The sequence below is a fragment of the Vicugna pacos genome, chromosome 29 (assembly GCF_048564905.1).
Source record: "Vicugna pacos chromosome 29, VicPac4, whole genome shotgun sequence".
Classification (NCBI taxonomy): domain Eukaryota; kingdom Metazoa; phylum Chordata; class Mammalia; order Artiodactyla; family Camelidae; genus Vicugna; species Vicugna pacos.
The window spans coordinates 17,915,495-18,203,852 of record NC_133015.1 but is presented as its reverse complement, the minus strand read 5'-3'; the positions used below and the strand labels follow the sequence as shown (position 1 = coordinate 18,203,852).

The 288,358-nt window shown below is 40.7% G+C and overlaps 1 protein-coding gene and 2 long non-coding RNA genes across 7 annotated transcripts; 2 read left to right on the top strand and 1 right to left on the bottom strand.

Moving 5' to 3' along the window:
* Positions 1-5,496: 5,496 nt before the first annotated feature.
* Positions 5,497-6,535, top strand: LOC140690200 (uncharacterized). Its single transcript, XR_012065380.1, has 3 exons — positions 5,497-5,634; positions 5,896-6,082; positions 6,401-6,535. It is a non-coding gene; the product is annotated as an uncharacterized lncRNA (long non-coding RNA).
* Positions 6,536-129,202: 122,667 nt separating this feature from the next.
* LOC140690258 (uncharacterized) lies at positions 129,203-276,644 on the bottom strand. 5 transcript variants are annotated; one of them, XR_012065469.1, is made up of 6 exons: positions 276,192-276,326; positions 275,059-275,272; positions 217,333-217,461; positions 210,581-210,801; positions 144,569-144,675; positions 129,203-129,614 (listed from the first exon to the last, which is right to left on the bottom strand). It is a non-coding gene; the product is annotated as an uncharacterized lncRNA (long non-coding RNA). The 5 variants fall into 5 exon arrangements; XR_012065466.1 differs by lacking the exons at positions 275,059-275,272; positions 276,192-276,326 and adding an exon at positions 276,333-276,644; XR_012065470.1 differs by lacking the exon at positions 275,059-275,272 and having other exon boundaries at positions 276,275-276,345.
* A 316-nt stretch (positions 276,645-276,960) lies between these two features.
* On the top strand, positions 276,961-287,694 carry LOC140690257 (uncharacterized). Its single transcript, XM_072951898.1, has 3 exons — positions 276,961-277,056; positions 278,179-278,307; positions 286,393-287,694. The coding sequence occupies exons 2-3, from the start codon at positions 278,226-278,228 to the stop codon at positions 286,944-286,946; spliced, it is 636 nt and encodes a 211-aa protein (XP_072807999.1). The 5' UTR covers positions 276,961-277,056; positions 278,179-278,225; the 3' UTR covers positions 286,947-287,694.
* Positions 287,695-288,358: the final 664 nt, after the last annotated feature.

Sequence of the window (288,358 nt, the reverse complement as noted above, 5' to 3'; positions counted from 1 at the left end):
TACAGTGAGAACTTCTACTCAAAACGAAATCCCTAAGTGCAGTCGGGATAATGGGGTCCCAGGACGCCTAGGGCCACACAGCTGCACTTAATCCCCAGACACAAGGTGGGCAAAATAGTCTGCCTCACAGAGACCTGTGGTGTTGACTAGTTGATCAGAGTGTCCCCGGAAAATATACAGTTGGCAGCCTGCTAAATTCTAAGTTGATCTGTATAAACAAAAGCCTTCTAGGCTGAGTGAACAGAAGTCTAATGTGAATCACCAAAGCAGAGAGTCATGGCCCCTCCATCAATTCCCAAACTGAAGCCGGCTTACAGACCCAGTTATGGTGCCATTGACATAGAAAAACCTTGCAGGGCTGGGGCAAGGTCCTCCAGGAGGCTACATGTGCTCTAAATCAGTGTCCAATGTCTGGTGCTGTTTCTCCCGCAGCCAGGATTCATGGGGACAGGAGTTGATGAGTGGAAATGGGAGTTGCTCCCCCTACTTGTGATCCGACAGCAGAATTTCTGCTTTCCGTCACAACTTTAACTCTAGGCTCGGGCTACTAGAGGTCTTGGCTCCCAAGGAAAGAACACTTCCACCAGGAGGTACAACAACAGTTCTATTGAACTGCAAACTGAGGCTGCCATTCGGCCATGTAGGGGCTAATCATGCCTTTGAATGAATAGGCAAAAAAAAAAAAAAAGGAGATGACTGCACTCCCTGGGATGACTAATCCTGATTACCAAAGGCCAACTGAGTTATTAGTACACACAGGAGATAAGGAGGAGTGCCTCTCAGACACAGGAGATTCCCTCACTCAGGGCCTCTCCCAGTACGACTGTGTCTGATCATTAAAGTCAGTAGAAAACTACAACCCCAATGCAGGCAGGGCTAGTGATGACCCACAGCCTTCAGGAATGAAGGTCTGGGTCTCCTCACCAGGCAGAGAACCATGGCCAATAGAGGTGTGTGGTAAAGGCAAGTGGAATATGCAACAGGTGATGGATAAAGGTAGTTAGACATACCAGCCTCAGTGTCTGCCCAGCTGCAGAAGAAGAGCTGCAATAGGTATGAATACTTCTTCCTTAACTTGTTGTAAATATATTTGTGAGTGAGTGTGTATATATCAAATATTTTTGTTTTCTTTCCTCTCTTACCCTTTTATCATCTGACATAAAGTATATTAATAACAATTAACTTTATGTCGCAGTGTTTAATTTGTGAGCTATTGAAGACAAGTGAATAGCACCCAAATGCTGTGCATTCTCTTCTGCGTAAAGGGTGATCACATTTTTGGTTGTGCTGAGGATAGCCGTATCATGTTAGACAGAAATATGACTTTGTTATTGCCTCTACTTGGAGATTAAGTATGACTTAAAGAGATGTGTATGAATGCCAAGTTGGCCAATGGTGAAATGTTTTAAATGTCCACTTGGCTAGGTTACAGTCCCCAGTTAATCAAACATCAGTCTGGGTGTCACTGTGAAGATGTTTGGTGCGTGATTAAAGTCCATAATCAGTTGAGTGTAGAAAGGATAGTCTGTGTGGGCCTCAGTCAGTTGAGAGTTCTTAAGAACATAGATGAAGTTTCCTTGAAGAAGAAGAAATTTTGCCTGTGACAGCAGCTATGGCCTATGTCCAAGAGTTCCAGGCTGCCTTCCTGACAGCCTGTCCTCTGGATTTTGAACTTGCTTAGCCAGACACCACATCATGTGAGCCAACTCGTCACAATACATCTTTTAATGTGTGTCTCTTACTGGTCTGTTTCTCTGGTTGAACTCTGATGGATACACCTATCTCATTCTCAGTACCAACAAGCCACTAAGCCTAAGGCCCAACATATACTACAGGAGCCTCAAAAACTACTTTATTTAACTAGATTTATTTCATACTTCGGTAAAATAGTTCAACAAAAGTCCCGTTAATTATGGTATCGTTGTAACCCACTAACTAGGTCAGCGCTTGGTGAATTAATGAGCATTTAATAAACGTTTAGTGAAAACAAATAGATGAGGGAATTAATTAATAAATTAAGATTACAGCTGCAGAGATTTATAAACAGTATACCATGGAAGAGAATTTTCACAAATCACCACATTTTGTAGATTTGAAACAATTAAACAGATGCTAGCAGTTAGTTAACTGCAGTTTCACTTTGTTTCTCCCCAAATGATGCTCTTAAGAACAATAAGGAAATGACTTAGGGTAATTCACTCCCTAATAAACGTCTCTGTGAAACGGTAGGCTGTTACTTTTTTGAGTGTTACACAACCTCCCTGTGGCTCTTGACTCAACAGGGCCGGGAAAGCTCCTGACTCCACTTACTTCCCAGATGCTTCCTGGTTTCCCTCTAACGCATGGGCGAAATCACAGAGGAGCTCACCGCCGAACACTGGCCCATGTGTGAGGTGGCACGTATGAGACATGGAGTCATATGTGATATGGATCATTGTTTTCTTTCTTTTTTTTTTTACAATAAGGGGAGCAAGACAAGAAAAGGGAAGATGCAAGGAGGACAGAAAGGAGCAAAAGCTGAGGGGTGCAGATGCCAACTGCTGTCGATGAACATGTAAATAGACTAAGGAAACAAGAGAATGTAAATGGATTAAGGAAACAAGACATCTTTCACTGTCCTTTGATGAGATGATCTCACCCTCTATACTCTTTCAACGTAGTTCTTACTTCCTCATCCCGTAATCATTTTTATTTTTCTGGAGTGAAAAACTTCTCCCAGTTCATCTTCAGTTGTAGGTCCCCAAACTGAACACTACTGAGCAACAAAGTTTTGAGCTTCCACATTAAAGTTAAATTAGAGGGGAGAAAAAAAAAAAAAGAAAAACTCCCTGATAGTAAACAAAGAAACAAAACACAGTGACACGCCCAAAATACATCGTTCTGAAATCAGAAAACAATCACAAAACCCACAAGTCAAGTAAGAGGGAAAAGTTAGAACCAGTCTAGAAATTTTAAAGTGATAGCAAAATTATAAACCCAATTTTAAGATATCATTTCTCTTTGTAGAGATAATGCATGCTAACTGATTTAAAAAAAGAAAAAGAAAAAAGAAACCAATACTGAAAAGTAAAATGGAGAAAAATGTCCCTAACCTCCCAGAGATGGACAGGTAATATTTAGTGACTCTACAAGTTATTAGACCCATACAAGTGACAGTGCTTTTCAAATCAGCTACCGGAACCCTGTGCTTCCTGCCTCCCCCAACACACAGCTAGAAAACAGTGAGATTAAGAAAAAACACATTTCTCTCAGTTTTATTTGGCCCGAGAAAACAGTTGCAATCCCTGCAAATCTATCTGCTAATTTATTCCCTCATGGAAAGAAGACATAGCAATCATATTCTTAAAGCATTTATATTGATGCTGGCAATACCCGGGTCCCCTCTATTGCTGGGCTGTAGGAAAGTTTCTCACCTTTTTCTCTGCAAAATTTTTTTCAGTGCAGCCAAATTAGCAGAATGCTTTAATCAAGTTGTTTGCGGGTGTGACGGGAGGTTCTTTCCAGGGAAATCTGTGACTGACATTAGATCAGATGTGGAAGTACGTTATTAGAATTTCAATGGGACCCCCCTCCCTCCCCCAAAAAGAGATGGTGTTCCCAGACTGTATCTTCTCCGCCAGGTTTTCTTCAGGTTGGGAACACCGTCAGGTCAGTGCGGGGCTGCCTGCCTCAGTCCTCCAGGTGAGACGAGACAGTGTGTCTTTCTCTCCCTCGGGGACCAAAATCTCTCTCTGTATTTCAAACCTAATTTTTGGAGGGCCAGGGTTGGACCCTCCTAATGGGAAAAGTCTATCACAAAATGTCCATGCTCTTCGCTGGAGTGACATAAAAATGGACAGGCCTTCCTGCTCCACAGAGTTCTAGGCAGTGTGTGATGTTGGTTTGTTGCACGTTACCTGAATCTTGCCTACATACACCAGTATCAGGTTAGGCTCCAGAGGGTGTGCTCTGGTAGTAACTTGCTGCAGAGATAAAGGTCTTTCCTCCTCCCTGTGGGAGGAAGTGCCACATCAAAGAGAAGAGAAAAGCTTTGATGTGTACTGCAGATTAACTTCTAGTATTTGGTTTTAATCTCACCGGCATTATATGAGTAAAGATGTTTTTCAGTACCCTTGCCTGCACTGTATATTGTCATCATTTTTGGTGTTGTCTATCAGCTAAGTAAAAACTATTAGTGTTTATATATATGTATGTATATATATATTTATATTTCTTTACCAGTATGATTGGACATTAGTTCAAGTGTTTATGCCATTTATATTCCTCTTTTGTTTTCCTAATGGCTTATTTAAAAATTCATTTATATGAACTCTTTGCATATTGAAAATTGATATTTACCTGTCAAAGTTTATGCAGGTCATTTTTTCCCAGTTTATCATTTGTCTTACAGTCTTATTCTTGGTATTTCGTACCAGTCAGAACTCAGGGTCTTGTTTTAGTAATAATTTAATCAAGTCCATCAACATTTCCTTTTAAGATTCCTTGATTTAAATAATTTTTTACAGTATAAAGTAGGGGGAAAATAAGGCAATCTCTAAATTTATGGTATCTGTTGCTCAAAAAAGTTTATTTCAGAGATGTTTGTAATAGTGAAAAATTGGAATCCGTCTAAAGAACTATTGATGGGGAATTATTAACTAAATTATTTTTCACCCAAGATACTGCCATTAAATAATTACTATGATACAACATGGGAAAAGATGAGTGGACGGAATAACACAATGGTTAAGAGTGATCCCTGGAGCCAGACTTGGGGCAACTTACTTAACTTCTCTGAACCTTCATTTCTTAATCTGTGAAATGGGATTATAAAGCAATCTCACAGGGCTGCTATGGTGATAAGCAAGACAATGCACAGAAAGCATTTAGCACAGTGCCTGATACTTAATTTCCACTGAATAAAGTGTTTATACTTAAAAAGATTAAAATGGGAAAAAGCAAAAGTAACTATAGCCATTGTGTTAGAAGAGCAGATTAATTTTTTCTTTGTTTTCTTTATTTTATTAAAAATTTAAAATAAATATGCTTATGTGTTTTACCTCCAAGGAAACATGCACCCGAAGACATAGAGGTTACTTTACTTTCAGAAGAGCAGATGGATTAAATCAGAGCAGAGAGCATAATGATTGTGGTGATGGAGGAATGAATTATGAGAAATGATTAAAGATAAAGATTATGTCTGGTGTTGCTAAGTAATGGCTGAGGGGGGACCAATAATTGACTACAGAAATCTGACAGGAGAAATACTGAACAGGCAGGAGGAATTATTTAATCAAATTTAGGACAGGATAGCTGGAAGAGAATTTACCCTGAATGGGAGAGAAAACTTTCTGACAGTCAAAAATTATTATTTAAGAAAAGTCTTCCAAGAAAAGTGATAAAAGCCCATCCCTAAGGATATTTAAAACAAGGTTGGAGAGAAACCAAGAGAGTGAATGTGACAGAGAACCACAGTGCTTTGATTCAGTGCTAGCTTCCATCTCTGATTTTACAGCAGCCTCGGAAAGAAGTAGGTCACTCAATCACGGTGGAGGATTGACGTGTGGCTCAAGCAACCAAATGTCTGAAGAGTTATGAGGTGTCCAGCTTCCACGCCAGGCGCAAAACTAACCACGCCAAGTTGGTACCTGTAAGGTGACCTGCTCTATGTGACCAGGGACGCCACAAGTGCATGCTCACCGCACATGTGATGGGGGTGGGGTAGCAGCAAATTACTTTTTGCTGATAGAAAACATAGAGGCCGGTCAACCCGCTGTGAATTATCAAACACTAAGCTCAGAGGGAGTGGATCTGACCACTTCCTTTGAAGATAATGAAAAGCTCTAATTGGACGTGTGCCATGTACCAAACACTGTGTTAGGTGTTTTACCAATACCCTCTCATTGCATCCTCCAGACGACCTTGGAGGGTGACTGTTGACGCTCACACTTTGAAAATGAGGGAACAGAGGCTCAAAGAGACTAAGTCCTGTCCCAAGGTCACATGGCCGGTAAGAGCTGACATGAAGACTCCAGTCAGGTCTCTGTCTTTCTCAAGCCTGTTCCGCTCCACCCTACACACCGCTGTTTCAGTAAACAAAAGGGTGAGTGACTCGCACAAGATCAGACAGCCCGATCTCTGAATTAGAAAAGTAGTTCAGCCCTTTTAGAATAAAGTAGGACTAATTTTATATGCAACTCAGGTGTATATTTCACAGCCTAATAATCTAAAATAAGTTGAATAATTAAAATGGCAACAATAATGTGTCTGTAAGACACCTCACTTCTGCAGTTCCTTACTTATATTTATAATATTGCTTCATTATTGTTTCCGGACAATCTATAAGAACTGAAATTTGTAACATACCATACAAGCCTTGACTGTATTAATGCCATTATCTACTTAATTTTTCTCTTAACAGGTTACGTTCTTTCTGATGCATATTCCTCACTCTAATGAAGTAGTTAATAAAGAAGTATTTTGAAATGAATACATGAGCTAAGTCTGAACAATCAGCAGCAAGCAAAATAGGAATAAGAATGAAGACTGCGATCACTTTGACACAACATTGTAAAATGATTATAAATCAATAAAAAATGTTAAAAAAAAAAAGACTGTGATCATATTTGGGCTCTGCTCACCCCACTAGAAATATCTCATCACATATTATTCAAACTTTTCTTTTTTGTACCATCCTCCAGTGTATGAAGTTCATGACCTTTGGAAGAGGAAATCTATAAGCCTTATGAGCTTCAGGCATCCACTCCTCCAAATCCTAAGAAATGTATTGAATAAATAAAAATCTTACAAAACAAGATAGTTTCTAGTTATATTTAATGTGTTTAAAGGAGAAATGGAGTAGGTTGGAGAGAATGGATGTTGGAGAAAATATTGTCTTCTTTATGCTGCTCTACTGCTTGTTCACCCCTGGAGACAAACAGAAATGGCCATCTGGATGGTGGACACACAAAAGGACTGTCTGTTAGAGGAAACACCTTTCATTGGACGAAAAGGTACTTCTCTGCCACACTGTGGCTGAGGTCCACATGACTCAGTGGTGCCCACCTGCACTGTCCACCGGGAGAAACTGTAGAAACAGTTGTACCCTATTCAGAGGAGCTGAATATGATACAGACCTAAGTATTTAAAGTAGGAGCACATCTTCGTTGTTGTTTTTCCAACAGACAGCCTTTTACAAATTTTAGATGTGCACCCAGAGGTGGCCACACCGACCGACAACCCATGCATGAAAAGTGCTTGGAGGCCAGGATTCCTGTAGTCCCTTCCCTAAGGCGCTGAGTCTGTTGAGCAGGGAGCACCTAACAGAGGAATTGAGCGTGAGTAGTTGAATTCTAGACCTGATGGCTTCCTTTCCCATGTCTGTGTATATTCTCTCTTTTCTCATTATTTGCAAAACAGACAAGAAAGCTACCTTTCCTTCGACGAGACAGAAATAAAAAGCAAATAATTTCCTTAAGTAATCCACAAATTTCACTATTCTGTTACTCTACAGTCCACCATAAAAGCCGGTAATCAACTAAAATATAAAACCAAAAATATTATGTTTATATTCTCAAGCCCAACATTAAGAGTTTTATTTTTATACAAAATAACTTGTTTATAATTGACTCTCTCTATCCAAGGTTTCTATAAACACCCTCCCAAATCTTCTGCCTACATTATTTTCTGATAATGAAGTCTCCTAAGAATTATGGAAATTATATCCTTTTGACAAAATGTTTATTGGCTATAGTTTTGTTTTGACATAGCAATCAAAAATAAAATTATGTTGTATCTTGAAACTCTTCGGTCATCTGCAAAATAGAATTGGGATTAGCGATTTTTTTTGCAATTATTGCCAAACTTGAGATACAAATACCAGCAGACAAGATGAAACACAGGTCTCGCTTTGTTCATCTAATTCAGCCCTTAACTATTCCTTCACTTTTTTGAAGAGTTTCAAATTCTTTGTGTGTTTGACAGTTTCTGACCAGTTATCAGTTGCTTAAAACTTGAACTGTCAGAAAAAGATGTAGCATAATATCGTGTCCCACCACCCACGTGCAAATCCACGCATCCAGTAGTCTGGTGGAATCGTAGTGCTTTAGGTTAAATAACTTTCCCATCCTTTCAGGGGAAAAATGATGGAGAAGTGGCTAAAGAACAACTTTCATTTTTGGGGTGTTTGTTTGATTCCTAATCAGCTTATAAGGTGATAAAAGTTACAGTATTGCTAACACTTCTTGTATTACAGAACTGGAGATACTACTATTAACTGGGAAAAAAACCAAGGCCCACAAAGAAAATAATGGGCCAGAGACTTGGCTAGAAGAGGATCTGGAGGTGCATTTCTTCATTTTTTTGTCTGATGATGTTTTAAAAAGACGTACAGCTGCTTCTAGGATTCAAACAGATCACAGGATTAATACTTCATCTTAGGCATATTTTCAACTTTTCCTCATAATCCTTTTGATTAATTCAACCAGCCTGAGTTTTTCTGTTGTCCCCTTGTCACTGGCCACCTCTAGGGGAATTGCCAAATACCAGGCAAAGGGAGAGAGCAGAGGAGCCCGGGGAGACTGAGAGCAAAGGTCTCCAGGTTCTTGGCGCGCAGGAGTGAGTGCATTGCGCATACGCTAGTAAACACAGTGGTTACCCTTTAAATGTGCCAAAGAGCTGCTTCTGAGTTTCTGTAACCAAAAAAAAAAAGCGAAGCTATAACATAACCACATTGTGTTGATTCCAATTTCCATCTCAGTAAAAACAAGAACTTTCGGTCACATTCCTCGGTAAGCCTGTCTGACCACTTCCACAGTGGCCCAGGTCAGGTGTCTCTGGTACCTGTTGGCATCAGGTGAGGGTGAAGGGAGGGTCACTGAGATGAACCAGATGCCAATGAACCCTCCCTTGTAAATAGCTCTTTGTGAACATAAGTTGCGTCTCCCTAATTTTGTGAAACAGTGGACTCTCTCAGTGTTGTTTGCTGGGAAGTGTTGAACTGTGAAGACATCCGATCCTTCTGATACGGCTCAGTTGTCCTCTGCTGATACTCGAGTGCTTTGCAAACTGCCTGAACAATGTCCCGTAACCAGATCAACAGATTATGACCACTGGGAATAAGCTCTTCTAGGGAGAGGTTTATTTTTATTCCTGTGTTTGTTTTAACGCAATTTTAGACCAAATTCTCCCAATTCCTGTGTCAGGATGTTGACACAGACCACTCGACAATGAACCCTGTTAAATACTTGTCCTGTCTTGACTCACACACCAGTCATTTGCCTGTTGGAGCTTTTATCCAGACCTTTTACAGAAATTAATGATACATGATGTGCTAAACATTTCATGTGAAAATAACTACGCACATAGCAACCACAAATTTCAATCTAGTCTTCGTTTAGACTCTCCTCTGTGCCAGGCACTGCGCTCATGCCCTGTCCACGCATTATTTCTTTGAACCCTTTGTAACCCATACAGTTGATAGATGCCAGATTTATCCCCAATTTATATATCAAAGACACCGAGGCAGAAGCAGGGGAAGTTACATAGCTTGTGAGTGGCCAAGGCAAGAACAGGCAGCCGGGGAAGTCGGCGCCAGGCCACAGGGAGACAGAAGTCATGGAAAGGGCGTTTGGATGCTGTTCCTAGTGTGATGGGAAGACAGTGGAGGTTTCTGAGCAAAGAATGACATGATCTGATCCTTTTTTGAGTGTGTCTGGTAAAATATACATAAAATACATTATTTTAATCATTTTTAAGAGTATAATTCAATGGCATTAAGAACGTTCTCATTGTTGTGCAACCATCACCAGAATTTTTTCACCTTCCCAACCTGAAACTCTGTACCCCTTAAACATTAGCTCCTCACTCCTCCCTCCCCCAGCCTCTGGTAACCCCCATTCTACTTCCTGCCCCTGTGAATTTGACAGCTCTCAGAACCTCGTATATGTGGAATCATACACTGTTTGTCCTTTAGCAACTGGCTCATTTCATTCTGCATATTGTGTTCAAGGTTCATCCGTGTTGTAACGTGTTAGACTTTCTTTCCTTGCATGGCTAAATAACAGTCCACCATATAAATATACTATATTTTGTTTATCCAGTGGGTTAAATGAAATCTATTAAGCAAAATTAACTTCATTTATTTCTTTTTTACTTTTTAAAAATAGAGCTCTTATAAAAGGAAAAATTACGTACATGGTTCGCATTTGTAGTTTGCAGTGTGTCCCTTGGACAATGCTGTTTGAGAGTCCTCAGTACACTTAGGGAGAAGTGGGGGACACACCATCTTAAGGACTTTGTAAGTGTCATGGGGGAGAAAGGAAGATAGGCTCTTGCTGATTATAAGAACTCCAAGCAAAGAATTATGCCCTACATCAGCTCAAAATACCCAAACAATAGCATTTTTGTATGGAGGATAGACTATTTGATGGCCAAAGAAAGCATTTGTTATAGTGGATGGTTCACCAAAAAGAATTCATTGAAATCAAATCAACAGCTCTTTCATTACGGAGGGTGGAGGAATCTAATGTGAAACGGGAACCATTTGCTCACAGCTAGCCTGATGAAGATTAAAATGAGTGTCAAGTAATCACTAGAATGAAACAGGAATCTGTTCTGTAAAATGTTTATTAACCTTTCTAAGCAAGACATCCTGCTATAACAAATACTTTGTTGGGAGGACTTTTTTTTAAGTCACAGATCTGGTAATGAAAAATCAGGAAAGCTGAACAGAAACACACAAGCAGCTTGGGAAGCATGGATGTACTGGGCTGCATCCTCATTCACCGCCATTCTTGTTCCGCTATGAAAGGACAGAAAAAAATGCAGGCACTGAGGGCTCGAGCTGGAATCTGACCCAAAAATGTGGTGGCCTCCAAATCCCCGATGCAGAGCTGGTGTGTGCTCGGATGGTGACATCCTACACAGCAAAACGCTATTCCATTTCTTTGTTCCAAAAGCGACAGAGCTATGTCGGAGCTGTTTTACCAGCAGTGACAGAAGTGTGTTGTGAGCCACTCTCTCTTTTGACATAAGACAGCAAGTCCTCTTGGAAAGAAGTCCAAACAGCCTGGTAGGTAGAGGGCCTGGGAGACAGAGTTCATTTATTATTGTTCATGGCAAGGTTATTTCAGGCCAGAGGCATGTTTCAGAGATCTGGCTTTTCACAAAGGTTTGCCTGTCTTCCTGGGTTCTTGTTTTAACATTTCTGTTTAACTTTTTCTTTCACCATTGTAGCCATCTTTCCAAAAATAAAAAGCATTCTTCACAATGAAAAATTCCTTAGTCCATCTTGGAGCTATGGTCCTTATTGTGAGCACAAGCCATTCTCCTGTGCCTGTATCTTCTGTGAATTCCAGGGGCTGGTGACCCTGCAGAGCGGCACGTGCTCTTAGCTGCCGCCCTCACAGGTAGAGGCAGCAAATGCCTACCTGCAGCATGATGGAGGAGGAGCTCTGCTGACAGACAGAACTTTCAGAATGACAGCCAGAGAATCTTCCTCTAAGCACTTGATTATTTAAGAGCGATGGCACATAGAGGAAAGTAACGCTGTGTGGTTACACAACTTGCGTACGATCAGGCAACACGTCATGGCAAAGACGGCCAGAACATGGTTGTCTGCATTCAGACCTACCTCTGATTTCCAAATTTCGTGCTAGATGTAGGTCTCAGAGCATTCACATTCCAGTGTGAGCTCCCTTAACATCTGGCCCCTGCTGAATTTCCCCAGGCAATCTTTACCCTTAAGGGAAGGGTTAGATTCATTTGCCTTTCTGAAGCATTACTTCTCGAAGCAAGTCGAGTCTGGGGCCAGAAACTGCTGCCGAAGGACAGAAATGACCTGCCCTGCCACCCCTCCTGGTGGCCACGTTGATGAACTTATCCATTATAGAGCCCGTCATTCCAGAGAGCTGCAGGCCAGGGCAGAGTGGACACACAGCATCTCCTGGCACAGGGCACATGCTCCCACCAGCCACACGTCCGGGCCCTGATGTCCCACAAGAGCTGTTACCCATAGTGCTGCCGAGCCTGCGCACCTAAGAGCCAGACCAGGGTAGAAGGGGCAGGCATAGGCAGTGTCCATAAATATGCCATTCAACTTAGTATGATAACCTACAAATTAACTTACTTATAAAACAGAAAGAGACTCACAGACATAGAAAACAAACTTATGGTTACTGGGGGGAAGGTGGAGGGGAAGGATAAATTGGGAGTTTGGGATTAGCAGATACAAACTACTACATACAGATTAGATAAACTACAAGATCCTACTGTCTAGCACAGGGAACTATGTTCAATGGTAATAACATATAATGAAAAAGAATATGAAAAGGAATATATATATAAATATGTACAATTGAACCACTATGCTCTACACCAGAAACTAATACAACATTATAAATCAAATATACTTCAATTTTTAAAATACCATTTAATGCCTACTATTCCTTCATCAAGATTTATTTCTCAGCTCTTGGTACAGCCTACACATAGTAGGTGTTTAGCACTCAGTGGGTATCTCCTCCTGAATAAATTTAGCCCTTTGTTCCTAGGAGACCACACTTCACTGTGATACATAACACGTCAGCTACGCTTACACACCCAGTGAAATGACAGTTCTTATACAAAGTTCTTGCTATTCCTGTCATTCAAAAAGTGAGCACACCTCCCCTATTTTTTTAATTGTTTCTCTTATTCGGTGTACACAGGTTAAGGCTGAAGCCCTTTAGTTATGTTTGTAAATCTCTACAGCAGGACTTGAGCATCCAGAAGCACCTATGAGAGGAATACACACTTTATGAGAATTCAGGACCCAATAATAAGATACTTCTCAGCTGTCAAACAAATCATTTACATTGTGCAGGATAGACACAGGGGCAGGAACAGGATCTGGATTTTTAAATAAAGCAAGGATGCAAAACCAGAAGATGGCCATTTCAAGCAGGAAAATCAATGGGAAGTTGAAATTTTGAGGTCTCCTTGCAGGCTTAGAATGTAAAACACCATATCCGATAAAAGATGTTGCATTCTTGGGGAACCACAAGGTTGGAAAAGTCGACTTCTGCTTGAAATCCGCATTTCCTGGAGCTTGGGAGGAAGAACAACAGTGGAATTCTGCCAAGGGGGGGGGGGAGAATCCTTTCATTAAGATCCATCATCTTTGACCCGAAATCAGTGCCCTTACCTCTCAAAAGACAGTAGTATATTCTTCTCCCACTGCAGGTAACTTTTATAAGCAGTTGGAGCTTTTGAACATTTTTCAATTGTGGAGGGGCAGGGAAGGAATGGAATTTTGTCTAAACTTGCTGACCCCTGAAAAGTCTTCTATGATTAGTTTAGGACAAAATATATGTCTGCATGTCATCGACCTTATGTCCAACGTTTCAAGTTTACAGAAACTCACGCACGATTAAGATGCATGGAAATGGAAACCGATAGCAGATCTGTCATCAAGGCTGCAGCCTGCTGTCGAAATACATAGTTCTAACAACCCCGAGACATCCTTTCTTTCCTTCCCTTCTTCCTTCCTCCCTCCTTCACTTTTCAACCATTTATTTATTCTGCACACATTTATTGGACACCTACCACCCTTCCTCTATCCACTGCCAGCTGAGCTTTGCGGGCCAGGCTCACATTTGCATTTTATTTCCGTGTCCAAAAATCTGCCTCAAGTTGAGCAAACTTGGGCTGAAGACACGGGGGTCCACTCCCTGCAAGCGCTTGGGTGTCCCAGCCCCTGCCAGCCGCACAGCCCCGCAATTGAGGACATCGTGTTTTCAATTTTCTTCAATAAAGCCATGAATCTGGCAATTTGCTGGCCTGCTTCAGCTAAACAGAAAGGACAATTTGAGAAAGATCATAGTTCAGGCCCAGTCAGACGGAAACGATTGAAAACAGAGCTGGCCGCTCTCTGTCCCCAACGCAGCTCGCTGTCGCAGTTTGACTGACAAACTGACTTTTTTGAGGTGCTCATGCCCATTTCAGTCAGAGTTTATTGAAGGTGATTTTGATCTTCTCCATGAGGCCACAGCAGTGGCCATGCCATCTGTCACCTTGATTGCATCGTGGATTCTCTGGAGAGAGCGCCATGGCTCCTGATCATTTACAGATTGCGCTGCTCGCCCCTCCATAAGGACCACATGCACAGAGCCAGATGGTGAACATGCACGCTTATTATAAGTCTTTATCTCCGCGCAGGAAGGAGAGGAACCATTAGGTCTCCCTCAGGAGCTCTGCTCCTCTCTCCCGTCATGCTGCTCCTCAGCAAATACAGTCTTCTTCAGCTGTCATCGGCCTACCTCGGAAAATTAAAAAAATAAACAATAATTCCATCAGCCGAGGCCGAGAAATCGAGACGGTACAATCAAGCAAGCCCCTTGTCCTGCCTTCCTTGCTTTTCTCAAATCCCTTCTCCCTGATTATGGGCACTGGGTGAAAACCAGCGTGTCTGTGGATGCATCATTCATGTGTTGATTTTTTAAAAGAGATCAGGAGGGGGAGGGGCCACTGCTTGGAAATAAAGTGACATGATCCTGTTTCCTGTGATTGGGATTATGGCTTCCATTGTACTGGGGTCATTCTTTTCCTTTTAAAGATTTTCTGTTCATTTTACACATTTTTAAATTCTACATTGTTTTCTCTGCAGTAATCCCAAGAGGGGGACCATTTGTGTCTCAGTAAGGGTCAAGGCACGAGGGTCCAGGGAGGGACTTGGGTGCTGTTGACTGTGAGCAAGATTGGAAGACCCCAAGGACGGTGGAACTCTAGAAAAATTCCTCTTAGTAAACTCTCCACTGGGGAAAAAACAATGGGAAGGGCTGGGGACAGGGCTGGAATTCTGAGCATCTGAGCAGATTGGGGGCTGGCTGGTAAAAATGTGTGTTTCTCCCAAACCACCATTATCACTTACTATTAGGAATTCTGAGAGGATCTAAAGGAATTCTGAGTGGAACCATAACACATGCAAAAATAAATACGATGAAGCAAATATACATTAGCTGTGAAGAAAGTGATTCTCAACTTTTTTTTACCTTATAGATATAACTTAGATATATATAAGGGTGTATATATCCTAAATGTACATTTTAAGTTTTGCATATAAATACTCCATCCAGGTCAAGATATAGGACATTTTCAAAACTCCAGCAGACTTGTGATACAGAAATAAGTAAATGCTCATAAACAGACTCACTAAGGAGCCTAAGGCTGCCCCCACTGCTTTTCCCATAAACAATACACCCTGATGGTTCTGGTTAAACTGGCATGGGATTTCTCTCCATATTGTTTTCCACCCTGGCTTCACCAATTTGCATTCCTACCCACAGTGTACAAGGGCTCCCCTTTCTCCACATCCTTGCCAGTATTTGTTATCTGTGTTCTTTTTGATGATGGCCATTCTGACAGGTGTGATATGGTGTCTCATTGTGATTTTGATTTGCATTTCCCTGATATTAGTGATGCTGAGCAATTTTTCATGTTCTTGTTGGCCATCTGCATTCCCTCTTTCGGAAAAATGTCTGTTCGGTTCTTCTGCCATATTTTAAATAGATTGGTTGGTTGTTTGTTTGCTTTTTAACTGAAGTGCAGTTGATTTAAAATGTTGTACCAGTTTCTAGTGTACAGCATGGATGGACTTGGAGGGCAACATGCTAAGTGAAATACGTCAGGCAGAGAAAGACAGATACCGTAAGATACCACTCACATGTGGAAGCTAAAAAAATACAACAAACTAGTGAATACAATAGGAAAAAAAAGACTCACAGATATAGAGAAGAAACTAGTGGTTACTGAGGGGAGAGGGAAGGGGAAGGGCAAGATGGCGGTGGAGGATTAAGAGGTATAAAATAAACTGTAAGGATGTATTGTACAACATGGGGAATAGAGGCAATACTTTATAAGCTATAAATGGAGCACAACCTTTAAAAATTTGTGAATCATTATGTTGTATACCTGTAACATATAATAGTGTACATCAACTATACTTCAATTTTAAAAATATGATATTGTAAAATAAATACATCAATTTAAAAAAAAATGGCATGGGATTTCTCTGTCCATGAGATGCTGGATTCACAGTCTCTTATGCATCATTTTTTAAGGGCCTGGCTCTTCCAGAAGTACCAGCTTTTGTTGGGAGTGTGGGGACTTTTTTTCTTCAAAAAGTGATAGAGTCCAAGTCTCTTCCTGAGCACAAGTCCAACAGTTATTTCACATGTTGTTTTACATGTGAGAGACCTTTCCAGGGAAGATGTGAATAGAAGACAGCAGTGTTTAAAAAGACCAGCTTCACTTTTTTGGTAAACTTCATTTAACCCATCATCTTCCATGATGGTGCTACTTTATTTACGTTTTCTATGATTAAGGAAACACCTGTTATAACAGAATATAGTCACTACCAAATATTTGTAAGAGGAAGAAATTTAACGCACAATCCAACACTAATGTGTTTTCCGAGGAGAGATTTATGGTAAACACTTACTTTAAACTTCTTTTATTCCTTTGGGGCATCAAGAAATGTGTCCATAATGCTTCCGAGGTTTGGGTGTGTGCAGGAAATGTAAGTATTTTGATAGGCTTGTGTGCTCACTGTACTGAGAAAATTTGCAGATGGTATTTAAAGACACAAAAAGGGAAAAAGCAGTCACGCCTATCAGAAATAATCCCCGGTCCCTGAACATGAGCCTCAGAGAGATTGTTTCCCAAGGCCATGGATTTTAAAAATATCAGCCTTCTCCCCAACGTATATCATTTCTCTACCCAGCACGAAGAAGAGTCAGTTTGGGATTAGCTCTGCAGAGGTAAACAGATGATCCTGACCTTTGTAACATCACGTCGTTCTGTGGCAAAAACCATGAACAAGGATGCACATTGAAAACCAAATCGCCAAATACAGCTCACGCTCTCCAACAAGGAGGGAGATAATCAGAAATAACAGTGCATTTGATGAAAAATAAAAAGGTGGTCTTATAAAGTGAAAAGATTGCGAAGGCCCAGGAAAAAGAGAGGGAAACTGAGTTTGATGACTTAGCGTTGATGACATGTGCTAAGATACAGGGCTTCCCGGCCCCTAGGTGGGGAGAAAGTAATGCTGCGAGTCTGAAACACTGAACGTTTTTATTTCCAGTTCTGATTATGGTGTGTCCAGTGAGGCTGGGGTCCAAAGCTCAGCACAGTGACCCCAGCCATGGCCTTGGGTTCAGGTGCAGGGAGAGGCCAGAGGGCTTGGAATCAGGTTGGGGTTGAATTGTAGCCTCTTTATTTGGCCTTGGACTTGGACAGGTTGCTTACTGTCTCTCAGCCTCAGATTCTCTATCTGCTAATGAGCAAGACAATTCCAGTCCCCCAGGTGGGGATTAACTGCCATGAAGGGAGAACCACAGGCGTCTCCGGCACGTGCAAAGCCCTTAAAGCACGCTACGACTGAAGTCCAGCCAGAACAAACGTCACCATCTCTGTTAAAAATTCGTGCTGCAAATGCATATACACTGCAATAATTAAGATTATTAGGTGGCAATGTAGAAATCATATTTTGTTGGCAATGTAGAAATCATATTTTGTAAGACAGCCAGAATCGTAAATGCACATTTGATGGAGGGAACAGGGCAGAGGGGTGAAGAAGAAAGCCCCTGCTTCACTCGCCATTGGGTGACTGGTGTGACCTTGTGCATGTTTGCTAAGTTCTCTGTGTTTCAGGCTCTCCACCTGAAAAGAGGGGTAACAATAAGAAACTTACCTCGGATTAGCTCAGATAATATAAGTAACATGCCTGGCAAATTATAAGCACCGTAAATTTAGCCAGCACTCCGACTGCTCTGATGGCTGTGAAACTGTGGCTCGTGATTTGATCCTTTACTCACTTTTGGCTGTGGTGTAGCAATAAAATCTAATTGCTGCTCCAAAGCCCAGGAAACTGACCAAAATTCATTGTTCACTTTTATTTGCTGTTTTTGGGTTTCAGTGTTTGCTAAGTTGGAACTATTGTTTATTTTCTTTCATTGCTGCAAACCATATCTATAAATTTGCTAAGCTGTGTCTCCCCTCTCTCACACGCACACACGCACACACATGTGGCGGGTGGGTGTAGCCAGAGCCACCCAGATCCACAGCACTTACTGGGAAAACACCTCAAAGTACAACAGGAGACGGAGGGGCATTATTTTGGACTCAAAATGAAAAGGCTTGGATATGGGTCCTAATTCTATCGCTTAACCTGGGCAAAACACTTGTTCTCTCTCTATTTGTAAAATAGATATTGGAATATGTTTTCATTTCATGGGGTTGCTGTAAGGATCAAATCTGTAAAAGGACTGTAAAAATATGAAACACTGTACAGGCTTTAAATATCAGGGGCTGGTATTACATACTAAAGACAGCTTCACCACCAAACATTGATGAGTGTTATAAACAGATTAATGAAGATTTTATAATAAATGTGAAACTATCAGAAATAACTTACAGTCTAGCTGGAAAGCAAGGGTATCAATTCACTGCGTTCTAAACCACCAGGCTGGTGTGAAGGCACATCTAAATTCTGCTCCCAGGGATCTCAGGCGTTCCTGGCTCATGTAATTCTGATTAATACAGTGGACGAGTAGGGCTCACATTTTAATTTTGCCTCTTTCTATCTTTGAGAATATTTCCAATATTACAATGTCTATCCCCCAAATAGCATAAGACCCAAATAAAAGTAAATCCAACAAAATCTGCTTAACTCAGGCTGCTTTAAAATAAGAGTTCATACAATGGGACAGTTGGTCCCAATCCTGGTTTAATATGTCTGTAGTACAAAGGGTCTTTGCTGCCTCCTGTTTCTGTAGAAAAAGGAGCTTATTAAAATAAATGTAGAATAAAATTTAAGCTCTTAATAGGAATGGAAAAGCAATAATTGATATAATAATAATGAAAAACAATAAATTCTATTTTTCAGGATCTTATTCTTGCACTGTAATTTAATTTAGTAATATTCCAATTTCAAGGGCTACTTCATATGAATGTAAAAAATAGAAATAACTTATTTCTCCTTAAAAAGTTCCAGAGATTCTTTTAAAGAGTGGTAGGACAATAAAAAAAAAAGCAGTTCTAAAAATAAATTCAAATTACCTATAATGAACAAAGTAATCCAAATCTAAATAACATTAGAAAATATACAGGCACCTAACCTTTCCATTATGTCACTGGATAAAGGAGGCATAAGAGGCTAATTGATCATGATTACAAAATAAGTACTTTTCAAAAATAAATCTTAACAAGTAAAATGAAAAATCAATGTGTATTTGTGTGCGTGTGTCCAAGCCAAATTCAACTAGCAGGCAGCGATCACACGTCTCATCTTGTGAATGGCATTAGATATCTTGTTCAAAATCTCTGATTAATCTGATTAAGCTAGTGAGTGAATAATCCTTTAATCCTCTCAAGAATACAGTTTATGTCTGCTGAGTGTCAAATTTAAGACTGGTAAGCTGTAAATACCGAAATTTAAGTGAAAGGCTGGAGAAAAAGGCAGCCACCCAAAGTCGAACTGTGTCTCCTCTCTCCCGGATTCTGTCTTTTGTGGGTGACCTTCTCGGCTGAAACAAGAATGAGAAACGTTAGAAAAATAATAAATCATCCTCCAGCGGTGGCTTTGCGGCAGGGAGCGGATCAGTCACCGAGGACAAATCTGCTAGCAGGCGCTTCCCTTCCCCAAACAGTTTAATTATAAGTTAATGGATATTGCCTTTTGCGTCTCATTTCATTCTGGAGCAGAAGTGTTTAAAACCAGATATTTACTTTATAGTTGGAGAAGTATCTCAGAAGCTAAAAATTGCTGAGTATTTTTGCAGAGTCACACAAACAGGAAGATGAACATCCTTCCATGAATATCTCAGTCAGAGGACTACACGCGAGCGACGGTTGCTGCATTTAGCCTTGGCCAGGTCAAATGAATGGAAGTAAGGTGAGGCTGCTTTATCATTAGGCACCAAATTCAAATAATAACAATGAGATAAGATGGTGTGGGCAGGCAGTCCAAGGAGGACAGTGGTGACTCGTTTGCTGCCCAAGAAAGTAAAAGTAAAAAACAAAGAACTTCTTTTAAACCGATTGGTTTGCTTGCTGCGAGTATTTGCTCCTCCGCCTTGAACTGAAGCGTGTATGTCATTGCCACATGCTGACATGTACTTGCCTGAAATATTTTTGGGGGTCAGTTGTTTATGCAAATTAGCCTCTGCCCCTAAAAACCTTGGCTAATACTTGCTGGAAGAGCCCAACTGCTGGACGAGATTAATTTGCCACTCAATTGCTTTTTCATTTACTAATTTAACATGAGTCAGGGGGTTCTGGTTGAATTAAAGTATTGGCCAACCCTTAAAAGCAGAAAGTCTCTATTATCCCTTAATTCCTCCTGATGTGAGGACCCCTCCCCGCCCTGAGTGCAGAATCTGAATCAGTCCGGGAAGGGAGGTAGAGACCATCAGCTCCCTCTGCTCTCTGCCGTTTGGGCTCTGGTACCTAGAAAAACTGGGCAACCGGACAATGGAGGAATCCTTTGGAGAACCGCTGTCCTGACATTTTCTATTTTTGTGTCAATGGAGGTGCTGTGCTTCTAGGTTTGCCCTGTGGACATTTAGACTCATTATCTTTAACCCCATCCCACCCCCTGGCCCCACATTCTCACCTGGGCATAAGCTGACTCCTGATTTTGAAGGGCAGGGCCACGGCTGGCTCCCTGAGGACCACAGACCCTCATTACAGCTTCTGGACCAAGAGGCACCTAAAGTCAGGAGGGACGGTTTAGGATTTTCTACAAACTTTCTTCTAAGGCTCCAAAGAACTGACTTGGACACAGAGAATTGTGTTCAGCCACCTCCGTGCATGAGCTGTGGGTCTAAGAAGTCAGTGCCTGGTGATAAATCCTGTCCTGGTAACAAACTGTGACATGACCTTATTGTGCTTTTGCTCACAGAGTGAGGGCTCTCTTAAAAGCCCATAGGGCAGCGTTTCCCAACTTGTGTAAGATCATTTCTGAAATTATTTTACAACGAACCTAATTATGAATAAACATGTAAGAGGATATGCATATAAATTGTGCCATTTGTAATGTGGTTTTTCTTTTTGTACATATCCTCCAATTCATTGTCTTCAGACTTTGTTCTCACCGTCTCATAATCCTGATTACTCACATTACAGAAAAACAGGCACACTCTTGTGCCTTTACATGGCATGTAAATTAATAACCCCGTCTTCCAACATTCATTTACTCATTCATTCATTCAACAAATGTTTACTGAGGGTTTGTTAAGTACATGGACATAAAAATGCTGTGATTTAAAATGATCCAGAGATCCCTGTGGAATGTTCCATGTACAGTCCATAAATGAGACCACAGAATCATGGATGCCATATATTCTGAGGCCTTGCCAAAAAGCAATGTGAAGTCACTCAGTCTCCATGCAGCTCATTCCTTGAGACTCAGAAGACAGTTATAGAAGCATACTTGGTGAGGATTATAAATAACAGCCACAGCACTCTCCTCTCACTATGCTGGTGCCCATTCAACTGGCTTCAGATTCACCTCTTCCTTTTGATTTTCTATTGACTCTTTAAAAATTCCATCGATGCTGATATAATCTAGAGAGAGCTTGGTGAGAGAAAAGGAGGTCTTAAAGTATTAGAAGGGGAAAAAGTACATGATTGCCTTTAGGGAATCTTAAGACCTTGAAATCTATTTCCAAAAAATTCCAGAGCCAAATTGGGGATCCAGACTATGTGGTGTTAGAACCCATTTTTACATTGTCTCCAAAACTTAGGGTCTCATTGGTCTGTGTCTCTAACCCTTCAACTCTAGGCAACAAGAGTTTAGACCAGTAGATTCAGCTTCATTCAGGCTCTGAGCTGCTCTGATCAAGAGAGAATCCAGGCTTGGCTCCACCAGCCAGTGGTGTCTAATTTGGTCAAACCTTTGTGTTCATAAATCTGGGCTCCAGGTTGGGCTCTGAATCCTCAAATGGCCATTGAGTCCTATGTCTTCTCTAAGACCATCTACATTTGCTCAGATTAAATAACCAGACCTTATCTCAATTCCAATGTCCAGGCCATCTGAGCCATAGTCCAACTGACTAAGCCCCTAGACCCCACCTCCCTCTTGCCAGTCTCTTCTGAGATGGCCCTGGACCCTATTTTTCATACCTATAGTTAATAATTATATCTTCCTTCAAAACAGAGATGTCCCAAGAGACTACCATCCACGTAACTTCTGGAATAATGCCATCATTGGGGAATTCCAACAGTGGCTCAACCATCAGAATGAACTATCTTGCCTGACTTAGAGCTTGATCCAGGACACTGTGATTCATTGCACAGCACTGCTTACATATCAGCCACTCTTCCAGGGCCCAGGAGATAGCTTAGTATTAGGTCAGTTCCCCTTGCCCATCTGGTTTCGGCACCCTGTTCTTTCTCTTTGATTCACACTAACAATATCCTCCATAGTCTTTCCTGAGTTATGCAATTAGAACCTATTGGAGCAAACTTCTAAGGAATGTGAGAAAGCATAAGTGGGTTATAGACATTTTACTGGTTTTGAGGTTCACTTAGAATTGACTGATTCTTGGAGAACCCCCAGTTCCCTAAGCCCAGCCCAGACCAAGAATAGGCTTCCCGTGACTATTAAACAAAGAAAGCATTCCTCCTCTTTCTAGGCTGCGGTGCACAAGTGGCTAATAGCCACAAAATATCTTCAGTGTATCTCCTTGTATCAGTATATTTTACTCTCTGACCTGTGGTTCTTCTAAAAATATGACACTAGTGAATTTATTGCCTCTAGTACTGTAAAAAACAACATGTGTCAAGTGTTTTAAGAAGGAATAGAAAACTAGACTTTATCACCTAGTTTTTCTTGCCAATTATATGTTTTTACTATTCACTTTGACACAACAGCATAAAAATGTTCAAGAAACTCCCTACACTGATTAAAATTGGAAAGCTGGATAAAGTCATTATTATTGGGCATATGGGTATATTGAAACCTTTATATGCTTGCTGATTTAAACATAGACTGATACAGATATTCTGGAAAGAACCTGGTAGTACTTAGCTAAATTAAACATTCCCTAAGACAAGCAGTACTGTTCCTGAATATAATTTTCAAAAATATTCTCACATACTTGGGGACATGCTACACGATGTTTATCACAATGTTGTTTGTGGTGGAGGGAGGAAACCATGGTGTCTATCATGAGAGGATAAGTAAAACATGGTGGATGCCAACTATAAAGTATTCAGTAGCAATCAGAAACAAAGAGCTAGAAGTGTACACAGCTACACGGATAGGTCTTAGAAACAATAGGCCATAATGATAAAAAGAAAATGGAATGAGCTATCTAACATGATGACATTTGTAAAATTAGAGTACATGAATAGATGATTTATAAGAACACATGAAAACAAAAGGACATCATCAAACACATTAACATGAAAGGGGGAGGGCACAGCTCAGTTGTAGCATGCTGTGCTTAGCATGCACAAGGTCCTGGGTTCAGTCCCCAGTACCTCCATTAAAAATAATATTTAAAATGTTAAATATTAAAAAATAATTAACATGACTGCTTGTGGCAGGAGAAAGAATGAGAACGGCAGTGAGAACTTGAGAAATGGAGGCCAAATGAGCTAGAGAGATAAGAAGGTGGATGGATGGATAGATAGATAGATGGATGGATGGAAAGGTAGACAGACAGATAACATATAAGTGAGTCAGCCAGTCAGTCAAGAGAGAAGGCTGAGCCTCTGCGGGCTGAGCAAACCCAAGGGTTTGCTTCACATACATCTGTGGAAAGTAGACTTCCTCACTCTCACTCCTTCTTCTAGTCATTGACCCACGTATATTTACAGCTTTGGGCACCAAAATCACAATAGAAATCACATTTTATTGCCTCGGAAATAATCCATTCTTCACAAGAGTCCCTCTTAGATAATTCCTATGTGGATGGAGGATTAACGGTCCAGGGCTAAGTTGCCCAGGATGGCAGCCACAAGCCACATGTGGTCCTTGAGCTTTTGAAATGTGGCTAATTCAAACAGAGATGTGAAGATCAAGTATGATGAAAATAATCCCAAAAGTCTCATTGATAATCTTTATATTCATTAAATGTTGAAATGGTATTTTAGAAATGAGTTAAATAAAATATATTGTCATCAAATTATTTTCAACTGTTCTCTCTACTTTTTTTTGAAGTAGCTAGTAGAAAATTTCAAGTCACATCTGTGGCCCATCTTCTGTCTCTCGTAGACAAAGTTGGTCTGGGAACGTGTATGTTGATTTACAGCTTCTCCTTCAGTTACTCACGTGAAACAAAGCATGACTGTTTTCCTGCAAAGGTAGAAGAGTCTTTCTTTTAGAGGCTACAGGTCAATAGAAGACTCAAACTCCTACTGGATTCCCTAACGTTTCTTATAGGTGGTGATTCCCACTAGAAGTTTCTGGCATTTCCTATGTGTTTAATTCCACCTTTTCACACTAAATAGAAGGTGACCAAATCACAATAGACCAAGAGTTTCATGCTGGCTGGGGACAGCCTGCAAACACCCCAGTAAGGATCTAGATTACATTCAAGTTGCTCCAGAGTTTTGTGCCAAGACATCTTGTGACATCCGGAAGGTCTCTTCGGGGCTTCTTCTTACCATCCTGATATAAAAACCCACTGACAATCTAGGATGGAAAAGAAATTAAAATAATTCGTGCCTAAATACATCACCTTCCACTGTAAAGGGAAGTCAGAGAATGGAACACTCATTCACCTCTTACTCCCAAGAGGCAATGTGATAGGAATTCAAGATTTTAAAAAACAATATGCACCTTTGAGGTTAGGAAAAAAAAAGGCTTTACTTAATAAAAATATAGCATGTATAATTTAAATACTGAAATGTCACAAAAGACCTTTATTAACATACGGATAGGACACATTTTCTAGTTTGATTATGATCACATAAATATATCCCCACTCTTCATTTATTTATTTATTTTTCCCCTTGATTTGAGCCTGATCCCTGGAGTCAGCCCCTCATTGTCAGGGGACTTGTTGTAAGTAATGGTCATCTGTGTTTCATAATTATCTTGAATCAACACAATTAGTTCCACATTCTGCTGTTTTCTTCCTAAGGCATCTGTAAACATTTTTTTTTCACAACTCCAGCAAGTAGCTTTTGTCAATGACTAAATTTTTTATGGAAAAAAAAAGGTAGAAAGATCCAGAATCGAAATTTTAGATGCGCTTTATATCCCCTTCCAAGAGTATGAAAAAATACTCTTCAAGAGACCAGCCAAGAGATTTTCTCTTTCAGTTCCACAATTTAGAATGTCTTTGGTCACAGTTTTAATGTGGTTAAATCAACATAAAGCCTGAAGGACATTTAATTTTAAAAAAAATGTACTATGTTTGATTGAATGATTTGGGGTTTTTTTCCCTTGAATTATTTTGAGTCACTCCACAAAAATGTATTGAACACTAGCTATGTACAGGGAAATAGATGTAATAATCTCAAATTTTTCATGTGTGTCAGAATCACTTAGATTCTCCCTTAGCAACCGATTCAGTGAGTTAAAAGTGGACTCCGGAAATGTGCACTTATAACGTCAACCCAAGGTGATGCTGATGGAAGAGGGACTCAGAACCCCCACTTTTGAGAAATGTTGAGGCAGAGCTTCAGATTCTGTCTCTAAATCTTCAAAGAAGTGTGGAATATGAACTTTTACCCCTGAAAATAAGAGGTGGTAATATATCTCTCCTAGTTCAAGTAAAACTAAAATGATCCAGATGCAGTGGTCCTCATCCTCCTGCATCTAGGAAAGCATGTTTAAGAAAAGGATAGAAAGTTGAATGTCATTTCTAAAAAATCCACTTGGAATTTCTAGGAAGGCTTGCTTCAAGAATTGCTCCTGAAATAGTATTTTTTAATAGATTCTTTGGAAATAGGCAGATCCTCTGCTGAGCGGTAAAATCTGCAGACAGGAACTAAGCATGGAAAATGCATTCTCTTCAGGACTCTTAGGCGAAAGCACTTAGAAGCACCTGGAGTGTGCGACCACCAGAAGGGTCGCTGAGCTCAGCGCTCCACCCTGGGGCCTGAGCCCTGCCCGGGGGCCGTATTCAGACATGTGCTTTGTTTGGTCTTCTTCTGTCATGCTGTTTCCCCCCAGGACGAGGTTTGGCAAATTTTAGACAGTTTGATTAGGAGCTAACAGGGGCAGTTTTTCTGATGCTTGGGCGCCTGGAGACATGGGTGGCGCTGCTGTGGACGTGGGGAGGGAGAGAAGCAGGCTTCCTCTCACAGGGAGAGAGCCAAGAGCTGTGGCGTGGAACGCTCATCCTCGTGACGTTAACCTTTGGACTGAGGGGTCTTCTGTACTTTCCCTGAGTTCTCACAGGATCCTAACCAGAGAGAGAGGAGAATCAGAGTGTATCAACCCAGCAATAAAATGCCGATGTATATCAGTATCAATAATGGGGTGCCATTAAGTACTGTAAGCCAATCAGGTAATCAATAACACTGGAAAGACTAAAAATGGTGAGCCCGACCCTTGCCCTAAGGAAAACCGGCTCCAGGCCTCCCTCAGAAGTAGCAGTCGGTGGCCTTGGCCGGTCAAGATGCATCTCCCACAGCGCCGCAGCATCCTGTTTTAAATTACGGTATTCTTTTCCTTACTGCTCCCCCCTCCGTTAATATCCAGTAATAAAAGGATATTTCCCTCTCCACATTTGGCAACTGTGAGACCATGTAGCCACTTTAAAATCAGGTGGTGGCACTCTAAGGGAAAGACACGAGGTAGTTAAAAATTTGAAGAAGAATATGTCAATTGGTAAAATTAGATAAAAAAAAAAAGTTACGCTGTGTTCTGCCCTACATTTGGACTATCGCAAGTGAGGCAAACTTTTCTAGGCAAACTGCTGAGGACTGCCAACTTCACAAGCTGTTCCACGCTGCCGGGGACATATTTATGGACATACTTTCAACAAGACGTACCTAGTGCTACCAAGCTGTGCTGAAGAGCAGAAAGAATCAGAACGATAGATTAAAAAAAAAAAAAGAAAGAAAGAAAGAAAAAAAAAAGGATTTCACACATGGGTCCTATTAAAATCAGATCGAGTATTCTGCAATTTACAGGCAAAAATATTTAAAATAATGACAGGGTTGTTGCATGATCTAAGAAGAAAACACCCGGGAAATGTAAAAGATAAGATTGACACAGCCTGTTTAGCTCAGGCTGTTACAAAACAAGGCTCTTGAAGGGAGAGAGGAAAAGCCAAACCGCATTGTGAATATTCTCGTTTTTAATCAGTTGGGTCAACATAACTCTGGTGCTATTTAAAACCTAGGCTTCTCTCATGAATGTTGTTCAGTATGAGGATTACTGTTCACAGAATCTCTCGAGAAAGATTGATTTCATGTCTCTCTGTCTTTCGATGGTCCGAAAGTCACCATTCTTACTAGTACTTGTCGATTTTATTCCATTTTTAGGAAGGTGTAGATTGACTTCTTTGAATTGTTTTCTTATTTATTTTTTTCAGGAGGGGGGCAGTGAGGTAGTTGGGTTTATTTGTTTTTCAGGGGAGGCGCTGGGGACTGAACCCAGGACCTCGTGCATGCTGAGCATGCGCTCCACCACTTGAGCTGTCCCCTCCCCTTAGTGATTATTGATTTTGAGTTGCCATTGGCTGTTTCCTACGAGAGCACTTCCTATCCTTGGGAGTGTGTTTGCGATACTGATGAGTCAGATTGTTCTCTATTTAAAACTTGCTACCTATTTCTATTTCTGGGAGCTGGAGATATCAAGCCAGCTTAGAGCTCGTCTTCTTTGTTCCGGGGGAAAAAAAAAATCATTGCTCTGGGTGACAAGTATAAAAGAATTGATGGTGGTGCTTGCTTGACGAGAACCTGGAGTGGCTGCTTTGATGATTGTAGTGGTCCCTCAGCCAGGATTAATTAACATGCATCCATTTATTTGACTACAGAGTCTTGTGGGAGGAAAAGAGACAGAATCATGATTATCTTACTTTGATAATCAACGTCACTATAACACTTTTTTGATGGTCACGGGTGTCTGTACGCATTTTTTTCTATAAAGGTTCAGGCAGTGAATATTTCAGGCTCTGTGGGCCACAGGGTCTCAGCACAGGTCCTCAACTCTGCTGCGGGGAAGCAGCCATAGCTCATACGGAAACAACGGCTGTGTTCCAGTAAAACTATTTATAAAACCAGGTGGCAGGCTGGACGTGGCCCTGGGCTGTAGTTGGATGACCCCTGGGCTAGGGTGACTCCAACAGAGGCTGCCTGCAGGAGAGACAAAAAAGATTTTATAGGAGGAAAGTGATTAAAAGGAAAGAAGGGTCCAAACCAGATAAGCAAACTCTAGGGCTGGGGTTGCTGGAGGGGAGGACTGGCCTGAGGCCCCGAGGTGGCCAAGGCTCGGTTCCCGCTGGAACCACTGTGTGCCCGGGGCAGGGCCGCAGTGTGAGGGGAGCTCCCGCATGCTGTCCTCCCTTCCCCAGACCACGTGCTGCGAAACCTCCCGTGACCCCGTGACCGTCCTGACGGAGCAGCGGTCCGTAGGCAAGGCGTCCGCTCTTAAATCTGGGGGGTTTGCTGTTGATGCAAGAAAGGGGCTCTTCTGCAGTCTGGCCAGATGTTCTAGTGTCTTCCTTTCTAAGGTGATGTATCTGCGCAAACTAAGCTCTGTGGACAGAGCAAATTCCTACAGGTCGTGGTCTTTTCATGAAACGCCATAAGGAAAGAGGACATTGGATGAAATGCAGTTATTATCATTTGCATAACAAAATGAATGTGACCTCAGCCTCCACCCTAATGGGGCGGTAGGACTGGGGGGGTGCACGCTGACTACAGTTATTAATTAATGTCACAAACAGGGAAATCGTCTCTTCTTTGTTCTTTGGACACAGGTGTTAAGCTGAAGGGAGCTGTGAGTTCAGAGCCTCTCCTCAGCCTAGGAGTGTGATGCAATCATCAAAGATGGACTTCGGTGGAAATGAGAATAACTTACTGGATGAGAAAGTCAAGATGGATTAAAAGAAGGTTGGTCTCCAGAGATCTAGTCTGAGATCAGTTATAGAAACAAATTATTGCCCCGGCCCTTCTAGCCAACGAGGCAAATCAGGATTTCATATGATACTAAAAATAAGTTTGTGCCCTTCAGTGATTCATATTTATATACCCTTTAGAGTCCTCACATTGCATACTCACTCACTACTTTATCTTATTATCAGAACAGTGTGTGAGGCAAGTGGGAGTAGTGTTCTTATGATCCCCAGTGTTTTCTCAGATGTGATAACCAAGACCCCCAGATTTTCAGTGATAAGCTTAAGGTTCCAGAAGAGCAAGTCCCCATTGCTACACTGGTCTCCATCCCAATCTGTAGTTCAAAATCCCATGATCCCCGCACCCCAGCTGCCCCAGCACCTTTACTTGTGCACCTCGGGGTCATACCACTCCTCATAAAAAGGAGCCCGGAAGAGGGCCCCAACAGAGCAGCTCACTCGCCGCCACCTTCTCCTTGCTGAGGTGAGCTGCCTGCTGCTGCCAGCGCCTGTTGACTGCCTAGTCACCCCACGCTGGTTCTTTAGTTTGGATCAAGGTAGAAGGAGTCATGGAAACGGAACTGAAGAATGCAGAGCACACAACCAGGGGATGCTCAGTTTCCTGGGCACAGTGCTACACAGAGGTCCAGCGCATGCTGGGAAGCTTCGGGCAAGTTACTTACCTTCTCTGTGCCTCAGTTCCCTCTAATGTAGGATAATGATGGGATGGACCTCAAGGAAACGCAGTAGGGATTAATGGACTTAACATGTAAAAGTGCTTGAAGCAATGCCTAGCATACTGTATGTACTAGGCAAATGTGAGACGGGATGCGCTCAAGGAAAGAAGTCTTGAACAGGAATCAGAAAAAGGAAGAATCTGCTCTGGCTACTGAAAGTGTGACCAAGAACAAGTTATGTCACCTCTCAGGCTCCTGTTTTCTCCTCTGTTAATAGCAGCAACAATATCTATCCACACATTTGTACAGAAGAGTGATAGAGCTTTGTCAAGTACTGGTCAAATTAACTACCGCGGTAATTACCTTCTTTGTGAGCGACTTGTATCACACAGTGCAATTTTGGGACTATGAAGCAGAAAATGTCAGAAAGTGATTTATATAAAATGTAAATGCGACCTGGTTACCCCTTCTTAAAATTCTATCACACTCGGACAAAAAAAAGAAAGAAATGCCATCAACCCTCCCATCTCTAGCTGTCAAAATCCTGTGCCTGCAGAGAATTCCAATAATTGCTACCATTTGTGGGGTCCTCACTCTGCACAAGACCCAGGGAGTTACATACATTAGCTCCTTTAATCCCATGGGAATGCCGTAAGTGTAACAAACCCAGTTTTACAGGTAAGACATCTAAAACTCTGGGCGGTTAAATAATTTGTCCCATGTCAGCAGCCTGCAAAGAGCGAGGCAGATTCAGCCCAGGCCCTTGGCCCCTAAAGACTACACCTTTAACCAACTCCACGTGCTCTCTCCACCAAAAGGAATCTCTCCTACTCTGAAACAATACAGTACTTGGTTCATATTCTTTTCATGGGAATACAATTCTACTTTGAATTACAATCTTTTTCTACACATTATTGGTTACCTGCTGGTTTATAGGCTTCGCAAAAGCAGAGGCCAAGCTGGTGCACCTGCATACCCCAGTGGTCCGTCGGGTGCCCGGAGCGGAGGAGAAACAGGAGCTCCAGGCGGGAAGGGCCCATTCACGACTTGCTTGAGCTTGAGCTGCCTTCCGCAACCCCCTACCTCACAGGACTGCTGTGAGGGTTGTCAAGTGACAAAACGAACACAATTTAGTAACAAGTTGGATATCCTTTATTCAAGGGAAACCAACCCATGGGGTGGGAGTACAGAGCCTCTTGGGGGTGGGGCACACACACGCCTCCCGTTGCCAGGCAACAGCGAGTTTGTAGCAGTGAGAAGCGGCTACGGGAATCAGGGCGTGTGGACCTGGAGGTGGGGGATGTCCTTAGGAGACCGGCAGGTCCTGGTTTCCAGGGCGAGGTGAACTTGCGAATGCTAAGTTAGAAGACTGTGACTGCTGTGCGGTGGCTTCCTTGATACCGAGGTCCGTTGGTTAGGTGAGGGCAGACGTGGGTGTAGATTTGTGACGTGGGCCAGGCCACTCGGGTGACCTCCCAGAAATGGATCCAAATATTCTAATTACCTTTATCGGGGTCGATTAAGAGGACACAGTTAAAATCACTCTGAAAACGACAGAGTACTGCCAACGTGGTCACAATTCAAGTTTATTAAATTGGATTCAAATCTGAGTGGTCTGTGGGGTAGATTGGCTCTGAACCTGGAAGGGACAGTCCATGGGGATTTGAGCGCAGCTAGGGGAAAGCCGGGAATTTGTCTGGGAAGTAGGACAGAGAAAGAAGGGGTTGGTTACATGCCACCAGCACTTGAAACCGCCCTGTGCCACTGTGTGCCGCCCACAGACCTGGGAGACCAGCGCCCCTGCAGGTCCCGGGGGAGCAGTGCTTTCGCACCAGAAGGTGCTGCGCTCTTTTTCCAGACGTGTACGATGCCATCCATTCACCGGAGCTGGGATCCACAGACCCAGCTCCTCCAAGCTCTCCCGCCGCACATAGTAGCTCTAGAAATACTTTCAGGTGAGCTCTGCAAGAGACTGACTGTCGTCGTCAGTTCTTCAGTTTTCACCAGGTTTACCAAGGGAGCCTTAAGTGGTGAGAACAGCTTGTTTCCTTGACAGCAGAAAATCGACAGCTTTTTTTTTTAATCCTTTGTTGTCTGTCAAGAATTCCATAGAAATAATTGATGCCTAAAAACACAAGGAAAAGTGCATTTTTTCCCAACTTTAGGGTTTGCTTCCAAGGAGATTGACAAGAGGGAGGAGGAGGGTTTCTGAAACGTGAGCGGGGAGCCACAAAGACCCTGGGAAGAATGGGGGACCAGCTACCGGCCCAGACATTGCCTTTCCCCAAGTCAGGGATGTCTTTGCAGCCTCGGGACCAGCAGGCTGCCTGGGAAGCAAGAAGGCAACATTTCAAAACAAAAACAAACCACAAGCAAACAAACACTGCGGAAAAGGGACAACTCGGTTTGCATAGCCGACTGGGGCCCAGGCAGAGCTGCGGCTCCAGGCCTGGCCTGGTTCTCACTGGTTTTCAGGTCTCAGCCTCCGGAGCAGCGCTGCGCACTGCCCGGGGGGCTCCCTCCACACCCGGGTTTCTAAAGTGGGGCGAGGGGTCGGCCGCTGCCGGAGCTGTGAACCCCTGCATTCCCAGGCCCATCGATTATTAAAGAGCCATCGTTTAAAAAAGACTTGCCGAGGGTGGCTGTGAGCGACTTGCCTACACTCTAGAGAAAACAAAGAGGGTGGAGGTGGGGACGGGGAGGGCAATGGGGAACCAGGCGCAAATGCAGCTTTCAAGTTCAAAAGGCCTATTTTGCATGAGAAAACACACGGGGACTGGAGGACCGGTGGTAGAAATCGCCCCTCCCCCGTCTGTAATATCGGCTCAGCAAAAAGTCGGGATTAAAATCATCGGCCTCTGGGACACCTTAAAAAATCCCTTTCTTCTATGTCCTTATGTACAAGGGTAAAGACCAGCTTTCCACGTCCAAGTTGCGAGTGCTGAAGGGAGGGCGAGCAGTGGGGCGCCCAGCCGGAGCCTCCGTCCTCTGCCCGTTCCGGATTCCATGGCCTGAGGCGATGGTTTGCATTTTTAGGACAACAGCCGGCTTTCCGCGAGCAGGAGACCTCTCGTCAGGCTTCATTACTGCACACAAAATGACACGAGCGAGCCGGTGGTCACACTGCGCCGATGGAGTGCTGCGAAGCCACTGCCTCTCCTCGCAGTCCCGACCCCTCTTCCCGCCCACTCACACCCCCCACCCCAGTGCCCCCACCTGAGCTCTGTTCCCAGCTGCAGCGCCTCACCTTGGGACACCTCGCCCCTGCTGGAAACCAGGCTCTACCTCCCTGCTTGCTGTTTGATGTATAAATTTCCAGGGACTCAGAGAAGAGCTTATTTGCCTACTGAACTTTGTTGTTCCAAACCACCCTTTCTCTTCCTTCCCCTCGGATACACACTTTCTGAGCCTCAGTCTCCATTGGACCATCTCCCGATCTGGACAGGATGATTTACCACTCAGATAGCCCGGAATACAAACCCCTCTCCTTACAAAGTCATTTTACCTTTTTAGATACCTCCCTCATTGCAATAATCTCATGTGTCTGGCCTAGTGCACAACTGCCCTCTTACAAAGAAATCCCCACAGCCCGCAGCTGCAGATTGCACCATCAAATCGTATCTCTTAAGAAGGGGTGCCCCTCTGTGTCCCTTTTCAAACAAGGCTGAATCTGTTTGCATCAGCCAGGAGACGGGTCAGGATGGTTTGTTCAATGCTGATACACCGAGCGTTCTAACTCAATAGATCAAAATCAGGCTATGGAATTACAAGATGACTGGTTTTAAGATTACTGATGATTTTGAAGGAATTCTTTCAGTGGGAAACATTTAAGCCAGGTTGAACTTGACCTTGAAGCTCCAGTAAACTTTTCTGAAGCCTCTGGGGCTCAAATTATGTGGAAGACTCCTGACAAGTCCATCTGAATCTTTGAAGAGAGCTCCCGGGAGAGAGGTGAAGTGGAAGTCTAGGAGCAAACCACAGACCACTGGCTAACGGGTGAGATGTGGAAAGGGATATACTGCATAGTAACTTCTTCTTACCCTTTCCAGGTATGGACTCACACATAATATGAGACCCACATAATAAGGCTCACATAGATAGAGGCTTCTTTTTCCTTTGCTTAGCAGTCTGGGGATGGGCAGACCAAACTGACAGAGCAGGTCTGCTTTGTAAAGTTATTCGGGGATCCAAGCTCCTTCTTTCCCATCATTTGATACTATTTTGGCAGCAGTTCTCAAACTTTAATGTAAACTGTTTCTGTAAAGGACAATATAGTAAATATTTTAGTCTTTGCATCTCACATTTAGTCTCAAGTATATATTCTTCTTTGGTTTTGCTTTTTTGTTGTTGTTGGTTGTTGGAACTCCTTAAGAATATGAAAACCATTCTTAGCTCCCTGCAGTACAAAAGCAGGCTGTCATAGTCCCTGCTTTCGGACCTCAGAATCACCTAAAGGGCTTTCTCAGCCCACCCCCAGAGTTTTTGATTCAGTAGGTCAGCGTGGGCCCCAAGGATCTGCATTTCTAACAAGAAGTCATGTGATGACGATGCTGATGGTTTGGAAACCCTGCATTGAGAACCACAACACTACAGCTTTGTCTTTGCCTTCATGGTCAAAGCTGAATCTCCTGCAAATGCACATTCCAGAGCAAAAGAAAAGAAAAAAAGCCTCTTTAAGCATATGATCAAGAAATTGTACCCTTCACTTTCACTCATTTCCCACTGGCCTGATCTTAGTTAAAGGGCCATGACTAGCTGCAGAAGAAGTTGAGAAATGTAGACGGTGGTCAGTCTGAGCCCTGCAGTCCTGAAATCCTTTCAGTAGCCCAGCCACAAGGTGGAAGAAAGAGCCCAGTGTCAGCAATAGAGACGTCGGTGCCAAGTCAGAGGCAAATTCCTGGGATAACACCCCACCTTGTGTGGCCCAGGCCCACGGCAGGCAGGACATGGCAGCAGTCTTCGCTACACCGGGGAGGAGGAGCCTGTTAGTTACAGGGAGCCTGATGTCAGAAGGGCTCCTTGCTTGCCAGGGTGGGTCCCTGCAGGACCGTGTACCCCACAGCTCCTTGGGTTAGCAACCTTGCGAGGGCCGATGTTTCCTGTTGATGACCGAAAAGACTGGAATCAAACAGTCATTAGCTGGGGGCCTGGCCCATCACGCAGGCAGTTACTGATTAAACTTTCAGCCTAGAGCGGGGAGGCGGTCATGCACATAAGGTCAGAATGAGGCAGGGTCAGGGCGGGCAGGGGATGTACAGAGACCAAGAGAGCAAACGTCTTCCGGGGCCTGACCCTACCACGTTCCTGAGCTTGCTCCAACTCAAGAGGTTTTATTATTAGGAAGGAGAAGAGACGAATTCGCTTTGTGGAACAGTTAGCTGATTCTGCCACTCTGGGGAAGAAGGGGACCAGAGGAAGGTCTTCCACACTTTGTCAGACTGCCCTGGGATGTACTGCACTACCTCCTCGCTACATTCACAGACAAAAAATAACTCATGACACACCAGAGGGACCTTAACAAGTAGGCATAATTAAGCTCCCACTTCCTGAATAAATATCTGTTCTATGTGCCCCTAATGATGCTACAAATTCTACTAATCTCAATTCATTGCTTCAGATCCTTCAGGCTTTCAGGTCTTAATGAGTTTCTAGAAATTTACCAACCACTTGTGGTTAAAATAAATGAGTAAATAATAATAAATCATTTCTATTTTATATTTATACCAAATCAGTATCAGATAGATTAAACGCAAATTTGCAAATAACCATAAAATTCTTTATAACTTCTTTAAATTGAAGTATAGTTGATTTACAATATTGCATTAGTTTCAGGTATACAGCAAAGTGATTCAGCTATGTATTTTTTTCAGATTATTTTCTATTTAGGTTATTATTATAAGATATTGAATATCGCTGTGTTACACAGTAGAGTCTTGTTGCTAATCTATTTTATGTATAGTAGCTTGTATCTGTTCATCACATACTTCTAACTTAACCTTCTCCCCGTTTCTTTTCCCTTTTGGTAACCATAAGTTTGTTTTCTATTGTCTGTGAGTCTATTTATCTTGTATATAGATTCATTTGTATTATTTTTTTAGATTTCACATTTTAAAATATTTATGTAATCCTGGGCCAGGAAAACCCTCTACAGGGTGGTAAAGAGAATATCAATAATGTAATGAATGTCCGATTTGACTACAATAAAATAAATAAGCCACATTCCTAAATATTCCCCTCAAAATACAAAGTCAACAGACACAGGGGAAAAACACTTGCAACAAGTGTAGCCATGAAAAATGTTAATACTCTACCCAAAGAACCTGGAAGGCAGTTCTCAAAAGAGATGTATGCAAAGGACCAAAGAACATAGGAAAACATATATTTATTTTCATTTATATATTTCATTTCAAATATATTCAAATTAAACGTATCTTTTTTTCTCCTATCAAACTGGTAATTTACTTCCTATAAATTGGTCAGTGTTATAGGGAAAAGGGTACATTACTTCTGTGATAACGGAGATGTGTCTGCAGTTTGGTTATATTCATCAAAAGTTTTGAACATGGACCATTGTGGACAGGCTCTTAGGATGGCCCTGATCGCCCGGCTTCCTGGTATTCATGCCCTAGTGTCATGCTGTTTCCTGGTGTCTCATGGACGCTGTAACCTACGTCTAGCCAACAGAATAAATACAGGAAAAGAAGCGGGGTATATGTGATCACATGGTTATGTTACATAAGATGAAACAGTTCTTGCTGGAGTAGGTTCTCTCTCCCTTGCCGCCATATTGTGGGCTGCCTGTGCTGGGAGGCCACAGAGTAGTGACTGTCGGGCCATCTCTAGGAGCCGAAGGCACCCTCTAGCCTATGGCAAACAAGAATATGAGGCTTTCAGTCCTACAACAGCAAGGACATGGATTCTTCCAACAATTTGAATGAGTTTGGAAGTGGAAGCTTCCCAGTCCAGCCTCAGGAAACCACAGCCCCCAGGGATGACTGCCACCTTGACAAGGGACTGGCTAAGTTGTGCCCAGACTCTTAACCCACAGCAACCGAGATCATAAAAGTGTGTTGTTTTAAGCTGTTGAGTTTCAGGTAATTTGTTAGGCAGCAGTAGGTACTAAGACATGTATATTAACCCCCAAATTCTACTTCTAAGAATTAATCTAAAAGAAACAGCCACAAGAATACTTAAAATAGTATTTTTTAATTATGAAAAATTAGAAGCAATCAATATATGCAAAAATAGAGAATGTGTTAAACTACGGAAAGTCTACAAAAGGAAATATTCAGTTAACAAAAATTATGATGGAAATAATATATATATTTAAAGAAGAGCATTTGCATATAATAAATGAAAATAAAATTTCCAAACCAGCCCACTTGCATCATCACTCCCATTTTAATTTTTTAAATGTTTATGCATGTATAGAGTATAACCCTTGAAGTTGCATACCAGAGTGTTAATAATAATTGTCCCTGAGAGGTAGGATTATAAATTTTTTTACTGAAAGACATGTATTTTTATAATTTTATATACTGAATATTTCTTATCTTAGTGAAACAACAACAAGAAGCTAAAAATTAAATTTAAATGCAAAATGGAGGGAAGAAAAGTCCTCAGCTTCACAAAAAAGACAAGACCGAAGACCAATGGTAATGTTAGTTTTTATGGTTAATAAATATAAGATGCAAACGTTTCCAGAGGTGAGTAAGCTGTTAGCAATAACGACTTCCATTTCTTGTGCATTTACAAGGGACCAGGCACGTGCTAAGAATTTGGAGGGCATGTGTTTGCTTAAACGCAAGTAAGGGTTCAGGTTTATTCCCTGTGTTCAGACAGAAGGGCAGCCTATCATCCTCGACTTTGATCCATTCGTACTCCGATTTTATTCCTTCCTGTACATCAGATAACAAGCAAGGCACATCACAAGCAAGGGGACCACACTGGTCCCCCGGGACCGGATCAGCTCCTTCCAGCGTGATCTGGGCACTGATCGCAAACCAGTCAACTAGTTTTCCCATCACACAGCAGTTCTCAAAACCCTGGAGCTTGGGTTCCAAGGAGCCAGAGAGACGTTCTTTATTTGTTGTGGCGTCTACCACAAAAATAGAAGAGGCCCTTACTGCACACTTTCCCCTTGAATGACTGCAAACAACAGTTGCTCTTACAGATGCATGGAAAGAGCAAAGATATTTCAGTAGGCTTGAGGACAAGCTAAAAATTACCAGCTCCTCATAGGAATTACTCATTCTGCTGGAGAAAAATGGAAGGTTAGCTCTTCCCCAAATCTACCTCATTTTGCAAATCAAGGTTAATCTTGTCTTAATGGCCTTGGGCAAGTTGTGAAATGTCTCAGACCTCAGTTGTCCCCTTGGTAGAATGAATTTTTGTTACCTTCCCTAGTTAGAAGCTGGTCAGAATAATTTCTGGGTTTCTGTCAAACTGAGGGTATAAGATTCTGAAACAGATTCTGAAACATCCAGGTGTTTTGTCAGTCAAAATTTTCTAAAGGGAAGTCTAGAGGACATATGTGTGACACCATTCAATGGAATGAGTTCAGCTTTCAGAGATTAATATATGGAAACTCTGGGCTTCATAGAAAATTCTTAATTAACTCTACATGCGTCTAGTATAATGCCCTCCAGTAGAGTTCCAGAGTCCTGTGAGGTAAAGACTGGTTCCCTGTTCCTTCAGAGGGCGAGAGAAGTCAAAACACCTGCCCTTGGTTAGACTGACCAGAGAGAATCACTCCTTGGAAGGTCACTTTTATTGCTTTAAGTCAGTCTAAAGATTTTCTGTCGAAGTATAGCAATGACATCTGTTCATTCTTCAACATAAACCAGCCCTTTACCCATGATTTTTCAATATTTAAACAAACAGCCACAACAAAGCTGTGCTGCAGTGTTAACCTTATGAACTTAAAAGCCTGCACCTGTACAATGACTAATTAACATGTTCAGTCACAAAGCTGGTAGGTAACAGGTGACAGTCACACCTCTTAATTGGCGTGATTAGCAGTCCTTTTGTTATTAACCATTCGCAGCTCCCCTCAAGTGCAAAATGCCACAGGTAAAGGGACCGTGTGGGCAGTGGGTGGAGTCAGCAGGAAGGCTAGACTGAACAAATGTATAGGACAGCTCAGGCTGCCCGAGAGGGAGGGAAGCATGGTCACTGCAGGAAACTGGCTAAAAGTACCAAATGTAGGCACGGCAGTGATCACATCTAAAGGAGGCACAATGCTCTTTACTGTTGATGCACATCGTGACGTTTTGAAAAAAACCTATGCTTCCAACCTTCATTTTGAATCTTTCAACTTGATCTCACCTCTTGCTTCAATCCACGTTTCCCTATTTTATAGCCTTTTTTAACCTACCTAACTTTTTTTTCCAGCTACCTATCTGTGCCAGCCCTTAAGGACTTAAGATGCTTATTCTACTTTGCTCACAGGTGTGTGGGTCAGAGATCTGAGACGGGCTTGTTTGGATGGTTCATCTTGATCCACGTGGCCCCACAGTGTGGGGGCGGCTCTGGAGGATCCACTTCTAAGATGGCCCCTCAGTCTCCACGGGGTCTCTTCCTCCAAGACCTCTGTGCACAGCATGGGCTTTCTATAGCAAGGTGGTTACAAAATAGTCACACTTCTTACAAAGCAGCTGGTTTCCTCCAAGCGAGCCTTCCAGGAGCAAACAAGGCCCAGGAGGAAGCTACAAGGCTGCTGCGGAGGGCAGTGGTGGGTGAGTGCGCATTGGCAAGGATGTGTGGGTGATGTAAAAACATAAAAAATGTATCCGTCTAAAGCCCAGAGACTATATGGTACCCATCATCTCTCTTCTCCCCAAAGAATACAAATAACTGAAGAGGTTTCCGTCTGTATGTACAGAGAGAGAAGGAATTGGGGGCAGCCCTCTTAGAGATAAGCTGCCATACCAACCTTTCTCATTGTCGTGTTCTTTTAATATTTGCCATAGATAGATTGGTAGATATTGACACTTGTGTATATTTATACAATGATTCCATAGTTTTCCATATATATATCTCGACAAGATAAGGAACTTGGAGCAGTTAAACCATTCAGTTCCCACTATTCCAGGTGATGTACCTCCTAGGCAGTCTGGATCCAAACGACTAAGACTTTTTTTTTTAACGATGGAACTGGTTGCTAAATGTCATTTAGACTACAATTGATTTTGGCCCTACATCATACTTTGTTATCATACTTTGTCCAGTGTCTCCTTCCAGCAGAGACTACTAGTTTAGTTACTTTCAAATACGTACTTTGTTATCATACTTTGTCCAGTGTCTCCTTCCAGCAGAGACTACTAGTTTAGTTACTTTCAAATACGTACTTTGTTATCACACTTTGTCCAGTGTCTCCTTCCAGCAGAGACTACTAGTTTAGTTACTTTCAAATACGTACTTTGTTATCACACTTTGTCCAGTGTCTCCTTCCAGCAGAGACTACTAGTTTAGTTACTTTCAAATACGTACTTTGTTATCACACTTTGTCCAGTGTCTCCTTCCAGCAGAGACTACTAGTTTAGTTACTTTCAAATACGTACTTTGTTATCACACTTTGTCCAGTGTCTCCTTCCAGCAGAGACTACTAGTTTAGTTACTTTCAAATACGTACTTTGTTATCACACTTTGTCCAGTGTCTCCTTCCAGCAGAGACTACTAGTTTAGTTACTTTCAAATACGTACTTTGTTATCACACTTTGTCCAGTGTCTCCTTCCAGCAGAGACTACTAGTTTAGTTACTTTCAAATACGTACTTTGTTATCACACTTTGTCCAGTGTCTCCTTCCAGCAGAGACTACTAGTTTAGTTACTTTCAAATACGTACTTTGTTATCACACTTTGTCCAGTGTCTCCTTCCAGCAGAGACTACTAGTTTAGTTACTCTCAAATACGTACTTTGTTATCACACTTTGTCCAGTGTCTCCTTCCAGCAGAGACTACTAGTTTAGTTACTCTCAAATACGTATTTGGCTTATTTTCCTTATAGACCGTCTTTAAATTATTAGTCAGAATAATGCCATCAGGGATAATGACTGTATTTTTCAGCTACCTAGCTGCCATGTAAAAATATTCTAATTGTATGTAAGCAGGCGTATTATGCATGAGCTCTGAGAAGTCCTTAGAGAAGTACAGCTGTCTCCATTCTTTCCTCTTTCCTATTTGCAAAAGAGGAAGTGATGTCTGGAGCTCTAGCAGCTGTTTTGGACCATGAAGAGGAAATCATGGGCTAAGGCTGGCAGCAAAAAGATGGAAGGTGCTTCAGTTCCTGATGAGTGCTCAACCTAATCCCAGTTCCGTACTGCATGTCGAATTTATGTATCCATGAGACAAGCTTCTATCTTTTTTAGACATTGCTATTTGGATATTCCATCACTTGTAGTGAAACCTGGTTCTGAGACATCTCTCTGCTGAAAGGCCGGCTGGAGATTTTAGTCAGGTTAAGACAATCAACTTAGTTTAAACCATCTTCCCAATACAAACGGTACATAAACTTGCAAATGCTGATGAAATTGCACTAGGACAGATCTTTATAAAAAGAGTAAGAAACATATGTAAATATCATATCTGAATTTAAATACAGTATCTAACTGCCCTAGATTTTGCAATGTATTCATAGCCTTGAGAGGAGATAAGAAACCACTTTATAATCCATTGAATCCTTGTAAATTCTGTTTACATGTGTTTTTAAAATGACATTTTTGTGCTACCAGTGGTGATGGTTAGGAGCTCTGTATTACGAAATATTCTTCATTGCTCTAGAGAATAAACCGAGACTCAGTCAGTGACCTGGCAGCCCTCCAGGGGAACAGGGCAGTGCTCTGGGAAAGAATACTTATTTGTAAAACCAATGCATTCTTTTTCTGAAATGGCTACCAGCTGCCACTGTCTTAGTTCGGTGTCTGTCTCTTGAGTGTCATCTCTCCCTCCTTCCACAAAGCCTCACCCATCAATCTGCACGGTCCCAGTATCTGCCGGAACTAACTCTAAAAGGAACCTCTGAGCACGTCATTCTACCACGTAACTTTGTTGATTCCTTGTCGCCTTTAGCTTAGCATTGAATGGCCTGCACATTTTCTGTCTTCTCTTCCATCTATTCCTAGTGCTTTATCTCACTTGCTCTCTATTTAAACATGAAATTTTCACCTTTCTGCAAATAAGCCACTCCTTTCACACCTCTGCACTTGGAACAAGTTATCTTCTCTGCCCAAAATGCTCCCCCAACCCCCAAACTTGCTTTTCAGAACCTTCTGGAAGCATATGAAGGAAGCAGTTGTCACTACTACAGAAGTTAATCACTCACTCCCTTGCCCGTTTTCTGCACTTGGTTCTGCCCTTGTCACAGCACTTCCAGGTGACACTATAATCCATCTGCCCTCAAGTCTGAGTCCCCCTCACGTGTGAGGTGCTGGAGCGCTCCCCTGTACTCGCCCCAGTCCTCAGTGTCCATAACAGACAGGAGCCTGCTCTGCCTTGCAGAATGGGCTGGATTCATACCGAGAGGGGGTCATCCCAACAAAAGGTAATTTGTATCTCAGTGTAGATTTTAGGGTAGTATGATTAGTGGGGAAATAAGGCAAATAATAGGACTTAAATGGAGATTTTCAATTCCTTAGAAGAGAAACAGGAATATAGATAGCTGATGAGCCATAATAGCTTTCTTCCCACCTTGAAGAGAAATTCAACATTCCTCAGAACTGAATTTTTCTGAAATTAAAATTATGGAATCATTGAACCGTCGAGCTAAAAAGGACCTTAGGATGTACTGACTCCAACATCATAATTGAGAAAGCTATGTCCCAGAGAGAAGAAATGATTTGTTAAAGGACGCCCAGCTAGTGAGTGCCAATCAGACCTAAAATCCTGGTCTCTCAACTCCAGTGTCCTTCAGATATTTCAGTCATAATTCCCTGGTTAGGGGCAGCCAGCAGCTGCGAAGCAAGTGGACTTTAATTTCAAGTTAAATCAGAGCCAAGTCACAGATAAACCCAAAGATTCCAGCTACAAATTAAACATGGGAGAGAAGATTATTTGATGAAAATTTTAAAATCATACCCTGTGAGAGAAGCCCCTAGTTTTCATAAATGAAAATAAGAAAGGATTGAAATGACTTCCTCCATCTGAGTCATAAAGCCAAAAACAGAGACAAAAGTACAACTTTGAATACAGTTGTGAAATGGACAGCACAAAACTCCAGTGGATGAAATGAGATACCACAGAAAGTAGGTGTCCTTTCATTTAAAGCAATTGGAGCCTGTAGTCGGCCAATTAATTAAAAAGTTAGGTAAATAAAAATTCATTAAAAATGATAACATACATACTCTCATCATTTTAATTTAATTTTAAACATGAATGTACACTTAGTCTTTATACGTGGAGAGACAAACTTTTCCTTTAGTTACGTGTATTAGTTTTAATTGCTGCTGTAACCAATTGCCACAGCATAGTGGCTTAAAATGATTCAGAATTATGATGCTATAGTTCTGGAGGTCAGAAGTTTACAATGCGTCTCACTGGGCTAAAATCAAGATGTCAGCAGGGCTGCAGGGGAGAATCTGTTTCCTTGCCCTTTCCAGCTTCTGGGCACCACCCGCATTCCTCGGCTCATGGCCGTCTCCCATCTACAAAGCCAGTAATCACCCCTCCAACCCTCCATCCCTCCTCGTATCTCCTTCTCCAACTGACTCTCCTCTTTTTTACTTAAAAGAACCCTTGGGACCACATTGAGACCCACTGAATAAACAGGATACTCTCTCTATCACAAAATCCTTAACTTAATCTCATCTGCAGACTCCCTTTGGCCACATCAGGTAACATATTTACAGCTTCTGATGATTAGGAAGTGGACATCTTTGGGGTTGGGGGTGGGGACATTATTCTGCCAACCACAGCATGGCTCTGCTGATTGGCGATGAGTTTTCTTTCCTTCATGAATCATACGTGAAGTGTATTGTCTATGGTTTCCGGTTTGTACCTTTAAAGTAAAATGATAATATAAAGGCATTTGGAAAGCAACTTGGGTTGAATTCTTCCAGGTTTGTTTCTTGATATTTTTTATGTTTGTCCCACAACCAATCTGAAATTAATTTTTGACTTAATTTGCCTCTTCTGTTCCCTCTGAAATACTGATTTGGGTTGTGTAAATACAGTTCTGTTGGCATGTGCACTCCTAGGTCACTGGTTTATATAATATTCATTTAAATGACACAATGACAATAACGAGTGTTCCTCACTTAAACCATTTTGAACATCAACAGAACTTGGTAGAAATTGCTCGACTGTGGGGCACAAGGGTGAGCAGATTGCTGGCCAGGGACCTATAGGCCCCTCATCCTCAGGGTGCCAAGAAATAAATGAAACGTTTTCTTCATCTGGTAGATTGTGTCTGTGTAGGTGGTTTAGGAAAGCCTCTGTCATATAAAGCGCCTTGTGTATTATAAGACATTCTACAGATACAAGGTATCACTGTTATTTCTGCTTTTAGTTCAAAATCTTATGCTAAGAATTACACAGATAGACACGTGACAGGTAGAAAAAAAGCAGCCAAGAAACCAGCCTGATGACTTGGGAAAGTCAGAAAAATCTGCAAAGACATTCTTCTCAAGCCAGGATAAAAGCTAGAATTAAATTAAGTTAATTAATAATGTAAGTAAAATTTCAATTAGTAAAGTCTTTAATTATAGTTAAAGGCTTGTTTCCTTTATTAATCTGCTTTTACTGTCTCTCTGAAAATTTAGGTTTAGCTGTCTAACTAAAGGAGCTATTTTTAAAAATATTTAATTGGCTGGAAAAAAGTGTATCGAACCCTTTTTTCAAATGACCTATCTTTAGGAAACTGAGCTATTTGGCTCATTAAACTATAACTGTGTCCGGGCCTTCTCATGAAAGCTTATTTTAACTCGAGCTGAGTAGTGTAGGGTAAAGAGCAGTCACTAATATCCTGAGATTGTAAACACAGACATGTAATCACGAAACGGAAAAACAGCGCTAAATCCAGTTGGAGGGTCATCCCCAGGCTGCGTTCTTTTGCCCTTGAACGATTTTTGTCTTTGAACCGACTTGGGAACTGTCTCCATCTGCTAAGTTTTGGAAAGAGGGCAAGAGAGATTCTAAATGTCCTGAAGAGGGTCAACTTACTTGCCAGCCAAAGGCATGGCTCTCTCGGTCCCCATCCTAAGTGTAAGCAAAGCACACCTTCTGTATTCGTTTGTTGAGGCTGCCCTGACAGAGGGCCACAAACAACAGAGATGTATTGCCTCACGGTTCTGGTGGCGAGAATTCTGTGATGAGGCTGTTGGCAGGGTGGTGCTCCCTCTGGAAATTCCAGGCAAAGCCTTTCTCCCAGCTTCTGGTAGTTCCCTGACTGTGCTACCACAACACAAGTCTTTTCATGATGTTCTCTGTGTGTCGATCTCTGTCCCTTTTATAAGGTCATCGGACACATTATTAGAAACCGACCCTACGCCAGCATGACCCCTTCTTAACTAATTACACCTGCAATGACCCTATTTCCAAATAAGGTCACATTCTGAGGTGTCAGGGCTTAGAACTGCAGCTTGTGAAATTTCGGCAGACACAGTTCAATCCACAACACTTTTTACAGGGGAAGATGCCATCATCCTATGCTTTGTACTAATTCTCCAAATGATTTTTTTTCCAAATGAATTTTAATTTTAATAACCAGTACATAGTCAAATTTAACCAGGTATGTTAATTATAATCATAACCATAAAAATTATAGTGAGTGCCAGAAGAAACAATAAGCCAAAAAATTAATGAGATAAAAATTGGTTAATAAAAATTGGTGAAGTTTATTACTAGCTTTGACTGGGGGCACCATCATCACTAAGAAAGAAGAAACTAACAATGAACACGAAGTATGAGAAGCAGAGAAAAGATAGAAAAAAAACCCAAAAAACAGAGGGAATAGATCACGTTTAAGGAGCACATGCAGCCCCTTCTGGGAAAGCATGTTTAGCCAGTGAGAAGAAATTGTCCTGAGATTAACAGGTGGCTCCCTAACATACCTCAAACATCTGAGCATCCTTTTTCTTATCTTTGGTGCTAGGGATGGAACTGACAATTTGTTTCCCTGGGATGGTCACGGTTTAGATGTGCAGTTGAGTATCGAAAACAAAGTCCATTTATCCAACAAGGTACAAGGTAGTAAGTATGTCTCTTTTATAGTAAGCATTTAAATAAAGTGCAAATACAAACTTTCATTCAAGGACACAGGTGTGAGGAAACACACACTGGACTAAAAATGTTAGATACATTTGCCCCACTTGTGCAATAAATACTGAACAAGAAGGAAGCACCAAGGATTCTACAATCCTTCTTGCATATCAAGTTGTATTTTGGTTGCTTAAGAACCATTAAAGTTCGCCATCTTTCTACAAGATCTCAGTTATGTGGGGTTAGTCAGTAATTCTGTGGATAGTTCAAGTTCTCAGAGTTTTAATTTCCTTTTTTTATGGCAACATTCCCCAGATTTGTAGTATACAGTTCCATGTGTTAGTAAACAAAACTTACTGAATTTCGGGTCACCTGTGTTATAGAGGCAGATGTTTTGAAACATGAAGTTGACTCTCTATTAAACACTGTAAACAACCATAACACACTGAGAGTGAATTCTGTTCATTTGTCTCTTTCTTATAAGAAGAGTTTGCAGATTGTGCTTGGCAGAACCTCCTATACCATGTAATTGCAAAAGTAATTATTAAATTTAAGACATAAAAACTTCATCTTGGTTTATTTTGCCTTCAATAAACTTTCATCACCTTTAACCCACTTTCTAACTCACTAGCTTTCTATTCATAAGGAAATAACATCTTGTCAAACTTTAGAATATTGCTGCTGAAGATCAGGAACGTAAAACGACGTTGTGCTGTATTTCCATTCTCTCGCACTAGTGGAGACTCAGTTGCACCACACACTAGGACAGGCTTTTGGATAAGTAGTTAACAATATCCCAGTGATGCTAGGTCTCTTAATCGTTCTTTTAGCATCCTGTACTTCTCCTTTGCAGTAAGTATCACAGTTATAACCATACATCTATGCATTTCTTGTTTATTAACTGCGTTTGTATAACATCGTAAATCTTATGAAAACACAGGCTATATCTGACTCTATATTTACTGCCTAGTATCATAGTGTCAGAATAAACATAAAATAAATATTTGTTGAACGAATGAATGAAGGAGGCAATTTCAAGTGGCACCCTCCCAGTCCTTCATAAATTCTCGTGACTTTTACAGTAGAAAAGTAGGCGGTGTAGAGTAAGTCAGTGTTTCCTCAGTTTGCCTGGTTTTGAAAATGCAGATTATCAGATCGTTCCCATGGAGATACTGATTCAGAAGGTTTGGGAACCTCAGCATCAGTGTTTTAAAGCAGCTCTCCTAGAGGATACCTATAATGGAGCAAATTTGGGAGATACCATATTAAAGGTTTATACCGACTTAGATGCATAATTCTAGAATGTTCCTCTCTGTTCAGTTATCAAAGGACTTCTGGAATCCTCACAATTCCCATGCTTTTTAAAAGAAATGTTGATATCATTATACTTCTTACCCACTTGGAATTTCCTGATTTAACATTTGTAATTTTGACTACTTATGAGTGACACTGAAGAGCACTTTGGCTCTTGAAATTTGAAACTGAATCTTATGGTGATGTGCCTGGTCTTTGAGAAAAAAAGACTTTCAGCTAGTGTGGGAGTCTAGCTGACCACTCAGCATCTTACAGATAACACAATTTGACTGTTTTCTCATTACATGATCTTTGATCTTAGGATAGTGTGTTTTAATGGTATACACAATCACAGTGCCTTGTAGTGGACATTTGTTCTTTCATTCTTCCCAACATCCTTCCCCTCTTCTGGTAACAGAACCCAAGTTTTGCTTTGGAGGAACCATTTTTAAATCACGTGACATGGCATAGATACCACTGACCTCACCCCCCAAATTTTAAAGTGGCGTCTGATTGGATTAAATCCACAGGCGACTCCCATCCCTCTAGCCAAGTAACTGGTTGAGTACAGGGCACAGAACCTAAGTGAAGCGAGTGAAGCAGAGGAAATGTTTGCAGGGGCTTCTGGGAATGAAAAGCACGTCTCTTCTATGGAGGCTACTGAAAGAAATCTTTCTTTTTCTCGCTGATAAAGTGTGAAAATGTAAGGTCTAGAACTGCTTGGATCATTTTGAGACCATGAGGCAACTGAGGGCTCTCAGAGGCCCTGGGTGGAGTCTGAGAATGAAGTCAACACTAAAAGACAGAGAAACTGAGATTAAATCAGAGCTAGAAGACATCACACAAGTTTCCAAATTGTCTCAATTACAGCCAGCCCTGACTTGCCTTTTCGAGTATGTGAGCTAATAAATCTCCTCTGTTGTTTATATCAGTTTGTGCCGGGGTCTCTATTCCTACTTGAAAAGTAAAGATTCCTGGAAGATATAAGATCCAAGACTGTATCAGGATGTAACCCTCAGTGGTCCCCGAGGGAAGAGATAGAGGAGCTGGGAAGTCATCAATGGTGCCAGAGATGTACGTAGAAATACCATGAAATACCATGGTTTTTGTGCAAGAAGTAAAAAATAAAATCCCTTTTTAAGGAACACCATGGCCTACCCAGTAACCACATTTGCCAAACTAGAAATCCATAATCATAATCTAGCAAAAATTTTTTTCTGATATGCCAATACATTATATGAAACCTCAGAATAATACAAAAAATTGAAATCGCATTTCATTCTGTATTTCACTAATTGCCTTTATTGGAACGAAAATAAAATTACATAAAGTCAGGATTATCTCAGAAAATTCAGGGCATATGGTGACCATATCTAGGGAACATCCACCTTGTTTTATTGGAATAAATTATTGTTAAAATGAACACACTGCTAGAAACGCTGTTACCAGTCTGCGGGTCATAAAGATAAAAAGAGATAAACCAACCTCTTAGTGCTGAACTGGCAAGTGACAAGATGCGTTCTGCACACAATAGGTATGCAGTGAATGTATCTGACTGACGAGAAGCCTGCTAGGACGAGCAGTGAGCTGTTTAAACCCTGCTGTTTCTTGTGGACCTTGCCAGCGCTGGCTGCAGAGTGAGGGTTCGGTAATGATTAACAAGAGCCCCAAGCTACGGCTCCTCTTCCTCCGCTTCAAACTTTCATAAACCCTACAGTCAGGTGCTGGGCTCTCATCAGTGACTGAGAGGTCCACAGGCTCTGAAGGAAACGTTTTTGTATGAGATTATTTGTTGAGGATAATAACTTCACTGAGCCTGTGTCAACAGGCTCGTTACTATGGAATTTGTAAATATATTCACTAAACTGTAAAATGATAGTCTCGTATTGAAATCTGACCTGCTTTTAACCTATGCGTTTTAGGCATCTGGCATCTAAAAATTCTGCTGTACAATGCAAATCAAAGTAGATAAAATCAGTTAGTTGAAAATAAAAATGAGGGTGAGCAAGTCTTTCCATTTCTGGAAGAGACTAAGAAACAAAATAGAGACCACTTTTGAAAATCCAGATCACAAAAGGTTTTAAAAAATATTAAGAAATACATGTACCTATGTATTCATACAGGTAATATGTATAGATACACACATACACATATATTTCAGCTGAGCTCAGCATTAATGAACAAAAGGTACCACAAAGCTTAAGATAAACCAATTCTGCTTGTTGGAGAAGCACGTAGCACGTGTGCTATGGTTTTACAGAGTATTTGCGGAGGAATCAGTGGCCTATGTAATTCTTAATTTAAGCATCACTGTCACACGATGACAAAAGACCACATTTTCTAGAATAACCAAAGTTAACATCTCAGGTTCCCATCTGCCCAAGACAGAACTCTGCCCCATTCACCACAAACTGTCCTGGTCATTTCTCAGCATTTCCCCTCCCACTCCGCATACAGCCTTTTTTTTCCCCCCCTTTCATTTGTTCCCTCCAGATTTTTTACAGTAATAGGAGTAACTGTCATTCATTGATCATTTACTATGTACTAGGTGCTAGGTGATTTACACATCTCACTTCCTAACAACATTAAGATAAGTGCTCTTTCTAGTCATTTTACAAATAGGGAAACTGAGGTTCAAGTTCATAAGCTAATAAATGACAGAGTCAGAACTCTAGCCGAATTTTAACCCAGTCTGATTCTAAAGCCCATGCTCCTAACCATCACATAATTGATCATTAACTATTACCTTTGGATTTCTTAAAAGGATTTCTAAAATTCTCTCAATAATTGTAAGGTGAGATATTCCCGCTATACCATCTGACCCTGATGTATTGATACTGAAATTCTTCTGATAAACCACCGAAGTTTAAAGGAAAAGATAAAATGCAACAGACAGTATTTGCATGACTTGTGGCTTTAAGTAAGACTTGATCAATTATAATTAGACAGAATCTGGTAGTTCAGACTCGACAAGAACACACTGAACTTGTATTTTGCGCTTTTTAGTAATGACTCACCAGGCTTTATATCGGATTCCATCTGAAATTCATCAGTGCTGTATCCAGGAAGTTTCTTTTTTCTTTATCCACCAATTTCATTTCATGGTCTCACTGTGCTTTTCCTGTAGAAATATTAATGATTTTGGATGACAGAGGCTAGGATGGTGGTCCTCTGAATATAACAGTCAGACTGCTGTTCTAGTCTTCTCTCCACATACCCAGTTTTTTCTTTCTTCCTTCCTCAACCTTCTCTTATTCCTTTTTTCCTTCCTCTTCTCCCATACGTTTCCCATACTATCCATCCTTCTTATGGTCCCAAGGTCATTTTTCCTTTTCTTTTTCTTTTTTTATAATTAGACATATGGTCAAGGTATGAAAAGTCTATATATCACACTTTGAGCCTTTGATCACCTTGGGGAGATACAGATATAGATTCAGATATAGATGGATAGATAGATGGATAGAAAGATGATAGATCACTCTGCCCTGACTTAAGACATAATTATTTCACATTTCGGCATTCACGAGATCAAATCTGATACAACTGATGGTGCCTTTGATTTGATGAAGTACAGTAAACACAACACTTCATGACAGTGGTATGTTTTCCGGTAAACTCAAGCACCCTTTTTAAAGAAAAATCTTTCTCTCAAACACAAATCCACAACTTTAATGTCTGTTTTTAAAATTCTCAGACACCTTTCCCTCTTTTCTCTCTTCATGCTCCATACAAAAATGAAATGAGATCGGGGCTCTGTAATTCCAGGGGCTCTTCCTCCTATGCTCTAAGTCAATAATTTTTAGGAAATATACACCAACCCTCCTTTTCAAATCAAACTCCAAAATATGTCATTGATTCTTCCAGGCATTTTCAAATCTGCTAGCCCATCTCTTCCTTCCTCGTCCTCCCCCCCATCGCCCTCTGTTAAGTGACAAGGTGCTACGTGCTGTAAGTCTAGGTGCTGGAGCAGCCCGAGTGGGCTCCAGCGCCGGCATGTGCACTAGATGTACATATTTTATTCTTACCTTTCCTCCACAGCCAAGACTGTCAGAGGAAACATGGCATCTTTTACAGCTTTCTGCTAAGTGTCAGGCTTTGCACTTCAAATATTTGATAAGTGGAGCATAAGTTGCAGGAGCACATCCATGCGAAAGGCAGACACACAGTATAAGTTTAACTCTCCTATTAACTTTTTCATTTCCCTGCAGAAGTTGTTTCTGTCCATATTTTTACTTCAGCTGGGCTGAGTGGGAGAAAGAACTCAAAGGGAGGTCGAAGCAGATGGTTGTCACAAACTGCATACGGCAATTGAGAATTAGTGTACAAGCATATGCAACCTGGTACAGTATGAAACATTCCAGCATATGAGTGCCGAAATAAATCAAGCCTGGAGAAGATCGGGATGATAAAAAGATGGGTTCTTCTCTCCCTGTTACATATATATATTTAGGCCTTCTGAATTCATTACGATATGTTCTCTGTTTTCAGTAGGCACGTTAACACCTAAATTGAGCAGATTCATGTAGATTCTGGTATCTCGCCTTTTTCTCTCATCTACAGTGTGCTTTCTGAAAAGACATATTTCTGAAGAGATCTGCATCTTTTTCGTATCAGGAGGAGTGGAAATGATGGCATCCACTGGCTGGCCTGGACAAATTTAATCACCATCACACAAACTAAGCAGATATAACATTACATTTTCTCCCGAATTTATTAACAACAAGTATGCACCAGGCACCAACCGTTTACATACATTTCCTGTGGACATTTTTTGACCACTCATGACCCTACTGGTGGCCAACCTGTTGAAAGCAGTTCATCCACAAATACATGCACTTTTAAGTGTTTTCCCAGTAAGAACGGTGATAAAGAGACACTTATCAATAGTCGTTAACAGCGAGTGGTGTCAACTTCACAGCCCAGAAGCCCTTACAGTGGTAGCAGTAGTCATAGCAGCAAGGAACGCAGCGCTGCCATGTTGGCTTTTATAATTACAAATCATTGACAATCCTTCTCATCAGTACACTCATGAATTCCAGTTAATGGGGTGAAATGTGTCTTCCCCCCATTTTACAAACGAAGAAACAGAGGAGGAGAGTTTAATTGTCAGCCCTCCCCCTTCTCAGAAGAGTAAAGACCAGTTCTACACTCAAGCTTCATGCTGGAGGGTGGAACCATCTGCTGCTCTGCCTCAGTGGGCATGGATTTTGTGGCTGCATGTAAGGCCGGGGCTGCCTCTGCTCCTGCCCTCAGCAGCAACTCCTCCCTTCCCTGCCCTTGCTCCCGATGACTTTTTTTTTTAATTGAAGTATAGTCAGTTTACAGTGTTTTGTCTATTTCTAGTGTTCAGCATAATGTTTCAAACATATATATATATTTCTTTTCATATTCTTTTTCATTTTAGGTTACTACAAGATATTGAATATAATTGCCTGTGCTGTACAGTATAAACTTCTTGTTTGTCTGGTTTTGTGAGGACTTCCTTGTGTTTCTGATGTAAGAGATATTCTGCCACAGTTCAGTAGGTACTCTGTGTGATTTGTTCCATATGAAGGTGTAGTTTTTGCCATATTCGCTGGAGAGGGTGAGCTATCCATCCTTCTGCTCCACCATCTTGGCCCAGCTCCTCTCCAATGACTTTTGAAGAAGCCACAGTTGTTTTCAGCAAGGCCTTTCCTGTCCTTTCCAGCCTTTTTTGCTTTGTTTACCTTCCCATCTGCCCTTCTTTGTGAGAAGTCAAAGAAATTCAAGACACAAAAGAAAGAGAAAAGGGAGGGAAGTGATAGATATTGGCTCAAGGATAAATATTGAATCACATATTGGTAGACCCAAACACAAATCAAGTCTGAACTACAGGAGTCCACCAACATGCACATAAATCATTTATAACGATAATTCAAGACTAGGTCCAAATCTCATTAAAGTATATGAATCCTTAATCTATTTTGGCAAAAAAGCACCAATACACATTTTTTCTTTTTATCATAAATTACAGTTCTGTGGCACTGTGCAAATATTACCAAGCTGTAAGACAGCTGTGCTCCATTAAAATGTGTAATGGTCGCTGATTTCTTACAGCACATGGTCATCAGGCTGAATCTACAGCCAGTAATTAGGAAGATGAAATGTTTAATTGTGCCTTAATTTTGATAAAATTTATCTGTCACACATCCCGCAGCCGAGCATTATGCTCACAAATCAATGTCATTGGGCCGAGCAGGAACTCAAGCACCAGATTCTTGTTCCTGACAGATTCATTTGAATATGTAACTGCTTGTGATGAGCTACCAGGCCAAAGAAGAAAGTGAAAACTTGCCCTGTGGCCTTGTTCCAGTGAGGTGTGTCCTGTTACTTCCTTTAAGGGAAAGCAAGGCTCAAAAACAATTCCACTCTTAGCTCTTCACGGCCATGTCTACCTTTAGCTTGGATAGTGTAAAGAAAGACCACCCTTCAAGGTCTACCTTTTTCATCTTAAAATCTTTTAGTGCAGGGAGAAGAGATAGATGGAAGGAGTTGTCGAGAGAAGAAGGAAGAGGAAGAGAGAAGAGAGAATTTAGTAACGTGCTCTGTAGCCCTAATTCCTCGTATCCTTTTCTAGGGGTAGATCGGTGAAATTGGCAAGAGTCATCGCATTTAACTGGGTCAGGCATTCAGTGACTCACAGATCATCAGAATGTTAGACATGAAGCTTGTTTTAGACACAGGGGAACGGAAGGCCAGAGAGAGTGCCCAAGGACCAGAGCACCATCAGGAAGAGTTCAGATTACAACGATGCAATCACAGTTGAGATAACCTACATTTTACAGAAAGTTTTATAATCCTTCTGAGCAGTATTTACAAATCATAATGTTGAATACATTTTTTAAATGGCAAGAGATAATATTTTAAGCACAGGGAAGTGTAAGTGCAAATACCTGCCAATGCTGAAAATTAATTTGTGTCATGTTTTCCCCACAGAATGAATCAGTGATCAACTTTCTCACCCACAATAACGATGGCTCATTATCCAAGAGAATTTAAAGAGCATATGTAGGAATGTACTTGACATTTTTATGTTACATAGCCCTGGAAGTGAAAACAATGGAGGGAGGTCATGGCAAAGACTGCGGGAAGGGGGTGTAAGGCAGATGTGAAGAAAGATCAGGAACTTAAGATCTCAATGGACTGTTACTGAGGGCACAAAACAGCCCAGACCACTGGAAAACCATGAGTGTCCAAATGGAGGGCCCATTTTCCCAGGCCAGCAAGTTAGATTCTCAGTGTGGCCTCAAAATGTTCCTAATAGGCCAAAATTTTGCCCAAGGACACCAGTTAAGTGTTCTAAGGTCATTCATTCCTCACCCGGCAATTAATGAACCAGCTGAAGACTCACAGAGTATGCCAGCTTACTTTAAAGTAAAATATGTCTCAAGATCAGGAATAATTTTAGAAGAGTCTTCAGGAAGAGCCAAATGGCATTAAGCTATAGCCTGCTAACAAGAAGACTCATTAAAACACTTTTCTAAACTTAGCCATGGAAATAAGTCCAAGCTAAAGATATCATAGTCCCCGTTCCCTTTGGTACTATTTTCATGGGCAGATATATTCAGGGACTGGATAAAAGGGTGGTATTCTAGTAAGATGGTTGTATTGCAGCCTACGAGAACACCACATAAGCTAAACAGAAGTAGGAATGGCTTGGGGGTAACAAATGGCAGGGAGAACAATACTAGATGACTGGCATTTTGCAACTTTACGACAAACTGCTTTCGCACCCATTGTCTCATTTGGGGCTCAGGTTAAATCTATCCCATGAATACCCAAGAAAAAACAAGTTTCCTCTGTATAGCACAGGGAACTATATTCAATATCTTGTAGTAACCTACAATGACAAAGAATGTGAAAAGGAATGTATGTATGTATGTGCATGACTGAAACACACTGTACACTAGAAATTGACACATTATAAACTGACTAGACTTCAATAAAAAAGAAAAAAGATTAAAACCAGTGTGTCAGGTACCAGTGATTGGCTCACTCACCATATATTCTAGTGGGTCTCTGATGCCAGAAACACTATTTCCCAGACTCCTTTGTTGAAGCGAGGGTTCCACGTATGCTTCAGGTACTGCCATCCAGGGGCACGTATGTGAGGGCTGAGCTGCATGCAGAGGGAGGAGGGGTGCAGGGCGTCCATTTGCAGGGCACCAGACTGGGACAGAAGCAGCAGGATTTTTGGAGCCAGCAGTCATGGCGGCGACTCCCTGATTTGTCCAGCACGTCTCTAATTCAGCAGCTTCCCATTCAGGGCAGAGGTGACTTCCCGGTTCGCCGCGTGGCAGGGGCAGCAGAGGTGCCTTTCTACGCGGTTTGGGGGACTTCCTTCCCTTCCATCTCAGTTAGCTGGAGTGAATTCCGTGGCTGACACAAAGAGCCGCCACCAATATGCCTGAGTTGTATCATCCCAACCCAGTGTTCTTTCACCACTTGTCACCACAAGGTGGAGAGTAATACAAATTATGTATCCGGTTTAGAACTCGGGAAGACATAATGGTTTTTGAAAACTCTGTTTAAATGGCTTTATTATGGTATAATAGAGACAGCAATAGACCAATTAAGCAGGAGAACTGGATTCTAGTTCCAGGTATGCTGTGAGTCCAATCAATATTCCACTGGCATAATGTCCTCATCTTAAAAACAGCACATATACAGTCAAATCAGTGATTTCTTTAGGCACTCCCCTCCCAATATTCTGAGACTCTACAAGGATTATTTTAAAGTACATTTATAGATTTAGCTACCTACCCAAGCAATAAACAATAAGTGCTTTCACTGGAAGTACAACGCCATTTAGCTATGGGCGGTTCCAGGTGTAGCTGCAGTGCCCTCATGTAAAAATAGTTTCTTTGTCAGAGTTTTTGGGACTGATTATGATGTGCAGTGTTTTCAGAGGGACAGTGACACGCATCTGTTCCATCTTGACCACCCCATCTGGACAGAACCACAACTTCATATGCCAGTGTATGATGGGATCCATATGATCCCACCCCCAAAATATATAAAGTCATGTACAGGTTTATGTTTTTAGAATATCAACATTGCTAAATGAGGAACTTTCCCCATTTTCTTACTATACCTCCCACTCCACGGAATGTGCATGTGTCAAAAGTTGCCATGTTAGAAAAGTTAGTGAAATTAGGAAACTTGTGGCTAGGTGAAACTTCATTCATTCCATCAGCACACAGTTATTGAACAAGCCTTTACTTACTTACTTCACCCACATTTAGTGAACTCCCACTCTGGGCCAGGTAGAACTCCAGGTGTCACCGTCTGAAGGACACGGTCCCTCCTCTTACGTGCACACAACCTAGAGGGAAAGATAGACCAGTTAATAAGTACATGCTTCTCAGGACGATGACTGATTGGATGGCAGCAGGGGCTGGTGAGTGGAGCTCATGCAGGAGGGGTTTATAGAGGCTTCCCCAGACAGGGATGCCCCAGCTGTGTTCTGAAGGCTAAGAAAGTGCCTTCAGTGAAGGAGAGAGTTGATAGAGCTTTTCAGAGACTCGGGGCCAGCCTCCAAAAGACAGAGAGAGACATTACAGAGGCTGTGGCATATTTGGAACACATGTCAGTCTAAGCGGGAATGTAAAATTGAGTAGATATATGTTTCCTGTGTTTAGCATTTTTATCTTCTACGAACAAAAAAGCTAACAGAAGGCAATATTCATTTCTTTTGCTGTTTTCTGAGGTGTGAAGGGTACACTGACCAAACTAACTCGCCAGTCTCCAACCCTTTGACCTTTCACAATCTTCCACAATCCCACTCCTAAGGATGTGTTGAAGATGACAACTTGAGAAAAATTTGCATTTCCTGTGAAAATATAAGTTAGCATGTTTTTATTAAAATTATTTAATTCTTTAAAACACAAAGAGGTGTCTCGTTCATTATTTATATTTACTTGATGGAAAACGTGAGTCCAACCATTCTAGAGAAATCATTTTAAAAATCTTGAGATTTATGACTATTACTTGAGACTACGGAAATCTGAGGTGTGCCTAACTAACCCTGAGCGCTAGCTGAAGTGAGTGACGGGACCGGCTGGCCTAGGGCTCAATGAATAGCGTCCCACTTCTCCCTTAAGAATAAATGCCAGTGATAGAATATGGTGGCAAACATTACATAAAATAATCTAAGTTCATAAATCAGTACTAAACACATTAATCAACAAATATTTTTGATCAGAGGACACATTATGGTCTTTTCACTTTCTTGGGACAGTCCTGATAATCTCCAGTCCTCATTTTCTCTACCCACTTCATTGATGAAGGGGAATAATGTCTTGGGAAAGAGATAGCCTCTAAATTGTCCTTATTACAAAGACAAAGAATTTACCAGTCTACCCTGGGTACTAAAACGACTGCTGCTCAGTGAAGATGGATACGTAATGACACCAGGTATTACGAACACTTGTGCACATATGTAGAAATAATGTATGATGTAATAAAGATGTGCTTTTTTAAGCATCCACAACTGATAATCTGGAATTAGAGGTGAAATAGACTTGACAAGCACATAAAGATGGAAAAGATGAGTAAAAGAATAAAATAAAATAAAAGTTTTAAAAAATCCATTTTTATTTCAGAACTCAATGATGTATCTTTGGACGTATCAACTAGAGATATATCTTGGGACCTATCAACCAGAGAGGAAAATACAAGTTAAGTCCCTCTTCCACAGGTCATCCTGACTGTTTCCTCTTAATAGTTCTGTTATTACAAAACATGCTGTCAGGATTTACACGCTCACTTAATGGGTTTTATTCATACAACAGAGCCTATTTCTTCTTGTGTGCACGGAAATGACTTAGCAAGTGGAAATGGTTCAAAATTAATAAGGGAAAGACAATATTAGAAACTCTCCAGCACTGCTCCTTCCTCCTCCTCATTCTTGCGTCTTACTATATAAGGCTATGTCAGTCGGAAGTCAAGAGTGTTCCAAGGGTGCCGATGCCATGGGTGGGATGTTTGTGGTGAGGAGGGATAAAGTGGTTGAAGAATGTTGGTTCCTTTGCCACAGAATGAACCTTTGAACTCAAGTCTCTTTCACTTAGAAAGCAAATAGCACTAAGACAAGTCGGTTAGCCAAAGTGACATTTAAGCAGTGCCTGAGGCCAGTTCTTGGGGCAGCGTGTTATTTGCTTCCAGAATTCATGTTTTCAACCCAGCAGTGGATGCAGGAGTCTGCTGAGACAGGTGGCTGAAACACTGGACTATGGACACCACCCATGGAAGGGTAGGACTGACCACAGCGATACATCCAGGTAAGTCTTCGCCTATGTCAAAGGTGGGACCAGGGGACCCCCTCCACCTCCTATACTTCTCTAGCTCAGTATTTAAGTTTATTCAAAGATGTGTGCAACCACAACCATGGTCAATTTTAGAGTTTTCATCACCTCAAAAAGAACTTGACTCTTCAGCTATCAGCCCACAGAACTCTGCAAATCTCAACCCCACCCCTAAGCAACCATTGATCTACTTTCTGTTTTTATAGATTTCCCTGTTTTGGACATTTACTATGAATGAAATCATATAACACATGGTGTTTTGTGACTGGCTTCTTTCTATTAGTATAACGTTACATATCGTAACGTGTATCAGCATCTCATTCCTTTTAAGGCAAATAATATTCCCTTTATGTATGTATCACATTTTGTTTATCCAGTTGATGGATATTTGGCTTCTTTCCACCGTTTGGCTGTTGTGAATAGTGCTGTTGTAAACATTCACGCACAGGAATTTGTGTAGATAAATGCCTTCATTTGTGTAGATATATTTTCATCTCTCTTGGTTATATACCTAGGAGTGAGATGGCTGGGTCATATGGCAATTCTATGCTTAATTGTTTGAGCAGCTGCCGGACTGTTTTCCAAAGTTGTTGCACCATTTCATATTCCTACCAGCAGCGTATGACAGTTCTGACACCCGACGTCCTTACCAATAACTGTTATCTGGCTTTTTGACTTTGTGATTCTAGTGCATATGAAATAATACCTTATTATGGTTTTGATTTGGCTTTTCCTGATGACTAATAATTTTGAGCATCTTTTCGTGTGCTTATTGGCCATTCGTATATCTTCCTGAGATACATTTACAGATGTAATTCAATTGATAAATTTTAACATGTAAATATTATTCTGTGCCCTCAAGGGAAACTAAGAATATAAAGATTGTAAACACAATATATTACAGGGCAAAATTACTATATAAATACCAAGTTTTGCAAGCTAGGGAGACATGACTTTCCTATGTTCAACTATACATAAAATATTTATAAATATTGATTTGTGTTTTAAATCCCCCCAAATTATAAAAGCAGAACTTTTATATTATACTTACTGAAATAATTCAACAAAATAAACACTACAAATTTTCAATATCCTTAAAAGTTTTAACTGTCTTTTAAATAAAATGTATCAAAAAAGAAGCAAAACACATTCTTAAACACAAAAAAGAAAATTCAAAGTTAAATTGTTGGAATGGGTCGAAGCTGCCCATAAAGGTACATTCATATCTTTAAATCCTTTCATTGGCCACAAATGAGAAGGTAAATTCAAATTTTACTGAACATTTAAGCTAAAAGCAATAACAAAGTCTCTAAGGAAAAAATGGCAAAAATAATTAGAAAACAAATTAAACAATGAAATTATTATTATTATCAAACTACTTGTTTAAAATTCAGAACTAATAAGTTACATAAATCTCTGTTAAATCTAAACAAGAAAAAAAAAACCTACACGTGAGAAATTGCACAGCATATCAAAAGTAAAACTTTTTATTACAGGGGAATACACCATTGCACGTTAGTAATGTCAAAAACTTCTAGAAAACACACAACTTTCCAAAACAAGTAACTTAAATGGAAACAAAACATACAAAACAAGTATATGAAGAATAAAGAAAGTCACCAATAAGTGACCTTCATAAAACGTCTCCTGCTTCTAGTGTATATACGTTTGAATTTTGTTACGATTTAAAGAGATCATTCTCATTTAACAAAAAGAAATGATCAACTCTATAACTTATATAAAGCAAAAAATTCTGACTCCAATGGATAAGTAATACATACTTTACTTTCTTTACCTGAGAAATTAAGTTTCATGAAAACAGCCATTTGCAGTTGAAAAATTCAACACCAAAAAAGAAAAAAAAATGAAATCAGAAGGAATAAGGTCTACACTGAGCAAACCTATGACTGTCCTTATAACTATTTCTGGATTTTTTAATACTTAAATAATAAAGATAGTGCAACAAAGATAGTAAATATACTTACAATTAAAAAGTGATAGAATTGGGATTTGAACCCAGGCAGTCTGGCTCTAGAATCTATGCTGCTAAGCAGAGCTCAAACAACTTTCTCTGTAAAGAATCAGAGAAATAAATATTTTAGGTTTTGTATACCATATGGTCTCTGCTGCAATTACTCGGCCGTGCAGCTGTAGGATAAAAACAGCCACAGACAAGACATAAACAAGTGGGCGTGGCTCTTTTCCAATAAAACTTTATTAAACAAAACCAGGCTGTGGGACCAATTTAGCCCACAGGCTACAGATTGCTAAAGGCTGCTTTTAATACCTACACCACGTTGTGCTGATCGAAGTAGCAGAAGAGAAGGAGCCACAGACATAACTCTATTCCAAGGAAGTTACAGAAGTGAGGATTGGAATATTCATTGAAATCCCAGAGAGAAATCTTAGTTCAGTCAATAGAGTAGGTCAGAAGGCAGAATTAAGAAGTGGAGTTTAAAAAATTGACTTGATAGAAGATATAGTGATGAATCATTATTTTAGTTGCCCTCCATTCCTTGACTTTCATACACAGAACATGGGAAACCAGAGTGGTAGACTCTTAAAAAATAGAACAAAGTATCTGGAGAAAGCAAGGGCTCTGAGTGTGGTGCCTCATTGTTCTGCCATTTGGGCGACCTTCAGCTTGACAAATGGCTTCCCATCCACTTGCCCTGTAATAAAGTCTAACAGGCAACATGCACAACAGCATTCCTTTTGGAGCTCCAAACCAGAATTCCCATTCAGGAATTTCTGAAGGAAAAACACTCTGGCGGGAAAACATACTGGAGGAAACAGTTTTACCTACACAAGAATCAAGGAAATACGTATCCGCATTATGCTTCTTACCATAAATATGAAAGATAGCTAAAGCAGGCAGAAACTAGCAGAATAAGAAAGACCAAAATTCAAACAAACACAAAAAAATTATACCATGGGGGAAATAGAAGTAAATCAAAGAAGGGAAGATATTTCATATGTAAAACAAAGCATTTAAAAAGGAATAGAGAACAAGAAAAATAATGTTCTTGAAATAAAAAATTTAATATATGGATCAGAAGAAAATATAAAAACAAAACAACAACAAAAAAACTTTTCTGTAATGTTGAGTATAAGGCAAGAAAATATGAGAAGAAAAATAATAACTCATAACTCATCAAAGCTCAATCCAGGAGTTCCAATATTGATAATCCAGTATCAGAAGATCCAGATACAAAGAAAAGAGCAAAGATAAAAGAGGACATTATTACTGAATATAAAAATATTGCCTAAAACTGAAAAGCATTATTCTTCAGAAAAAGGTGCTGCTAAGCTGAGTGCAAAATGTCCCATGCATCTTCATAAAATTTTTAAATGCCAAAGTTATAAAGGATAGCAGCAATGATTGCAGCTAACATTCATTGAGCATTAACCATACCAGCTACTTTTCTAAACACTTCACAAATATTAACTCGTTTAATGCTCCTAACAACCCTTTCAGGTAAATAGCATTATCTCATTATCTCTTATTTACAGATGAAGAAAGTGAAACACAAAGACCTTAAGTATCTTGCCCAAGATCATACTGGGGGTTAGTGATGGAGTTAGGATGCAAACCTAAAGCAGTTTGATTCTGGAGCCCAAACTCTTGGCCACTGAGTCCCGAAAAGAAACAACAGGTCCCTCTCAAAGCAATAAGAATCATAGTTGCATCAAATTCCTCATGGTCACTGGCTTTTTAAAGACAGTACTGATGGTAGTATAACTTCAATGTCCTAAGGGAAAATTATTATTTTATTAAAGTATAGTTGACTTACAGTGTTATATTAGTTTTCGGTGTACAACATAGTGACTCAACATTTTTATAGTTTATACTCCATTTAAATCTATTATAGAATATTGGCCTTATTACGTGTGCTGTACAATATATCCTTGTATCTTAGTTCTTTAATACATAGTAGTTTGTTCTTCTTAATTCAATATCCTTATCTAGCCCCTCCCTGATCCCTCACCCCACTGATAACCACTAGTTTCTTCTCTCTATCTGTCAGTCTATTTCTGTTTTGTTATCTTCATTAGTTTGTTTTATTTTCTGGATTTCACACAGAAGTAAAAACATACAGTATTTGTCTTTCTTTGTCTGACTTACTTCACTAAACATAATACTCTCCATACATGTTGCAAATGGCAAATTTTCATTCTTTTTTATGGATGACTACTATTCCACTGTGTGTGTGTGTTTTGTATCACACATCTTTATTCATTCATCTGTTGATGGACACTTAGGTTGCTTCCAAATCTTGGCTATTAAACATAATGCTGTTATGAACATTGGGGGTCTATGTTTCTTTTCAAATTTTTATTTTTAGTTTCTTTGAATAGATATACCCAGGAGTAGAATTACTGGATCTTATAGTATTTCTATTTTTAGTTTTTTGAGGAACCTCGATACTGTTCTTCATAGTGGCTGCATCAATTTACATTCCCACCAACAGTGTACTCCAGTTCCCTTTTCTCCACATCCTTGCCAACATTTGTTATTTGTTGTCTTTTTGATGATAGCCATTCTGACAGGTGTGAGGTGATATCTCGTTGAGGTTTTGATTTGCATTTCCCTGATGAACAGCAATGTTGAGCATCTTTTCATGTGCCTTTTGGCCATCTGTATGTCTTCTTTGCAAAAATGTTTATTCAGGTCTTCTGCCTGTGTTTTAATTGGGTTGTTTTTTGATATTGAGTTGTATGAGCTGTGTATCTATTTGGGATATTAACCCTTTATCAGATGTATCATTTGCAAATGTTTTTCCCATTTAGTAGATTTTCTTCTCAAAGAGAAAATTATTCTTTTCCTTTTGTAAAATTATTTTTTTATTGTAGAAATCTGTCTACTCAGCTAAACTATCACCATTTCTGATAAAAGAGTGTTATTTTAAAACATAAAAAAGACACAGAAATTTTCCTCTCATACATATCCTTTAAGGAAGTTATTTAAGGGTATTCTCCAGAAAAGCAAAAACAACAAAACAAAGAAACCATTTATGGAAAAGAGTGGATTCAACTCAGGAGATCCAGTCCAGGATTTAACACAACATCCCAATACTGTGCAGGTCAATAGAGCAACCAGGTCATTGCAGAGCAAGATGGTTTTGAGGAACAAATATCTAGGGAAAAAAAGTACATGATTCAGAGGCAGCATGACCGAGAGCATGGAAAAACTTGAGTATATTACAAAGATATTTTATTATAGAAAAAAGTTAGAAAGATTGAAGAACAAATAAACAAAAAATCTATACACAAAAGCTACGATTCAAATGTAAAGCAAATCAGAATGTGGCATAATTTAAAGCAGGTGATAAAATGTGAAAAAATTCTATCAATTTTACCAATGATAGGATCTGTCTCCTTACAATGGACACTGGCTCAGTTTACATGAGCAAGAATTGATATGCTGACCAAAGCTGATAAAAAATAAAATTAAGTGATATTATTTAAATTTGCAAAGGTAATCAACTGAAGAACTAAAAGTAATAATTTAATTGTCCGAAGTTGGAAGGATGAGGCAAAAGAGAAGATGAAAGAAGAGGAATTTATCATGATAAGAGGAAATAAATACTTTCTAAAAGCAAGTAATCAATGAAAAGAAAAATTTTTCAGAATTATGAAAATAATTTTTAAAGGCATGGGGAGTAAAACTGATGATTGGGATTGGGGAACAATTTATTTTCCCTCCTGATATTTCTTTAATTGAGAAGGACCAAATTAGTGGAACATTTCTCCTTCTCTCCACCCTGGACTGAAACAAATTTCATTTGTGCTATATTATAGAGACAAATGAAGAAATGTTTAAAGTTCCCAAATCCTGATCTTTATTCCTTCATTCCAATGAGACCGAAATTTCAAACCAGGTGTTTCCTGAGTGCACTGGATTATGATACCAAAGATCTAACAATTCTTGCTTAGAAAGTGGAGTGTGAACACCTCTCAGAATCTGAAAAACACAAAGAGGGTCTTGGACCTGGGGTCAATGAGGATATGGGACGATGAGAGATATACAGACTTGGGCAGAAAATCTGTTGTCACATTTCCCACACTTCAATTGCTAATAAAAACTTGGTAATGAGGGAAGAAGTCTTTTCTGGCAACACTTACGACTGGGTAATGACCCATACTGGGGAGATAAATCCAGTACGCAGCCATGCTTAAGTAAGAGAAATTCTTATTACCTCATTTGTCTACTAATAAGTGTGTCTTTAGAGGGTCCTTTAAATATTATTGATACGGTGAGTGATAAAAGAAGACTTATTGCCTGAAAACACTGAGTAAGTTACCTTCATCACAGCACATGCACTAGAGGCTCCTCAGTTTGCATGGAAGGTAGAGTCGAGAGTCAGAAAAGTCTGCTTTTATTAAGAAGAAGAAGAATCATGCCCTTGATCTTTTTTTAAAACTTAGCATTATTAAATGATTTTAGCTGCCTTTTTTCATGTGGTTGTGACATCAACTTCAAAAGCTAATTTAATACATTTCACATCTGTTCTACCTTTGACTTTGAGGAACAATCTACCTTGACTTAGAATTTATTTGTTATTGATCACATGTTCACTAAATTCTAATACATATCATGCAGAATGCTGGACATTGGAGACTCAGCTGGAAACAATTCAAACAAAAGCCCTGCCCTGGTGGTGTTTTCATCACAGCCCTGCCAGTGTGACTAATGTCCCTCCTCCCAAATTGAAACTCCAGCATCTTTTCATCTTCTGTATCCTGTTTGGTGCTACTCAAGGCCTTGAACATAGAAGCTTGCCAAATATTTACTATGTAGAATTTCAGTTTTCCACTTCACATTACATAGTTGATTGTGTCCTGGCATTCTTCCTACGCTAGTGACTGAGGAGAGGGGACGTGGCAGGGATTTACTCTTCTGCTGGGACACACAGCTAGACTACATTTCCCAGCCCCCTTTGCAGTTATGATCACATGACTAGCTTCTAGCCAATAACATATGAGAAGTGACTCACTAGAAATGTGCCACCTCCAAGCCTGGTGATAAAAAATCCTCTCATTAGAGAACTTCTGTGCTATTGGATGTGGAGACCCACAAAGTTATCGAAAGTCAGCAGAGCCCTTGTCAAATGAGGTCATAAAATTGCCATGTGGAGTAGAGCTCCCCTACTCACTTGGGTCTGTCTTGGACTCTTCATAGAAATGAGAGATAAAATTCTGTTGTGCGTATGCCATTAGTGGGTTTTTTTGTTTGTTTGTTTGTTTTTGTATTTTTTAGGACAGCAAGCTTATCCAAATCAATCAACGTCTTTGCACCTTGTACCGAGAACGGTTTAGGAAGCTAAATGATAGACTGAAAGTCTCCTCCCTTTTGTGCCATAAACCGCCCCTATCTGCAGTCAGTAGATGACTGCTTTTGCTCAATAACCCCAGACACCATGAAATCACAGGCTTCACTCTCATTTAGATGTTTATAGTCAATCAAGTCCGTGATAGCAAAAGTGAATGATCATCTATAGAAATTTTTTCTGTATTCAAGAATTCATAGCTGAGGAAAAATTGAACACATTTAACTTTTCCCAACTGTTATAGGCTCACTGTTGAAGTTCAAGTTTGTCTAGACCTAACCTGCACAGTTGTCAAAATTTATCAACCAGCCTATTTTGCTTTTCTCTTTACCTCCAGTTCTTCTCTTCAGCTTCTACTAATTTGCCTCAAAAGACTGGGAAGATGCCTTTCAAAGTCCCTTTCACCCTGTATTCAAAAAACTATTAATTACATTTTGATAGAAGTAAAAATAAAGCTGACATTATCACACACACACACACACACATACACACACACGCACACCAAACACACATGATAATCCTATGCCAGCTCACCAGTAAATTACACATGACTCTCGAAACAGAGAAAAACATTCACTTCAGAAAAGACGGCATATTTTTCCTATCACTTTGTGATTCCGTAGTAAGTGGATATGGTTTAGCTAGAATACTTGGACCAGAAAATAAATGACTCCTGCTCATCCTGCGGGTGCCAACTACGTTCAAGCATGAGGGGCTGCTGGCCCGCGGTGCCGACATACAGCACCTTCGCAGGGAGGCCGAGGCCCTCATGCTCCAGCAGTACCAGACGGCGCTCCGATGAGGCGGGCTGCTTCTGGCAGGTGGTCGCACAGGAGGTAGTAAGTGGAAGCAGCTCAGCGTAAATAGTTCCAGTGAAATACAAGAATAATATTCTGGCGTCCCCAGCTCATTTTCTCTCATTCATGACTCACAATAAACACATAGTCTGATGGGCAAATGGCTAAACGACCCCAAAGAAATGAAGATTCATCTCCAACCTCTAATGGAAACTTTCTGTTGACTCAGAAACCTTTTCCCCTCAAGTTAAGCAAAGTTTAAACAGATATAATTCTCTCCTCATTGACCTTGGAAATCTGTCCCAGGTTGTTCGCCATTCTGGTCATCTCTTCTAGACCAGCTGCTGTCTTCCTAGCAAAGGGGATTTGGGGCATTCCATGGGTCAGAAGAAGGTAATGTGTTCTGGGCCATTTCTAATCCATGGAAAGCCCCAGGTGTATAAGATTGGACAGTCAACAAGAAAGACAGGAAGACACAGAAGCAGAGACAAAGACAGTATCTGACCCGGGGGAAAAAAAATAATAAACTAAGATTCTAACACACCCATAGACAACTCACAAAAATGTAATAGCTCTAAGAATTAAAAAAATTTTTGATGAAGTTGAAAAATGTAATCTCAGGGTTTTACTTTGGGAGAGGGAGATGAAAATTTGCAGAAGCTCTTTTCACATTTAAAATATGTCATTGAAATTTGGTGTTAGGTAAAAGAGGATTCTTTATACTATGCTCTCTAATTATACATAGGTTTGAAAATTCCCTCATGAAAATTAGAATTTTTTTTAAATGAAACAAATAAATATCAGATTAACAGGGATTCCTCATTCACTTACCATGTTTATAACTCTATTTCTATTGTTTCATTTTCCAGAAATATCCCTATTTCTACAAAGAGAATTACTAAGAGGTGATATCCCTTTATAAAGGAGAGGAAACAAATTTTTTTTTAATTAGAACAAAGAAAGTAAAGTTTCCAAGTTTAAACCTGTTCTAGTTTAAAAGGTCAGGATTTCAAGTTTGATTAAATTTTGCACTCCCCTGTTGCCCGATTTCTGTTCAGCCTAGACTAATTACTTTCAGGACCTTGCTAACTGGGGGGACTAGCAAAGAGAATTTGTCATGTGCCTCATTTTTCTTAATATTTTCAATATTTATTGTTCAATTTTTTAAAAGTTATAGTAAATTAGATTAGTATTCACAAAAAGTCAACATGCAGTTCCCACAATTTAGCATCTCAAGGTCATCATTGACCCTCCAATCTTCAATAAGCCTTTTGAGATTATGTTCCTAAATTCCATCTGTAATTATAACTTGGCCATAGAAAAGTTTTTCTCCACAAGGATTCCAGGTAAATTGCTCTTTCTTGGCATTCTTTGTGCCCATGAAATGAGGAAAGCTGAAGTAATTCCTCTTTTAAATTGAGATGCCCCTTGAGGTGACGAAATCTTAACAATGTGGGCATAGCAATCAGTGGGAAAAATAAATGACCAACATGGGATGTTAGTCTGAAAAGCTGGGAAAACATATTTCTATACACGCCTACAACTGAAATCGGATGCCAGACTTCCCAGGTGATGCCAGGGCTACATGGTCCTCAAGTACAGCGGGATGCTGCTGCCATCCGTCACTCTTAACTGAACATCACAGTGTCCCAAGGCTCCAGGACCTGAGACCCAGAGCCTAAAGTTGTTGGGATATTTATGCTACCTGCTCAGTGATAGTCCTCCCGGAGAAGCAGGTAATTGATAAGTGAATGAACTATTCAGGCAATTAATGAAATACTCACACACATCAAACCCTGATTTAATAAAACCGTATGACTTCTGAGGCTTCTCTGTTTGCCTGGCAATTTACATCCAGGATCCCATTGAATCCTAACAGCACTGTAAGCAGGTGTTCTTATCCCCATTTTACAAATGAGGAACTGGGACACAGACTAACTTATTCACCAACTTGTTCAAAGTCATAAGTAGCAGAAACCAGGATTCAAACTTAGGAGTAGTAAATGCTGCTGGTGCCTGGCTGGTATCCTCTTAACCTGATCATTGACTTCCAACTTCCAATCTACAGCTGCATTTCTTTTCCTGGTGATTTCTCCTCCCTCTGTTCCCTGCTTTGCCAGCTCTTGAGTTCAGCCAGAATTGCCTGGGAAGTAACTCCCCTTTGGAGCAGCGCTCAGCCAATGACTGATGGAGTTCGGTGTACAAATACCCCAGCTCTCTCACTCCTCCAGGGAAATAACACTGGCTCCCCCATTTTCCTAATGGGTTCAAACTTGTTCCCCATCATGATAACCTACTTGATGGTGTACCCTTCACTGGCCACCTTTACTGTCCAAAATTGTCCCCCCATCATCTCCACCCTGGGGTTTCCTGGGATCACCCTGCAAACAAACCACTTGTCTCAGCATCTCCTTCAGAACTAACCTAAACAAAACACAAGGTCTGTCTGATTTAAACCCTTACGATGCTTTCACTCTTCCATGCCAGGGCCACGGCAATTCAGGAGAGAGACAAATGTCCAGGATCTGACGTCACATTAATAATAAGGAAAATCGGGTGTTTAATAAACACACATCAGTCTTTCTCACTGGATAGGAGGAGGCTTAGTGCGGCAGCTTGATCAGTCACACCTTTTGCCTCCCATCACCACTGGGTCCAAAGTATGTGTCACTCTTTTTATTCCCAAAGTTGATCATACACAGCTGGGTGGGGCGGAGATGGGCATCCCTTTTCCTCCTTGACCATTTCTAGGCCTCTTACTGCTGGCCTGCGTACTTTATCAGGGAGGCCGTTGTGCCCAGGGGTTAGAGGGCATTCCTTCATTCCAGGAATGTGACTACTTAGGCCTCCCTGTTAGACCTCTAGATTAGGGACTCAATAAATACGTCTTAGAGCTGAATATGACATGGAAGCTGAGATGCATCAGAGATGACGTGGAAGCAACAGAAAGCATTAGAGCTGTAGCAGCCTCATAGAGCAGACACTGAGAGCCCTTCGCCCAAAGGGGAGTCTAGGTCAGGCTAGCTCTTCAGGCTGAACTTGGTGAATTTAACTGTGCACTTACTTTGTGCTCCCGATCGTGTTCAGCCTTGAAGACTCAGAGGAGGGCATTACACAGACTCTGGCTCTTGGAGCCTGAATTCCATTGGCGGAGGCAGATTACGAGCCAACATTGTTGGGAGTACACCGTCAAAGTACAGGAGTAGTGAAGTATCCAAAGTGCTGTGTGATGGGTAGAGGGTGGGAAGCATTCTGTGTGGGGTTTTAAAGATAGCAGAAAGGTTTGGAAGGCTTCACACAAGGTAACAGTTGAGCTGGATTTTGAAAGTGTAAAAAGGAATTTATCAGTAGAAAAGATGAAATAGTGTGAATAGTTTTGGGGAGAGAAGTTTGATCTTGGCTCTAGACAGGAAAAAATAATTTCCTCTTAAAAGTCAGATGCTTAGAGATATACAGTTATAAAATATTAAAATTATACATTCTTACCTTGGAATGCTGGGGAAAAACAATAGCTAATAATTCTATAGCATTTACTCTGACAGATTCTGTTCTATATGTTTTACATTTAAGAAGTCATTAAATTTTCTCACACCAACCTTATGTAATAAATATTACAATATCATTACAGATGGAAAATTAAAGGTACAGAGAGGTTAAGGACATTACCCAAAGTCACACAGCTATTAAGTAAAGCCAAGTAATCTGGTATTAGAGTCTTTGCTCTTAACGAGTATACCATAATGCCCTTAGCAGTAAAGGTGAATTAGGACTAAGAGTTAGAAATGACTATAGAAACTTGAAATAGGTAATAACCAAAGAGAGTAGTATTTTATGTAAAATTTCTCTCTTACATCTGATTTATACTCTCATATGGCCCCCCAGTACAGTCCCTTGAAGGCAGTATGGTGCATGGTTAATAGAATTCTGGCATCAGCCCAATGAGGACTTGGGTCCCCAGCAGCTTTGCTGCATACTTCCTCAGGGGCCTGGGTCCCATTTCACATCTTCCAGAGACACCCACCTCTCCATCTGTCAACTAAGGAGAAGAGCAGTCCCCATCCCATCAGGATGTTTTGAGAAGTAAATGTACTAATGTATGTGCTGAACTTAGTGCAGTATCTTGCTCATAGTAAGTGAAAAATAAATGTTAGCCATTTATAGTAGTTGCAAATTTTAATAACTTTTATTGTTTATTTTACAAAGCTGATGAAATGGGCTGCACAAGAGTAAACCTAGAATAAGAGAATGCCAGGGAAGTAACAGAGGATTGTGGTTGGAGGTGTAAACCCTCCTCTTGGGGAGTAGCAGCAGTAGCACATCTTCCAGGTGGTACCATGATGTTTTGTCAAGGTGAGTCAGCAAAGGATGGACCCCCATATTTACTAATAATCAAGGGGTCTGGTGTCTATAAATCCCAGTGATTGGGACCAGAGAGCAGCACAGCGAGTGGGTCAGTCTTCTCTTTAAATGGCTACCGGTAGGGACCATCACTGACACAGATTTTTTTTTCTCTTTCTAAGCAAAGTTTGTTTTTTAATAACATACTGATAGAGTCATACGATTACTGTATAATAAAGAATGTGTTCCTGGGAGGTTCCCCTCTAAGTCTTTGGCATTTTCCTAGTGATAGGAGTACCTGTTATTCATGATGGGCCGGGGTAGTTTATGTTAATGAGGTGACTCAGAACGAGGGCTGGCTATGTCAGAAAGACCAGCCATGTGGTTGGAGAGGTTGGCTTTGAGCCACATGGTATCAGCCCAATCTCCGGGAGAGGAGGGGAGATGGAGTTTCAGGTCAACCACAAGGCGAAGGATTCAATCAGTTATGTCAGCATAAAGAGACATCAAATAAAAACTCTGGACACTGAAACTCAGGTGAGTTTCCTGGTTGGTGACACACACTGATGTGCTGGGAGGAAGGCACACCTTGAGGCCATGAAAGCTTCATGTTTGAGGTGCTGCCTGACTTTACCTTATGGGTCTCTTCTTTTGACCAGTCTGGCTTTATACCCTTTGTAATCCTGAGTTCTTGACTTCCGTGGGTTGTTCTAGTGAATGTTCAAACCAGAGATGGTACTGGAAACACACAAATTTGTAGCTAGTTAGTCTGAAGTGTGAGTGGCCTGGGGACCCCTGAACTTGCAGCAGGTGTCTGCAGTGGGAGGACTTCTGCGCTGGACCTGGGAAGTTTGCCCTTCACTCTGGGTAGTTGGCACCAGAGTTGCATGGCCATGGTCAAGCTGAGAAATAAGGATGAAATGATTACTAGAAGTAAGACATTATACTCCAGCAGGAAAAGCTGTAGAAAAGTGAGGTGCCATTTTAAAGGAACCTAAAATCAAAAGAACCGTGCGGTTTTTAAGAAGCATATTTACAAAAGCTTTTTACTTTAACCTGGAACTGCTTGCTCACCTTTATTCATATTTTTGTGGCTCGTGCTTACAGTCGGTGCCTGTTGAAGGCCATGCAGGCATCTGTGGGCACTTGAGGTTGTCAATTAACTAAGCCATCAAATAAGGTGATTTTGTCCGGACAAAAATACCACTGCGGTAAGACTTACTTGTTTGCCTTCTCTCAGCTCAGTGCCTAACTTGGTTTAAATTGTGCAGGAAGATGCCAGGTGTTTAAGATAACCACTGGTTATCATAAATGCTTTTATTCGATCATTGATTCATCAGACACACATACACTGACAACCTACTACGTACCCAGCACAGGGCAAGAGAGTGAAAAGAACACAACACTTGGCCTCCAAAGTCTCCTGAAGCCTGCTTGCTGGCTCTGTGACCTTCAGCAAAGCATCTGCCTTTCTGTCAGACAGGGGCATCGGACTAGATCACATTATTGGGGTTATTTCTATAATCCAAAAATCCCGTCCAATTCTAAACGCTACTGATTCCTTGAGTCAGCCTGCACTTCCTGGGAGACTGAAGCGTGAGGCCCCTGTTCCTCACTGTGTGTTTGCCAACTCTCTCGTGAATCTTCCCTCCTCTCCTTCTCAAAGCCCCCTCCTAGCTCCATAAATCTGCATACGAAAGGACCAGACAGCTGCAGCTCTCAACAGCTTTGGTTTTCATCACTGCCTGTGTCATCCTGCTTGCTGAAGCTGCTTTTTAAAGGGGCTAAGCCTCCTTTAAACAATTCTAAATATTTTTGAAGTTATAAACCAGAACATAACAAGCTTACAAGTAGATAAAACAGTAGGGTTTTTCTGCAGGTGGTTAAACTAACTAGAGGACTTCTCTGTGGGAGCTGTTCTGTGATGTGGGCTGATCAGAGGGGACCAGAGGAACATGGGAGGAGTTAGGATCACGTTAGGCAGTAAGAGAAGCATCATCCATCCATCCAGGAAGCAGGAGAAAGGGAGAGAAGCTCGCCGTAAGCGAGGACATCCTGCCTGCAACCCACTCTGCTAGGTGCTCTATTTATATCAATTTAAATTTCCAGGCACAACCGAAAAAGAGTCATAGCTGTTGTGAGAAATGGTACTCAAACTGAAAGGACATCACTGCCAGAACAGCAAAGACGACTTCTGGTCTTGCTAAACAGAAGTCAAAGGCAGAGAAATAGACATTCACACACTCACGTCCTGCCACTCCCTGTTACGATTCTTTTCCTGCAAGCCTTACTCCCATATCCCGTCTTAAATTACATCACTGATTTAGAGATAATGAATTGTTCTGTGGCAGCTCAGGTAAGCACACAGCACCAAAAATTTTTTTTTAATACCAACAGAAGAAAAAACAGCTAGCAAAATATAGCAGTATGGTAATTTAATAATGAGATTTACATTTCAAAGCCTAAAATCCCGTGGTCCAACAATGAGCAATGTCTTTGACATGACCTTGAGAAGCCACTGCCAAAGACTCACCCATGCAACTTTTATACCTCTGCCCCCTCCAACTGCTCTAAATAAATGGCATTTCCCTTTGTGATGGTAAAATCAAAACACCTCTATGCACTGGCACTTTGAATTTTTGACCCCAATATACTGTGATGTCTGGCCCCTTGTTGATACCTCATTTTCACTTTTTAGTCTTTTGGTTTTCATCATGTTGTAATTCTCACTGACCTATTTCCTAAAAGAGCAGGGCCATGGCCCAAGAAATGGTGTCCTTGGAAAAGAAAAGAAAAAGATGTAGAACTTAGAGCTTTAAAGACTGATCAAAGTCAGACTCTGTTCACAGGAAAATAAGTTACGTAGCCAGTCACTTCTATGCTTCGCTTGTATTGCTAGAGCAGGCAGATAGCTAGATATGAGCAGAGAAAGGGGGACACAGATCAAATGGGGGGGATTGGGCAGAAAGGAGGGGCACAGGCCAAATGCAGGAAACCACACATCATGTAAGCACCAGGGGTCCCTGGGCAGAGAAAGAAAAGAGGAAACCTTTGGGCTGGTAAGTGGAGGAAGAGTGGCCTGGAGACCGACAAAGAAAGGTGACACAGGAATTTCCAGTGTCTGAATGTAACCTTTTGCTCATTAGGTCCTCATTTCAATAAAATTAGCCTTGCAGATTAGAAGTCCCCATCATGCAGGAACGCCATGACACTTCCGATCCAGACTAAACAATGACAAAAATCCCTCCTCCCTTTGGGAAGGTGGAGTTGGGAAGATAATAGGGGAATACAACCCCAAACCCTTCCCTCTCCAGTGAATATTCAGCCAATTCATTTTTACACCCTTTGTAACTAATTTGCCAAAGAAACTCAGGGCAGCTGCTCAACTGAGCCTGCCCACTCTCCCCTTGAGAGTGTACTACCCATCCTTTAATAAAACCTCACTTTACTTTTTTTTAACGTCTTGTCTCTGAATTCTTTCTGGGATGGGACAAGAACCTGGAACACCGGTTACGTCCACCTGCAAAAGTATAACAGAGACCCAAGAATTTAGATTCCTAAAGGGTACAGGCTGCATGTTTGCTGTCATCATTTCATGAATGAACATTCTGTGGAATAAGACCTGTAAGACAGTAGAAAAAGTATAATCTTTGGAATCTGGAAGGCTGGATTTTAGTGCCAGCTCATCTACTTAAAATTTGTGTATCCTCGGGAAAATGAGCTGACCTCAGCTTTCCTCATCTGTTAAAAAAGGAGGAGAAGGAAGGAGGAAAAGGAAAGAGGAAAAAAATAAGACAAGGAAGGCAGAAGTGAAAAAAGTAGACAGGAACTCAGAATACCTACTTCACAGGGTGGTAGTGAGAGTTATAGAATATGTTTGAAAGCCATATATTCAATGCAAAGTGTTGTATAAATACAGTATGGTTTATAAAAATGATACTTTAAATAGTGTTAAAGTTCTCTGCCTATGGAAAAAAAAAATCCAAGACACGAGCTATGCTTGCTAGAATGCTGAACAAAAGCATCACCTTGAGATACAGTGCGGAATCCACATCCCAGGACAACTGCCGTTTGCCCTTGCAGGGTGGCAGTGTAGGTCTGGCTTTCTAGGACATTCAGCTCAAACTCACCCCCTCCAAAGAATACGTCTTTTTTCATTAGCACCTTTCACAGATTACAGACTTCTAGGTTTGACTTTCCACTGGCTATGTTTTTCCCTGCAGCCTGACGTCCTGCCCAGGTTAGGATGCTAGGCATCAGATTGTACACTCAGTCCAGTCCTGCTGACAACAGCCCTGAACTGAAATAGTCCATGGGGGCTGAGGGGTGCTTGTCTCACTGCACAGTGGAGCTGTTAGTTCTGGTTTGGTGTTTGGTAAAGAGACCACGAAACAGGACATGGAGTCTTGCAATAAAGAGGAACAAATGGAAGTAATTAGGAAAGAACACCTGTCGGTGAGAAATCGCAACCTCTACGTTTGGCCATAGCCAGCCATTGCTCCCAATTGTTATTCACAAGAATGGAGAGCCTCTAGACTGTGAATGCAAGCAATGATGGACGGCAGTAAAATTCGCAAATGAGTTTTCACATTATCTAATAAAATTCTATGACTTTGTCAATCTGTGTTGACACAGACCTACACAGGACTCGATGATAAAATGTTGTAATGGGAAGCTAATTGTTTCCTTGGGTTTATGTGTTTGTCTTTTATTTCTCTGGTTCTAGATGCAAATTCTGGATTTCTTAGAAGTGACCGTGAGGATGGGAGTCATTCTGAGTCACCAGCAGTCAAATATCCTATTGCTCAAAACATCTAAAGCCAGACAGGATGGGCAGCAAGATAAAGCCCCAACACACAGATCTGAATTTAGGGTTCTGTGGGGTCAGGGCTGCCTCAGATATGGCTCAGAGCTGTGTATTTTAAGTAAACTTATTTTAAAAGGTGGATACATTCATGTAAGTTATAGATTAGGGATTGTTTTCTATCTCTTCTAAAGATGTCATCTTGAAAAGGAGTAAGAAAGAGTATTTTATAGTCTAAACTTAGCCTCAGAAGATATCACTTTAAAAGTGTAATTCAATTCACATGTAACTTGGAAGGTATAAGCTGGAAAAGAGAAACGGAATGAGAGTGAGAATTCACAAAAGAAGATAGTTTTTACTTCATGTTTATTTGATTTTACATGCTCAGCACAAAACATCGCTGAACAAACAAATAATTGTGGAAGGAATGGAGGGAAGTGGGGAAGGAACTCAGGTTGTGTATGAACACGGAAACTATACGTGGTAAAAACAAATTTTTTTTAGTTTATTACTCTACTCCCATTGGCTAGAAAAGGGCAAGCATATAATAAGTGTTTAATAAATATTTCTTGAATAAACAAATAAAAACTCAGCATATCAAAATTTGTCTTGTTGGGTTCATCAAGGTGTTTGCCTAAGTCATTATTTTTAATTCAGCTTCAAAAGACACAGAATTGACAACTCTCTTATACATCCATTGAAAGTCTCGCAAGCACAGACGCAGGGATACAATACAACTTACCTAGTCATTTTCTATGTTAAAGGTGACAAGGCAGGAACATTATCTCCTAGAGTGACCACCAAATGATACTGCTTACTAGGTATGTATATGCCATACTTCACTTGGGAAACCCGTTTATTGGTCTCTGTTCCATTTCTCTGAGATAGTAATTAAGGGTTAATTATGCTTGCTTCTTGCCTGTCTTGTAAAGAGTTATGGAATTTAAAGCTAGTAGCATATTTTGGATTGTTGGAAATAGACTAACATGATAATTATTTTCAAAATAAAAATTGAAAGATTGAGAGAAAAATCACACTCTAGAACACCATGGCATCTGAGAATCAGATTTCACAGGGACTTAAATCTCATTAGCATCAGTTTTCAAAGCATTTCAGCCAATGGAACCGTAGTTCACAAATAAATATAAATCAAGTGTGGAAGCCAAAAGTACTTCCAATCTTACATGCTCCTTTTGTGCCAAAATGTATTCAAAATCAAAGTATAAATCTGTGGGATAGTTAAGTCTTTCTTAACTTCATAGACCCCAGGTTCTTGAGTAAATTAAACATATTGTAAGACAGAAGACTATTTTGTGTAGGGTTTTCACAAAGATTTTTTTTAAACGTTTGACAATTAAGATAATAAAAAACATACGACAAATTATCTTAAGTAAAAATAAATGTGATAATACTATATCAAGACATGAATGTATATGACAGATATAGTATATAATTTACACGGTGGCTGGAATTTATAACTGTGAAAATTTGGGAAATTTACACACAGACTCTCATTAAGGGAGGTTAAGTGATGACAGGTTCTTGGAAAGAAAGAACTGGCAGAGGTCCTCAACCCAGTCCCCTTTCAGATTATAAAAGACAATGAGTTGCCCCTGATCAAAGAGGAAAAGAAGATCTCTTGACTTCATTCAGAACGTTTAGACAAATCCTTCAGCGCTCCTGAGGACCTCTCTTTGTGGGTTCCTTTCCAGTTTCAGATAAGCACTAAGTTATGCAGAAGGGGAAAAATCTACATTCACTGTGTTGACTTGGAAGACAGTTGTTATATGACTGCTCACAAAAGATGGGTCAGGAATGTGAAAAGGGTCCAACCTGGTCATGGTAGGGGCTGACCCACACCAAAACTGCCTGGGTTGTAAGTCCAACAGCATTTGCCTGGCGTCTACTGTTTGGCAACCCTGACATTGAATCCAATGCTCAGCAGAAAACGATGTTACTCTTTGTTGCTATCCAGAGAGAGTCCAGGATGAAGATACACATTCTCACCACTTGAAAGAGCACCTCTTTGAGGAGGAGGGAGTCCTTCCTCATCCTACCCAGCCAACGAGGCACCTCATGTGTGTTTCTCCCCTGTACCTGCAAGATGACCCGTACCTTCCATGAAGGCTCTGAAACTTCCTGTCATCACACATAAGGAACAAGTTCACAAGGTTTGTCTTCTCTGACATCTCAAAAAGCTCGTAGGCCCCAAACTTATCTGTACCATACAGCCTTATCATATCACTCTCTTACGTAAAAACCACAAGAGTACTTGGCATTCTTCTGGGATCCATATACCTTAATACATCCAGACTTTTGCACAGGCTGTACCTTCTGCCTGTAACACCTTTCTTAACCTCATGACAGCTGACATGGCCTCTTCTTCTCAACACACGTTTTCTACCCTGCCCAGGCTTGCTAAAATAGAAGAGCTGAAGAGAAAATACTAAAGCTGCTGATATGCAGATCTAGGAGAAAGCACCAGCAAAAGATGCAGAAGTAGCAGAGAGGGAGTCAGGTAGAAAAGAGAAGAGCAGGCACGTGTTGTGTCCTAGCTCCAGATAAGGATGTGTTCCAAGAAGAGAGAGCCAACATCTGCTGTTGAATGAACAAGAGAGTGTTGAACATTGTCTTTGGCAAGAGGTAGGTCATTGTTTTGTTGGTGGTGGCGTGGGAAGTGTAATTTCTGACAGTGCTGAGTGCCTAGCTGATACTCACGGTCATAAAGTTAAGGTGATTTCAGCTATCCTGATGGTGTAATTTCCTTCATCAACTTTCAGCTCCCCTGGTCCAGGCCGGCAGGGATGGACAGGTGAGTTTAATAAGGATATGGGCTTGCTTGGCAGAAAGTCAGATGGGTTATTTTGAGACTCCTCTGATCTCTAAAGTCCCATGAAATAAAACAAAAGTTTTATTTTCTTTGAATTCTAAAATTTCAAACTAATTTTTTAAACTAACTTTTTAGCATTCTCCAAAGTAAGATAATTTATGGCTGCATGAAAAAAATGATAATGAAGCAATGGGGAGAGGGATCTTTAGCAATCTTCCATGTTATTTAAATCACAAATACTGGACTAGGAATAGATATTAATCCAAAACAAATGTCATGGTTTATTCTTCCAATATGTTTCACTAATTTTTTTCATCCCTTCCTTTTCCAGTTTTGATGTTGGGAAGTTGAAAAAAAAGGACTGTGGTGAGATTGATGCCCTGCCAGGTATAACCACCCAAAAGATATCCAAGGTCAAAGTTAGAGCTGCTGTAAAAAAATTTTTTTTAATAAGATGAAAGCAAGGAATTTATATATTAATAGAAATTATTTACCTCAGTGAATCATTCAAACATTAACTAGTCCCCCAAACTCTGACATCTTATAGAAAGCAGCATTTGTCTTTTTTTGTCTCATTTTAGGAAAATCTAAAATTAAAACCTACTTTAAATTCTAAAAATAAATGGTTTAACTCCTGAAAATTTATTCAATCACATTTTAAACTCCAACATACATATTTCTAGACTTGTAAACATATTTGCATTCTTTTAAATTTAAACAGAAATAGATTTGTTAAAATCCGGTTCCCTGAAATATTCAGGAGAGTATCATCTGGCTTGATTTTTATAAATTATATGTAATGTTTTTAATAAGATACTATGGAATACACATGACTTTGGAACAAGAATTAACAATTTAACTCTACTTCTTACGGAATACGAATTCTTCCACCGTATTCACTCAGTGGACACAATAAGTAGTTGTCATTCTCGGTATGAAGCGATGTTTAACTCTTGCTAAATTCACTTTGTCATAATAAAGAAAACCAACTTGAATTCCAAACATTACAAGTGACAAAACATTTTATAGAGCATTCATTTTGTATGTAGACTGCACCCGAAGTACTCGGCTTTAATCTAAACGAAAACGCCAAAGTGAAGTCAAAAGTTATTTACTGCTGCTTCTCGCCTGACATGTCTTAACAGGACATAACAAGCTGGTGAAAAGGGAAGGCTGGACAGACAGGCCCCCTTCTCTGCGCGTTCAGTGAACCCCACTAGCATTCCTCGCACAGCGGCCGTCCCCGCAGCCCCTCAACGAGAGTATCAACGCCTCGCATTCAGACAGTGCCTTCTAGTTTACAAAGTGCTTTTCATACCGGGTTGGTTTCTTTGTAATGAGAGGGAAAGTTTTGCAGAGGATTTTATTCCCTTAGAAGGCAGGAGACTTTTGGCAAGATTTTGAATCTTTCCTCTGTGGCCAATTAGTGACAATTCCACTTTTGCAAGACAGCCGTCTCCCTGTCCAATTTGACAAGGCAAAGCAAGAAGACTGGCACTGAATTCGATGCCAACAGTAGTTCAAAATCTCACCACCATCAAAATAGGAATTCAGATGCAAAATTCCAAGACTCACTTTTAGCCTGCCCTGGCCGCCAGAGAGGCTGAACTATAACCAGAGTCGGCTTCTGAAAGTAGCAGGCTGGTAGCAGTGTAATTGGTATAACGTTTCTGCAAAGGAAATTTGGCGACATGTTTCTGATGAAGGCAAAATTGCATAATTGTGCGATCACGTGCATACCAATATGTTTGTTTCAGCCTTGTTTATAGCAGGAAAAAAATGAGAAGCAACAGTATTAATCAATAGGCAGTTGGTTAACTAAACTATGACACAATTGTTAACTGAAATACTATGTAACCAATAATTAAAATACAATGGAACGCCATCTGGGGATGGGTGGCATACACCAGACAGTGTAGGACCTTGCAGGCTACGATAAAGCAGAATTTGGGTTTTTTCTCTGTGTTAATTAGAATGCCATTGGAGATTTTTGAAAATGGGAGAGACAAGATTTGACTTGCATCTTCAAAGGATCACTGTGATGCTGTGGTGAAGAGACTATGGTAGGATTGTGGGTGGAAGTGATGAGGACATGCCAAGGGCGGGTTGATGATGGCTCAGAGCAGGTGCTACCAGCATCGGAGGTGGGAAAAAGTGCTCAAAGTCTATGAACAGTGAATGTCCAGAAAGCAAGATACACTGGATATTGGGTATGAGAGAAAGTGAAGGATCAAGGAGGACCCTTGGCTCTCATTAAGTAGGTATGCATATGCGTGAGGAGACCAACGCACAAGAGAATGCATCCCCCAGAACAACAGGGTTGTCGCTGAGTAATTGGTTTCAGATCTTTATTTTCATCTTTATACTTTTGTTTGGGATTATGCAAGGAACATGTGTTACTTCAATAATTTAAAAGCTATTTAAAAAATAAATGAATGCCAAGGAGAATGAGAAACAGTTTGCCCGGTATATATTTTTCAGTCAGCCATCTCTTGTTGTACAACAATCAAACCTCATAGAACAGCAAGCAACAACTCTGGAATCAGGCAGTAGCTGGCCCCCAACCTGCCCGGATTTAGGAACCCTAGCAAGTTGCATCTCTTTATCTGGGTCCTTTCTAACTGAAGGAAAGAATTCACTAGAGCCTCCCACACAACGAACCTGAAGATTAACACCATGGAGTCGGCACACCTGCCAACCAAACCACAGAAGTAAACCTCCATCTGTGTAGCGAGATGAGTCATTCTTATTCTCATTAAGCCTCATAGTTAGCATATTTGAGTCTACCTCCTTCTGAAAATTTATATTTTCTGTTTATATTTTCATAGGCCTTATGGCATATATACCTTTTTTTTTTTTTTTTGGTAAGCCACTTGAATCCTTTTTAAACATGTGGGGTAAAATAAATACATACATAAACACTTCGATATTTTTCTCCACACCTCCCCCATTCCAGGTAGATCTGCTTTATTTAGGTCTTATTCAAAATCTTGCAATTCACTCCCCAAACTGCCTCCCTCTTTACTGTGCACTCTCGGCAGAAGTCAACCATGCAGAACCATGCAGTTGAGAAAAATATTCATGTCTCTGTGCATCACCTGGGCTATTTGGAGAAAAGGTGCAAACAAATTGAATACAGATACACTGCACCCGGGGAACCAGGTAAGACCCCGGGCAGACACACAGCTCAACGGGCGTGGGTGCACCTCTGCACACGAAGCTCTCCATTCAGCAGTGGAGAGGAATAAAACCCAACTGTGACACCATACATGGTGGGATGAACAAAATTGTTTTCATAGCGGTGGTAGGTCTTCAAGCATTCATAGAAGGACCTCCAGCGTCTACATAAAACCAGATCCCTCCTATTTCTTCCAACCTCCCTTCTCCAATGCAGCTGCACTGCTCACTTCTTATCCTTCCCCATGCGCATGTCTGGAACCCAACATACAGGTGGGGAGCCCAAGCCACGCCCCCCGCCCCTGGCTACTTAGGATGGAGACTTCTGCATTTCCAGCTCCTCTCGGGCACGCAGTCTGTGCATGTACTAAGCATGTGGCTTTCTGCATATGTCTGCACATCATTTTGCAGGAAACTCTATTTCACACTACACCAGCTTGATGAGTAGCTGTTGTTCACACCCACTGAGAAATAACTCCATGTGAGAATAATACCTTTGCAACTTTGAAGTGTCCTCAGACAGACTTCTCATCTCCAGGCCATCAGCCTGCTGTGAACTCTCATCTTGACTTTTCACACTTACAGGCAACAGTCATGCAACATACTGTCAAATGATATGAAGGTCTGAGGAGACGTGAAGGAGTGCAAAATTAAATTGGAGCCGGAACATCTTTCTGGTTCAATGTAATTTTTAATAATTAAAAAAAAATCCACCACACATGCAAGTATATTCATACTCGGTGTCAACATATAATTTCTGTTGTGTGTCTTTGAAGTATGTTTACATTTCTGATCCTCATTGACATCCCTTGTGTTGAAGATTGATGTACGGATTCAGCATCCGAAGTCCCTGTCCTCAAGGCACTTTCTACTTACATCTTCCTTAAAGTAAGGATTTCTGGCCAAAAATCTTAAAGCCGCAATTATTATACCACTGAAGCAATTGAAAGCTGGGCGTGGGTGTGGTTTCAATGAACTGTATTTTCTCTTTGAGAATTATTATAGTTTCACCAGTCCTGTTTGTTGAAAATCCAGCAAAATGTAGGCATTCAAAAAATATCTCTTATAGGAGTAAATAAGATAACTGACTCTTTCATTCCTCAAATAATTGTTGAGCCCCTGAGTGTGCCAGACCAGGATGCGCTCCAGAATTAAAGGGGAGTCTACTGTGAGTCTGGAATTAAAAGAAACTTACTCATGCTCAGTAGAAGAGCTGACATGTTAAGCACACTTTCCTTAATTCAGCAGGAACATTTCTCAGCCAGGGCTGAAATACACACACCAAACCTGTCGTTAATTTTTAGTTAATTAGGAAGTTCAATTAAGTGGAAGCCAGCTCATTCTTAGTGCTTAATTCTTTCAGTTAATGTCCAACTGAACATCTGGAACTCAGTTCAACCCAACAGAAGTATTGAGTTAGCACCAGAGATTCTGCAACATGCTAGGCACTGAGGGTGCCAGCTTGGGAAGACACAGGGCTGGGATGGGGAAGCAGGGCTTCATGACAACCTGCCCACCCCATCGGATGGGCGGGAAAGTGGGCTAGTACACATACTTGTAATTCAGAGTGAGAGGAGGAACAATGGAAGAATACACCAGACATGGGAAGTGATCATGGAGGTGAGAGAAAGGGACAGGGTGAAGGCGAGTGCGTTGAGCAGCCTCCTTTCCACGTGGGGGTGCAAATTTTGAAGGCCTGAATGGGTAGTAACCCAAGGCATCTTCAAGAAGTTTTAAAATTTCAAGTATCAGCTTGTCTCCTCTTGATTTGCTCCTCTCCTCAAAGGTCAGTAGACAGAAAATCTCATAAATTAAATTTTCTAAACAGCTGTATTCTGTTTAATTAAGAGTTACCATGACTGTACATCTTTAATCCCTAAATTTACAAAATGTTTTATTTTATTTTATTTTGTTTTGTTATTTTTAATGGAGGTATCGGGAACTGCATCCAGGACCTCACGCATGCTAAAAGCATGTGCTCTCCCCCAGTACAAAGTGTTTTTGATGTAAATCATAGTTTGGATCTAAAACTAAAAGAACTGTGTGTACATAAAAACATAATAATATATACATTTATCTGTATATATAAAACAAGTTTATATAAAGGATATATAAATATATATTATATATACATACACAGATAATACTAATATCCTTGACTATATATTTGCTTATGCTTGCTGTCAAACATTTAAATAATTATAAATGCCAAACGTTAACAAGAACGGTTTCACTACTAATTTAGAACTTGTACAGCACATTCGAGAAATGACATGGAAACATACGAGCCTTGGGAAGTTTATGGTCAACCAACAAATGCAAAATGCCTCGTAGCATCACCACTGCAAGACTTGCTTCTAGAAATTTTTCTTTTAAACTTCTCAGAAGGCATAGAAGATCTTTTTTTTTCCTCCAACTTAGCTTGGGAAAATTCTCTGAAGTGCTTTACGAGCCATGAATAGACATATGTCTTAGGAAAATGAAACTGCAATGACTATCATTTGTGAGTTTCAGCAAGCCACGCAAGACAATGGGAATCAAATTCCCCATTGAAAAGGAAAACAATTAAATTTCATGACAGTGCAAACTTGGAAAGATGCTACAAAATCATCATAATCTAGTTTACAGTGTTTAAAATTCTTACAAAAAACCCCCAGCATGTGAACTGTTTTATCTGTTGAAGATTTTTAAATGAATTCTGAACACCAGAATGGAAAGTGAGCCAGAAACCAAGATGCCATTTGCCTGCTGCTGCCCTGCCGGCTCAGCTCGCCACCCTTGAAGGGGCCGACGTCCAAGACATCCCTATCAATTGCCTAATAAATTCGAGTTCGCCAGTAGTTACATCCTCTAATTTAAAAAACACAAAATGACAATAGAAAAAAATCTCCATTAGAAATAACAGGAGGCATAGGCAGTTTCAGGAAGCCAGTTATCCTACCAAATAGGTTCTCCTCTGGTTCCTTAGGTCTCTTGGCCTCAAAGGCATGAAGAAAATAATTCTGAGATAGGTCGTCTTAAAATTACCAGTGCTCCCTATTGATCCTTTTGTGGTAGGAGTCAATCATCAATTTTTCTCAAAAGCGACATAAAGAAGGATTTCCCAGGAAAAGGTCTTAAGAACTCAGAGGTGGTCACGCAGAAGTAGAGTGGATTTTGGTTTCTCAATTGTTGACCTACAGTTGATGGCTGGGATGAGGCTTGTCCAACAGAGCAGGAAGGAAGCATGGCCACATTTTAACATTTATAACCACTGGGGCCTCATCATTTTGATTGAACAGATACTTTCTTGGATTGATATATGTTTTCTGGTCTTTCTGTCTCTTCTGCTCCCTGAACACAGGCTAATCACCTGTATCTCTGGCCTCAGGCACATTTCAAGTTCCAAAGGAATAAAAGGGATTTAGAGTTGGAAAGGGGTCAGGATGTTAGCCCAAATCCTTCTTTTACACTCAAAGAAAATCTAAATACTAACGTGGTTACTATTGAGTGGTGGCTGTGAGTGCCCAGCAGTCCCCATGGGATGCTGGCTGAGAACAAGGTCTGGCGTGAACTGCTCAGTGTCGTCTCCCGCGCCCCATACCCAAGAAGAGAAGTTTCTCAGTAAATATCTCTTAGTTAAAAATTCTGCATTCTTTTCCAAAATTTAAAACAAAATTTTTAGTAAATCTTTATTAAAAGCTAAGTATTAGAAAAGAGAGCACCAGTAGTTGATGTTGGCCTTTCCTTTTACTCCTGTTGATTTAAAAACAGAACAAAACAAAACAAAACAAAAGAAAACCTGCTCCTGTGTCCTAGGGGTATAAATTAATGGAATGGCTATGCTAACATTGTTCCTGGTACATGATTCTTGTATCTGTAGGGTTTTTCTCTTTATCCATTCCCATGAATGATTCCAGTGATTCTCAGATTTCCCACAATAATTAATTAATTTGCTCATAAACTCTAGCTAACACTTAGCACCTTCTGCAGTACATCATTACCAGAGTTCAAACAGTGCGGGAGGGCCACCTGAGTTTTGGAGATGTCTAGTTAATTTATCAGTATAGAACTGAAGAAATAAGTTAACACCGTTGAATGATGCTTTCAAATGATAGAAGCAGAACTTTGCAGCCTCTGCCTTCGCCATTGGCTGAGTTCCCTCCCCCAATCCTTAGAAGTAACAGTTACTATAAGACCCAGATCTGAAAAATGAACCTACATCATTGGGGAAGGCACAAGTCTCAAGTAGGGACCACCCAACATCCTTAGGACCATTCATAGATACTGTATTTTTACTTCAAAGAGAAGCATTATTTGTTTCTCTGTGTTTTGCAGCCTTGAAGCCTGTTTCTGAGTATTGGATCAGAATGATGTGTTCAAGGAGTGACAAAGAGCTGCCAATGGGGGTTGCATCTGTCTCATAGTGGTGCGTGTGTCTTCCAGGTCCTTACTGAAGTGCCACCTTAACATTTACCTGAAACAGGGACTATGGAGGTACGGATTGGAGCCCATGTACTATTCTTTGAATTATTACATTGCAAAACCACTTGGAGATTAAAACAGCTGTCTAAAATGTGTATTAACTGTATAGCATAGGGAAATATATACAAGATCTTATGGTAGCTCACAGAGAAAAAAATGTGACAATGAATATATATATGCCCATGTATAACTGAAAAATTGTGCTCGACACTGGAATTTGACACAACATTGTAAAATGATTATAATTCAATAAAAAAGGTTTAAAAAAAGGAAGAAAAAATAAAATAAAATAAAATAAAATAAAACAAAATGTGTATTAAGACTTTAACAACAACAGATAATCTGGGGAGTTTTGCAGACAGAACTCTCTCATCTTGAGAAATAGCTTTGCTGGATAACTAGATTTCATTCTCCAAATTCAGTAAGCAACTCCTTCCGTGATATGGTCTTCTGGAATATACAGAAGAATGTGAATATGCCAAAGGAATATTACTGATCAAAGGATCAAACTTCTCTGTTTCATAGAGTAAGAATTACTTTTATGCCTTCTAGACTTATAAAGATCACAAATGTATGTATCCATATGGATAGCTTGTATGTGTACCTACTTTATATCCATGAAATCACGTACCAGCATTAACAGATACCAACTTAAAAATATGCCAGCTTTGTGTCTGGCTTATTTCTTTGTAATAACTCATGACTTTGATGTACCATTACTGGTTAGAAATTCCTTCTTCAGCTCATCTTCCATTTCTCATCTCCATTGGAAAAACAGTCATAATTTCACATTCAAAAGAGTGAGAAGACCCAACCATTGCGCAAAGTTTCAAAGCCATTTTTTGCACGACAGGAATATGAGACACATGAAGCCCCCCAACGCACCGTTTCTCTTGGTAAATGCAATGTGTTCATGATTTTTAAAGACCAAGTAACCAATACACAAACAAACAAATAATTTCAAGGGAAAGAAAGATTAAAAAGTGAACTCACCATCTGTAACCGTATTTACTCTAGGAGGGAACAAAAGATTGACGTAAGTTGCCATGTTCCTCAATAAAACTCTGCCTTAGAAAAGTTAATTACAAATCCCACTGAGTCTGACATGTAGTGAGGTAATGAAAACACTTTGGTTCTAGAGAATTACAGTACAGTACACAGTGCTCACAAACAGAATGAATAATTGAAATCCAGAGCTTTTATACCTCAATGAAAAAAAAAACAGTATTTCATGGCACATAAATTTATTCAGCTTATTTGCATTAAGGTTGAATGATCAAAGCTCTGTCCACAGGAAAACAGTGATGGTACCTTGATTTAAGTGTGATGAGCATTCATAAATATTCTTAGGAAGCAAGATGTACCTACATTTAATCAGCACTTATTAAAATTTTATTCCCTATAGTTATTCAACAGGATCTGTGGTATAAAAACATAATTACAAAAATCAGATTTGAGCTCATTTGACAACAGAAGGGTTTTATGGTGACCTATCTCCAAATGTTCCTATTTGTAATTAAATGCAGCGATCAGCAGTAAGGATTTTGAAGCTGTTTTAGTAGTTCCGCTATTCTGCTTAACATGTGGCACCCGTAATAATTAAAATGATACTAACACATGCACAATTTTATGGCCCTTATGGTGCAACCCATTATGCCAAATAAGGGCCTCTGTTTTCACAGCATACTGCACATGGTCTCATTACACCCACTTTTCTTTTCCTGTCTTCACACTAACAACTGTTAAAGTGAATCAACACACGAAACGTACTATAACAGCTTAGTGTTTATGATATGTGTGCTGTTAGTCAGTGAACAGGAAAATCTAAACATTTACTGTTTATGTAAAGAATAGCGTTAGTGTTAGCGAATTGCTCGGGTCTGCTTCCTTTATTATCTAGATCACAAACGTAATGATGGGTTTCAATGGCATCTATATTTTTGCTTTGTTTTGTTTTTCAATGCAGATGTCTATAAAAACCAGAAGAATTTCACATTTACATATCTTAGAGTATTTCTTCTCAACCATAAGATAATTTGGGGATCGTTTAAAAAAAAAAGATAGGTTAAATCAGTATGTGTTGTTCCCTTTAAAAGAAAAAAAAAAGAAAGAGAAAGAAGAAGAAGAAGAAGAGTGAAAGACTTAAAGTTATTTGGAGGTGGTTTCCTTCTCGACATTCTAAGGCTCGATCTGGCTTATCTAAGGTGTTGCAAAGCTATAAACCGTTTTTATGGGGTACCACACTAAAATTTACAAGAAACTGGGAATTTGAGATTAGTGCCATTTTATCATGAATAATTTTGTAATTAAGGAGCTCCTCAAAGACCTCCGACACTCATTTTACAGTCATCAGTTCCGAATGGCATTCAGTCTTTTTGTTCTGGGACACAGTCCAAAGTAGGTCCCATTGGTAGAACACCAACGGACTGGGCAAGATCTCATGTCTGCATTTTGCAGTGCTATTTTTCTGAACATTAGTTGAAACTTCAGATAAAGAATAACAATCTTTTTTTATTTTTCTTTTCCTTCGTAAGTCAAACTCAATTCTGTGCAATTAGGAATTTTGCCATAGTGGCGGTAACCAGGAGTAAATGGAGCTGAGTAGGCCTTGAATGTTAACGGCTTAATAGCTCAATTGATTGCAAAGATACAAAAGAAAAATGTTCACAGATTGCAGCCTTCACATGGTTTGGCTCCGAGATCTCATCAACAGTGTGACGTCGACCGGTAGAGAACCATGTGGATGCTGTACGCGGACCATGCGCTCATTACAGAACTGTGAAAATTTGTGGGACTGCAAAATGAAAATTATCAGCCAGGGGAAAAAAAAAAGCAGCAAGACGAGAAGTGGTAGAGGGAAAGCAGCTTGAGAAAGACCTAACACATTCTTCTATTCAAGCTCCTTAGTAGAAAGACTAGAAACATTGAATGTTATGTAAATATCACCGCAGGTCCAACAAATCTGTCAGAAGCCTAACTATCCCAGGCTCAGAGTGTCACACTCACACGGGGAAGATTCCATCTTTGCTAGGAGGCATTCTCCAACTCTCACCAAAAAGAAAAAAGAAAAAAACCACAAAAACCCGCCCTGCTCAACAATTCCAGAAGGCAAACATGCTTTCTATCTGAACTTGAAGAAAGTTGCATCCGAAACCCATATTCTTTGATTAAAATAGGCGTTTGTGATCAGCATTACTACTTACTACCCTACGATCAAAAACAAATAACCCACTTTGTTTGTTTCTTACTGCAAATGAATTAAATTAGAAGCCATTAGGAGGACTCGCTGTTTATATCCTTGTTTCAGCAGTGGTAGTATTTGAAGTTTCCTGCGGTAAGTTCATTACTCGTATTTTGTCCAGAATTAGTGAAGCGTGCTGAAAATTGCTAATGACAGATGTTTCTCCACTCTGTCACACTTCTTGTATCATTTGATTTGGAAAGCAACATACGGTGTTCTGCTCTATCAGTATGTCACAGACTGTCTGTAAACAGCTGGTCATAACTCAGTTCAGTGAAAACCATTACTTTCCAATGAAGGGCTGGACACCCTCCAAATTGCATTTTGGCATGGCCTCGGCTGCATAATGCACAAAGTTCCTCTGTTCTGAGGTTACCTAAGGAAGATTTCTCACTTTCCCTACTTGTGTTTATGTGTCAGAAAAGAAGAGTGTTTTCTCAGCAATAGATAGATGATCAAGAGGATATGGCGGAAAAAATATCTTTTAGTGATTATATCAAGCAGGCAGAAAAAAAATCTGTGAATGGTGCATTGCAAAAGACAGCAATACAAAACCCACCCAAAATGTGTGTCTTGCCATTTCTAGTTATGTCTCCAGTTGAAGGGAGCATGAATTATTAGGGTCAAGGTCCATAAGATGACATATTTCAATGTCTCCTACAGAACAGTCATGGCAGGTGAGCATGACCACGTGGCTATCCCTTGATATCTAGTCACAGTAAGAAGTGCTAAAATCATCAATTATACGGTAGCAAAATCCAAAGAAATTTGTCCTTTTTTTTTAACCTGAAACTCATTGAGCCACAAACCCGAATATAAAAATCATATAAGTACAAGGCCATATACACTATTTTTTTTAACATGACATTTTAAAACATGCTGACAATTACATTTAACAGTGAACAATGCCAGGTTATTTGAACCATGCACAGAATAACAAGGCATCATTAGCAACACCTTTCAGAATGTTTGGTGTTTTATCTCCCCGTGGAGATAAAATCTCTCACTGCAAAACCTCTGGATGGAACATAGAGATACTGAGTATATGTGAAGCCACTTGGCACTTCCAGACCCACAGGGGCTTCGTGGTACATACAAAGACACTAAAGAGAAGGAATTGAGCCCATTTGAGGGAGAGGATGATAAAGGAACATCTCAGCTCGGCACTCATTTAATCAAATATCCATCAACAAATACCAAGTACTTACATGCTCCAGATAAGTGCTGGAGATACTCTTGTGGGACTCTCTTCTGTGCACAGAGAGGCTTGTCAGCACTGAACTCTAAGTATATGCTTTCTTCCTGCCCACTTCCGCCTAGATCAGGCTCTCACCTTATCTTTCTGAAGCCCTTCCTAACTCCCCCATCTCCGGGCCTTCCCCACACACTCCCAATAACTCTAGGAGAGCATTACAGAAAAAGTGCGCTGGAGCCCAGGAGAGAGAGCGACTGATTCTGTGAGAGAGCCAGGGGAGACATCAGAGGAGCTGACATTTTGCCTGGGTCTTAAATAACGACTCATGTGTGCAAAGTAGACAACATTTTAGAACATCCTGATTAAGAGACATGTCCTCAACTAGTTTAAAAAAAAAGACAGTTTGGGATTTGCAGATACTAATTAATATATAAAAAATAAACAACAAGGTCCTACTGTATAGCACAGGAAACTATATTCAACACCTTGTAATGGCCTATAATGAAAAGAATATGAAAAGGAATATATATATGTATGTATAATTGAATCACTATGCTGTACATCAGAAATTAATAATATAGTAAATTGACTATACTTCAATTTAAAAAAATGCAACACTCTGCAGATCAAATGCCACAAGAGTGGAAGACAAATGTATGAGGAAATTCCAAGAAATAAAACTATACACACTGTGAAGAATCTCTTTAAAACAAGATATCTTACCTGGATCTCATTTTTTCTCATCTTCTAGGCCAGGTGTTTAATAGGTACTCTTTTCTCTCATAGATAAAATCAAGATATCCTATGTATGAAAGGATGAAGGATTCAACAATTCGGCCAAAGATAATTTTTAAGTGAAAACTAAATTTAAAATTCACATCACTCATCATACCATTGAGTACAACAGGTTTCCCAAAACATTAGTATTTTAAGGCAATTCTTAAGCAAGAGGCATTTCCACATGATTCTTAGTACAAGTTCTTTCCTGAAAATTACTTCATACTGGTCTTGTTTATATATATATATATATAAGAAAAGAAAAGCTGCCTAATTATAGGTTGCGTCCATCCTTTTGAACAATAGGCTCTTTGCAGTTGCTATGCTGTAAGTCTCTTAGCTTAGGTTTACCTGCCCAGTTGAACTAGGCTGAGCCACTGAAGAGTTTTACCATCTGTAACTGCAGGAGCAGAAGGGGTTTAAAAGGCCTTTCTGTCTGCCTCTGGCAGAGGGCTTGACCTTTTTAGGAAATGTAGTCAGCTAAGAAAACACATGGTTGATTCCCTTAGCTGCTCAAAACTGACCAAAGAAAATTATAGAGAGCCCTCTTTTCATTAGCTATCCTTTTTCTCAACCCTCTCCACTCTCTCTCCTTCTTTGAATATTTACCTCTGTTGACGGTGACTCTCCTTCCGTAGCTCTTCTCACTGCTTTGCTTCTGCTAAAGTACTTAGTGAAGGGCTATTGCTTTTCCTTCACAGAGAAAGACTCTCACATGTCATTAGAAGTAAGTGGCAGTTTGTTTTTTCAAAAGGTAGTACAGGAACCTCTGTAGACTGACTACGCCCAGTGGCGATAATCGTAAATTTGGACTTTCGCATGAATATTACACAGTGATGTCTTCCTTTTTCGTTGTTGTATTTGCCGTTATTTTGATGATGGCCTTTTAATCTTCTTTTCCAACTTCCATTGATGGTCTGTTTTCCCTCACTGTAAGTAGTGCTACTTCTAACTATGAGCCATGGTTCCTGGAGCAGATGGGTGAGAAGAGAAATAATTTCCACCCTATAACTTGTTAGAAGAGCTCAGCGCCTTGCCAGTTGGCCAGGAGTTTCAGTCCTCAAATACAAAATATACAAGATTCTCAAAGGTTGGTCCTCTATGTGGTCTTATTTGAGTCTCTTGAAATCTTTACAGGGCCAGAAAATTATTCATTGAATTCTTGACTAATGAAAATTGCAAGTTATGGCCAACATCCTATTGGTAGTCTCCTGCTGTCCTTCTGATGGAAATCCTTGTCGGAGCCAGCTGACAATCGATCAGGTCCAGAAACCTGTGCTGCAGGACTGAGAAAAGAAAGACAAGACTAAAAGATGGGGTTGAGAGGGTCTCACTCTAAGCCCGCAAGACGCTAAGCCAAGAATGGACCTTGAGTTTATTTTCAGCAGTTAATTTATACAATTTCAACTAGCTACCTTGTGCATTCCTGCACGTAGGCATAGGTATTGTTTTAGGGCTCATTAACTTGTATATTGTTCTATAGATTAACATTGTTTATAGTACTCATACACTAAAGTTAATGTTCCCGCATACCAAGATCACTAACTAAGATAATTATTCAAGTAAACTGAGATCACTAACTTGTATGCTGATTGTATTTCTCTGTTCTAAGGTCATCAGTGACTTAATAGCTCTGGATGTTCCTAGAGCTTTAGAACACCTGGTGCATTCTTCTTCAAAGGGGTGGCGGGACAGAGATTGTCTTTGCTAGATCAATCTCAGAGCCTGACGCCAGCACTTTGGGATTTTCTGTCCCGTTCTGTGCTCGGCAGTCCTCAGGTCATGAGTGGCTCCCCGCAAATCCTGGCCAAAAAAAAAAAAAAAACCATTTCTGTCCAACATATCCAAAGAAATCAAAGCCACTGGTGGACATTTTGCCTCAACGAACATAATTTTTTCTCACCATTTCAGGAAAGAGATGCTTTGCAATGATACATAACCAGAGCTTTTAAGGAAATAGCAGAGCAAGGATGAGGAGGCATAAAAAATTAATTTAGGGTGCCAATACGTAAAATTTACAGTAGGATACTGACTCCTCTCTTCTGTGGATCAGAAGATAAATCAACACAAATCATCCCTGATGGGACAACTTAACAATTTTATTTTATTTCATTCAATTCCATTGAACAAATATTTACTGAATGTCTACTAAGTGCAAAACTGTTTGCAAGGCATTAAGAGAAAATAAAGATGCCTATACTCCCAAGTGTGGAAGAATGTTCCTAAGGAGGCAGATGGAAATAATTGTACAAATAATGAGGATACAAAAGCAGTGTTATAAAAGTGGCTTACATATGTGCGCATCCGTATAAAATCTCTAAAAGACTGTTAATGCATTTTGTAATTTCCAATTTAGGTAGTTAGAGCCTCATTTTCCACCAAAACAATACAAAAGCCTAAGTTCCTGCAATTAGATTACAAATAGCTTTTGATTATCTAGGGCCTGATTAATAGAGTGCCTATATAATTTATCATCCAAACAAGGACACTTTGAGAGTGAAAAGTGATGCTATTAATAATTGTGCCAAGTCAGTAGGAATAAACTGGGATTGTCCCAAGCAAATAAGGACATATGGTCACCTTATTGATTACCTAATTTTAGTGTTACCAAGACAATATAGTTTTCCTTTTTCTGCTTCCTTCTGCTACCTGGCTCTGAAAACCAGTTTATTTTTTATTAGGCAGTATTCCACAAGAGACTAGTTCAGGAATACAATGAAACTGTGTCCCTCTGATCCATCAGTTTTACACAAAATAAAGACCGGATGAGAAATCATTCAACAAACACTTATTGGACCAGATACTGTGTCAGGTGCTGGTGAAACAAAGATGTGAACAAGTAAATTCCTGTCCTTTTTTTTTTTTTTTTGCTTCAGCAGAATTGGAAAAGCTTATTTATACTCACAAACTTTTTAATATTTAAAAAAGTATTTAAAATTTTTTCATTTTAAGGTATTTTTAATTATTATAAAATATTTTTACAAATAACTTTCTAAAACTGAAGTACATATGGTAAGCTAAGGAAGAAAAGGGACTGGTAAAATAATTCTGCAAATGACTTCAATTCAATTTTCCCTCTCACGAGCCATGATCAATTTCTCCAGAATAAGTCTTTCTACTTCCTGCCTTCTTTCTACTTCTCCTTTATTCTTCTTCTCCAAGTACCGCATAGGAGATTACTGAGAGAGAAAGGAGCAAGCCAGGCAGTCAAGGTTACAATGGTGCTGTTTACGTTTGTGGGAGAGGAAGCAGCCCAGTGTCTTTGCCGTTGCATCTCAAATCCAAGTTTAAATGGCAAAACGTATGTAATGAGCTAAGTCAAACTGAAAAGAGGAACAAAGATGGGTTCCGTAGGTAACCATTAAGGAGATTTTTAAAATTATGTGCATAAGTTAGAAGATGGTTCTCTAGGACGTTAGTCTGCCATCTTCTCAGGCTGCTGGCTTTCCAAATAAAATCACTACTCCTTACCCCACCCCCCAAAAATTATATACATGATAGGATGAAATTTAAAGAAGGAAAATATACCATCAAAAACAAACAGCAGAAAGACAGAGCTCCAGGGAGGCAACAAATCACAGGGGCAGAGGGGTACAAATAGAAAACAAAGCATGGATGGCAAACTCAAATGCCTACAGGAACGGGCAGGTGATGTGAATGAGCAAAGTGACTCAGGCACGAGATGGTCAGGAACACATTATGGAGTGGTGTGGACTGTGGCAAACTACAGAGCTGTGCTCTAGCTAAACATTGCAGCAGCTACTGAGCAACAGCCAGTTATGTGAAACTGTGGATCCAGCTTAGCCAGTCCTGCCAACTTTCAAGGAAAACTAGAAAACCATAATTTTTAAAAAATCTTTTTTGTTGAACATTGGCAATAAAAGCAAATGGAAAGCTCTATGAACCAAACTGGGTCTTCAGGGCTGCCAGTCTGAGACTCCTGCAAGAAAAGCTTTCACTGGCACATGGCTGCAGAAACACAAGGCTTTTTCTCCCGTAGCCAGAAGCATTCGCTTTTGCTTTACAACTGATCCTTTCAAGAGTGTTTGTGTGTATGTGTGGGTGTGATATGTAGGCTCTGAAATATTTTAGGCATATAAAAGAAGTGTTTACTGTGTATTTTTAATGTATTCATGAACCACATGTGGAAAACTGCCACATTAACAATTAAAATCAAGTTGCATGGTACTTAAAAGAGAAATGCACGTCAAGGATTCAACAACTCCATGAATCTTTCTCCATTCTACTTCTGTGAACAAAGTCCATTTCTATTCATTCACTCATTCATTCAACAAACACGCACGGCCCACTTTGTGTATGAGGCTCTATTCTAGATATTAAGAATATACTGAGATAGAAAAAACTGCCTGCTTTCATGGAACTTACATTCTGGTGGGGAAGAGAGATAATAATTAAACTGAAAAAGCAAATTGTACCGTACGTATAGAGAAGGAATATAGGAAACACTGGTGTGTAGGTGGGACTCAGGTTGAGAAGTTTCAGTTCAAATGTAAAGAATGTCTGAAATGAAAATATGACTTGCCTGGTGTTTCGCAACATCTTCAAATGCCAAATGCTAAAGAAATCATATCATAATTAATCGCCAACTTTGTTTCGAAAGTGTCAGACATAAAATGTTTAGATCACTGGACAAATGAGGAAGTAAATTATTACGTGTATGATACAGGAATAAGAGTGCAAGGGCTTACTACCATCATTATATTATTGTTGTTACAGTACAATACTCATTTAATTGTTTTTTAAAGTTGATAAAATACAGTTTTTAAAAAATTCAATCAGTACAGAAAAGTGTAAAGAAGAAAAGTGTAAAGAAAAAAATTGTCCAGATAGCATTAGTATTAGCTGAATTTCATCTCTGCATATACAAGATAGAAGAATAGATGGGTGACTGGATGGATGGGTGGATGGTTGGGTGGATGGATGTGAACAATGGCTTTTAATAACGGATCAGTGGGGAGGGTATAGCTCAAGTAGTAGAGCACATGCTTAGCATTCATGAGGTCCTGGGTTCAATCCCCAGTACTTCCTCTAAAAATACAGAAATAAATACACAAACAAACAAACAAACCTAATTCTCATCCCATTTCCCCCTCAAAATTATTTTAATTAAAAAAGCAAATAAAATAAGTAATAATAACTGGGATCAAACTACACATGCACAGAGTCACAGACCGTCTCTAGGGTTAAAATCTCGCCTCTACCACTTCCTAGGGAGTAAAGGTGGCTTACCCACAGTCACTGTCACACTGTCTCAGTGTCCTCATTTGACAATGAAGATCCTACTTACTCATGGTATTTTTTGCAGGTATTAAAGGACATAATCAGACACAGCGTTTAGAGCAGTACATGGAACATACTAAATGCTCAATAAACGTCAGCTGCTATCATTATTTGCTTCATCAGCCCATTCATGATTCTGGCTTGATCCTAAAATTACTTTCTCAATTCCGCTGTCTCCCTTTCCCTCTCATTCTGTTGTTTCTCTGTCATCTTTTAGCTATTCTTCTATAGCACAGTGACTCAGGTTGTTCTAAGTGGGAAGTGCTCGTGAGGAGTTGCTTCTAGTTCCCTGGCTGGCTGCATCCCGTGATCACTCTGTCCTCTCCCCATTCCTCCTCCCCTCCCTTCCTCCTGGTACCCTTGCCTACTTGCCTCGCTCTCCTGTCTCACTTTGCTCAGGCTTAGCTGCTTGTCTCTGTATTCAGTTGACTCTGACACAGCATGAGTGACTTCCCTTTGACGTGGCCTCTGTACCACTCCCGTGTTCTGTTCCGTTCCCTCACACCACTATTTCCATACTGAGTGTTGAGTGTTCTGTGTGTCATTTCATAGCCCGAGGAGGGCGTGGGAAGAAGAGGACAGCTGGACAGAGGCTGTGCTGTCCTGGCTGGGCTCCATGCTCTCTGCAATCCCTTCCTAGATTTCGGGAAATGGTCTGCAATACTTGGCTTCACTCTCCTCAGTCCAGGAAAGGGAGGGCTCTCTCCCTCCAGCGATGCTCTTGCACTCAGATTCTCTCCCCATTCAGGGTGCACCTGGGGATTTTCACCACCATCTGATTCTGCCATCATTTTTCACTGTCTCGTTTTTCCAGGCCCTCCCCATGGTCGTTTCTCTAATACCTGCCCTCCCCAGAGTGTCTCAGCTTAGACAGCACTATACCTGCAAGATTCTCAGTTATACCTTAACTGGTCAAGGGCAACTTCACTTGCTTTCCTAGCAAATAGTGCCACCTTCTGCAAAGAATAGTCAGGCAAGAAAAAGGATGATTTGTCTTCCTTGTCAGTGAGAGAAAGCAAAATTCAGAAAGAAACCAAATGCCCAATAATAGGGAATAGTTAACAATGAATGGAACATCCTCTCAATAGGATATATGGAACTATTAAGAATTATATTAGGGAGCATATCTCAACATAATAAAAGCTATATATGAAAAACCTACAGCCAGCGTAGTTCTCAACGGTGAAAAACTCAAAAGCTTCCCACTAAAATCTGGGACAAGACAAGGATGCCCACTATCACCACTCCTATTCAACATAGTCCTGGAAGTCCTAGCCACAGCAATCAGGCAAGAGAAAGAAATAAAAGGGATCCAAATTGGAAAAGAAGAGGTAAAAGTGTCATTGTATGCTGACGACATGTTACTATATATAGAAAACCCTAAAAGGTCCACAAAAAAGCTACTAGAGCTGATCGAAGAATTCAGCAAGGTAGCAGGTTACAAAATTAATGTTCAAAAATCAGTTGCCTTTCTTTACACTAACGATAAATCAACAGAAAAAGAAAGTAAAGAAACAATCCCCTTTAAAATAGCACCCAAAGTAATAAAATATCTGGGAATAAATCTAACCAAGGAGGTGAAAGAATTATACACAGAAAACTATAAACCATTGATGAAGGAAATTAAAGAAGACTTTAAAAAATGGAAAGATATTCCATGCTCTTGGATTGGAAGAATCAATATTGTTAAAATGGTCACACTGCCCAAGGCAATCTACAGATTTAATGCAATCCCTATCCAATTACCCAGGACATATTTCACAGAACTAGAACAAATCATAATAAAATTTATATGGAACCATCAAAGACCTAGAATTGCTAAAGCATTACTGAAGAGAAAGAAAGAGGCTGGAGGAATAACTCTCCCAGACTTCAGACAATACTATAGAGCTACAGTCATCAAGACAGCATGGTATTGGTACCAAAACAGACATATGGACCAATGGAACAGAATAGAGAGCCCAGAAATGAACCCACAAACTTTTGGTCAACTCATCTTCGACAAAGGAGGCAAGAATATACAATGGAATAAAGACAGTCTCTTCTGCAAATGGTGTTGGGAAAACTGGACAGCAGCATGTAAAACAATGAAGCTAGAACACACCCTTACACCATATACAAAAATCAACTCAAAATGGATTAAAGACTTAAACATAAGACAAGATACAATAAACCTCCTAGAGGAAAACATAGGCAAAACATTATCTGACATACATTTCAAAAATTTTCTCCTAGAAGAAATAAAAGCAAGAATAAACAAATGGGACCTAATGAAACTTACAAACTTCTGCAGAGCAAAGGAAACCAGAAATAAAACAAGAAGAAAACCTATGGAATGGGAGAAAATTTTTGCAAGTGAAACCGACAAAGGCTTGATCTCCAAAATATATAAGCAGCTCATACGACTCAATAAGAAAAAAATAAACAACCCAATCCAAAAATGGGCAGAAGACCCAAACAAGCAATTCTCCAAGGAAGACATACAAATGATCAAAAAGCAGAAATAGACTCATGGACAGAGAATACAGACTTGTGGTTACCGGTGGGGGGGGGGGAGCGGTAGAGGGTGGGAAGGGATAGACTGGGATTTCAAAATTGTAGAATAGATAAACAAGATTACACTGTATAGCACAGGGAAATATACACAAAATGTTATGATAAATCACAGAGAAAAAAAAATGTGACAATGAGTGTGTATATGTCCATGAATGAGTGAAAAATTGTGCTGAACACTGGAATTTGACACAACACTGTAAAATGATTATGAATCAATAAAAAATGTAAAAAAAAAATTAAATGACCTTCCCAGCAAAAAAAAAAAAAAAAGCACATGAAAAAATGTTCAATATCACTAATTATCAGAGAAATGCAAATCAAAACTACAATGAGGTATCACCTCACACCAGTCAGAATGGCCGTCATTCAAAAATCCACAAATGACAAATGCTGGAGAGGCTGTGGAGAAAGGGGAACCCTCCTACACTGCTGGTGGGAATGCAGTTTGGTGCAGCCACTATGGAAAACAGTGTGGAGATTCCTCAAAAGACTAGGAATAGACTTACCATATGACCCAGGAATCCCACTCCTGGGCTTGTATCCAGAAGGAAATCTACTTCAGGATGACACCTGCACTCCAATGTTCATAGCAGCACTATTTACAATAGCCAAAACATGGAAACAGCCTAAATGTCCATCAACAGGTGACTGGATAAAGAAGATGTGGTATATTTATACAATGGAATACTACTCAGCCATAAAAACTGACAACATAATGCCATTTGCAGCAACATGGATGCTCCTGGAGCATGTCATTCTAAGTAGTAAGCCAGAAAGAGAAAGAAAAATACCATATGAGATCGCTCATATGTGGAATCTAAAAAACAAAAACAAACAAACAAACAAAAACAAAGCATAAATACAGGACAGAAATAGACTCATGGACAGAGAATACAGACTTGTGGTTACCAGGGGGGTAGAGGGTGGGAAGGGATAGATTGGGATTTCAAAATTGTAGAATAGATAAACAAGATTACACTGTATAGCACAGGGAAATATACACAAAATGTTATGATAAATCACAGAGAAAAAAATGTGACAATGAGTGTGCATATGCCCATGAATGACTGAAAAATTGTGCTGAACACTGGAATTTGACACAACATTGTAAAATGATTATAAATCAATAAAAATGTTAAAAAAAAAGAAAGTAGATCTGAACTTGACACTTACAAATAGTAGAAAGTTTATTTGTACAAGTTTATACTTTCAGTTTTCTTTCTTTTACATTTTGCTTTTTGGAACCGTTCTGCTTAGTAATACTAACTTGTTAGAAGGTGTACTCACGTTTTGCCACTTTGGTGATTTGCATACTTTGTTACTCTGCCAAGTTTACTGATGTTCACCGACACTTGTTTTTCTAAATAGAAAATAAAGTTTGATTGATTACAAAAAAAAAAAAGAATTATATTGACAACAAAACCTTTAATAATATGATGTCAACTATGTAAAAATCATTTATACATTTACTTATTCACAATATGGGAAAATATATTAAAATATTTTAGTACTATCTTTAGATTGTGGGATTATGGGAGATTTTTGTTTTCTTTTCTAAATTTTCCAGAATTTTCAAAATTTCCAGATTATATGACTTAGACAGTCAGTAAACAGAATCCATAAAACATTATTTAAAGAAAAAAGTAATTGTGTCCAGTGTAGCATTTTCAAATGCAAAGTAAGACAGAAATACATTAATTAGAAAAGAACAACCTCACATCAAGGCTGAATTGTGTTTTTCTTACAACACATATATTCAGATATTTATTTTTCACTAATCTAGGCATCATAACCCACGAAATATGAATAAGAAAAGCCTTTTTTGTGACAGAGTCAATTCTGCAAAATTGTGCGATAATGACTTCGGTGGGAACTAACAGATCTGCCAACATAACCTTCTCTCCATTTGTCACTCAGCTATTTGTTCTTTCAAAGCACTGTTTTTACCCTAAGGGCTAATTTCATTTTTAAAAAGAGAGAGAGAGAGAGAGAAGCAAATATGCTGATGAATTTTATGATTTTCCTGCTTTTCCCACTGCCTGAAATTCCAGCCAAGCAAGGCCAACGCTCTACCTTTGAGGGGTTGATGCGGATTGCCCCCACAAAAGCAAAAATCTTAGGCACTGCTGGCCACGAAGAAAGCTGCTGCTTGTCCAAAGAAAGGCATGAAATCAGGAGTTGACAGAGATTCTCATTCAGGAAAGAATTGTCACCATTTTTGCTGTGCTCCGGCCAGAACAACATATGGCAGCCCAGCTGACAAATATAATCTTTTCCTCTTTTTTTTCCCATTTCACATGCACATTTCGTTTGTGGAATATTAAAACTTCACACGAAGTGCCTGTTAACCCCTTGGCACCACAGCATCCTCGTCTGGGGTGTGCTAGTTCCCAGAATCCTCCCAGCCAGCTGTGACAGGGTTAAGGCCGAGGGAGAGAGAACCAGTGGTCAGAGGCCTTCTGACCCCTCCCTGCGTCCATCGGTCCATCAGGAAGGGACGACTCTCCGCATTTCCAGGCAGAGCTGTCCTTATGTTAGAAAGTCCATAGCTTCCTGGCTGCAAGATGGACCGCCCTGCTACCCCCACACCCCAGAGCATTTCAGTTTCCCAAACGAGGTCTCTTCCGACACAGCTGCCCTAACATCCCGCTGCTCACGGGGCCCGAAGGCCCGCTGTCCACTCCACGAGCTCACTGCAGGAGGAGAACCGGCCCCCGGGCTTTAAACAGGAAAAGCCACTTGGTCTTCCCCACCTCCCTCTGCAGACATAAGCGTGGGGTTCGGGCTTAGACGTCTTTGTTGACAGAGACAGGGGAGGGGACCCTCTCACACTCACCCTTGACCCCCTGCAAGGCCGGGGCCCAGGCAGCCCAAACACGCTCCCAACTACACATCTCTGTCTGTGTCCAGGTACATCTTCTCTTTCCACTCGCTCCTTTATATTTTATCTTTCATTTAGGAAGATTGCCTAGCATCAAATAAGGCACTCAATATATATGCATATGTATATTTGTGGAACAGATTTCAAACACAGAAAAAATGCAGAAAATAATCATGACATATACCCATGGATTCACCGCTGAGATTAAGCCAATAATATCATTTTGCCATATTTGCATCCAATGACTCTCTTTTAAAAAAATAAGATAAAAATGTTTCAGGAACATCTGACCCCATTCCACATTCCTCCTCTACCAGGTTAACCATGACTCTGAAATTGGTGTGCATTTTTCCCTTGCAAGGGTTCTAATACCCACGCATGTATCCATAATGAATATATACATATACTAGTAGTTTGTCTCTTTACCATTTTCCATGAATATTTGTCACGCTGTATATAGCATTTACATGCATTTTGCTCTTAATGTTGTGTTTCTTTGTTCAGTTCATTCATGTTGATATCCACAGACTGAGGTCACAATTCTAATTGCTCTGTACTTTCCTATCATTTCAATAAACAAAGCTTCACACGTTCCCTTAATAAGGGACAGTTAGATTATTCCATGTTTTTGCTATCATAAACAGTCCTGCTTTGAAAATCCTCGGTCATACACGTGTATGACATATCTCCTTTAGGGTGGCCATCAGTTCTCAACACTCAGCATCTTCAGTTTTACGAGACCGACAAACTGTCTTCCAAAGCGATCTTACCAGTTCTTGTTTTTGCCGTCAGTTAGGAAAGTTCCCACATTCTTGCCAACATTTGGTGCCCTCATACTTACTAATTGTTGCCAAACCATTATGTAGGTGGTAGCTTAATCCCTAATTATTAGAGGGGTGGGGCAGCTCTTCTTAAGATTATTAGACATTTGTTTCATCCACTATGTAAAGTTTTGCCCATTTTTGCCCATCTGTCTTTTAGATTGTTTGCATTTTTCTTATTGATTTGTAGAAGTTCTGTGTAAATATAAAGAACAGCACTATCTTATCTAAGCCAGTCAATAGCTGATTTTTTTGTTTTTTGTATTGTTTTCACCATATGTAAAGATTATTATTATTATTATTATTATTAAATCTAGTTAAATTTATCCATGTCTAATGGTTTGTACTTCTTGTGTCTTCCTTAGGAAAATGTTTTCCCCATACCACAAAGCTAAAAAAAATACACTTATGTTTTCTTATACAGTTGTAGTGTTTGTTTTGAAAATGTAAATTTGTTCCAAGACCATTGATATAATAAGAAAAAATATGAGCATAACACAAATTTCCAATTTGCTATGTACAATTTCGTCAGCCAGAAACACCAGGTAAATGCAGAGAACGGCACACAGCCTTACCAAGCTGTGTAGGAACACACACAGTGCATGTGCTCACATACCTCAAACACTTACCAGCTACCTCCGCGTACAGGTGTGTTATATGCCACACCCACCCACACCTGCTGTTACAATTTTCCATGAGATTTCAGATAACCTCTCTCCGCTGCTTCATAGTAGCTCACCAGCTGAAACCCTTCTGATGTCTGCTCCACAAGCAATCTTGAGATACTGTAGATATTTTACAGATTTTTCTCCTTTAATGTCATCATGTGGTGATTTAAAATAATGGATTTGTTTAAACTATCCTTGTTTTCTTGAAATAAATCCAAATTAACTATGAAATAGATATATATAATAAATATACATGTATGTGTGTGTTATGTATTACACGCGTATATTTTTTTCTATAGTTATGTTTTGACATAATTTACAAAAAGTAAAATTCACTTATTTTAATTATACAGTTTGATGAGTTTGGCGAGATGTATCTAGCCATGTGACTACCACTGTAATGAAAACATTCCATAATCCCCCAAATCTTTGTCTTCCTGCAATCTTACTGTAGGTGTTTAGCTGTGGTTTTCTTGAATTTTATCCTACTGAAGTTCATTGAACTTCTGGGAACTGTAAGTTAACATTCTTGATGAAATTTGAGAAATTTTCAGCCATAATTTTTCCAAGTGATTCTTTTTTCTCCTTCTGGGTGTCCAATAGCATATATGCTGGAAATATTAATATTGCCTCCTGGCTCTTGAGATGGTTCATTTTTCTTTACATGGTTTCCTTTGTGTTTTGGATTGGGTGATTTCTATTAAACTGTCTTCAGGTTACTTTATTCTTTTCTGTAATATCTCAAAAATGTTTTTTTAGTCCATCTGGTGGATTTTTCATTTCAATTATCGTTTTCAGCTCTAAAATTTCCAGTTGGTTCTTTTCACAATTTCCATTTTGCCACTGTGATTTCTCATTGATTCTCTTATTGTTATGCTTTAATTCTTTGAACATACTTTAATCTACCCCTTTAAATATAAGATTTGCTTTGAAGTTTTCATCTACTAAATTCAGTATCTGGACCCATTCAGAGTAACCTTATAATAACTGTATTTTTCCCCTTGCCTTGACTAAGGCTTACAAGTGCCTGTTTCTTTGTACATCTAGGGAGTTTGGTCAAACTTGAAATTGTACATAATATATTGGAGAGACTATGGACTGTGTTTTGTTCTCCTGACAACTGGAAATTAACTCCTGGGTTCTAAATGAGGAATCTGTCCCATCTGTGGTGTACAGTCACTGATGTCTCTGCCCAGGTCTTTTTTTCCTCCCATCATCTGACTTTCAGCCTGGCCCACCTAGCCATCTCCCCTCCTCCTGAGTAATTTAGTGATCGGCCAAGGGTTTGAGAAGAGGTACATTCAGTTCTACCCTTGTGCTGGGTAGGGAACTCAGTCTGTCAAAGTCTAAGCAAACTCACATTCTCACCATGAGCATCTTGCCTTTCCAGGATAGACCTCTGTTATCTTTGCATGCTTTTTCTCTGGGCACTTAGGGGACCTCTCATTTATACACATAGCTTAGGAGTCAGCTAGATATTTGGGAAGTTTTTTCCTTAGGTTTTGGATCTTAGTCTCAGTAAAGATACCTTTATTTTACCCTCAATCTTGATTTACATTTTAGGTATGTGTCAAATTCTAAATTGACAGTTCTTTTAACATTATTTTGAAGATGATATTCCATTGTCTTCTGCATGATACTGTTATTAATTAGAAATTCACTGTCAATGTAACTTTTCTTCATTTTTAGAAAATCTGTCTTTTCCCTCTGGCTACTTTTATTATCTTCTCTTTGTCTTTGGGGTTCTGCAGATTCACTATGATCTATTTATGTGGATGTATTTTTATTTATCTTGCTTGGAATATGTTGTATTTCTTGAATTGGTAGCTTCATGTCTGTGTTTCTGTTTGGAAAATTCTCAGCCATTGTCCTTTTAAGTATTGCCACTTCTCTTTTAATCTCCTTTTCTGGAACTCCTGTCAAATGCATGTTGATTTTTCTAATTTTATCCTCCATAATTTTAAAACTTCTTTTCACATTTGTATCTATTTATATCTTCAAACTACTTTCTGGGTAACTGAGTTTTTTTCCCAGATATATCTTTTAGCTTGCTAATTCTTTCTTTAATTGTATTTAGTAATTGTAATAACTTATCAATGAATTAACTAATTGCTTTTGTTTTTCTGGTGATTTGAATCATCCCCCGTAAGACTACAGTCTCCATAAGAAAAAGTATAGGGTCTCAAAATTATGTCTTCATTACACAACACAAAGCTTTCCATTTGCAGGTGCAAACCAAATAAAAAAACCAATAATTGAGTCTTTATCAGCTTAATTTGCATTTCTAGAAATTCTATTTGATTCTCTTCTTATCTGTTTATTTCTCATAGTATTGTATTCTTTTCTTAAGTTTTTGATTCCTTCTTATGTATCTTTTTATATTTACATTTTCTAGTTTTATATCTTTTTTACACGTTTTTTAATTGTTATGGTACAGGTGCAGTTTCATCATCAGATTATTCCACCACCTAAGGCTCTAATCTTCCTGTTTACATATGAGCGTGTGTGCACGTGTGTTGACTGACTCTTGTTCATGAGGGAGTATCTCCTTATATGTTTTGTAATGTTGAACTATGAGCTCATCTACACTGAGTCTTTATCTATGGAAATTCTGTGTAATGTGGGTTGAGGAAATGTCCCTTCAGAGTTTAATACTTGCTTCATCTTAGTACCAATTTCACGTTGAATTCTTGGCTTAAGAGTTAATAGTTATAATGTTAATAGTATAACTGTAAACCCCAACTTCTCATGAAGTTCAGTTTTGGAGTTTTAAAGTCTTGTGAGATGATGATGATGATAATTTCACTGACAGTGCAATTTGAGCTTTATGCAGATATCTTAGTTCCAACTCCTCACCTCAAGTAGTCGTAAAGTCTCATTTTTTGTTGCTACGTGATTATTTGATTATTAAAATTCAAGCCCCTAGATGATTATTATGGACAACCTCCAAGAATAGCCCCAAAATTAGCTCACATGCTTATTTCTTTGTTTTATTTCTCATACGAATTTCTGGCACTTGGGGAATTTCCATTTTATTTATTGAAAACTCAGCCATGCATGTAAATTAATGCTGCTGTAGTCTATCCAGTATATATAAATGTTTGTAGCAGGAGAATTTTATGATGATTTCGGTCCATTGTCTTACTCAAAAAGAATTCTCATTCATTCTTCAACTCACGCCAGTTTGGTTCTCACCCATAACATGCTCTGAAATTACTCTTGTTAGGGTCATTAATGATATTCATATTGCCAAATACAAAGGACAATTTTCTGTCCCCTTACTCAGTTTTGAGCATTACTTAACAAATTTAACTACACCCTCCTTTTAAAAGTTCTCTAGCTTTGGCACCTGTGACAACAAATACTTCTGCCCTTTTACATTTCCATCAGTTATTCTTTGCCTCCATGTGTCACCTTCTTCTCCTCTACTGGCTCAGCCCTAGGTGCTTCTGTCTTTCTATATTTTCTCCTTCGGTGATCTCATCCATTCCCATGGCTTTAACCAAGCACATATATGCCAATGATGCCCAAATACAAACCTCTAGTTCAAACCTCTCCTTTGAACTCCACACTCATGTATCTAGAGACTTTCCTAAGAAGTGACTACAATGTCTCACAAGCATCTCAAACATGCCCAAAATTAAAATCTTGACCCTCACACCAACCAAATTAATTCCTCCTCTAGTCTTTTCCATTTTAGTAAACTGTTCTTCCCTCCACATTAATATCAAAGACATAAAGAATCACCCTTAATGCCAAATTTTCCCTTTCTACTTCTCCACATCAAATATATTTTTAACTCTTTGTCAATTCTTAATCCCACATACTTCTCATTTTCTCCAGTGCAACCACTATGGTTCGAACAACCAGCTCATCTCTCAACTCCTGCAATAGCCTTTTCTTTTGTCTTCTGCTTCCACTGTTTCCCCCTCTAATTCATTCTCTAAACAACAATATAGGTAGTCGTCAAAAGTTCGAAGTAAATTCCATGACTCCCCTGGTTAAAACTCTTCAGTGGCTTCCCATTACATTTCAGGTAACATGTCAATGCCTTCCATGGCCCCTACCCTGTATAATTTGTCCTCTGCTGCATCCTAAACTCCGCTCATACTCTGTCTGCCTTGCTTACTCATTACGCTGCAGCACACCAACCAGCGTTAAGTGCCTTGAGTCATCAAGTTCTTTTCCACGTTTAAACACGATGTTCCCATGCCCAAAATGTGTTTACTCCTGCATTAACCTCCACTCTCTCCTTTTCAACTTTTAGTTCTCAACCAAAATGTCATTTCTCCCACAGTTGAAATGTGACCTCCAGGGAGAAGTCTTTTCTGTAACTGTAGCTATACGAGGTTTTCTTCCTTATTCACTCTGTTCTTTTCCATTTCGGTCATTTCCACCATTTTTAATTATGTATACTTTCCTTGTTTCCTCACTCACACTTTGCTTTTCCACTTAACTCTTATTTCCATGAAGATAGGGACCAAATTATTTTGTTCAACCAACAACCATCACCGTGATTGACACTTAGTTATCTTCAATAAATATTTGTGGAATAATGACGACACTTTCTGACCAAAAAAAAAAAAGGAAAGGAAGAAGAAAAGACAAGCATTTGTAGTGGTGGTGTTCAAAGGCAGAGAATACGAAGACTACCTGAGATCATTAACCCTCAGTGTTCATTTGCAAATATATTTGATGAATGAAGAAAAGTAGCACTTTTTTCTGAAGGTCCATAATATGCCGGGATATTTCACATATGCTGTTTTATTTAATTCTCACAGAAATATTTAAGGTGAATATTATTTTACCTAATTCATATAAGTAACCCGAACAAGAAGCATAAAGGTAAAAGGTGGGAAGAATAGACTTGGAACTAATTTTCCTGGGTCTCCTAATTTCAAACAAAGAATTCTTTCCACAAGATGATGCTCCCTTCTGGAAAAAAATTCTTTTTGGTTAAATCGGAAAATGGTGTTTGTCTGATGACATCTAGAAATTGGAAGCACATGACGCATTTTTTGGATTGTCATCTCCATGGGCACCTACTGTTTCTATTAAAGTTCATCAGCCTAACACATTAGCCTGTGCCTAGACCTGAAGTGCAGCACTGAAACAAATTTGTAAAAGAAACGTTTTTAATTGGGAAAATAAAAGGGATATGACTGTTCTGTTGCCCAGAAAGAAAGATACCACTCCAAGCCATTACCGTAATTCATATATGAGACAGTCAATGCTTAAAGAAGAATCAGTTGTGGGTAACAGAGGAGGCATCTCGTACACGGTATCTGGAGCAGAAAGGCCATCGCTCTAACCAGACTCCTTAACTCCAGGCTCTTCCTAGGCCAAGTACAAGGTGACTTAGAGACAGCTATATGGAGAGAGAAAGGCAGGTATAGAGACGTTTTCAACTCTGACAAGAAATCTGCTCAGGGAAGAAGATGAGCAAGCCATGGCTAATTAGTAAGTGTAACACTGGCTCCTTAATTAAAGTCTCCCTTTGGATTCCATCTATTCCATGGAATGACATTTAATAATACTGAGTTATAGTTATGAATGAGTTTGCCCAAATGTTTTCATCTTTGATTAAGATAAGCATTGCTCATAGAGAAACAACCTTCCCAGGTTAAGTCACCTATGAATGGAGCTTCAGTAAATCTCCGTCTGGAGCTCGTCTCCTGTGGGTATGGCCTCCCAGAGAACACTCTGAGTACATACTTCTCAAAAAGCTACCAAGCAAGACCAGGGGTCCAGCATTACTGCCGCACACTTCAACAGCAAGAATGCACATGTATACAGTTGACCCTTGAACAACACAGAGGCTGGGGGCGCTGACCCTGCACACAGTTGAAAACCCCGGCATAGCTTTACAGTGGGCCCTGCGCATCCACCGTTCCTCACCTGCGGATTCAGCCCGCCGGGGGTCGTGTAGTACATTATTTCCTGAAAAAAATCTGCCTACAGGTGGGCCTGTGCAGTTTAGCTCATGTTGTTCAGCAGTCAACTGGACATATATTCACATATATGCCTGCAACAAAGGATGTCCCTCCATCTAGAGAGCTGCAAGAGGATGAGGAAGAGTAAATCCTTATTGAACCTGCAAGATAAGACTGCCAGTTCCCCATGCTGCCGCCTGAAATCCTCATGGCCGATCTGCCCTTGCCACCACTAAAACACTTTGTTTACAGATTAGACGTCATCCTGACTAAGAATAATAACACGTATGGACTGCAAACAAAGCAAAGACTTGTGTTCCCTTAAGCTAAAGCCTGGTACAATCTCCTATAACACACAGTCGATCCTCCTATTCACAGATTGCATATTTGCAAATTCACCTAGTCACTGAAGTCTATTTATAACCCCAAATCAAAACTCGGGGCCCTTTCACACTCATTCACGAACATGCACAGAGCAGAGAAAATCTTGAGTTTTCCACCTTGTGAGGAGGCTGAAAACGGCGACACTGGCCCTCTGGGTCCTGCTCTCAGACTGCAGACAAGTGCCCTTTCCGAGGTATATTTACTGCCACCTTTTTCACATTTTTGTGCTTTGGAGCAGGAATCCCACTGTTTAAAATGGCCTCCAGAAGTAGTGCTGAAGTGCTAAGTGTTTCTCAGCACAGGAAGGTGGTGATGTGCCCCACAGGGAAAACCCGGGGCCAGGTGAGCTTCCTCTGGGCGGGAGTTACGGAGCCTTGGCCATGAGTTCAGGGTAAATGAGTCAGCAACGTATACCAAATCAGGTGTCTTTAAACACACATAAAACAAACTTATGCATGATTAGGTGATGAAAATGTTGGAACCAGAGGCTGGCGGGAACCTGACCCTCTATTTCCCCTGAAAGTAATGGTTCACTATTCACGAACTCGGTGTTTGTGGCCACTTTTTAGAACCTAACAATCGTGGGAAATGAGAAGTGGCTGTGTTTACTAGACTGGCGCCCTCTTATTGGTATGATCCTGTGGTCCCACTCTAAGTGGCATTTGTACACTTTGTACGTAAACAGAACAAAAACAAAAACAGAAACCCACCAGCTTTGCTTATATATCGAAGGATGGGGGAGGGGCACTAAAAAATAGTCAATGAAAAACGTATTCGCCTGCCTTAGAGACTTTGGGGGGCAAAAGACTGCGAGTCGAACTCGGCACAGCCATCCTGCCCTGTCCACCATACCCATGGTAGAGACGCGTGGCCAAGAAGGAACAGCAGGGGGCATCCAGTTCAACCACCTCTTAACTCAGATGAGGAAACCAAGGCTAGAACCACACTCCTGGTTGGGACTAATGTAGAGCAAAAGCCCAGGTCTCCCAGCCCCCAAACCAAGTCTGCACGGGCTTGCCAGGCATGGTCATGGGACGAGATTTGATTCTCTTGGTGTAATGAAAGGAGGTAAATGAACCGAGCACCAGGAGGGGGGAAGTTTGGGTGGAGAGCCAGGACCACCTGATTCTGGGGTCTTACGTTCCTGATGTGGGGCAAACAGGCAGCTTCTAACTTTCTACTTAAAATCAGCAAACAGTCCTGATGGCACAAGACCCCGTACTAGCGCTGTGTCCCTGAACTTCTCTACTTCCCAGCAGAGGACTTTATTGCTCTCAAGAGCAAGAGCCCTGTGTTTTCCCTGGAATGAGATGCCTGAGCCTGAACCCTGTTTGCCACCCTGTTTCAATCATATGGTTCCGGCATTCTTAAGCAGCCTAGTTTTAAGGACCCAAACCCCTTCCTCCAATAGTATCAGTCTCTCTGTCACCATTAAGCCCTTATCGCATCTGAATGGTAATTTCTTAATGGCAGAATATTCTGTAGTCTTTTTTTTAACTTTGGAAGCATAGCTAGTTGATATGTGGATTTTTCCAGATGCCTCTCTGTCAAGATGTCTAAGGATACTAGTCCCATCGAGAGGAAGAGTAATGTATTCCTGGAGCTCAAACAGCAGTCTCCCTGCAGCGTTACCTGTCACGGGCGGGCGGGTGGGGAAGGCTTAGAAGGTAAGTTTCCAGAGGACAAGAGGTAAACAACGAGCACGGACTACACACAACGAAACACAGTGTGGGGACTTTTTAAAAAGATTAGCTTACACTGTGACTTCAGCAGGCTGAAACAATGTCTGCACGATGCCAAAAACATCCAGACGGAAGCGGAGAACTCAGCCGCCACCACATGCTTCATCTGCACCGATGTCTTATGGAAACAGCCAGCACGGATCTCTGGGGCCTGGAAGAGCTGCCGGGCGAGAAGCCAGAGGGGAGAAATAGTGCCAATATATGTTTAAATTAAATTAATTAACATTCCTATAACTCTCTACATGGTGTAAGGAACTTCTATCAAATATAGCGTCTCATTTAATCAGAACAACCACCCTATAAATTAGGTATTATTATTATTTGCTGTATTTTACAGACAAAAAAAATATAAGCCTCAGAAAAATTCAGCTGACACTACCAGTAAAGTGTGGAGCCAGGACTCGAACCCTGGTCTTCTCATGGAGTCTAATATAATGACTAAGGGCTTACTATGTGCCAAGAAATTCTTGTATCAATGAAACTATATCCTTGTTCTGTAATTAATGTCCTCTAGATAGATGTGTTGTCAAACAGAGGGAAGGCAAGTATTAATGGTTCATACTGCACTAAATACCTGGATTTCATATATCTAGATATCTATCTATAGATAAATAGATATAGACAGATAAAGACCTATATCTACATGCAAGTCTTCACTTCTTCATGTTCACATAGAGTAGGAGGAAACAAAAAAGAAAAACAATAGAAGTGGGGGCTAAACTGGATCTATCTGAAACTCAGTGGATTCTGTTCCACAAGGCCCTAATACTCCACACATGAGCCCAGACAGGTTTCACACACCTTCTTAGACCATCCACACCTCACGAGGCATATGCTTCGGTGAAGACAGACCATAATAATTCAATATGTTTGTAAGATGCACAAGTTGACAACGTGGGGCAAGTTGCCCTTTCTGCATTCCTGAAAATGATTCTAAGTAATGGCCCTAGTTTAACAGTATTGTGCTCCACAAAGAGAGTCCTGATAACACAATTCTGGTTCCACTTTTCTCCACCAATATATCTTTATTCACCTCTCAGTCCTCCCCTGGGGCCACAGGTAACCATGAAAGTGGCTTGATTTAAGGGCAAAAAGAAAAGACACACACAGAAATGCAGCACTGAGTTTGGAATCACCAGTTTCTACAGATTAAAAAGAAAAGAACCAAAGTTCCCTTCAGAAAACAAAGGAGCATGACATCAGACAAGAGGCAGACACACAGTCACATGCAGGGAGTTTCTCAAGTTTCATGGCAACTGGGAGACAGAAAGGAGGGGACGTATAAAAGAGTACCAATGACGTGTGTTTCCTGGGGCAAATGTAAACTCCTACAGCCTCATACCTCAAAGTCAAATCTCATATTCAGGGCAGACAGATTTTTCGAGAACATGAGTCACCTCTCCACAACAACTTATGGCTGCACCTACTGTAAGATGATTTTTGATGCTGACAGATATTCACGGATGTCTACACTCAGCCCCCTGCCTGGACTTCCAAATTCCACCTATTCAACAGGTTCAGACAAAACAAGATTGTAAAGTTACACCCAAGTAGTCAGATTTAGGGATAATTATGTACTTCTTAAGCTGCAAACAAAAAAACCCAGTAAGAACATATGATTCATGCCCCATTTACACAAGCATTATATTTTCAGTATCCAACATAACATGAATTATGCATGTTAGAGTTTCGTAACTTTATGTAATCCTGCACATGAAATAGGTACCCCAGGCCCTTCTTAGAATTATGTCTACCAAAGGTTTCAATCGCTAACACGACGATCATCATTACAATACTTTTAAAACACAATGTTTCACATCAGGGGTCAGCAAACTATGACCAGTGGGCCAAATGTAGCCCATAGTCTATTTCTATATGGCTAATGAGTTCAGAATGGTTTTTACTGTTTTAAATATAGTTGACCCTTGAACAATATGGGGGTTAGGAGCATTGACCCCCCCACACAGTTGAAAAGCTACTTAAAACTTTACAGTTAGCCCTCCCTGTCCCTAGTTCTGCATCCAAGGATTCAACCAATGATGGATTCAGCCAACCATGGATCAAGCAGTACTATAATATTTACTATTGAAAAAAAAATCCATGTTAAGTGGCCCTACACATTCAAACCCATGTCGTTCAAGGGTCAATTCTTATTGTTTTTTAAAAAATTCAAAAATATAACAAAAAAGTAAATAAATACAATTAAGACCATGTAACAGAGACCATACATGGCCTGTAAAATCTAAAACATTACTCTCTGGCCTTCTACAGAAAAAGTTCAGTGACTTATTTTAAATGATGAGTTGCAACTCAAACTGTTTTATTTTACTTTATTTATTTTATTTGACTTATTTTATTTAATGAGGTGTAACAATACCACACACCTGAACTCAGGGATGGAGGCTTTAATCTCTCCTGATGGACAGTGGCTGCCCAAAGAACCAGGTAGAAAACTCTGAGATGGCACTTAGACATGGCAGAAAGGATGCTGCTATCAAACAGTGAAGCCTGCACAGACGGAGAAGGGTGAAATGGGGACAGGGTGGGGGGAGCCCCACACATTGCCCTCCCTGCCTATCTCTCAGGGAGAAATTTTTAAAGTGTAGTTCTATTTAAACATGCAATTAAATATGCAAGGGTAAGAGACACATTAACAATGCAAGACTACGGAGCAAAAAGTCAGCCTGGCCTGGAATAGATCACACCACATGTTTTGAGCTGAACACTAGCTTTGACTGAAAAATTAGCTTTGCAGAGCTGCATAAATTAATACTTACACCCAGAAAATTCAGGTCATTTTTCCCACTGGGCATCCCTACAAATGTGGTCAGGTGCTCTAGAATCCTGGAGACTCTACACCCAAGCTTTACAATCAAGCACTTAGATCATTTTAGCAAATATTCGTAAATATTACAGGAGTCTCGCAATAGCCACGGGTGGTCTGGCTGGCTGCTCCCGTGTAGCAGGTGACATATTCCCATGTGTCAGTCCTCTTCCTCCACCGGTGAAGGAGGAGAAACCGATCTCCAAAGAGGCGGGCCACTTCCAGGTCTGCAGTTGGAGGTTGAGAGCAGGAAGCAAATTCATTTTAACTCTGACAAGGACAGGAGCCAGAAGCACCACCTCGCCGCCGTACTTCGGTTTCAAAAGCACAGCGTGCTATATTTCGGTGGCATGGCTTCAAAATGTATTACCTCATCAATTCATTTCTGAAAAAGTCAAAATAGTGGAGGCAGTCTATTTTGCCAACACTTTGAATCAAAGCTGTTTTGAGTTCTTCAGGCACCAGAAAGCGGCGTTACTTAATGAGCCACATCCTCTCCCAGCACTGGTGCCGCTTTTGGGTTCAGAACTGAACAGAACATAGTCATTCACTTGTTCATTCATTCAGCAAATACTGATTGAGGGTGGACGAGCTGTCAGATACTCTGCTTGGTGATCAAAACACAGTTTCTGGACTCAGAACCTAGGAGAAGAGGTAGATGAGTATGGGGCAGGGTGATAAGTGCTGTGAGAGGAAAAGTTTAAGGTTCTGGGAGAGGATGGAGAAGGGGCGCTTAGCGCAGATCTGTGGGGACAGGGAGTCGGGAAAGGCTTTCCAGAGAAGCCGAAGCCTCTGCTGAACTCCCAAAGACGGGAACCAGGCAACACGACTTGGCTGCACCAGCACCTGTGAGCTCAGGGAGTGGACACTCTGGCTCTCCAGAGGGCAGCAGGGACTTGGAGGGGAGCATGATACACACGGGATGGCTCGGGTGGGACTGGACACAGCCACGGAGCAGCAGGGACTGGGCCACACCCAGCTCTTCTCTGCTCATCAACTTAATGAAGCACTTGTACATACTCTCTTTGGGAGATCTCTTTTTAGGGCAGGGACATAAAGATTATAACAGCATAAAAATGTATAACAAAACTACCATGAGTTTCGGGGAGAGTGTATGTTCCAAGGAGTCCTTCTGTATTAGTATGCTGGGGCCGCCATAACAAAGTACCCCATGCTTGGTGGCTTAAGCAACAGAAATGCATTGCCTCCCAGTCCTGGAGCCTGGAATTCCAAAACCAAGATGGCGGCAGCGTTGGTTCCTCCGAGGGCTCTGAGTAAGTGTGTTCCATGCCGCCCCCTAGTCGGTGGTGTGCTAGCCGTCTTCGGCATCCCTTGCAGATGGTGTTCTTCTGCTGTCTCCGCATCACTGTCCTTCTGTACCTGTCTTTTTCTCTCCACATGTGTTCTTTTAATAAGGACACCAGTCATATGGGCTTAGGGGCTCACCCTACTCCAGTATGATCTCATCTTTAATCATATCTGCCATGGCCCTATTTCTAAATAAGGTCACAGTCTGAGGTGTTAGGGGGTGAGAACGTCAACATATGAATGGGGTGGGGAGGAGCACAGTTCAACCCGTAACACCCTCATACCTCACAAAGGAACTCTCTTCCTGCTTCTCCCCACAAAGCAGCAGCAGCAGCAATGACCATCCAGCGACGCCTACAAGGGGAAGGGACCGGGGTCCCATCCCGAGAGCCAGGGCCTCAGGGCGCCAGGGCAGCAGGGACAGGGAACAACAGGAAAAGCCCAGCGCAAGGACAGAACTCTGCCCATTTCAGCTTTGAATCCCTAGCATTACACCTCCAAACCGGCCTTTTACCGGTCCTGGTCACTGGGTCACGAAAGATGGAGTGAGGCCCCTGGAGGTGAGCAGTCTCTCAGTGTGCCCAGCACCCGCAGCCAGGTCGGGGCGCCCTCCCTAGCCACACAAAACAGGCTCTCTCCTGTCGTCAGGTCAGGAGGCACCAGGCCGGATGCTGGAAGCAGTACCCACAGGCCAGGTGAGGACGGAAAGGAGGACAGGGCAGGAGGAAGACTGGAGGGAACCTGGCCGTGTCCTGTTTGAGAGGCTGGAGCCCACGGCCCAATGTTATTTTAGAATCTGGTAAGTCACACCAGCACAGCATCACCCGCCTGCAGTCACCCTCCTGCCAGTGGGGGAATTAGGCTAATTATGTCTCCAGGCAGGTATTCCCCTAGTTTCAGGGGAATGTAGACACAAGTAGGAAAGTTGCTGTGGAAAGGCAACCGTGGGCCTCGACAGGGTGGCGAGTGAGCCGTGAATGAATTTCCCCAAAGGCCTGTCCTCCTCAGAGCCCTTGCAGTCACATCTGAGCTCAACTCCTAGAAGCAGGACAGACGAGACCTCAAATGGGGTCATTTAGGAGGCTTGCCTGCCACGGGTGTCAGCTCACCTAATTCCAACCTCCTTAGTTCACGGATGGGGAAACTGAGGACTCAAGACACAGGGAGACTCGCGTGAGGTCCCCCAGCAAGAGAATCACCACAAACCCCCCGCCATCAAACCTTCCCTTCAGAGCTCTTTCACGGCACCTCTCTGCCTCGAACTGCTTGCCACCCTGTGCTAGTTCCACCATAACAAGTGCAGCTGGAAATGTATTTTGCCAAAATTCTGGAGGCTGGACGTCTGAGATTAAGGTGTCAGCAGGGCTGGTTCCTTCTGAGGCCTCTCTCCTTGGCTTGTAGACGGCCGTCTTCTCCCTGTGTCTTCACGTGGTCTTCCCTGCATCCAAATTTCCTCTTCTTACAAGGACACCCGTCATACTGGACTAGCACCCACCTTAATGACCTCATTTTCACTTAATTACCTTTTAAAGGTCCCATCTCCAGAGTCACATTCTAAGTTACTGGGAGTTAAGGTCTCAACATATAAATTGAAGGGGCTAGGATTCAGCCCATAACACTCCCCCAGAGCTTTCTCACAAGAATTCCTTCTCCATAACTTGCTTTGCTGGTGCCACGTGACCCTGCTCTCTGACGAAAGCTATTAAAAGGGGCCAGTGAGCTCCCAGGGTTCCGTCTCCTAGAAGCCCAGCACTCGAAGTTTTGCTGTGACAGCTCCACCCAGTAAGGACAATGGTGGAACAATTTAGGCTCTTCAGAGGGGTGGTCTGAATTCAAGACGCGAAGAAAGCACTGAGCAGGAGCTGAGTTCAGCAGAAACAAAGGAGCAGGCTAGGAGAGCAGGGGCCACAGGACAATGAGCTCTAGAGTGGAACCACAGCCCTGCCGCTGATGGAGCGAGGACACGTGGACACTAGAGCCAGGCTGGACTCTAATGAACGTCCAACCACCACACTGCTCAGGCTCCGGAAGGTCCCCAAGCTGTGTCTGCATTCTGAAGCTGCCGGTGTATGATCCTCCATATTTCCAGGAGTGTCTTGATGTTAAAATTCAATCAACAAATCAATGTCACTAACGTCTGAAACAACCGTAGCAGATGGAAAGAACAAAGAACCCTTCTCTAGATCACTCTTCCCTCTTCTCATATAGAAAGCGTATGTGCCCTGTGGCAAGGGAAAAACTCAAGCATGTGCGATTTTCTCTGAGGCTGTGAAAGTCACGAGAGGTTGAAACAGAGCTGAAATTGCCCTGCTCCCTGAATAAACGGGAAAAACAACGGGAAGCAAGAGCCTGGAGAAGCAGAATCTGCGATGCTCCCACAGCGACAGCACTCTTCCTCTCTGTCCCCTGAGTTATGTGTCAGACAAATCTGATTCCAGATGCAGTGTAATGAAGGAAGAATGGTGATTCATTCAGCAAACCAACCATGAAAGTCCTCCCCTCTGATGTACTCCTCACTGTCCTTCTGAGAACACGTCGAAACAGACATTTCAAGTCCCATGTCGTTTGCCTCCTTGCTTCTGGGTCACCCCTTTACGTGGCAGTTCGTTACCTGCTGCCCTTCTCACGAGGTCCCTCTAGGTTTTTAAGCAGTTAGATTCCACCTTTTGCCATTACATTAGAAAAAATGATTTATTTTTGGTACTTACCTTTCTCCCTTTTAGATTAAGCCCTGTTTCTTTGCCTGCATCTGCTCCCTGTGTCTTCACGTGGTCCCTGCATCCAAATTTCTAGACTCACTTCAATTTGCCTTCATCTTTTTATAGCTATGGTCCCCAAACACACTACAAGATTTCACAGTCATGAGCTATAAGCCCCTCTGGGGTGGAAAACAGGTCCCCGGTGTTCATTCTGTTTCCCCACTAGGTCTGTGCAGTGCACCTCACACAGGAGGCAGAGAAGAGATGGTAACCAACTCATTCCTTTATTCAGGTTATTTGTGGACACACGGTCACTTCTCTTCCAGTGCAGTGGGACTCTTCACATATCCCACATGGAAACACTAAGATACTGGACCTCTCTTACCTTCTAAATGATGCTCAGTTAATCACTGTCTCTTGGAACATCTTCCCTTGTGGACCCGAAGTACCAGTTTACTTCTCACTCCTGAGTCTTTCCATCAGCTCTGGAAATATCCAGATGTGTAACAGAAATTCTTCTCCGACCCTCAACTTGCTCAATTGCCAACAGAAGAATTGGAAGTTGGTCAGAAAAACATCTTAACCTTGGCGCTACTTCCCCCAGCAACTCAGAGGTCCCTGGACCAAACCTTCCTCTTTAGAATTAACGTTTTGGCAAGAGATGCCCTAAAAGTCTTCAGAGGCAAAACCACGCTGACAATAGCTGATAAGGATGCTACAGGGTTAGCTGAGCATATACATTCTGTATCTCCTATGGGAACTGGCTGGGGGGAGGGGGAGAAGCCTATGTGGATGGGAAAAAAAAAAGGTGACTTTTTTCTAATCATGCCTAAGTATCCCTTTTTCTGTAAAACAGTTGAGCTGTTAACTTCTATGCTAAAGCACGTATGCACTTTGGAAAGGTAATTTGAAAGCGAGTTGAGCCATGACAAATAGGGACAGCTGGCCTAATTGAATCATTTGATCTAAGACAGCTCAACTTAGTTATCCTCACTGCGGCCCACGCTGATATTAGCGAGTGAATCATTAGCCATGAAATCATGTCGACTTTCCCGACTGCAGCGCTCTTGACATGACAGCGATCGCAGCCTGCCTTTCATTATCGCCCCGAGAAGTTCTTCAGTCTGTCAGGAAAACAACAGAGCCACTTGGAAAACTTTTAGGCTCAGCCTCAGAAAGTCAATTGCTCCATCAGGCCACGTACAGCATCTCAAAGAAAGACAGGGTTGTGAGTTAGCTCCGGGGGCGTCTAGGCGAGTTCACCCAGGCTGGGTGCATCGCAGCCTTGCTGCGGTCCACGCCTGCAGTTAAAATGCAGCTTTATTTTGTAAGCACCAGCTTGTGGTCACTTGGGAGAGTGGGATCTAAGTGGAGTCATGATAAATACTTTCACTTGACCTATATGCATCCCTCACAGGAGTCTTCACGTGTGGAGGACATCCCTGCCATCTTCAGTTTTGTTTTTGCAAAAGGAATGGAAGAGGTGAGTTCCTCTTTTCACTGGATGTGAAAAAGGCGGTGAGACACTTAGGAGGGACCAGTCCGTTGAACCGAGCATGGAACAAGCCCTTGGGTCCACACAGCACCAACACTCCAGGGAGACGTGCTTCATCCTTAACTCGCTCCCTTTTTTAGATCCACCTCTCAAAACTACACCTGAGGGGACATTGGCCTCAGTTCCCACCACAAGCAGAGACTGAGACAAAGGCTTGTGTGGATCTGGAGGTGGGGAATGGGAAGGGAAGAAACCCGACACTAGGTGCCACCGCCTCCAGCAACTCCACTCCATCCCGCTGGAGCTTCCTGATGGTCTATGAAAGGTGGCTCAGAATTGTCTGCGAGGAGAGGAAAGGAGGACACTCTTGTCCCCTGGCTGCCGCTCCCGTCTGTCAGAGGTGGCCCTACAGGGGTCACATGTGTGCGGGATGAGCACTTCCCTTGGCTGCCCCGCATGGAGCACCAGCAACACCCAGGACAGTGCAGCCAAAGCAAGACACCATCTGGCTGTTGCTCTGTGAGTCTTGCAAAGCCTTCCTAGAGCTGCTCCCTCAGCCTAAGAGGTGAGCCATTAAGGTTTAGGAGAAATCATGTTGATAGGTGTTTTCAGAAATAGAGGTGTAGCTTGGACGCCGTTCATGGCAGGTAAGATGTTGACTAATTGATACAGTCAATGATCTCCCCAAAAGTCTGGGTAAACAACAACATTAGTAATAACTTTTACGCTGAAAATGACAGCAAACTTAGAATGGAGTACAGCTGAGACCAGGAAGCAGGAATTGGCGTGGGTCCCTTTCACAGCCCCCCAAACAGCAGGTGAATCTGAAAAGCAATGACTGAAATTTCTTCAAATGAACATTGAGCTGGAAAGCTCCCCAGTGCTGTAGATGTGTGTGTGTGTGTGTGTGCGTGCGTGTGTGCAAAACAATCGCTCTGAATCACAAACTTTCAGAGCTGAGAAGCAGCTTGGAACTCATCTCATCCAAGCCCTAGATTATTACAACCAAGCAAATCAAGCAACTTCAGATTCCACTGCCAGGTGGTGGTAAAGTCCATCCTGAACCCAGACCGTCTTTCTCTTGCCAACAAACTTGAACCAGAGAACCAGTTTCACCATCTGATGGGAGCATGGCACACTGAGTGAGATGGATTTGAAATCTAGAGAGGGTCATTTTGTAACACCCCACTCCTCTTCACAACAAAAATACATTCATAGTAGCCATGACACATAACAAATAAAGATAACAGCCAAAATAGAATTGCAAACAATGAAAAAATTTTCAGGTACTGCAAAAATATATGCCAGGGAAAACATTAAAAAGTTTAAATTAAAATAAATATTATAGTACAAAAAAGACCAAACAAAAAAAAGCACAACTATTTTTATTCAATGGTTTTTAAATACACCTAACAGCTTGAACTTTGATCCATAGGTTACAGTTTGACATAATAATATTTTATGTAAATCATTGTCTGGTAGATAATTTATAAACTTTAATAAAACCAGAGTGTCTGGAAAAAGTACAATTTAGGAATTATCAAGCAGTGACACTTGTGTAACTTTTCATTTTCTTAATTTTATAATAGATCTAAATCAATTAATAATTTTACAAGACTATACTTTGATTTTAAATGCATACTCAAATTCCATAAAATGTGTCATGCAGCGCTAAAACTAGTCTTTATCAACAAAAATGTTACACTTGCTGTTTGCAGTTGGTTTTACTGTTTTAAATTGCAGTTACTAACAAAAACTCCAAGTAGTCACATAGAATGACAGAACAGAAGAAACACAAATTCTCTTTCTTCATGTTGACAATCACTGTGCTACTGTGGTTTATTTCTACTCTATTAAAATTCAGGAATATGTCATACCCCAGGGATCAGCATACGTACTACACCCAAAGCAAGCCGGGACAATTCTGAACCATGAGAATTTCCTCCTGAAATGAACACATTGTAGTATTTACGCAAAGGGGGCCAACTTTGTAACCAGTAAGCGTTAATAAATTAACTTTGGTGTGGATTATCATGTTTCTTAAAGAACAAGGAATAACGGTATGCTAACTAAATTATTAAACTCAACCAAGAATGGTCAGCACTTAGATCACAAGTTTTTTCAAGAGTATTTTGTCACTGATGTAGTTTAGAATTGCTAGCAAATGGGACGACAAAAAGCAAACCAGCTTTTGGTCAATTTTATCATTGTTTTTGAATTCGCTACAGACGACTCACCTCGTCTTGTGTGCCTTTGACCATTCTGTATCATGGATTTCATTCTTATGAATGACAACAGGGTGGCTCTGGTTTAAGAGCATGGGGTCCAGCCTAGCACATGCCAAGAGTGTCACCAAACATGCTCCCTTCTTTCTGCTCATGGTCTGAAATAATGACAGAGCTTTATTTCCCTGTCACCCATTTCTGAGCTTCGACTTCAGCCATTTTTTTCTATCAAAAATTTCTCCCATAAAGAGTTTTGGTTCTTAAGCTTGTTCACAATGCAGAGACAAAGGAAAAGAAACCAACCAGCACTTAAGACCCCAGCATTTCAACCACGACTTTTTAAAAGTCACATGCCTGCCCACATGTATAGAAACCATACCTTCAGTGCTCCATAACCCTGCTCGTGTTTAAATATTAATTAGATTTAATCAGGTCAACGTGACTGTGTCCAGTAAGTGATGAACCAGGGGAGGGACAGCAAAATAATACTTTCTAGTGGCTCATGCACCTGCGTATATATGAGGAATCCAAGAAATGAGAGAAGTCAAAAGATTTTCTGATAGTCACACAGAAATTAGTTGTGAACTAGTTTTCTCATCCCCCGCTTAGATCTTTACACCTAAAAGCCATGTTCCCTATACACATTACCTAGAATCCAGAGTAGGAAAATGTCACTGAAATGCACGAAACTACTCAGACACATGGCAATGTGTAGTCAAGTGCTACAATGAGACCCTTGGAAATTTAGGGAGCTGAAGACTGACTGGAGATGTGAAGAAAGAGCTGGTAGCTGCAATGAGGCTTGAGGCTGGTCTAAGAGGCTCTTCTGGATGAAAGAAAATGGAGGAGGAATGGGTTCCTCCAATTGCCTTCAGCAAAGGCGTCGGAGCCCTTTGTGAGTGAAGTGAACTATAGCAGGCAAGTCCTCTGGCCTCTCTGAGCCCATTTTATTCTCTCCTAAACAAGGAAGGGGAGCAGTTGTAATAACACAGAGAAATTGTATTCACCAGAAGCCCTCATGAAATGAGCCTGTCTTTATTAGAAAGAAATACCTGGATAAGTAAAAGCAGACTCAAGTACCAAAGATGTTCCAGTAACCAAGTAAACTAAGAATTTACATTTTTTTCTGAGATGGAGTAAAAGAGTGAGAAGAGGGGGGAAAAAGAGGGAGAGGGAGGCCAAAATGATAGAATGTGGTACAGAATATAACGTGACCCCCTTCTGATGACCTCTCAGATGCTCATTAAAGCACACCCCAAGTCACAACATGCTGAGTGTGATGAGATTTCTTTTGGACACTTGTAGTGGCTGGAGGTCTGCATCCCAGGTGGTGATGGGCAAAAACAGGTATAGCATCAAGGATGTGCGGAGTCAACAGGCTTCTATGCTACACTGTACAGTATGAGGGCGCTATGTTCATTACCTGGGCTTCTGTGACAAATGGCCACAAAAGGAGTGGCTAAAAACAATGGAAATTTATTCTCTCTCAGTTCTGGGGGTCAGAAATCCAAAATCAAGGTGTCAGCAGGAACGTGCTCCCTCTGGAGGCTCTAGGGAAGAATCCTGCCTGGACTCTTCCAGCTTCTAGTGGTTTCTGGCAATCCGTGGAATTCCTCAGCTTGTACGTGCATCATTTCAAACTCCACCTCTGTCATCACATGGCCTTCTTCCCTGTGCGTCTCTGGGTCTCTCTAAACTTCTCTGTCTTTATAAGGACAACAGTCAGTGGATATAGGGCCCATTCTAATCGATTATGGCCTCATCTTAAGTAATTATATCTGCAACAACCTTATTTCCAAACAAGGCCACATTCACAGGTACCAGGGTTAGGACTTCAAGTTATCTTTTGGAACGACACAATTCAACTCACAATAGGCCCTGCCTGCTGTAGCCTTGAATACTTCGTGTGTGCTTTACTCTGAGAAGCTCAAAGTAGATACATCGAGTCACTGGCGCATAGGCTCACAGAAGTAAGGACAATCCATTTTCATCTGATATTTTCATATAAAGCCTTTGGCTCCTCTTTGCTGGCCCAAGAGTTGGGGGCCATGGAAAATGGAGGGACAGAGTTGATGAACCCTACAGCTTCCCCAATCTGACAGTAGTTCAGAGAAGCATTAGGTCCAGGTGACAGTTTTCAGTGAAGATTCATCCGCCAACAGACACTCAAGGAACGCAACACCTGGGCTGGCCTCTGAACTCCTTGGGTGTCTCTCTGGACACATGGTGCAGGTGAAGGCTCTCAGGCTCCCTGTCACACCTTGCCCTCTCTCTTTCCCACCTCCATGTGGTTTCGGTGTGTTGATCCCAGGTATTTGGTATTTTCATCTCATACTATCAAATCATCCACTTGATTGTTATACAATTCTGCATGCATGCCAAGGCTGATCACTTCTCAGTTGAAATTATTATAGATCCTAAACAAAGCCTTTTATAGAACTCCAAATTTAATATACTTCCTGGTGGCTTTAGGTCACATGACTTTCTCCTTGACCTAAAAATGCTTCCAATTTCCCTCTTCTGGCCTTGAGAGAGCCTGCTGAGATGTAAGGGTTCTTCGGTGGCTTGTCTACTTCCCCACGCTCCCTTCCCTCTCTGTTACTAATACTCTACTGATCCACCACTCTTGCCCCTTCTGTTGAAGCCAGTCTGGAACATTCTCAATATTGCCTTACTTAGCATCTCCATGGATCTCCCATGATTAGCTGTTATAGCCTGTGCTGTCACCCTTATCACACACACATACACACACACACATTTCAGCTGGGCTGTCGACCCCTTGAGGGCAGAAGCTATGCCTCGTTCTTCTCTGCACGTTTTATAACATTGAGCAGAGTAACTAACATGGTAAGTTGGTTTAAAAAGCCTGCGTATCATTCAGTTAAACTTGGGGGGCTTGTCTTCCAGCTTTTCAGGGCCTGGACTCCCCTGAATCCCACCAGTCTCCAGGCAGTGAAGGTCACAGAGACACGTACGTCACGGCTGGCTATTCAGATGCACAAGGATGGCCTTCCACTCATCTCTAATAAAAAAATTACGTCTATGGCGGAAGCGTAATTCTTCCAGGAACGGGCCAAAATTGCGCTACAGATCTGGTGGTAAGAGAGAAACAATACAGCATTGTCTCTGCCGTGAGGATATCACGTTCAAGGAAGGAAACACACTTCAAGGCGCATCTTAAACCGTGGCAGCAGAGACCCGGCCCTACGCAGAGTGAGATGCAAAGCTGTTGCTGTGGCAAAGGGACTGGGAAACTCTTACCAGGCTGAGCTCCCTTTCCACGTGTGAAAGAGGACTAGGCTCTCCCCATCCTCTCTGGGCTCTCTGGATGGCTTCCTGTGGCATTGTAACAAGCATGTCCAAACAAAGCCAACTTTTGAATCAAGGTGTCAGACTGAATATTTGTGTTCCCCCCAAACTTGTATGTTGAACCCAATGCCAGTGTAACAGTGCTAGGAGGTGGGGTCTTTGGGAGATGCTTAATTCATGAGGGTGGGGCCCTCACAGATGGGATTAGTGCCTCATAAAAGGGGCTCCAGAGAGACCCCGCTCCCCTTCCATGCTATGAAAACAGCCAGCAGGTACTGTCTATGAACCAGAATCTGCCAGTGCCTTGACCTTGGACTCCCCAGCCTGCAGAACTGTGAACAACAAATTCCTACTGTTTACAAACCAGGCAGCCTGTGGTATTTTGTTAAGGTGACCCAACTGGACTAGACCTAAGGAGAGAAACAGGCTTCCATACGAGCCCCTCTAAATGCCGTGCCACTCGGCAGAAGTTAGGAATAATGGAATCCTTGGCAATGGGGGTAGTTGCTTTCAGATTTGTGATTTTGTTTCCATTTTTCACAATACAAATACTCCTCTGATTTTCCAGGGTTCATTGAGCAACTGGGAAGAGAATGGGCCCCCCTTTTCAAAGATGTCCAATGTTTTCCCCAAATATTTCCATTCTTATTCTTCCCTAGCTGCACATCATTTTCTCCTGAGCAGACAGCATGCCGTGTGCCAGCTGGACCTGGACTACAGTAGATTTGTTTCCAAAGTAGGTTTCTCTCCAAATCATTGATAAAAGACCAAAGAAAACTGACCAGAAGAAGGTTTTCTAGGAATATATGAAGAAAAACGATTTAAATCTCGACTGTCATCAGGTGGTAGAAATTTTTTTAAGCATAGTGTCAAATGCAGAAATTACTCTATGTCTACAAATTCACTTTTCAATCTAGCATTCTGATGCCTCCATCTCCTTACCCACTACCACCGACAGGAAGGAAGGAAGGAAGGGGAGGGGAGGGGAGGGGGAGGGGGAGGGGAGGGAGGGGAAGGGGAGGGAGGGGAGGGAGAGAAATTTGCAATAATTTATTTTAAGTAAGACCAAGTAGTTTTAGTTAAATCCCCCAATCTTCACAGCATGTTATTAACATCACTACTTTGTAATTAATAATGTAAGAATTTATTTTCAATCAATAGCACAAGATAGTCCAAGCATTGTCAGTGAGTCACTTTTAAGTTATCTGCTACCCAGTGCCTATCGAAAATCCTGCTGTTAAAAACTACATAAAAAAGCAAACAAAAAATTTCTCTGAATGCTCCACAGCAGATCTCCTTCTGTCCGTCCGTCAGCCTCTGGGAACTATATGACTTAAGTCCTTCACAGACTTTTCTCCCTGAGCTGCAGTTTCACTATAAGGGAAATTCATCCGTGCCTCTGTTACTAAAATCACATGGCGGTGAAGGCTGTGGTCCACTGTCACACATAGGCCCTGTGTAAGCGATCTGCTTTGGAATTCAAGGGACAGAAAAGCTTCGTTTCAACTGGGGAAGTGGACTGGTGACTGTATGGAGGAATCTGGTGCGAGTTTTTGTCTTTGAAGGCTGACAGCTTTCATGCCTCTCCCCTGCCTGTGCCCTCATCTGGACCAGCTGATAACAAAGCCTCTCCTTTGGCACCTGTGGGAGAAACAAACCACACAAGGCTTCACCCAGACCCCACCCTTAACCACACCAAAAACCCAGGCTGGCCTCCGATCCTTACTCTCTCCCAAGCCTTTCAGCCTGCGAGGGATGTCACGCTTTCCCCGAAGACCTCAACTGCCTAAGTAACCAGTCCTTTCACACCGTCTTGTTGTGCGTGGGGCATCACCGGTCTTGACATTCCAAACAAATTTCGGTGATGGGTCCTTCCTGCTTTGGCCAAGTGACCATCCCAGCTACCTTCCTTCTGAAGTGGGACTATATCACATGTGTCTCCCTTTTGATCTTGACCAACATAAATACCAATAACTCTGGCAACCAGTGTGGGCTGTCTATGTGTGGACCCCTCCAAGTCAGGCAGGTGGGTACCTTGTGGTTATGAACATGAACTCCCAGACCTTTTTTGTGCACTCCTGGCACCCTGGACTCCCTTGTCAGGAGAGTGTTTACCAGCCTGACCCTCCACTAGATGGTAAGCTCTGCAAGGGCAGATATCTGCCCTTCGTGTTCACCACAGCGTTCCCAGCCCCCAGCACAGGGTGGGCACTGAGCAAATGTTTGATGAATGAGTAACTGAAAGCATGAAATTTAGGTAGAGAAGTGATTTGCATGAAAGCCAAACAAAGATTAATGTGTCACAGGGAAAAAAAAAAAGGTTTCCTCTGTAGCTTGGAAAGTAAGAAATACCTCGTAAAAATCCCAACCTATGACATTCTAACACAGTCAAGCCTCCAGTGTGACATCTAATTGCCTGGGCCCTGCACCGCCACAGCCACCTGCATCGAAATCCTGGTGCAGATCACTGTTTACTTCCCCCAAGTTAAACTTCATTAAATATTAGTTTAATTTCATGTTTTCCAGATTAATTTAAGATTAATTTATACCCAGGCATTTGCACAGCCTGAGCAGTATCTCTCCCTTCTGTCATTTCTGTCGTCTCACAGACAGCAGAAAAAAGGAAAATGTATGGTGAAGAAGCACTATGATGGAGTAAGTAGGGGGAGATTTAATTAAACTATTACATATCTTTTCCTTGAATGTGGAAAAAAAAAACCTCCATAAATTTGCCAGGGAGTAGAGTAGCATGCACATCTGGACGCCTGGTAAACAAAACCTTCGCAGATATGAAAAGCGGTGTTTACAAGATGACTTGAGCTGAAGATCTGATGCTGTACTTAACCCCACATATTCTTCCTAAGTCTCATAGTGTGTATTTACGGCAAAAGAATCTTTTATCCCTTGTTGCTAGAATTTTTTTTAAGGAGAAAGAAAAAAAATGTTAATATTAAATGTCTCTTTTTTGTGCATGACTGTTTTTTTTCCCCAGAATCATAGGGTCTTAGGGCTCAGAGATCCTGGGGGTTGTGGGGAGAGGTGATCCTTACTGATAATCATTCCATCAACCCTTTGTTCTTCAATACAGCTTCACTCTGCTTCAATAATTTCCTTAGATAAAAAAGCACATTTAAAAATACCTCACTTCAAAAGTATAAACCTGGAATGTGAAAAACAAATGCATATTACAACTGGACCAAAATATTTACATGATGTAAAACACTGAATAAATAAACCATTAGAGTAGGTCCTCTCGCATTGAGCAAACGGAATCCAATAGAACAGCTGCTAATATTATCTTCCCTCATAAAGAAAAACCTTGATGACTCATTTAGAGCTTCATAAATTGTAGCCTTTTCCCTGCTTGGTATAAATAGGGGTTTTCCATCCAGTCTGTTATTCGGTGCACAGTGCTAGGCCTCACATGCATATCATTACCAGTATAAGGTCCTATCTGCCCATTCTAGCTCCTAGATCCGGAAGCTCCCCGTCCACCCAAGCACCATGCACCTCATCCAAACAAATTCACTAAAACAAAGCTGAAAAAAAGACACACATTTTAGTGGCAATCTAATTCTTCCTATTTATTTTTTCATAGGCCCAATTCCAAGAGAGCAGGGTTTTTTTTTTCAAAATATATACGTGTATATACAATGCATTACAGAAGAATCACAAGAAAGTTATTCTTAAGAAATAAATAATTTCAAAACAATTTAAAGCTTTTGTGTATTCCTCTGAAATTTCACCCTTCTCCTTTCCTTTTCCTGAGATAGCTGCTTCTTTATACTGGCTTCAGCTGCCTAACCCCATTGTCTTGGTGACAATTCAGAACCTCTTCTGGCCTTGTTCTCCAGCGCTGTCAACATTTCATTGGATGGCTTGAGTGATCGGTCCTGGTTTGGTCTCCCCAAGGAGTCTTCAGTGAGAGAGCCCTTGTGCTCTTCCCAGACCTGTAATACTGCTATCACCCAGGCAAGCACCCTGTGAAGAGGAAGGGCAAGACTGGTCCACCATTCACCATTCTTCCCTCTACAATACGGGGAACGTTGTAAAGGGTAGCGATCAGTAATATTTCTGAGTGTCTTAATTAGTCTGAAACTGTACAGGAAGAAAACAGAAAAGAAAAACATCTGTGGCAAGTCTACCATCCCCTCTTCAATAAGAGAACTAATAATTCTAAATTATCAAGGGATCTATCATTCAGTTTAGAGCATGTAGATGAGACCATGAGGATTTATGGCGTTTTTAGGGATTTAGACTCGGGACATGCAACTCAATGCCACAAAACCATGAGCAACCTTCATGACTTACGAGCTTTCTGCAGAGATGAATTACCACTAATGAACAAAGATGAATCCAAGAAAAATAATGAAAGGTGATATGTTAAAGGCCTCATACCAAAGCTTCTTCATATAGATCTTTAAAAGTCCAAGTCCTTATGTTAACCATGCATGGCCAAGGCGAGGACAGGATTCTTTGAGAGAGCATTGACCAGATTAATGTAAACAGAACCATGCCCTTCCCAGTGTCCCATGTCTTCTTTGAAATGTGTGTAATAATCCAGGTAAAAATCAATAAAATCAACAGAATTTCTTATACTTTAATAATTGACGAAACCATAGTGAGGAAACATAGGCATCACCTAGTAAATTTGAATTTTCACCTACAACTCAGTAATTCTACACCTAGATATATACCCTGATTTACCCTAAATACATACCCATAACTTATTTCATAAGTAAGAGGTATGTACAAGAATGTTCATGGTAGCATTGTTTGCAAGAGCAAAAACTGGAACCACTAAAAGCCACAAACAGGAAGCTGAATAATTCTGGAACGTTTATACCTGGGTTACAACACACATAAAAATGAATAAACCACAGTTATACGTGTCAATGTGGATGAGTCTCATTACCTTACCAAAAAAGGGGCAAGTAACAAGATAATACACAGAGCATAATTCCATTTTGCCAAACCCAGAAAAAACTCAGATACATTGTTTAAGATTACATACAATCGCATGGAGCAAAACTATAAAGAAAAGTAAGAGAATAATTCACACAAAACTCATTATAATGGCTACTTAGGGAAGGAGGGAAAACGAGGATGCAGTTTTGGAGGGACATACGGTAGGCCTCAAAGGAACTGGTCATTGTCCATTTCTTAAGTTGGGTAGTGGGCAAATGGGGTGTTAGTCCCTAAATTTCATATAAAAATTATTAAATTTAGTACCCATAAGAATTCCTGTTTAAAACATAAATTCTCAGGACCAGCTCTCAGGGAAAGTGTTTAGTAGGTTTGAGGGGCAGGAGGATACCTCAGGTTCAGCCTTTTTAAACAAACATCCCAGGAGCACCTGCTGGCGGTCCATGCAGGCCGTGGACCACCCTATGAGCAATACTAGATTATGCTTCCTGAGTTACCAAGGCTTCTACCAAAGATTTATGGACTTTCTTTTTCAAATGAAATCTTATTTTTATTTTTTTTAAACATTTTTTATTGATTTATAATCATTTTACAATGTTGTGTCAAATTCCAGTGTTCAGCACAATTTTTCAGTCATTCATGGACATATACACACTCATTGTCACATTTTTTTTTCTGTGAGTTATCATAACATCTTGTGTATATTTCCCTGTGCTATACAGTGTAATCTTGTTTATCTATTCTACAATTTTGAAATCCCAGTCTATCCCTTCCCACCCTCCACCCCCCTGGTAACCACAAGTCTGTATTCTCTGTCTGTGAGTCTATTTCTGTCCTGTATTTATGCTTTGTTTTTGAAAAACAAGTTTGTAAAAAGGATCAAAACAAAGGGGTTCTGGTTAGCGTGGGGAGGCCCGAGACTTGTTTTTTGGTCTTTCCTGTCCCCCTACAACTGCAGCCCTGGGAGCAGCTCTGGAATCTATAACTCTATTAGCAATGGCAAAGAACCTCCCATGTCAATCCCATTCAATGTATTTCAAAAGAAAAAGAAGTCATTATGCAGGCTTGACTATAATACAACGGCCAGCTACAATATAAACTTTGGATATACTTTAATCAGAATCTGTAAAATGTGTTTACTAGTATGGTTTGATTATGCACACAATTTTCATATATGAAAGAAAAATGTCTGGCCCATAGTAGGTATGCAATACAGTTAATGTGAATTGGTACTTGATTCATTCAGAACCTTTGATAAAATAGGATTTAAGGCAAGAGATGTTACTCTGTGATTCTAAGGTTTGGGTGCAATTTACAGCATAGTGATAGCCACAGTTTCTTCCACTTGAATGCTTCCAGGCAACAAAAGTAATGGATTTGTTAAGTTACCCGTGGCAAACCACAGCACCCTGACCACCTGCTGAAAGAAAGAATTTTCCAGTTACAAATGTAGTTTGAACATGCTGTCTAGAGCAGATTACTCTGCACAAAACATGTAGCCAAAGTGAGAAAGGGATGGAATGGAATATTCAAATAGGAAAGAATAAGTGGGCGGCTACATATTGGTGTAAATGGAACATCATGTAGAGAAATGTGTTCTTTCTTTGTGAATTTACATTTTATAAACCAATCATATAATTAATACTAGGCCATAAGTGAAACTTCATGACATGGTTTTGGGGACAGTTCACTAAATTGTTGCCACATACAGAATCCCTCCCCACCAAACACTGGTCAAGACTTACACGATCTGTAATGGCAAAACGAACACAGAAGTTAGTATTCTGGGTTAAAACCCTTCTCCTCATAAGCCCATTGGTTTCTGTTGATTCTCTTGGCCTTCACTCAAGAGAAGCTGGCATGGGCTGTTGCCTAGCAACAGTATGCAGTGCACGTATCTACCAGCCCATGGAAACGCTGTCTCTGGACTTCATGCCATTCAGTACCATGTTTTGTAGATGATGACGATCTCTTAGGAACTTTCCTTCCCCCTCTTCAAATGAGTGCTTGAAGAAGGTTATTTTAATACTTACTGCATCACAAACATTGTACTTGGCTTAACAAAGACCAGGAAACACAAAGGGACATCCTTTGTAACCCATAACTTCTTTGACCAATGACAGAGGAACCAGTAGAATCATACATCTTATTGAGAATTACAGTAGATTTTCTTTGAATGAACTGTGACTGTCTCATGCCACCCATACTAATGTTTAATTAATGCTGCCTATGTGCCAGAGGTAGGACTAAGTGTTATTGTACCTTAATAACACAGACACTGTTTCTCTCTTCATTGAACTTATTTGCCTATTCTTGAATCTTCCTGGAGGCTAAATGTTCACCCCCCTAAAAATACATTCCAAACATGGTGTATTCCAGCCAAAGGGATGTCTTATTTTTTAAAACCAATAAATATTTTCAAGCCTAATTCAGATGACTACAACCTCGTTGGTCAGGACCAGGTGAATACAAGTTAGACACTCCAGAAAATATAGTCAGATGACCAGGAATCCTATCTGTGTGAGGAACCATGCCCCACAGAAATAGTAACAGGATTTTTGAGACTCGCAGTCACGTCACAAGATTGAGACTCTTGAATCAAAAACAAAGGATAAGAGTTTTCCTAGATGTTTCTGAAAGGCCATAAACTAACTTACCAGGAGGCAGGAGGGAGTTAAAGGATCAGCTTTCATCCTGCATCCCAGCCCACAGGCCAAGGACCCCCAGAGACTGCACTGAGAGCTTCATTCCAACATCCTCTAATCTACTCTATGAGAAGTGTGTTCTCAAATCCTCCACGGAGGTAGAACCAAGAGACCAAGACGACTGTCTGAGAACCCAAAGGAGCTCTGGATACTTAAGTCTTCTTTAAAGAGCTGTATCACTTAGGAAGAAAGCACCTCCAACCTGAGGAACAGCAAAACAAAGCTACCAGCAAATGTTTGGGAGAAAAAAATAATGACAGCATTAAAGAAACACACTTACTGAACAAAAGCATGAGATACTAAGACTTCTAGGACAGGGACAGGGGACCCTGGGGTAAGAAGACGAGTGTTAGGACCAAACATCTCGTGATCTTTCTAGAAGTTTATATAATCGTTCTTTATTAGAAATATATAAACAGATCTTGAGAAAGTAGTGATGGTCAAGGTAATCTACCTATGAGCCAGCTGCTATTCAAATCTGTCACAATGTAAACCTAAATCCACAAAGCTCACCTGCTCGTGAACGTGTGGGGGGCATCTTCAGAGCCCTTCAGATGTGCTGCACCAGAAATGGGTGAGACATTTTTTAACATTTCAGGAAGGAAATCTCACTCATTCCAGCCCAGGAGAATGGGAGAAGTAGGGAAGGATGGGGCGGGAGGGTCGATTCAGTGTCCTCACTTGACCCCGTCCTCGGCCCCATTACCAAAGTGAGAACCAAAGCAGAGGGGATCTCTCCGTTTTCTGGGCAGGACTCTGAGTGGCGCCACACAGCGGACAGAATCCCAGGAAGGGCTGGTTTCGCTCCCCTGGTTGCCCTCCCCTCCTGTGCTCCTGCGTGCCCTTTGGAGGAGCCAGAAGTCAGCAGATGGCACAGAAGGGGAGTCACAGGCAAACCTCAGGAGGAGAGGGAGAGGGGCAAGTGGGCCGCATCAGCAGGAGGAGCCTGTGAGTGAAAAATGCCTTCAGCCACATCGGTAAACAAAGGATGCTGCAGATATCAAGTCACTGCAGCCACCCTCAACAGTGCCCCCTGAGGGGACTCAGGGTGGAAAGAACAGGACACCAGCCCTAGGGAGCTGAAGTGCATATCAAAGGCATGATTTCAATGAGCACAGACCCTTGCATCTTCCCATATACAGAAAAGCACTAATTTCCAGTAATCTTCTGATGTTCTGAGCACCTGGTCTTTGTTGCAAAAACTCCTCCTTATCCTGGCTCCTCCTCCACCTCTTCAGAGCTTTTCTGAGAGGCTGCCTGTTGGGCTTGAAGTCCTCAGAAAGTCCACCGAATAAAACATAGTTCTCAAATTTTAGGTTGTATTTTTTTTTTCAGTTGACAAGCCCCAGGCCCTGACCGCCAGGGAACACACCAGGAGTTCAGCAGCCGGTGCCGGAGGGTCCCACTGCTGCAGAGTCCGGTACAGAGGTCCACGCAGGCAGACGCACACACGTGCCCGGGCACACACATGCACCTGCCAATCTGATCCTGTCTAACTCTACAGCCTGTTCCCCACCCCCACTGCCACTAGAGGCCCATGGCACCCTGTACCCCTCAACCATTTGTAACGCCTCAGAGGTGACATTCTGGGCCGAAGCCCCATCCCTCTGCCCTGCAGTTATGTCTTAAGGATCCTTTATCCTCTTGTCCACTTAATAACTTTGATTCTACAAACTCTAACTCTAGTCTCTCCCTCCATGAAGACTTGCCAGTCCCTCAGGCCAAGGTGATCACTCATCTCTCTGCATCTTGTCTGTTTCTCTATGGTAGAAATCACAGGGTGTTTGTGTTTAATTTTATTTCCCCACCAGACTGAAAACAGTACCTTCCACATCTCCGCATTTCCAGCTCTTAGGACAGTACCTGGATGAGAACAGACACTCACAGCTGTTCTTTAACTGAATTTATAGAAATTGACATAATAGAAACAGCTTAACCTTTCTGTTAGAAAAAGTGTTTTTGTTAAGACCCATTTTAAGCCAGGCACTGTACTGTGCACTTCTATATACACAACCTCATTTGATCCTCACCCCAAAATAAAGAGGAAATGTTTTCACTGTCCTTGTACCCAATGCTCCAAGGATCAGAAAGGATGAAGGAACACCATCCAAGAATATTTAACTAGGAAGTGAGGGCCCGAGTTCAAAGTCCATGTCTTCTAATTAAAATAGGAGGACTCTTTTGGCGTCAGAGTTTCTAAAGAATTTTCTACACTGCACTCTGCTACTTACAGAGAGGTTCTTGTATAGTAAGAATAACACTGTGTAAACCATGGTGTATGTTTTATCTTTAACATCACCTCATACGACTATAATTTAATAGCATCAATTCAAGGTAGTCACTCACCTTTTCTATCCTAACAGGTAGTGTAAGGAGGAAACTGGAAGGCAGGGTGTCACTATCCCCTACCCTCATGGGTAGCCAACACCTTACAACGGTTATTGGGTCTCCATGTGACAACGATCAAAAGAAGAATAAATGTTGTTGGACTCAACTGTGAGGCGGCAGCTGCGTGGAATAAGGACTGGAGGGTGACTTTGGTGAAAGCAAGTGTTTTAATGACGGATACATTTTTCAACAAGACGAGCTTTTCCCAGGCCCTGTTTGGTGTTTCTTTGAGCTCTCATGGTGACTCATGGGCTTGACAAAGCCTTCCCGCACAACTTTGAGGCATTAGGAGGTTGTCAGGAAACTCACACTTGTGGTGGAGATCTGTTTTTGAAGTTGTACAGAATTACCAGTTAATGAGTTCTCGTATTATTCTTTTATAGCTAAGTGCGTCTGGATGAAACTCAGCCACAAAAGGACCCGGGTTTGTGCATCATTAATTCTAACGTCCAGAGACATTCCTGGTCTCACTGTCACCTACTCAGTTTGCCTTTTTATTCTGGAGACCTGATAACTCCAATTAATCGGCTTTCATTCTTTCATTCTTCTCAAGTAGCTTTTTATTATTGTTTTTACTACAGATGCATCAAATCCTCTAAGCAAGGCTATAAGGCATTGGAGCTGTCTGTCTGTAACAAGTTCCTCCAGTCAAATGCCCAAGTGCCAAGCTGCGGGCAGACATGGAATCATAGAGCAGATCACAAGTTCTGAAAGCAGTTTTATTCGTAGTAAACACACCCTCAGAAAAAAAAGACAATTGGTCAAGCCACAATACTCAAAGGGTCAGCTTGGCCCCTGGCAGGTAATAATGCTCTAAAAATATTTCTCAGATAAATAATACGGTTAATAAACCCTCTACCATGACACCAGTTGCAAGATTCTTCAATTTGCTGTCAAGATACAGATTGTAGAAAGTAGATTTACTTTTTTATTCAGAATAATTTTTAAATTTGCCTAAAAGAACAGAGCATAATATAACAAATACCCATATTCCCATCACTCATAATTAATCAGTGTTAACAGTTTGTCACATTCAAGATTTTTTGATAAAAGTAACAATGGTAACTAACATTTATTGAGGTTGACCATGCATAGTTAGGATTCCAAGTACTTTACGTACATGATTTGATTAAATCTTACAAAAACCCTAGGAGACAGTGTTGTTATTACCTCAGTTATACAAAGAAGAAACTGAGGTGTGGAATTTTAAGATCAGGCCAAGTCACACAGATGTAAGAGGCTGTATTAGTTTGCTACGGCTGCTATAACAAAGGACCAAAGACTAGGTGGCTGAAACCACAGAAATTTATTATCTCATAATTCTGAGGTCAAAGTGCAGAATTAGTTTCTTCTAAGGCCTCTCTCCTTGGCTTGTAGATAGCTGTCCTCTCCCTGTGTCTTCACAAGGTCTTCCCTCTGTGGGTGTCTGCCTTCTAATCTCCTCCTCTTACAAGGACACCAGTCATACTGGATTAGGACCCACCCTAAAGGCCTCATTTTTAATATAATTACCTTTTTAAAGGTCTTGTTTCCCAAATACAGTAAGATTCTGAGATCTTGGGGGTTAGAACTTCAACATAGGAATATCTGGGGAGGGGCCGAGCATAATCCAGTCCATAACAGACACAGAGCCAGCATTCATTCTCAGGAAGCTGTGAGCCTGCTGTCCACAAGGCAGCTGCCTCTGTTAACACTGAAGTCCCACTGCTCACCTTCTCAAACCCAGTCTTCCCATCCCAGCTCCTCTTCACAGAGGCAGCACCATCACAAAGTTTATGTTTGTTTAGAAGTTACCCTACACGACATGCATCCTTAGTCTTACCTTTTTCTAACAAGTATTAAGTTAAAAATATCTCTACTCTTCTCCCAAACAAGGCAAGAATCGTAAAATGTTTTAACTTGTCTCCAAACAGCATCACATGCTCACTTCTTTCATGTTATTGGTGTCTAGTATCTTAGCCATCATTTGAACCACCTCTCCCTCAAATTAATAAATAGTGCCACATTTCACTAGCCACTCTATATTCAGGCTTACCAGCATGTTTGGTTTATTTTTTTGGTCATGATTTCTTGCATCTGGGCTCCTCTTCCTTGTTGCTGAACTGTCTGCATGAGCATTTCTCTCATGACCGTCTGAAAGCAGGAACGTGAATCATCTGTGTATATCTGGAAATGTCTTCGTCACTCTTACCTGGTACAATTTTAGGTTCGAATTACCTTCCCTTAGTGCTTTGCGATAGGATTCCATTATTTTCTAGCATCAATTTTTCCCGGTAACTAACTCCTATAATTCCAATTGTCATTTCTTTTTAAGTTTGAGAGTAACCTGTCTTTTCCTCCCTGGTGTCTTCAAATGTTTTCCTTCTTCTTCCTTACAGTTCTGGGGTTTAACCTAGTCTGTGTCTAGATATGGATTATTTTTCTATTTACACTGCTTGAGACACGTGTCTTTTTCTCATTCTAGAAAACGGTCATTACTTCTTCACATACTCTCCCTTCTGTCCTTTTTATTTTATCCTTCTAGATCTCTAATAAAAACCGCTATCACTTTTCATTGTATCTTCCTATCTTCCATGTCTCTTAACTTATCTTCATTGTCTCCAGCTCCTCGCATCTTAGTGATTTCCAGGTGATCTCTTCAACACTATTATCTACTTTACTAGCTCTCTCTCTTCCTGTGTATCTAGACTATTGTTTAACCTGTAAAGCAAACATTTCCTTCCAAGGCTCAAGTTTTTTGCAAATCCTCGCTTGCCAGGAGCCTGTGATAGGCGAACATTCATTTCAAAGGGCTGTGTTCCTAAAGCTCATGACACTATAATAAAATGTTTTTTCCCAGATGCAACAACAACGGTAAAAAGAAGTCCAAAACCTCACTGCAGCAGTCATATTTAAAGCAGTTCGTAGATGATCAATTATACGCATTGCGTTCACCCAGTATCTATCTGCACCAAGAACGGCAGTACAGTAAAGCAATGCGTTTCCCAGAAATGGTAATGAAGTGCGGCCAAAATAGAGATAATTATTTTAATTAATGGTAATGATTTTAACGGCTGAACATTTTAACTAATTAATTATGATTGATTGCTTGTTACTAATCAAGGAATGTGATTCAAAGTTGTAATTGAAAAACCAGGAGCAATAGGTCCTGCAGAAAGCATATCACGTCCCACTGAGATCAGGGGCATGACTTCTGGAGCATTCCAGTACTTTTTCTTTCATATATTCTTTAAGATAAACTGCTAGGATGTTGATTTTAGTTCCATGTTCAGGACTCTTTTTGGAAACAGGAAACAAAATGTGAAAAGTAAATACATATGAAGAAATGCACATATTATTTTTATAGTTACAACTTTTAATACCATATTATTCATCTAACTTTTATTCTTGTCAGCCTTCAAGACTAAGCTTTCTTTTTTAAAGACTTTCGATACAAGAAGCTACTCCATTATTCAGACAATGTGAATATTTTTGACAGCATATTGTTTGAGAATTGTTTTATATGTAGTACTTTGACCATTGGATTGTTAAACCTTTTAAAATCTGACAAATTCAAAATATCACACAGAGAACCCTCAAGACCAGCAAGTCAAGCTTCTTTTCACTCTCTAGTCTATTTTTCTAACGGTTCTAACTGAAGCAAGTCAGTGTCTTGACATAACTTGACATTTATCTTGTGATTTAGTAGTCATTCATCCTGCATCAGCAAGGGGTACCTGACTATGGTAAGGAGGCTATTTTCATCCTCAATAATCTTTTTACCATAAGGAAAAAGCCACGTTGCCCCACTTTCATTTGGTGAGATTAGGAGAGGTTGGGGGGAAGAGACAGAAGGAATCATAGCGTGCGAATAGGGCAAGGTCAGTTTGGAAAAGGGCAGAAGGTCAGGGTCGCTGTAGTATAGAGTGTGGAGACAGTGGCAAGAAATGAGGTTGCAGGGGTAAGTGGATACCAAATTGTAAAGTCTCTTGCTTGTCACACGAATCAAAGAATCCTGTGGACAAGGAGGAAATACTGGAGATGCTGGGGGCGGGGATGATGTGATCAAATGTATTTTAAGGAAGGTCATACCAGTGCACCTGCTAGAAGATGGGCGAGGACGAGGAGAGAAGTCGGGAAGGAGGCCGTCCCTACAGTCCAGATGACAGACAATGAGAACCTGGACTGAAGCAATGACAGGGGGCATCTCTGGACTAGGAGTGCCTTGATTTGGTTAACAATTAACTGTAGGTGTGTATGTAATTAACAATTAAATGCACTGGTAACTATGGAGGTTCCAGTTTGAGGGAAAACATTGAGCTCAGTTTGGAACAGGTCAAAATCAAAGTGCTGAGGACACTCTGGTTACTTCCCGTTGCACGCACCTCTTTCCACCTATCCCGTCCAACAATTGCGTGCCAGCAACCTGCCATCCACAGCCATGGTCTCCGGGTCACGTGTCTACCTTCCAGACTAAACGTCACCCAAAGACACAGGAGGTTTTACCACCGGGGAAAGCAAGTCTGGGAGCAGGGCCTGTGCCTTTGATTGGCACGGGTGCAAACACACGAAGGTTGACATCACATTATTTTTTCTATATCTCATGGTCCAATTGCTGATTTTTCAATCATTTATACTGCCTCCTCTGACATTATTTTAATCATAGTCTTTAAAAACCTTGGCTGTGAGTCACTTTTGCAAAATGTGCTCTGAAAGAGTGGCTGATCTCCTGTCTTTTCTTGTAGGAAATTTCAGTGCCTAATTGCCTACAAGTGGATCTTTATGCCCTGCCTGCCCAGCCCATTCTCATCACGGTATGGTTCCAGGTTACCGGACTCCTCCCCATTTTCTTCACCCTGCTGTGGCCGAGCACACTAGGGCCCAAGAGACTGGACTGTTAAGTCCCTGTAATTTTTTCTGCCCATAGTCAGGATGAGATGCAGGGCCTCTGCGATCATGGAGCCTGCACAGTTAGGGGTCAAATGACTGAGATGTGAAGAGATGAGAGCTACAGAATGTTGAAATCAGGCAATTCCCCGACAGGTTTTGACATCAGTAGCATCTGCAAACGTTTCTCCTTTTCATAATCTTGTGTGGAAGCTCTGGAGGCACAGGAAGTATCTTTATTCCTCTCAGACATCACCAAGGTTAAAGTGCACTCGCTGTTTGTATTTCAGCCAAGACATTTTTTTCCAAATCAAGAGGAAAGTGGACACAGAGTTGAGGGAACAATGACTTTCAGATCACTAGCTCTTTTTCCGTCTTGCTGCAGACTGTCCAGTCAGTAATTTACCCTTGGACATTTTTAGTCTCAGGTCAGACATCCTTCTGCCATTTGGCATTCTCCCAGGCCCCATCCTTCTCCATCAGTCAGTGTAAACATTAGCCAAGCATAATTAGGAAGGTAAATCTGCTGTGGAAATGATCATGATTTCATTTAGACTTAGTCAGTGTTAAACAATGAGTTGTCAGTTAATTTTCTTTTCCTGGAAGTTTAAAAACAAATAACAGACTAATCACCCAGACACATCTAAACTGTGTCTAAGTCAACCCCGCAGCGCATTTTTCTGATCCCAATAGCTGTGTTCTCATTTCAGCACAAAGAAATGAGTCTTTGGGTAGGAAGACAGGAGCGCAAAGATTGAAGGGAGACTAGCAGGCACCCCTGTGTACCAGGACCCTCCTGGATCATTTAGGTATTTCCGCCGCTAACAAAACTTACTACTTACACTGCTTTGCAGAACTGACAGTCTGTTGTGCCAGAATGATCAACATTAGCAGGGAGCATCGCACTGTTCAGCTGTGGATTTAGTCTGGAGTCACAGAAGAGGATAATATGCCTGCGAGTAGCACCTCTCAGAGTGTGAAGTGCACCTCCTGGGCTGGCAATCTAACCCTGGCTCTGGCAGGGCCCCAAGCAAGGTGAAGGAAAGGGAGGGAGGAATGAATGAATCATGTCTCCTCTTTCACTTGGGATTTGCCAAAACTAGAACCTGGCACTGAATGCTCAGAGCTGAAATACTCCACAGTTAGTTCCTTTCGTGTGCTGGATCGAAACGGATCCGGCTTAGGAAAGTCGAAAAATGAGCACTGGAGGCTCTCCCCATATGGCAGAAGTAAGAGCCTTTTCTTCCCCAACATCCCAGTGTTGGCATGTTTCTAATGTTCTGCCTTCAGAAGAGATCTGGATCTGAGATTCCAAACATTGAGTCTTGAGAAGTTCTTTCAGCGATGCCTTCAAGATTACGGTGCAGCCTGAAGGTTCCCAGCAGAGCCAACAGCAGTGTTCTCTGCACACACGAGGAGCTAGCCACCTCCACGCACCACAATACATTAAGCATCTCATAGTAAATACTCTTGCTGAAATAAAAGCCTTTATTTTCTCAGCCTCAAATGAATTATAAAGATAATCCATTTACCAGTTACATATATGCCCAGTGGAAGTTGTTATGGTGCAGTGAAACGTGCATCTCCTGTCCAAAGATGATGCTACGGTTAGACTGGGGGACCGGGCTCTCTCTCCAACAAGGGTGATGTGTTCACACACAGCTCATGACGTGCTTTCTGTTCCTCTTGCTGATCCCCATTTGTCAGATAGTTCGCCAGAATTGGGGCCATCATGGCAAAATATGTTAAAGCTTATGCATTATTGTTACTATCAATGTTAACTTTTTTTTTTACTGCCAACAAAATCTGCATAATCTGTAGAGCGAGTTTTTTTAAATGTTGTAAGCTACACGATGAAGCAAGTAAGCCCCTTACATACATTATATCCCATATCCCATATCCCATATGTATGTTAAACTGCTTAAGGTAAAATATTATTTTCAGTAAATAAATTATTATTAAAAGAAGAACGATTGTAAGGATGATAATTAAATAGAGTTATAAAGAGAATCAATGAACTCTTTCTCAAGAGGTGTATGATATGACTTCTTATTTTATTGCTTTAGACCAAAAAGTAGTACAAAACTGAGAAAACAAAACATAGGTACAAAGTGATGCTTAAATTATAAAACTAAATAAAACTAAAGTTGAAATGAACTACTCAGCATTCATTCTGGAAAACAACTATGCAACTATACCTCCATCTCTTTTCAACTCCAGGTTTCAAGTAACTTTAGCTTAGTTTTTGTCAAGAACTCAGTGCACATAATATCTCCAAAATTCAAGTGGTGGGTCACTATCAGACAGTAACTTACCATTTCTAATACTAATCAAGAGAAAATGCTAATTAAAATCCATTTAGGAACTTATCTCATGGTTTTAGATAAACAGATAAATGAGAGATGACAAGTTTCCCCATCTTGCAAGCTCCAGAGATAGGTTCACTAGCTAAGCAGGTAACATTTGACTAAAACAATATAATATTATGAGGACATAGATTAGATAATCTCTTTTTAATTCGATACTATTATTCCCTTCTTCCCCCATTGACAGGACGTGTGCTTCGAAGCAGTGCGATGTGAAAACAAGAAGTATGTAGTCAGAAAATACGGGGCCTTTGCTCTACCATTTACAAAATCAGCTTTATAACTGAAATAATAACAATAATTTCCCTACATTCTTTACATGGTGACTTTCAAATGCCAAGGAAATCAGAGAGCAAAATTATTTGGAGGCTTTACATAGTTCCTGCAAGAAAAGCAACACAGCAAAGAGTGTGTCCCTCTAGGATATGTTTGTTCCACTGCAGGAGGTGCCCCTCGGAGCATCTGACGAGCCGTAACACCAGACACGGAAATTCAGACTCTCAGGCCACTCTGACAAGATTCTCAGATAATTACATGCATGCCAAAGTTTAAAAACTGTCTAAAGTTCTAGAATTGTTCATAGGGGAGGATCAAAATATTGTGCAAATGTAGATTCAGTTTAGGGTATACATGATAAAATTTCAAGCGTAATCACTTTTTCCAAAGTGTGCAAATTTCAAAAAGACTGAACCCGGTTTCCCACCGCAGAGACTGTGATTGAATTGGTCCGTGGCATGAAACTGAGATTATGATTTTTGAAAACTTCCCCAGACACTTGCGATGTATAGTCAAGGTGGAGACACAGTGTGCTAAGTCACTGAGCTCAGATAAATATTTTCTTAGTATCTAGAACTTGATGGGTGCTAAATATAAAATGAATACTCTTCAATATGTCCTAAAGAAAAGAAAATATGCCCAACTAAATAACAAACACATATGATGGAGGAGTAAATTTTCTACCTTGTTAAGAAAAGGTGAAGACAATGGGTAGCCAAGGAATAAGATAATCCACACTCTAAAATAGGGAATATGAAGAAGAATACGTGTGTGTCTGTGTGTGTATAACTGAATCACCGTGCTGTACACCAGAGACTAATGCAACATTATAAATCGACTCTACTTCAATAAAAAAAAAGAAAAAAATAGTTCTAAACTCTGTATGAGTTTTGTATTGCTGCTATAACAAATTACTACACACTTACTTGCTTAGAGCAACACATTTATCTTACAGGTCAAAGTCCAACAGGGATCTCCCTGAGCTAAAATCAAGGTGTTGAGCACTGTGCCCCTTTCTGGAGGCTCCAGGAAGAATCTATTTTCTGCTTATTCAGGTTGTTGGAAGAATTCGGTTCCTTGCAATTGTAGGTCTGAGGTCCCTGTTTTCTTGTCAGCTATCAACTGAAGTTTGCTCCCTTGTTCTAGAAGCCGCCTGTTTTCCATAAATTATGGTCTCCCTCTCCCATTTTCAAAGCCAGCAATGATGGGTCAAGCCTCTCTCACACTTCAGATCTCTCCTGCCTCTTCTTCCTGTCTCATCTGTCTCCTCTGCCTCCCACATCCACTGTTAAGGACCCCTGTAGTTACATTGGGTCTACCCACATAATCCGGAATAACTCTTTATTTTAAAATCCACAATCTTAATTCCATCTCAAAGTTCCTTTGATGTGTAAGATAACATACTCACAGGAATTTGGGCGTGCACATCATTGGGGCCATTATTCTGCCAACTACACCCACCTTCACTGGACAGAGGCCACAATGTACATTCAGTAGGTCCCTCTTCTCTGCCTACTGGAAAGATAACAATTAGGAAACAAGCTTCAGACAAGGTTAGGAGTGAATCTAACAGTATCTGTATGTACATGCCATCAGAATGTTTCAGGCATTCACTCGGGGTCATTAAAGAAAGGCTTACTAAATGCCTATTGCAGACCAAAAGCCTTAGGGTGAGTACTAAACAAAAGATGGCCAAGTGCTGGTCCCCGAACTGCAGAAGCCGCCAGCGAAGTGACAGGCAAGGAAGTCAACCAACCACAATGCCATGCGGCAAGTGTGTGGTGAAGGTGGGTCTGAGGGCAGGGAGGAAGAAGCAGACACATGGAGAAGGGGATTCCAAGGAGGCTCCTAGAAGGAAGTGCAGCCTGAATAACTGGATGACACACACACAAAAGCTGGAGTGTCTGGTGTGATGCAGTCTGGGACACATTTGGGGAGCAATGGGAGATGCGAGGAGAGGAAGGCAGGAGACAGTTCACCAGCATCATGTATGTGCATCATAATAGGGTCTGGATGGTACCACAAAGGCATTGGGAAACCATTGAAGGATTTTAAGCAGAGATGTAATCAGATTTTCTTTTTCGAAAGATCACTCATGAAACAGATAGGGAAGAACTAAAAGAGGAAGCTTGAAAATAATTTCCAGCCCACTCACTCAGGGATAAAAGAAATCTATACAGCCATATATAATAAAATTAAACCTTAGAAGCTGGGATGAGGAGCTGTTAAAAGTTAATTCCTCTTTTAGTCTCAATTTATAAATTCTTGGTGGTAATTGTATAGGGACAATCTGAAGGCACATTTTTTTTTTTCCTCCATAAGGTGTTGTGGCAATGTTCCAGGGAGATCTGGAAACGGGCGCAGCAGATCTCAAACTTAGCCCATCACCCAAGAGCACAAGAGCTGCCCCCACACCATCTTCATGGCTTTATTCAAACCACAACCTTCCCTCCCATAGGCCCACTCAACTCCCTCCATAGATAGACTCCTAAGAAATCATATCACATTTTAAATCCAGCAAAAGACATTTCTATTTAAAGAAATCCTATAATTCCAGACCATATTTTCTGCAAAGAAGAGTAATATATTTCATAGCCCAAAATTCAGAAAAATATAAAGCAGTTTTGCTGCAAATTCTTCAATTTTTTCCTATAAGAACACTTCTAAAAATGTGATCATACTCTAATGTTTTTCTGTTATCTCCTGTTTTTAAACTTAATATATTAGGTGAATTATTTTGTCCTAAAATATTATTCTAAAATATAGTTTAAATGACCACAGAGAAGTCCATTATATGATAGTACTATAATTTTCTTTAACAATAACTTATTAATCCCCTAGTATTGATTCTTTCTTTTTTTTTTTTTTTGCTTTTTTGACACAATTAATACTACAATAAAAATATTTTAAGCATCTTTGGTTTTCTGAGAATAAACTCCTTTTGAAATTTTTTTTCTTTCTTATGCATTCATAATTTAATTTAAAAAAAAAGTTAGTCACAATTCTTTTTGGTCATTGGCTGAAATCAGCAGGAAGAGAATATTTTAGAACCAGGGATTAACAACACAGAGAAGGATACAAATGCTCATTAAACATCTACCCCGGAACAGCCACTATGCCAAGCACTGGGGATACAACCACAGCAAGATCCACATGGCCTCCCCCTCCCTGAGTTCACCATCTAACCAGGTAGAAACACTTAGAGAAATGACACCAGAGAATGATATGAGAATGACATTAGAACTAATGCCAAAAATTGCACCTATAAATAATTTTTTCAGGGCTACTAATTTTTAAGCCTCATTGTCTATTAATTCCTCATCCTTCACAAATATTAATCAAAGTTACCCCCACATCTATACTAGTTTCTTTCATTAGATCTTAGACCCTTATGCATCAGAGAACATTTTGCCTTTGTTAGGACTGTAACATCTTGTCTTGAATTTTGAAAAATGGCTCCTTTCTCCGATAGAAGGTCACTCAGCCAAACCCTATTAACCCTGCCCTGATGGTATTTTTGGATCCTGATTTGTAGATGGATGTTTGAGGAACACAGACCTCTTTCTTGGTCCCCCAGGCGGCATCTTCCAGGTAACCACAAGCTTACATTTGTTTTAAAGGTTCCCAAATTTATGTTTCTTAGTATAAAACAAAGAATGAACTAGATGATCCGCTTAGCTTTTAAGACTTAAATGCAATCATTTCCCTCACTACTTGCACCAAGCTAGGCACTTTTTAACTCAAAGGCTTCCAACAGAAAAGAATATTTGAAAAACAAAAGGGAAGGACAAATGGTAGGGGGGTAGGAGTGCAAACTTTTTCGGAAGAATGTGCTAAACTCTTTCACTGTTTAATAGATAAGAATGAATACTGCTGTTTAACTAGATCCAGTCTCTGAAATATCTAATTAAAACTGATGTGCTTATTTAGTTTCCAATTCATCACAGGTGGGCCCACATTAATGTGAAAATGAGAGTAAATTACCAGCATTTGGCAATCTCACTGAATGTCATTCACATTATTAGCTCAAACCTCAAAATGCATTTTAAAATGTGGTTCACAGGTAGGGCACTGCCTCTCCACACAAATAAAAATCTTCACTGGTGGGCGGATGGAGTTTCACTTCTGGGTAGGGGGCCACCAGTGGCAAAGTCCACCTGCTCCCGACGCCTCACCTGTGAAGCCATGGAGAGGGTGGTGGGAAGGGACGCTCTGTTTCTTCCTAGTCTTCACATCTCCTGGGAGTGACTGTTTAGCTTGGCTCCACTCTCTTCTACCTTGTCAACCAGAACTTTGTATAAAATTCAGTTTATTTAACTTTATGGAGGGATTCTTTTCCAGTAGTCCTCAAGAAGGACGAGAAAGGATAGCAGGTGAGCAGATGGTTACAGCCCTGCTGCCCTTCACCTTTCCCTTCTCATATCTACAAAGTGTAGAGTCATCTTCCATTTAATACGTCTGTAGAAGGCTCTCTGCAGCAGCGTGCTGAATGCATTCTGGAATATTTCATAGATTAGAGTCTTCAGTGGCGATAGGACAACACTCAACTTTGTCCAGTCCACAAAACCCGCAGTGATGGATCCCAAAATCACTTTCATTTTCCACTTTTTCTACAGCTTCCAAATCCACGTGGAAGATCATTTATTTCGCTGTTAAAGCACCCATTGTTACAGGCTAATTTATAAACAGAATAAATTATTTCAGAAAGAAGATCAAGAAAGCTCTCTTTAAACATACACTCACATATTCACATCCCTTTTATCTACCTGTAATGCCCCAAGTCCTAAATGGAAATTTATTCTTTCAGCTTAAAGTTCTGACTACTTCAGATTGAAAATTCAGTTTCTTGAATATGAATAACCAATAAATAGATGATATGGTGCTTAAACTCACTAGGAGTCTGGCTGGTATTAATTAAAGTAACGATGGAAGAACCCATGTTCACCTACAAGCTTGATAAAAGTTTATAAAACCAAGAACATGCGGGGCTGGTGAGGACGTGGACAGCTCCTTCTCAGGCACTGGTGGTAGGACCATGAATTGCTACAAACTTTTCATAAAAATAATCTGGCCAATTTTACCTGATGTGTATTTTATAACAATTGACCATTTTAATAATCATAAATAATAATAAGCTAGCAGTATCTATTACATTAAATATATCCAAACCCACTGGCTCATCTCCACCTCTCAATCTTTGGGACTCTAACCAACAGAAACCAATATAGTTGTGCATAAGGATATACGTAAAAAAAAAATTTAATTGCAGCATTGTTTGTGACAGTGTGAGGGGGGTGGATAGCTGAATATATTGAAGTATATTAATCCTATGAAAAGTTATGCATTTTTTAATGAATCATTTATTATTTATTAAGCTGAAAAAAATCCATGAAATACATAGTTGAGTGAGAAAAAAAAGTTACAGACTCTGAATAAGAGATCATACACTGCAGTGGTTCCAGGCATGGACTCTGGAGCTAGATATTGTTTTACAGCCTATATTTTTAGCAGTGTGGCCTTAGATAAGGTTCTTAATCTCTCCAAAGCTCAGTTTCCTCATCTATAAAGTGGGTATAAAAATAATAGTGATGGTACCATCCATATCACAGGGCTTGAGTAAATATTAACTATAAAGGGTATAATGGGGAGACTGAAAGACACAAAGTATGCAGCCAATTGATGCTAATTCCCTTCTCCCTTCACCTCTGAAATGAATCTGTTTCAGAGTCCTGCTTGAACGCCCTGGCGAGGAGAAAGCCTGGGGACCATCAACAGTAATTCAACTCAATGGAAATGAGCAGCCTTGAGGTTAGATCTGGCTTCAAATCTCTGTTCTGCCACTTGATGACTATGTGAGCTTGGGAGCCTCATTTCTGTACCTCATAACAGTTCTTGTAAGGAATAAATCAGATGTGTGCAATGCACACAGTTGTGTGTCTCTGTGTGTGTGTGTGTGTGTGCTTTGCCCCAGAGGATATGTCCAAAATTTTAACCCCTCATGTTGCATGGATACCAATTAACTGGAATGATCCTTGGTTGTTGGCACATAGTAGGTGCTCAATAAATATACATTTTAATTTCTTTATTTCTCTTATTTAATAAAAAAACTTATTTTTGAGTACTTACTTTGAGCTCAGTAATATACTTTCCTTGATGGGAAAGGAAAATTCTGATATTCAGATAAATAAAAGGGAAAGAATTTTTGTGCAAAGGCAGTTGAACCAAGTTTCACTGCTTTGCAGCTGTTCCTAGATCAGTGCCATATACTCATCAGTAGACCAAAAAATTAAACAAAACCAAACCCTCACATTCCTCACAGCAGTGTGACTTTACTGTAAAGTTCCTATAATAAAATGCCACAGCAACACCGAACAGGGAAGTCCAGAGAGAGAGGAGCTGTACATTTAACTTCACAGTCAAAGAAAGGGCAGGGAAATGGGAGGCTCAGCATGGCTACCATTCCCTAACCAAGATGACACTAATGGAATTTGTGATTGCTAGAAAAGAGGACCACTACACTCCCCAGAAAAAGAAAAACATTGTTTCACTAAATGGGTGGGGGTTTTTCTCATGTACTGAGAAGGCTAGGGCAGTTGCAATGGAACCAAGCTCCTGTTATCCTTTGACCCAGTCACCCTTCGAATGAGTTTGTCTCCTCATGGTCATGAGATAGCTGCTGCAACTCCAACCATCACATCTACATTCTGCCAGAAGAATGGAAGGCAGAGTGATCGACTTATCCAGTCTTCCTGGGACTGTCTGGGCTTTAAAACTGAAAGTCTGACCTCTCTGAAACTCCCACAATTCCAGGCAAACCAGGACAGTTGTTCACCCCAAAGAGAAGGCAACAGTCAGCTGGGTCTGTCCCACTGTCTTCAGGCTCTTTCTGAGAAGTCCTACCCAAACAACTTCACAAAACTCATTGGCTAGAAGTTAACCCTGTGATGCCCATTTGCAAGGAAGGCTGGGAAACGCACACGGCCACCGCACTGAACTCTGTGTCCTGGCAAGAAGAGGGGAGCTGGGCACTGAACAGGCCATCTCTTTCGCACTTGGTGAGCCCAGAATGGCACAGCCCATGGAGCCCCATATCACTCCTTAACCCTACAACCCTACTCTGAGCCCAAAAGCATTCTTAGAGTTCCTGCCACAACAGAGGTGATAACACTCAGGAATTTAGCAAATCAGAGGACCATCGAGTTGAGAAAAGCTGGGGTGGGGCTACTGAAACTGTTAACTGCCGGAGGCTCCCTGTGGGCTCTGGAACTCAGGGTCCTGTGTAAAATGACCCCAGCAAGGCGGTAGGGACTGGTTTCGAATGACACCCCTCCCACGGGTGTGCATCTCTGTCTCGTATCTAAGCTCCAGCAAGCTGAGGAAGGAAGAAGGATGCCCAGTCCTACCAGCACTGACAGGGCCCTGATTAGGGATTAAGCTTTCTCCAGTCCCGTCTCCACCCAACCACAGAGTGTCGTTTTGAAGAATCATTTGTGGTAAATGAAGAGAGAGGAGCTATAAGGGCAAGAAATTGGTAGAAAATAATAGGAAAGAAGTGCTATGGTTTGATGAGGGTAATAACCTTTCTAAACTAGTGTCCTACTGCATTAGGTTTTCCATGAAATTATTTAAAACAGCAGGGAATCAAACATCCCCACATTATTAACCTCCAGTGTGTGCTTACTGAAGAAAATCCAGAGAATATTTTATGCGTCTCGTGCAGAGGTTGAACCTTAACGTCACAGACGGAAGCAATGAAGCCATGGAGTCCTGCCTGGATTGTCTTCCTTTGACAACAGGAACCACAGCTGTATTTCCTGCCTGGTGAACATGCAAACTCGTTCTTCAGCCTATCGCGATAAGCAGAATGCCAGTCATCACTTTCTAGATTTTGGCAGCTTGTTATATAGAAGAATAGGGCTTGTTGGCAGCTGGTCCTCGCTTTTCAGGGAGTCAGGGTTAGGAGAAACACTAAAAAGTTGATACACCAAGTAGAGTATGCTTTTCAAATTCTTTCCCTAGGAGGAAACACAGTGGTCTGAAAACTTTGCTCCCCACCCCTCACCATAGACCTGAAATTGTTATAATGAACCATTACACTGCCTACATGAAGGAGAACAGCCAGCCACAGCTCATCACATTATTTGGGAGTAAATCTGTCACAACCTGAGTCACTGTAGACGCGTTATGGTCAAACATGTTGAATTATGTCTAGATTTTAGCATTAATTATAATAATTACACTATCACCACCATTTCATCATAAAAACTAGTTTCATTATGACATTTTGTTCTTTGTTCCAGGACCTGCAAAATTCCCAAATTGCCACAGGAGTTTAGAAATGATGTTTGATCAAGGTTACCAAATGTAAGTTTTTACAGATTTATGATTTTTTTAAATAGCATTCAAATAAATGATAATTAATATACAGGAAAGCTTGCTAAAACTGATTGGATTCCATACTCCCTATAAGTTAGAAGGATTTAATTTTTGCATTTTTTCGAAGAACTGTGCATGTATAAATTATAGGTAGTTGTGAATTCCAAAGCTATAAATATACTGGAGGACCCTGGTGGTATCATACCGAACAGCTGTTTGCAGAGAATAAGCCTCTCCAGTACCCCAGGGAAGGCACAGAATATTGAAACGTTGGCTAAATGTTCAAATCGTTCAAAGAATGAATACCTCTGAAAACAAAAGGAAAATATGAATGATGCCCTGGGTTTGAAGCTTGTTCTGAGTAAGCCCTGTCAAAAGCCATTTCCAGTCTCTCCTCTCCCTCCTCTCCTTCCCCTTCCCTTCCCTTCCTTTCCAGAGTAATATAGTTCAGAAGCTATTAGCTAGAGCTGAGCAAGGTATGAGCACAGGGGAGGTGGGGGGCAGGTCATGGTGGCCCAGAGTGGTGTGCTAGAGCCCACACCAGGTGAGAATGGCACCCATGAGGGGGAACAGTGGCTCAGCATAGGGTGCTGGGGCCCAAGCAAGGTGAGGAAGGTATCTGGGCAGGCAGTGGTGGCTCAGTGCAGAGCATCAGATTCCAAGTGGGGCAAAGAGGAGGTGGGGCAATCCGGAGTAGAGTCTCTGAGCCGGTGCAGAGTGTGGTGGGCACCCTGCAGGTCTTGGAGCTGGAATGAGGTGGGAAGGTGTCCCTGCAGGAAAGGGGCGGTGAGGGTGGAGCCCCAGCAGGATGTGAAGAGTGTCCAGATGGGGCGAGGGAGGAGTGAGCAGCCCAGCAGGGGTGTCAGGATGGAGCAGGGCTTAAGCATCCAATGAAAGGGTGCCCTAGTGCCGCATATCGCAGCCCTAATGCGGGGAAGAGGACAGGATACGGTGGTGGTGACCATCATGAAATGTCAGAGCTCAAGTAGGGTAAAGAGAGTGCCCACCATCGGGCTGTCCCAGAGGCAAATGTCTGGGTCCCAGCAGCGAGAGGAGATTGGACCCACAGGAGGGCATCCTAATGCAGCTTGTCAGAATCTGAGCAGAGAGAAAGGGTAATGAGGAGGGTTCACGGGGATGGGGGGGCAATGGTAGCTCTGGTGCAGCAGGAAGCTGTGGAGCCCCCGTGGGAGGAGGTGGGTGCACTAGGGAAAGGTGGGTCATGCTGGTCTCTGAGACTGAGCTGGGTAAGTATGTTGCCCATGCAGAGCGTGAGGGGCAACGCAGCACAGGGAGTCAGGGACAGAGCAGGGTGTCCACGTGGGGTTGGGAGGGAGGAGCCGCTGCAGCAGCAGTGATAGGAGTCTGGCGACAGACAGGGATTGATCAAATGGGTTAATACAATAAGGACAAATAGGAGTCAGGTTTCTCACTGCCAAAGAAGAAAACTGCAAAGATGGAAAGGGAAAAACAAGAACAAACTATGTGACATTAGACTGGAAGTCGAACTATCAGTATGAATTTGTGGTTCTAAACATATTTAGATGGAAACAGAAGTACATATAGAGGCAACCGTGTGTGTGTACAGACATACGTGCATGTTCCCTAGGCCAGTCTGATGGGAAGGCCTGGGAGGAGTGACACCCCGACAGCAGTGAGCACACCTAGCACCCTGATCTTCATTTGTAAGCACAATTTTTCAGTTAAAAGAATCGGGACTCCTTGCAGAAATGGCGGGTTCCAGAGCTGGGACAGGGATATTACAGAATGAGCTAAAACTGTGTGCATGTGCCTGAGAGGAAGTGCTCAAGAAATGACAGAGATGTGTCAAAAGGACACAGTGCCAGCCTGAAGGGGTTCCTGCTGGCCAAACCTGAGACAATTTGAGCATCAAAACAACAGTAATAAATTTTTAACTCATTACTGCGGGAATCCATGAGTCTGTACCTATATAAACAAATAAACAACAAAAAACGTATAAATAATGAAATAAGAAATTAAATAAGGGGAGGGATAAATAACCTCTATTAACTAAAATATGTAGAATAAAAATAAAGAGAAGTGAACCCTAAAAAAGAAGAAAACATATTGAGATAGGATATAACCACTTTAAGCATTTAAAGACTTCAAGCCTGGCAGGGTTGTATTCCAGAGCACATGCGAACCTTCCATACCCATTAGAGAACCACAACTGGCAATTTTCAAAGAATTATAGAAAATAGGAAAGAGGTTAGAGATTGTACACGAGCAAATACCCTATTATCACAAAAGAAGAAAAACACTATCTCAGGCCCTCCCCATTAAATCTGTTAGTCACCAATGGCCCCAATCCTAAATGGGCTGGTGAATGAGTTATTCTCTAGAAAAGACAAAGGTACTGGGATTCAGCATAGATCCATTAGGAACAAGTTTATGGCAAACTAATCTCATTTCCTATTTTCTCAGGGAGCTAGACAGATACAAGAGGAGATGTCTGAAGTTGATAATGTATCTTTTTTTAACAGGATATATTTTGCAAACTCTTTATAATATCTTTGTTAAAAAGATAATGATCAACATAATGAACTGCTATTCATCATGTTCTCTTTATGTGATAGATGTGATGTCAAGTGCATAATCCTCATAACAACCCTGGAGGTAAATATTATGATTCCCTATAGCCATTTTTCAAATGAAGAAAATGGGGCTTTAAGAAGTTAAATAACATGCCCCGAATCACATAACTGCTAACGAGAAGAGTGGAGATTCAAACTCAGGACTATCTCCAACCTTCATCCTCTTAATCCTTACAGTGAACACTCCAGTTAAGTATAATCACAGCTGGCTGAATAATTATCCCCAAACAGCCCATATTAATTAATGTCAACTTGGAAAAATGACTTGAATTATGGGTCAGTCATACCCACATACCTGGTGAAAATCTGAACACACTGGTTGAATTTTCAAGTTATTTGTTAGCTGCCTACACTGGGTATGGTTAAAAGAGTTGCATCTACATGAGAAACAATGAAGACCGACATGAGAGCGGGGACTGCAAGGCTGTCGTGAGGGCAGACTAGGTACAAAGGGAAATAAGACATGCTCCCTGCCCTTCAGAAGCTCAGAAACAGAAATTATAAAACCAAAACGCACGTGCCAAAAAGGCAGGGATGGAGCAACAGAAGTTCCAAAGAGGGAGACTGTCTAGTTGAAGGCATCAGGAAAGCGCCATTGGGTAAGATGACTTGACACGTGGGCAACCAGGGGCGAGCGGCATTTTACAGATGCTCAGGAGACCACAATCCAGGTGCACAAAGAAGCTTGAGAAAAGCCAAAGAGGAGGGATGTGTGAGGATCCTCCGGGGAAGAACAAGAATTCCAAGTTCATGGAAAAATAGACTGCACAGAGTAACACTGTAATAGAAGGTAGAAATTAGATCATGCTATGAATTTCTATCTCAGAGGTGTGCAATTTTGTTCAGGAACCACTATCAAAGATGGGCTTTTAGAAGATAAAGTATTCAGTAGTGCTCAATAAATGAATAATTGGTAACAATTTTGAGGAGAGATTAGAAAGAGGAGACAGTAGAATTTGAGGAGAGGCAGTGTGAGGTACAGCATAGTGTCTGTTTCTCACCTTTCCCAGTGATCTGTGGCTCAAATCTGAATTATGGGAATGCGTTTCCATAAAGAACCATTACAAACCACATGGACCCTTACTGAAATGTACATGAACTATCTGGATCCCCAAACAGGTTGATTTTTAAAATACACAATGGTGCATATTACAAGTGGAGGCAAAGGACACCTCCCAGGTACGGGTGCCATCGGAATGTGCAGGAGCAGAGAACACACTCAGCACCTGAAGCAGTGGAGCCAGCAGTCAGCCTACATCTAGGCTAAAGAAGAGTTCAAAGAAAGTCTGCTTCACAGATGCATAGCACAAGCACAGCCAGAGACAAAACGAGACACCCTGCTGAAGGCAAATGAGTAGCTTACGAACCCACCTGAGGCACATCCTGGGAGCTGTTTGAGCTGAGAGGAACTTGATTTCACTACATCTGAGGGGAGAGAGATCATGACATTGGAACTCTTGTCTGTTTATTTGTTCTGATATTACTTTTATACTCAATTATCTGTAACACTTGCAATTAGTAACTCTTCTAAGATACATAGCAGAAAATAACTGTAAGTGGACACACACACTCTCTCTCTCTCACACACACACACACAAATCATCCTACCTGGTATGCATAATTTTTAGTCCTCTGAATAACTAATTTGTATTAAAGACCTCTCTTACATAATTCATGGGCTCTTTCTGTCACAAAATGATTCTAATTTTTTTAACTTTCCATTCAGAAATAATTATAGATTCACAGGAAGTTGCAAAAACAATACAGAATCATCTCCTGCATTCTTTACCCCATTTCCTCACAAGATTACATCTTATACAACTCTGGTACAATATCAAAACCTGAAAATTGACATTGGTAATACATGTGCATATAATACTATTCCATTTTATCACATAGAAATTTGTGCAACCACACTGCAATCAAGACATAGAAGCATTCCATTATTACAAAGCTCTCCCTCAGGTCACCCCTTCATAGTCACACCCCCTCCAAAAAATTCTTCCCTAATCCCTGGCAACCACTAATCTTGTCATCTCTATTTATAGCTTTGTCATTTTGAGAATGTTAAGTAAATCGAATTTCATAGTATTTAATTGGATCTTTTCACTCAACATAGTATCCTTGAGATCTATTTAAGTTGCTACATGTATCTATAATTCACTTCTTTTTCTTGTTGAGTAGTATTTTATAGCATAAGTGTACCGAAATTTGTTAACTGTTTACCTACTGCAGGACATTTTGGTTGTTTCCAGTTTTGACTATTACAAATAAAGTTCCCATGAACATTTGTGTACAGAAGAGAGAGAGAAAAAGGACTCTCCAGTGAAGAAAAAATACTTATAAAGAACATTAGTGGGAAATTTTTTTTAATTTAATACGGACTATAGATCAGATGTCAGTTTTGTATCAATATGAATTCTTTTAATTTCTAGAATTTTACTCTGATTATGTTCTTGCTTTCAGGGAATGTAGAATGAAATATTTAGGGACGAAGAGACACTTTACCTCTTAATTTTAAATGGTTCTGGAGAGCAAATGAGGCAAAATTTAAACAGTTCATAAATCTGGATGAAGGTATACAAAAATTCTTATTACTATCCTTAAAACTTTTACGTAAGTTTGAAATGACATTAAAATTGAAGTTTACAAAGGAAATGCAAATCAAAACCACAGTGAGATACTACCTCCCAGATCGGAAAGACTATTATCAAAAGACAAGAAATGTCAAGTGTTGGCAAGGATGTGGAGAAAAGGGAACCCTCATGCACCATTGGTGGGAATGTAAATTGGTACAGCTGCTATGGAAAACAGTATGGAGGTTTCTCAAAAATTAAAAACAGAGCTACCACACTCTCCAGCAATTCTTCTGGGCATTTATCTGAAGAAAATGAAAACACTAATTCAAAAAGATGTATACACATCATGTTCATTGTAGCATTATTTACAACAGCCAAGGTATAGAAGCAACCTAAGTGTCCACTGATAGATGAATGGATGAAGATATACATACACACACAATGGAATATTACTCAGCCATAAAAAGGAATGAAATTTTGCTATTTGCAACAACATGGATGGACCTAGAGGGTATTATGCTAAGTGAAATAAGTCAGACAGAGAAGGACAAATACTGTATGCTTCCATTTATACATATGTAAAATCAGAAAAACAAAACAAACATAACAAAACAGAAACAGACTCAGAGAGAACAAATCAGTGGTTCCTAGACAGGTGGTGGGGTGGTGGGGGAAGAATGAAATAGGTGAAAGGGATTAAGAGGTACAAACTACCAGTTATAAAATAAATAAGTCACAGAGATGTCATGTACAGCACAAGGAACATAATTGATATTATTGTAACAACTTTGTATGGTCCATAATGTATAAAAACATTAACTCACTAAGTTATACACCTGAAACTAATATAATATTGTCAACCATACTTTAATAAAAAAAGAAAAAACTCCATCTTCTTTTAGAGTATTTTTATTTTCTTGCTCTTTGACAAAATGTTTCTTAATCTTCAGCAGTACTATATCAATATGGAGTGACAGTTTGACAATATGGTTCTCACTTTTCATAGTATAAATTCAAAGACAAATTGTGAACGAGTCAAGTGAAACTTGTAATTCACAGCTGTGAGGTCACACTAGTGAATTATAAGCTTTTCATTATGTCAGAACTGTGAATTACAAAGATTTTTTTCTGTATTTCATGTCAAATAATTTATTAGCTAACCCTCTCTCACAGGATTTTGCAGCATGCCAGAATCAGAGAATACAGGGACTGTATTGTGGCAATTTCAGAGAGAGTAACAAGAATTCAGATGTATAAGAAGAATGTTAAAACGAAGGCAGCAATGGTTTTATTTTTTATTTTTGTTTCTTTAACAGTGATGATTTTAAACTGTACTCTTCCCAGGTTCAGAGTCGTTCCTGATGAGCAGTTAGTTTTCTCTGAATTGAAGCCATCGCCATCCTAAAGTAAGGAAAGTTATCTTTTTATTGTCTCCTCCTTGTTAACACCATCAGCTATAATTTCTCAAAAGGCACTAAGGGTGTAATTCTATACTGTTTAAAAAAAGTAAAAGACACTCTTGTTAACAGTAACCTCACTATTATTACTGCTATCATGAAACTCTGGGTGCCTCTTTATAACTTGCACAGCACTTGCATGTCTTATTTATTATTCACATTGACCCAATAAGGTGCTACATTATGAGTATCTATCCTATATAATTAGGTGTATAGAGGAAAGGTACTCTGTCCTCATTCACTCATGAGGAAATTGAGGTGTAGAAAGGCTCCAAGAAATGATAGAGGCTTATCCAAAATCATGCCACAAGTAAATGTCAAAAGTTGGAATCATGTATTTAGATTCTAAATCCAGAGGTTATTTCCCATATTCCACTAAACCTTCTCTGTATGAGCGCATGTGTAATGCAACTCAAATAAATCTCGGTGCTTCATACAGCCCCATCTCTCTTCAATGTCACATTTGAAGAAGAGTCCAGCATTCTAAAGTAATTTTTAAAAAAGATTCCAACATCTGCACCTACAAATCTTAAAATTTACTCAGTTTCAGTTTACATCCTATAGCCACATCAACTCCTGCTTTCTCTGGTACCCTCAAAACACTTCCTGCTAAGAGTCAATATGGTTTTAGCCATTTGTTCCCTTTTTCTTTTGGTCTTTCTAATACTGTCCCTCTCAGTAGTCCCCTGACTCTGCACCACAGAGTCCAGAAATCAAGCACACACAACCACGTTCTCCTTGAAGTCCAGGGAGGTGGAAACACAAAGGAGACAAAAATAAAATCATTTTTCATAAATGGTGTTGGGATACTGGAAGCCTGTAGCGCTCATTCAACAAATCTTATCTCAATTTTTGCAGTTTTTGATCTTGCTAGTTTGAAGATTATAATACTGACAACAAATATTATTGTATATGCATTTGAGTGATTTAAGCGTGATGAGTAAAACCAATACTTGGTCAGCACCCCTTTCCATGACTCACGTAATCCAGCATTTGTGCAGTTTCCTAAATGTACCATGCTCTTTCTGGCTTCTAACCCATGCTTCCCACCTTTTTCACACCATAAAACATAGGGATAAACTGCAGAAGTCACTGCAAGGACAAGGAGGCATCAGTATCTTTGCACAGAGATAAGCCATTCACAGCTCTCCAGTGTACCAAGGCTCACTGGTGGGGGCCCTTAATTCTATAACTTCAGACATGCTGCTTTTCTGCCGAGAATAATATTCCTCTTCCCTCCCTCTCATTCCTTTGTCTAATCAGGCCCCCCTCATCCTTCAAGACACAACTTAGATGTTTCATCTCCCAGAATGTCTCTCCCAAGGCTAAGGAAGGTGCTAGGCCCATAGAATTCTGGGCTTAACCTCATCTTAGCTCCCACACTGACTTAGTATTTAGCTCCATCTCCCACTGGACCACAAGTATCTTGAAAATAGGAGTTTCATTCTATATATTTTGATATGTTCAGCACTTACAGGTACCTAGCAAATGGCTAGCACTCAATAAGCAATAGTTAATGAATTAATGAGCTGGTGAACTCTTCCTAGATCCATGGTTCTAGACGTCACTGATGGGCTTGCAACCCCGCTCCTAAAGCAGAAGTCACCTCTGATCGTCTTGGCAGGGGACAGTCTGATAAATTTCTAGGCTGTCGCCCATAGGAATGAGCCGAGGCTAGACAAGTGGTCATATACCATACAGCACCCTGCTCTTCACCCAGGTTACAATTTGTAACAATTTGTGTGTTTATTTGTTTAATGTTTATCTCTCCTACTAGACTATAATCTCGGTGAAGACTGGTATAATTTAGATTGGCTCATACATCACCAGCTCTCTTATAAGAGTTCTTAACTTAGTGGAAATAAATAAATGAATAAATGAACAAACAAGTCACTCTTTCCTTAACAGCTGAGATTTCTTGTTATCACCTCGTTTGATGGGAAGTTCCTAGACTCTAAGCCTCGCCAGGACAGGGGCTATGTATATTCTAGGAAATCAAGTGGGTCTTTTTGTTGTCTCAGAATTTCCCTTAAAGCACCAGAGCTGAGAATAGTAGAAGATAAGCAATGCCAGGTACTGAAGAGGCGCCATATACATCTGTATAGGATTTGCTAAAAGACAGCAAAACTGGTCCACAGACCGACACCCCATTTGTTTATATAAGCAAAAAACTAGAGTCCTTTGGAAGAATCTTGTGGTATCACTGTGTGGTGATTTTAGTGGGAAGTATTATGAAATTTCTTCTCTCTTCTCTGTGGGAGAAAGGATGAGGATGTTTCTCCTTTCGTTTGCTGAAGCCAATTGGAGGATGTTTCGAGACAACCAGTCATACAGATAAAGAAGCTCCTGCAAGAAGTGGGCAGCAGCATCTCACTACCCAGATGGGTAACTGCTAAGATGTAAAATCAAGGGTCCCATTGCTACTAAGAGACCCAAGGGGAGCAGGCTAAGAGAAGCCTTGGATATATTACTCCCAGAACTGAGGAACTCAGGCACATACATTAACGTAGACTGGCATCTATCTTATCTCCTCCTGGAGAACTCTATGAAAGCAGAATTCTGAAGACAGGCAATTGCAGGGAGTAGCCCAAAGCAATAGAGAAAAGAAAGAACAAACGGTGGGACAAGGCTACAATGCCCACTATTTATTGTTGGTCACAACAAGGACGTATGAATTTCCCAAGAACCGAGTGGACACCAAGGAAGACCGGCGGGCTTGAGTCATCTTGCTAGGACCCTAACAGCCAGCTGGAGGCCAGTCAGTACAGGAAGACCCATTATTAAGTGACTACGGGGTAGACCACTGGGAACAGGAGCTACAATGGGTCACAAGGAGTTACAAGAACTTCCCAACAGAGTGCATTATTCACACCAGTGAATGGTTCATGAGGAAGCTCCCTTGGATCCTCTGGAGAGACCACAAATGTGTCCCAAAGAGTCAGTGTTTTGAACTACAAATAGCACAAACTAAATAAGCATATCTTTGACTCCTTTCATCTGTGCACCCGCCCTCTCCAAACTGCATCCCAGAAGAAGGGAGGAAAAAGAGTAACAGAGGTCCTCAAAACGTGAAGAGGCAGCACATAGCCCCTCTTCCCTGAGCTACAGCTCATGCTGCAGACAGGAGAGCATTTTTCTGCTGGATGTGAGACTGAAGTTTTGATCAGACTGGACTAAGTTTAATAACTGAAAGTTACCAAAGTGACCAGAAAGCCATGGGGTCTGCTTGCCGCATGAAGTTGTTGACAAAGGCAGGAAAAGGAAGAGACAGGAAAGACATCTGGGGGGAAAGTACAGCTCAGTGGTAGAGTGCATGCTTAGCACGTATGGGGTCCTGGGTTCAATCCCCAGTACCTCCATTAAAAAAAAAAAAAACAGATAAACCTAATTACCTCTCCCCACACAAAAAAAAAAAAAAGGGTCAAGAAAGACATTTAGAGACAATGACTGGAAAAAAATTAAGCCATGTTCTGCTCATAGCATCACTGAGTTCAGCTCAACCAATAAACCAACCATAGAGTTATAGCCGCATCTTGCTAGCCAAGTCAGAATCTTAAGATTTGTTTCTTAATGACCAACATACTTTGGAAAAAATTGTAAAAATAGATTTTGTCATAAGAATGGACATATATGTATGCCCAATTTGCCATACAAGCTCCCACTCCATGCCTCCCCCGCTCCCTTCCCACATCCATGTTACCACCACAATCCTTTCTTTCTTCCACGTGGAATCCAAGAGGTGGGTCAGACAGGGTGCAGGGGAAACTAGCCACAGATCAGTTTATAAGCAAAGGGCTAAAGTACAGACAATGTGACCCGGGCTCTATCAGTCAGTGACTGTGACGACAGGCTTCCTGTTCATGTATTCCAATCATTCAGGTACTTTAAAAAGAGATTTTAATAAAGCAAAGCTGATCTTGTTACTCCCCTGCTTAGAACTTTCAGAACTTAATAATCTGCCGCCTACCATAGTACTCTGGGCACTAAGTCTTAGCAAGGTACTCAGATTCCTCAGGGATCTGATACCAAACTGTCTTCTAACATAATCAACCATTACTCTCCCTACGTAACATACATTTTAGATGAATAGAAAACCCTCTGTACTTTCATTCTTTCAACATTCTCAGTAACAAACAGGTGAGAGCAAACCATTCACTCCACAATTACGTACGGAGTACCAGCCGTGCACCAGGCACTGTGTTCAGTACAGAGTGGTAAACAAAACCAATCATGCCCTTTCCTTCACAAAGCTCAAGAGACTTGCAATAAAGACAGACATCAAAACAATAATTAAATCAATAATTCACTGCTGCCTTTGTGATACGTGCTGCAGGTTTCTCAAAGTGCTGTGAGGACAGACAATGGCAGATCTAACTGGGATGTCACAGGCAGTTGACACCGTATCTCCTTATCTCTCTTGTCAGTTACAGTTGCTTCCAAAGGGCATTATTGGCAGGACCATGAGCCTCTGAAAAGAGCCAAAGGGAAAATACTATCTTCTTTCCAGGAACTCACCTACCAGAGGTTCCATGTACAGGGAATGGTTCTCGTCTAAGAAAATCTAGCCAAGAACTCAAGTCACTCAAGGAGACTTGTGGTTTTCTCACTTTTATTGAATACGTGCTTATCTTGTTTTTTAAAATATTCTTTTTTTCACTTATCAAATACTTAAATAGTATACCACATGCCTTTGCCCACCCTGGGGCCCTTCCTCTGATGTCTGTGTGCCTCCTTCATCATGATGCCACCTCATGCAGCAAGTCTCCCTGATTTCCCCTAAGCCAGCTATGTCTTCTGATCTCCCATGGTACTTACCTGTACTTCTCATGTGGCCTGCCAGTTCCTATGGTGTATCATCTTTATGTATATCCCAACTTCTGAGAAAGAGAGAGGGAGGAGAGGAAACTGGGAGGGGAAGAAAGTCACTGAGACTTGATGGCCTGGAAGACAGCCAGTCAAAGCCCTGATGCTGACTAGTATCCCCTAGGTAGTAGTCAATATAACATGAGCAGGACAGGGAACACAGCGGACATTTAAGATGTTGTCACTGTCTCCAGCAGGCTTCTCGAGAGAGAGGGAAAAATTAGTATTGTAATATTTTTAGACATGATTCATTTAAAAAGTGTAAAAATGCTGAGATAATTGAGCCACCTCTAAAATGGAAAGTCAGTGCACATACCTGATTCATAGGAGGTTTGAAATGGTTAAATATACATTATGTATATGGTCCAACTTAGTATTTTTAAATTGGATAATATTGACTTTAAAGCATTTTCCTCCTAGTTTTCAAAATAGTCAGTGCTGAAATAGCATCCTTCAAATGTGTCCCCTGACTGTCATAACAAGCTTGTCCTAGATACAAGAAAACTAATTACAGAGTCTGTTTTTCTCCCTTTTCTATAAATGCATTCTAAGCAAAGGGTTATGATCTTAATTAAATAAATATTAATATATTCCTTGAAAAAATTGTTTTTCATAAGATTTTTATTCTCTTTGCACTACCTCTACAGTAGCCAGAGTAAGAAAAAATTCAATAGCGTCCAAAATATGAATTTGCAATGACATTAGGATTTCTCGAAAGAAGTCATTACACGCCAGCATGTTGAAGGAATATATTCTACCCAAGAACTTGACTGAGTCTTCTCGTGAAAAAGATATGCACTTCAGTGGTAAACTGATCTTTTGACCTGCTAAATTACAGTCATTTCTTTTCTAAATCCTGAGATTAACCAACCTTTAAGAAAAGTGCAAAAGATTAATTAGAATCACAGAACCAACCCCATTATAATTTTGAGCCAGCTAGGAAGTATACTTGGGGTTCTAAATCTGAATATTCTGTCACTAGATTTGCTTGTCACTGTAGAGGTTAAATTACATAAAAGAAATCACTTTACAATCTCTTTTCTAAGATCCTCACCATATTTTGACAACTAGTGGAAATTATATAAGGCAGTCTATGGTCCAGCAGTTAAAAGCATGGATTCTGGAGTCACATCGACATGAGTTCAAACCCTAGCCTTCCTGCTCACTGGTTGTGTGACCTTGAGAGAGTTAATCTTTCCAAGGCTCAGTTTCTTACCTATAAAATAGATGTAATAATTTAACTATATTATAATAATGTTGTAAAGATTAAGTGAAGACACGTAGACTACTTAATACAGTGGCTGGCACATAGTAAGTGGTTAGTAAGTGGTGGCTATTTTTATATTATCATTATTTCTTACAGTATATACAATATACTTTATACCACTCTTTGTTATGCCCAGTGTCATCCATTGTCCCTGATCTAGGCTATCTTTCTTTATCCACCTCTTCCCCAACCTATCTCCTCCCAACTTTGTGAAATACTCAAGCCAATAAAAGATCCATGCGGATGAAGGCCAGGTGAGGTTACTGTAGTGATGACCAAAGCGAAGAGTAGATCAAAAGATGACCTCGGTGGAGTCCCGCGGGAAAGTAAAAATATACATTATGTCATCAATCCTTTTATCCATTCACAAAACTGGAGTACTATACACATGCCCTCAAAAGGCTTCTGAGAAATTTAAACTTAGAGAATTAAGTCATCCGATAAACATGTGTTAAGAGCTTACTGTGTGAATAAGATGCCCTCATGGAGCATGTATTCCAGCTGGAGACACAAATTTTAAACAACGAATTATTTCCTAACAATTGTAATTAAATATTATGCAGAAGAAGAAAGGCGCGCAAAAAAAGAGCACTAAAGGAGAAAATGACCTTTCAAATCTCAAACCATGAAGGTCGGAGAAGGCTTCTTTGAGGAAGTGGTACTCAGGGAGTCAATAACTCGGGTAGAGGGAAAGAGTTTCAGCAGGGGAAACAGCATTTATCCAGTACATGAAGCTAGGAAGGGGGTGATGCATTTGAAAACTGAAAGAAAGCCTGTCCAGAGCAAAAGGAGGCACACTTACTTGCCGTCAGAAAAGATTCAGGCTCCCCATCTCAGAATTCCTCTCCTTTAAGACAACACACCACCTAAGCAGGTGTTAGATGGCCCTCTTCAAGTGCCCCTCGGGGAACTGGGGCTTGGAATGTGGAGAGAGAGAGAGAAATTAAGAGGAAGTTTAACAAAACATTGTAATTAAAAGCCAGCCTGCATGGTTCACAATTCCAGCTTTGCCACTTATTAAAGATGTGCCATTTTCTTTCGGAGAACAGAATAAAAGAAAAACACTTACCAACTTATTTTATGGGAACAGAGTAAGCTTGACACAAAACCTGACAAGGACATTATAAGAAAGAAAAATTATAGATCAATATCTCTCATGAACGTATATGAAAAAATCCTGATGAAAATACTAGTAAATGGAATCCAGATATGTAAAACAAGATAATTCATAAAGATCAAGTTGGATGTATTCTGGGAATACAAAGTTGGCTTAACATTTTTTTAAACCAATCATAATTCAACATGCTAACAAAATAAAGGGAAGGAATCATATAATCATTCAAATAGATGCAGAAAGAACATTGATAAAATGCAATTTCTATTCATGTTAAAAGCTATAGCAAACTAGGAACAGAACTTGAGAACTTCCTTGAGACGACACAGGATACCTTAAAAAAATCTACAACAAAAAATTACAATTAATGCTGAAATGTTGAAAGGTTTTCCTCTGAGACTGGAAACGAAACAAAGACGTCTGTCTTCACCATTAATCAAGATAAAGGTGGAGATTCTAACCACTGCGATAAAGGCAAGAAAAAATAATTCAAAGATACAAGATTTAGACAGGAAGATGCAGATGGAATGAGCTACATGTAAGAATTGCAAAACAAGCCATGATGAACTATCACTACCAACTATAATAATTTATCGGAGATTCTTTTGCCATCTCCTCTTGCTGGACATAGTCAATGTAAGAAATAAGTTTTATTTCCACATAGTAGAAGCAGGTGATTAGAAAATAAAACAAAAGATATATAATGTCATCAAAAAATCAACATCGCAGAGAAAATCTAAGTAATCATATTTAATAAAACTACACAGAAGACTTTAAAGCACCATCGGGAAAAATTGAAGATCTAAATATGTGGAATGATACACCGAGCTCATGCTGTGAAAGACTCAATAATGTACAGAAGCCAAGTCACCCAAATTGATTTATAGATTTTAATTTAATTGAAATTCTAATTAAAAACCCAATTATGTTTTTGATGAAAATTGACAAGCTTATTCTAGAATTGAAATGAAAGGATTTCTTCTTCTACAAACATGGAGTAAATGTATTTTTTCCTATTTCTTCAGTTAAGAACCAAAAACCTCGGACATCTTATATAAAACAAACATAAGAAGACTCTGAAAGGAGAGCCCAGGACCTAAGTTAACAGCATAACAGTAAGTTCCCTGGGTTTTCTTTTGCCTCATGTATGTGCAGAACTGAGTACAAGAGAAATCAGCAACTCAGAAATGGCAATGGATACAGACAAAAAAGCTCCAACTAAAGACCTTTTCTGGCCTAAAGATAAGGAAAGCCCCAGCCAAGCAAGGCAGAAAATTATTATATAGTAACTGTTCTACTACAGCCAAACATCAGATATAAAAACTGTAGCCTCATTTCTTCTTCTACCAGCAAAGGCCAAGTGGAGCGCCTAGACTTCCCCCATTACCAGGCTGCCACAAGATGCCCCAGCATCCCTTCTGAGGTGGTGCCAAAAAAAAGTCAGATGGGAAACTGGAACTTTGATTCCTGCTGGTCCCTCTCCAACAGTGGGGACTGCAGAGGAAGCCTGGATGTTCATCCCCACCTAGCAGTAACAGGTGAGCCACGCTCGCATCCCCTACCCCAGGAAAACACAGCTGCCCTACATATGCACACGTCAGACCACACAGCTACCTTAAGCAAACTGATGTAACTGAAAGTGTGAGAGCAGGCAGATAGCGAGGTATGAGCGGAGAAAGGGGGACACAGACCAAATGGCAGGAATTGGGCAGAAAGGAGGGGCACAGGCCAAATGCAGGAAACCACACATCATGTAAGCAGCAGGAATCCTTGGGCAGAGAAAGAAAAGCAGGAACCTTGGGGTTGATAAGGGATCTTGCCTTTTGGGATGACAAGTGGCCTGGAGAAGAATAAAGAAAGGTGAGAAAAGGCAGGAATTTCTAGTGTCCGAATGTAACCTTTTGCTCATTATGCCCTCATTTCAATAAAACTAACCTTGCAGATTAGAAGTCCCCATCATGCGCGAACGCCATGACATTTCTGATCCAGACTAAATAAGGACAAAAATCCCTCCTCCCTTTGGGAAGGTGGAGTTGGGAAGATAATCAGGGAATACGACCCCAAACCCTTCCCTCCCCAATGAACATTCCATCCATTCATTTTTCCACCCTCTGTAGCTAACTTGCCAAAGAAACGCTCACCTGAGCCTGCCCGCTCTCCCCTGAGAGTGTACTATCCATTCTTCAATAAATTCTCACTTTACCTTTTTTTTAACCTCTAAGTCTTGTCTCTGAATTTTTTCTGGGACGGGACAAGAACCTGGAACACTGGTTGCATCTATCGGCAACAAAAGGAGAAACAGACAACCCCACAATTACAGTTGGAGGCCATAATTCAACACCTCTCTCTCAGCAATTGATACAACTGAAGAAGACAGAAAATCAGCAAGGATCTAGGAGAATTCAACACCACCATCAGCAACAGAGTCAAATTGGTATTTATAGAATGCTCAGATCAACAACAATAGAATATGTATTCATTTCAAGTTCCCACAGAACATATAACAAGATAAACCATATCCTGAACCATAAAACAAAACTCCCTAAAAAAAATTTAAATCATTATCTCACCATAATGGAATCAAACTAGAAATCAATAATAGAAAGATGACAGGAAAATCTTCAAAAGCTTGGAAATTAAACAACACACTTGTAAATAATCCATGGGTCCAAAGAAGAAATCTCCAGGGAAATTTTTTTAAAATGCATTACACAGAATGAAAATGAAAATATAGCATATCAAAGTTTGCTAAATTTTGATGGCATGTAACTAAAACAGTGCTGAGAGGTAAATTTATAACACTAAGTGCATACGCTAAAAAATAGAGTGCCTCAAATCAATACTCTATACCCCCAACTCATTAAGTTAGAAAAAGTAGGTAAAAGTAAACCCAGAGTAAGCAGAGTAGAGAAATAAAGATAAGAGCAAGTATCAGTGAAATTGAAAATAGAAAAGCAACAGAGAAAATGGATGAAACAAACAGCTGGGCCTTTGCAAAAATCAGCAAACCGGCAAATCTTTAGCAAGAATGACAAAAAAAAAGAAATAAAAATACTAACATCAGGAATAAAACAGAGTATGTCATACAGACCCTACACACAATAAATGGATAATAAAGGAGCAATATTAGCAAATCTACACATATAAATTTGACAGCTTAGATGAAATGGACCAATTCCCTGAAATGCAAAAACTACCACAACTCACCCAATACGAAGCTGATTATTTGAACAGCCTTATAACTGTTAAGGAAATTGACTTTATAATTTTAAAACTCCCCCAAAAAACAAATCTCTAGATCCACATGGTTTCACTAGAGAATTCCACAAAACATTTAAAGAATTACAACTAATTCTACAAAATCTCTTCCCCCCCAAAATGGAAAAAGAGTAAATACTTCTGTATTGGCATTCTCAACAAAAACAGAACGAATAGGAAATACACAGAGAGATACTTTAAGGAACTGGTCCCTGCAGTTGTAGGGCTGGCAAGTTAAAATCTGCAGGGCAGGCAGACAGGCTGGAGACCCAAGGAAGAGCTGACTTGCAGTTTTGAGTCCTAAGGCAGTTTTGAAGTGGGAATTCTCTCTCCCTCCAAGAACTTCAGTCTCTCTTCTTAAGGCCTTTAACTGATTAGATAAAACCCACCCACATTATGGAGATTAAACTATCTACTCAAAGTCTAATGATTTAAATGTTAATCATCTTTAAAAATACCTCCATAGTAATATCTAGACTGGTGTTTGACCAAACAATTGGGTACCACATCCTAGCCAAGATGACCCTTTAAAAAGTTAAGCATCACAACTTTATTTTATGAAGCAAGCATAACCCTGATATCCAAACCAAATGAAAATAGTACAAAAGTGTAAATGTACAAATATCCTTCACACAGATGTGAAAATCCTTTTTAAAAATATCAACAAGGAGAATTCAGCACTATATAAAAATATTATACACTGTGACCAAATGCTGTTTATTCCAAGGACACAAAACTGATTCACTATTTGAAAAGTAATCATTGAAATTCATCGTATAATAGGCTAAAGAAGAAAATCTTCATGATTATACCAATTAATGAAGTAAAAGCATTTGACAACATTAAACTCTAATTTATGATTAAAAACTCACAGAAAAACATAGACACAGAAAATGTTCTCACACTGAAAAAGAACATCTACAAAACACCTACAGTCAACAATATCCATGGTGATGAATGATACATTTCTCCTAAGACTGGGAATAAGGCAAGTGTGTCTGCTTTCTAGCCTCTTACTCAACACTGTCCTAGAATGCTAGCCAGTGCAATGAAGCAAGAAAAGAAAAGACTTACAGAGTGAAAAGGAGGAAATAAAGCTGCCCCTAATTGCACATGAGGTGATTGTCTAGGTAGAAAGGCATAAGAATTCTACAAAAAACTCCTAAAACTAGTAAGCAAATTCAGCCAAGTCCAGAGGATACAAGAGCAACATCAAAAAAATGAAAAAATTTAAAAAAGATTATTTCAGCATATTAACTTCAACAGCAGACCTGCACTACAGGAAACTCTGAAAAAGCAAGCGAGCAAACAAACACATAAATAAATAAATCTCCAAGTTCAAGGGAATGATACCAGATGGAAACTTGGATCTATATGAAGGCATAAAATGTACTACATATGGTAAATATACGGGTAAATATAAAGATCTACATTTAAAAAAAATTTTTTAAAGGACAACACACTGTTTAAAACAAAATAATAACATAATAACATGGGGGCTTACAACATACATAAAGCAAAACATACAGCAACAACAGCACAAAAAATGAAAGAGGCACAAATGGATTTCTGTAACATTGAAGGTTCTCACATTTTATGTGAGGAGATTCACTCTTAATTCTAAGTAGACCACAGTAAGTTAAGAATACAGATTTTAATTCCTAGAGCCCATCACCAATAAATAAATAAACTAAAAAGGCAATAGAAAATATAAAAATAAAATTGAATACAAAAAAATTGATTAAACAAAAGCAAAGGAGGAAAAGAGGAACTAAAACTAGATGGGACAAATGGAAAACAAATAGCAAGATTTAGTTTATATTAAATCATAGCATTAAGTACATTCAATGTAAATGGATTAAATTCTCCAATTAAGAGGAAAAGACTCAGAATGATTGGAAAACAAGACCTAACTGTGTGCTGTATACAGCCCATACATTTTAAATATAAAGATACAAATCGGTTGAGAGGTTTTAAAAAAACAAAAAGTAACATGCAAACAATAAGCTGATATGTCTAGACTAATAACAAAGTTAACTTCAAGACAGTAAGTATTTTCAGGCACAAAGTAGAGACATTTAATAAAGGAAAAAGGTTCACAGTTCATCAGAAAAATTTTACAATCTTAAGTGTACATGTACCTAAAAATATATAGAGCAAATACTTATAAAACTAAAAGGAGAAAGAGACAAATCCACAATCATGATTAAATATTTTACCATTCCTCTCCTGGTAATTGATGGACCAAAGGGATAAAGAAATTAGTAAGAATACAAAAGATCTGAACAGTATTATCAGCAACTTGTCCTAAAATCTAGCAATATCCAAGAAGTTTAGAACTTACATTCTTTTTAAATGCACATAGAATTTTATTCATCAAATAGACTATCCACTGAGTGGTAAAATAAGTCGCAATAAATTTCAAAAGGCTGAATATTAAAGTATGCTCTCAGAATAAGAAAAATTAAATTAAAAATAACAACAATAGGGCATCTTTTAAAAAATTCCCAAACATTGGAAATCAAATAATAATAGTTCTAAATAACCCATGATCCAAAGAAAAATGCGAAGGAAAATTACAAAATACTTCTAATTGAAAGATAATGAAAACATAACATATCAAAAGTTGCAGGATACAACAAAAGCAGTGCTTAAATGGAAATTTATCATTTTAAATGCCTTTATTAGGGAAAACTGTCACTGAGAAAAAATTATAATAAAAGCCAATTAAATTGAAAGATACACTAGCTCATGATTTGGAACAGTTAATATATTAAAATATCTTTCTTCCCCTATTTGATCTAAAGATTCAATGCAATCTAAATAAAATCTGAGCCTTTTTTTAAAACTGGCAAGCTGACTTCAAAATTTATATGGAAATGCAAATTACAAAGAGTCGTCAAAACAACTTGGAAAAATAAAACCACTGTCGAATAACTTAAACTATCTGATTTCAATACTTACTATAAAACTATTGAATCAAGACAATGTGGTATTGGTGTAAATAGAAAAAAATATAACAGAACAGGATAAAATCCCCAAATAGACCCCACACATACACAGTAAATTGATTTTGACAAAGGCACCATGACATGATTAGTTTTTTTGGTTGTTTTTTTTCCAACAAATTATGTTGGAGCTGTATATCTAGGTGAGAAAAAAATTCATCTCAATTCCTATGTCACACCAACACACAAACTGATTCAAAATGAATGCTAGACCTACACATAAAAAATTAAAACACTAACACGTACAGAAGAAAACAAAAGAATATCTTTTTGACCTGGAGGTAAGGAGAGATTTCTTAGGACACAAACACATTAACCATAGAAGAAAAAAAAAATGGTTAATTGGACTTCATCAAAATTAAAACTTCTACTCATCAAAAAACATGATAAAGAAAAGAAAAAGGCTCCAAAGGCTGTTAGAAGCTCCCAGAGAATTGCCCACCATCGTCTGAGCAGTGGCTACTCACAGCACCTTCCTGTATTGGCTTTCGCTTCCCCTCATCCCCGCCCCTCCCGTTCCTCACTCGGGCTCCCTGGGGTCGAATCCCAAAAGACCCACACACAGCCTTCCATCTCAGGCTCTGCTTCCCATGGATCCCAGGCTAAGACAAGGTTCTAGTTCAGAAATTACAGGTAAAGTCTCCTTGGCGAGGAAGAAAAGGAAACTAACCCTTCCGGAGCACTCAGTATAGCCAGGAGCCCCACACTGGCTGTTGTATTTGAGACTCACCAGAACTATGAATAGGGAAACTGAGCTCCAAGTTATTCAAAGTGACGCAACTTTGCCAGGGCTACTAAATACAAGTTTCTCTAGCTTCAGTTTATGTTCTTTCTTTTTCTCCAGGCTGCTTCCAGTAATCCCCACCTCTGACTGTGGTTTTAGGTGTATCTTTGGAAGTGAATTGTCATGATAAATAATAACAGTAGCACCCATGCATTGAGTGCCTATCTGTGCCAGACAATTGGCTGAGCACTTACAATTAATCCTCACTGTAACTCTATAAGCCATTACTCTCTCCATTTTATTCAACCAAAAATGAAGGCTTGCTGGGGTTAACTTTCCCAAGGTCCCCTGCTCACAAAATAATAATGGCCAATATTTGTGTTTACTACCTGCCTCTAACATCTGTAATTTCATTTAATCCTCCCGTCCACTCATGAAATAGGTTCTTCATGGTCATCACATTAGAGTCAGCCACTCCAAAGCCCATGGGTACCCTTTCCTCTCCCATGCTGCCTCCTGCGACAGGGCAGGGGGGAGGAGGAGCAATGCATAACCAAAAAAAAAAAAGTAGTCGACCACGATCACCTTCTGTATCAGCTGTGTTGACAGAAGACTTGGACAAAGTGTTGTGAACAGAACAATAGTCTTACCAATCAGCGCCTGCTAAAAATATCTCTGAGCTGTGGCTATTTCAAGGAAGGGTTTCTTAACTTCAGCACCACTGATGTTTTGAGCTGGGTAATTCTTTGTGGTGGGAGACCATCCTATGTACCACTGGATGTCCAGCTGTATCCCTGGCCTGTGACCACCAGACGCCAACAGCACTTGACTCTCAACACAACCAAAACTGTCTTCATATTTTGCCAAAATCGTGCCTAGTGTAGAACCACTGGTTTATGATATTTTCACCAAATCCTTTTAATTCTGAAGCTGAACAAAGCATATCAGGACAATGGTTCTTAGGAGAATTCCACTTTTGGGGGAATTCACTTGTGGATATATGAGCAGACTCCCATCTTCTCCTCGCCTCCCCTGCTCCTACTCTCTCCCTTCCACTGTTTTGTCCCCAGCTCCCAGGGATGCCATCCACCCAGAACAAGGAAGAGACCTTGTTCCTGGGCTGTGAAGGTCTTCCTATTTCTCATCAGATATCTCTCCTTTGATTCAAGTTTTTGGTCTATCCCTGATTAGCACACTGTCATCACCAGACTAAGAACAAAACCTGTGTCATTGGCTCTGTTCTAAATAACAAGCACACCATGTTAAGAACATTGTTTCTATATTTACAAATCTAAGACATGATTGAAAGCGTCACACTCTCAGTGTAGGAACAGTATTCCCATAATCAAACATCCAAAGCAAATTGTATGGTTATTTGTATTATCCAGGATTTCAAGGCTCTGTGTCAGGGCAGGGAAGCTAAGTATAAATATGCCAACTTTTTCAGTAACCTCCTTTCTCCTTCCTACACAAACAGAACTATTATTTACATTATTTTGCTCAAAATTTTGACATGAATTCACCTAAATGTTCTAAATTTATGAATTACAAATAAATGTTACTGAGCCATAACTATCAGTACAAGTTATGACCAGCCTAAAAAAGATCCTAGAAGCCTTTTAAATATTTTCCTAAACTATCAGTTTTTCTGGCAAAAATCATGAAACAGTACAATATCTGTGTGTATGTGTATGTGTTTGTGTATGTGAGATATATAAGGTGGCAAATAAAACGAGTGTGTACTCTCTCAATAATTTGGCCAAATAAAATGTCCTTCTACAAAGCTGTTCTGTAAATAGCTCCTTTCAAGTTCTACGATATTCCTGTCATGCCTTTTAAATAAATCTCTACAGGTGTAGTTAAAACAGTACATGTAAAGACATCAAAATGAGTCCAATAATGAAATTTATCCACATAAGAAATATTTTACATTTATATAGAGAGGCATAGTTTTCCATTTCTAGAGCTAATCTTTCTTAAGCCAATCACTCTAAGATATGTACTTGAAGTATTGGGAGCCACAGAGCAGACATCTGGGCCCTCCGTAATAGAACAGGTTTTATTAGAGGCACAACTCAGTGAAAAGAGAGAAAAAACGTACTTTCAATTTGCAGAATCTTTGTATATGTATGATTTAGTCTAAGCATTCAAAAGAAGAGACAATTGCTTAAGGTAAAGAACTGTGACTTAATAGAAGTTAAAAAGGAATTGGTGTTAAAGTTAATTAAACTTTCGATCTTCATTCTTTTGTTCCAACCCCACTTCAAAACTTGGTGCTAAAGTAGAAGTAAAAATGCTTTCCATTGCATTGGGGACTCTATCTATGAATGTAGCAATGTATATAGACCAAGATACATCAAATAAATAAATGCCTCTATAAATTTTCATTTTAAGTGAAATGAAAATTTAAATTTTCCTTTAAATTTAAATTTAAATGGAAATTTGTATCTTGCAGAGTTGTGGTGAGAAACAAGATTGCATAAGTAAAAGTACTATAAATCTTGATATGCTATATAAAATGTGGCTTTTGTGTAATTTTCACACAAATTCCCCAGACATCAGCACAGTGAAATATTTCCAATGGTAAATACCACCTCCCTGCTGACCCCCTCCTTGCCTTCTCCACTAAAATCTAGGATAAGTACCTTACCATTAAGTTATGTTATACTAAGAAGTTAAAAAACAGAAATTAAACCCCTTCACATCAGTGAGCAGATAATAAGTAAACACTAATTCCTCAGTTATAAACCTCAATTATAAAATCCTTCTGACTCACCTGCATTGGCATTTTGTTCTATCTCCTGAGTTAGATGTTGCAGCTTTGGCGTGACCTTGGGCATGCACCCAGCTCTTCAGCCTTCCTTGGATTCCTGTGCAGCTGCTCAGCCTTGAAAGCAGAAGGAGGCCTCCTCTTCTGGGTCCCCCGGAGCCCATCTCTGCTCTATTCTCTGATTACGTGGTCTACCATCACTAAACTTTCTACTCCCTGGGAAGTGCACACTGGTGATGTCAGATGCAGCCTCGCCCACTCTACAGCTGAGGGCATGATTTTAATACACCCAGAAACTCTTCTGATGCTGTCAATGCCAGGGAGAAAGGTTCTATAACTCCTTCTTCTTACTGTTTTCTTCTTTGCCTAAAAGTTTGTTACTCTTCTCTATCAAATCCTCCAAAGGTCACTCTGCCATTGCCCCCACATAACCTTTTATCCCTTCCTATATTATAACTCAATGTTACAAAATTCCAAAAAGTGTTGTTAATGCTTGACTTTTATTTGTAAGGGTTTGACACAACTCGGAACATGAAGCAAATGTTAGTCCTTGGGCTGAGCCTGCTTACTTTCTGCTCAGTGTTGGATTTAAACATTAGAAGCCAGTCTTACCTACAAACAGAAGTGCTCTCACCCTGAAGAGCACCCAGAGGACAAGATTAGAACAGTCAGCAGGTAACATGAGTAGTAATCATAACTAAAATTTCAGCACTTACTCTGAACCAGGCATGTGCTAAGTGCTTTACATACATAATGCATTTGATCCTCACAACTCACTGAAGTGGAGTTTGAAATACCAGCCCAGGTTAAGCAGGGAGTAAAAGAGCCAAGGATGGAAGGCAGGCTGTCTGGATCGGAAGTCCTTGCTCTTAACCAGGCACTGTGCTGCCAGCAACAGTGCCTGACAGTGCGCATGTGGAGGGTGGAAACTCAGCAAGAAAGAAGGAGTTCTGAAAAATTCTTTGTCGAAGAAATAATGATTCTTGTGGATAGACCTCAAGGGCATTATGCTAAGTGACGGAAGTCAGTGAGAGGCTCAGTTCTCTCCTTGGAGTTGTTATCCATAGCGTTTGCCTGGCAAATTCTGAATGTAACCAATAATCAAAAAAGATAATTCACTGGGGAAAATACAGACTAGCTTAAGAACCAATGACTAAATTTTAAAAGGTTACTTTTCAATGATTGTTATATGACACTTGAACATGCTTTCCTGTAGAAAAAAAGAAAAGTTTTAAAAAGCGATTTAATTTCTGGACCTAGATAGTCCTCCAAACTTAAGTCATAATGTACTAAAGGTAGTTTATTCAAATACATCTAGAACATTATTTAGATTATTTTTTAAATGAACATATAATGAATTTTATTCCCTCTTGTGGTAATCATTACTGTAATATCTATTTTGGGAGTTGAGAATAGGTACTTTGGGGACATCAGCAGCTCTGACACTAGAGAAAACAGCTGTCTACAGTGGTATAATGGAAAATATTTTAATAATATATTTGCCTAAGAGGGTAACTCTTTAGGCCATTCCCTTCCCAACATACTAAATGGGGCCACAAAAGACCTTTGTTATGAACCCCAAAGAGCTCTCCTTCCCCAGCATTGCTCCTCACTGTTTTATGTAGTCAGTTATAAATTATGGTTATGAGTTGGGAATACTTATATTACACACAGTCATTCTCATACGGGTGTTAATTCATTCAATAAATATTTATTAAGGTAAAGGTGACCTTGTTCTGAAGGCTAGCTGACCAGAAAAGGAGTTGGCCTTTTACAAGGTTTAACAGCTACTGGCCATGGCCCTGCGCTCAGGACAATGATTCCCGGTCAAACCCAAGGCTTGGCCCACCACCCTCAGTGATGCCACAGGAAAGAGCTTTGCATTCCTGATCCTGAAGGCTTACGTGGCAAATTCCACCACTGCCTTGAGACAGCACAGAGCTACAATATGGAACCAGAGTTGCAGCCTCCTTATCTGAGGAGGAAAGAGCTGGTGTTATCCCATACACAGAAAGAGCTGTCAGGACAGGACCGGAGCCAAGGTTCTGCCACTTTGAAATGCTTTTGTATTCAGGGAAGTGGATGATGCTTGTCTTATCATGCAGCTTAAAAGGCCCATAGCCTAAGGGTCAGGGACCCTCTCCCGGAGTCTAACATCTGTACTTGCTAGATCTCTTTGCAGTGCCCTGTAATGTGATGAGAAACAGGGGACCTGTTATTGCTCCTGTCTCCGTGAGTTTTCCCCATAAACACCACTCCAGCAGGCCTGGTGCATGTGCCGCTTGGCCATTTGCCCTTGATGAACAAGTGCAGACAATAAATCAGGCACGGGAGACACAGGAGTAAACAAAACAGAAAGCCCCTGCCCTCAAGCTTCCATTCCCCTGGGAAGAGAGAAAGCCAACAAACGCAGCAGTAGACAATGTACCAAGTGGTGAGAAGTGACGTGAGGAATAAGAAAGCAGTGGAAAGAGACAGAAGGATCACGGAGATGCACAGGGTGGACCACAGAAGTGACATCTGAGCAGGCACCTAAAGGAAGCAAGGGACAGAGCCACCCACGCACGTGTCTGTGCAGGGAAAGGTGTTCCTGGCTAAGAGAACTCAGCGCAAATGAGACGGGAGGGGGGCAGGCACAGCCACTCAAGGAAAGCTACAGCAATTAACATCGAAATGGTGAAAGATTCAACCCCCAGGGGGCCTTGAGGCTCGAGATGGTGGGAGATTCGACTTCTAGCAGATCTTGAGCTTCATTAGACACTCGTTGTAATGTATTAACATGGTGCATAACATGCCCACAGGCCCATGGCAGGCCCAAAGCCAGCCTCAGAAGGTCAGAGTGGGAAATGGCCAACTTCCTGGGAATCCCAGTCCCTTCCCCAGACTAGTTAGACTGGTCCTTCCACTTATTTGCATATGAAGCCACTGAGCCCATAAAAACCGGCAATATGGTGCCTCGCCTTGGCCGCCCCCTCTCTCTCCCTCTTCAGAGACAGCCCGCACTCTATGGAGCATATACCTACTTTTAATCTGAGCGCCCAACCCCCACACCTCATGGCCTTTCTCTTGCCTTTCAATGTATCTCTCTGAATAAATCTACTTTTACCCAACTGTGGCTCGCTCCTGCATTCTTTCCTGCGCAAAGCCAATGACCCACACGTAGCAGGGCACATCCCAGGGGCTCAACCAAAGCCTGGGACACAGCCCTTCTCACAGCCCACATTCATTTTTCCTGCATCACAAAGACCTTGAGGCAGGAGAGTATCTTGTATGTCTGAAAAAGAGCAAAGAGGCTCCTGTGTTGCAGGAGATCAAGAGCAGAGGTGAGTGGGAGGGGATGAGGTCCTTCAGGCCACAGCGGAGGCTTTGGCTTTTACTTTGGTTGGAACGCCATTGGAAGAAGCTGACTCAAATGTCAGAAAGATCCCTTGGGTTTCCTGTGGAGAAGAGACAGGGAAGGGAGAAGCATGGGATGACATGCAAAAGCAGGGAGGTAATTAAGGATGGACTGTAATAATCTTGGCAAGAGAGCTGATAGCTCAGAGCGGATGAGTGGTAACAGAGATCATAAGAAAAGGTTGGGTTTCGGAAATATTTCCAAGATAGAGCTGCTAGGATTTGCTAATGAATTTGATGTGGAATTTGAAAAAGAAAAGCTAAGAATGACACAATCTTTTTTTGGTCCAAGCAACTGGAAGCCATTTATTGACATGGGGAACTAGAGGATGATCAAGTTTGTGAGGACAAGCTGAGTTCAAGTTGGAACATGTTAAGTTTGAATGGCCTCGTAGATCAAGAGGACATACTAAATAGAAAACTGTATGTGTCACTCCCGGCCTTCAAAGAAGTCACAGAGATGAGATACAAACTTCGGGGGTCACCAGCACAGAGGTAGCATTTAAGCACACAGGTGAGGTCACCCGGAAACCCATGCACAAAATGTGGTCTGGGATCTCTGAAGATGCCAAAGACCCTTTCAAGAGGTCCACATGGTCAATGTATTTTCATAATATACTGAAAAAAACATTTGCTTTTTTCATTCTCATTCTCTCACAAATGTTCAGTGGAGTTTTCTAGGGACTACATGAGATGTGTTACAACAACAGATTAAATGCAGAGGCAGACAGGAAAACTCAACTGCCTCCTGTTAACTCAGGCATGAAAGAGATTAACAAAATGTAAAACAATGCCACTAGTAGCTAAATTTTGGTGCTTTGGAAAATATAGGTATTCTTCATAAAAATATGTTATTTATCTTAATATGTAGTAGGTTTTGTCAGAGAGGAAGAAATTTTCCTCTACCCTTCTAGGTTCCTCTGGCTGATCTAAGAATTAAATCAACACGGGAAATATTAACAGGAGAAAATCAATCAAAAGTTTAGTAATATGTGTACTTGGGAAAGACCCAGAAAAACCTAAGTTACTTGCCAAAATGGCCTAAACCTTCACCTTAAATACCATCTTCAGCTAAAGACAGAGGAGAACGCTGAGGGTAGTGGTTTGAGACTCCAAAGGGGAGGAAAGCAATCGACATGGAGATGGAAAAGCAAAGGTTTGGTAACAGAACGTTTGCTGGGCCCTGCAGAGACAGCGGGACACACTGGACTCTGATCGCCAGGAGCTGCCCAGTTCCCCCCACCTCACCTAGCCCATATGCTTTGCAGGTATCTCTGGGATAGCTCTACTCCAGGGGCAGACCCTCTGTCTAAGTTCTTTCAGGCAGTTAGAGGGAAGGTCAAAGTTTCTTCCTGAGTCTTTTGGGCTGTAACTATTTCAGCTTGAAATAATCCACATGCCAAAGAGACATTTGGGGGAGGCAAGTTTTTCTCCCCTGCAGTTTGTTATTGTTATTTTTAAACAAGTTAACAAATGTTTAAAATTTCTCAGTTTCAATTTCTAATACCATGATTATCAAGAGAAATAACTCACAGAAGCAAAAGTTTTGGAGGATCCTCAGTAATTCTTAAAGAGTGTAAAGAGGTCTAAGACCAAAGAGTTTGAGAACTGCTGACCCAGGGAGGTTAAGTACCCAGGGGGGTTAAGTACCCAGGGGAAAGGCAGGAAGTCTAAGAAATGAGGTAAAATGGATGAGGAGAAACCAGGAAGGAGAGTGAGAAGCCACCAGAGAGTCTGAAGGAAAACCGAGAGTCCAGAGGGCAAATCAGGAAAGATTTCTGAGAAGGGAGCGATCAGCTGCATCACACGCTGCAGAGACCAAATGAACTGAGTACTGACTCTTAGATCTGACAAGACAGGAGTCAACAATGACCTTGACAAGAGGATTTTGTCAGAGTGGTAAAGACAAAAGTCTGACTAGAGGGAATTCAAGAAATAATGGGAAGGCAGGAAATGGAGAGGGAACTGTGAGCCACATTTAACAAATTTAGTTTAAAAAGAAAGCAGATGTCTAGGGTGGAATTCAGAGTGGATGTAACATCAAGAGAGAATGTTGTTGCTTTCTCTATTAAGGGTGTTTTAAAACATAGTATATTCACGAAACTGCTGAGGTACAGTAAGACCCACAGATAAGAAGACAATTTTAAAAAGATAGTTTGTTATATTCTCACAGGTTCTGAGAGTGTACATCACGCCACGGGGGCCACACTCAGAAGCACCGCGGTCAGTCGTGAGGAGGATGAGAGAGGGGCGTCTTCACTGTGGGTTTTTAATAAGCAAGGCAGGGTAAGCAGGCTTAGGACTGGCTAGTTGGAATAACTTCACTGGGCTCTGGGGCAGAGGAGCTGTCCCTTGTTGTCTGGTACCTGGCCCTGGGACACGTAAGGGAGGTATATAGTGGACCAAAGGGAGAGTCTGACAAAGGAGACAGTCAGGGGTGTGGATTCCGGATGGTTTGGTTTGCATTTGATTGATTGATTGATTCCCAAAAAGGAAGATGGGTAATAAATGAGGAGAGCAGCAGGTCAAGGCAAGGTCATTGTTGACTTCTGTCTGGTCAGTATTATCAGGTTGTCAAGAACAAGGCATGCCTGGCATGTGCCTGTAAGGCAGATGTGAAAGCATCAAGTTTATAGACGCTAGAAATATGGTCAATACAGAAGACTATAGCAGTGTGTTTATGTGATGATGGAAACTATCCAGGAGTTGGAGGGAAATTAGCCACTTAAGAGAGAGGAGGCACACGATAAAGATGACTTCGACTTTTGAGTGGGCAAGAGGGGCGGGATACTGTGCACTAAAGAAGTATGGATGGTCTTTTATCATCATAGGTCAGAAGGAAGGAGGTGTGGGTGCAAATCTAAGTACATGGTAGACTGGTAGTGGGAGCATGTGGATGCTCTCTTCAGATTCCTTTCACAATTGAAGCATAGTTGATTTGCAGCAGCATATTAGTTACCTGGCTTGATGTTGATTCTGAAATGTGTTTCTGGTTTTCATCTATAACATACTGTGAGCACAGTTCCATTACCTGAACATACCGCCCTGCAGCATCGATCAGAAGTTGTGCACCTTTGGATGTCTAAGGAGTATGCAGACCCCAAATGCTTCCTGATACATTAAAATTCACCCTTGCATTAAGACAGAGGAGCATAGTGTACCCCTAGAATGTATAGGTTTGTTCCCTTATTGAATGACTTTGAGATGAGTGAGGTCCCTTCCACATCAGGAATGCTTTGGTGCAATTTCAGTACCCCTTTCTCATGTTTGTATTCTCCCTCAGGCACTCTTTTGTATGACTCTGCTGTATTTCACAGATTCCTGCAAACTACCTTCAAGTCTTTTTTGGAATGAGATAAGATGTAAACAAAAGAGCACCCTTTCTTTTCCAAGCCACAGCCCCTCCTCCCACCCCACCCCAATACACAGATGGTCCGACTCAACTTATGCCTCAATTACTGTAAAAACCTTCTGGCTGGTTTCCCTGCCTCTGTTTTCTCCTCTCACAAATGCTGGATTCCTCTTCTGCAATGTTGTTTTCATCACGTCACCCAGCTGCTCACAATCGCAGTTGCCTGGTAATCATACTGTTGTAGGTGCAGTCTTCAGGCATGCGCACAGAGCCCTCCATCAATTGCCCACACATGTCCAGTTTTATCTCTCATGCTCACTGACACAGTGCCTCTGCCCCAGATCATTCAGACTGATGCCATCTTGGCCTTTACCCCCCACAACCATGCGAAGCCCACCTCCTGCAACTACTATCTGCATCGCCCTTGGAAAACCATTTAAACTGCAGCTTTCCCAGCTTCAGTCTCTTCAGCTGGAAAATGGGAGATGGACCTAGAGAATATTACGCTTAGTGAAATAAGTCAGACAAAGACAAATGCTTCATAACATCACTTACGTGTGGAATCTAAAAAAATCAAACAAATGAATGTATATGCAAAACAGAAACAGACTCACAGAGATAGAGAGCAAATTCGTGGTTATCAAAGGAGGAGAAGGGACAAATTAGGGGTATGGAATTAACAGAAACAAGCTTTGTACTAAATACACAAGCAACAAGGATATGCTGTGTCATACAGGGAATTATAGCCATTATTTTGTAATAACTTATAATGGAGTATAATCTGCAAAAATACTGAATCACTCTGCTGTACACCTGAAACTAACATACCACTGTAAATCAAGTATACTTCAACTGTAAAAATTTTTATTTAAAACAAGGAAAATGGAAATAATACTTCGCATGTTTTTCGTAAAAAGGGATAGCGTATCAAAGTGCTTAGATTAACAACTAAACATGTAATGAATAAAGATGCCTATCTTCTCAAGTGCCTGGCACAGAGTTGGCACTCAACTCGAAGTGTTTCTGGGTAGACTGTCTTTTGCTTCTGCTCACACTATTGGCACAATCCTGAAACACTCTGCTCCCTCCTCAGTCATTAGTTCCTAAAGGGCAGGCAGTGGGCACACAGGACTTGGAGTCAGACAAAGGGAAGTTTGAATCCTGGTCCACTCCACTTACTACTGCATCAGCTTGGGCACATGACATCAGCAACCTTCTGTGTGTCTCCTCCCTGGCTCTGCGGACGAAGTGGAGCCAGGAGCTCAGGGAAGGCTGTCCAAGACACGCCTGACACAGTCATGGGAACGTCATCAGTACCGTATCTTCCACTACTGTGTCCTTCGTATTAAAAACTGATACATGCCTAGTCTGGTTTAGTGTGAGATAAGGTGGCTGAGTTGTTCCTTGACCCACGGCACCCAGGAATGGTAAGAGTTGAGATGTAACAACTGAAAAATGGACTCCCCGGGTAAGATTTCATTTTCTAGCTGCTAGTAAGCTGCGAACAAGCCCGGGAGTAATGGTATCACCTCCTCAAAGGGTCCCAGACTAAGAAATAAGACTGGTAATAAAATGACGAAATAAGAGCTTTAATTAGTCCAAGTACCTGATTCACACACCATTCTGCTTAGATTTCTTTACCCATATGTAAGTATCTCACATTACTTTTGTACATCCAAAATACACAGCTGGACAACGAGCGGGCGCTTTGTCACCTCTAAATATATAAGGACACAAATCACAAAGTCACTTTCCTTCTGGGACGCAGCATCCTCACAAAGAGTTCTTCCACTCATCAGACCCAAAGACAACCTATGGAACTGATGAGTTTTGCCTTGGCACGGCCTTCACTTACAAATCTTGCTAATTCTGATACTGTGCCCTTCTGTGCATCCCAGTATCTCTAAGCACTAAGTTGCTGCCTGTAAAGCCCCAGTAGCACCGCCATCACTTACCCCACCCACCACATCCCACTTCCTAACCAACTTTGGACCTAACCTGAAATGAAGAGACTGACAAAATTCAATTTCCCCTACGTTCATTCCCTAATTCCCTTTCTGTCTAGTCTGATTTATTCTACACTGCGTGTTAGGGGGTGGAATTGCATCCCCCTTGAAAAGGATATGCTGAAGCTCTAATTCCCAGCACCTCAGAATGCGACCTCACTTGGAAATGGGGTTGCTGCAGATGTAGCTGGTGAAGGGAAAGCCACACTGCAGTGGGTGGGCTCTTAATCCAGCATGATTGCGTTCTTGTAAGAAAAAGAGAAGGACACAAGAGCAGGAGCCGCGTGATGACACAGAGCCACAGGATGCAGGAATGAAGACACAGGCAGAGGTCAAAGTGACACGGCCACAAGCCAAGGGCTACCTAAGGCCCCCAGAAGCTGGAAGAGGCAAGGAAGGGTCCTCCCTTGAAGGCTTCAGAGGGAATGCGATCCTGTCAACACCTTGATTTTGGACTTCTAGGCTCCAGAACTGTGAGACAATACACTTCTGTTGTTTCAAGCCACCCAGCTTGGGCGCTATGTTCTGAAGCCTGGGACGCTGATGCACTGTGAGTCTGTGTTGTTTCCCAGACTCACTCAGAGCAGGAACTCCTCTCTTCTCCACGGCACTGAAGGTGTGTCAACCTTCCCTGCACCATTCTGCATTGCCTTTAGTTCCTTCTTCCTGAAGTTTAATAGTGCTCATGGATACCAATGGATTGATGGCTGTCTTCTCTTTAAAGTCTTTGCACTTCTTTCCTCCAGGAGCAAAGAAGTGTCAGGGCAGTGCAATGACATTTAAAGAGAAGGCCCTTTCAGTTCTATAGTTAAATGCACACAATATGCTCAGAAGCTACAATAAATACTATTTCCACTATTTCTAGACATCACAAATTTCGAGCACCTCTGGGTAACAGCATGCACACTGTCAGAAAAACTATCGCAGACTTCACAGAGCTGACCTCTCTTCATCCAGTCCTGTTAAATTCAGGCAAGAATGGCAGTACTGGTCAACTGTATCACTTGCAAAACAAAAGCTGAGTATTTCAAATAGAACCAAGGGCTTGTTTGATGTCAGGAGGGGTTGAGAGTCCCAGGAATGGAAACTATCTGGTTGATTTCTCCCATTTTTCACTGTTTAGGTTTTTCATTATATTCCACTTTCATGAAACACTCCAAGTGGACGGCACAGATTTGACTTTTAAAAACCAGATGTCTGATGTTTTGGGTCCTCCTTTTAAATTAACATAGGCAAACAATGTTATCTCCGTGTTAACAAAAGAAACCGGCTCCTCCGCCCTTTGTGCTCCTTGCAGAGACACTGGTAAATGAAGGCCACACTTGGTCCTCCGGGCACATTTGCTCAGGACAGAACTGGTGCCAAATCAGCCAGTTCCTTTCTGGGAAATGACACCCAGCAGCCGGGCCTGGATCTCCCGTAAGCCCCACATGCTGTCGACGCAGCTCGGAGGCCGTGCTCGGATCAGGCAGCTGGTGCCCACAGCCGCTGACAGCCGCCCTGAACTGCTCCGACCTGCTGCGTACCATTTTCCTTGGGCTTTCCCGAAATTTGCTCCTCCTGCGTCTCTGTATGACCCCTGCCCACAGGAATGAGATGCTCCTGGAAGACCCGCAAGTCTTTGTCAAGATGATTAATAATAATAACAATAATAACAATAAGCTTTCAGGGACAGATGAAGCAGACGAAAGGAGAGGGAAATGAACTATATACTTAGTAGTTTTTCTTGGGAGGTAAGTATTCCCACCACATCCCCAACCTTAAGATGTGAGTATTCTATTTTTCTGGAAGCACAGACTCTGGTTCTATGATTAGCTCTAGGAGCTAGAAAGGCTCCATCAGACCAAATCTTTGATTTCAAGGCTGCTTTGGCTCTTGTTTCTCAAACCTGGTAAGCAGGCGCCGAGAAGGTTCAGTCCTAGCTTGGAAAAGCAGCTCAGTAGGTGGTGCGCAGACCTCAGAGCAAGCACGCGGTCGGCATCTGCTCGTTGTAAGAAGTGCGGCTCGCAACCCAGGTGGGGAGAGGGGTGTGGGCGGGGTTAACTTATACATAGTTACTTTATGCTGTGCCATCTTGCAGCAGATTTTCTGAGGACTTTGTGTGGGTTTGTCAGGGAAGTAAAAATTGGGTCAGAATAGTTTCACACCCTACTACAACGTTCTTCGCGTGGTTTTTTTTTTTATAGCCTCAATTTAGGCAAATCATATTCATGTGTCATTGCTAATTTTCAAAACAATGACACAAGAAGACTTTGGCTAAAAAGGAATAACACATTTCAATCTATTCTTGCTTTTCCCTAATCTATCATTTCAACATTATTACAAGAGACTCAAAACTGATCTGTAAATATCATTCCTATTTTGCAGGGAAGTGATTACAATGTTTTGTGTTGAAAAAGTTTATTAAGCTTGAATTTTTTTTGACCAAAAAAAGACTTTTAAATGGACACAAGATTTTCCATATTTATTTAGATGTCATGATTATCAAATTCATGACTGAAAGGAAACTGAGAGTGTCATAAAATATACTGAATGACAGAATCAGGATTTAAAATTATTTCAATGAAGTAAAAATCCTAGAAAACCTGACATGATTATGTAGCATGGTTGTAATATTTGTTATAAATGCAAATCCTGGCACTTGGGGATCAAAAATCGCGATTATATAAGGAAAGATGAGGTGGCAACATTTGGGAGACTGACCAAATAAATTTTGTTGAGTGCAAACTCAGTGTAAAGTGACCTGCCAGGAAAGCTAACATTTTAGACAGCCTTCTAATGCCAAAACGAATTCAGACAAGACCCCTGCTCTCCTCCTCACAGTCCAGGCCTCACCTGGAGTCTGGAACCTTCCTTGCTTCTAGGTAGTGCTCATGAAGTGGAGCCCACACCATCCAGACCAGTTCTGAAAATGAAGATTCTTAAACCCTTTAATAATCTGATCACAGTTACAGACTTTCTGTGCAGAAAAATGCACATACATACAACTTTACATTCCTTTTCCACATGTTCACAGATTCCTTAGAAGGTCTAAGAGCTACCATTACCCTTGGATCCCTGGTTAGGAACTCCTAATCCAGAATAATCCAGAACAACCAGAGTCAGATGTGTTCTGGAACTGAGGTTCATCTTGAATCCCATACTGAAAGGTCTTCTTCACTCATTCCTGCTGAAACCGAAGACCAAGTTGGGTGGCCCAGGGCAGCTGTCACTGACTTGTGCAGAATACACTGGTTTTCTCCTTTCACAGAACTGCGGAACGCAGTCAGTTCAGTCACTTCAGCAAATATCAGTGAAATATCAGAAATCCTTCCTTAAATGCATAGACATCAACTAATTTTTTTCCTGTTTTAGCTCCCTATAGGGAATAGTTGTAACAATATTAGCTAAGATTTATTAAGCACTAACTACATGCCAGCCACCAAGTCTGGGAGGTTCCCCAAACTACCTTCAGTGTCAATAATTTGCTGGAAGGACTCATAGAACTCCCTGAAATCTGTTACACTCACACTTATGTTTTATAACAGAAGAGTGCAGATTAAAATCAGCCGAGGGAAGACATGCACAGGGCAGAGTCCACGAGGGGTCCAAATGCCCAGCTTCCAGTGGTCCTGTCCCCATGGAGACGTGCTGAGCCTTGCGTGAGCATTCTCGGTACAGCCCCACAGCAGTGTTTCTCCAGTTCAGACGAGGACACTGGGGCAGAGAAGTTGTGCAGCTTAGCAGCGGTCACACACACACACCATCGGCCTGCTCCTAACCTCAGCAGTGCTGTGTTGGCCCCTGGCGTGATAAGCAAAGCGAGTGCTCTTGCTTCAGGACATACTGGTGAGTGACCATCACCCCACACTGGTTACCGCGCCTGTACCACGCCTGTTAGAAGCTTTGTTGTGTTGCTGGCCTTTCAAATGGTCAATCTTAATTCTAGTTTTGCATCTTCCTTACAGTGTGTGCAAGAAGAGCCCTCACCTTTGGTCCCCTGTGTCTCTCTGCCACACCACCCGCCCTCTTCCATCAGCCTGGTGGTACGAACCTTCCGTGTTTGGCCTTATATTCCAAAGACGTCACTCTTCAGAGTTGTCATCCTTTTATTACTGTTATTCAGTATCATGGCCCTGACCTGAATCCAGCACTTTTCATAAACCAGTATGAACAGATCTGGGACTACTTCCCAGCCCTGCCTCCAGAGACCGAGTTAATAAAAGCTCACCCTGTGAACACTAGCTTCCCCAGGATCTGAGGTTGTATCTTTGGTCTTGTAGGGATTCAGTGACAGAAGCCACAATGTCAACCAGAGATGCACCATGTCTGGTCCCTTTCTGCCACCTCCCTGCACCCATCTTTGGACCAGCAGGCTCACACTTGACAATCTCTCCTGCTTCTCCTGCCACCTCCCTTTCCTCCTATGTCCATAGGCTTCAGATTCCAAGAGTTACTCCCTTTTCCTCCCTGAATTTCTGGACCAGAGAATGCTGGCTGTCCATCAGAGTTCCATTTTGTGCTCATCGGACCAAAGAAAGCAGACGAATTCTTACCAGAGTCATTGTGAGTTAACGGAATATAAAACATTCCGGCCGTGCAGTATGGTCTCCTCCGGTGTGAGTCTTGTGCCTCGGAACTCGGAGTTTGTTTCAAAGCATATGAGAACCCCCCGACTTAAACAGGCGCATTATGGAAGGGAAGGGGTGCCCTCCGGGGACCCCACAGGAGCACATTTCCAGCACACTTGCCCACAGTTTGGGTTCCTGCATTAATGTGCTTCACAAATCATCTCACTGAACCTCAAGCTGGGAAATGAACGCTGGCAGAGTCCTGCTAAACTCGCTTAAACTGGCCCCTGCGGGAGCAGAACACCCCCAAACGCGTTTGTTTTTTATCAGGGTAGTATTTCTAAAGATTGCCCTTAGTATGTGTAAAAAAATCTCCTAATAAACATATCTGATAAATCATGATGATGGCCTCCATATTTCTTTGTTTAATTCTCAGTTTTCTTCTAAGACCTTCTTCAAGTTTGGTTGTAATGGATCATTACGTCCATAATGTGCTCAATGTTGGAGTGAATTTTGAACAGTTTTTAGGCTGCATACTGTTTTCTTCCAGATAATTTACTGGATTAAAATTAGCAGTGTGAAAAGCTGTAGAGAAATCTAAATGCCTGCCAAATCAAAGAAATAATCACATTTTTATGAATATTTAATATCATAGTCATGGCAAATAAGGCAAGTAATTAGTACTTACCATAAATTTGCAAAGTATTATTTTATGTAAATGTTACATTCTACTAGTTTGATATGAATTATTCATTGTAGAACCAGACACTGACACAAACCAGTAAACATTTAAATCTATGTGCTATTAGTTTACTTACCTTTGATGATTTTGTGCAGAATATATACATATTTTTTTCCCATGAATCCATGTTTTCCCTCTTGCCCCAAAAGGGGACAAAGACAATGAGAAGCATGTTATTTAAAGCTATCTCTTGTGTATTCAATAGTAAAGAAACTTAAGATGCAAATGTGAAGGATGTGGTTCCCTCATGTGTGCAGATGAAGGGCCCCGAGCTCTGCCTCCCCACCTAGCATCTGGGTTTTTTTAATGAAGAGCGGTTATCAGTGAGGATATGAAAATGGAGTGGAGGAAAAGAATTGGTTGTTACAAAGTGTAGAGTGAGGAATTAACCCTATCAAAAGAGGGGTCTGGCCTTTGCCCTCAGCGGCCAGGAAGTGATCTCTCGGCTCCTGGAAAGTCGCACCAAACAGCAACGCCTTTGTTTGCCTGGGAGCTTCAGCCACCAGACAGTCTAACAATGTGATTTATGTTCAGCCACATGGTATCAGCTGCTCTTTGGACAGACTGGAGACTAAAGGTATCAACCTGTCTCTGGAAGAGCTGGAGACTAAAGAACAGCCATATGGGCAATTTGTGATGGAGTCCCAGTAAAAAGTCTGAATTCCGAGGCTCAGGTGAGCTCCCCTAGCAGGAAATGTTCTGTGCGTGTCGCCACACATGGATGCCAGCCGGAGCAACGCCGTCCACGTCTCCATGGGGACAGGACCACTGGAAGCTGGGCATTTGGACCCCTCGTGGACTCTGCCCTGTGCATGTCTTCCCTCGGCTGATTTTAATCTGCACTCTTCTGTTATAAAACATAAGTGTGAGTGTAACAGATTTCAGGGAGTTCTATGAGTCCTTCCAGCAAATTATTGACACTGAAGGTAGTTTGGGGAACCTCCCCAGACTTGCTCTTGGCATCAGAAGTGAGGACAGTGATGTGTGAACTAAGCCCCCTCTAACCTTGCAGTTGTTAAACTTTGCATAAACAGACAGCTCAAGGAGACACCAGATTCTGTACCTGAGAACTGAAATAGAACAGCATCTCCTTAGGAGAGAAAGGATGGGTCTCTAAGCCCATCACCAGGCTGCTGTGACAGCTCTTCCATCTTACCAGGGTTTTCCTAAAAATCCCACCGCCTCTGCCCTGACGTTGAGAGGTCAGCTGAGCTCTGAACTGACCCCAGAGATGTAATACCACAGAAGACCAAGTCAGAGGAGTCTCCCAGAAGCAGCTCTCCAGAAAGTCATGGTGTTCCAAGAACCTTCCCCAGGCTCTGCACAGCTCACCTCCTGCCCTCCTTCACGTCCTCTCAAACACCGCCTTCCCTGCAAGGCTGCCTTAGTGTTCTTACTGGAAATTAAACATCTTCCCCTACCCCAGCTTCTCTATCTCCCTTCCTGTTTTATTTTTCTTCACAGACTATATATGCTACTAATTTATTTTCTGTGTCTCCACCCATGAAAATGTAAGCTCCATTAAGGCAGAGATTTTGTCTGTCTCGTTTTGTTCACTGTATTGGCACAGTTTTCTAGAGATCTTTTTTATTCACCCTGGTCATAAGATTTACAAGATATTGGGGGAAAAAAAGAAATTTAAAAGTTTCCATGTCAGGGCAGAACGGGGGTAAATCCCAACACACCTGGAAAGCCTGTCTTAGTCTAATTTAAGATCAGTCTCATTTCAGGAAATTCCTAAGAAGTCAGAGCAGCTCTAGGGCAAAGGTGCTCGAAATGGCAGAAGGGAGGAGCGGAAGGGAAAGGCTGACAGTAAAACCGAGAAAGCATCGTAAATCCTGGGCGGGAGGCGGGGAAAGGCACAGTAGTTTGCTTAGTTCTGTCTGGAAGCAACAGTCACAGGAATCAGCACCCCCACATCAGCTCCATAGTCACGTTGCCCAAACTCATCCACCCACGTGTCCTTGGGAAACATGTAACAATCTCTTACCCAATCAGGTGTCTCACTGTGGTTCCTAAAACTCACACAGTCAACCAGCAAGATTCTTAATGGTTAAAAAATCACTGCAGAAGATACAACCTGAACTAAACACATGTCTTCCCTCATCCAGAAGGGGACACAGACCAAGTCAGAGCTAATCCACTCATGAGACTATGAAGAAAAGGGGACGGCATTAGTGTGCACTGGGTATTGGTCCCCTTGAGTTTTCCATGTGGTCAGTTTCAGACCTGGCCTGTCCCTTTATTTAGGGAGCCAACAAAACATAGTTACAACATGGCCTATCCTCATCTATAAATACAATACCGATCTGCGTGAAGAAGCCCTTAAGTTCCAAGAAAACAACAATCAGACCAGTAAGGGAGTAGCGATGACAAATGGCCTTAACACTATTTATTGAAAGAAATGTACTAAATGGAAGTTTCTTGAAGGTTGATGAAAGTGGAAAAGAAAGTTTATGGAAGATCCTTCAGCACCATTCTTATACAATTTGCTTCTCTGGCAGGGGTGGGGGGTGAAAATGGGGAGGTGATGGTCAAAATTTCAGTCATACAAGATTAAGTTCTAGAAATCTGATATTCAGCATGTAATGTATAGCAAACAATACTTCATTATATACTGAAAATTTGCTAAGAGAGCAGATCTTATGTTGAGTGTTCTTACTACCAAAAAACAATAAGGATGATGATAGTACAGGGAGCTGGAGGGAACTTTGGGAGGTGATAAATGTATCTATGGCATTGATAGTGGTGATGGTTTCACAGATTTATGCTTCTCCCCAAACTCATCAAGTTGTATATATATCAGATGCACAGCTTTTTACATGTCAATCATACTTCAATAAAGTGCTTTAAAAAAAAATGTGTCAAATTCTTGTGACCACTATGGAAAACAGTACAGGGCTTCCTCAAACAGTTAAAAATAGGCCTACTATATGCTCCAGCAATGCCACTTCTGGGTATTTATCTGAAGAAATGAAAACACTAATTCAAAGAACTATGTGCACCCCCATGTGCATTACAACATTATTTACAATAGTCAAAACATGGAAACAAACTAAGTGTCCACTGAAGGATGAATAGATAAAGAAAATACGGGGAGTGTGTGCGTGTATACATATATACAGTAAAACATTATTCAGCCATAAAAAAGAATGAAATCTTGCCATCTGTGGGAACATGGATAGACCTTGAGGGCACTGTGCTAAATAAAGTAAGTCAGACAGAGAAAGACAAATATCATATGATCTCACTTATATGTGGAATTCAAAACAAAACCAAAAAAAAAAAAAAAAACAAAGGAGCTCATAGATACGAACAGATTGGTTGTTGCCAGAGGTGAAAGTGGAGTGTGACCAAAATCAGTGAATGTGGTCAAAAGATATTAATTTCCAGTTATAAAATAAATAAGCCATGGGGATATAATGTACAGCTGGTGACCATATTTAATAATACTGTGTTGCAAAAGAATACGAAAACAAATATATGTATGTATATGCATGACTGGGACGTTGTGTTGCATACCAGAAATTGACACATTGTAACTGACTGTACTTCAATTTTTTTAAAAATCTGCTTAATAATAATAATACTGTGTTGCAATTCGAAAGTTGCTAAGAGAGTAGATCTTAAAAGTCCTCATTACATGAAAAAAAAGTGTTATAACTATACATGGTGATGACTGTTAACAAGACTTACTGTGGGGATCATTTCACAATATACACAGATATTGAACTATTACATTGTACACAATATGTCAATTATACCTCAATTTAAAAAAAAAAAAAACTTGCTCCTTTGCCCTGGTACTCCCATGCTCACCAAAACAGACCATTTTAGCAGGCAAGATTATTTAAAATTAATAAATGAAATGAAATGGCTGAATTAAGTGAAGTCAAGGGATTGAGATAGTGTATAAAGTTCCAGAATGCCCTGTTTTATAGATTTCTTTTCAAAATTCCAATCACTCTTAATTCAATCTTTCTAAGAAAATCAGATACGAAGTTAGACTTTCTGGATTAAAATCTAAGCTCCATCACCTAAAATACATATGATATTGAGTAAGCTGCTGAGACTTCATCAAATGAGAATAACAACATCACTTTATATATGACTGTTGCAAGGGTCCGATGGCCAATCTCCATAAAGCACTTAACGTAACAGCTGGGACAGTATGAGTGGTCCATTAAGGATTAGCTGTTCAATTATAGGTTTTGTTGTTAATCTCACCTCTTCCATTTTGAATACTATTCCACTTTACTGCTAAAAAGGACTGTGCTAATGGAGAAAGGGGTCAGAACTGCTGGGTAATTCTTCTGCTTACATCTTGAAGTTGTATTCCTCACAACACTCTAGCTAGAAACCAGCAACAGAACTTTTCAGCGCTGGGGGGATTTTGTTTCCCTTGTGAGCTCTTCATTCAAATGCATATGAAATTAAAGAGGAAATAGGAGAGAAATTGTAAAGTTTAAGTTGTTCAACGGCGGATGCACAGATATTCACATATCTATACGAACATAATGCCCGGACTTTTTAACTCAAACTTTGATTTAATGTAACAGATGTTAAATAAACTGTTTTGACTTTAATTTCAGCAGAGGCCCTAAGACAAGAAATATCACCTTTCCAAGTGAGGTGCAAGGCCACCAGTCAGAACATGCATGGGACTTGCTTAAGGACTGGGATGTAACACTTTGCTGACTACCATCCTCAGCCTAGAAGAGACCAGGGGCACTGAAAAAAGGGCTGGAGATTATGACAGAATGCTTTAGAGGGCTTCTGTGTGCTGTGAGTGGCAGCCCGCCCCAAGACTAAGGGACTTGGAAGTACAGTGAACGCCACTCCCTTCAAGACTAAGAACAAGACTTCAGCGGGATCCCTCTGAGAGCTTGCCATGCATCCCCGAGAGCTAGGGGACATCGCGGACTGGTGTCTGCCTCTGGATTCAAAGGGAGGAAGATGACAGCCAGCTACTGTGACGTCAAAGTAAAGATGGCTCCCAGGGCCTGCACATGCTCCCAGGACAGAGGATTCCTGAGTGTCCCCCGATGTGGCCTCTCATATGAGAAGACCAGCATGGGAGTCACTTAGGACCTACCCAGAGAGGTGAGGTGACCCCAACAGGCGTGAACTGCTGAATTCCCAGGCTGAGAACCGGATAAAAGTCGTTTCACAAATCTCCCAAGTCCGGGGAACATCCATTCCGATAGTGAGGCCTTCCTCCCTCTTTCTCGTCTTCCATGCCACCTTCGCCGCCGGCGCTGAGGAAGCACAGCTCTGCGTGGGGCAGGTCGGGACAGGCCAGCACCACCGCCCCAGCAGCACCCCGCACGCCTGCAGGCGGACTGTGAGCAGTGCACTCGGGCTGAAGGAAAAGCTTCCTGTTAGATGAAAACACGTGTTTTATTTATCACCCTAGCTTGACAGATCAATGGCTAAACTGAAATGGATTTCTTACTAAAGATGCCCAGAGGGCCTTTTGTTTTCTGGAAGTAACCAGAAAATCCAGAGGCCCTAAGGACAGAAGGGGAACAAGCAGCTGGGAAGATAAATGAAGGTACTCTCGGAGCACATCTCATGAGCCTCACTTGCTCAACGTGATGACTAAGTTATTAAGCAGCATTCTCCCCAAGCTATGAAGTCAGTACTGCCGTGTGCTTTTTGCACCGGGTGAGGCAGAGCGACACCAGGGCTGGCACAGCCTGAGGGCTGCCGGGAACACGAGCACTCTTGGGAGCCCCCAGTTCTACCAGCCTCTCCCTCTGACACTTTCAGGCCACCCTGGGGGAAGAGAGAGGAGACCACAGTGAAGTCTCGACGCCCGCATCTCCCAGCAAGCCTCCTTTCCGGTCCACACCCAAGAGCCAAGAGCTGAACAGGGAAAGTGACGACAGAAATGACTATTGCCCATTTCAAATTCAGTGGCCTACCGATACTGAAAAATGCCCCCTAAGCAATTCCATCCAACAATTTTCCCTCCCATCACCAGTATTTTTCACAATCAATGAAAGGGCCCCTCTCTCAGAGACCCCCTGGCAGCTGTGACGGCCAGAGAAGCAGTCGCTCTGGGGACTCTCAGGGTCTCCCCACGCCCAGCCCAGTCCAGTCCAGCTCTTGTTTTTAGCAATGAGAGAGGGGATGGTGTCAAATTTAGAACTGACTCGAAAAAGTGTTATTTCTAAACCTAGAATAAAACCCGAAACATTTGGAATTTGTGTTTCATTTGGCTCTGGAAAAGATGAGTTTGAAGCTGCTGTAGATTTTGTAATCTTTTCCCCTGGGGAGTCTTAGAGGCTGGGGAGGCAAACTTTCGTGTCGTTGGTAGAGCGGAGAGGCCATGAGGGTTTGAAATTCGTGCACTATAAAGGCTGCATTTTCTCTGCCCTGACTTGGTTTGTGATAACCATTTCAGGTTCTCCCATGTAAGATGAAAAACTGCAAGGTGAGTTGGTTCATAGCCCTGGGAACAATTACCCTTCATAGCCAGTAATTCTTCCTGACGATGCTGAAACAAAAGGTTCCATTTTTTTGACGCTGTCGGGTTAGCAGCAGGAACGGTTCTGATTCTTTTATCTACCCGAAAATGACATACACAGACACTCGAACACACCAAAAAAGAGTCCACACGTGGGAGAACGCATCTGACAAGCACCACGAGCCGGAGAGAGCTGGAAAGGGGAGCTGTGTGCTCCGTGGGACTCTTCTTGGCTTCAAGGGTTCGGTCTGTGCTCGAAGGCCACATGCCGTAAATGAGGAAGTCCGCTGCGGAGTTGACAGGTAAGATACAGTAAGTGCCGATCAAAAGTCAACTCACAAAACCAAGCTTTTGACAACACACTGTGATGCTCAGTGGGAACCGTAAAATCTGCCAGTTGGCCCAGCAACAAGGAGAAGGAGCGCATCCAGGAAGCTCAGCCTCCTCTCCCACAGCAAGGGGACAGCCCCTTTTGATTTCAGGTTGGCATGCAGAAAGGGTGAGAGAGGCAGACAATGACTGCTTGTGATCAAAAGATTGTGCAGAAGAAAATGAAACAGTGGAAGTCACTCAGTGCATCAGGTTCCTTCTGGAACCTCATCAATACACAGTAAATGGAAAAGACAAGATCCAGGACCAGAGACCATTAGAGCAGGAGACAGGAGTCTACCCACTCAGACAAAAAGATGGGGTTCGTGTAAATGTTTGCCTTTCATTTATTTTGAGCAAACACTTCCTTCCATGAAGCAGACTCATTCTGATCAGCAACTTCCACCTGGTGTTCTTCAAACCAGATGGAAGTGTAAATTATTTAAATACATGATCTTCCATTAGCTGTTGAGCTTAAGTGCCTCAAAAAAAATTTTTTTTTAAGTGCTTTCCAGGATTCTAGAGAGCATTTGCTCTCAGATAGATAAACATATTTTCAAGACACAGCTCCAATGACAGCAGTTTTTAGATTTTAAAGTACAGTCAGCATTAGCATCTATAAGTAATTATGACTTCTGCAAAAGACTGTTTACACTGAAAAAGTGAAATCAGAGCTAATGAGCTAATTAAGGGTTTTTTCCCCTCCATCTGATGCTGTTCTGTGAAATCCAAACACGTTCATCACGGCGTGGAGGAGCTAATCAGGACCCATCTTAAATTGTTCCTTCCATTCAAGGTTCAGAGATGTTTTTTTTTTCCCTAAATTTTTTTTCAAGTAAAAAATCTGACGTCAGGTTTTGAGTTTAATCAGTCTCCTGAGTGGGAATGTTAGCAATCATGATCAGACAATAACCACCATGCTTATGTTTACAGGCTGTGTGTGACGGAAAAATTCGTAAGAGTGAAGACATTGTAGTTCACTTCCAAAACTGTAACTACTCACTTGATTATGGAATTATAAAGGAAATACATTACAGTTAAATATTCAAAGTTCATAAAATTTCAGAAATTGAAGAGACCGTAGAGATCACTTATCTTGATAAAATACAGATTCTGATCCTGGGATTCCGGGGTGGGTTCTGAGAGTCTTTGTGTCTAACAAGCTCTCAGATGCTGTTGATGGAGGGGTCTCTGTGGACCATCCTTCAAATAACCAAGTCCTAATTGTTAGCTATGCCCTGTCAGCCCTTCTGGAGATGCCACAGCTTGGGAGGGAAAATCTGGAAAAGGCACTGAATTCCACAAGATAAGCAAAGATCAGTTTTCTTTGCCCTGAGTATAGCATTAGTAAGTTTTACAACCAGCAGTCACCCAGATATCAAAATAAGGTTACACCATTATGTGGTGTAGCAGATTTTTACACTTATTTTCATGCAAGGAACCCATTCATTCCAAGACATTTTACTCAAAGTCTACTCTATAAAGAACATAAAAGTAGAATTGCTTAAGAGTGTGTGTGTCTCTGTGTGTGTGGTGTGTGGAGTCTCACTGATTTGACTTCTCCCACCTTAACTCTGACTCTCCCAACCACCGCCCAATGTCCAGAGGTTGCACGTCCTCAACCTTAGCAAAATGGGTCTGAAAACATCCATGACCTCGGGCCAGTATCTCCACATTTCTGGACCATGCTTTTCTTGTTTGCATTATGAAAGTCTTGGTCCCTATCTCCTCAAAAGAGTGAGCCCAACCTAATGTGTCTACTTTGCCCCCTTGACTCAAGAGCACATGACCATGTGTCTGTATTCAAGTCAGTTCAAGCTTTACCTCCCTCTTTCTCACATGACCTTGATTTTTCTTATCTGTCCTTCAACAGTGAATATTTGAAATCCCTCTTTTACTCTGTCAATATTGTCCTTTATCCCACAACTTCCTTTCCATGGTTTTTATTCCCTATTCGACTCCTCCACCTTCTCTTTGCTCCTCCCCGTCTACATGGAAACCATGCTCTTGGAGCGTCAATCATCTCCTTTCCCATCGGTCACCATCCTCCTCGGTCACAGAATCAGACCATCTCAGAGTGAACAGGGGCCATGGAGGTTTCCCACTCCATCACCCCATCTGAGGTTTCTGTTTTAAGTAAAATGCACTTACCAGACCTAGCTCTTCAGAATCCCTACCTTGTTTCTTTCAAGTTAATCCCTGCTATCAATGGGACTAATTCTAAAACATTTTCTTTACCTTGTTAAGGTTGGAAAGGCTTCTAAGTAACACCCTTCTTTTCCCCAACCAAGTTCAGCATTGACACACAAAGCCAGGAAGATGAAAATAAAATATCACCTTGATTCCTGATAAAGCTGTTGGATAATCTGTCTCGGCCGGGGGAGGGTGGGTAGATGGGCTTGTTAACGATGCACAACAGAATTAAAATGACACCCCGTGTCAAAGGAAGTAGTGCAGTGCTGCGATCATAGGCCTTCCTGCCCCATCCCCAGACACCGGGCAGATCAGTTTTGATAAGTTTACAACAAACCCAAGAACAGCCAAGTACACACGTTCTCTGTGGGTCAGGAGCTTGGGGCTCAGGGTGAGGTCCACACAGGGAGAGTGTATTCTTCCGTCAGAGGATACTAGTGTTCTGATGCTTTTCTTCTCTGTCAGCAGTCATCTGTGATCACTGCCTAGATCCATTATTTCATTAGTTCCAAATTACAATTTTCTAATTTTTAAATTCTTCATTCATTTTTCTTTTATTAGCTTGAATAGTTCAGTAAACGTCCTCCTCTCAATCATTTGATTACTTGATTCAAATCAATTATTTGATTACTCTGAGGTCTGATTTATATAAGAAAGACAGGATAAACGCTTGATTTTCCAAATAATGAGTTGGTTCCCTAGCATTCTCCACAGGTGATCACTGAGGGTATTTTTGCTTTTGACTCTATTAAATCACATTTGGAATGTTTCAGTCCATTAGAGTTATCTTTATCGATGATTAAATGGTCCTATTTTTTGCCATTGGGGGCTTTTTTAGGTTGACCCTTGAGTCCTTTGGACACATCCCCAGTCATCTTTGAGATCTGATGCGATGTTACAGGTTCATTGTGAACACTTCCTGCCCTAGATCTGCCATTTTTCTGAGGAATCCTTTGGGAAGGAAATGCTACTGAAAGACCAGGGCCTTGGCACAAGTATGCTGATTACTGCTGGGTTGGCTTTTTTTCTAGGCCTTTTCAGTGAACAGAGACAGAACCATGTTAGTAGTATTTTGTTGTTGTTTACGGTAAGATGTATATCATGAATTCAGATCTGTATTTCTGATTCAAATTCAGAACTACAGGGTTTTTAACGTAGCCTCATGTTACATCTTTCGCCTTTTTTCTCATCCCCAAATCCTATTTCCCAACAACACAGACATAACTACCCACTTTATCCACACAATACACATTCTACAGCCTTAAAATAAAAGTGCCAACACTACCACCTACAATATGGTCACTGAAAATAGTTCAAGATTTTTTTTAAGCTTAAACAAGATTTATTGTCTTAAGCTGTCCGTTTGTTATACTTTGTATGACAGACCTACGTATCCTCACTCCACACCCTTAGATGAGTGGTACCATATTACACACATTTTTCTCCATCTTACTATTTTTACCTGAACTATATACGCTGAAAATTCTTTGTAACAGTATTTAAAGACATTCCTCAAGCCTTCTTACAGCTACACAGCACTCCAGTTGTGCACACACCTTCATTTATTCAACTAGTTCTTAACTGATCAAAATGTGGGATTTTTCTAAACTTTTGTTATTACCAACAGTGCTACTAATAGACTTCAGGATGATTTATTTATATTTTTGCTGTAAACTTTTTGTCGTAGGTTCCTAGGAGTGGGATTGCTGGGTCAGAGAGCAAAGGTGTACACAATATTGCTGAATATTACCAAATTCCCCTCCTAAAGGTTTTCCCGTATTACATTCACATCCAACATGCGTGAGGTTGCCAATTTCTCCAAGAACTCACCAACAAAATATGTTATAAAACTTCTGGATTCTTGCCAATTTGACAGGTGAGGAAGGATCTCTCTTATTATGAACAGGAACATCACGCTTCCACATGTATGCAAAATGGAATGTATGCATATACACAGACTCCTTCTCCTCTGCCTTCCCTTTTTTGAATGTTCAATATTAAACACATTTTTAGATCAAAAATCACCTGTATGATACTATTTTTTAAATTATAAAATATCATCCCATCTCATCAAAGCTATATTAAACCTAATTCAACAAACGGTAATTTAGAGCCTGCTAAGCACCAGGCACTGTACGAGGTTTGAGGGAGCATACAAGTAGGAGACAGACCAGGAACCTCTCCCTTAAAAACTTACCACCTAGAAAGAAATACAGAAAAGTACAGATGGGTATGTACGTCTCTGTATAACTATATAGGGTTATAATATAATCCTAATACAAGCATGCACACACACAAACACAGATACACATGATACAATACAGCATTATTAAAAGAATTTTTAAAAGACTCATTGAAGGAACAATTGCTTCAGAGGATTATATCAAAATTTTATTTTTAAGACACAATTATTTGAGGTAATACACTACTCTGTAAGCATAAATATTTCTAGAAATAGCAGAACACATGGCTATATGATTATTCACAGCTCAGTATAAACTAGCCCACCCAAGTATTTTCCCTTTTACTATCACCTGAGATCTGTTGCCTTTCTAGACAAGAAATCTCTCTGGAAATAAAAGGGTATGGTGTGAAATGAGAGCACTTGACAAGCAGAAAATAACAAGAGAATATGAGGTGAACTAGAAAGGCTATTTAATATCATGGGATATGCTGTTATGAACTGTGATGCCTAGCAAGCTACCCAGGACATTTTTCACAGAACTAGAACAAGTAATACTCAAATTTATATGAAATCACAAAAGACCCAGAATTGCCAAAGCAATAGTGAAGAAAAAGAATGAAGGTGGAGGAATAACCCTCCCAAACTTCAGACAGTACTACAGAGCTACAGTAATCAAAACAGCGAGGTATTGGCACAAAAACAGGCATATGAATCAATGGAACAGAGTAGAGAGACCAGAAATAAACCCACACATCTACGGTCAATTGATCTTTAAAAAAGGAGGCAAGAATATACAATGGAGAAAAGACAGTCTCTTCAGCAAGTGGTGTTGGGAAAACTGGACAGCTGCATGTAAATCAATGAGGTCTGAACACTCACATCATACCCCAAAATAAACTCAAAATGGCTTAAAGACATAAATGTAAGACAGGACACTATAAACCTCCTAGAAGAATACATAGGCAAAACATGCTCTGACATAAATCTTAGCAATGCTCTCCTAGGGCAGTCTACCCAGGCCATAGAAATAAAAGCAAAAATAAACAAACGGGACATAATTAAACTTATAAGCTTTTACAAAGGAAACTATAAACAAAACAAAAAGACAACTTATGGAATGGGAGAAAATATTTGTAAATGATGTGGCTAACAGGGGCTTCATTTCCAGAATATACAAACAGCTCATACAACTCAATAACAAAAACAAAAAAACCCACCCCAAAAATGGGCAGAAGACCTAAAGAAACACTTCTCCAATGAAGACATACAAATGGCCAATAGGCACATTTTTTTTTAAATGCTCAATTTCATTAATTATCAGAGAAATGCAAATCAAAACTATAATGAGGTATCACCCCACACCAGTCAGAATGGCCATCATTCAAAAGCCCACAAAGGAGAAATGCTGGAGAGGGTGTGGAGAAAGGGGAACCTCCTACACTGCTGATGGGAATATAGTTTGGTGCAGCTATTATGGAAAACAGTATGGAGATTCCTCAAAAGACTAAAAATAGAGTTACCATACGATCCAGTAAGCCCAGTCCTGGGCATATCTCCAGAGGGAGCTTTAATTCAGAAAGATACATGCACCCCAGTGTTCACAGCAGCACTATTTACAATAGCCAAGACATGGAAACAACCTAAATGTCCATCAATAGATGACTGGGTAAAGAAGTTGTGATGTATCTATACAACAATATACTACTCGGCCATAAAAAATAATAAAACAATGCCATTTGTGGCAACATGGATGGACCTGGAGATTGTCATTCTTAAGTGAAGTAAGCCAGAAAGAGAAAGAAAAATACCATATGATATTACTTACATGTGGAATCTAAAAAAAAAAAAAAAGACAAATGAATTTATTTGCAAGAGAAAGACTCACAGGCATAGAAAACAAACTCATGGTTAAGGAGGCAAGGAGTGGGGATGGAGGGATAAACTGGGAGTTTGGGATTTGCAGACACACAGTACTATATATAAAATAGCTAAACAACAAGGTCCTACTGTAGAGCACAGGGAACTATGTTCAATATCTTGTAATAACCCATAATGAAAAAGAATATGACAGAGAATGTATATATGTATAACTGAAACACTATGCTGTATACCATAAATTAACACATTGTAAACCGACTATACTTTGATAAAGAAAAGAAAAAAAAGAATTTTTCAAAAAGCACAAAATAAGATGGTAGCTCTAAATCCAAGTATTGCATCAAACACAAATGGACTAAATATGACAATTAAAAGAGGGTCAGAATGGATTTCTTTAACTATATGTATACAGAAAGATGTACCTTAAATATGAAAATGCTTAGCATGGTGCCTGGCATATGGTGTCCCCAAAAGGAAGCTGGTGGTGGAAGCCGTAATTAATATGACTGTGAAGGTAATTACCAGCTTCCAAAGGAACCAGATGAAAGCTCTTCAGAAGATGTAGAAAAGGGGATGTGGCTAGTTCACAAATGTGCCAATTATTGGTCCACGAAATAGACATTAAAAGTTCTTTCCATGAAGGCACAGTATGAGTTGAAACCAAACATAACCTGCTTTGGTTTAAATTTTTTTCTCTTTATTAATATATGATATTATATAAACAGAATTTCACACTGTGTTCAACCAGCCAGTGATTTGTATCAATGAGAATTTGGAGGAAGCTCTTTATCCTATGGTGACCATTTACAGATTTTAATTTCTTCATCAAAACAAGATTTTTTTCCCATATTTAGCTAAACTTTAAAGCACTTGGAGGCCAATATGGTGATCTTTCAAAGTAAACAACTGCTCCAGATATTTGAGACCTTTTTGTAACCCAGTATTAATGCTTCAAAGGTAATCTGCACACATTGTCAAATAGCATTTCCCCAATGCAAGTCTAATTTTAATCACAAAATGTTTCTCTTTGTTCTTCAGGAAATTTTCAACTTAGATGTTTAACTTTTTAAATGTTTAAAATTCTGAGAAGAGTAAGCCTTTTTATTTTTCATTTTGAAAAAATCCAAACAACAGAAAAGTTGCATGAATAACACAATGAAACTTTTCATATTGATTCACCAGTTTCTAACATTTTGCCACATTTGCTGTGTATCTGTCTCTCTCCCCACATACACATGCACACACACAGAGCAATTGTTATTTTCCTGAGCCTTCTGAACATAAATTACAGACATCACTCTTTACCCCTCAATATTCAACTGAAATCTCCTAAGAAGAACAGTTTCTTATACATCTGCAAAATAATTATCAAATTCAGTAAATTTAAAATTGATACACCAGTACTGTGTACTGAATTTATTGTATATTGTATATTTGAAAGTTGCCAAGAGGATAAATCTTACAAGTTCTCATAAGAAAAAAAAAATTTAACTATGTGTGGTAGTAACTAGACTTAACCATGGTGATCATTTCACAATATATACAAACACTGAATCACTAGGTTGAACACCTAAAATTAATACAATATTTTTGTCAATCATATCTCAACTTAAAAAATAAACTATTTTTAAAAATTGATACACTACTGTTAACTAATAGAGTTACTATTTAAATTTTTGAAAATCTAGCTCTTATGTGACGCCTTCAGGGAAGCCTCTCCTGACTCCCCTTCCTTCCTGATCATTTTTATTATGTCTCCTCTCCTGCCTTGTTACTTTCCATGAGAGCTTAGTGTTGTGCTGGTCACAGTCCAAGTGACTTCCTTTGCATCTTCTCTCCTGTCAGAACATGGCTCTGGAGAGCAGAAACCAGGTTTTATTTACTTTGCGTCCCCAGTGCCTGGGACAGTACCCAACACTCGTAGATACTCCAAAAATATTTTCTCAGTGAATGACATAAATGCATCATGCGTTCTCGGTTTGCTCTTTGTGTCTTTACCCAAAGCACCTGATCACCAATTTATGTTTAGCTTGTGGTCAACTTAAACATCGTGGTGTTGGTTTTTTTTTTTTCTACTAGGTCAATGAGACACATTACATTACTTCACATGCACCATAAAATCTCAGAGTGTTCATTTTTAGTTAAAATCTAATCTTTCCAGCTTCTGCCCAATCGCTGGCTCCTGCCGTATAACCAGTTACATTCTAAAACTAACAATATTTTCAAAAGGCACACAAATGATAAGAAGACATTCTCATAAGAATTAGAAAACAAATTATTATATACAAGCAAAGAAAAATAGAGGTTAAAATTAATATTTATGCTATATGTATATGAGGCTTCAAACTTTAAATCTCTCTTCCTTCCCGATCCTTTTTCCACAATCAGAAATGGGACAGCAAAAGAAACTGGAAGGGGAGGGGATAGGGGAGAAAAGAATGCTTCAGCTTAGTAATAAAAGCTGGGTTTGTATCAAGATAGACGTCATTTCAAAGAGAGAAGAGAAATGTCAGATAGAGGGTTCTATCTACCCCAGTACCTTCTAAATCTAAAGATTCCACCAAGGAACACTCGTTGAATGGCTACTATTGTCCAGTTCTCTGAGAAATCACATACTTTATCTCACTTTATCTTCACAACAAACCCGCAGCATCATTGCCATTATCATCTCATTCTATAAATAACACTGAGGTTTAGAGACTTCACAGGCCTTATACATGGAGCCACAAAAGTATTGCAGCATTTCATGGAATGCCTTTTTTTTCCAACTTTGGTCACAGGACTCATCATTATTTTATTTTCCCCTAAAAAAGAAAAAATGCTGAAAGTTAAAATAAAATAATATGCAAAGGTGTCACTGAATTTAAAGTGCATCTCAATAAAAATGCGTTTTCAAATCAGTGAAACAAGGTAAGCGGAAGAGCCAGGACTTGAACACGTCTTCCAGCTCAGTGCCAAGCTGGCTCCCACCTTGCCAGAGTCAGACACAGCGCTGGCATCCACACAGGCTGATGTCACCAGGTACAGCCGATTCCTCAGGTGTTGAAGGCAAAGGGACATTTCTGACCAACCCACCCAGGTGAGAAAGATCCGGGTGGCCTCCCTGGGAGGTAATGAGTATTCCATGAATAACAATTAAAAGACTTGAAACAGGACACAGAGAAAGGCACACAGGAGAGGTACCAGTCTCTTAATATTCGCAAGGACATGACCAGGAGCTGCAGGCAATGGACCTTGTGTCTGAAGGCCTAGACACAGAAGAGCTCAGAGACCTGCCCCGTAGTGCAATACATCCAGGGCGGAATCTTAATTAAAACGCAGTTTCTCACTCCAGGCCTGTGTGGAGGCCACTTTGGCACACTGCTTTCCCTGCACAACTGTGATTCTTCCTGAATAATTGAAGCCCAGACTTTGTCCATATCAGGAATATTACTGTTTGATTTTGTGGTCCCAAAGGGACAGCTGCAAACAGCTGATGCCTCTGCTGGTACTGAAATTGCTAGAGAATGTGGGACTTTTTTCTAGTTTCCTGTTGGAAAACTCTCCAGCCATTGCACTGGGAAGCTGGGGCTTCTTAGAGGATTAAAAAAAAGTGCAAGAATATACTGAGAAGGGGAATTGGTGACTGAGATGCTTTTCTGCAAGGCAAAACTGCATCTGAGCAATAAATTGTTAAAAAAAATTAATTAATTATACATGGAATAACCCAGCCCCCCTCAGGAACTGAGATAATGCAGAATAAGTTCCTGCTAAGGGAAAGATGTGAATTTTAATATGCACACCATAGCAGCGTAGCACTACTCACATACACGGACCACAAAAACATGCCCCATTCCCCCTGCCTCACCCCAGCCAAAGCAAAGAACAAACCACAAAGGCCCAGCTACGAAAGATACTTTCTTCAAATAGAAGTCCTGAGATGTGAATTCACAAATGAAGAAGACTGGCTGTGATACGACCTCAGACCTGGGTCTCGGCCCCGCAATCCCCACGTGGGTCACAGAGCGAGGGCAGGGCTCCATCCAGCAGCAGAGTTTGTGTTCTTTGCCATTTGCAAATGCAAACTCCCTTCCAAATTGCTTTGTTGTTACTTCGCACAGGAATGCTATTGATAAAACAGCTATGGTTTTCTTACATGCAAAAAAAAAAAAAAGTTTGAAACAGGCACAGAAGGAATTGATTACTTGCTTTAACAAAAACACACAGGGGAGTTCATCAAAATTCCCAGGTGGAGACAAAAGAACATAAACCAAACATCTCTCTCCCTACTTGGTGGCAAAGAACTTGAGGGGAAAACAGAATTCTGGAATGGCTTTTCAGGCCTGAGCTTATAAAAAAGGTTCCAACAGCTGAGACTCCCAAAGCCAGAGCAAACCAGTCACTCACACTTGGCTTTCCCCCCCCCCACCCCCCGTTATCTCATGGCCATAGACGAAGTACATAATTACAGGCAAACATCGCTTATCTAATAAAAAATGGAAAAATCTTTAACTTCTCTTTTAAAAGACAGTAGCTACGTGAAGTTAGTACGTGTGAGAATTAGTGGGAAATACACTTGATGGATGAAGCAAATGAAAAAAAAAAAGAGTGCTAATTCTGGAATTTTGTCTGAACTTTTACTTTCTGTGGAGGAAGGAAGCTTGAATTTCAAGCCAGGAGACCTGGGTTCAGCTCCCATCTCTGTCATTTCAGTGTGAAGCCTGGTGACAAATTTACCCACTCTCTGCCTCAGCACCCTTACTGTATAGTGGAGGAAAAACTCCCCACCGCACACACTTGCTGAGAGAGGAAAATGAGATGGCGAAAGCTCTTAGCTTGGACTCAATAAAGGTGAGTTGAATATTCATCTGGCAGCCCAAAAAGAAATACATTTTGCAGACAGCAGAAATCACCGTCAGAGGGACAGCCTTGAATAAGAGTCATCTATCTCAAAATACTGTCACCAAAAGAAAGTCCTCCTCATTTGCTGGGGGGCAAAGAAGGAATAAATTGAGGGCAAGGATTATTTGACTTTATTTATCTGCCTGTTTTTGGTTTGAATTTGGTTTGGGGGTTGTTTTTGATTTTTGTTGGTTGGTTAATTTGGGTTTTTTGGTGTATGGTACCTACCACATGTCAGGTACTCAAAAAGTGTTTATTGGATGGAATTTAAAAAGGGAGGAATCTGGTCAGGGACCCTGCCCCTGTAATATACTGTATTCCCAGGACTTACCACAATGCCATGCAGATACTACACTTTCAGGGAATTTTGCAGTATGACTGAATACTAGTAGGTTTTTTTGTTTTTTTAGTTGAGATATAACTGGCATATAAAAACCACATTAGTTTTAGGTGTACAACAAAATGATTCCATATGTATATACATTATGAAATGATCCATACAATAAGTTTCGTTAATACCCATTGTTTTTCTTGAGAACTTTTAAGTTCTACCCTCTTAGCAACTTTCAAACACGCAGTACAGCAGTATTGTTAACTGTAGTCACCATGCTATGCATTACATCCCAGGACTTCTTTATCATAATAACTGGAAGTTTGTACATTTTGACCCCTTTCACCTATTTTGCCCAGTTCTCCACCCCTAACTCCTGCCTCTGGCAACCACCAATCTATTCTCTGTATCTGTAAGTGTAATTTTTTGTTTGTTTTACGATCCCACATATAAGTGAGGTCATGTGGTATCTGTCTTTTTCTGTCTGACTTATTTCACTTAGTGTAATGCCCTCAAGGTCCACCCATGTTGTCACAAATGGCAGAGTTTTCTTCTTTTTATGGCTAAACAATACTCCATGGTAAATATATATAGATACATACCACTACTTCTGTATCCATTTATCTGTCAGTAGACACTTAGGGTGTCTCCATGCCTTGGCTATCATAAATATTGTTTTAATGAACATGGGGGAGCAAATGTCTTTTCAAGATAATGATTTCATTTTCTTCAGATGAATACCCAGTGAATACCAGGTTTTAAAATAAGAATTTTTCAAGTTCTTCTCCTATTACACTTTTGTATTAACCTTTCTGAATTTTTATTTTCACTGCCCTTTACAGGAGTTCTGGCCTCTCCGTATTGAAATAGAAAATCCAAACCCTGTCTGATCTTCAGTATTTTATAAAACTTTATTGTCTTGCCAATATCATGAAACTGTCCATAATACAACATCCTGTCCAATTATCTTCCAATTTAATTCTCCCCCAACTGTTTTCAACATAACATCCCACGTCCCTGGGCTCCTAGTATATTATACAACCAGCTCCATAAAAGTTCCAAGAGTATCTGAGTCCTCCCAACCTCTTGACCCAGGTCCACAACTTAAATTGATCTGTTTCTTCATCCAACATCCACCTGCACATTTAAGTAACATAAACATCAAATTCCAAAGAGGAGAAAGGAACCCCTATCTTTAATTATGCCTTAGTCACAAGAGGGGCCATCAGAATTCTCCAAGTCCAAAGGGAATGCCAAGTACCCCAGATGAGTTTTCCTCCCTGAGAAATGGAGGTTACTGGAGAAAATCACTCGTCACTTACTAGTTGTGCCCTGGGCTGAACTGCTCCCTAATTCAAGTTCCTCATCTCAAAATCAAGATGATGATAGTGCTTACTTCACAGGCTTTTTATGAGGATAAAATGAGGCTTATACATTAAAACACTTAGAAGAAGGCATTCAGTAAGCTCTATTAAGAGTGTGTGTGTGTGTGTGTGTGTGTGTGTATGTATAATATACTTGGCCTTTTTCAGCATCCTGGTGGACCCCAACAGCCACTATCTATCTGTCCTCACTTGGAACAGTCAACAATATACCCGATCAGTCGCGCCTCAAGGGTTTACTGAGGCCCCTTCTTATTCCTCCTAAGTGCTCCACCAAGATGTAAGCATCCTGCAGTCTCCAGGAAATCGGCCCTTTACGATTTGTGGATGAGCGCTTGCCATGCTCAGTTATTAAAGGGGAGTCCACAAAAAGGTCTGTTTATTTACTGCAACAGTGAAAACAGACACTAAGTCTCTAAAGAGAAATGATAATGATCTCTAGACACTGTTCATTACCTAGGTCATAATCTAGGAGCTGAAGGAATCCATCAATCTCTAAAAAGAATTAAGCTAATCCAAGAATTGACTAGACCCGTCTGCAACTCAGCGGCAGCTTTGTGGATTTCTAGGATTGGCTGGTTATTGCAGACTGCAGGCTCCTAATATTTCTCTATTAGCTTCCCCAGTCCATGAATTTAACTAAAATTTCCATCCCTGAACCCCTTCCTTGGGAAGATAAACATAAGCAGGCTTTTATAAAACAAAAACAAGAGCTCCAAGAAACCTTAGGGCTACCTAACCATTCAAAAACTATTCAAGTACTTTATTTGTTCATGAAAGAGATAACCAAGCCCAGAAATGCCCACACAAAAACAAAGTAATAAACACAGGCCTATTGCATACAATAGCAGGCAGCTTCATTCAGTGGTTCCTGCCCATCCCACCTGCCTTAAGGCCACAGTAGCCAATGCAAAGTTAGTAGAAGTGTCAACAGACCCAATCCTAGGAAATGACATCTATTTACACATTCCTCACATTTCTCTGCAAGCAGACTAACCTACAAGATCGTTCTGCTTTCACCTCCTAATCTTTAAAGGGGTGGGGGGCGGCGAGGAGAGGTAATTAGGTTTATTTATTTATTTTTAGAGGAGGTACTGGGACTGAACCGCAACCTCCTGCAAGACTTCATGCATGCTCAGCATGTGCTCTACCGCTTGCGTTATACTCCCCTCCACCTCCTGGACTACATCTTCAACGTTGCAACGTTCTTAATCCTGCTGCGTTACTGCCTCCATCTGGAGAAGGCGCACCCCATGACTGCAAGCTAATAATGTCCCATTTCGTGACACCATGTCCTGATTTATGAGATACCCTTTAACCAATCCTGGTTTAATTTTGTTTGTTGATGGGTAATACATCGAAATTAAATAGGGAATTTTTCAAGCTGGTTATGATTATGCTATTACTAGAAAGTAATATGACCTACTTGAAAGCGGAAATTCCCACAGCTACATCAGCCCAGCGAGCAGAGCGCCATGCCCTGACCAAGCAGGCCAGCATCAAAAGGACAAACTGTAAATACTCATACCAGTAGCCAGTATGCCTTCAGGGTCATAGATGATTATGAAAACAAAGGGGTTTTCTTATGTCCTCTGGAACCTCAATCAAAAACGGGCAAGAAGCAAAGAATCTTCTTACTGCTAATCTCTTACCTTTTGACATTGCTGTCATCAAACTCAAGGCTCGCACTAGAAGGACGGAGCGTGGGCATCAGGGCCACACCCGGCTGACTCTCACACCCCGGCAGCAGCAAGAGAAGAGACAAGGGTCGCAGCACATATAGATGAAGTCCACTCTGCTTCTGCCGAAAATGGCCCCTCATTGCCAGACTTCTGCCATCCTGATAGCCTTGCAACACGGCAACTGTCTGCCCCTGAATCAGAGAAATTTAGATGGGTAAACAGTGGCTGCAAATTAACTGAATATTCGGGGCTGCAGGAAGCCCCACAGACGACCACTTGGCTCTCCCCAGCTCCCCGGCAGACCTCGTTTTTTGGTTTTTGCATTCCTTCACCCACCACAGTACGTTTAAGATGGCTCAGATTATAAACAGACTTTGGAGGGGAGACATCTATAAAATTACAAAAACAGTTTACCAGCAATATCTGACCTACCAGGTCCATAACCCTGGAAAACCTATTTTTTGTCCACACAGGCCTCAGACCCCCTCATTCTGGACCCTTTGAGCACCCGCAGCTGGACTTCATTCCACTGCCACTCAGTGTGGGTTATCAATATGTTCTTATTATTGTGTGTATGTCTTCTGGATGAGTTGAAGCCTTCCCCTCCACAAGGCCGATCCCCTCACGACAGCAAAGAAACTGTTAGAAAATGTGTTTCCCACTTGGGGTGTGTCTTCCACAATCTCCAGTGACCGAGGCACCCACTTCACCAGACAAATTATACGAGCCTTGATGAAAGGCTTGCAAACTTCTTGTAATGGTCACTGTCCTGATTACCTACATTCATCAGGAAAGGTTGAGAGAAATGAGATCCTCAAACTCAAAATTGCTACTTGCCAAAACTACTGGATTCTCTTGGTCTCAGGTGTTGCCTCTAATCTCACTGCCTGTTTACAGCACCCTCTTTGGGAAACATAAACTCACTACACGAAAGACAGTCATTGGCAGACCGATGTCCACTGGCATCCCTCTGCTGCCCCTTGTTGTCTCGGGCTGGAACAACCAGCTACTCTAAGTCCCTAGTGTCTTACGCTCAGCCTATCATCAGCAGGGTAAAGAAGCTTTCCCAGATCCCAATTCTAGGGATCTTGTTGGTCCCAATCTAGGGCCTAGTGACTGGATGTTCTGGAAATGTCAACAGAGGAAGGCCCTTGAGCCCTGTTGGGAGGGACCTTACCAGGTGCTCCTGACCACTGATCCTGCTGTGAAACTAGAAGGTGTTGAGCCTTGGGTACACATCCATCTCACAGCTGAGGAGGATTCCAGCCTCCACCCGACACCTGGTCCTGTGATAATGCCGGACACCTCTGAATCAAACTGCCAGGGAAGAGAAGTAGCTGACGTCGAGAGACACTGCTTCCACCCAAGACACGGGATCAAGACTTCCTAATGCTAAACGTGAAACTCTTTCTCGTCTTTCTTCCCTTTACTCTGGCATTGGCCTGAAAAGATCACAACCTCATCTGTATCTCCCAGGCCATTGCTAAGGAGGGTAAGCTTTCAGATTGCTGGATTTGTCGTCAAAGATTCCAATCTTTAATTCCATAATTATCTACAGCAGAATTGCCCCCACTCGCCAAGAACTCTCCCCAGCAGCACCTATCCTTACAAAGCATTTGGCATAACTCTTTATTTCAGACTAGGAGATTGGCTAGCACCTCTGCTAAAAACCTGACTAACCCCTGCAATCAATGTGTAAGCACAGCAACTCCTCTGAGTAAATCCGTTTCCTGGTTAGGAGCAGATACAAATAAGAATATGATCAGAAACCTCTTCTTAACTCTTGGAGACATTGCCGATTCTACTGCCAACACATTAGCTGCCCAGCAAAGACCCTTAGACTCTTTGGCCAAAGTGGTTCCCTTAATTATCTTTGGCCAAGCAAGGCTGTGCTGTGCCCAACACCACCTGCTGTACTGAGAGCAACGCTTCTGGGTGAGTGAAAACTCAGTTACGCACGATCACTGAGCAAGCCACTTGGTCCTCATTCCTTCAATGAGGGCTTTATTTGATTGGTTTGGGTCTTGGGGACCTTGGCTTCCAAGTGCACACCAAACACTGGGAATCATCCCTCTGGTTCATTACATTCTCTTAAAAGCTTTACATGCATGTTCAGGTCACTAACAACAAATTGTCTCCCTAAGACTGGAATTCAGAAAAGGAACAGAGAGAATGACCAACTTACAGACTGTGAACCGGAAGCTGTGACCTAAGAAAGTTATGAAGATTGAGCAAGAACATCATGACCTCTGGATACCATCAAAGGCCAACAAAGCCGTGAGGACCCTGGAGCTGAGAGTGACACTAACGCCTCACAGTGTGATCTCTCAGTTAGGCAGAGTCTGATCAAAAGGGGATAACTGTTAAAGAGAAAAACCACAGACCCAAAAGGGTGTCACCTGTGCTAACGCCTGTGCCACCAAACCTAGATCTAATCCTCACCTAACTGCAGTTTCAACCTTCACTGGCAGAAATGTAATCTTAATCACCATCTGCAATTTTCTGGTTGGCACCAATGAGGTCATCTGTCATGCAGGCCCGCTCTACCCAGAAAAGGACGCAATTTGCACGAAAAAAACCACACCAGTCCCTTCCCCAAAGGTGTCCTGACCTAAAAATAATCCTTTCTTTTCTTTTGCTAATAGCTCCCTCGCCCCACCCTTCTTCCTACAAAATCCTCCCGCTCTGCGTAACCCCAACACTCTTCCAGTTCCTAGGTTGGGATGCTGCCCACCTAGTTCATGAATCACCTAATAAAGCCAATTACATCTTCAGATTTACTCGGTTGAATTTTGTTTTTTAACCATTTTTAATCCTCACAACAATCTATGTCCTGGACTTGGAGAAGTAAAGTAACTGAAGTAAGCAGAGAAGTCAGAATTCAGACCAGTCTGTCTGACACAGAGCTGATGCTCCCAATTGCTGTCTCCCCTGCTTCCCTGAATGGAGGGCAGTGGCCCAGGCAGGCCGAAATATGCTCTGTCTCTTAAGTTGGAGTTGAGCACAGCTCTCCCCATTTCTGCTTGCTGATTTATCAGCTCTTGTTTATCACAAAAGAGGCAAGAAATTAAAAAGGAGGGGGTGGTGTATCATCCCCCCAAATGGAGTAGAGTTTTATTTTGCATTTGCAACCACATAAGCTTGAAACTGAGCCTACTGGAGCGTGTAGAACAGCTTCAGGTATGAGGAAGCAAGACGGCACAGAGGAGGGAGACCTGAGTTCAGTCCCGGCTACAACTCTCTCACGATGTGGGCAGGAGGCAACTTACTTAAACTCTCGGAAGCGGGGCTCCCTGTTCTGTAAAATAGACACAACCATGTCCACCTCCGCTGGAGGCAGTAGTGCCTGCCCCAGCAAAGGGCTGGCTGTATGAACGCTTTGGTTGCTTCCATCGTGGAGAGGAGGGGGTCTCAGTGCCTGCAAGGAGGGCTGGCCGCGGCCCACATACCCTGAGAAATCACGAAAGGCCCAAATGAGTCCTCTCCATGGTCACTGAGAGTCACAGAGGCCATCAGAATCTGGAATGAGGACAGGGAAGGGAGGGCAAGGAGAAAGGAGCCACTTTAAAGTGAGGGAAAAAGACCTTGTTTGAGGTGCTGTGCCTATTCATCCTAGAAGCCGACAGCACAGAGGAACAAATTAATAATGTTCTAGTTTCAGGACATTCTAATTTTTAGAAACTGCAAGAATTCAGACCCACGGGGATTTCAATTCACACCCACTGGACAACAAATTTTCATCTTTGTGGTAATTCTGGAGATTTCATAGACAGGCTTCTGAAAGAGAACAGGAAAAAAATATATATATACATACACATATATGTTTAAATGTGTATATCAGAAAAGGAAGCTAAAATTACTACCAGTAAATGAACAATCCCCTGTATTTGCCACGAGTCCCTCTGTAATGAACTGTAACCTATTCATTAACTGGGAGGAAGAAATATGGAGACAGGAAATGGGAAGGGGTGGAGTGTGGGGGCAGGCGAGGGGGTGGAAGAAACCGCTTTATCTCTAACAAGATGCAGTGAGATACAAATACAATCAAAGGGGTTAATCTAATCCCTTTGTGAAGCACTGAGTCAGAGAACAAGACAAAAACAAATCTGTGATCTGGAACTTCCCGAGCCCCCACTCGGGGGGATTAATGAGGAGTACACGGCTGTGAAATTACGTGCCCTCTGAGTCAGGAAAATGGTCCTACTGGTGCATGACCTTGAAATGAGGGGACGCAAACTTCACCTGATCCACAATTACGGAGCCCTGAAAGGAGGGGCCCGGGCAGAGGCGAGGGGAACGCGTGAACAAGGCTGGGCGAACGTTCCGAATATGAAACCCACTAATCTCCACCGACCCGAGGCTTGAAAGGGGGATCTAAACACAATATAAAATATTCAGAGGACTTTAAAAGGACGCTGGCATTTGTGTGGAAGCCGGAGGAGGCAAGCCTGTCCTCTTTATTTACATGAAGTAGATATTTTGTGGCTGCTGTTACGGACTTAGTGATGTTTGCTCTGTTCAATTTTCTCTTTGCGATGAAAAATCGTTGTGAGATGATTTCTAGTCTTAGCTGCTTTACATGACAGTATTATCAAGGATTCATCAAGAGGCCATCTGTCGAATTTATGAAAAAAATATGCAAAAACAAAACAGAGGGAAAGGAAAGAGCAAGACAGACTGGTCCAGGGGAAGATAGATGTGGCAGCATGTGCCTCCGTGTGAAAATTACAGCATTTAAATACTGCGGAATAAATTACTGCGCCGAAAAATTAGTGACGCTCTCCCACTCTAGGCGCTACCCTGACCATAAGAGCATAATGAAATATATCACATATCAAATCACCCTTTCCTCAGACTATTATTATATTCTAATGAAAAATTAGGAGAGGAGAGACACATAAACCTCAAATGGGAGGGATGACAATGAGCCAGAGTTGGACTTGCTCTGCTATCGAGCCGTGAGAAGCTTCTCCAAAACGCACAGTCCATATGGAAATAAGAGCTTTTCTCCCCTGTTTATTAGAAAGTCAATAAAATAAATTACAGATTGTGTGGAAAACTGAAATAATATATATTAAAATGACAACGAGGCTGGCCAAGCTTACACCCAAATTAGATGGGCTGTAAAAACAATGTATTTCAGAAAGGAAACTGGAAGGAGCAGAGAAAAGCCGGAGGATAGGGACACATGACCGGAGCTGCGGTGCTGCCCCCTGTAGGCGAGACGCAGAACCACACACACACATACAGTCCTGCTCCTGCAGAAGGAAGAGCCCAGCCGACAGCTCTGCCTGATCTGAGGGCTGTGGGGACAGACTCCCCACAGATCTAGGCTTGGGTTAGTTCCCTTCAGAATCTGTTTCCAGCCCCTAACTCTCATAGCGGCTTCCTCCTCCCCTCAGGGGCCATCTCCCTCCCCAGTTCCTTCCACTTCCCTCTCCCCTCCTAGAGTCTGATCCAAAGGAAAACTTCCATTCCCGTGCTTTAAGATGTTTAACGGTGACGTTAAATATTAAGTACAATGCTCCAAATGCACCATGAAGACAATAGTTGGCACCAATACCTAGATTTCAAAAGAATGGGAGGAAAAGAACAAAGTCCTGTCTCACCATGAGCCAGTGAGAGTAGTAAGTGCAGAATGGAAAATTGTGAACGATCAGAGTATGAGTTAACAGTAGCCTAAGCACTGTGCATTGATTAACTATTATAACCCTGGCACTAACCCTATGAGATAATGATTATTTATCATTGTCCCCCATTTTACAGACAGAGAAACTGAAACACAGAGAGATGTAAGTATCCCAACTAAAAATCACATAGCTATGGTGCAGGGATTCACACCAAGGCTGACAGGTTCAGAGCACATGCTCCAATTCATCAGCTTTAACACCTCCCACTAGGAATGCAGCTGTGGTTCCTCATTTGCTTTGTTTGAAATGTTACAAATTCTTCAATCAAGAAGTGTAAGAACAAAAACTATCCTTATGCAAAATGAGTTTGGACCATATCATCCCTCCCACTGACACAAACCACAATCCTAAACAGCTCTGGCTTTCTCTCCTAGCTAGCCTTCTTTCTGATAAGTGGAGAATATATATTTTTAAGTGTTCCCTTCCATTTCATAATGAACAGAGGAAATAGGGTAATGATAATAAAGACAAAGAAGGTTACATTAACAAAAGGTAGAAGGTGAGAAGCAAAGCCCGAAGGTCTGGTTTAAGGGAACTACTCGGAACTTAATTAGGCCCTCCCAGATGCTCTCCACCTTTACTTTCCATACTGGTGAATCCTGAAACATATGAGCTCTATAATATATAAGAATTTGCAGAAATGTTATCAATACAGCCAAAAAATCTCTGACCTGCATGAAACATCTGATTAAAGACTTCACATCTGAACTGAGCACTGTGTGTCATCATTAAACCAAAAGTTTATAAGAGAATAAGTAACATTATCTGGGAAATGAAAAATAATTTCAGTATTCAAAACACTCAAATAGCATTATCGATCCTACATAAGACAACATTATCTATGTTGGCCCTCGTAAGACATTTATGTTGAAACTTTTCTTCTATTTATACTTTCATCACAGAAAGCTGACCAACTTTAATCCAGTACCTTATTTTATTTTCAACTTTACTTCTACTTTATATGGAATTATGATTATCTGTAAATAAACACTGGGGTATATCCATTCAGGAAGTTTACTGGTCTCAACTCACCCGGTACTGATTGTGATGAGATTAACCACTTCTGATATTCACCAAATAGGAGTTCCCCCACGGAAGCATCTCAGCCGTATTAATTCTGGATGACACGGTCAGTCCTCAGTTCCTCTTTTCTTTCACTCCCTATTACACGTAAGCACAACAGACATAGACAACACTTCTTAAACACATAGAAATAAATTATCATACATTATATTTCAAATTATAAGTACAGTAGGATCATACTCATTGGACACCTTATGTGAGCTCAGCCCTTAATCCTAAAATCCAGGGATTCAAAATGCATTTTTTATCTAATTTCTATCTAAACTGACCCCCAAAAGGGGAAGAAGATAGACTGACCCTCTCACACCTCCTGCTCACAAGTTCTTTGGTTTAGTAACTTGAAATCTCTATACTGATACAAGTAGCTTAGATTGAGCCAGATTTTCCTGGTGTGTGAATTAGCCGAGGACATAGTAAAACAACTGCCAGCTACCACAATGGCCTCGGACAAATTTTAAAATGGACGAGCATGAAATACTTTATCTACCAGCAGTGTTTGCCCAAACACTTTGACTCTCAATTCTCCTGTTTCTCCTACGTCACCAGATTAGGAGGCACCCTGGTCCCCAGATGGGCCACATGTAGACGCCTTCATAAACAGGTGTGGAGAGTCGGACTCTGGCCATCCAAGATCCGGTACCAAGGATGACTCTCCATCCAGGAATCCTTTGGTAACTGAAAATCTTATCAGTTTATGCGTGTAAGACTAAGTTTGCTTATTGAATTGCAATCTGACTTAACTTGCTTCTCCTTGACTCCCCCATGAGTCCCCAATAGACCTTGAAAAAGGCATCATGTTATATCCACATCACTCCATACAACTATTTCTAATATACTTTTCAGCTTTGCTTTACTTCTGTCTCTACTTAACCATTTAATTATACTCTTATTAAGCCAGAAATTTCTGTTTGGATAGGTCTTCACTCAAATGCATATTTGAAGCAGTTACTGAAGATGTTTTTCCCTCCAGAATGTCCACGTATTTCCTTTCCATCAACCCATCTTCCTTGGTCTCTTGCTAAATTAACCTCCTCCAGGAAGCATTCTGTGATTACCCTAATACACAATGATCACTGCTCTCTACTCTTGTATATCATTTTTTTCTCATCTGAAGAACACAATGGGCTATTTATGCATTCTTTATACACAGGGACTTATACACTTAGGTGTTCATTATGTTTGTTGAATTTAAGCAAATTCTTGATCTATTTGTTTGTAATTTATCTATTTAACTAAAATTCATTTATAACATTGGTAAGTTAGTTAACTTATAACATTTCTCCTGTGTGAATATAAAAGTAAGTCATTAGAGGATACTATTCTTAAATTTATAGCAGGAAAAAAATATAACGTAATAAGCATTTCACGCTTACTGTCCTAAACAGAATTCTTAATTATTATACCCAGAAACTGTCCCTCTCCCAGCATTCATTATCTCTAAAAATGTCATGATCATTCACCTAGTTTCTTAAGCCAAAAACCTTAGCTCACCTTTGTCTCTACTCTGGCTCATCGCTAACTCACCATTGGCATTTACGAATGCCTTATTACACCACTATCTATACAATGAGAAGAGTGACACCTACTAGCTTCAATTTAGATGAAGGCTGCGATGCTTCTTCTGCACATACAGCTCTGACCCAGTAATTTTTCTAAAATGAAAAACAGGTGATTTCTGTACTAGTGAAAACTAAACAGAGACTGAAGATAACTGTTTTCAAAATGTTTAAAGGTACTATGTTTCATCTGGGATATTTTTATAAAACAGACCTCAAATACTGAAGAATCTGAGTGAGGGTTGCTCTGACACCACCCAGTGAACGTGGATAAGAAATCCCCACATCAAAATTGTAGAATAGATAAACAAGATTACATTGTATAGCACAGGGAAATATACACAAAATGTTATGATAAATCACAGAGAAAAAAATGTGACAATGAGTGTGTATATGTCCATGAATGACTGAAAAATTGTGCTGAACACTGGAATTTGACACAACATTGTAAAATGATGATAAATCAATAAAAAATGTTAAAAAAAAAAAAAGAAACCCCTACACGTGCATAGGGCTAAACATTTGTCAGCCCTGTTCTTATTACGAGTGACAATATTCTATGCTATATTGCAGTTTGTAATGGCTCTTGTGGCCTGGTATGTCATTTCTCCCTTACCACGGCACCATGACAACTATTATTGCCATTTTACAGATGGAGATGCTGGGTAACTTGCCCAAGGTCACTCAGTGTGTCATTGCTGAAATTCATCCCAGAACCTCAATTTCCCAATGCCTGGTATAGTGCACATTCTACTAGAACTTTCTCTGGGAAATTCTCACCCTATGAAAACAGTAGCAGATCTCAAATGTGTATGTTTTCACATCACTACACACAGGAGTACACACACACACCACACTGAGTTTCTTTACAGTCACCAAAGAAGCAGGTTGTTTCAGAGGGTCCACGACCACCCTCGAATTCAGGAATTTGCCTGCCTGACTCCCTTAGATGAGAGTATTTCATGAGAAGCCTGAATCAACTGAGACCCCCATTAACGCACATTCAATTAGTCCCTCCGTGCATGACACCACCTCACAACGGAGTCGCTGACACCAATAACAGATGCCCCCGCCAGTCCCCTTGGCGCGTCGCACGGAGGAGACGGAGCTCAGGCCCAGGAAGTGCAGGGCGTGAAGCCAGAGCTACAAGGCAAATATCCCGGTGGCAGTCCGGCCTCGGGATGTACTTGGGTCCATTTTGTTCATTTTAAAGCCACTGCTTTTATAGAACAAATCTCTTTTGATCTGTGCCTGCTCAGCATGTGGAGAGGAGGCTGAGAGAGTGTGTGTTATCTTCGTTAAATAACCGTTACACCAAATAAACCCTAGGCACACCACTCAGCCTCTTAGAAACGGAAAATAAATCATCACCAAAAAGCTTCTCTTACAAACCCACAAATCATCAGAAATATAAATGCTTTCCTTTCTATCCCCATGTTTTAATAAAGACTCCCCCCCTCCTCTTTTTTCAGACTCACTCAATTACAATATCACTATCAGTTCACATTACAGGTCAGAGATATGGCGCTTAATGTATGTAGAGCCAGTTCCCCGCTCCTAATAACCTGTCATTCCGGGGATTTGAATGTCAGAATACAGCCTGCCGCAGTAATGCTGGTCGGCAGCCCGATGATGAAAACTTTGGACAAATCATGAGGAACACTCCAGATCCACATCATCGGAAGGTTACCGGGGAGAGCCTTCCATTCTGCTTTGACCCCTTGATCTGACAAGTGACACCTACAAAATGAACAGCTCTCCAACTCAAATTGTTTAACTGTAGCCTGATCAGTTTTATTATCTTGCTAATCCGGATATCAGCCGTTTCATCAGAATGGAAGATATGCATATCATGAATTATTTTGACACGGGGACCTTTTAATTTTTGCCAGCAATATTTCACTGCCCCAATCAGGGCCCGCAGTCACTGATGCCGTTCGCCTCCTGGGATGTCAGAGGACAGCGCACTCCTGACAGCACCAAATCATCCGGGAGCTGTAACGAGCCATTGCTGCAATTATTGCCATCTCCTGTAGTCGTGCATTTCATTACCGCGCAGGCAGCCGGGGCCTTGGGGTTCAGCGCAGGCTTCCTCAGGAATCTCTGCCATTTTATGGGCTTGCCGAGCTCTGGGGTATCATTTCCTTTCTCTTTCCCCTCAGTAGACAAGGCGAGGTGAATTTCTAATAAAAACAAAACCCTAGGTAGGCACTGCAGGAAGAGCAAGCTCAGTACAGGACATTAAGCAGTACAGCAGCGTGAATGGCCCACTTGAAGCTGATGAAAGCAGTGGTTAATCAGCAATATGGTTTGCTACAGACAGAAATAAAGAACAGTTTATCCTGGAAAATAATGCTCCCTTCTAAACAGCGAAGCACTAAGACTGCTTTCTTAAAGAGAACTCCCTTCTCCCCTAGCTGTGTTTCTTAATTTCTCTCTGCCCTGCTAAACATTTCCTCCTTTTGAATCTCCACCCTAAGAGGACGCAGCCCCGCTCTGGGCCTGGACCACAAGGTCTGCGTTCCTCAACCTGCGCTCTGGCCTCACGCCACCAGCCACACCGGGTACGCGCTGCCACCCTCACTCTGAGGCTGTCGCGGTCGTGTGTGTGGCTCACCACGCTGCAGCGCACCCGCGGGGGAAAGGTTTCTCTAATCTCGCAAACAGCGGCTCCGTATTTACTCTGGAGGCACTGTGAATCATATCATTTATTGTTTCCTTTTGCGATGGCCCCTAGAAGCCTCACAACTAAATCCGATGTTTCTCAAAAAAGTAAACACAGCTACCACAGAATCCAGCAATCCCATTTCTGAGTATACCCCCAACAGAATGGAAGCAGGGACCCAAACAGACATTTGTACACATGTTCATAGCATCACTGTTCACAACAGCCAAGACGTAGGAGCAACCCAGCTTGCAATGAACCCACGTGTCCCCTGACGGCTGGATGGGTAAACAAAATGTGGCCTGTGCATACAATGGAGTATCAGCCTTAAAAAGGAAGGGAATCCTGGTAGTGCTACAGCTCAGATGAAACATGAAAACGTTATGCTAAGCGCAATAAGCCGGTCCCCATAGGACACAAATACTGCATGATTCCACTTTTCTGACCTACCTAAAATAGTCACAGTTACAGAGACAAGAAGTAGTTACCAGGGGCTGGGGAGACCAGGAAATGAGGAGTTACTATTAATAGACACAGAGTTTCATTTGGGGATGATGAAAACTTCTGGAGATGAAAGGTGTGATGGTTACACAGTAATGTGAATGCACTCAGTGCCACTGAACTGTACACTTAAAAATAGCTAAAATGGTAAATTCTATGCTGTGCATATTTTACCACACGCACACACACACACAAACTAAATTTGCGGCCAACCTCTAGCAAACGAAAAGGATCTCAAAGCACTTACATTATATACTTACCTCCCTACTGCCTTCATTGATTCTTCCTCCCCTTTCATTAGCTTTATTTTCCTTACTGACTTTATAGAAATATTATTTTATTGTTGTGTGCTAGTTTTTATAGCACAATGACTTCAAAGGTGGGGGTTTTTTTCCAAAACAAACAAGGAATTCCATGTTAAAATACACTCACCCTGGCAAGATAAAGCTAAAGCTGTTGGTTATTGTATCCCAGGAAGAGAGTAAGTGAGGAGTATGTTTTTTGAAGCCCATTAGTGACACTGACATGAGATGGGAAAGCTGAGAGGCCAGGCTGCCTCCTCACTCCTCCTTGAGTCGGGGGAACCACTATCTCCTCAGTGCCCCCAGCAGCCTGTCCAGAGCTCTCTGGCCTCCCCCACCTTCTGTTCATCGGTGGACAGCCTCTCTCCCCCAGGCCCAGCCGGCCAGCTCTCCCTGCGCAGCCTCACAGAGCCCCAGGCTCAAAAGGATACGTGGTTTATGGCTTGCAGTCAAATACTGAATTTCTAAACAACCATTAAACAAGGAGCCCCCAAATTTTCATTGTGTGCCTCACAAAGTGTGCAGATTCACAAATGAGGTAGTGGGTCTGGCCTCCCCAGACAGTGAGAATCTTATAGGAAAAGAATCGGTTTTTGTTTGTTTCTTTGTTTGTTTGTTTTGGCATAGTCAGTCAACCCCAGGGCCTGAGAAGTGATTCCACAGGAAATATTCAACACATGTCTGTTGCAAAAATGACAACAGAAACTATAGGAGGCCCTTTATTTCATAAAACTAAATACTTTTTCCTCATAATCACTATACCAAACCCACTCCACAAGAAGCCTGCGGTGGGGGGCAGCTTCGCTGGGGAAAGGGAAGCTCACGAACGTGACCAGGAATGAAGGAGACACCACGTCCCTTGGCCTTTCCTAGGCTGGCATCCGCACGCAGAAACCGCCTTTGATGTGAGGAGAGAGGTGCGTGTTGCACCCACAGCTCAGCCACTTCAAGAGAGAGTCACGTATGGAGTCATCCCAGGCAAGTCATTGTTGACACTAACTCTCCAGAGAGGTGACTTTCCCAGCTTCCCTGTGTAACGCAGCCTAGCCACCCCATGATTCTGCGCAACTTCCCTGGGTGGTAAGGCTTTAATGGTTCTCCACGGGAGTAGCTAGAAACTCAGAGAGAGGGAACAAAGCAGGAAGAAACTCGGGAGTACAGGGAGTAGAAAGCTAAGGAAGGAAGACAAAAATGCAGTCAGAAAGAAAAAAAATGATCATCAATGATCATCATGAATTAGGGCTTACAGCTCTCTTCAAGTCCAAGGGCTTTATGATACCAAACTTCCAGGGAAGGTCTGTAGATGTTGGGGGAAGGGGTCGGGGGGCTGACTCAGATCATTTCTTTGATTTCCCAAAACCTAACAAAATTTGAAGAAATTTCAGCAGAAGAATGGCCTTCTGGGGTCTTGGAAATTAGTCATTGAATTTCTATCTCCATGAAGATCAGGGGTCAGGGTAAATCAAAGACATTAATTTGAGGCAGGAAAAGGGAAAATTAGCAAATTGGGTGTGGATGGTGGGGACCAGATTCGAGAGGAGATGGCGCCCGGGGGCAGCGTTTTCTAATTTGCAGACTTTCACTGAGCCATCCCCCACCCACATGCTCACTCTGTTCCTAACAGCATCTTCATCAATTAAGATTCCCTGAGACTGGCAGGCTCCAAGATCAACAGTACCATCCACAGATTCACTATTCCACTGGCAAGGCGAACAATTCCGAATATTAAAAGTAAAGCGACACATTCTGCCATGTCTTTTGTATACAGACAGCTGAAGCTGCGTGAAAGTTTGGCACCAAAAGGCCAAGTACCATATTTTCAGCCACCCACACGCCAAACCCCATAATAACTACAGACTCTAGATGTGAAATTTTCAGACATTTGCAGCTTAAGAAAACTAATAGTCATGTTTCTTCATGTGCTTCCTTTCCTAACAGGGCAGTTTCTCAACTTTGAAACCTCATCAGTGTAAGCTAAAGAGAACACAGGGTGCTGCAGAGATATTTTACCAGATGTCAAATGGCGCTTATTTATTTGAACAGAAAACCCCACTTTGTACGTTTGGTTCATTTAGTGCTATGTGCTCTGTAACAAGTATTTTTTATGAGTAAAACGCTGCCACCAGGGCACTTACGTTACAATAGGGCTTGGGGAAAGTCTGTTAGCTGAGACTAAATATTGCTCTTTTTGCTTTTGGTTGCAATGTAAATTCCACTCCCATCCTCCGTCTATCACAGGAGAAAAACACTGTTGCTAACGTCATCCCAGGACTAATGCTTGGTCCTTCTGTGGTCCTATCTAGAAGCAAAGATGTTCAGTTGGCTGTGCTTCTCAAGGTATGGGTATAATATAAGCTACAAGGTATTCATTTCCTCAAAGATGACAACAGGAAACTTATTATAGTCGGCCCTACCTATCTGCACATATAACTGTATTTTATTATCCAACTATAATTCCCTTCTGTATGAATATCTGAATGTGCCATCAGGACCTAAAGGCTTAGAGTTTATGTTACCCATTCAGTGAGGATAATAGGATGGTTAATTTGACACTCCTCTGAATCTCTGCAAATAAGGAAAATTTAAATAGTTCAATATGATAAGTCTGGATGTCCCTCATTCTGCCCAATAGAAAATATAATTCTAGATCAGATCTTTTGTCAAAGATGGGGTGTGTGATGTTCCTCTCCTACCATAGATCTCACCTTGTGTAGAATAGAAACAGACAAAAAGCTCTGGAGATAAGCAAATAGATGAGGAATCTATTCCCAGGTTACTGAGTCATCAGCGCCACATTCTACACAGCAGAGTGGAGTGCCAACCCCCCTGAAAATACAGTGGATCAAGAGTGTTTACAAGGAGAACTTTCAACAAGTACAAAAGAGAATCTGAGCATTTTCTGGTAGTTTAAGGCTCCTAATACCAGAAGCAACCTCTCAGCACAGAATGGCCGGAGGCATAAGTGAGGGGGAGAATTTAGCATGGGGTCAACAACACTTGGACAGGGAAAGAAGAGGAGCCCCGGCCAGGCTTGTACAGACTAGTCACTTAGTTACACTAGCAGAAGGATTTTTACCAGCTCCTTGATGAGGAGAAATTGGCAGATTAAAACAGCAGCACTGTATGCCATCTATAACATAGTGCACATAATTTTATTTGATATAATTTTTCCACAAAGTGTCATAGTTCTCATCCCACACTATGCTTTATTCATATTTAACTGCTCTTTTTCAACCCAGGGTTAAATAACTCAATCAAGTTTATATTATACTTAGAAAACTAGATGAAAAGGGGCCAAAATAGTATGGTAGTGAAGATTTAGATATCTTCATTTACCAGATATTCATAAATAGAGTATCATAAGATATCCACTGGGGAAGTAGCATCTCTTACTGAATGCTATGTTAACTCATTTCTATCAATTTGCTGGCTTATGTTTCTGGAGAAAATTCACCAATTCAAAACATCTGGATAATATGGATCATTTTTCTTAATTATTTAAAGGAATATCTAAATTCATAAAAGAAGTAAGCAAAATCTCTTGGGGGCCAAAAATAAAGAAGAAATTGAAAACCAGAGCAGTGAGCTATCTCTGAGCTTTTCACTACATTGAGAACTTTCCTTATTTATCGAAATCAAGTGGCTTGTGTTTTAACAGCCAAATAAGGACAGGAGACATGGCCTTGGCCTTAAACGTGGGGAGTTGTAATGGAGTCCCTCTGTAAATTAGAAATTTTCAAAAACTGCAATTTCAGAAAAACAGTAAGCTAGAAAAATATCTAATCTCCAATCTTTAGTAGTAATTAGATACCTTATCAATCCTAATCTGTATTTCTAGTTTAAAAAACAAAAAAACAATACCAGCTCTAACACTGGAGACTATGTTAATTATAGTCTGCTTAGCATTCCAGGAAGTTCAGATATCAACATAAAAAATAGTACCTGAATTGTTACATTCCCTAGAGCATCTAAAAGATCCAAACATAAAATATCTCTAAAGGGACATATCCTCAAATCAGTCAATCCAGACCATATCAGACTCCCATACATAAAATCCCAGGGAAAATTACCTCAACATCCAAAATTATGAAATTATATGAGAAACAAGTCACCATAAGAAAAATCTATGAGAAACAACAAATAGCAGAATTAGAACACTAGGAATAGTAATAGTATAATTACTGAATACTGAGCATAAATAAATAGTAAAAATAAACATGAGATACAAGATATTATCCAAAAAGACCAGGAAGATGAAAAAATAATAAAGAACTTCAGAAATTAAGAATACAGTTATAAAAATGTTATTAAACTCAGAGGATGTTTCAAAGACCAAAGAAGACACAGTTAAAGAGAGAATTAAAGAACTGGAAGAAAAATGGATAGGAAATAGAATGGAGAAAATAAAATGAAAAACATAAAAGAGGTTATAAAATATGAAAGATGGAATTATATGGCCCAACATTTAGACTATAACTCATAAAGGGTGAAAATAAGCAGAAGAGATTAACAAAGGATGCTGGCTGAGAATTTTTCAGAATTGATAGAAGATGCTAAATTTCAGATTCAGGAATAGCAAAGAACCCCAAAGAGTATAAAAGAGAGGAATTTACACTTGGATATTTTATAGCTCTTAAAAGACTACAGACAGATTTTCTACAAGAAATGACAAATTAGACTGACAGTAAATTTCTCAGGAGCAACAACTGATGTCAGAAATTAGTGAAATAATAACTTCTAAAAGCTGAGAGAAAATGAATTTCAGTCTATAACTTCACACTCAACTATCTGTCAAGAACAAAAACAAAGACATCTTAGATAAGCACCCTGAAAGATTTTACCATCAACTGTCCCAAATTAAGTAAATGCCTAAAGGATGTATTCAGAAAGAAGAGAATTAAACACCAAAGCAAGGAATGAGCTGCAGAAAATATGATGAGCAAAATAATCAATGAATATGTGGGCAAATATAAGAAAACATTGCATAAAACAAAATAAATAACAATCATAACTAATTCTGGCTAAATACTAAATGCAGAACTAAAAGTCACCATGTTTATTTGAAACGGGAAAGAACTGGAAGCCAGGCCTAGAAATGGCACAGAGCATTTCCACTCACATTCCATTGATCAGAACCAAGTATGATGCCACAACTACATGCAAAAATGGCTGGAAAGGAGCACATACCCAGGAAAATTTGGAAACAGAGTTGTAACTGCCACAGCTTGCCCTTTCTGCATCTAGCAACCTTTTCTATGTATATGAAAGATTAAAGGGCCAAAAAAAAATCCTAAAAAAGAATAATAAGGTAGGAGGATTTACCTTACCAGACATTCAAGCTTAAATATTACAAACAGGTGGTATTAATGGAGAAATAGACAAAGGATAGACAAAAGTAATCAACAGAATACAATAGAAAGTCTAAAAGGAAATCTGCACATATATGATTTAGAGCTAGATGTGCAAATCAGTGGGGAATGGATTTTCAATAAATGGTGCTGAGATAACTGGTTATCCATTCTGGAAGGGAAAAAAAGAAAATCTCTACCTTTCTCCTCACCAAAAAGAAGAAAAGATGTTGGGAGTAGATTTTAGGTGAACTAAACATTCAAATAAAAAGGGTGAAATGATAAAACTTTTTGGAAACAACATAGGAGACTATTTTTATTACTTTGAGATAAGAAATGATTTTTGAAGACACATAAAGCACAATACGTAAATTTTAAAGATTTATACATTCAACAGCACTAAATTTAGGAACTTATTCATTAAGTACAAAATAAACTGAGGATTTGTATGCAGAATATATTTTGAGATTCCTTAAAAAATATGAAAGTAAAAGCCAAACAATCCAACAGAAAAATAGGTACAAGACTTAAAGAGGCACATCACTACAGTAATCTGAATGGCCAATGTAAATGAAAAGATGCTCAAAATCTTTAAAACTTGGTTGAATACAAATTGAAACCACGGTGAAATACCATTTTACACTCACCAGACTGGCAAAAGTTTAAAAGCCTAACAATATCAGGTTAACAAGGATATGGAGGTTGAGTTAGCACAACTGCTATAAAAATAATTTAACATTACCTAATAAAATCAAAATTGAGCATATCCTATGACCTATAAATTCCCCTCCTATTCAGACTCTAGAGAAATTTTTGTACACAGATACAAGAATACTAACAGGAACACTATGAAAATAGAAAAGGAGAAAAAAAAAACCCACAAATGGAAGCAACCCAAAAGTTCACCAACACTGGAAGGAATAAATTGATGGTTGTATAAAATATATGCATTGCAGTAGTGAAAATTAATGAATTGCCAGCATATGCAAGAACAAAGAAGAATCTCAAGAGCATACTGTTAAGTGGAAAGGACAAACTGAAGAATACGAAAATATGATTTCATTCCCATAAAGCTCAAAAATATACAAAACTAAGCAATATCTTATTAACAGATATAAACATACAGGAGAAGATATAAATATAAGCAATGAAATGTCAACCAGAAAATTCAGGACAAGGGGAACCTCTGGGAAGAGACATGCAGATTTCAAAGTGAACCCCAGCACACATGCCCAGAGTCTTCAAAGGAAATATACTCTTTTCTTGATTAAAAACTACTCCGCTGAAAAAGATGTGACAAGCCCCAACTACCCATTACCCACCACTAGTTGCAAGATAAAACATTACTAATTCATTAGCTTCATTCTTTATATTTAAAATGTTTAATGATTTTTATCAGAATACATCTTCACATGAATTTCTCAAGACTGATTTTGCCAAAACACTGTGAATCTTCTGGCTTCTCAGTTTCAGATCACTTTCAAATTGGAAGGAGGCAGGGAATAGTAGCAGACTCCTCTGTTAATGAGCTCCTGCAAATCATGCTCTTGATGATATTCCTTCTTTATATCCTATGCCTCAAACATTTTACAGTTAACCACATTTTACAGCTACATTTTACGGCTTCCAAATGAAGGTTAATGGCAGTTACAGAGAGATTAGGCCTAGAGAGAGTTTGGTTAGACCTAACAATGAATCTGGATGTGAGAAAGAAACTGATGGCATTTCTTCGGTAACCTGTCAAGAATACTGAGAAGGGGCTAATAATGATGAATTGCATCAAACTTTCTCTTGCTCTAAGTCAGAGCCCCATTCACATGCCACAGTCTAAGGATGGGTCTGGTGTTAGAGGTCAGACAAAATTCTCCTTTAGACTATTCTCTTCTTTTCTAGAATTTTCCATGATGAAATAATCTCCTTGCCCAGTGGTGTCTCAAGTGCTCATGGCATAATGGCCAAAATTGCTGTGAGCTTTCCAACGGATAACTCCAAGAGGGGCAACTTCAGTGTGGGGAAGTGCACAGGCTTTGTGACAGCCTGGTGATAGCACCCACTCCTCCACTTACTATCTGTGTGCCCTGGGGAAGCTGGTGCAATCTCTCTCCCTGGTTCACTTTACCAATTTCAAAATAAGGGAGAATATCACAGAGTTGTTCTGAGGGTTAAAGGTGTCAATGTACAAAGCACCTGGCATAAAGTAGGTGCTCCAGAAAAGGTAGTTGCCTTCCCCAGCCACTCTCTTCACACTGGCAAGTGAAGCCCTATATTCTCAATGTTCTGAACATCTGTTTAGAACTGACGAAAAGCTAGAATTTGAGATTATTAAAGAAGGACCACTGATAGAGCAGGGATCCCCGAATTCCTGTTCTTATTGCCTACGGTTTTTATAGTTCTTCAAAAATGCTTTATGAGCATTTAGAGCAATTTTCTGTTGAATGAGCTTTATACTACAAGCAATGACATTTATCTTAAAATTCTTATGAGAAGCTGGAAATAAAGCCTGGGCTTGATTGAGAATATAAAAAAACTAATGATAAAACAAAACCATTAGAAGCAAATATGAAATCACAGAGATTAAGGAACTTCATTTGATTTTTACCTACACATTTAAAAAACCATTTTAAAAGATGTTTGGATTATTTTTAAATTTTGTGTTGTTAAATATAGATGATATTTTGACAATCTGGAAAACAAAAAAGCTATCTGCCTTTTTTTAAATTTTGTGTTACTAAATTCAGATAATATTTGGACAGTTTGGAAAACAAAGAGCTATTTTAAGCCTAGCTTCAAGGGCTTTATCATAATCAGCTGATGTTTATATGTGTCTCTAGAGTGCATGGCTTTGCATTCTCCTTTGCAGAATATTAAATAACATGAAAATATTGATTCTTGCCCTCTAGGGGTTTACATTCTAGGATATCTCATTCATTTGGGAGAAAACAATTCTTTCATTTTGAAAACAGTAGGCAGATGGTTTAATCCATTGGGTTTAGTTTCAAACAAACAAACAAAAACATTTTTTGAAGTATAGAAAAACTAAATGAAACAGATAAAAACATGTCAAGAGTTTTACATTTAATTTGGTTCTATGGAAACATTCAATATTAAGTGTTAAATATGCATAATATAACACACTTATTCTAAGTCATCAATTTAACATTCTTCAGTTTCTAAGAGAGTTCATTGAATTCTACAAGTATTTTTCCAATACCTACAATGCACCTGGTTGCTATGCACAAATTCTATCATCATTGGTTCACTTAATATTTGTTGAAAACATATTATGTGTCAGATGTAATTCTAACTCCTGGAAACATGATCCTTGAACAATAAAAACTTCCTGCCTGATCATTCAACATCACTAGTATTGAACTGTTTCCCTTTTTTTTCAATTGAAGTATAGTCAGCTTACAATGTTGTGTCAATTTCTAGTGTACAGCATAATGTTTAAGACATGGATATACATGCATATAATCATTTTCACATTCTTTTCCATTATAGGGTACTACAAGATATTGAATATAGTTCCCTGTGCTATACAGAAGAAACTTGTTTATCTATTTTATATATAGTAGTTAGTATCTGCAAATCTCCAACTCTCAATCTATCCCTTCCCACTCTTTTATCTCCTGATAACCACAAGGTTGTTTTCTATGTCTGTGAGTCTGTCTCTGTTTTGCAAATAAGTTCATTTGTCTTTTTTTAGATTCCACATATAAGTGATATTATGTGGTATTTTTCTTTCTCTTTCTGGCTTACTTCACTGAGAATGACAATCTCCAGGTCCATCCTGTTGCCACAAATGGCATTATTATACTCTTTTTATGGCTGAGTAGTATTCCATTGTATAAATATTTCACAACTTCTTTATCCAGTCATCTGTTGATGGACATTTAGGTTGTTGACATTGAACTGTTTTTTAAATTTAACACCGATAAGGATGTAAGGAACTTTGAAATGTGTTTTGTCTGACATTCTCACTTTTCAGTGAAGAATACTGAGGCAACACCAGAATGTGCCTAGAAAAGCTCATAATGTGTATGTTGCAAGTGTCCAGAAATATTTGAGGACAGCCATGAACTATAGATGGAGATCAACACTATGACAAAACTTCCACTCAGAACTTTGGTTCCTAAACACAAAGAAATTTCACACAAGTTAGTATTTGGGGTTAATTGATATTTACTACATACTTACTATACTTAGGGAAACTTCTGATTATGCAACAAAATAGTAACAAGGAATGCCCTTGGAAAAAATGATTATAAAGCAGCCAAAATAAGAGAATATCCTGAAAGAAAACCTCCTAATAGCTTCTCATTTCTTCTTTTGCTCACCTCTGATCAAGTTTACCCACGACAGCCAGAGGGAGCTTTTGAAAATACAAATTTATTTATGTCTCTTGCCTGAATAACACTTTCAATTTCTCAGTGCATTTCAATATAATCTGTGACAAAAACTGTGATGGTTAATCCTAGGTGTCAACTTGACTGGACCATGAGGTACCCAGAGATTTGACTAAGCACTATTCTGGGGATGTCTGTGAGGATATCTATAGATAAGATTAGTATTTTAATTGGTCAGTTAAGCAGATGGCCCTTACCCAGCCTTCATCTTGAGGTTCCAGTCTCTGATTGCTAGAAAGATGCTGTTTTGTTATAAAGGTTGCAAGCGCTAAATGTAAAGATAGATAAAAGATAAAAGTTGTCCACTCAGAGCTCAAGTTACTAAAAGTCTACGTTACAGTGGCAATTGTAACACTGGTTAAAAAAACAGTAAGCTGAAAATGGTTGTTTTGAGTTTTGATTAGAATAATTGTAATTGAACAATTTGTTTTATGCTAATAATTAATCCAGAAAAAGATTAACATATGGTTTCTGAAAGAAGAAAGATTTGTGTATTTGTGATAAATTGCTAAAACTCAAAATAAAAGCTCATACTATCAAGTTTACAAATGATATTTTGCTTAGGTGTTGAGTTCTCACAGAAAAATGAAGAATTAAAGCACCAGATCCCATCAAGACCAAATACTTAAGGAAAAGAGAAAAGGAAGGAAGGAGAAAAGGAAAGAAGGGAGGAAAGGAAAGGAGGGAGGGAGGAAGAAAGGACATAAATCAAGAGAACTGTACAGGATTTTCAAAAACAGACACATCGATCAATGGAACAGAATAGAGAGCACGGAAATAAATCCACACCCCTGTGGTCAACTAATCTACAACAAAGGAGGTAAGAAAATACACTGGAGAAAAGACAGTCTCTTCAACAAGTGGTGCTGGGAGAGCCAGACAAGCGACATGTTAATCAGTGAGATTAGAATATACCTCACACCATATACACAAACTCAAAATGTGTTAAAGACCTAAGTGCAAGACCTGAAACCATAAAACTCCTAGAAGAGAACATAGGCAGAACACTCTGTGACAAAAATCATAGCAATATATGTTTGCATCTGTTGCTTAGGCAAAAGAAATAAAAGTAAAAATAAACAAATGGGACCTAATTAAACTGAAAAGCTTTTTCACAGCAAAGGAAACCATCGACAAAATGAAAAGACAACCTATAGAATGGGAAAATACATTTGTAAATGGTATCACCAACAGGAGGTATATAATAACAAATATATAAACAGCTCATATAATTCAACATAAATAAACTTCAAAAAATGAGCAGGAGACCTGGATAGACATTTTTCCAAAGGTGGCTAACAAGCATATGAAAAGATGCCCAACATTTCTTACTAGAGAAATGCAAACCAAAACCACAACGAGACATCACCTCATACCTGTCAGAATGGCTGTCATCAAAGAGCCTACAAATAACAAATGTCAGTGAGGATGTGGGGAAAAGGGAACCCTTGTACACTGTTGGTGGGAATGTAAATTGATACAGTCACTATGGAAAATAGAAGGGAGGTTCCTCAAAAACTAAAAATAGAACTACCATATGATCCTCCAGGGTATATATCCAGAAAAAAATAAAAATACTAATTTGAAAAGATACATGCACTTATGTTCAGAGCAGCACTATTTATAACAGAGAAGACATGGAAGCAACCCAAATGCCCATCAACAGACAAATGGATAAAGAAGATGCATTATGTAGACAATAGAATATTACTCAGCCCCTAAAAAGAATGAAATTCTGTCTTTTGCAGCAGTATCGATGGACCTAGAGAATATTATGCTTAGTGAAGTCAAACAAAGACAAATTTTGTATGATATCACTTATATGTGGAATCTAAAAAATAATACAAATGAATCTACATACAAAACAGAAACAGATTCACAGAGGATTTTGGTTACCAAAGTGGAAAGAGAGGCAGTGAAGGATAAATTAAGAGAATGGGATTAACAGATAGAAACTACTATACATAAAATAGATAAGCAACAAAGAATTATATATAGCACAGGGAACTACATTCAATACCTTATAATAACCTATATGGAAAATAATCTGAAAAAATATATATATATAACTGAATCACTTTGCTGTACACCTGAAACTAACACAATATTTAAATCAGCCATATTTTAATTTTTTAAAAAAGAATGCAAAGAGAAAGAAAGATTACTGAGCATGCATTCCACACATGTACCTTTATTATATGCAAATTACTTACAAGTTACATTGTAACACTGTATTATACACATCATACAACATATATAAGAGTATACTTTATTAAAGAATGAGACAAAAAACAAATGCAAATGGCAGTGCTAGTATTTCTTTCTTTGCTCCAGCGAGTCACAGTGCATACTCCCTGGGATGAACATTCCCAGCTTGGAGGCCTCTGGTAGGAACTCCTCTGGGAAGCCCCAGTTGTATGTTCCCCGTCTTGTGTGACTGTGCTTCTGTCTCCTTGATTTGCCCTCAGGTGCCCTCCTCCTACCTGCCCACCAAAGGCAGGCACCCTCTTCTGAACCCAACCCACTTCTGGACCCCAAAAACCCTGATTTATTTTGTTTCCAATCCTTTCACCCCTGGGACTCTGCTCTTAAACCTCAGCCACTGATCAGGAATTTGATCTTCAAACACACAGAAAATACCTGCAACCACAAAGGGGCCACTCACCTGGCTCACTCATTGGCTCTACCTGGAAACTCGTGCTGTTACAGCAAATCCTTCAAAGCACCTGGCTACTACACTGCTGCTCCTCGGGAAGTAAGACAGGAGTTGTTCAAGTAAAGCAACCATCCAGTGTTACACCCATCGGCTCCTGAGTCACGTAACACACAAGCGGGGATATGTCTATCTGACAGGCTGTAGCAGCACAAAGCAGAGTGTTCAGTATAATACATGTCTAATATATCTTTTGTGTCAGTTGTATTGACTTTCCTATTAATCATTAGCATACTAATTAAATAAAAATTCATTTATTACCACATTTTAGATTAGATTGGCTTTTTCCCCCTTTATGCCATCTGGTGTGTCTTCTTTCAGCACAGTCTCTTTCAAATATGCAATCTAAAGGTTATAAAACTCTCTGAAAATGTAATAACCAATACCACAGTTAAACAAATGCCTTCAAGGGACAAGAGAATTGCTTTGTTGAGCCTTCAGGTATCAGTGACATGGGGCAGCTGTGAGTCTGACGTCAATAACTGGAACAGCCTGGACTGCTCAGTCTCTCCAAAGTCACAAGATTCTCTAAAATCAGGAGGAAGGGGCTGAGACTTTCTGACTTGGCTCTTCTCGCTCTAAAATGCTGTTAATCTTGAAATTCTCATAGCTAACTAAGTTAACCAATTACCAAAGGAGAAATGTAAGAAGACTGAAGAAAACCTTGTCCCCAAAGTGCTATGTCTAGAGGTCATGAAGTATGTTTAAATTAGTTTATCTCCCAGGAAATATTGCAATAAAGAAATAAAGAAAAGGAAATTAAAGAAGCAACTGCAAAAGAGTTCTAAAACCAAAAACAAAACACAAATTATTCTAAACAAGATAACTTTGATCACTAAATTGTCACAAAGCAACACTGAGAACAAAAATACAACATTGAGAATAAATACAAAATCATATTTAACAATTACTTTACATCTCACCTTAAACTTGATATACCAGAAAGCCATCAGGAAAAATTCAAGATTAGATAAAAGCATGGCCAGAAAAAGTGAAAATAAAATGGGAACATTCACCAACACTGCATTATTTCAACAAGGAATATTTCATTATTAGAGAATGTTAGTGGGGAAAAAAGCACTTCTGGATTGATTATTGTATTTTTCAATTCTAGAATTTCTAGTTCACTCTCTTTCAAATTTGCAATATCATTTTTTATAATTTTTAGTTCCTTAATGAAATGTTTAAGACTGAGATTTATCTTCCGAAGCATAATAAGCATGGCTTGTGTCAGTCTGCCTCTGGTAATTGCACCACCCAGATGCCCCACGGATCTGTTTCTGTGGTCTGTTGTTTATACTGGTTCTCATTCATGTTCTCTTGTCTCTCTGTGTGCCTAGTTATCTTTAGTAGTGTAATGAACATCCTAGGTTAAAAAAAAAAAAAGAACTTATAGTAGTAATTTGAAGCTGAGCATGATTTTTGTCTTCCTCCAAAAGACTTCCATTTGCTTCTCCCAGGAACTCAGGGGCATTGGTAATCTAGCATCCATCTGGTCAAACTTCAGAGTTTGAAGTTTTGGGGCCCCCAGATAACGTGAAGCCTGGCTGGAATCCTCTTAAGAGATGGTGTCTGTCTGGTTCATGCTAACTCCTGGGGTGTGGCCTTTTGGTGCCCCATCCACAATCCAAATGTTCCCTCACCCCCTCCAGTTTGGACCACCCTCTCTTTCCTGCACTGTGAGGCTATTGCAAGCACTGCTCAGTCTCTCGGCCACCTGTTCTGGGTTGATAAATGCTTCCCACACAGCAAAAGCAATCCCAAATGTCAGGATCATGTTTCTGGATTTCTGTCTTCTCTCCTGTCTTGACAAGGTAATTCTTTACTGTCTTGTCAGTTCTTAGATGCTTTTTGAAAGATTTTTAAATATTTTTTCAAATATTTTGGTCTATGTCAATAGAAGTATTGGTCCAAATTACTTAGCCCATCATTACAGGGGGAAGAAGTTCAACCACAATGTTGAAGCACCTGCTAAAAATGATATGAGGAAGCAAGTCAGCATTTATCATTGTTCTTTTAAAGTTTCCTATTGAACAATTAATATATATCATTGTTTTCTTCACTCATATCTAGTTCCAAAAGAAAGTATTCAATGAGTTTCATACAAATTTTAGGATGGATTTCATTCAATTACATATTAAACATAAATAATTCACCTCCATGTAATAAATCATTTAACAAATGCTGATTGAGCATTTACTATGTGCTAGTCTCATTTTCAGTGCTTGGGATACATCAGTGAAGGGAACGAAGAACTTCCTAGCCCTTATGGTATTTATATTCTAGTGATAAGAGACAGATAACAAAAAATTAAATATATAAAAAGGTAAATTGCATGGTATATTATATATTAATATATAACACTGGAAGGTGGTAGGTATTATGGAAAAGAGTAAGAGATGGGTAGGAGATTTGGAGAGTTAGGACAGGAAAGACAACTTACAATTTTCCACAAAGTGGCCAGAGCAGGATTCACTGAAATGATGAAATTTTGGCAAAGACTTGACAGTAGTGAGGGAGTTACCCATGTGTACGTCTTGGGGCAGGAAGAACAGCCAGTGGGAAGACCCTAAGCTAAGACTTTTGTCCACGCTGATCATGGATCAGAGAAGCCATATGGCTAAAGTGGAAAGAGAGAGGGCAGGAGGGGGAAAGGATGAGTTGAGAGATAGTCAGGGTCGGGGAGGGGAGGGCCTTGGGGCCATTATAAGAACTGCAGCTTTCACTTTGAGAGCAGAGGGAGCCCTGCACCGAGCAGAGAAGGGTCTTGACCATTCTGACTGAGGTGTTGAGAACAGGTGGGAGGAAAAACAGGAGACCAGAGGGGAGCCCACTGTGGTAGCACAGAAAACAGACTGTACTGTCTCAACATACTTTGGATATATTTTCAAGGGAAGATCAATGAGATTTTGACAGATTAGATGTAGAGTGTGAGGAAAAAAAAAAAAGAGGATGTAAGTGTATGTCTCCAAGATTTTTGGTCTGAGCTGCCAGAAAGATGGAATTGCCTTCTACTGAGAAGGGGAAGGCAGAGGTGGAACAGCTTCGGGGAAGACTCGGAAGGTAATTTGGGTTGAGTGTGATGTGTCTACCAGGCAGTGGAGATACATATCCAAATCGGATATTTGAGTCAAGACATAAGGGGAGAAATCTTGCAATCCTGTTTTAATTTCACAGGAGGAATTACTGTTCTCATCTTGGCAGTGGTGGATTTAACCTACTGCCGTAGGTTTCTTTCTTAGTCCAAATTACAACACAAAGCTTACACTCAGCAATGTAATTTTCCTCCTTACCTAGAAAGACATTTGCTTTATGGGGTCTTGTAGCATGTTTTCCTAGAAGGGAAGGCTCCGTTTGAGTTTGTATCTCACCTCTGCCCCTTAGTACCTATGTGACCTTGGTCAAATCTCTTGTTACAAACCTTGACTAGATGTTCAACACAGCTAGCTGTTTCCCCTTCTTCCTGGGACCTCATAAGTACCAGGCTCCCTGGAAATTGGGTGTGGCATGTTACTGAGTCCTTGCCCATGAAATGTGAGCAGAAGTGATGTATGCACACAGCAGTTAGGAACAAGCACTCCTCTCTCCACACTCTCCCTGACCCGGGCTCCCAGTCAAGTGCAGAGGATCCAGGGGGACCCTGGGGCCCTAAGGATGGCAGAGCCACGAGATGGAAAGAACCCGCTCTCCAATGGCTAGGTGGAGCAGAGCAGTCCTCTCCTGGGCCCTCATTTCACTGAAAGAGAAATAAACCTTGATTGCGTTAGACAACACAGATGTTGTGGTATTAAGAGCAGTTAGCCCAGCCTGTCTAATAAACTGTCTGCTCTTTTATTTCCTCAACAGTAAAAGTGAAAATAATAGAATCTACCTCATAGGGGTGATGGTAGGGGTCAGTGAGGCAACAAATGTAAGGGCTTAGCACAGACTGAGGCTGTATAAATGGTGGCTACTTTACAGAATTACCATCATCATCACCACCATCAACATGATCTCTGTCTTTTATATTTTAGCTAAAACATTTTCTACAGCCCTTAAAACAGCCCAGGGTTCCATAAATTTTTGGCAGTGCTCTCTGGGCAGCCTACTTCCAAGACCCAATATCTGACCTATGCAGTCTGACAGCAGAGCTCATGGGATATTGATAAATCTTTTCTGGCTCAGAACAGTTTTCACAGGATAAGGTTAGACTTTTTAATGTCTATCATTTACTGAATAATTAAAGTCATTATTTGCAATTGCTCTTGGGCATGCAAATGTAGAAAATCCTCTTAGACAGATCATCTGATATAACTTACTTGCTGTAAATCACACTTGTAGCAAGAAGCTCCTTACACGTTGTGCATGCTCTGAAGTGCTTGTTGATCGACTAAGTGGTATCTTTTTTCAGTCTCAAGTTTCTTAGTTGTTTCCTAAAATTTCTGCTCACCTGCTGCTTTTTTGTCAATGAAACATTATTGGTCATTTTGATTAATCAACAGAACACATCTACTTTTCCAGCTGCAGTTTCCTCCACATCAGGAGACAGCTAGCTTCATTCACAGCAGCATGGACTTGGCTCTTGTAAGTGGAGCTAAGATAATGCACCCATGTTAGCTGGCTTCAAAGGCAAGTTTGAGTATTGGTCATTAAATACAGATTTGTAAGTTACACAGCTAGTTCTTCCTAAGGAAAAGTACGGTTTAAAGCAAATTTTGAAAGAAAAAAATATAAAAACCTCAGCTCCAAATAGAAACATGCAGCCTTCTAATACACTCTCCAAAAATTCTCTAAAATCTTCCCAAATAAATATTACTTTGCATTTATAATATCTTCTCTTTTGTCCAACATATCTAAGTACACATTGAAGTACCATGCTTGTGTTGAAGCCACACAAAATGTTAAAAATCATAGGCTTGCTTTACATTTAGCTAAATCTATAGCTTAGTAAGCAATTATGTTTTATTTTGCTACATCTTTTTCCAAAAGCAAAGTAAGGTGCTTCATAAACACATGTACAAAAAATTGCTTATAGTGAGATTAAACAAAAATACAGAGAATGGGGGAAAAAATAAAACCAAAGGGTAAAGTTGAAAAAAAAAAAAGGCAATAAATGCTATGAAATTCTAAACACTTTCTGAAGATTTGCCACAAACTTTGCTCTGAGCTTCCTGGCAACCAGTTCAAAAAAAGAAACATAATCATTCACATAATTTATAAAGCCCATGACCACTCCCAAACTCATTCTATGAAGCTATCATCACTCTGATACCAAAACCAGGCAAAGACACTACCAAAAAAAGACTATTACAGACCAATATCACTGATGAACATAGATGCAAAAATCCTTACCACAACATCAGCAAATACAATCCAACAGCACATTAAAAAGATTATACATCATGATCAAGTGGGGTTCATCCCAGGGACACAAGGATGGTTCAACATATGCAAATCAATCAACGTAATACATCACATCAACAAGAGAAAGGACAAAAACCACATGATCATCTCAATAGATGCAGAAAAAGCATTTGATAAAATTCAACACTCATTTAAGATAAAAACTCTCACCCAAGTGGGTATAAAGCCCATGACCAAAACATTGTGACTAATGCTCACATCAATATCCTTACACTAAATATAATAAATTTCACAGGGCTATTTTAACAACCATCAATATAAAAAAAATTTTTAAAGATTCAACAGGACAAATGTCAAAAATGAAAGGTCATATACTTCCTAATGAGTCTGTAGAATCTCTTGGGCAAGACCAAGATTACAATATTGTTATTTGTGGGGGTGGGTAAAACTGGATTAATAAAAGCTTCCTACAGGAAGCAGCAACACCGCAACAGTAGTGAGCACACCTAGCACCCAGCTCTTCATTGCTTAGCGCTCTTTTCCACTAAAAGGAGCCCAGGGTTCCTTGCAGAAATGACGGATTCCAGGGCAGGGGCAGGGAAAACACAAGATGACATAGATGCAAAAATCTGGAGCATCTTGTTGTGTCAGATGGTAAGGAATTGCTTAAAGAGTGACGGGCACAGACCAAAAAGACACAAGCCAGCTTAAAGGGGCTACTACTAATCAAATCTGAGACCTGTGAATATCAGAACAAATAATGACAGCAATAGATTATAACCCATTAAATGAAAAAAGAATCCATGAGGGAGGCGACTGGTGCACCTAAAGAAGGAAAGAAATGGGAAGAGGAAAAGTCTTTTCCTTACGATGGACTGCCACCTGATGAATGTAGGAGGGGTTATGGGAGCAGAAAGTCACCATTTGGTAACCATGGTCGTAATAATTAACTCAGCCAAGAAACATCGATGGATATGCTAAAACTAGTGGGTAAAAAGTCTGATGAGGAATGAAATATTTGGTCTCAAAGTACCTCCCCACAAAATACTTCCTGATTACAAAGGGGATAAAGGAGTAACTTTGATAGACCTGACAGTGTTTTAATCAAGGGATTCAGGTCAACATCACCAACAATGAGACAAATAAAATTGTGTATCAATAGGATGTGGAGAGAACACAGAATCAATTCTGTGATATTCCTCACCAAAAAAAACAGTTTAGCCTGAATCTAATCAGGAGTAATTATCAGACAAACACAGATTAATGGATACAGTCTACAAACTAACTGGCCTATAATCTTCACAAGTATCAAGAGCACAAAACTCAAGAGAGTTCGGACTGAAGGAATCTATAAAGACATAACCATTAGATGCAACACATGGCCCTGGACTGAATCCCTTCACTGTAAAGAATGGCAGACCTGAATGCGTCTGAGTTCCACGGCTGTAATGTACCATCTATGGTAACGGGGGTCAGGTAACACACACTACGTTCGGGGTATTGGAGCATCATGTCAGCAACTTGCTTTCAAATGGTTCAAAAAAACTATTTGTACTACTACTCTTGCAACTTTTCAGTAAGTTTGAAATTATTTCAATTTTTAAAAATAATCATTATTTATGATGAGAACAGTAAACACTGTCTATTTTTAAACTCTATTCATAAAGCTGTTGTGACAATTTAATGAGTTAACAACCTACAAAGCATTTAGCACAACGCCTGGTAGAGGGTAAGACCTGAAATAGCTATATATAGCACAATATATTACAGTATTAAATCACACACACACACACATTCCTATCCCCCTGGCAAGTGAGTATCATCAGGAGAGTCAAATGACAGGACTCAGTCCGATGGTGGGAATTGCCCTGCCATGAAGCAAATGTTAGTACCAGATGACCTTGAGGCACCATTTGTACTTAATTACGTCTGGTCCCATAGTGCTAATTACCATATTTCCTCAGCCCTTTCATAAGCATCCTCCTGATTAAAAATCATTTATTAGGCACAGTACAACGTATACCACCCCACTAAAGCGTTATAAAGGCTTGATTAAACACTCCATTTTTCCCAGGCTCCTCTTGTACCCTTAGCCACTCGCACTTTGTAAATGAAGACACTGAGCAGAACAGTCTCACCCAAGGACGTCAAGCAGGTGGATGGCAGAGATGGGAACAAACACCCAGAGACTCACTGACCTTGCTTCCTCTCTGGTTCCAAAGGACCAGCTAAACTTACCAAATGTGAGGACAAGCTCCAAGTCAGCCAAGTTTTAACAATAATAGGAAGCCTACTTCAATGTGTCCCTTTTCAACTTCAACTTTGCATCTAGCTTTCTATCCAAAAATATTGTCCCTTGGGCTTCATGCAGCATTTCAAAATAATTTTATAAGATTTCTTCTGTACAGAAAGCAAAGTTCCTTTATTTTGAAAACTGTCATCGTAAAAAAAAAAAAGGGGGTGGGGAGAAAAGGAAAAGAAAGAAAAATGCCAACTGCTCAGACCCGGTATCTAATTCTCCTCACTCTGCCTCATTCCTGGCGCACACAGCTCGCTTTGACATCGAGGGGCGTTCTGCCAGCAGAGAGCCACATGGACTGCCGAAGGGAATCGGAACCTGACCCTCTATCTCCCACTCCTCCCCCTTCTCCTGGGCCCCACTGCCAGCTTTACAAACAGTTAATTGCCTTTTCATACAAAGAGTTTGACAGCCACTTTCCCACAAACGACACTAAAATCCTACCCCCTGGATGGTTCACAGGAAAAAAAACTGTTTCCATTTTTAGGAGAGCATAAGACCTGGCCCATTTTATTTAGAAATTAATACTAATTCTGAGTGCTCTCTTTTCTCTGTTCTGGAAGAGCAGTGAAGCAGCCCTAACATGAAGAATCTACTACTGTGCATGCCAGGACAAAAACAGATGGACCAAAAAAGTTTAGATGGATGAATCTGAAAAATTGGATGACCTTTCTTATACCCCCAAAAGTTATAAAAAATTAGACGACCGAAACTTCCATTTGCCAGCAAGATTCTCTCCAATTTAGAAATTTCATCGTGTGGATTCAGGGCCAGGAGTAAAAGCTCACCACATTCTCTGGACAGCCAGAGGTCACTTCCTAGCCACTGGTCTCCCTACATGAAAAGTCAAGAGAACTGTTCTGTTCATAAACTACTACCTCCTCAACCCAATAAAAATAAGGACAGTTAAGAAACTCAACTCCTGGTACAGGACATCCTGAGACTCCTGAAGCCAGGCTCGGGCAATAGAATGCGTGCCTTTGATTAGAACACAATTCAAATGCAACCAAGAACTGACCCATCTCTCAGGCAGACCAGCTAACTTCAGGCTGCTGCCTGTTCCCAGCTGAAGCTACTCCCCTCACAGATGTACCCATAATCGGAACTGATGTAATACATTGCAGATTTATAGAATGTAATTGGATCAGTGTAAATCCAGTACCAGTGACCAAAGCCATGTAAAGCATCTGCTGTACCCAAGATGGATCAGTAGCATATAACCATGTATGCGTTTGGGGCACAGATATATTATGGGAAACGTTTACTTCACAGACGTTCTGAATAATTCCCAGGCAAGGTATAAACTGTACTGTTGTGAATGCAAAATATTATTTATAAATGAAGAATGGTGAGCTGGAGGCACCCAAGGTTCACCCAAAGTCAGCTCTGTTCTGCTTTTGGAATATGGGTGGATTACCCTTCCCTACCAGCCTGTACTTATATGGGGCAATGAGAGCAGTTCTAGCCAATGAGCTGTGGGACATGTCATTGCTGGAGTGACACGCTCCATCCTACGCTTTCTCAGCTATGGCTGAGAAATCCTGAAATATCATACCAACTGGTAGAATCACAAGAGAAGTGAAACAAAACTGAGAGTAGAGCCCCTCACCCACCCCATGAGCAACCTTTTTTTCTTCTACTGAGGCTTGGGGGAATCTGTTACTGCTACACACTTTGCCTATTTCTAAGTATCTAACTTGCATGCTATTCCCTAGTCTGGCAGAAAAAATGGTGCAGGGCATGTCAGATGCCTGAAAGAAGGAAGAGGTGAATGTCAGTCCTTATATGAGAACCCAGCGGCCACGTCACGCACAAGGAACGGCATCACCCAAGTGTACTCACATGGGAAGTCTCTGAAGGCATGGGGCACAGGAGAGTTAAGAGTCAGCTGTGCAGACAGAGAGCAGAAAGAAAAGGCAATTCAACATCTAGGGAGGAAATCTGAGTCTTAAGTCAAGTACTACCAATGTAGTTAGGCACCACATTGTAGTTAGATGATTCTGTGAGAGTTGACCAGTGTTCACTGCTGTTTCTGGTGGCTTATATTGGCCCCAGGTACACACAGGGGCTCTCCCTCTCTCATTCTGTGCTATCCTAAAAAGCGCCACGTGAACTGTGACAAAAGAATAACTCTCAAATCTTTTTAATTAAGATCTCTTGGCATCTACCTAATCCTATTTTTTTATTTGTTTTATTTTATTTATGTTTTCCAAAATAGCATCCAGACAGAAACCCTTAACAATCTCTTTGGACTTTGTTGAGCTTCCTTCCAAAACAATTGCCCCAAACACTAACTGTCATCCCCAACCATTCACTTCATCCACTCTCCAACTGTAAACAGATACCGTGTGCATAAGCAAGAGTCAGAGAATCATGGTATTTTTTAATCTTAAGGGAAACTTAGAGATTAACATTCACCACCACCCCCTCACCAAAAAAAAAAAAAAAAACTGGGCAAGAAACAACAGCCAAATTTAAGGGAAAAAAAAAGTTTCCCAATCTATAGCTCTTGTCTGTCCTTCCCTACCAGAAACTTCATACAATGAATAAAATAAAAAAGAATCTGAGTGGCCACTGTACATTAATCTAAACATATCAGAAAAATATCCCACTAATAATTAAATCAGAACACAAGCTGTTGGTATCCCTTAGGTTTTTTTTTTTATTAATAGCAAGATGTTATCATTTGCTCACAGTCTTCAGCTTATTAGGAAATTTGGACTGTAATTTTGGATCCTGTGTCGAAAGAACTAATTAAATGATAAATGTCACTTTTTCTCCCAACTTACACAACCAGAATTTTGAATAACATATTTATCTATTGTGCCAAATCAAGAGAGAAAACATTACTCTTCTGGTCTTTAGAGGACCAAAAGGGACTCATCAAAAGTGATTAATATATAAATAAATGAGATTTTTTTCTGTTTACTAGGATTTTAAATTTTTGCTTTTTTGCAAAAGGCAAAGGCATTCATGATTCTCTAAGCACATCACAAACATGAATCTACTATTCTGATAAAATCCTAAGCGGCTTTAAAATCATCATTAGCTCCATTTACAAATAAGGTTCAAAGAGGCAAATTTTTGTATCAAGCTTGCCTTACCTGAGTAAGAAGCAATAGGAAAACCTGGTCTGGACTCCACACGAAGTTTTTGTTTTTACTTGAAAGTTGTATTTTAGCTACAGAGTTCAACATTTTAGTTCCTTCCTGCCTTCTCCCTACTTCCTACCAAGAAGAAGAAAGAAGAGGAGAATGAAGGGGAGAGAGAGAGAGGGAGAACAAAAGAGGAGAAGGGGAGGGGAGACGGGCAAGGAAGAAGAGGAAGGAATATATACCAACAAATCCAGCCATCAGGAGAAACTGGCTGTTTAACAAGTCAATATACACTCACAATGTATTAATGACTTAAATATAAGACCTGAAACCATATAACTCCTAGGAAAAAAACATAGTGGGTAAAATCCTTGACATGGGTCTTAGCAATGATTTTTTGGATTTGACACCAAAAGCAAAGGCAACAAAACCAAAGACACATACGCACACACACACACACAAAGTGGGACTACACAGAACTAAAGAGTTCAGGGTAGCAAACGAAACTATCAACAAAGTGAAAAAAGTAACCTATGGAATAGGAGGAAAATATTTATAAACCACACACCCAATAAGAGGTTAATATCTAAAATATACCATGAATTCATGTAGTCCAAAAGCAAAACAAACAGTTAAACAATGGGTAAAGGACCTGAATAGACATTTTTATGAAGAAAACAACAGACATTTTTATGAAGACAACATACAAATGGCCAACAGATACATGAAAAGCTCAACATTACTAATCATCAGGGAAATGCAAACCAAAACCACAATGAAGTATCAGCTCAAACCTGCAAGGATGTCTATTATCAAAAAGACAAGAGATAACAAATGCTGGTGAGGAGATGGAGAAAAAGGAAGTACATTGTTGGTAGGAATTTAAACTGGTACAGCCACTATGGAAAACAGTATTGAGTTTCCTCAAAAAAATTAAAAATAGAACTACTATATGATCCAGCAATTCCAAGGCTGAGAATATATCCAAAGGAAACAAAAACAACTTTCTCAAGGAGATCTGTTCATTGTAGTATTATTTACAATAGCCAAAGCTTAGACACAAACCAAGTGGATGAATGGATACAGAAAATGTGGTTTTACACACACACACACACACACACACACACACACACACAGAGAGGAATATTATTCAGTCATTAAAAATAAAGAATTCCTGCCATTTGCAACAACATGGATGAAACTGGAGGGCATTACAATAGATGAAATAAGCCAGACAGAGAAAGACAAATACTACATGACATCACTTATATGTGGAGTCTTAAAAAAAAAAGGTCAAATTCATTGAAATAGAAGAATGGTGGTTGCCAGGGGTTGGGGTTGAGGGAAATAGGGGAGGTTGGGAAAAAGGTATGAATTCTCAGTAAGATGACTCATGTCTGAGGATCTATGTAAAACATGGTGACTATAGTTGATACCACTGTGTTGTATCATTGAAATTTGCTAAGAGAGTAGAACTTAACTATTCTCACACACACAAAAAAGTAAATATATGAGGTGACAGATATGTTAATTAACTTGATAGTAATAATCCTTTCATAATGTATACATATATCAAATCATCATGTTTTACACTTGAACTATATAATAGTTGTATTTGTTGATTAGACCTCAATAAGGCTGAAAATAAAGATAAAGAGCATTTTCTACATCCTAATAATACCTTTAAATTACTTGAAAATTTTGCCTAAAGAATGTTAGATGGCAGAAATGGTATTCATATGCTCAACCATGAGTTGGAGAGACTGTACGGGAGATAGAGTAAGTGATTAAAAATGGGGAAGTACAAGGGTTGAAAATGCAGGTCTGGAAATCAATAAGACCTGCCACTTGATATATTTGACATTTGTCAAACACACCTCCCCTGCAGTCCCTTCACTTGTACCATGAGAATAATACCATATCTGTAGGTGAATTAAATGAGTTAACGCATGCAAAGACTCACAAAGTGCCAGGCAGTCACATAATAAGTTAAAAACTCAACACACAGCAGGTATCAATATTAAGAATTAATCATTTTAATATTCTGCTGATTTTTTGGGCCAAAACATCTTCCTTCTTACTGACTGCTACATTTTCATGTGATAACGACCTCAAGGGAGAGTGACAGTATTTTCTTTTTTTTTTTTTGACAATATTTTCATCCCTACCATTCTGATTTAGCTGCTGAAGGAAACTATTTCATTTGAACTACTGTATCAGTATCAAATCCCATTTTAAAAGCAATTGTTAAGAATTCTGAGAATAAACTTACACTGTCTTTGATCAAATAAGCTGCTGTAATCAGAATGGATGTTCTGCAATGATCAAGCCATTTATTTTTCAGAGCTTCCAATTTTTTGAAGCCTAAAATGGTTTAGTTCTGTCCACCAAGCAATTAATATGTTCTACTAAACAAATCAGAGCTGGAGAACCAAATTAACACCTTTCAAGAGTGATATATCAGCGCAGCTTCTACAGAATGCTTTATGACCCTTCCACCTAATTTAATGGATAAATTCTAAGCATCAGAATGCCCCAGCATGGCCTGAATTCTTTCAGAGGCAAGGAAATATACATTTTATGAAGTGCAACTTAGTAGAAAAATTTAAAACTCCTCTACTATCTATGAAATTCTACTTTCAAACCCTTTACCTTAACCCCCAAACTAGGAGTTCATTCATTAACCCACTCAATTCAGTTAAACTGAAAGATGTTTTGTGTAAATGGATAAGAGTTGAAACAAAGGCACACCAGATCTATTTCTAGCCTCATGTGACTGACAGATCATGTCCCAAAGTGGTAGAGCACTCAGATGTAATTACCCCATCCTGGTATTCACTTTGGGGCAACTGATCAGCCTTTCTGCACATCCGGTTGAACTGTACATCACAGCGCAAAAACTTCAGCCACATTCCAACCAGAGTAAAGCATGTAGACCTCCTATTACTTTCTCCTATACCCCTCTGTGAGATAACAGAAAATATGCATATTGGTCTTTGCCTGAGGTTCCTGGACAGACTCCTAAAACCTCTGATAAGAACACCAAGAGCATCTTTTATTCTAATGAGGTGACTCTGGGTGGGCACCTGGGTGGGAGCTGGTCACCGGAGATTAGAAGCCATGATTAGAAGCTTGGGGTTTTCAGTTCTGCCCCTGACTTATCTGAGACGTCACACTCACTCACACACACACCCACCATAAAATAGCTTGTGATATCCAGGAAAATAGAGTAAGCTCATCCCAGGAAGTCCCTTGGAGTTCTAAGCTACATTGTAATGTTTTAAACACTCTCAGGAGGCATAAGAATGATACAAATTTCAAAATTTAGTGAGTAGGTATTGGAATGACACTGGTCTCAGTTTACATCCAGCTCTGACCTCAGAGAAGTTTAGACTAACTGTTTCTCAACTGTGTTACCTGCAAAATGGGAATGATATAGACCTACTTATGTTCCTGGGTTGAGCCAAAGTTGCATAAAGGGCTTAGTACTTTCCTGAGCACATAACATCCAACCAGTGGACACTTCTGTGATGATGAGAAGGATATATTTTAACATAATTCTGATGCTCAAAGAGTTCAAATACTCTTCTTTGTTAGTTCTTCCATGCCACCTATAAATCAAATATACAATCAGCAAAAATAGGAACCTCACTCTGAGAGAATCAGAATTCATTCACTTTAAATGCATTACGTTGCACTGGGCCTGAGGAAGTCCTAGCATATAGTAAATCAATCTAATAAACAGTATTATCTACTAATATTATAGAAATAACATTGTCACAGAGATAATGCAGTAACAAGAGGTAAAATGATAGCTCTTCCATTCGATAACTATGAAGACAAATGCTAAAAGGAAGAAGGAAGTGTTCTACTAAGATCTACCACTAACAGACACTGTCATGAAACTTTATATTATTTTATTAACACAACAACCCAATGAGGAATATATCATCCCATTTTACAAATGAGAAAACTAAGGTCTAGAAGTGTTAAGTAGCTTTCTTGAAGTTACTCAGGAAGGGGAGAAACTGGAACCTAAATACAGACTCATCTGCCACAAAAAGTCTGTTTTCTCCACCTCAGCCTTATGGTGGCCCCACCAGGTACCAAGCCAAATTACTATATCTGAGACTGGTATTCCAGGAAGCTGTATTAATACAAACTTGACTACCCCTTTCTATAAAAGAAAACAAACTGAATACAAAACACAGCACAAAAATGGTTTCACCTAGAACCCAATATAAACTCAAAGACCAAGCATTTTTAAGCTACACCAGGCAGGCACCTATAAAAAGGTAAATAAAAAATTTTATTCTTTTTGCAAACAAAACAGAAATTATAGAAACAAAGCAGAGTAATAGAAAACATGAAATTTTGCCCACTGCTGGAAAACTGGCACAACCAGTGCTTATGTTAAAATTTGAGACAGACTATGTGGTAAACAAGGGCAGAAGATCTATGATTCTATATTCAATCATGTTAAATTAGGTATCTGTAGATATTGGGCATTATACATATATATGTATGTACATATTGTTAAAATTTTCTGCTGGATTTATCTAACTTACAATTCTGTAAACACGTTTACAAATATATTTATAATGAAATTATTTACCCTGCCACTATAAATAGAACATTTTGGGAATTTCATTTCTTAAAATTAAGCTGCTTCATTAATTTATCCTTTCCTCCTTCCTTTATCTCTTTCTTTAAGTTTTTAAAATTTTATTGAAGTATAGTTGGTGTACAGCATTATATAAGTGTATAATATAGTGACTCACAATTTTTAAAGGTTCTATTTCATTTATAGTTATTATAACTTCCTTTACCTCTTTACCACATATCTACTGTGTGGACAGTTTGGCAATAACCATAGAATGAATATGAGAAAAACACAGAGTATTATAACCAAGGCTTTTCTTAGGACAAACCTATAAGTAAGAAATGAAACGCATGTGATATGTTGAGATGTGATATGTAGAGGAGGCTTTTAAAGAGTCAGCCTATCAGCCTTTTCAGACACACCCAGTCTTATAACCAAAATCCCCATAAGAACCATTCATTCAGTGACTATTTATTGAGTGACTACGATTTGCTTGGCACTAGGCTAGACTCTAGTGCCCACCTCACAGTAAATCAGAGGCTTGTTGCGAGAGATGTAGTAAACCAACAATTACAGAACCATCTGATCAGGGCTGGGACTGTAGCAGGCACAAGACGCAGTGGCTATGGAAGTGTGTTCACCTTTGAAGACAAAGGACAGTCTTATTCTGAGGTATTAACATGTCACATATAAATATTTGCTGGAAGTACCGATCATAAGGGGTCATGTTGAGATCCGGCAAAAGCTATTTTTAATTTCACTTATTCCACAAGATACACTGAGATAATTTTTCTAGTACTGCATCTTAACGTACCTTTATTTATCAAGTCCTTATCAGCTCCAAGCTGCAAATCACCACCATTCCTGTGCCTTGCAATCTCAACTCTTCTTGCACCTTCAGTTTCCAAACCAACATGGACTTTGTCATCTAGCTTCCAGTTTGGGGTGAAGGTCATCACCTGGTCATTCATATTGCTGTGTTCTCAATAGAATAGAGACATATGGCTAATGTGTCCTTAATTGTGTTATTTTGCTGTGCTCTGGTGCTATCGCATCTCCTGAATTTTCTTCAGCCAATTACTGTCAAGTGCATTTAGTTTTTTTTATTTCATGTTAGCCCACTGCCAATAGTCTCACCTCCATAGGGCTGATATTCTGCAGGAGAAATGCTGGATTTTTATCCTAATACAGAGAATCATTCAGTGACAGTTTCTTCAAAGTGAAGCTAATCTATTCAGGAAGGCTCAGACAGCCATTGTAAGAGCTGGTTTCTTTTAGCCTTTCAGTGTACGTCCGTTTTCCTTATTCAGTATGTCACGGTTCCCATGTTTCACTCACTTACATGATAATGTGAAGCAGTAGTCTGAGAAAATAGGTAGAATTATTCTAAGTGTCGACAACGAATGGCAGAGCCCACAGACAGGGCCATTTACTCATTGCGTCAGCAATCAAAAACATGACTGAGATCTTAAGAGAAAGATTTGAAGGCATAAGTGAAAGATCCAAATCTCTCTACTCCTGTGAAATAAAATGTTTTTCCTCTAAATGTACTGTGTTTACTATAGTTTCAATAGTTTTCTGTTCTTCCTCAGAAAATGATGTAAGAATCATTTATAACACCGTTGGTCTACAATTCAATTGAAATACTTCATACAGAAGCTGGAAAACACCGTGATTATACTTAGTGTACAGGATGCTTTTCTGATTTCTTACATTACAGTTTCTTTGTTTTCTTTTTACCATAGAAACAGAGCAGTTTACTTCCTCCCTCCAGGATAAAATTTAAATTTCTTTATGTTCCTTTAATTTTTTTAAATGCATTGTTTCCGTGAGTTTTAAGAGTTGGTTTCAAGATGGAATGTGCAATTTGCATCTTTTAGGTTAGATTACATCTACATGCATATCCTAAATCTACTACAAATTGAAACATTTTTAAAAACTCGATATAACAGCTTAGTCCAGATCATGATTTTCATAATTTTTGCTATTCAGGGAAAAGATTAACATTTTTTTTTAAACAGCACAATGTTTCATCGTGAAATCTGCAGTGCATGGATACCAAATTTCCCCACAAAGATTTTTCAAAGATATGTGGGCACCAAATTTCTCCACAAAGATTTTCAAGAGGATATTAGCAGTGGACTTAGGATGCTGGGTGGCAGCTGGTCTAACATGACAGGCATGAATAAATGTGCCAACAAAGCCCTTATGGTTTATTGGGTAATTATGGGAAGTGACATTGGTGCCAGCCAATCGGATTCCTGGGCAGCTACTTCTAAACCCACTTACTCTTAAAGTAGATCGTTAAAAATGCACTTCGGTGGAGAAGCTTTGCTCCTACTCGATATAAATAGTCTATTTGCAAAGTTAGTCATTTGGTCAAAATGCAGCACATCAGTGATGGTACAGTGAACAGCCACCTCTCTATTATTACACAAACATCTTCCATTAGAGGCATTTCAGAGTGAAGCTTTCAAACACAAGAGGAACGAATGGGCCTTCAATGGGCATGTGCCATCATTCCCAACCATAAAACCACATATTGACACACAAAAGCGAGTTCCTTCCATTTCTGAAATGTAACTCTAGAGCTTATGTGCACAGTTCAAACTGAATCATATTTTTTAAAATGCCAAACAGAGGATGCTTTTTTTTTTTACTTGAAAAGAAATCTTGATTCCTGGAAACTGGTAAATTCCATCTCCTCCTGCCACACCACTCAACAAAGATGGGGTAACTAAAAAGCTTTCCAAAAAGTGCTCAGGAAGATCCAAACCCTATTTTTAATGACGTGGAAGTAACTATTCCTAAATAAACAAGCTCTCATTACTCAAAATTTCAAAAGTCAAGTTGGCTCCAAATAGCACTTGGGGAGAAAGGGGGAGGGTATAGCTCAGTGGAAGAGTGCATGTTTAGCATGCATGAGATCCTGGGTTCAATACCCAGTACCTCCATTATAAATATATAAATAAACCTAATTACCTACCCCACTTAAAAAAAAAAATTATCAAACGCTGCTTGGAGAGCGAGATGTTGGGACAATATGAGAAAACCATGAGGACTTTAGCCTAGGTCTGAGAAACAGTTTTAGAACTACTACTGGATTGACATGGGTATAATGTTTATTTTCTAATATATTTACCTTCATTTCTGGTAGATATTGTCAGGTAATCCTGAAGTCAAGCTTCTCATCAAAACAATTTAGTCCCCAGAAGAGGTATACATGTTAAGGTCTAGAAAGCTTTGCCAATAGACTATGTTTGACTCCTAACCAGGGGCAATGCTCAAAATATTCATAACTGGTCTGCATTGGCACCAACGAGTCAGAATGGATTCCTGGTTGTCATTGACTAGAGAACGGTCTGAAAGGTTCCTTGATGGGGAGTCCCAAGGGATGAGTTCCAGGGCAGGGGCCAAGGAAGCCAAAATAGCAGGGGAGTCCCCAAGGTCTTGAGAAAAGTGGCTATTTACTGACCAATTGAGACATAAGTCAATACTGTAACTAGTGTAGATACATCTGTGTGTACTGACTCATATCAGCCTTGCTCCTTCCTCTGAAACATCTATCACACTGGGCTAGACCTAGAGAAAAGGTATTTTTAAAAGAGACAGGTGATTTGCATTGAAAATGCTGACAGGCATCAAATGCACCTGAGGACTTCCTGTCAGAACACAATGGGTCAGGTGGGAGGAGAAGGAAGGAAAGAAAGAAGGAGTTCAGGGAACGCCATAACCTATCACAGCAACTAAAGGATTTGGCTGCGTGGATCTTGAGAAAAGGGAAGCAATATTGACTAGAAGGGAAACCTTAAACAAAAAGGGGATTAGGCAGGTAAAAGCTTGCCTTTTCCCTGGGTGACAAGAATGACAAGTTGCTGGCCACCAGGAGCAATGAGGTAAGCACTGGTTTCCATCAGCACCCCAAATCCAATTTGAAATCATCATTCCATCTTCAAAGCAATAGATGAAAAAGTTTACACTGAAGACAAAGCACCTGGAGTTGAATCACATCATCAACCTGGGGCTGATGAGACGCTGGATGGATTTCCTATTACATTTCAATGGGCCGAACATCTGTCTTAGAGTGAGCTTATTCAGCCTCAGCCAAAAGCTTTCATATCCAGGCATACCCATCATCATCTGAGGGCACTGAACTGAAAGATACTCTGAGGAGACAAGACAGACCATCGGGAAATCATTTTAACTCATGAAAGCTTATCCTGAACAAGATTAAAAAAAAAGCACACACACACCCCAGCTAAAGCATCATGAGAAAGAAGCTATGGCCTAGAACCAGGTTCTTCTTAAAAATGAGCCCGCACACTGTAGCTGTGAGAAAGTGACCTTTCACTTTCTGAAGAGGCAGCAGGTACCAAAGGGTGACTGACGTAATGAAGGCACAAAACACTCTCTCACTGAGGCAGAGGAAAATGCCTGTATTTCTATTTTCATACAATAGGCATCAATAAACGTTGACCAAAAAATAAGGGGATAAATACATCCAGCTCAATTCATTGTTTTATTCTGAAGATAGGAGGGAGTTATGACTTAAAAATCTCATCTTTAAAAACAGTGATGAGCGTGAGGTCTGGAGATGATAAATATCAGCCTCAGCCAGCCTCCCTGAAGAAACCCTGAGGGACACAGAGGACAAACTAGTGGTTGCCAGGGGGGCGTGGAGTGAGGGGGCAGGCAAAACAGGTGCAGGGGATTAAGAGGCACAAACTACTAGGTATAAAACAAGTAAGTTACAAGGATGGAATGTACAAAACAGGGAATACAGCCAATATTTTATAATAACTTTGTATGAAATGTAACTTATAAAAGTATCATATTACCATGTTGCAAAACTGAAACTAATATAATATTGTAAGTCAACTATACTTCAATTTAAAAACTTGTACCCTTAGGGAGGCCTCATAGGATCCTGGAACTCAACAGAATGAACTTGGAAAATCGTGACAACATCCCACAGTATGTATCAGTCTCTTCCATTTCCATAGGTCGGCCTTTCTTTAGGCTCTTCTACAAGGAAGCAACATTGGGAGATTACTGACTGTGCCAAAATAGTTTCCCCTCAATCCCAGGACAAGTAAACAAATTCAACCCCATGTCTTAGTTGTCCCCAGAGATCTACAAGAGAAGACCTATGACTCAAAGAAATAACACTTTGGAGCAGGCACAAGTTAAAGCTGTGCCTTCTTTCTCTGGGGAAAACTCATACACAAGCTCCCAGATCCAAGTTCTGAAATGTTTTCGCAAATGGTGTAGAGAAAAATTCATCTCACTTTCTCAGCTGCCCTCAAAGCTCTGTTTGCAGCCACTTGATCAGATTCAGTCTCCTTGAGATGTGACAGACACCTCGCAAAGCAGAGCTATCGTGCATTTCACGGAAAGCCTCTCCCTGGAAGGCAGAGTTCCTTGGAATGGTACCACACTGGCCAGAAACCCTTACTTCCTGCAGTGCAGCATCCATCCAAGAAATAGTCTCTCTAGGACCAATACTGCCAAGAACAATACAGAAAAACATGTTGGCATTCACAAGCTTTGAAGGTAGCCCAGAAACTGAGATTCTCAGCCCACTCACAGAAGCAAAAGACACCCCCCTCCCCACTTCTTTGTCTAGATTACCTACCACTTACCTGAGAGATTTAGCCAGCCCACTAGTCACTAGTGAACAAAGACTAGCTCAAGGAAATAGGTTTTTCAGGGGAAGAAAAAAAAAAGCAGCTCATGCTCAAGAGTCAGAGACTTAAGCAGAGTCAGATTCTTCTTAGAATGGTACCTCTCAATGCTGCCGGACCAGACTCTGCAGTGTCCATCTTCTACTTTGTGACTGAAGTTAGACACTCAGGACAAGGGTCCCCAGTAGGTCAACTAAAACTAATTAACTGATCTCAGTCTTGATCCAGTAGCATGCACATGTTTGGTAACGCTAAGTCAAAGTTAACTCAAAGGTTGTCTCACCAACCTTTCAACTGCCCTTGGGCTAGAGAGCGTAAGGGTGTGACCAGAGGTGATTATCATGGTCCCCTTCCTAGATCTCTATCCCTCAGCCTTTTTAACAAGGAAAGAATAAGTATACAGAAGCGACAAGAGATCTAAATACTGACAAGTATTGTTATAATGTTACTTCTTTCCATTTAATGGCAGGAAGCCTTGGTCAGAACTTCCTAAATTTCTTTCCGTACTTCTCAGTAACTACGACCCAGCCTAACATCCTTACAAACTAATTAACGCCCTCTACCTTCTTTCTGGCTAGAATAACTCCTTACTATAAAAAAGAGGGACTAAACTCTTAAAAGGATTACTTTATTTCAAAATATTTACATATTTTAATCCATAAATATTCCCTAAATAATAAGTGTTTTGGTACAGTGGACTAATAATTTAGCTTATGAAACTATTAATGGCTGGTTTAATGCAATTTCATATGTGACCAACTTATATTTTGGACTAATCTAGACAATGATATTTCCACACACTAGGCTCAGTTTCATAAGCCAGATTTGCAAATATTTTAATAGAAAAATTTGATCTGAAGAAGAAGACTGGCAAACACCCTGGAAAAAATAATGTTAGAGATTGGAATCACAGCGCCATCAGGAGAGGCAGAGTAAAATTAAGAAAGATGGGCAAGGAGAAAATATCTAAATACCTTTTAAATTAGATTTGAAAAGGAGATGGAGGAGCAATGAGCTGTAAAGATAAGACAAAGGCAAACTTTCAGATTTCCAGATAAACAAGCAGACATCATTCACACCCAGTGAGCTACGTGACGCAAAGAGGTCATCAAGCCTCATGAGGAGCAATGCTCCCACCTCGCACGTTAATTATGAAAGGAAGTCTAGTCCTTGTCTGCCATATAGCTAGTTAGATTTCCAGTTTTCCATCTCACTGCTCTAAGGAATCATTTATGTTGGCTCAAGCCACCAGAGACTAATGGATATTCCCCACTCCATAAACCAGCCGCCACATTCATGTGTTTCTATGGAGAGGCTGGGGAGGGGAACACACACACAAGGTTTTTTACATAACCAAAAGTACCAGTCACCAACAGTGCCGATGGGCATGCACTCCCACGTGTAAATCCAATGGGCATATATATCTCTAAAGTGTTGTTGTTCACCTTAATAACTTAGGCAGATGCCTATCAGTTCTGGTTGTGAGCACAAAGCTGCACCAATGAGGAGAAACTCGAAGCTGCATTGAGACTAATCCTTGCGTCACAACAAATTTGAGAAAATAAACTTTGACCTTCAGGTCTGCTAAGGTTCCTAGGACAAAGAAGCCTGGCTGGCTGGTCAGGACCCAGATCAATTAGAAAGTTGAATCAGATTGCTTGTGGCTTTTTCTTTCTAGCAAAAATACCAACTCTGATCATTTTATTTTTCATCAGTACCCACATCAAGGAAATTTTCTTATTATCACTTAGAATTTATCTTACAAAGAGTTAAAGCACAAAAAATAGGGGAAAAGAGCAAAACAACTAGGCTATTTTTCTCACATTTAAAAAAGGCAAAAAGAATACTGAAATTTTAAATAACTTTTCACCTGACTGATAAAAAAGTTCAATCACTGTTTAAAGCTGAGCATACCAGGTTTAACCCAAGATACCAGCCACTCAATGGCACCATCTTTTACTTAACTGAGTAGACCAGTCACACTTAGAGAAAAAGATGGAAATCTAAGTCATACAATTTTGAATTAAATTCCAAGCTCCATGAAATCAGCACCAGAATAAAATGAATTGTTGGTTATTCTAGCTTCATCAAAATAAAGTTCAGATGTTTATGCTTGTGGCTTTTTTGTATGCATATCTGCTTTTCTGAGTGTTTTTTATAGTTGGTGTTGTCTACTGAGTTCAGCAAATTCCAAGATGATGCTGGCTAGAAATTTTGCTCTCTAGCTTAGAACTCAGAGGTAAGCCTAATCAAATTTATTCGGCAATAAAGCCAGAAATTCAGTTGTCATGACCCTCTCATAGACTCAGGCTACTCCTGTGGTAATTTCCAATTCAGGAATAGGAAATGAATCTCAGGTGAAAGCATTCAGCTCGTCAATGTGAAGCAAACCCAAGTTCTTCTACAAAATGGTATCAACCTAGACTATTCCCATGCCTGAGTCAGTGTAGAGAGTTGTCTCTCTGTGAACAATGATTCCCTGCAATTCATGGAGAGTCATTTACCCAGCACCGTGGAAAAGTCAACATTGCTTTTTGGTGGTGGGTAGAAGTGATACATGGTGTTTAACTTTTCTTTAATAAAATCTTTTGTGAATAAGAGCACTCATCATTTTTGAAAAGACACAGTATCTCCTTTGTATTGTTTTTCTTCTAATACAATAATTCATTTTTTAATCCCCTCTCTAGTTCTTAAAGAAAGCTGCAAGAGGGAAAACATAAGAATAAAAGCTCTATGGTAGCTGTGAAAAACAACAGTCTAGCAGACACTGGAGGAAATGGGACACAGAATGGGAGCTCCCAAAAGCTGTCCCCAAAGAACTGTCACCATTTGATCTGTCTTGCAGCTCACTGAAAAGCTCCATTCTCAGGGCCTTTCTTTATTTGACACGATTTAGAACACACCCTGTGCAAACAGTCCTATCTACAGGACATTTGTCAAAAACAATCAGCGGCAATTGTTTAACATTGCTGCTGCTTGAGGCAGCATCGCCAATCGGGGTTAAACAAAAAATTTAAAAGAAAAAACTGGGTAACGACATGTCTACATGAGCTTTGAAAATTCTGAAATATTTCTGGCAGCAAGAAAGTCATGTGTCTGAGCAAGGCTCTGTGCATACCCAGGGCTGTGTAAATGTCCAGAAAAGACCCAAGAAAGCCATGATTTTACACCCTCGGCTGACCATGAGATTCTGCCCAAGCAGAGAGTGATGCTAAAACAGATTTATAAATAACATGCCATAGCATTGAAAGTGTGCCCCAGACACACACTTAAATACACACACACACACACACACACACACAGAGTCCATTAGCAAAGTCTTGAGAGTCTTACTAGTTCAAAGAATTTAAGGAAATCTCCATTTACTCATTAGCTGATGACGAAGCTAACCAAGCAGAGACTTCAGTGGCTACACATAACTTTATAGACTTTACACAGACTTTACAGAATTAGCTCAGGAATATCACTAAATAAATAAGCAAACAGTAATAACAAATAAAAATAACTCAGGTGGGGTGAGAGGGGAGGAATAAGGAGCAATATGATTTCTAGAGTTGTCACATCATACTATTTAAGGTGCCCAGATTGCAATAAAAAACTACAAGATATACAATGAAAGGAAACATATAACCTACACACAGGAAAAGCATCAGTAAGAGAAACCATCCCTAAGGAAGTTCAGATGTTGAAGTCACTAGACAAAAGTTTTTAGGCAGCTATTAGAAATGCATTCAAAGAACTAAAAGAAACTGTACAATGTATAAAAGGAAATTTAGAGAATAATGTCTCAATGAATAGAGATCATCAATATGACATAGAAATTAGGATGGAGGAGGAGGAGGAGGCAAAGGAGAATCCCCTGTCCTTGAAATCTGACCAAGTTCCTCATTTCTCACTTGCATTGTCTTAAGTCCTTGACTTTCTTCTAGCAAGCCTGTTTGGCCAGGTTAGCAAGAGTCCCCCTGCTCTTACTATCTCCTCTTAGATATTCCACATCCACTGACACGTTGACTGTCTGTTGGCTATAAATCCCTGTTTGTTCTTGTTTATTCAGAGTTGATACCAGGCTCTCTCCTCTACTGCAGTAGTTGCAACTGTCTTCGATAAAGTTTTCCTTGTTATTTTAACAAGTTAGAATAATTTTTCTCCTTATCCCCATATAAACACAACTGAGAGAATCTGTCACTACAGACAAGCCCTACAAGAAACACTAAAGGGAGTCCTTCAGGCTGAAACGAAGGACACTAGACAGTAACTCAAACTCATTTGAAGAAATAAAGAGTATCCTTAAAGGTAAATACATAGGAAAATATTAAAAAATAGTATAAATATATTGTTTACAATTCCTTTTTACTCCTTTCTGCTTTTGAAAAACCAACAATAAAGAAAGAATTATGGGGGAGGGTATAGCTCAGCGGCAGAGTGCATGCCTAGCACGCATGAGGTCCTTGGTTCAATCCCCAGCACTGCCATTAGAAATAAATAAATAAACGTCATTACCTATTCCCCCTCCAAAAAAAAAGTTCAAAAAAAAAAGAAATAATTATAAAACTGGGTTGTGGATTATAATGCATAAAGATATAATTTGTATAACAATATCCACAGAGGCAGGAAGTAGATTAGTGACGAGCAAGGGCTTGGAAGAGAGAAATGGTTGCTATGCTATGGTCTTCTTTTAAGGGTGATAAATATCTGGAATTAGATACTGATGATGGATGTACAACTCTGTGAATATGCTAAAAAGACCACTGAATTGTACACGTAAAAGAGCGAACTTTATGACATGTGAATTATACCTCAACAAAGCTACTATTTTTAAAAAGTCATTTCTTATCAATATCTTCTTAGATGATAAGCATGAAAACATTTCCTTTGAGAATAAAAATGTCATTTATTTCTTCCTAATATCACCTTCCTAACCTTCATGGAAAAGGACACAAAATATCAGGTTCCACTCTACTTATTTCTTATAATGCTTAAAACCTAGCTTTTAGTTTATGTGTATTCAATGTTGACTTTTCATTTTCATTCATTCATTCATTCAGGAAATATTTGTTGAGTGACTATGGTATGTCAGGCATGGGGCCACACACCAAAATGCAGCAGTAGTCCCTGTCGCCAGAAGGTTCATAAAGGACTCAAAGAAATAAACACAAAATGTGTTGAGATAAAGATGTGCCAACTGCCACCATCACATCTTGCCTTCTACCTTCCTGTACATACAAATATTCTGCCTTCTCTCAGTTCACTGCAGATTATTCTAGCTATTCCTTAAGCCCAGCGCCACATTCTACAAGGCTATTTCTCGAACAACTGTCCTCTCTCTTCTGCATCATCAATTTTTCGCTCTCACTAGATTATTCCCATCAGCATATAAACCCTCAGATATTTCTCCCCCATATATTTTTTTTAAAAACTCCTCTTGGCCTCACTTCTCTCCTTCAATTACTTCTTTTTTTCTATCATTTCCTGTACGGCAAAACTCTTTGACATGGTGCTCAGTTACTTCCAATTTCTCCACTCTCGTTTTCTCTTGAACATGACACCGTTTTTACCCTCACTGCATCACTGAAACTACTCTTCTCAAAGTCACCAGTGACACAAACACCACACTCCCGGTAATATCCCTGCTTTCTTCCTGCTCCTTCTAAGTCTCTTTCGCTCAGATGTTTTATCTCCCCAATCTCAAAAGATGGGAAAGCCCCAGAGATCAGAGGTTGGTCCTCTTCTCTCTACCTACATTCATTCTCTACTTCATTTCATTCAGTCACAGACCTTAAGTACATCCATATGCCTCAAGCTTAGGTCTATAACCGGAACCTCTCCCTGATCTCCAAACCTGTATACCCACCGGCCTACTGGATACTGCTGACGGATGCCTAATAAAAACCTCAAAATCCCTGTGTCCAAACTGAGCTGCTGATGCTCTCCCCAAAACAAATCCTAAAATCCTCCACGTCCCATTCAAAGCAACCACACCCTTCCACCCAAGGCAAAAGCCGTAGCTCCTCTTTCGGGTCACCTCCTACATCTGGTCCATCAGCAAATTCTGTCAGCGTTACCTTCAAAACACATCAAGAATCTGAGCACGTCTCACCATCTCACTGTCATGACCTTGACTTACAGATCAAGGTTACCTCAGTTACTTCAGTAATCTCGTCACTAGTGTCTCCCCTTCAGAAGAGTCTATTTTAAAATCAGTCAGATCATGTTACTTCTGTGGGCAAATCCTGCAAAGATGACCTAATTCCCTCAGAGTCTTTCCTATGATATAAAAGATCCCATGCACTCAGCCTTGCATTCCTTCCCCTCTCTCATCTTCTGTAGCTCTCGCCTTCTCCCCACTGCAGCCACACTGGCCCGCCTGCAGGTCCCTGAACATCTCAGGCGCACTTCCACATCAGGACCTTTACACTCGATGGACCCTCAGCCCAGGATGCTCTTCCCCCAAGCAGCTCCTTGACTTTGTTCAGACCTTTATTCAAAATTCACCTTCTCAGTGAGCCCTTCCCTGGCCACCCTATCGTATTTCAATATTCCCCCAGCAACTTATTTTCTCCCTCATTTTTTTTTCTGTACTTATCACTAAAACTAGATCTCACTCAGCATCTTATTTATCATCTGTTTCCCTCTCTAGAATGAAAGCTCCATGGGGACAGATATTTTGTCTATTTTGTTCACAGGGTACCCCCAATGCATGGACTACGTGCAAGTCACACGGCACTCAATAAATGAGTTATTAAATGATTCATAAATGAAGGCAAACATGATACTATGAAAACAAGGAAGAAAGAGTGGAGTTCCCATAGAAAATAAACATGTGTTTTAGACACAGATCATAATTTGTCTCTCATATTGTGACAAGTTCAACAATCTAATTCTTACTTATTTTTCAAGCTCCAACTCGTATTTCTCCTTTTTTCATGAATTCTTTTGAGTCCTAGGACTCTGGGACTCTCTCCTTTGCTCATCTCCTAAACCCTCATAATTGGCATTAATCAGTTACCACTAAAGACCCTGTATAGTACTTTGCTATATGTATGTGCATGCAGATATACTTGCAAACTATTTCTCCAACCCTCTGCCATCTCTTTCAGAATGTGACCCTCATCTTACTCTTCTCTGTATCTGCCAGTTCCCACTACTGAGAATTCATGCAATTCTGTGCGTGTGTTTGGTCTATTTTTACTGGACAGAGCATCAGGATGTTTTAAAACATCAAGATTCATCAGTGCTCAGAGCGCTGCGCACTCCTGGGGCTCTCCCAGCAGAAATCTCTCTGAATTACAGGAGATGATGACAATGGTAAGGCTGGGGGTACAGCTTTTCTCTTTTTTCCCCTCATTTTTTTTCAATTGTGGAAGCATATATATAACATAAATTTTTAGTGTACAGTTTAGTGGCAGTAAGTGCATTCACATTGTCGTGAAGCATCATCACCAACGTCTTATATAAACAAGTCCTTTAAATGCCTGTTGCAGAAGCAGAGGAAACCTCTTCATACTCTGCCTTATATGACACCATTATATCAGTTACAATCCCCCCAAATTCCTGGGGGTTGAAAGTTATCCTTGTATTTTTTCAAGTTATCCCAGGATTTTAAGGGGCATAATTACTGGGAAAAAGTCACTATAAATAGCATTGAAAACTAGATAGAAATAGGAAAATATAGAAAAATATCCAAAAATATTCAAGGAAAATTTGGCAAATAACTTTTAAAACTATTGCAAATAAAACTAAAGATAACTTCCAGTGATTTTACATAACCAAGAAAGCTTCGGCATAACAAAGTTTATTTTCATTACCCAGAGGTTACGTTACAGCTCTATGTCTTGCAAGCACTTCACAACAAATAATTCTCTGCATACGTATAACTGAATTGCCTTGCTGTGCACTTGAAACTAACATTGTAAACCGACTACACTTCAATAAAAATATGAATTAAAAACATAATTCTGTGCAAAAGATGTTTCCATCCGTCCATTTAACAGCTGCCCTCCACAAGAAGTGGCCTCTTTATTTGCATGCCAGATAAATGAACAAGGCAGCTGAACCGCTGTAACCAAACTCTTTATATCACCATTAGCTGCCAGAGAACAGTACCCTCCCTTTAACCACACTCCTTTTCCTCTCCCCATAATAGTTTTTTTAATCATAAAAAAATTATAGGTTTAATTTAATAAAGGTATATTAAATCCATATGCCTAACTTCAAGAAAAAGCATTGGGAAAGTTTGCGTAAAAATAAGGGAATAGAACATGTTTTGTGTGTTAGGAGTCACAGAAAGATGCCTAAGAAATCCATGTCAACACTCGAGCTTGCATTTTTGAATAAATGTCACATTAAACTATATACTGGGCTTTCAGTTGCTATCTCTCGTGATGACCTTGGGATCTGACCCAAATGAGCAGGCAAAAACATTGTTTTTATTTACAAATCTACTGCCTTTAGAAGCAAACAGATGCAAATGTAAGAGCAACACACTTACAAATGTCACCACGACTATGGAGAATGCAGGTGTTTCAAAATAAGAAAAAAAACAGGGGTGCACATCATTTAACAGATTCACATAGTTGAAGGTAAGTGTCCAAAGGCACCTACGAGTCAGCCTCAGGTTCCCTCCATAACACAGCGATCTGCAGACCTGGCTTCACGCAGCTCCAGCAGGAGCCCTGGAGAACTCTCTCCCCAGAGACCCACCGGGCCCCTCACACGGGTTGTAGTCGCCTCCCAAGGGTAGGCCGGGCACCATAAAGGAGCAGATGGATGCGCTCTGCTCAACTACCTTCATCTTCCCAAGGTTGCGCTGACCTACGCAACACTCCTTTTCCTCCCCTGTCTTTTCCTAACCTCCACTTCAATTTTTTATGAGTGTCCTCAACGGAAACCTTAACTAAGCTGTTAGTTAGCACCTTAGCCCAGGACGTGAGTTCTGCTGGGTGGTTCCAGGTGCTAGCTAATTTGGTAGCTGTTCCTGAACAACTGAGGTTTGTGTAAAGATGATGTCCTGAAATCCTGGAAATAAGAAAAGGAATTCTGCCAATCATTAAGGATTAAACCACCGTTTTAAAGCTGACGTGAAATTTAGTATTAAATTCATTACTGGAGTAAGACACAGCCAACGTAGTACCCGTAGAGGGAAACTACAAGCACTTAACGCTGAGGCTGTTCTCCTGGACTCTAGTTAGCTGGTTTCCTTAAAGCTGTATCCAAACACGGTCCCATCCGTCAGCTGCAGTCACTTGCTGCCTCAGTCACAAAAGCCCCCTGTCATCTCTGGACAGGATTCTGACAGCTTCCAGAGCATCAGTTCTGTCACTAACACTTATTTCTTTTCAACCCACATAACATTATATTAATTTAACCAGGCTAGCGACATTCTTTTTCTGTTAAGATCAACCTTGAGGCCAGACCTGCCCTGACTCGGCGGTTCTCTGCAGGGTCCGTTTCGAGGGCTCCCCCTCCCACCCCTCTCGGCCGCCTTGGTCGATGACTCCGTTTGCAGCAGTCGCGCCGGGAACAAGAAACTGTCTGTCTCAGTTGACACTCCGTTAACTTTGGAGGTGAATTACTTTAGAGGAGTGCTTCTGCTAAATTGTAGCTGGCACATTCAGGTTGATTACCGCCCTTCCATCTGACCTGACATGTTTCTCTCTCGGGCAGTAGGAGCAGCCACCTCTCGCTCAGGATGCCCACCTCTCAGAGGAGGCGGCGGCGAGCAGCCACCTGAGCTGCCCGAGTCGGAGAGCACCCCCACACGCTCTAAACACTCATCCCACGCTGAAGGTGTAACGTGGTTATTTTCCACATGTTGGATACCATAGGAATTTTTATTGATTCATGTAGAAATGACTTGAAATGTGTTAGCATTTGCTGGTACTTTTTAAGCTCAGTTAACCAGCCTGTGTAGGACACCATGCAACACTGACTGGACTTGAGATCAGCTGGAAATGGGAAATGAGAGAAAGCCATATAGAAGAGGATGCAGAGTGAGTTGGTGGGCGGTGAAGACTTAATTTGTGAAAGGAATTTCACGAGGGGGGACCAGATGGGAGGAGCTTGCAAGGTGGAGGAGCAGGGAGAAAAATGAAATTGGTGTTAAACACGCTGCATTTTGAGATGTGTGAGGCACTCATGAGATGAGAACTGGGAACTGAAAGTCAAAAGGGAAGTAGAGGCTAAAGAAACGGTTTGAGAATGATCATCCCAGAGATCGTTACTAAAGCATGGGAGTGGTTGAGATTCATAGAAAAGAGAGAACAGAGAAAGGAAAGAGAACGCTAACTACTAAGACACGTTGCCATGCCTCTTTTGTCTGTCTCTTTTGGAGCACAAGTCCATTCATTCACGGAAGAGTGGGTAATTTTTGTGACTAGAGTTTAGGATGGATGGAGAGACAAAGAGGAGACTGAGACATTTCAGTCAAGGAAATCATTTTCTCAGCTACAATAAGAGACAATAAGATACAGATTTTAGCAAGTCTGGCTAAAATTGTCTGTATCACCAATGCCCCTTAAACTTATTTTATTCACACTGGACAAGGGAGCCTGGTAATCTACTAGTCAAATCTAGAGAATGAAAAATCTAAGCTCAGTTTAGTTTTTAGTTTATCTATGGTGAAACAACAAAAACCCATCTATATACTTTTCTTGTAAGATCTTGGAAAGGTTCACACAGGATTTTGCATATAAGCACTGATAGAGTCAGTCATAATCATTACCTTTCCCATGATAATAAAATTTGGATTACAAATTTTAACTTTTCCTTTAAAGTTACTCAATTCCACTCAATACTAGGCACAAGGAACTTGATTTCTACCTGCTACCGACCAACCATTCTGAGGATTTCTAGAATGTAAGAGTCTTTGTGCTTACACGTGTCCTATACCTATAAATCTATCCTTGTCCTGCACAATGAAAACCACAGATTATTCACTTATTTTCTGCTCCAAACCTCTGGACACTCAAAATTCTTTTACCAAGTCCTACAAGCATTTGGCAGAGTCTCACTGAAAGCTGCAGTTCTGTGTATTTATCTGCTTTTGCTAACACAAGCACAAGAGAACAAAGGTTACATCAACCACCTTCTAGGCTTTGCCCCATCACTCCCTCTCCTGGAGCCCTACCCACTCAAACCCTCAGAGCTTCTCACGAGGCTGAAGCAGTAGTTACATTACAGGTAAGCCACCCAGCAGAGAGACTCCCAAACACACACTAGAGAAGGTATTTTCCTCTGTCTCCCATAACAGCCTGAGGTGATACACAGTCCTCAGGGTTGGTGGCCCTGCTCCAGGAAATCATCCAAGAACCCACATTCCTTCCAGATTCTTGTCCCACTCTCTCCAAGGGTGTTGTCCTCAGTCCCATTTTCAGAGCTGACAAACCACACCACAGTTTGCAAGAAGGGGAAGGAGAAAGCACATGTTGCTTCTGTTCACACCTGGTTGGCCAGAGGTCGGGAAATGTAACCCTTAGTTGGGCAGCCATGTGTCCCTGGAATTGGGGGCAGGAGGGCTCCTTAACTGACAGGAGAAGAACTGAAAGAGAAAATGGATGTGGGGGGACAATTATAAGTCTTTGTCACAGCTGGTTCAGATTCAGGTGTAGAGAACACGAGGTCCATCCAGTCTGGGCATTTCTCACACCAGATTTCTTGTGACGCCCCTGTCACTGCTGCAGTGCTAATCTGTCAGCTGGAATCTTTTCCAGTCTCAAGGATTGTGCCAAGTACTTTAAATACATTAACTCATTTAACTCTCATAACAAAGGTATGTAGTGGATACGATCATGCCCATCTTAGAGATAAGAAAAACTGAACTTAGAGGAGTAAATCAACCTTCCCAAGCTCAGACAGCTAAGTGGCAGAGAGCGGACGACCGAGTAGAGTGAGGTGGTCACGTGGCTTCTAGGGAGATTTGAAATAAACTAGACCATGGAGAAAGCTCTGAGCTAATGAGAACGGAATTGAAAGCTGGGCTCCCATGGGGAACCAGAGTGGAGACAGGGAACCAGGATGAGAGCAGAAGGCTGCTCTGACTGGAGGATGCGTGAGGCTGGAGGTACTGGATGAGCCGTGGTCCAGTCTCTCCAGGACACTGAAAGAGTTTGATCTCTCTGGGGCCCACCAGACCCCGAGTCTAGACATAACATGTCATTTTCTGCCCAGCGCCCTGGAGCAGGACTCCTGCATGGCGCCACAGTCAGTTTCCATGTTTCAGGACCAGGAAGCGGTCCTGTCTGTGTTCAGTCACTCAGCACATACACTGTGTGCCATCCTTTAGTCAGAATCTGTCCAGGCCTTTGGACTGTGGAGATGAGCATGAGCATGAGCATCCTCCCCTCACAGAACATGAAGTCCAGCAGGGAAAACAGACAGCAGACATTGCGCTGCTAAGAACGCACAACAAACGTAATGGTAGGAAAAGTACTGGCTGGTGAGGGCCACCGCCTGCCTGATGTAAAGGGGCGGGGGGGCCACTCTTCCCGGGGAACTCAGGGAGCAGCATGCTATGAGGGAGTGACCCTGAAGCTGACCATGAGCAATGACAAGGATGAGATGAGATAACAACCAGAGGGGTACTCTGTGTAGACCACAGGACACAAAGCATTACCGCTTTAAGCCATTCTCTCTGATGGCTACAAAAAGAAGAAAGTATCACAGTTTTTTTTTTAAAAAAAAGTAACCGTATTATTGTACCACTGAATTTCTTCTCAGATTCTCATTTCTAAGATCCTCACTTTGATTTAGTTTAATTTGATCTTTATTAAGGACTGTCTTTTCCTGGTGATTCTTGCCTCCATAATATTGATGCTTTCATTTAATTCCTTCAACTTCGCCCATCTGATTCTCCTCCCCTGAAGCCACCAGTACTCATGACAGACAACACCTTGTAAATAACCGGTCGCTCTAAAATGTCAGTTACAGTCACCACTACTAACAAAGTAAACTGCAAGAATATTTGTATCCTCAGCCCGACCAGAGCACCCTGGAGCCCTCTCAGCCTAAAACACCTTTGGCAAATGTTCATAGGATCAGAAATGTACCATCATAAAAGAAAACAAAGTGACTGATAATCAATAGTTCTGATGTCATTACTCACACAAGCCAAGACTAGAGTCTGTTAAGTAAAGAATGGGGAAGACCACTCGGTGGGTGTCTCTGGAGTGTGGACCCTCATGACTGACCAAATTCAGAATTAACTCAGCTTAAAGAAACTACAAAGAGTTAAAAAAAAAATCCCCTGGCAAGAAGTAAGAAAGGGTAAAGAACTGAAGAAGCAGTACTTGCATCTTCAGAGGGTTAAGTTGTTGTCACCTAGGACTGTGACACTGTACAAATCAGAAATACTTTATTTCCCCCTGACACCTACCAACCACCCAACCACCTGCTATGTGCCACCCAGTGTCCTGGGTACTGAAAACACATTAACAGGTAGACACAGTCCATGCCATGTGGGCCACAATACACACAAATAAATCTTTGATTATAAACAGCAACAAAGGCTATGGAGGAAAGTTAATGGGTTTGATGAGCATTTTGAGAGAAGAGTATTTTTGGCTAGGGGGCCAGGGAAAAAATCACTGAAGAAGCTATTTAAGCCCAAAATGAACAGAAATAGGCCAACGAAGGGATAGGAGATGAGAATGGCAGTGAGCTTTGAAAGCAGAGGATGGGAGTTGACAACCAAGGCTATGGGAAGAGGAATCAAGGCTCCTACGTAAGCAGGGCACTGAGGCTACCTGTGTTCTGCAGCCAGAAGCCCAGCTCCCCTGGCGACGGCAAGCCAAGAGGGTCATAAAATCTCTACCTCTCAACCCAGGTCTCCAAGTTTACAGTGTCGTCTTCTGTCTTCAGAGTCAGATAGGAAGGAAGACGTTACCAACAGTGTGAATGCTGACTGCTGAGGTGGCCATTATGTCAATCCTTGAACTCTCCAGGTAGAATCGATCATTCAGTATTCTGGGTTCACGGAATACTTTGACCGCACTTTACCGTCTCACCACTGCTGTATTATAATTACATCTTTACAAATGTTCTCCCCTAGCTTTTGTGGTTACAATACACAGAAATGTTATAGTTTTATTTCTACCCCTGGAGTCTAGAATGCTGCCTAGAAAGGAGTAGCTATTCCATAAACATATAATAAATACATGAAAAAAGTCAGTGAGTCATTACGTTCTATAGAACTCCCTTATATTTCAAGGAGATATGGGTTTACATGCATTTTTTTATGTGAAAGTGTCTAAAGATAATAATGACAAATTATTTCTTTATATTATTGGTTGATTCTCAAAAATCTTAGTGAAAGAGAAAAGAAATTGAAAAATATGCTGATCCAAGCACTAAGTAGGCAATCGTTATTATAAAAATATCAGTGCATTACAGTCAGCTGAAGGTACAAAGCCCTCCACAGGCCACCTTACTTCAAAATAAAGGCATACATCCTTAAAAGAACGTCAACACTGACTTATTGTGTGCTCTCATTGAGAATATGATAGTTTCAACCAAAAAAGACTTATATTCCAAGCTAATAGCATATAAATGTAATTATTCTCACAAACGTTCTATTTGGAATCATTGCGTTTTGCACAACCATGCCAGCCGCCTGCAGTCGCTGAGACGCTCTCACCACCGACAATGGCTGGGTATCAAGTGTAATGGGACCAGACGCAGCAGACAAATTAAAATGTGTGTCTTTGTCGAATGATACTGTTTCAAGGGATGTAAGTGACATGGCAATTAATGTCTGTGAACAGCTGGTTTTAAAGATTAAAGAAAGTGATTATTTTGCCCTGCCAATGGACAGATCCACCTAAATGTGCTGAGATGTTGGCATTTTAAGATACACTTCCGTGAAATTCTATGGATGAGAGCACATTGTTTAAAAAAATTTAACCCAGTCTTACAACAAGAGGAGATCATTTTGAAGTATGGCAAAAGGCAGCTCAGAATTGCAATATATGAACCAGGAATTGTGTATTGCTGCTTATATGGTCAGAGCCAAATCACAGATTTATTAAAACAGGAAATCATCTGATTACAAAGAATGATTCAGATTCTTTTTGCATATGCTATTTCTTTTCTTCCCATAATAGTGGTCTTTAAAGTAGGGAGAGAGACAGAGACAGAGACAGAGAAATGTTCCCATGTATTAGCAGGACTCTTACCAGTAATAACAGGAGTGCTCCTCGAAACAGCTGTGTGATCACGAAGTCCCAAAGCCATGAATACAAAACACGTGCAAAGTCCAAAGAGCAATTTCTCTTTAAGCCAAAATGTCTCCACTAGCAAATCAGCATGGTGAGCTCTAGTGATCAAACCCATCATGGCGGAGCCTTGACATCCCAAAAGTATGTGTCCTGTGACCTTCCAGATTTTACAAATAATCAGGAATAATAACACAGAACTGGCAATGGACTGTGTTTTGAAAAATACTTTCAGAGGTAACAACACTCATCACTCCAAGAGACTTACTCCTTGGGAAATGAGGCCAGTTCATTGACACAGCAAATATCTACTGAGGTCTTTGTTTTATAGCAACTAAGGCCACTAGGAAGATGAAGGGAACCACACTGTAGATGTAAAGAGGGAAAAGGTAAGATTACCTGAAGGTAGAGTTGCTTTTTGGACTGGATATGGTACGTGAAGATGATGACAGTGGAATCATAGATGACGGCTATGTTTCTGGCTTAAGTAATCACAGGTATATAATGCCTTCATTGTGATACAGAAAATTGGAAGTGGGGAGGGCAGAATGAAATTTTAAAGAGAAAACAAGGCTCTTAAGGAAAATCTTCTTAAGATATTATTGATTGGAAATATAAGAAAAGATATGTCAACTGCCAAGTATCAGAGCTGCACCACAGCTTCAGGATATATGGCATTCATCATTTGCATGGATATGAACATTCAGGGCTTGATTTATTGGCTTTTTGAGTATCCAAGTGCAAGTATTAGGAGTTTCAGTGGGTGGAGACAAGAGTGAAGCTTGCAGATTGAAGCTGAGTAGATTCTTTGATATGCAAGTCAGGAAAAAATTACAAAATATTTACCCATCATCAAGTAGCTTATTAGCACTGTCACACCACATATCGTTGACAGTGAAGAGTCTAGGCAGGGATGTTCTACCATGTTAGTGCCACAGGCAAGACTCAAAGGCAAACAGAAATGTTTGGGGGGGGGAATTAAATGACTTCCCTGTAATATGTGAGGCTGAATGGCGAAGTCAACATCCTGTCCCACAAGCTCATGTAATAGAAAATCCTTGTTTACAGTATTGGTCTCTGTTATCATTGCACTAATTGGCATCTAAAAGTCATCATGTCTACCTTCATCTTTATTTAGAAACATCCAGATGTGAAATATCTTGATGGCACCCGGAAGCAGCTAATCAGTAGCGCAGGGATTCTTTCTGACTTGGAAAATCAGAACCTGGCAGATAAATGGGCTTTCCGTCTTGGCTCTCAAATCAATAGGTCAATTGGTTCTGGCTCCAAGTATTTAATATATATATTTAACCTAAAGATAATAGACTCTTTTGGCCCAATTCCATGAATCTCTATTAGTAAGCTATGTCTACAAGTTATTAAGAATAGTCCAAAAAATAGCTGACAGGATAATTTCAATAGTGAAAAGGCAAGGAATCACTTTCATACAGGATCCTAGAGACATTTCTGGTTCATTTTCCTCTCTAAGTCTAATAGATTCTACCCCTGTAATAGCTCTCAGATCTTTCTCCTCCTCTCTTCCCCAGACCCACTCTTACCATCTCACTCTTCAACACAAGGGTCTCCCTGCTCTCCAACACTCTTTCATTCATTCGGCATATATGAATTGAGCAGCTCTTTAGGCAGTGGGCACTATTCTAAATACTTGGGAACAAAACAGACAAAACTCCCTGTGCTGAAGGAGTTTACATTCTACTGGGAAAAACGTACAAACAAGAAACACAGTAAGTCAATGATATAGTATGGTAACAGGTGGTTAAGTGCTACGAAAAAACCAAAAAGGTAATAAAGTGAGGTCAGGAGGATGGAGGTAGCAGTGTGGGAGGGTATGCTACCATGTTAGGTACTCAGGTCAGGGAATCTTCCTGGAGAGGGTAAAATCTGTGCAGAGACTTGGCAGTGAGGGAGGGGCTGGCAAAGCAGATCCCCATGGGGAAAGCCTTGCAGGCAGAGGAGATGCCAGCACAAAAGCCAGGGGCTCGAAGATGCCCTGTGGCTCGAGGGAGGGAGGGAAGGAGGGAGGGGAGTAGGGAGGAAGGGGCAGGGAAGTAAAGTCCGGCTCTTTCCCACTTCCCACAGCAACACTCAGGTCAGAAATGTAGGAGTCACCAGAGATTTCGCTTCTCCACCGCCACTCATTCTATCATTATATTGTGTTGATTTTACCCCATCAATATCCTTCTGTCTTTATCTTATACTCTCATCATTCCTTACAGGGATTGTTGAAGTAGGTCTTATCTGTGTCCACTGGTTTTCAAACTGCATCCCTGTGAATTTCAGGAATTTCTCAGAAGTGATTCAGGGCTTGCGGGGGAACCCATTCATCATCCTGATAAGGAGATATATCACAGAAGGTTTTTCAACATGTTATACTGGAGTTGTCTCTGGGTGATAGGATTCCAGAGGCTCTCTACACTTTTTTTTTTTCAGAACTTTTTGTATTGCTTACTTTTTTGGAACAGTGTGTATTTATAATAATATTGCACAGTTGAACCTTGGACAAGGGGGGTTAAGGGTGCCTACCTCCACATAGGCAAAAATCTGCATATAACTTACAGCCGCCCCCTCCATACATGTGGTACCTCTGTATCAGTGGATTCAACCAACCTCAGATCATGTAGTACTGTGGTATTTACTACTGAAAAGAATCCATGTATAAGTGGACCCACACAGTTCAAACCTGTGTTATTCAAGGATCCACTGTAATAATTTGCATAATAAAAAAGTTAATAATAAACTTTTTCATCTGGGGGATGACGCCTTACCCTACTTCTTTCTTTTTTTTTTTTTTTCTATTTATTTCTTGACATGGAGAAAAGCACTACATTGTTGAGTACAAAGCAATCTATAAAATGATATTGAGTGTATATTACTTTTACAATTTTTTAAAAAACAGCAATGTTGTATTCTATATGTTCCAAACATTTTAGAAAAACTAGAACTAAAACCTTAATACAATCACATTTTTACATGGAAACTACCTTTGTTAATGCTGATTAAATCTCCTACACATTCTTGCCTCTTGATTTGTACTCTTCCCTACCAACTCGCCGGTCACATCAAGAATCCCAAGAAAAGACATTCATGCAATCATTTTTCTGTGTAAGCAGCTCTAAGGTAAGGGCAAAGGACCCACAAGATGGCACTGGAGAGACTGTATAGGGAGAGCCTGCCCTCCTCCAAACACCTTGTTATGGATATGAAAGCAGGGACTATAAACATCACCTTGGGGATTCTCACCATGGTTTTGTCCAGATTCCCAACCACAATATTATTGTCTATTTGTTGCAGTGGTTTAATACTTGCCCTTTAATTTCTATTTTCCACACCTGGAAGCCTGTTTTTCCTCATGTTGAAGTAAGTGCTTTATCATTTCACTCTCCCCCCTTTGGAATTGCATTCTCTTTATAATAAGGGGTTAACTGTGGACCTTTCCTTACACTTATTCCTAGAAAACCTGACCAGAAAAGCTCTCCTCAGTGAGCCCTCAGTGTCTTTATTTTATATCTAAGTCATCTTCCTAGTCAATGAACCTCCCTAAAAGATTAATGTAGTTTGAACTTTTATAGAGGAATATCATTTGTGCGCTGTCATATTTAGCACAAATGGTGCTTCAGTCACAGCTCAGTAATATCCCAGCATATTATTTCCAAGGCATTTGAGAGTTTAAAGAATTATTGAAGGGCACGCTGTACTCGTTCGGTAATCAGGCAGAGAGCACTGCCGTCTACATATGATTTCGACAAATGGAATCACCGCTAATTTCATCGCACATAGCAAAATAGTTGTGATAATAACCCAGATAACATATCCCACTGGAGGACATAGATGAGATAAGAGTCTTTTAGAAGACCTCCAAGAAGTATTGAAGAGGGAGTCCTAAGAGTTGAAGGCAAGATGCTGAGAAATCAGCTTCCCACGTTGAGGACATACCCTTGACGCTGTGGTTTTGTCAGCTCTGGGGCGAGGCACGGTCCCCATCTGGCCATCAGTTGTCTATAGAAGCAGCCAGGCTGCACTGCAACATGTGGCAGGATGAGGCCAGCAGAGCCACTGAAGAGGTAGAAGGGGGTGACCTCATTTAGAGGGGGGCCGTAACTACACTGAAGAGCAGGTATTTGGTGAGAAAATTCCGATTACTGCAGCTCTGTAAACAGCATAGGTGAGACCAGTTAGACTATTTTTTTTTTAAACATTTGAGCTGACAGATTTGTCTTAGAGGAAGGAGAGGTCTTGCTCACTGTCACATGTCACCAAATCGTAGTTTAAAGCCATCAGGATGTACGCTAATCAGACAGAGAGAAACCTACTGTCAAGAAAGTTACTTTCACCTATATTGCCCCAACTCTATTTCAGATGTTGACATTTTCTTATTAAGCTATCCACCCTAAGCCATGGTCTTAGTGAAGTCTCCACATTGCGAGAATCCTGAGAGCAGAGCAGGGATCTCTTCTGCTTCTGGATCAAGAAAGGCAGGATACTGCCTTTTGGGGAACTAGTTTATTCAAAACACATTACAATTCCTCCGCTTATTAAAAATCAATTCTCTGCTACGGGAATTAGTGAGAGACAGTCCCCTATTTAGACAAAAACTGCTCCACCCTTGGGACTCTTCATTGCCTCCCAACAACTCCACGACCCCTCCACTCTACCTGCTGCGTCTTTGCTCAGAGCCACCAAAGCAGTTTCCGCCTCTTAGAGCAGAATGCTCCTGGAATGCTCTGCGGGCAGCATCTTTCATAATTAAGGCAACGTGAAATCATTTCAGTAATATTTTGGTATCTGTCAACTTCTAGAAAAAAAAAATAGTAACATGGGCAGGTAGCACATAAAGCTCCTCTGAGTTTTAGGTTAGATATGAACTAGATGAGAACCATAAGGAGTATACAAACGCCAATAAACGGTTCACCCAAGTAGAGCGGAAGCGACTATTGCCAAAATCCTTAGACGTACAAGAGCCCCACCTTGCCGGGGGGGGAATACATTTCAAGACCCCCAGTGGATGCCTGAAACCACGGATAGTACCAAATCTTATGTTTACTATGTTTCCTCCTATACATACCTACCTACCATGAAGCTTAATTTATAAATCAGGCACAGTAGGAGGCTCACAGCAACTAATAATAAAACGGAACAATGCTAACAAGACCTGTAATAAAGGTTATATGGCTGTGGGCTCGCTCTCTCACATCTGGTGTTGTGCTCACCCTTCTTCCTGTGATGACGCGAGATGATCAAACGCGCACGTGATGAGACGGAGCGAAGTGAATGACGTGGGCGCGGTGACACAGCGTCAGGCGACGCTTACTTCACAAGCCAAAATGCTGACGCCGGGGTTTGCAGCAAAGAGAGGGCTTATTTGCAAGGCGGCCAAGGGCCAAGGGAGGAGCCGGAGGGGAGAACGAATCTCAAACAAAGGCACGGGGCTTGGGGGTATTTGGGGCATAAAGAATACAGCAGCGGCGCGGTGCGAGGCGTGGGCCGCCTGGGGAAAAGGCGCGGCGATCAGCCTTCTGCGCAGACGTAAGGAGGCGACAAATCGCTGCACGTTCAGGGGGGGCCGTTTCCGGTCCGCCGGCGTCCGGAGGTCACGGAGCAGCACTCGCGCATGCCCGGTGGGAGGCCCGGCGGTCCGAGCCCGTCCGGACCGGCTCAGCTCCAACTGGACGCGGCCGACTCTCCGCTCCGCTCGGACCCCAAGGCCTAGAAAATGACTCGGGCAAACGTCTTACTGGCTAGGCTGCCTGCCGCGTGGAGGACACGCTCAAGTCTTGAAATACCTCGACTGGTGAAGGCAGGGGAAATGGATTTAACGCACGGTTTTACTTGGGGTGATCCTGGACCATCAGGCCACGGCGGACGACGTCGCCAGTTTGGAATCCGGGTGGTGGGGACGGAGCGGACGACAGATTTCATCCCCGACTCAGGAGGGTGAGAGATTTTAAATGCATGAATTGTTTATTTCTGGAATTTTCCATTTAATATTTTCAGACCTTGGTTGACTTGGGATAACTGAAACCACGGGAAGTGGTAACACGGAAAAGGGGGGACTGTGGGTAAGAAGATGGTTTTTACAGATTTCCTTAACATACGGAGCCTGTATCTTACGGTATTTGGCATCTGGTGTTTAACCCCAGGAATATTTTCCAATACCTTACTCCTCCCCAGGTAATTTATCCTACGATGACTTCAACTCACCAACACATCTGTTACCCTGGCTAGGTCACTGTTCAGGGGTGGCCAGAGGCGTTAACAAGATCCAGCAAACTTGAAATTCAGAGTACTGGTTCACACGTGTTCTTTCTCCCTCTAGATATAAATGATAAGGAGCAACTGCACTGTGAGTTGCTCCAAGTCACTTTGCAGCCACTAGGAGAAATCACATTTTGGGATAAAGTTGACACTTTAGGAGGCAAAGTGGAGAGAAGGCGGGGGAAAGGCCTCAATAAAATGATTGAGCTCGAAATGAAGCCCCAAATCCTGGCTTAACTTTCTGTTTTTCAGTGACATAAAAAAAAAATCAACCTCTTTTACTTTCAAGGTAGTTTGAGACAGGTTTTCAGTGATTTGCAACAACAGTTTTAAACATACTGGTAGATCCAGAAAAAATTTGAATTATATCTGTTACAAATCTAAATCAAGAAGTACCACATCAAAGACAAAATAAAGCATTTTGGCCTATAATTTTCTACAGTACTTATCACCAGGCCACCCAGGTGCTGTGACCAAGTGAGCAAGTTAGAACAGGCTACCATATCATTTCTCAGGTTCTGCTGCCAAATACCCTTTTTATTCTTTTAATTTTTTGTCTCTGAACAAAACTGAAACTGAGGATTACATACAATTTTCTCTTTTATTCAAGGCCCAGATGGCAGACTGCAAAAACTTAATTTCTGGTCTCTCGGTAGAAATTTGAGGACTGTCAGCTCTTAAGATTTTAAGCAATACAGTCAAGTGACTATAGGCACTGTAGTCTTGGGAACTGTGCTGTCTTCAGTTTTATTGTTGCTTTGTTTTGTCCTTAATAATTGTAACATATCTTAATATTCATAGGCTGTCCTCAGAGAAAATCAGCAGGGTGCCCCCTGGTATCTGACAACATGGATTGTTTACAAGCCAAGGATCCCCAAGGATCGAGCTTGGAGCAGCTGGAGCTTCTGAGGACTGGTGTGATGGAGCTCAGTGAGCATGTGGGAACATTTGGGAACATTTGGGAATTGTGCCATGAGATGCTGCCTTGAGGGAGGGTTGACAATAGGAGAATAATGACATGTGACAGAGGCAGACGGGGACAGAAGGAATTCGAGTTGTCCATGGTACTTGGGAGAAGGCTTTTAAAGCTCATGGATTTGATTCGTTATTAGGTTTTAGGGAGGGGAGGGGACGAGTGCAGGCAGGACTCTAAGATGGACCCAGGTTCTCCTGCTTCTTTCCCCCACCCCATGCACACCCTGCATGGTCGTCAGTACTGCGAACCTGATGCTTTTTCTCCCACGGTTAGATTATCTTATATGACACAAGTCATTTTAAGAAAGAGAAGATTATCAAGATGTACACAACCTAGTGGGCTGAACCCTTTCAAAGCTGGGAGTTTTCTCTGGCTGGGAGCAGAAGAGGAAATTAGAGATTTGGTGCATGAGAAGGATTCAACTCACCATTGCTGGCCTGAAGATAGAGGAGCCCCATGGCAAGGAATGCAGGTGGGGTCTAGTTGCTGATAGCAAGTCCCAGCTGACAACCAGCAAAGAGATGGAGTGTCAGTTCTATGAATGCAAATAACAAATATGCCAACAACAAGCTTAGAAGCTGATCTTTTCCCAGAGTCTTCTGACAAGAACTCAGTCTTGGCTGACACCTCTATTTCAGTCTTGAATTCATCCTGAACAGAGAACCCAGCCATGCTGTGCTGGACTTCTGACCCACAGACCTGCGAGCTAATGAACAGGTGCTGTTTTTTTAAGCCTCTACATTTGTGGCTATTTGTTACACAGGGATAGATAACAAGTACATTTGTCAAATCAAAACAGTAAAGAGAGAAAATTATTTGGCAGGAACAGTGAAGAAAGCGGTAAGAAGGTAGAGCTGAATGGAGGAAACCTACTGAAGAAAAAGTTACTCTCATATTAAGGGCAAGTGGCAAACAGTTCAGTCACATAGTTCAGACCTACATATCTTGATACTGAACCCCTTACTGAGTCTGGGATAAGATCATTTATCAACACAGAAGATATAGGAAAATCACATCGGAATGAACACAGTCTTCATAATTTCTAAAACCCTGTGGTTCTGAACACTGGCAGCAACCTTTGGGAAAGACAAACTGTACAGCTTTCATGTGATAAGATCATATGATTTTCTCTTGTCATATGATCATATAAGAGTATGTTTAGTTTTGTGAGAAACTACCTAACCATCTTCCAAAGTGACTGTACCATGTTCCATTCCCACCAGCAATGAATGAGAGTTCCTGTTACTCCACATCCTCACCAGCATTTGGTGTTGTCCGTGTCCTGGATTTTGGTCCCCTTAATGGGTGGGTAGTGGTATCTCATTGTTGTGTTAATTGCATTTCTCTGATGACATTTGATGTGGAGCATCTTTTCGGATGCTTGTTTGCCATCTGTTTATCTTCTTTGGGGAGGTGTCCATTATGATCATTAGCCACATTTTTAACTGGGTTGGTTGTTGTCTCATTGTTGAGTTTGAAGAGTTCTTGGCACATTTGGGATAACAATTCTTTACCAGAATTGCAAATATTTTCTCCCTCCCAGTCTGTGGCTTGTCTTCTCAGTCTCTTGACAGTGACTTTTGCAGAGCAAATTTTTTCAGTTTTAATGAAGTCTAGTTTGTCGATTCTTTCTGACCCATGCTCTTGATGTTGTATCTAACAATTCACGCCAAACCCAGGGTCATCTAGATTTGTCTCCTATGTAGTCCTCTAGGAGTTTTACAGTTTTGCGTTTTACACTTAAGCCCACAATCCATTTTGAGTTAATTTCCGGGAAGGGTGTAAGGCCTGTGTCTAGATTCATTTCTGAGTGTGTGGCTGTTCAGTTGTTTCAGCACCATTTTTTGAAACGGAAGTTTTTCATTTCTCTACCTGCTAGTATGTTAAAGTACACTTGTTTCTAACAATAATAACAAATCTCTCTAAAAACTTAGGATGCAGGAGTTTCACATAAAGACCCAGCAACAGTGTTGCTTTTATTCGTTTCTCTCACAACTGCTCTCTGAGCTGGATTAGTGGTGTGACCTCATTTTACTAACAGGAAAGCTGACAGAGAGAAACAGGAGGAAAGCTGCCTGTTCACTCTACAAAGCCCACTGCAGAGTGAGAATTCACTCTAACTGCTGCCTGTGCACCTGAGTGCCTGGGCCATGAGGGTCTCCTGTTTCTACCCCATCATTCATAAAGCAACCAAGAGGATGCATGCTGGGTTCTCTTGGGCCTGCACTAAGGAAACACCGAAAAGTGATCTTTGTCTCATATTATAAGACATATGGGAGGAGAAACCCTGAGTGACCCAATCAGGGAGTATGAAAGCCCCTTCTCATCAGGAAAGGAGGCAGCTCATAGTTTGCGTCCTTGTACAACAAAAGCAAAAAATACAAGCCCTGTTCTTTTTCCTCTCTTTGGCAGTCATGCTGACAAAAGAACAGACATTCTAAATTGTGAGCCTGAATTGGAGGTGAAGAGAAAGAACAGTTGCACACCTTAAAATATTATGCTCGTTTATGAAAATGATTCTACAGGAAATTTATAATGAAAAAGCATACTGGGAAGTTGGCAAGTCGAGAGGTCTTTGTACCCGGACACATGTGAATAATTTCAGAAGCAGAAGGAAGACGATTAAATACTACCTTTCCTAATTGAACATAATACTGCTGATTTTTGTGATTTTTGTGATTTTGTGACATGATTTTTACTTGTACGTGACTGAAAGAAGAAAAATTTTATATGACAAATTCACTGATTCTTCAAATTAATACTCTGAGATTTGTGGGACTGTGTGCAGACCTTTCTGGCTTCGCAGCCTGGCCTTGCTGCCGACTCGCCTCGTTTGCTGGCTGCCCCGATCGCTCGGAATCCGGGCTGCTGTTGCACTGCAGTTCCCACGCAGCCGGCGGGCCTGACACCGTGCTTCCAACAGCTGTCCGTGTGGCCCCAAAGCCCTGGAGTCAAACTTGCGTAGTTGCACAAGTTGTTTATATGTTGACTCTAACAACTACATTTGAGAAACAATGACTCAGAAAGAGGAACCTTCCAAAAAGCCACTGGATTTTCTGCCAGCTTTTTTTTTTAAGTTCAAAAACAGCTTTATTAATGCACGCTTCTTTCTTCTTTTTTTTTTCAGATAGCAGTATTTTTTTTTCTTTTTTATTGAAGTCTAGTCAGTATATGGCTTAGTGATTCAGTTATACATTTATTCCTTTTCATATTTGTTTTCATTATAGGCTATTACAGGGTACTGAATACAGTTCCCTGTGCTCAACAGTAGGACCTTGCTGTTTATCTATTTTATATATAGTAGTTAGTATCTGCAAATCCCAAACTCCCAATTTATCCCTCCACTCCCTCATTCCACCCTGGTAACCACAAGTTTCTTTTCTATGTCTGTGAATCTGCTTCTGTTTTATAAATAAGTTCATTTGTCTCATTTTTTTAGATTCCAGATATAAGTGATATCATATGGTATTTTTCTTTCTTTTTCTGGCTTACTTCACTAAGTATGATAATCTCTAGGTCCATCCATGTTGCTGCAAATGACATTATTTTATTATTTTTTATGGCTGAATAGTATCCCATTGTATAAATATACCACCACTTCTTTATCCAGTCACCTGTTGATGGACATTTAAGTTGCTTCCATGTCTTGGCTGTTGTAAATAGCGCTGCTATGATGGTTAGGGTGCCTGTATTTTTTCGAATTAGCGTTTCCTCCAGATATATGCTCAGGAGTCTACCAACATTTTTAACACAGAGAAAGGTTTTAATTAATATACAGCTAACTCGATCTCCTGCCCTAATGTATTTTGTAAGTGTGATTTTACTTTGCTCCTAAAACTAAGCTTGTAATATCTCTATCAAAGTTCTTATTTTTCCTCCTTCCCGGTGACATTCACCCCTGCTAGGACTTAAACTTCTTTTCCTCGATAAACATTTTGTCTCTGTACTAACCTCTTGTACTATGTCAGCATCTTCATCTTTAGCTACATCCTGAGAAGACAAAAGTAGGGTACCCGGGAGTTAGAAAGATCACAGCTTGCAGTGGGGAGGACATGGTCAAGGGGACAGTCATATTTGTCACATATGAGCTGAGGGACTTTGGACAAGTTCCCTCACAGTCACCCCTACGCCATAGATTTTGCAGCAGGATTAAGTGAGACACTGCCTGTAAGACTCACAGCACTACGCGAACAGCCAGTGTGGAATTGGGTTCTGATTTCAGTGAATCCACTTAACTTCTGTGCCTCAGCGTTTTCGTCTCTTAAGTGGTAGTGACGATACGTGGAGTAGCTCTGAAATGGAAGTAAGACAAAGCGTGCAGAGTGTGTGGGAAGCGCGAGCACTCAGAGAACGTCAGCCCCACACCTGGGATCAGTGCAGAGATGGCCCCACATCCGGGATCAGTGCAGAGATGGCCATGGGGAGAAGTTTTCTGGGCTGGAAAACACTGTGATTTTGTTTTTATTGTGAATCGACGCATCATATGTCTTTTTATGATAATGGCAGAGATCCCCACTCATCGACTGGTTCCTTTTAAACAAGGCAGAAACCATCACCGCCTGAAGGTGTTTAGATTGGTGTTTGCTCAAGTGCACCCTAGGGCACGTTCATGCAGGGCGTACTGGTGTCAAAGGGGAGGCAGTTCAGAGGTCAAACATGTTTTGAAAATACGAGTTAAGCAGGGTTAAACAAATCCCTTGAACCTAGAATATTTTAGAATTTTTAACGTGCAAATGTCCATCACGAACCTCTAAAAAGGTAATATACTGTAGATTGTTCTCCAAAGTCCATGAACCCGCTGTTGACATGCCCCTAGGGGGCACGTCTTAAGAACACGTTGAGAGAGGGAGGTGTAGCTCAGCGGTAGAGCGCATGCCTAGCATGCGTGAGGTCCTGGGTTCAGTCCCCAGTACTGCCATCAATCAATCAATCAACAAACAAGCGAACCTAATTACCACCCCCTCCCCCCCAAAAAAGAACACGTTAGTAAACGCTGCACTCAGTATGATTACTAGCAGACCACGTGGTCAGTTGAGGACCCAGATTTATTCCCTATCAGTCCTGGAGGTCCAGAGTCTAAAATCAAGATGTAGACAGGGCCCCATTCCTCCTGGGGGCTTTAGGGGGAAATTTATTTCCTCAACATTTTTAGCTTCTAGAAACTCCTACAGTCCATGGTTCTGGCCCCTTCTTCATGTCACTGCATCTTCTTCCAGTCATCACGTCTCGTTCTACTGACTCTGGTCCTCCTGCCTCCCTCTTACAGAGACCCTTGAGACTACCTGGACCCACCTGGATAATCCAGGATAATCTCCCCATCTCAAATATCTTAAGTTAATCACATCTGTAAAGTCCCTTTTACGACATAAAATGATATACTGACAAGTTCCAAGGATTAGGACTTGATGTCTTTGGAGCAACTACGATTTAGCCTGCCCACCACATCAGTGATTTCTCAATTCATCTCAAACGTGTGTGGGTATATTCACTGTCTAAAATGTACAGGGTGTATATTGGTGCTATCAGGGATCATAAGGATAATAAAACCAAGTCCCCAGTCTTAAGGAATTTATGATCTAACAGGGCAAATGAAATAAATCCATAAATGATTTCGAGTTCAGAGATTCTTATCAACAAGCAAAGGGGACAGAACAACATGGTCTCTCAGAGCCAAGCGCAGGAAATTAAGTAGGACGCTAAATTCAGAAAGTGCCAAAAGTTAAGGTTGTCATGGTAACGTGAACTCGGCAACACAGCAAAACCTGTTCCTCAAAAGTATACACTTAACAGCTTTGCACAATTATGATCTGCTGAAGGAGCAGCTTTCCTTCAGTGGTCCAGAACCCTTTACAGCTATGGATGAGCTCTTGTTGTGTGGCTGGAAGACAAGAAATGACTTGCCTCACCAAATTCAATTTCACAACTATTTAATGTCATCTGTGTGTAAGATGAGTAAGACCTGGAGTTAAGTGCTGAGGGGATACAAATATTAAATAAGACATAACTCCTGACCCCAAGAAACTTTTCATCCAGGGCTAAGTGGGCAAGTGGTGGTGGAGAAAGTCCACTGAACAGAAGGAAGGTTAAGGAGGGCAAAGATGCGAGAGGCTCACACTCCTGGGGATGAGGAGAGGTCTTCTGGGTCAGGTGATACTTGAAATCGATGGGAAATTTGCAAGAAGGTGCTAAGCTGGGAGCACCCCCCGATGGAAAGCTCAGAGCAGGAAAGAGCAGAGGATGTAGGGTACAGTAACAGTCTGGCCAAAAGAAAGATGACATGAAAGGGTCTTACAAAGCCAGGGCCCAGAATGATAGGCAACAATGTAATTAGCAGCTATCAGTGTCTTCAATAAAGATAGGACACAAATTTAAAAGGTCAAAGGATTCTTTCCAATCTCTACCTTACCTGATTCCCACACTATAAAAACTTTCTTTCCAAAAAGCCCTTTATCTGACTTTCTGAACTTTTTACTGTTCACAGTGTGTCGTGGCCACATGCCTTGGCACCCTTGTTCTCTGCACCTGAAATGTGAGGCAGAAATTATATCAGTTTTCTAGATGAGGAGGGTGAGAATCAAACGATCAATTCCCCAAGGGTACACAAGGAAGGAAGTGGTGAAATGGGGGGGTTGACATGTTGTCTGTCCGACTACAAACCCCAAGTAATCTCTCACTTTGATAACTGAGTGCACGGTGCTGTATTACAATTACTTGTTTGATGTCTCTCTCTCCCCCGTTAAACTGTATCTCATGGATAAGGTTCAGACCTTGCTCAATTTTGTTACGTCCAGGACCCAGTTCAATGACTGACACACAGCAAATCCTAAGTAAGTTTTGCTGAGTGAGTGAATACATGAATTTACGCAAGCAGTTACTGAAGGCAAGGTGCTCTTTTCCATAGGGCAGTGATGCCAATTGTGTACGCTCTTACAGCAAACTCGGAGGGCTTTATCCATCAACTGGTTATTAATAATAATGAAAAATAGATATGAGATTCCTGGATGTTCCTTCCCTTATCTTGATTTACGCTTTCATCTTTACCTTCTGTTCTGCCCAAAACTTGTTCCCAAGAGCCTTATCATGCTGGCATCCTTGGAGGATAAGATCACATTTCTAACATCCGTATCAACTGGTTTTTATCTCCCATGGTCCAGAGACCCCACCTAAAGCTTCTATGTAATTTGTGAGTATCCTGGGTACCACTGACTTCTCAAAGCCCTGTTTGAACAGGAGAGGTTTGGAGTTCTCTCTCTCCTCTTCTGGAAGCTTTTTATCATCTAAGGTCACCACGATGACCCTTTACTTTCTCTAACTACAGTAAGAGAAGACCATTTGCACCTTGCCTATTACTTCACGTAACCTTGGAAAACCCCCAGCCTCCTCTGCCCCTGTGTTTTCATCCTCTGAGGTTATGAACTCCGCCTCATGCTCTTTCTACAAGATCTGTTAGATTAGATATTTCTCAAGAGACACATCATTTACTCTTTGTGCACGACCCTTCCCTGGTTCTAGTTTCCAAGTACTGGAAAGACTGCTAGCATCTCTTCAAAACCGCAAACTAGAAACTTTGAAGTAGTACTGAATTTGTCTTCTGTTCCATACTCTGAACACTAAATCGGTTGCCAGATTCTGCAGTGTTTTTTACACCAATTTTTCCCCTTACTTTCCTTTCCCTTCTGATCCCTGGCTCATCACAGGTTTGTTGAGTTGACTAAACTTTTCCAACACTCTGTGCCTTTACTGCAGGCATATTACTGTTGACAAGGGATTTGCTGCACGTTCTGCTTCAAATGGGGCCATTTCACCCTTTAAAACACAATGGAATCCCCCTAGCCTTTGGGTCACGTCAGAAGTCTTCACTGTGCACGTCATCAAGATGCTCTGAATTACCTGACTTCTTCCCTTCCTTCCATGTTCCAAAGTTTCCCCCTCTTGTCAGTTTTGTCTCCTTACTGATCTCACCCCACTCTGCACTTTAAGTTTCTTCTCCTGCTTCTCTGTTCATTTAAGTCATTTCAGAAAGTCTCCCTCCCTCACAGCCTCACCAGGTAGATCCCACACTTTCGGGAAATCCGGTCGGCAGCGCCCTCAGAATGTGTTCCGAACCTCCACATCTACTGCTGCGACCTGGGGCGGGTACCGCCACCTCCTCCGGAGAGGACAGCAGCCACCCCCACACGTCTCCCTGCACCCCCCAAACTCCACCTCAGCACCGCAGCCCCACGGATCCTTTCAAAAATCAAATCAAATCACTTTCCTCCTCCGCTTGCAGCCCAGATGGCTCCCCAAGTCTCTCCAGGGCCTACAAGGGCCCACGCAGTGCGGCCTCGTCCCTCTGACCTCCCATCCCAGCTGCCCCCTTGCTCAGTGCACGCCTGCAAGGCAGGTCTCAGAGTCTCAGCATTTGCTCTCCCTCCTCCTCCGGGTGCTCTCACCCCATTTATCCACCCCTTCAAGTCAGTGTTCAAATGTCATCTCATTCACCCCACCGGTCCCTGCTCCGCTCACCACCTTGGCGCTGATCAGCATCAAATGCACTGAGACCAGTCTCTTTGCTTATTACCTGTCTCACTTCTTTCCCAACAGGCTTTAATCTACAGCCCCCAAATCAACCCACTGAAAATTCCCCTGAGGACAAGACCATTGTCTTTTTTTATTTCCCCGCAAAACAGTGACAACAGTGCCTGGCACATGGCAGGTACTCGGCGCAAACTTGTTGAATGAATAAAATCAAAGCCCCAATGTGCTGCAAGCCTTATGTTTTGCCCTTGTTCCTGTTAAAACTTCATAGAGACACAGGACATAGGAAGCACAGGCTGAAAAGTGCACAAGCGCACATTCAGGCGTTTCACCTGTGCATAGGTTTTATTCGTCAGCAGCGGAGCCATGCGGCTTTGTAAAGCCACAAACAGCAATGAGGTCGGAAACTAAACAGGGTCACTGAGACACCGGACACATAGGCAGGAGCCCAGACAACGACACTAGACATGGTCCAAAAGTGGGACAAGAAGAGAAGCTATTGTCTAAGAAGACGTCTGCCTAAAGTGCTAAGAAAAAGTCGTTTCTAACGATCTTACCTGCAAATCTTGGGACCTAGTAAAGTGTCAGGAGTCTTCCCCCCAGTTCCTGCAGTGACAGAGATCAGAACGGCGCTCACTCCTGTTTCTATAGCCCATTAGATACACGATTCAGTAAATAATAAAATAATCATGGGGCTTGAAGAAGAGTTCTGAATTTGAGATGTGACACCTTGTTGTCTTAGATTGTCATTTCCACCATTTGTGTAAAACGTTTATCAGCCGTCACATGGAATAAATGGGTCTGAATCCCTTGGCTGAGAAGCGCTATTCTAAAACAATTCCTTGCCAGCATTAGCCCCTCCACGGGAAGTGGCAAAGACGCCGAGATGCTGGTGGGTGAGGGGAGCCGCCATACGGCGACCACTGCGACCGGAGGCCGAGCGGACAGATGGGCTCCGATGTGCCCTGAAGGCACACAGACCCCGCTCCGCGGGAGGGAGTGCGTCCCAGGGCCCCGCTCGCCTCCTTGAGGACGCCCTGCCCCTGGGTTCCCAGACTTCAAACCTTCAGCTCCTTAATCTCAGGGCCCTGGAGGAGTCGCGTAGGAGGGTCCCGGGGGGGGGGGGGACACTCCAGTCCTGCCTGGCTGCCCACACAGCAGCCAGCCCCGGACCGGCTCGGCCAGGTAGGCGGGAGCCCCCGCACAGGTGTGGGGACGCTGCAGGGGAGGGGCGGGCGCTTACAGCCACCGCTGCTATTGAATGCCTTCTAGAACTGGAGAAAGCGCGTCTTCTGTCCTTGGCTGCCACTGTACAAGAACAGGCGTCTCCCTAATACTTTTAAAAAGGAAGGGAGTTTATGGACATGTTCCTAAGTTTAACCTACAAGCGTCGTCCACTCTGGCTACAATGTAATTGTAGGATTTTGTTACTAATTTCAATGGTGGTGGTCCAGTTTTGAAAGTGTTCTTCGGTCAAAAGTTTAG

Coding starts and splice junctions, on each gene's coding strand:
- LOC140690257 (XM_072951898.1), top strand. CDS start 278,226: ATGGATTGTTTACAAGCCAAGGATCCCCAAGGATCGAGCTTGGAGCAG. Junction 278,308..286,392: donor GACTGGTGTGATGGAGCTCA/GTGAGCATGTGG, acceptor CCTCCCTCACAG/CCTCACCAGGTAGATCCCAC.